This window comes from Carassius auratus, chromosome 17, assembly GCF_003368295.1.
Source record: "Carassius auratus strain Wakin chromosome 17, ASM336829v1, whole genome shotgun sequence".
Lineage (NCBI taxonomy): Eukaryota > Metazoa > Chordata > Actinopteri > Cypriniformes > Cyprinidae > Carassius > Carassius auratus.
Genome location: NC_039259.1, coordinates 6073441 through 6311016, shown reverse-complemented (window position 1 = coordinate 6311016; position 237576 = coordinate 6073441). Strand labels below are relative to the sequence as shown.

General features: G+C 36.5%; 6 protein-coding genes across 10 annotated transcripts; 3 read left to right on the top strand and 3 right to left on the bottom strand.

Moving 5' to 3' along the window:
* Window positions 1-12114: 12114 nt before the first annotated feature.
* babam2 (BRISC and BRCA1 A complex member 2) lies at window positions 12115-83518 on the bottom strand. The gene is made up of 12 exons (XM_026285409.1): window positions 83420-83518; window positions 82425-82577; window positions 80800-80876; window positions 75804-75898; window positions 55201-55395; window positions 52573-52647; window positions 22564-22673; window positions 16890-16989; window positions 14662-14732; window positions 13627-13709; window positions 13079-13232; window positions 12115-12422 (listed from the first exon to the last, which is right to left on the bottom strand). The coding sequence occupies exons 2-12, from the start codon at window positions 82559-82561 to the stop codon at window positions 12359-12361; spliced, it is 1161 nt and encodes a 386-aa protein (XP_026141194.1). The 5' UTR covers window positions 82562-82577; window positions 83420-83518; the 3' UTR covers window positions 12115-12358.
* Window positions 83497-109387, top strand: rbks (ribokinase). Of its 3 annotated transcripts, XM_026285411.1 has the most exons (9): window positions 83673-83789; window positions 84851-84909; window positions 88710-88842; window positions 89435-89498; window positions 90251-90313; window positions 91357-91521; window positions 93772-93863; window positions 100309-100497; window positions 108914-109387. In XM_026285411.1, the coding sequence occupies exons 2-9, from the start codon at window positions 84854-84856 to the stop codon at window positions 109085-109087; spliced, it is 936 nt and encodes a 311-aa protein (XP_026141196.1). In that variant the 5' UTR covers window positions 83673-83789; window positions 84851-84853; the 3' UTR covers window positions 109088-109387. The 3 variants fall into 3 exon arrangements, with proteins under 3 accessions (XP_026141197.1, XP_026141195.1, XP_026141196.1); XM_026285412.1 differs by lacking the exons at window positions 84851-84909; window positions 108914-109387 and adding an exon at window positions 94093-94182 and having other exon boundaries at window positions 83497-83789; window positions 100309-100432; XM_026285410.1 differs by lacking the exon at window positions 84851-84909 and having other exon boundaries at window positions 83596-83789.
* On the bottom strand, window positions 109385-113196 carry LOC113117040 (39S ribosomal protein L33, mitochondrial). Its single transcript, XM_026285414.1, has 4 exons — window positions 113082-113196; window positions 112774-112792; window positions 112252-112358; window positions 109385-109799 (listed from the first exon to the last, which is right to left on the bottom strand). Exons 1-4 carry the CDS (start codon window positions 113101-113103, stop codon window positions 109750-109752), a joined length of 198 nt encoding a protein of 65 aa, XP_026141199.1. The 5' UTR covers window positions 113104-113196; the 3' UTR covers window positions 109385-109749.
* Window positions 113197-125773: 12577 nt separating this feature from the next.
* LOC113117037 (uncharacterized) lies at window positions 125774-151258 on the top strand. Of its 2 annotated transcripts, XM_026285408.1 has the most exons (6): window positions 125774-125893; window positions 126156-126379; window positions 139212-139293; window positions 141077-141552; window positions 144676-144729; window positions 149457-151258. In XM_026285408.1, the coding sequence occupies exons 2-6, from the start codon at window positions 126311-126313 to the stop codon at window positions 149580-149582; spliced, it is 807 nt and encodes a 268-aa protein (XP_026141193.1). In that variant the 5' UTR covers window positions 125774-125893; window positions 126156-126310; the 3' UTR covers window positions 149583-151258. The 2 variants fall into 2 exon arrangements, with proteins under 2 accessions (XP_026141193.1, XP_026141192.1); XM_026285407.1 differs by having other exon boundaries at window positions 125784-126379.
* A 2622-nt stretch (window positions 151259-153880) lies between these two features.
* LOC113117035 (kanadaptin-like) lies at window positions 153881-161715 on the bottom strand. Of its 2 annotated transcripts, none has more exons than XM_026285403.1 (14): window positions 160862-161715; window positions 159941-160136; window positions 159307-159435; window positions 159172-159232; window positions 158827-158966; window positions 158265-158425; window positions 158125-158194; window positions 157839-158031; window positions 156881-156983; window positions 156573-156780; window positions 156216-156314; window positions 155955-156025; window positions 155433-155502; window positions 153881-154749 (listed from the first exon to the last, which is right to left on the bottom strand). In XM_026285403.1, exons 1-14 carry the CDS (start codon window positions 161669-161671, stop codon window positions 154700-154702), a joined length of 2361 nt encoding a protein of 786 aa, XP_026141188.1. In that variant the 5' UTR covers window positions 161672-161715; the 3' UTR covers window positions 153881-154699. The 2 variants fall into 2 exon arrangements, with proteins under 2 accessions (XP_026141188.1, XP_026141190.1); XM_026285405.1 differs by having other exon boundaries at window positions 156881-156980.
* Window positions 161716-161880: 165 nt separating this feature from the next.
* Window positions 161881-168059, top strand: supt7l (SPT7 like, STAGA complex subunit gamma). Its single transcript, XM_026285406.1, has 5 exons — window positions 161881-162016; window positions 162457-162934; window positions 163577-163901; window positions 164013-164250; window positions 167648-168059. Exons 2-5 carry the CDS (start codon window positions 162504-162506, stop codon window positions 167905-167907), a joined length of 1254 nt encoding a protein of 417 aa, XP_026141191.1. The 5' UTR covers window positions 161881-162016; window positions 162457-162503; the 3' UTR covers window positions 167908-168059.
* The last annotated feature ends 69517 nt before the right edge of the window (window positions 168060-237576 follow it).

Genomic DNA, 237576 nt, shown 5'->3' with positions numbered 1-237576 from the left:
GTGGTCTGTGGACACATGCTTTTGGGTCCTGAGCGCACGGAACACAGGGAGATTGTGTAGAGGTGGTCGTAAGTTTCATATACAGAGACAGCAGAGCACAGCTTTGCGGTCCGCATGGTGCTCTCGGAATCATGTGTGCGATTTTTAATGTGCGAACATGCATGTGCAGTTGCTCTTAAAATTCGCTAGTCACCATGGAGTTTTGGTTTTGCACTTTTTCGAGAGTTCGAAACAACATTCTCAATTCAGTATTTTTGTTGTTGTATTTTCCAATTCTTTACTGCATCATAACAGTTTTTCAACCAATTTATCACAATTCTTCAGACATAATTGTGAATCCAGTCTGTATCAAACTCACCCTTATAGCCCGGAGAACAGATAGATGTCGCCAGTGGTACAATAAAGTTTATTGGGGGAGGGTGATTAATATAAGTTGTATAATATCAACACTTTAGATTTGAGTTTTACATTCCAACGTGGGGTCCATGCTATTTTCTGTAGGTAGCCTATTTAGAAATGCATGTTGTGGATTCATAATGCTGTGAAGATGTTTATAAATGCAACCAAAAATGACAATTTTACCACAGTTGTCGTCGGGTTTTGAACCAGTGTTGGGGAAACATTGATTTTTAGGTTGACATATCGCCCTAATGCACTGCCAGCCATAAACAAAAAAGAGGAAATATTTGAATACTGCAGTAACCATCCGTTTCATACGAGTTTGTTTTGCGTTCATTTATTTCGAGTATGAAAGAGTATGAAGAGAACGTACTGTATGAGTAAACACCAGTGCCCAAGACATACCCATAATAAGACTGATAACTAGCTTACTTCAGTAGGTAGGATATACAGAATAAATGAATTGACATGAGACTAATAATAATAAGAAATATATTATGATAAAAGCAAACATGCTTGATAACTCGTGCGTGTGTGTGTGTTTCAATGCCTTTATATATGCGAAGGGCTGTTGTTTATGTTTCTCTATACTTGTGTGCCATCTGATCTGAGCATTATGGAAAAGAACAAGAACAGAAGTGACGCGCGTTCCCGGTGATGGTGAGCGTCACTCGTCGTCTGGCGCAGTTCTGATCTCTTCTTATGGAAAGAGAATTATAGCTGTTCGCAGGGTACATTAATGCGGCGATTTTTAGTCTTATACCATCGGCAAATGCAATAAACAGTTGTGTGCACAGAAAAGTGGCGGAACTCCTTCAGTATGCACAGAAGCTCAACTACATACTAGGCTTTATGTGTAATTTCTATACCATTACGAAAATGTTGCTATTTCAGAATACCATTTTCATATACAATACTCCATCGCATGTGTCCATAAACCAAAGCATTAACTTGGTCATGAGGGCAATATACAGATAAATGGATTAGCTCCTTAACCCAGATTTAATATGAGACGCATTCATTTTAATCTGATAACGTCTCTAGCCCCTGGATGCACGTGCTGTACTGTGAGGTAAATACAACGAAGGCACATGGGGAAAGGTATGTATGCAATATAACTTTTACTTATGGTTTATCACATATTAAACTGTTACTTCAGTGCCCAATGGGGAAAATGATGGGTGAGTTAAAGGGGTCATTGGATGCTACGTGAACTTTTACAAGTTGTTTGAACTGAAATGTGAGTTGGCAGTGTGTGTGTACACAACTAACCTATAATTTAAAAAATCCCCGAGTGTGTATATATATACATCTTGTTAAATCATTTCCCCTTTTTTAAATCGAGCCTTAGTAGTCTGTCAATGCACAACACAAGATCCAGGGGGTGTGGTTGGATCCACATCTAGGGGATAGAGATTGATAGGTTTAGGGGTGGAGATGGGTGGGTTTAGGGATCAGAGCGTGGAGACGGGTAGGATTAGGTATACATAAGGTGGGATGAGTTGGATCTGGATCCAACCACACCCCCTGGATCTTGTGTGCTGCAGTGAGGACAGTCTCAATCGAGCTGATCTCAGATACCTGTCTGTGTGACGTCACACCGACAGGCCCCTCCCACGATAGCTTGATTGACAGTGGGGTTTCAGCAAAGACTGGACTGGCTTCGACCCGCCCTGAGTTAGCTGTCATCAGACCGCTATTGTTTCACCTCCAAAGCAGATGTAGACAAGAATGAATTCTAAATTATTGAGGTGTTCTGTTGTTGGATGTAATAATGAACATAGCAGTCACCATTTTCTCCCAACATCTGAGCTGCTGAAGTCGCAGTGGATTATGTTTATTTCTGAAGGGAATGCATCCCCGATCTACATAAATGCATCTATGTTTGCATGAATAATTTGTGAGCCAGCTTCACCAACAGAAATAAGTATAAGGTTTTTTAATGAATCTTTGCAAACCGCCTTTCCTAGTAATATATTAATTAGCAAGTTTCATGATTAATGCAGCTAAATTAAACAGTCCCTCAGAGAGCTGCTTGGAAGAGAGGGGTGGGGTCAGCAGAGCTCATTTGCATTTAAAGGAAAATGTTACAGAATGGCTTGCTCTGAAAAGAGCCGTTTTTGACAGGGTAAAAAGGGAGTTGTTTTACACTACCACTGAAAAATTAACCAAACTATGTTACAGAATTTCTGTTAAGACCCTAAAGAATCATATCAACTTGTGGAAAGTGGGCATCCGATGAGCCCTTTAACAAAACGATGTAGTATTAAAGAGCCACACAGATGGGAAATCAAAAATTACCTGTATTACAGTGTATGATGTAGCTGTCCATCAGTGTAAACAATGTGCAAAGTAATTAAACCAAAAACTACACGATTTATAAAGTTATTGGCTTCTAAAGTAAGGAGTCGACTCTGAATCGCTGAAACAAGTCGTTATAGATATAAAATCTTTTGCCCATCTCTATGTACGTCACTAGGAACACTTTGCATAATAATCCCCGCCTACCGTCTTGGGAGAAACGGAACTCTGACCTGCCCCACCCCCCACACAGACGCTCTGGTTGGTGTGATAGCATCATGTCGAGGAGACAGTGTGTTTTTAATTGTAAAGGCAAGTTTGTTTTATTTTCACTGCCAAAGAATGAAGATCAGAAGAACCAATGGCTAAAATTCATTTTTTACCACAATACCTAAGCAGTACAACAAATCCCTTTTGTTGTGTTCACAACATTTCACTGATGACTGCTTTTCTAATCTCGATGAGTAAAATGAGGGATTTTCAAAGCGTTTGGCCATAAAAGAGGGTTCATTACCAACTTTATTTAGACCAACGAGCATCTCCGAATCACAACGCGAAGTATGATTATGAAGTTATGTGTTTGTTTTCTCCCGAGCGTCTTATCAGTATGTGTGCTGTCTGCAGCATTTGTCTGTATTGATCTTCATTTACAAACACGTCATTAAAATGAAGTGTAACAAGTGCTGCTAACAGATATTCTGTGATCAAGTAATCCATATGAAAACAACGCGATGTCCGTTTTTCACGTCTCCCTTCATTATATATAATGTGACCACGCCCCCGCGCTGAACGCGCTATTCAGATTCAAACTGAAGCGTGCGGCTTGAATACGCACACACAGAAGAAAAAGCAGCGAGACTGTTCAAGTTTTTTATTTTACTGTTTGCTTCGCGATGAGAGGAATAAGACAAAATTCACCCCAAAAAGATGCTAACGCATTGTTTACCATGAAGTTGTGTGCGGAACAACCAATAAACCTGACTATGTCAGTTGACCAATCAGAACACAGTATGCTACCGAAAGGTGGGGTTTAAGGAAACTGAATCTTTTGAACAGCTTTGCGCGAACCGTTTGGGGATCTCTGAGAATTGAGGTAATTTTAAAATGATATTTTGACAAAATGACAATGTTTTTTAACCTTGGATGGATTTAAACCTATTGTACAGGACTTATAAACAGTGATAGGAAGCTTAGAATTTTCATCTTACTGGCTCTTTAAATGGGGGTCCACACAGTCTGATGAGGCCAGTTTAGCAGAAGGTCGGAAAAGGTTACAGTGCCAAGTGTGGAAGCATGGGAAAACAGACACAAATAATTTTGTTATTATTTTTTTTTATTAAGAATCTTACTGGCTCTTTAAAATAATATTTTCACATATTTTATTGAAATAGCGCAAACTGATTTACATACATGAATCCCCAAATTGTTGCCTTTCAACAATATGCAATAAGAGGTGGCACTGGCACACCTAATTAATGTCACGATCTGCCTGGGAGTCCTGGGTGGAGGCCGGTGAGCAAGTGCTTTGTGGATTACTGACTGGTGAAAACACCTGATCTAGATTAGTACTTCATTGATCTCTTGAAATTTTATTTGCAGGTTTCCCTGGCAACTAATGTAGACTGGTCTGAAACAGAACAGAGCCACAATGTGAACATTCCAGGCCTGGAGGGAATATGAAACTCAGAGGATAGAAAATGAATTCATGCTGGAACATTTACACTGATTAAGCCAATCGCATTACAGAAGAGTAGGAAACATGGCCTTGGTTTGTCTATTGTAAATAATATCCCTGTGTATAAAATACTTGCTCAAATGGAAAATGCAACACAATAATTCTTCAAGCAAAACCACCAGCTGAAATTTAGACATCTGCTATTACGGCACTTCATTATAGTCGTTTCTTGTTTTACTGAGACAAAGATGAACAACTCTATAACAAAGACAGCATACTGAAGCAAAAATATTTAATTATAAAAGAGTTCATGATTATTCTGAATTACCATTTCAATTGTAAACACACAGAGGAGCATCTTCATAACTTAATATTATAGCTGAGAACAATGAAGTCTGTGTGAAAGACAAAAATTCTATAGCCAGGCAACTTCACATTTATTTTCTTGTTCATGTGTTTGTGAATAGAGAAATCCTAGAGACTTGTCTTCAAAAGTCATGGAATGGAGCATTCTTTATTTACTTATGTTTCCACCACCTGCTGTCTATAGCCCAGTGGCCAGGATCTATTTCGACAGGGAAGAATGTGATGTGTGCAGGAATTCTTTTTGACATCATGCTCTGTTACTGAACAACGTTCTTCCTTTATAAAGTTGACAATAATTTTTTATGCTTGCCAGTAGTCTTAAAAAATGGTTTTGCTGGCAGTACGCTGAATGTACCCATACACAATCTGCGGCTTTGACCGTGGTTCTGAAAGAGTTATTACTACGAGAATCGGTTCCTGCTACAATGGAAGGAAATGCGTCACAAACGCGTGGCTGACTCAAAACAAAGAACGACAAAACGAAGTAATGGCCACTTAAAAACAAAGAGGAGGATGGAAAGCAGGAGCGTAAAGTGGAAGAACTTAACAAATGGAGTAGAAATAGGAGAGGTGGGGGGACTTTAAAGAGGGACAGAAAGATTTAGCATTGGTCTTTACTGCAAAAGGGTCTTCCCGTAAACCTTCGGTGTTTGGCCAAGGCAAATATGACCGATCACAGTGATCTTTTATTCCAAGAGGGCAGTAGAGGAAAGATGCAGAGGTATATCTGAGAGTTTTAACATCTTCTACCCCCTTGTTTTGCGAATTATTTTGTCAGGTGCTGCTTTCCGAGTGCTTTTTATCAAAGGTGCTGAACACAATGGAGAAAATCGTTTCAGAACGCAACTGGGGTTGCTCTTTAAGATCTACGTGAAGTATGAATATGTATAGAGATGAGAAACAAGCCTCATGGAATCCTAATTAATTTGTTTAGAGAACAAGTGTGGGCCAAATGTTGGGCTGTCTAATCTGATAAGGTTCCTGTAAACCTGTATGCGTGTCGTCGATGTGTCTAAGCAAACCTTGCCACAGATTCGAATGAGCCTTGTGGGAAACAGTTTGAGGCAAATTTGTTACATATTAACTGCAATTGTAATTTGCTAAGGAGGCGTTAACCTGTTAAATGTCACCCCGTCCAGTATAGCAATATTTTTTGTTAACAATAGTTAGAAAAGTAATAGATGAATTTATGACAAGAGTGTACCCTCAGAAATCTACATTACAAAAAGAGCTTTGACCTTTGTTTAAAAAAAAGACTTCCTCGTTGCCTTTTTCTCTATCACATATTAGAAATCATCAGAAGTTATATATCACTTGAAAACATAAAATCCCAAAATTCATAAAATCAGACATTGCATTACCATGTAAATGGTACATCAAAATCATGTTACAAAATGTTTTCAGTCATGAATTATAAAAATTTATGTTTGTATCATGCACATTCATGTCTATCTTCAAAAACGTGAGTGACAGTTAACAGGTAGAACAAATGTTGTTTTAAATTTAGATGTACTTCAAGAAATTGGGTGCTATATTGTCAATGTATTATACAGTAAGTATAGCATGTAAGTCACACACAATTTAGCACAGCCACTCTTAACTTTATGAACTGTTGCTACATACTTAAAATTTTAATGTCACAAATTAGCCTTACAACTTAAAGTTTAGTTAAATTATATATTTTTAGATAATTTACTCCCTGATGTAACTAAGGTTTATCTCTTGAGTGAACATTTGTGTGAAAATTTTAATTTAAAAAATGAAAAGAATATTCTTGGGGCACCTTTACACAGTTAAGTCTGCATTGACAGGCTTTGTGTCTACTCCAAATTCAGACTCAGCGCCACACAAAAGTCGTATAATAGCAGTCATATCATCAACATTATTATTATCAAAAGTGACTGTGATGTAGCCTTAAACTTTCATCATAGCCACGACAGAGTATATATTTTATAACATTCATCATGTTTCTATATTAGTAACAAAATATGTGAAGCATGGCAACACTTTTGTGATTGCAATTCCCATGTTAATACATGGTAATTATTTATTTATTATTTGTGGTGTAGAAGCTGCTTAGGTTGCTGGTTCTGTGCCACATTTTCAGTATAAAGACGACATTAGTTATTGGTATATTCCCCTTTTTGCTTTAATGAAAGCATTCAATCAACCTGGCAAGTTTTATATGGAATAATGTGAGAATGTTTGGAAACAAATAAATCTTGATATGTTGTAGAAAGGAGTTAACAGGAAGCATAAGCTATCACTATATTGTGTGTTTTAGCACTGCAGAAATTTGCCAATCTGCATATAGAACTGGAGCTATAAGTTTTATTATGGACATTTTTGGATTTTAGGATATGGGTTTCTCCTACTCAGTAAAACAGATCCAAGTTAGTTGTGTCCTTTGCGTGGCATTGTATGAAATAACTCAAGCTTGGCTCAGTAAAAATGCATGATTGTACATTGTTGATGCAGTAACTAATGATATCATCTTATTTTCTTTTATTTCTTGCATCATCTCTTCATGATGTAAGGGCCCTCTGACAATCCTAAAGAGAACAAACCATGTTGACTCAATGAGCAAGAGTCTCTTCTCAATTGACCTGTCTGTACATGATTTTAACTTCACTTGTCTCCACCTGCCTTTGTATAACAACCAATAATAAGCCTAAAAAACAGGAGAGGTGAGACATACAATGCAAGTGCCATTCACATAAATAGAAACAGATTTTGTGTTACTTTGAACCTATCCAATTTCCTTTGGCATAGGGATTTATTTACCTTTCATATACAACTATATACGTATTTCTTTTGGATAGGAAGTAGAATAGTCAGGGAGCAGTGTCCCTCTCTGGGGTTTACTCCTTTGGAGCATCCATTCTGTCCGGTTGAATGAAAACTTAATGCGAGTGTGGAAAAGTGGAAAATTTAATTAAGCAGCTAAGGGGGGTTTGAGGCACTCGACACGAGCCTCTCAGTTCTTCTGCAAACTCTCCTCACTGTGTTCGCTGTGCACTGCTTGTCTGCCTCCCCTTCTAAAGCCCTCTGAGGTCAACTGGCACAGAGGTCACAGTTTACAAACATTAATGCCTTGAATTTTATGCAGGCAGCTATAGGTAGCCATTGCAAATTCATAAACAGATGTGAGACATGCATTCTTTTTGGCTAATTTAAAATAAATATAAAATAAAAAATGAATTATATGAATTATATTAATTCTATAATACAAATATAATATTAAATATATGTAGAACCAGAGCAAACTTATTGGGAACCATGGGATGAATGCATTTGGGGCAATAGAATCAAGTCTATATATAAAATTAATAACAATATTCATTATTATTCATTAAATAACAAGAAACATTATGGAAAGCAGAGAAGAATTGAATTTAAAATTTTTATTATTTATAATAATATTGGCCATGGATATGTCAGAAAATCCAACTTTTCAGGGTAGTATACAGATTAACACACTACTGATATATCAATTTAGCCTAATAATGCCTGGTCTAATAATTCAAAAACAATAAACAAATATTATTGAAAAGAATATAGGCTTCACAAAACTCCTAAAAACATTCCTGTCTTTTGATCTGCAGTGTGCACCTGTCCATGTGACTCTACCTTGTATACATCACTCCTTCTGACAGGTCAATCAGCCAGACAGGCCATCAGAACACATCTCCCAGCCTGACAGCGGTCAACGCTCAATCCAGCCTGACAGTTGACCAGGTACTGCCGCCAGCCAGGCACTACCGCACACGGAGAGTAGGAGGAATGTGGGAAACATGGAAGGGCACCATTTTTTGAGGATGAAATAAGATGCCTAAAATAAATGAACTCACATGAAGAAGTGACCATATCTTTACTCACTGAATGCTCCATTCCAAATGGAGTGTCAGTTCCTTTAATTTCATGTTAAACTGGGGGAAGCCAGGAGCCGTGTGCCAGAGCTGAAGCGCCTGAGGGGTTTGCTTCAGTAAATCCATGACAGGTCGAAATCGAACACTTACAATTTGCAGCCGAGAGGAAGATGGCAGAAAATCTGCATTCATCTTGTCACCCATCCCCACACCTCCAATCATATCCTGAAGAGAATGGAATAAATAAATAAACAGAGTCCTAACAACGTGAGGGAGAGACAACAGCAGAAACCAGCCAGAGCCATAAACAGACCGTGTTTGATCCGCTTAGCATGGCTCTCTCCTGCCTTTTGATGCATGGCTAGGAAGAGAGTAATTAGCAATTAACAATCAGGGCTTAACGAGTGGAAGTTATTATCAAGCAGGGGTGAAAACATATCTTGCACATTGACAAAGCAAGGCAAAAAAAAGACTAATTCTCTAATTTCCATGACATCTCGGAGCCCCCCCCCCCCACAGCAGATCAAACAGGCTCCAACAAAAGGCCTCAAATCTCCCCAACTCTTCCAAATTAGCTAAGCCTCTCAGCTCCATCATCCCAAACATGGCTCGCGTCAACAACCCCATCCGCGTATACGAGTGTCGCCACCGCTGAAATCCACAATCCTCAATCCCTGCCACCCCCTCCTCTCCCCTACAGGAACGAGAAGATGAAGAGGGAAATAAACTCTCACTAATGTCACTCTGAATTTGCAGACATCAGGACGCAAAGTATCCTTGAGTTACCAGAACAGGAAACTTTGTCTCTCATTTTCCCCAACAAATGTTTGTTTCAGCGACTTGCTTTTAATGATGTGTTTGTCTTTTGTCTTCCAGAGGAATGTATTAAATAACCGTGACTGCGTATGAAATCGCCAGGCCTGACAGCTTGGGGAGCTCCGCAGTGGTAAACAGGCAAAGGCGGCAGCCGTGTTTCCTCAGCCTTGCTCTGACATATTCAGGCCTTCATAATGTTCCCCATTTCGCTCTAATTACCTCTCATGTTTGCCGCTGCCCTGTCTTCTTAGCATCTCCAGGGAGTGAGGTGATCTAAGATGGCAAATGGGATTTTCAATCATTTGTTTTCTCTTTTCTTTCTTATTGTGGACATCAAAACTCTAATGTCGGAGTTGAAAGTGGACTGTTTTGGGAGGATCTGAATGTCTGGACTTTTCCTGCCTCTCTTTTGATTAATTCTTGGATGATGTGCTTTTGGAAAAAGGTAAGGACAGAGGCAAAAAGTCACAGTGAAGGCCGTCACATTCACAGTCTTGCTAAATAAGCCCTAAAGTATCATAATAAACACCTAGTGAAAGCCATTTTAAATACAGATGTTGGTCAATCAATCTAAATCTAGTCTGAAATCATTTAATCCATATTTGCTCCTTATCTCTCAAATAATCACCATTAGGATACTGAGAAAACTGCAACTTGTTTTCACATGTAAACATGAAATGTGGTTGAGGTTTAGAACTATGTGTAAATGCAGATTACCAGATGGTTCAAAGACATTTTAAAATAGCCAGTTGTTAAACAACTGAAACTGTCAGCAGCAATTCCTTCAAAGGTTAACTTAGCCGCTTGGAATGACAATACCGTTGCAATTGATGAATCTAAGCATCATTTAGACTGCCAAGCTTTTTTATTTTCTGTGGCCTGCTGCCATCAAGATGGTTTAAATAAGGCAGGATTACTGGATTTGGGGAATTAGAAGCAAAGTTGGCAACCAAGACCCCGACACTAAAAGTGGAGAGCAAAAAGAAAACAAGGTCTTTGGAAACAGATTCACACCACACCTCATTTAAGCCGTTTATTCCTCTGCATTCCTATTATAACTCTTTGATATTAAAAGTAGACTTTGATATAGAAGTTGCTGGCATGTGCATGAAATACACTGGAGGAAGCACTTTGTTTCCCCCAATCCATAATGTACTGCACTGTGCAATGTACTTTTACTGTTAATGCAGTGCTAGAGCTGATCGAGTGGGTGCTGAAGAAAGAAACAAATCTAAATTCTGTTTCGGCTTAAAGGGCCCATCAACCTTTCCTTCACCTCTTTCAACATCACCTTAAATGGGGGTCCACACAGTCTGACGAGGCCAGTTTAACAGCAGGTCGGAAAAGGTTACAGTGCCAAGTGTGAAAGCATGGGAAAACAGACACAAATAATTTTGTTATTAATTCTTTTATTAAGACCCTTGATTCTATTAAATGCCCCAAATGCATTCATCCTGTGGTTCCCAATTAGACATGACAGCTCCTACACGACCAACAATAAATTTAGCAGAGGGCAGACCCCCGAGGCCAACAAAGACCCCTGACGATGACCCCTGCGCTTAATGATGAAAACAAGCGAGCTCACATTCTCTCCCTCCCTCAGCTGTAGTTTCTCTCCCACACATCCCGTTCATGTCTACACTCCCTTGACAAACACACTAACACACATATGGTTCGTTCTGGTTCATGTCTGAAACCCTGTTAAAAGCTTAAAAGCAATCAGGGCTGACAGTGATGACATGCCAAGACACTTTTCTATCAGAACAAAACAACACATGCAGACACTCACTCACACATACATGCAACGTGGAACCAAATGTCTCAAAATACAGAGCAACTACATTCTCTTTGGCAAATTACAAGATTAAACAAACAAGACTAAAATAAAAAAATTTTGGAATAGAAGTGCTCATGATTTAGATGCTTTTTCCAGTTTTGTGGAATCTAGTTGAAAGAAATATGGCATTTTTGACGACTTCATACACATTTACAAACTAGTATAGATATATGAATGATGTGAAACAACTCAGTATTGAAACAACATCAAGTTTTGTGCTGAACTCTTTCTCTCTCTTAAAAATTAAGTACAGATGAACTCCCACTTAGTGTTTGCTATAGGGCAAGGATCATTAATACCATTTTTCCTTCTTAGGTTTAAAGATTTGAACTAACCCTGACCTAAAGTATTAGACTGAATTTGAAGGCTCAAATTATCCACTCTTGTCTGCTCTTAGTAATAAATAGTAACACAATTTATGTTTACAAAATACTAATAACTAGGTGAGTTATGAGTGACAGTAGCTCTGATCAAATCCAAGATATTCACATTCATCCAAGCATGGCCTTATTGGAGTTATCTACTACTGTAAAATGAGTTCCTATACCTATTAATTAACATTAGTTAATGGATTAATTAAGAATAACTTACAATGCAATGCAATGCACTAACAAGTAATACATTTATTACAGTATTTATTAGAATTAGTAAATGAATGTTAATAAATGGAAACTTATTGTAGAAGTGTTACCAAAATAGCACACTAATACAGTTAAGCTAATGACTGATAAGATTTGCACATATATTGATAAGATAAGATTTTGCAATATAAACTGGTACAAAAATGCGAAACACCTTAAAAGTACAACTAATTTTAAAACATATCAGAGTAACAAAAACCAGAAACCGAGTAAAGCTGCAAAGTAACTTGATTTATTGAAGCAATCTATTTATAAAGAACATGGGAAAACACAAAAAGCATATAAATTATACAAAAAAACTAACAAATTCACAGTACTTTTAAAAGTACCAAATGATATTTCTTGTGAGGGCCGGAGCACTGAAGAGGACCAGTTGGCAGACTTGCTGACTCCTGTACATCATGTTCATAGACCCTCCATTCAAATCAGAGAGATCCTAATTAATACAGTAAATTTACAGTTTTCCGTTAGCAAAAGCCCCCTCCTGGAACTGAGGGATAAAGCTTTTGAAGTAGGCCCTGTGGGAGAAAGAAAATGAGAGTGAGAGAAACAGAAAAGAAAGAGAAAGAGACACGACAACAGCAGTGTCATGTAGAAACTTGTGTCCATGTGAAATCACCCAGAATCACCTCCTGAATGTTAACTTGACTAATTATTAGAAACACAATATTTTCTTATTTAAAAAAAAACGTCATTTAATGTGTTAAGATTTAAATTAACGGTTACATTTTTAGTGACAATATTTGCTGTTTGATCACAAATATTGACAACTTACAACACTTATATATGTTCAAAAAAAGATGGTGAATACAAACAATCAATACGGCCAAATTACAGAAAAGACTAAATAAGCTGGTGAAGTTAATCAGGGAAACTACATTTCTAAATCACTGTTTGATTAAAGCCAAACCAGAAAGTCAATGGAAAAGTTATCCAAGCAGAGAACACAAACAGAAGAAGAAATGTATTATCACTAACACCTATTACACTCAGGACAAAGAGTGCTCTCCAGTTATGAGGAGTGGCTAGCTGAAAAAAGTCCAAAGGTGAACACTACTTATTCCAGTAAGCTTTGACTGCAAGAAGGGAAACCATTTGAGAGGGATACGATTTCAAAGGGAACAAACTATTGGTAGCTCTTTGTTGGGAGGATTCGTAATGCATTTGTTCTTACTTGGCTCGCTTGGCCATCTCGTTGCCATCCCAGCGTGGACTGTAGGGGTACGATTTCTGCACCTGAGAGTAGAGCTGTCCACTGCTGGTGAAGTGATAGATAGACTGAAACGTGAGGGTGGGTTGATCTCGAGGGAAGTATAAAGGCAAGTCCACTACAAGAAGAAAGCATAGAGAACAGCTCAAATACAGATCATCCAGAACAAAAAAGCATGACAGATACCACCATGAACGTGATAGGAGTTAATATTTTCACAATATATAAAAGTCATCTCATGCTCACTGGATATATGGTATGTGTTTGTGGCTACATTTCTACAACATTGCTAAATCTTACCTAAACATACAATTCAGTGCTCAAGGACTGGTATGGTTGCAAAAGCATTTTTATCTGCAAAATTAAACATATGTTGCCTATTGTGGATTTTATGAATGTGATACTGGAAAAGCACAGCGAAATGTTCCCAGAGGAACACTGTTGCAGAAATGTTGCCAGAGTCATTTATTTCCAATGACCCAGAGTTGCAATAAAGGGAACATGTATCTCACCATGGACCAGGAAGCAGAAGTCTTTCCACATGAGCAGAAGGGTGAGCTTGGTAAACCCAACAGCATCATACTCTACCACACCCCTGTTTAGTCAAAACAGAGTAATATTCACTGTTAATATCATGGTATAAATTATAAAATAACAAATAAATCTTGGCATCTTCCCTGTAATATTGTCCTGATTGCCAATATCTGTAACATAAACTGTACTTCAATCAAGACCTAAAATGTGACCTAAAAACAACGGACAAAAGCAACCCCATTGACATTAATACATTTTTTAGAGCCCAAATACTTTTTCTGGGGCCATTGTATCTGCTGTGTCATTATCAGAGATATTTAAAATGGTAAATGTAAAGAGAACCGAACTGAAGAACCACATATTTTTGGAGATGCAAGAGATAAGAAAAACGCTTTGTCCTACTAAATCTCCCCCACCCCCAAAAAACAAGTTTCCCATAATAGCCTTCATTAATACTACTTCACATTTAATAAATCAATGTGCTAGGTTGTGCCTCTTGCCCGACTGCCTTTTCTAATGACGTATCAAGGTGTGTTAATAAACTGGAGACATCTTGGTGCCTTGTGTATTACAGCCCATTATAAAGTTGCTGTTTGTACTTGTTTATGAGATTAGAAGCCAATTTTCCTAAGCAATTAAAAAAAAAGGAATTAATGTTGGTAAATAATTTCTCATGATCACAGGGGCGTGGTGAGCAGCTATACTGGTTACCATTACAGGTACAAACTTGCAAGACCAGTTTTATTTATTCATGGTCACGATTTGGACGTGTAAAAGTCTCTTTCAATTGGGTTAAAAGTTTATATAGAAAAACCTGACAAAGAATCCGAATTTGTACAATTCTAGTTCACTAAAGTTAGTAATAACATTTTTAATTTACTTGGCTGCTTTTATGATAAATTGCTTGCGTTTTCCTCATTCTTAAGCTTTTAAATTACTGCTAAATGAATACGGTTTACTCTAAATGTCACAGAGATAAATTAAGCAGTATTTAAAGGGAAAAACAGACTCACATTCCAAAGTGACTGAGAAAAGCAGCAATGTATTCTCTCCTCTTGTGATATCCTTGAATGACATACTGAACCTGTGTCAAAAAAAAAAGAAATAATAATAATGAAACAAAAGTTTCTTGGTGGAAAAGTCAGCTAAATTAATGTGGCTGAAAGAATAAAGTCCCTGCACAATAGAAGCAATTGTTGACAATGAACAGAACTGAGATGGATAATGACACTAACCTTGCAAAACCAACACGGTTATTAACATTGAACTGACTTGAGCTGAATAAAGACACTATTATCTTCTGTAGAGTGGCTTTACAACTGAAATTGAAATTTTGTTTTCAAAATTTTGTACATTTTACGACATAAAAATATCAGTTCAATATAGTTACTATTTAATGTCATTTTTATTAATTTATTGAATTGAAATTTTTACTTGAACTTATATTCAATTTATATATATATATATATATATATATATATATATATATATATATATATATATATATATATCAATTTAGTTGATGAAAAAGTGCACAATTGAACAAAGCATTTAATTCATTAATTTAAACAAAAACCTTTTGTCAAAGAACATTGTTATTAGCAAAATTATTTGAACATCAAATTATTATTGTTTGTCAAAACAGTACACAAAAATGCTAGGAATAGACATGACGCGTCCTGTACACATTACACAACAAATCAAACTTGCATCTTATGTGTGCACAACACCCCCATATCTCAAAAGGTGAAGCAATTTGCTGTTGTGGAAAATTTGAAATGGATAACAGAAAAAGTTCCCCGTCTTTCCAGCACTGGTCTATTAGATCCGATTAGATATAGTTGCTCGATACGAAGTGACTGATATGTTTTTCACAGGTGAGATCAAGAGAAGGGCAGCTCTGATGTTGCAGTGTATGATGTGTGATGTAAGGATCAGTGCTGATCTCTGTTTCATGATTCAGCGCATTTTCAGAGAAGACCCACATCTGAAAGAAACATTATGCTGCTCAATGCAAGACACACACTTGTTCTTTTTGTTTCTTTAAGCCTTGTTTGTTTAGAGGTGTGTCAGGAACTTTGGATCAGTGAACTCTACACCCACACATGGAGCGTGGGAGAAGCTGACAGGTGAGAGCAGTGATCACAGAACAGGCTTTATCGCAAAAGTTCAGAGTCCAGATTTCGGTGTCTGTATGCTCATTCTGGAATAGAAAATACCATTCATAAGAGATGTGATCTGTTATAACAGTGTCACTTTCACAAACATGATCTGGGTCATGAATCCGGCATCATATCTGATCTGAGAGAGGCAGCAGAGCTGAAACTATTCGGTGAATAATGGTTTCAATTTTGGTCTGTCATCACACAAAATAGAGTGCTGCTGCGATGGCATATTTTTGTAGGCCAACCTATCACCGTGGTAACCCAATGGGATTATTAATGAAGCTTTCACATTTTGTTCATCATGAATAAATTAATTTTGAAGCCTATATACAATCTTCAAAAGTAAAAAGCCAAACGAAAGCTTATAAAAGTACCACATAACTCTCATGGTCTCATGACTTTAACGTCACCATGACTAAGTTTCCGACAACACTTTCAGTAAGAATAGTTTGCAAGAGTGTGATTCTAAACACAACTAGGCTGTGAAAGCAAAACAGTGAGTAGATTGGTTTTCCTGTTTTGTGTGATGATGTCTCTGTCTGACTCTTCAAACACTGGAGCGCTCTGAAACACATCATCTATGTGCATCTACTTTATCTAATATAAACTTAAAACTGGGGCAAGAAAAGTTATATGTTGTCAATTTTGTCATTTTGAAGTAGACTAATGTGTGGCCCTAGTTCAGGTGAGTGTGCCCTGAGGAGCTGGTGGCCACTGGTGGGGCATGAAGTGGAAGATCGGAAGGGTTGATTATTCATGCTGTCTGTGTGGATATGAACAGTGGGGCTGAACTCAAGTAGAGATGTCATGGGGAAGGAATGTCAGTCACTCCTCAGGCTAGTGACAGTCACATTTTCTTCATCTTATTTATGCATGTCTAAACTGATCAGAAATGTACATAAACAAATAAAAACAAATGTATTCGATTCATACAAACGCATCAACTTTACCATCCGTACACATCATTGTTTACTATAAACAAACCCACACTTCACTATAGTGTAACCTGACTGATTAAACGATCATAGTAATTAAAATAAGGAACACACAAAAAGAAAGTAAGGATTATTCTTTACCTTGTTTGTGAGTAATTGGCACACTTGAGGCACATAGTCAATGAGGCAGCCACCACTGGGGAATGCTGGGATATGTAATGCCGAAGATCCTCCAAGTGCACTGAGAGAGAAAGAGGAGGAAATTAAAATAAATATAATTTTAATTCACCCTACATGCCTTAAAAGGAATAACATTATTGACAGTTCCTGTATCCCATATAGCAAAATCAGTGAATTGCTAAAAGTATTTCTGGAAGTCAACATTTGCTGAAAGCACAGAGTGCCTAAGCACTCCTCTTTGTTCAGTTTCGGAATTCTGAAGTACTTTAGTGTGCAGAACCTGGAACAGCATCTACAACCCATTTCCATAATTATACAATACATTATCTACTCATTCTTTGTAAGTACTATTTTTCACATTTTATAATACTATTAAAGCCATCAAAACTGCGGAAAAACAAAAGGAAATTAGTTTGACCAGAAAATCTTTAATAAATGTAAACTCTTCTATATATTAGCTTCTTAAAAGTTGTCCTTTGAAGACTATTACAGCTCTGCAAACTTTGTTCTCAAACAATTTCAAGAGGTGTTTTATATGCTGGGAACTTTCTGGCTGTTTTTTTTTTTTCCTCTCCCAAGCATTTAACATGGAAGACATAAGAAACAGAATTTATTAACACTATTTTGAGGTGCCCTTGTAACGTTACTTACTATTATAATAACAATAAATTATGCAACATGCAGCTAATTAATATTACTCAGTACTTAAATGTATAATTACACTATAAAAGGGATACCACAAAATAAAGTTAAACCTAGAAATTCAATCATGTTTTACATTCAAATTTTTGTTCAAGACTATGTGATTGAAATTAGCAGAATGGTTTTGGACTAAATCTTGGATTATGCTTTTATACATAATGACTTACAATGCATTCAAGGAAAGTTTTTTCTTCTTCTTCCCAGAATTGAACTCTGCTGGTCTACACTGCATCTGTGCTTATAAATCTGCACCATACATACTCCCCCTGCTTTACACATGAACAGATGAGTGTGCTGCTATACAGCAGGCAAGAAGAAAGAGAGAAAAAAAACATAAATAGACATGATTCTCAGAGAACAGTGGAAGCTGCCAGATAAATGAAGGATTAGATGATGTGATAGGTTCAGGACAAATATGATGAGAACCTCCATTAACGGCTCTTATGTTGGAGGTTTGGTTTTAAGATGCTTATTTTTGCTTGGACAGTCTTTTTATAAACAGCAGAAAAAAATAAGACGCATCTTTTAATAGAATATGAAGGAAGATTACAAAATAGTCAATTTTAAAAAAAGGGGGAAAAAAAGAAACATTGCAGATATTCTGGAACTAGTCTCTGAATACATGAAGAATAGCAATCCTCTGTCAGTTGGGTTTAGATCAACAATGCCCCTGACTGACAGTAAGATTACCTTTTGCTGAAACAGTTTTTGGCAATATACAAGCATGGAAATGTCATTCACGTCCATCACGCTCCTGAAGTATATTCATGGACTGTTTAGAGATGTTAATGCAAAGACGTATTATTTATTAACTGTTGAAATAGGAAATAGAGAAATGCCACTCAAACGCTATTCAGCTGTCAATTCTCCATAACAAAATGTTGTCCTGTGCTACATTGACAATAGAGCAGCATCTCCATGGAGATACAGCTTGATTATGATGTATGTGATGCTTGCCTGTGCAAACATTGTGGTGTGGTGCTAAGGTGTTTTGTGTGGTTGCTAGGTTGTTAGTATATGCTGCTATCAGTTGTTCCCTAGATTTTCTGAGTTATGAGTCAATGTTTAATACTGAGGTTGTGAGATTTTGAAAAACGCTCACCCTGTGTACTGCATTGCTTTACCTTAGCAAACAACGCTAATGTTAAATTTTGTCTCAGCATCTTGTGCAGGCATGACGCCAGCAGCCATAGCCACCCCAGAGTAGATGAGAATTTGTCTGTTGGAACAGGATAGGCTTATGGGGATATTTGTTCAATAGCTATTTGAAGCAACCAAGAAAAATCTCAGCAGGCACTATTTTTAGGGAAGATTATGGAATTACAACCTTGAACTGAAGTTGTCTAAGAATATTCTGTTCTGACTTGTTTGAGCATATTACAGGGTTCCACAGAAGCCAACAGACAAAAATATATATTATGAGAGTGGTATTATATCTAATATATTTTGAATATAGTCATGGATCAAGTAAAAGTTGCTTTAAGGCAGGGCTAGACTATATTTGCCCAACCATGCTTTAAGGCATCAAAAAAAAAAAAAAAAAAAAAAAAAATTCACAATATCAAAATACTTCTTGTTTTTAAATGGTTACTATAAAAAAATTTTTACAACAAAAATATTAAAAGAAGAGTTTTATATTTAAAAATGTAATTTATTCAGGTGATAATTTGTGGTATATATTTCTTTACAGTACCATTCAAAATATATTTCAATTAAATAAGTCAAAATTCTACTCACAATTACAAACTAAAAATTAACAGTAAATACATCTATATTGTTACAAAATATTTATATTTCAAATAAATGCTATTTTTAATTTTCTATTCATAAAATAATTCTGGAAAAAAATAACCTACCCATATTTCCACAAAAATATTAAGTGCCAAAATTGTTTCCAGCATTGATAGTAAAAAATAAAATAAAAATCTATATTATTATCAATAATAGTTTTCATTCTTTTTATTATTAGTAAATAAATATAATAATTGGAAATGATTTCTGAAAGAGTAATGTCTGTTTCTTTTGTGCTTTTCAAAGTCATATGTGGCTTGTAAATATACCTACACTGTTTTACGAAGAAAAACAAAGAAAATAACAGAATAGACAGCAACCAGAGACAAACGAGAAAACAGGCAAATAATCTGCACAATAATACAAAGCACAACCAACACATATCTGTCTTCTAAACAGACAAAAATGCAATCAAAAACAGAAAAGGGGGGGGGGAGTGTTCACAGCGCTGTAAAACTATAGAATGTGTAGGAGTCGATCTCGCACCATCACATGTTGAAGGAGATGTGAAGTCCACTGTCAAACTCAGTGAGCACTTCACAGTCATCACAACACAGCCTGCTGTGTGGGCGTAAAGACTGGCCATCACTGCAAGAGCTATACGACGGGTAAACCTGGATGTGTGGATTCAGAGAAAGAGAGACCGAGACAGAGATAGAGAGAAGGATTCCTGGGAGGATTTTATTTCACTCAGCTCAGGCAGGCTGAGAGCGACCTCTCTCTTGCACTTCTCTTTCAAGTCCCACTCACTCTCTCTCTGGTTCTGTGACGGGGCCGCAGGGACGGCCGCATGACTGGCTGGCTGGAGGGGATGCATTCTGTGCCAGCCTGGATGAGAGCTGAAGCAGGGGATTCCTCACATGTGCTGGGTTTGTTTAAAGAAATGAAAATCCTGTCATTATTATTTACTCACTCGCACGTCGTTCCAAACCTGCAAATGACTTCTTCTGTGGAACACAAAAGGAGAAATGTCCTGGCCCAGTCCATCACAGTCCAAATTAATTGAATAAAGCTCAAATTTGAATATGCTTTTCAAAAACATTAAATCAAGCAATCATATGTCTTCAGAAGACTTGAAATATGGTGCATGGGTTGCTGTCATTGTATTAAAGGAAGCATGAACAAGTCAAAAGGCTCCAGTGTTGCTTGGTTTGGAAAGTTCTTCAAAATATCTTCTGTTGTGTTTCACAGTGGAAAAAGTAGATTGGAACCACATGAGGTTGAGTAAATAATGACATTTTTTATTTTTGGTTAGAGCATCCCTATAGTACCTATAGCAACACTATAGATTGTGCTGCGATCACAGAACATGAACGCCAGCGCCAAATGGCACAAATCTCAAGAAATGCGTGTGCAAAAACACACACACAAATACCATCAGCACAAGAAATGTCTGATACAAATTCAACTCAAATCAGGTATAAACATCCACCCACTCACAAAAAAATCTGTTAACAATGTGTGTATTGTATGAGCATTAGTACCTGTGCAAAAAGTTTCAATCACAGACAGAAAAGTGTGCTTCAAAAACACTGTGCCACTGTTTTAGCATTCATTATTTTCCAGGTATGTCCTCAGGAGCCCCGTTTCTACATTTCCAGCATTGCTTTGCCCCCCTGGCTCTACCTTTGTAAAAAAAAAAAAAAAAAACACACCCACAGACACAGACATATACTCCCACCCACCTGTCTCTTCTCCTAAGTCAACCTAGTCTGAGCCGCTACCGTGCTTGCATGGAGGCAAGGTCAACCCTTTGTGTCCTGTATTATCCAAACTCCCATAATGTAACGGGGTGGAGAGAGTGTGGCCATGACAGATAGAAGCTGACATGGCTGCAGAGCAAACAAACGGGCTTGTTCCTCCTCCTCCTCCCCTCCCGCAATGCTGATTTGAGTAGATGGAGGACAGCACAGCGAAAGACAAAACATAAAAAAAATTAATCAGGCACCCAGAGGCTGGCATTAGATCTATCTGTTGTGAAGTCACACTGAAGTTTCCTACATTTCTTATGAGAAGTGACCTTGTGTTTTGGATACTGCAGAGGGCATAGGGAAATGTCGGTCTAACTACAGCATTTTTTATTTCATGGTTAAAGTTAATTAAAACATTACACTTCCATATTATACTACATAAAATAAAATTTAGCTAAAATCATGATTCATTGGTACAAGCTTCAGTTCATACAGGTCTGGCTTAAAAAGAGCACAATAACAGGGTTCCAGAAGTAGAAAAAAATAAAAACCTTCCATTAGAAATATTGATTGTGGGTTAGAATACATAAATTTCTTGTTGCAGATTAACTATGAGCTCCAAGTATGAAATGAAAAAAAAAAAATCTAAACCTAGGGTGTTTAAAAAGTGATTGTTCACTGCTGCACTCTATGCTTGCAGCGACAGAGAATGGAAGAAATAATTATCGGTCTTTTATTAACAATATGTAAATCCATGAACAGCTGTAGCAAGATCACATGAAATTAATGAAGCAGGAGTGGATGAGTACCACTATTTATGAACATTCCATGGTCCACAAGATCAAATTAATTCCAGGTTGTAATGCAAAAACTTTGGACTGATGGGAAGAACTTTGTTTTTAACATGAACTGAAACAGTAATGTCATGCTCTTCGAGTCACATCAATAACCGAACCCTTTAGTAGCGGCTCTCTTACTTGCGCAAATTTTTTTTTACTGACTAACTCTCAATTCCTCCAGGATTTCAGGAAGTAAACAGCAGAAGAGGAAGTGCTGTCTTTAGTTCATTTACTCAAGCTGGCAGTTGGATAAGGTGAGTCATAAGTCGTGTGCTTCAATCTCTTAAATAACAGTACAAAGCAATTTTCACTCAATTATTTTCATTAAATTATTATAAGAAGATATAAGTATTTAGTAATTTAGATTCAGTCTTTCTTGGCTGTGATAATTGGCTAAACGTTTTGGGGAAATAAACTGTTAGAATGAAAATACCACCCCTTTGCACCCCTTTGCAATTGATTAGAAATAGTTAGCAGCATTTTATGTTTTTACTGGCAATTAAAAAAGGAACTAGTCCATTAAAATATTCTGCCCTAATCTCTCGAGGTTCTTTAACATTACAATTCTGTATGACCTGGGAAAATGTATTTTCACTTAAGTAAGTCACTCACTGCTCAATGCTGGGAGACAGGTAGAGTTTTGGAAAGACTTGTGTGGCTTCAGCATCTTCAAAACTAACGGAGAGAAGTGCCACATCTTCTCCTGGATCCAGTGCTGTGTCCTAAAAGAAGAATAAAGGAAAAAATATATTTTAAATGATAATATTATAGAACATATATAGACAATCAAATATGCGGTTGGCAAGATTTTACAAAACAGCAGTGTGCATGCTAATGCTACTGTAAATCTTTTAATTGTCTTGCATTTTGCCATTTTGAGATTATCAGGATTAGACAAAAACGGTTTCGGCTTGGCTGATGAACAGTCATCTAAACATCAGAAGGCACCTTTTTTTAAAGATATATAATAGGTAAAATAAATGTAAATACTGAATGTTTCATATGTTTTGTTCCAGAAAATAAGAAATTACTGTACATGTATATTGACTATCCTCCTATCTTAGTGGTTAACTGGTGGGTGGCGAATGTTTGATTGTGGTCAACAGATCCGATAAAACATCATGCATGTGTGGTATTGCACATGCATCAAAGCTTAGAACAGATAAAAGTCCTGGAGATAGCTATAACAAGGTTTGATATTCACATTAGCACCACACACGTAATATGAACTGTCAAGTAATCATATAATTAGAAAGACAACAGCAAATGGGGATGTTTTTTTTAATTTATTTTTTTGGGTTCCCGCCTTACAATGCTTGAATACACCTTTAAGAATAAATGCTCTGAGGTAGTTCAATGCACTGGGAAAGACTGAAGGTATTAGCTAGCATACACACCAGCCCGGCTGGTGCTGAGCAAGTTCTCATCTGAAGGTGGTGTGCAATTTTGGCAGGAAAAGACTACAACCAGAATTCACGCTGCATTAGCTTTAGCTTCAGCTATGGCCACATCTGCCAGTCTTCAGCTTATCACATCAAAAGGTTCCGTAGGGATCTGTCTGAGACCAGTTTTCCTACAGGCTCTGATGTACAGTACAGTGCATCATTAGCACCATGGCAGTAACAGAGGGCTCTAATCAAATGTGTTTCAGTCGGTTTGAACTCATCCATTTGTGATAATTGCTGCCTGCCGTGTAACCTCTGCTCCCATTTGAGTGAGCCGTGTGTGTTTGATATGTGATGTTACCAGTTTGAGGGGACATGTGCGGGATAACTTGGTGAGGCACATTGAGGTCTGGGGAGAAACATGAAATATGAATGGGACATATTCAACCATGGCTTGACAATCTATTTGATGTTATAGCAAAATGGTTCTCTCATCTCTAACAAAGTTGTATTACTCTGGCTAGTCTAGAGTGGCAAAATATTTCTGTGATACATTAGGTCAAAATACAAAAGACATCACAATTAAGTAACACATTATAAAACTATTTTTGTTTCAGTTCTGTTGTTGGTAATGAAGTCTTAGAACAATGTTAAGAATCCAACGATTTTCATTGTGAACACAACTTCATTGTGTAGCTGGCATACTAGTAATTTTCTGCTAGCATTTAATCTGTTTTCATATGGATTAATTCAAAATATAATCAAATTAAATTTATTTTTGTTTTTCACTTTAAAGTAAAAAGTACAAAGTAAAAAAAGGTTGAGTTAAAAATAATTGTTTCAAGTTTTCATGATTTCAAGTTGTTTCAAGAGTAGTGTTATAATGTATGTTGGAGATGGAATACACTACACAACATTTAAAAACTGGATATATCTTAAAATACTGGGCATCATACACTTACCGACTTTGTAATAGTCACAGAGAAAAAACTGGCCATCATAAGCAGTAATACCAGTTAATTGACGAAAAATTAGCGGAACAACTTTACTGGTAAAAAAAATAAATAATAATTCCATCTTTTTCCGGTAAAGTACCATTTGTTTAAAATAATCGGTTTTAAATTACCAGTAAATTCTGTGATATTCCTTCATTGAACGGAAATGACCTCTAAACAGCAGCACCTTCATTTTTGTGTCAAACGTTCAAAATCATGCAGCTTCTTTTGGCCCAGAAATATCGTATTAGACGACTTCAAACCTAACTACACACTAAATCATCATTGCGTCAGAATGGTATGACTGTCCCGCCCCAGAGCCACTAAAGTTTACATTTTAACGGCACTGGATTGGCCCAGAGTACATGTCTTATGTAACCACGTTCTGAGCTCGTATGTGCTCATATCGGTCATTTTCATTCTGTGTTCACACACAGCAGAATTCCGTCAATTAACTTGTAATGTTACAACTTCTCATACCAGGAAATTGCTGGATTGAATTTACCAGTATTTTCAAAAAAAGCCTGCTCACACGATCTCTTTAATGGCAATTTACTAGTAATTTCCAGTAAAATCTGTATGTGTGAAATGGGATATACACTAAACGACTGAGGATCATACCACACTTTGAAGTAATTCCAATCAAAACAAACTCATGCAGGAGCATGTGCCTTATTGCTAGGAGATGCGTGACAAATGAAAAAAATGTGTGTTCTAAAATCAGCTAAAAAAAATAAAACATGTTAGATATCCTCTAACTGGATTGAGTCTGTGCCCATCATACACTACACAATTTTATATTGAATCTGTCAACTCAAATCTGCATACTGGCTCTGACAACCGGCAACTAACGCCAACTCCTCCAAAAATTGTGCAGTATATTTAAGCCTTTGTCGAACATCCCGATTTCATACACATAACAGTAACTGATATCATCAACCTTTGGTTTGACTACATTATCACACAATAATGTATTAATAATGTGTTACTAACAAACCACGTTCCAATTCACCATCTCAGAAAACAATCTTCTAAAAGTGAACATCCTTAGGCTTTGCTAATGGTATGAAAAGCCACACCTTGATGATGTGATTGGTTACATGTTTGTGATGGTATGAAACAGGGCCTGTTTCAAACCACATTTTGAGAATTGCTTAATACACTGCAGTTTGGGGAAAATGCTCAGCAATGGTGTTGACTGATGAATTTGCACATGGTTTACCTTTAAGCATATTAAAAACACCAGACAGACAAGGTGTCCTAACCAAAAGCAATGCAATAAGATTCCAGTCACAAGCAATCTGTCTGTCCACATCAGACACGCCACATCAGAATCAATCAAAATTCAGTGCCAATAATAAGCCAGTGTGAATGGGTAATCACTGAAAGCACACTGCACTTGCAACGAAATGGAAAAGTACATAATCTAATAAACCTCTTTAACATTATTACAAATACATACTGAGTTGACTGATACAATCTTTTTTGTAGAATACACTTGTATATTGACAGAGTTGACAGTTTGAACATTCTTATAACTTTAAATCTAAGTAAACTATCTGTTGTTGCTTTCAGTATGGCTATAAAGGTCATGCAAAGTGATATTCAAACTCACATTAAAGCATTTTAATCAGTAACTGAGATAATCATTGTCATAGTTTGTATACCGTTGTTGTAGTCACAATGTTGCCGAAATAGAAACGATTTCTTAAATAGAATCCCGTCTATTTTTTGTTCATTAACACAATGGTTAGGACACGTTAAACAGGAATAAATGAAGTGTTGATTTAAATTAAAATTACTTTCTACTCCTGTGCATTTATGTTTTTTCTTGCATCTGACCTTGACGGACTGAACAGAGGAACTGGACTTGAAGTATGAACTGCAGAAGATTTCCATGTCAAAGAAGTTCAAGTTCAGGTGTTTACCAGCAAAAGCGAACATTTCTGGAACATTTTCTTTGGTAAAACTCCCAAAATGAACTACATTTTGGCCTAATTTTGTTTGGAATGACGTCATACAGTTCATTCTTTGATTTCACTTGAATTATTTCAGGCCTTTACATTGTATTATCTTACAATAATGGGTAACCAACACATGTTTATAAGCTGCTTTCTCATCAATATGTACTACTGTGAATTGGAAATATTGGTTCAGTAGATTTCAGAGACCTTTGAAATAAATGTAGCATCAATAGCTGATAATGGAAAGATCCAACGAATAAGCTTCACATCATTTAAGATTGCCTATGACTCACAAATTCATCAAGAAGTCTGAGTTCACTACTCAAGATGATCTGAAAAATGGTTTGAAATGTTTTCAGAGCAGTATGGACCTTCTGGGGCTAGAAAACCTAATTTTCAGTGAAAAAAAAAAGGGTTCAAAATTCAGTCAGTAATAATATGGGGCTGCTGTTGAAAAGCATCAATTTGATGAAGCTCTGAGGGCAAACGTGTGAATCTGTTTGAACGCAGGAGGAACAAAATGTCAAGCGCAAAGCTGATGGCTACCCTTGTCATCTGTGTCTTCTTGCTCTTCATCAGCCACTATCTTACGACATGGACCTGGGCTGGGGGTGGGGGGTGGTGGGGGTTGGGCATCAACATCCCAAGGTGTTGTTTGATTTAATCAGCTTGCATCAGTACAGTGCTATGGTATGACCCATGCGTTCCCAGAGAGATAATTCATTCTTGCTGATGGGCATTTGTGTGATTGTTAGGTTATGGCTTGGACAAGAAAAAAAGAGATGGAGAAGAATTGTATTTTTTTGTGCACGTGTGGCTGATATTGGCATAGAAACAATGCATACGACTTGTTTCGTGTGCATTATTTAAGCACTTGGCTTGTTTTCATGTCAACAGAACCTTTAGAAATATATTTACTGAGAAAATGGTGATGTGTTCAATACTTATTTTACCTGCTGTATGCACTTTCTTCTAACTTGTTTTGTTAAGAAAGCAACTGCTAATAAATGTATGAATGAATGAATGAATGAATGAATAAATGAATAAATGAATGAATGAATCAATCAATCAATCAATCAATCAATCAATGCCGCTTTTGCTCCAGGCAAGGGATAAGTCAGCAGGAAAAGGATTGGGATATTGACTAGACCCTGCTTAAAAAAAAGAAAAAAAAAAAAAAAAAAAATCAAAATTTAAAATAATTAAGATTCAAATTATAATTGGCAGACATATTATTTTTCATTATAACACTAATAAACTACAAGATGAAAAGTATAATGGTATAATTATAGTAAAAGTATAGTTCCATATTTTTTTTTAAAATGGTTCCACAATAAATCTTATTATTATTATTCCACATATAAAGAGCATCTTTAATGTGGAAGTCTTTGGGCAAAATGATACTTAAATAAGAATAAAGGTGCATCATTAAAACATGCTCTAAGAGGTTCTTGGTAAAGAACTAATGAAGACAACAGTGATGACTAATGAGGGTTTTGAGTGACCCTTCCTCCAGGACAGTGAGAAAGGGAGTATAGTGCACTCCGTGGCTCCTGTTTAAACCAGTGAGTCAAGTGTCAAGGAGTCGGGGGTAGGGCATGGGGCTCAAGGGTCTGGGACCCGCTTTGTGTTGTTTTATGACCTCCCCTCGGGTGCTTGCCATACTGCGTGATGTGACATCATAGAGATGTGACAGCTGTCTCCAAGCCAAAAGCTGTCTTAAACCAAAACTTGAGGTGAAGTTGATTTGTTTGGCCCTACTATAGAAACTGCTCAATGTTTTCAGAGCCATCTCATATGGGGAAAGCACAGAGACCTGAGTGGTTAGCTACAACCATGACCTTGAAGAACAGGTGTTTTCCAACACACTTCAAAATTTACCACAGCATTTAACATGACCTTCCAAAATTTATGTAGTGGCAATTCATAACTATATTTTAGACCATATGTCATCAGCTCAGGCTCATTTATTTGCTTTTTAACAATGCACATTTTTTCAAACTACCTTTACAGATTGGATTACTAAATGTTAATATGTATCAATATGTACCATATGTGCATATCAGCTTGGATTCCATAACCAAATGGTATCAAACATGGATGTTTCATTGATCTTGTAGCACTATCAGGATTGCTGACCATGACGTGGTTGCTAATTAATTAATTCTTCCTTGAAAACATATTCACCACTGAGAGAAACTCAATATATCCCAATGTTCTTTTTTATATTTATATATATATATATATATATATATATATATATATATATATATATATATATATATATATATATATATATTAGTGCTGTCAAAATTAGCGCGTTAACGCATTCGATTAATTTGAAATATTTAACGCGTAAAAAAAAATAACGCAATTAACGCGGTTGCAGTTTATTTTTATTTCCAGTTGTGGCCTATGTGTGTTCAACGTGCAAAGAAATATGGATAAGACCAAGGAAGGACTTTTAGACGGAAAGTTTCAGTATAAAACAGTCTGCCACAAGAAACAGCAACATTAAAATCATGAACTCAAATGTCATTGTTTAAAAAAAAACAAAAAAACAATGACTGTAACAGTGCGTAAATCAGACCTTTCTGTAACGCTAACGTTAATAAGCTTAAACGAAAATAACGAAATAATTATGTAGCGGAGTATTTTTTGTACACAGTGCCGCGAACTGTCAAACACTCCTGTACGCGTGCATCACTGTCCTCCTCGCAGCTGCAGCAACTTGCGCTCTCTCTCTTCATCAAGCTTTAAAACAAAAAGGGGACAAAAAGATCATATTGTCTTTGTGCATGGGCTATAGATTAATTAGATAAATGAATATCTAAATGTGTGCCTTGCAGTCTACGGTATTTTTTCAGAACTTAGAAAAAAGACGCTGCAGCCAATGAACAGCCAGCGGGGGCTGCAGGATGACTCAACCTCCGCAGACAGTTTTTAATGTTTATCAGACAATAAATACTCAAGATTTTGCTTTAGTATAACTCACAACGAGTTTCACACACCTTCTCCGGCCACGTTGAGTTGTTGACACTTAACAGTGGGAAAAGCGACACATGCGCTATTCACTTGTGTAACTTAAGGGTGAATGGGTAATGTAGTTTCTGCTCTGGGTGGGATGAATTAGGAATCTTGCATTGTGAAGGGCGCTCTGAAAATCGGCAGTGCAGGTAAAAGATTAAAACCTCTATTAAAAAAGATGTCCAAATGAGCGTACCGGTACGCTACAAGCACGTTCTGGGCACACGGAGAGGTGGCGGTACGCTCAAGAGCTATATTTGGAAGTGGCGGTACTGAGTACTGGTGCTTACTGGCCCACTTAAAGCACTGGCAATGACTATACTTTGGAATTTTTTTTGCAGTCCACTTAGAATTCAACATGGAAATCATTTTTGTTTTTTATTGGCATTGATTGTTTTGAAATTCAAATGGTACTTACATGCCTGTGTTTTTATTTCTGTAATAAATATGGCTTTCAAGCCAACAGTTAATTTGGAGGATATTGATGGTTTATTGCAGGTATGTTGTTTACATGAGAAAATCTGTGTTACAAGTTAAACAAAAATTCCAATAAACAATCATATTTTGAATTTAAATAGTTTCTTTGTCTTGAGTTTACATTAATTATTTACATTTAACATTTACATATCCACAAAGTTTCAGTCTTTTAATTGCGATTAATCGCGATTAATTTAAAAAAATTGTGCGATTAATTAGTTAATTTTTTTTAATCGATTGACAGCACTAATATATATATATATATATATATATATATATATATATATATATATATATATATATATATATATATATATATTGTTATTGGTGACTACTGTTGACTGTTGTAACTGACTACATTCATAACTTTAACATATATAAAATTACTATTATTGACAAGATTTTAGAAAGATAGTTTTCAGCCTAGGTGTCATGCCCACTGAAGAGATGCCCAAAATATTTTCATGGCGGGAATATTTAACCTGAAGCAGACAATCTGGGTAGCAGAGGCATCTGTCTCAACCTATATAAACCTGACAATTTTTTCTACATTACAAAGATACTGAAAATGTGATGTGTTCAAAATGGCAAAACATATCACAGAAATATAAAATATTTCGGAAAAGGTAATGGAAGTTAAAAAGAGCCAATTGATAAACTTAAAACATTTTAAGAGGTTGTGTGTTATATAAATAGGCAGGGAGGTTTTTTTTTTTATTGGTGGATAAAAGGAGGAGAATTGTGGAACATATTAACAATTTGGGCACACCCTCCAAGGTGGAGAACACAGCTGGGCTATAGTGTCTGTATCTCAGGGGTGTGTACGTGTTTGAGCCAAATACTATTTCAAAAGGGTGTGGTGACTGAGGTAACCCAGTGTCTAGAGAGCTACTACCATTAGTCAGACAACCCATCTGATCAAATGATACGATAAAGAAAATAACTTTTTATTCAGAGTCTAAAGTTGACTAAATACTCATGTGACAACTGTAAGCTTCATGATGAATAAATCGGGAACAACTACAATAAAATTAAAAATTTCCAACAGGAGAAGTACGCCTTAAGTTTTCCACATTCTTGTGCACTTCCTGGTGAACACTGTAAGTTTGCACACTAAGACCAGTAGCTCAATACTCTTTTAACAGGTTACATGATTTGAGGCTTTTGACGTGTTAAAACAAACCTCAAATCCCTAAGTATATATTAGTCATTTTTTTATACATATGAACATACATTTCTCTCTCTCTCTCTCTTTCTCACTCTCTGGGCCCTATTTTCATGATCTAAACGCAAAGTGTAAAGTGCACAGTGCAGGTGCACTTAGGGCATGTAAAAAGTCCTCTTTTGCTATTTTAACGATGGAAAAACGGTTGGCGCACCCGGGTGCATGGTCTAAATGGGTTGTCCCTATTCTCTTAATGAGTAATGGGTGTTTTTTGGGCATAATGTGCAATAAAACAATCAGAGTCTCATCTTCCATTCCCTTTAAGAGCCAGTTGCGCTCGTGCCATGATGGATTTGCTATTTAAATGGCGGAATTTGGCAAGCGCAAAGACAGAACGTGTCTCCAAGATGAAACTGAGCTGTTTGTGTGCGAGCAAATAGCCTAATTCTGATACATGTAATGACCATGTATTATGACACATATATATATATATATATATATATATATATATATATATATATATATATATATATATATATATATGGTAGAAAATAGTATTTTATTATTTATAATATACTAAGTGTTTACAAGCAACAAAGCAAAAGAAGGCCACACTAAACAAACTATATAGTTTTACTTTAGGTCACACCTAAAAGATACATATTCATACATATTCATATTAACCAAATAGCATAGCCTCTATCACTGGAATATAAAAAGCACTGCTGGCTAACAGACTAACACAGAATGACAGTTATTGTTTCTAGTGCTTGAATATTGGAACTTCATAATCTAAAGCAAGCTTCTTGTCATCCCACATCTTTCTCTGTTATTTTAGATCTCTTCAGGTAGTGTCGGAAAACTAAATTTGTTTCCAGTGCCATCGTATTGAAGTAGAAATAAAAAATACTGAGACCTTTAAGTCATTTGGATATGGAACAAAGCAAAGACCAGAGAATGGCTTCCGTGAGTTAAACTGAGAATGAGATGTCTTCAGGTAAATACAGGCAGTCAACTGAAAACAGAAAACATATAGAGGGAGAGTGTACACCCACTCGCCAAACACACAAGCAGTTTGAAAAGGGAGCAGTGCCTGGAAATGGCAGCAGTGTGTGACTCACAAGAGGACAATCAACAGCTGCTTAATATATTGAGCCTTGAGTTGTGGTCTATGGTGAAAACATGTAGCAGCACACGCTTCTCCACTTTTTTTAAACACACACAAACTGTGACCCAGGTTCATCGATGACTGGAATCAGGGGAAACACTGTTAAACTGCAATGATGAGTAATAACAACATAAAAAGAGACAGACCACACTCTAAAGACATTGATTATTTTGGTGAAATATCTTTACAATTAAAAATATTCGGTAAAATCAATGAATTAAGTAAATGTATTTAAAACATTTAAGTAGATCTAAATAACTACAGATAAACAGGTGATTCAAATATTTGATTTACATAGTCCTCGTGTCTTTAACACCAGGCTCTACTCTTCAACCAGATGGCAACATAACAGAAAACCTTATAAATCTCAGCATAAAACAGAACATTAAACACTAACAGATCTCATCCTATAATAATCTATTGCAAAAATAAGAGGAATATCATGATTAAAGATTTGGGAATATTGATATGGAATAATTATTGCACTAAAAAAATGTAGTTCTCAAAAGTCATCAGTATAATTTCTCCTTTCTCAAATATTTTGAATGAAACTGATCAAAAATAATATAATCTGTTTGTCAAATACAAGTTTCTTTTGGCTAAAAAAAAAAAAACAACTAAATAATAGATGCATATTTTAGAAAACTTAAAACTGGTATGTTTAATTTGTCATTTAGAGATTTTTTAAGGTAGTTATTTATTATTGTGATGTTTACAAAGCCACTGGATTATTTTTTAAAGTGCACTTGCATATCTATGAGTGAAATTTTAGCTCAATTAGTAAGTAAAACCGCTGTCATGTTTGCAGTAGTGTTTACACAATGACTCCAAAGCTAACAAGGCATTACAGGTACATTAAGACATAAAGGTATTAAATCCCATTAAGGTATTAAGTTCCCATGCTTCAATAGCAATCTTGCCCCTGATGGTGCCACCCATCTGTGGAGAGGCGAAACAGTAGTTGGCATCCATTACACAGTACGATGCATCCATAATGATGACTTGTCATCAATGCCTATCATATGTTGCCAGAAAAGTCATAAGCTTTGCACTTGGGGCGTGAAGTCATGATAGCAGCGTGGTGATGTCCTCATTTTTTGCGCTTGTTTGATCCTGTCTGAAAAGTGTTAACACACCAGGGTGCTCACGAGTCAATGTGAGTAATTGCTATCTCATCAGTGAAGAGATGGCAATGGGGCATGTTACGTAAAGTTTGGTCATACTCATTCTAGCACCTGAGAGCATGACTTGGCCACCATGGCCATATTAAGAAACTCTATCAAGGAGGGGTTCCGTCATATTTTAACTGGAACAAATACGCAAAGACAAATGAGAAACAGATGCATCAAACTTTGTATCAAAAATAATCCATCTGAGCACAACACAAATGAACATAAAACATTCCAGTAGTTCACATAAAAATGCAAGCTGTCCTACAATAAAATCACCTGAATTAATAATAATAATAATAATAAAAACAATCCATTACTAAAATACATGTTGTAATTCTCAGAATGGAACAAAGGAAACAAAACAGAGCAAGAGCATGACACAGACATGTATCACAGACTAATGATTAAAACAACTGTCTATTTTTAGCAATACTACTAATAATAGATCAGCTCAGTTGTTATTACTATCATGAAAGACAGACAGAAGAATGTGACAAGAAAAACAACACTTCCCCTGGCTTTAAAAGTGGGATCAGATGTAATTTTGATATATCAATTTTGTAGGGGCCATTCACAGAATAAGTTGAGAATGTCTCTGATCTTTTTTAATGCAGGTTGAAAAAGGTCTGAAAATGAATTTTCACACATTTACACACATGCATAACCTATAAAAATAAGGTCATGGTATGACCTCATGATCAGTAGATGATCTTTAGTGATACAGGACCATGTGATGTGACTATTTAAATCATTTTGTTTTCTGACTGAAGAGCAGTATCTTGACTTCAGCAACATTAGAGCTCACACTCACACGTAGATAATAATAATAAAAATAAATAAATAAATAAATAAATAAATAAATATATATATATATATATATAAAGTGTCATTACATTTAGGGATAAAAATATGCAAAATGGGGAATTATTTTGCATTTAGGACATGAATTAACATTTGGGGTTGTGTCCAATTGCCTGAGGGATTTTATGAAGATAAAAAGGACATAATAACGAATATTAAAGACACACAGGAAAAACATGATATATATTCAGCTGAACAAGCATTTCATCAGGGCGGCTCATGGGTTCTTTAAGATCAATTCAATTAGGTCAACTGTAATATTTTTCAGGGTTAGGCTTTGTCCACCCTTCTTTAATACTTTCCATTCAGAATTCCTCCCTTGTCAAAAAATAAATAAAATAAAATAATAATAATAAGCTCATTGTACCTATAAAAAAATGTCCTTCAAACCAGCAATTATCTCGTAACCATAAGATGATGTGTTTCCTGCTTATCTTCATACTATACTATTTTTTGCATGATTTAAAGCATTTGTGCTATTATTTTTGAGTGTGCGCATATTTCAAAGCATCCAACTGCTATAAAAAATAAATAAATAATAGAATAAAACATTTCTTAAATATCTTAATTTCATACTGAAAAGTAATAATTCAACAAAAAATGTAAAGGTTTCTTCTGTGGAATACAACAGGACCAACAAATTTATAAATAGTCAAATAGACCGTGTACTGTTTTCTAAGTTCTTTAAACTGACTATAATTAAAATCGTTATGAAATGAGAATCAACCCAATACCATAGCTCTGAAATGTCATTCGGATGTGCACATATTTTAAATGGCATAAAGGCATGCTACATTTCACACTGATGGCAAAAACCTGTGGTTTTTGTGTGTCTTGTAACCATCCATGACATATTTGAACATGCACACTGGCGAGATAAGATGCCTCCTTATGAACAGAGTGTAATTACTGATATATTGTGACACATTTATGAATGACTGCAGCATAACAGTGAAAATCATGAAAGGGACCACTGTGGTAAACCTATTCTAAATAATCCTATTTTTGAAAGATTATGAATAATAATTTTGAATGAATTGTTTATTAAGTCTCATCAATGCAAAATGCAATTGATTAACTGAATTCAAAATTCAAAATAATTTATTATTGTATTTACTGAAAATAAATGCGTTTTCACATTTAAGTTCGATAATTGAATAACAACAACAAATCACTTGACAACCCCAGTCAAAGATACATAACAGGAATCATATTTTTAATTCAAGGGGTGCTATAATAAGCAATAACCTACGAATGCATGATTCAATGATCCCACTCAACTTGTCATAAATGAAGATGTTTGAAATGTGTACCTATTCCAAGTAATTAATAAATAACTAAAACAATTATTATTAATTAATTATTTATTTAGAATTATTTTAAAAAAGGTGTGTGGGTGCCTTTCTTCTATCTAATAAATATTCGCTAAACATTTTCCTTTCTTGTTCATTGGAAGAAGGAAGGCCACACAGGTTTTTCATGACTTAAGGCTGACCTTTAACCCGGTTTTACCCTAATCTACATCCCTAATTTGTAATTTTCTTAAGAAACAGCAAAGATATGATCAGAATCTGAGGGAGTGTTATCTGTCATTGAAAGTGTCACATGATGCAATACAGCTCTTAGAGAGTAACTTCCCGTTTCACGATTTTCCTTGTTTCAAATGACGACTGGTTTAACTACATACCTAAGAGTGCAAAGTGATTGCCTGTCCTCTAAATCAAAAAATAAGCAGCATAGTCACAGAAGAATGACTTTATTCTCAGACAAGATGCTAATTTTCCTTGATCTTGGACATATGATGCAGCTACAGAGATGTCTTCCTCTCAACCCTGTGCTTACAGTAAATTACTGTCGTGTTTCCATTTTCCAAATGACTATGGTGTACAGGTCTCTCTTTCCAGTATCTTATCGCTAACAGCTTACATGGCACCTTTACAGCTCACAGATTTCCTGTGGTTTATTCAAAGCAGTCTCAGCTTCGAAAAAGATCCCCTTTCCTCCTCACAGGAGGATATATATATATATATATATATATATATATATATATATATATATATATATATATATATATATATATATATATATATATATTTTTTTTTTTTTTTTTTAAATACCGCTAACACGGTCTGTCTTTCTCTCGTCTTGAATGTGTATGCACATGTTGGGTTCACGCAGAGAGTGCTGTGTGAGCCTACCCCTCCGCTGTGCCCTCTGTTCAGTCAGTCGTTGATTCTCGGATTAATTAACCTTGATTAATTAATCTAATTAGTTAACACATTGCGCAAATGAAACAACTGTTAGCTCAAACACAGGGAGGGAGGGAGGAGAGGAAGACAAATGGTAGAAAAAATAAGCATTTGCTGTAATTGCTTATGGCAAAAACAGTTGTGAAGGTCAAGATTCCCTCTTTTCTGTCAGTAAATGTGCTTTTGGGTACAGCAGAGGTTTCAACAAACAGCAAGACCTAGGCAGACTTTATTAGAGACTTTATTAGAGAGGCATTTTAAAATTGGTTTGAGCTAGATCTGTGCGGCTGGTAAAAATCTGACAGAGTAGCATCTACAGAACTATAAAACACTCCACACAACTTGCTTAAACTTTCTGTCATGCTAGCAGAATTGATTCCCCTCTTTCCCCCCTAAAATCATTACAGAAATGTAAAAAAAAAATAAAAAAAATTCTGCTGATTAGTTTCATTAAAGGGGTCATATGATGCAATTAACATTTTTCTTTTCCTTTATAATGTTACAAGCTCTTGGTGCATGAAGAAGATCTGTAAAGTTGCAAAGACTAAAGTCTAAAATCCAAAGAGATATTCTTTATCAAAGTTAAGACTCTGCCACTCCCCCCAAAACGGCTCATTCAAACCCCCCCATAAAATATATATGCATATTTTTTTTTTTTTTTTACATTAAAGCATGTCAAAATATTCTGTTACACCAAATACACAAAATAATGATCTTTAAAAAAAGCATCATATGACCCCTTTAATAGTTTCATACTGCTACAAAAGTAAAACAGAAAGAAAATGACTTAAATGGAATATGTGGCTGTAGAATTCCACAGAATACCACAAAGTTTAAAACATCCTCTGCACGTTGCATATTAGATTATTATAATTTATTTTTTTGTAATGTGAAATTTTTATAATTATTATTATTATCTATCAATGATCGTGTTGTACTGCCAACTTTTACTATTTAAATCAATGGCCCTTAAGATTAGCATTGGAAATGTGAAGTGTGGAGTGTGGGCCTAGTCATTTCCATGGGTAATTCTGACAGAACTTTAAAGGGCTAGTTCACCTGAGAATGAAAATTTGTCCATGTTCTACTCACCCTCGGAGCATCCTAGGTTTATTTGACTTTCCTCTTTCAGCACAATCCAATCGAAGTTATATAAAAAATTGTCCTTGCTTTTTCAAGACTTTCAGTGTGGGTAAGCGGGTGTTTGTTGTCAACTGTTCAGAAGATGTGAAATAAAATGCGTGTATCTGTAATAAAACATCCCTCACATGGCTCCAGGGGGTGAAAAAAGGCCCCCTGTAGTGAATCCATGCGTTTTTGTAAGATGAATATCCAGATTTCAAATGTAATAAACACTTTTTTTCCTAACTTCTGCTGACTGTGGGATGTGGAAGACATGCAGGCGGAAGATGGAAGACGTATGCGTCATGTTTGCGCATCTCTGGGAAATGTAGGAGCAAAGGAAACAAAGTTTCCTTAATTTAGCAAAGGAAAACCAGTCTCCTCTTGGCTTATTTCTAAATACTCAATTTTTCTTTACAAATCCTCATTCTGTGCTTCTAATTCGTGACCAGCATTTTGTTTTGTTCTCTCTCCGCACTCGTTTATTACGTTTGAAATCTGGATATTTATCTTACAAAAATGCATGGATTCGCTACAGGGGGCCTTTATTCACCCTCCGGAGCGGTGGGAGGGATGTTTTACTACAGATACGCACATTTTATTTCACATCTTCTGAACAGTAGAAAAGAAACACCCGCTTAATCCCACTGAAAGGCTTGGAAGAGCGAGGACAATTTTATTTTTTATAAAACTTTGATTGGATTATTCTGAAAGAGGAAAGTCACATACACCTCGGGTGCTTCCTAGGGTGAGTAGAAGTCAGAAGGCTGTTGTTGTGTTTTTTATATGCTCGGAAGGCTGTTTCACAGAGCACTCTCTTGCAGTGTTGCCATGTCCACTTATAATAACAATTATGGGCTAGTGTTCAGGCTTGGCTCATAAAGCAATCAAGTTTATGGAATCATTGGTAGGTATGGGTTGTGATATTTTGGTCTTATTTTCAAAATAAAATATTTGGATTAATTTCAGTTTGTTTATGGGCTTGTTCTTTTTATTTAGTTTAATTTGTTATTTTTAGCAAGATCTGGCAACAATAAGGAGTCAAGGTTCGAAATAAGCACAAAAATTTGAACTGACAATCTAATTTAGCTGCAATGTGTTGGTGTTTTACTACTCTCGCGTAGGGAATCTATGGCAGCTTTTGACCACAACATTTGACCACAACAACAGACCACAGTGTAAAACTTTTGGACATATTTAAAAAATTCTGTGCCGCAAACTTTTAATATCTCACATACTTTTGAAAATCCAGTGTTTAGTTGATGCACTCGTCACAGTTGTAAACACTATAGGCTTTCTTCTTTCGTGAGGGGTTTTGGCACCACAGCATCTTTGTCTCCATGCGGAATGTTCCGGAAGTCAATCCGATGATGACTTCAACACTCCTGAAGTGTTTCCACTGCCAAAAGTGTTCATTTCAACTTTTTAAGATTTGCTAAAATGGAGGTATGTTTTTTTTAATTTTTTTATTTTGTTGTTACAAACTATCTTTTAAGTTATCCCTATTAACAAACTACAGAACTACTGTTCTACCATGCTATTATGTTTTTACATAAGTAAGATTTTGGGGGACATTATGCCAAACAACAATAATGCATCACATATGCAAGTTTACAAGCCCTGTGATCAGCAAAAACTACGGCTGCATCCAAAAGCATGTCTCGCTGCCGTATGAGGCAATGATTTTGCAGGCAGCGTTTTTGCACAGAAGGCACCTTATGAAAAAAATTGGATAGGCTTCTGAGGCAGCGTAATGGTTTAATGCTCTACAACAAAACAGAATGAGTTTTGGTGATAACTAAACAAATATTTAATTACTATAATACTAATTTCTCATTAGAAAATAACATCAAAAGTGCAAAACTTAAGTCAGACTGTTGTAATATCTACACTACTTCAAACTGAATGCCACCCAGAGTGTGGGAGCACCATTCTTTTCTTGGGGCTATAACAGAATGGATGGGCCATCATTAGCTGATGCAGCCCTTTACAGTGATAATAGCGAGTTTACACGCTAAGACCAGAGATTCAGCTGTGTCTGCTTGTATTTGTGGGGGGCTGAAGTCTGTGAATTTCAAGTTCAGAGCCTCATGGAGACAGAATGCGGGCAGGTCTCTTTTTGATGTTTCATGCTGTTTTTTATCACTCTCTCACTCACTGCCTATACAAAACAGCACGGCAGCCAGATGTTTATCCAAAAGATACATGTGATAATGTCTTACCACAATGCCCTCTTAATGAGAATCACATGCAAACTATTGGGTTAGGGATACTAAGGCAAGTATAGGCTTTCCTATCATTGATACCAAGGTTTAACCCGAAGTATTAAGATTTGCACCCATCTCATGGACAATTTAAGTGTTATTATAACCAATTTAGCTAGCACTGTTTATGACTGAGCACTAATAACAACTGAGCAAGAAATCAGCATATTAGAATGATTTCTGAAGGATCATTGTGGCGAGTGGGGCGGGGCCGAGAGGCGTGGGAACGAGGAGTGAGGCCAGGTGTAGTGATTGGAGATGAGTTGCACCTGCGCCCCACCGCCGGTATCGAGTCCCACGTAGGAGATGGAAGGATATAAAACTGGAGTGATTATAGTGAAGGACGAGAGAGGACCAGGCCTGGGCCATTATGTTATGGTTTGCTTTTTATTTATGCGCACCGGTCGTCCGTGAGGGGCTGGTGCGCTGTTTTGTGTTTATTTTGAATATTAAAGTAATTTTTGATTGACCGCCGGTTCCCGCCTCCTTCTTCCCGATGATTACAAAGGTTATATCGTTACAATCATGTGCACTGAAGACTGAGGTAATCAGCTCAGCAGAAAAACTCAGCTTTACCACTACAGGAACAAATAAAATGTGTAAAAATCAATTAAAATAGAAAACACTTCCTTTAAAGTGTTTCGCAGTATTATTGTTTTTACTGTATTTGTGATCAAACAAATGCAGCCCTGGTGGACACAAAAAAAAACAATTTAAAAAAACAGTAGTGCACCCACACTTAAAGAGCTTAGTGTTTACACTGGATGCAAAACAACATGGTATGACAGGTTTAATAAGTAAAATTATGGGTACTTTGTTGTATCTTATAATAGGGATATTAAAATTGCCTGAACAAGAAAACATTAAGTATGGGATTAAATCAAAACCTTTCACAGGGCAAGTGTCTGATGGGTGTGCACTGGGTTCAGTTGTCTGACTTGGGTTATTATGTCCAAAAAGTTTAATTTAGTGTGATTACTGTCATGAAATTATGAGACAAGACACATGACAAAGCAAATGAGACAATATCAATAAATATGCTTGATTAAGTCCAAAGGATTAACTTTAACACCTAGTAATAATGAATCGCTTATGTATGACCTGGCTTCAATACTGTAGTAATCAATATACTGTAGTAGATATAGTCAACATTTATGAAGGCAACTGAGTGTAATCACAATAATCACAGACTATTAAAACATTAATTGCCTATAAAGGTGTGGATAATGCAGCTAGATCCCTGTAATGACACAAAAGTATCCTTCATTTTAAAAGTATGATCACCTGGCACTTGACTCGTTCTTTACTGTGACGGCTGGCAGCCAACACGTCTACACATCTCTATGATTTTGCAACCACATACGCACACTTGTGACTCACACCGGATGTGTAAATGTGGAGTCAGCAAAAATGCTGTTCCTTTCCTGTATTACGGGTAAAGTTTATGGCATTCCACCAAAGATTGGACTGCCAAGATAAAACCTATGTACTAAAACTCACAGAAACGCTTTCAATATCTGCAGAAAACCATACGACAATAAATCAATAAAAGCAGTAGTAACTTAGTAATAGTTAACTTAAATATAACATTTCTGTTGTAATATATATTAACCCTCATCAATTTGTTCACCTTTGTGTGTTTTTCATGAAACCAAAAAAGAATATTAAGCATAAGGCCCTGGCTGCTCTTTTATATATTTGCCACTGGACCACAAAACCAGTCTTAAAGGAAAATGACAAAAATTTTCCATATTTCACTATGTTCTTCCTTCAACTTAAACGAGTTGATATGTACCTCTCCCATCTCAATGCGTGCACGTAATCACTGTAGCGCTCAGCGCCACTATGTTAATGTTTAGCTTAGCACCATTAATTCCTTAAGATCCAAAAAGGGATGAATTTAGAAGCCACCAAACACTTCCATATTTTCCCTATTTAAAGACAGTTACATGAGTATTTCAAGTGAAGTCAAGTCTGCTTTATTGTAAATTCTTTCACATGTACAGTACATACATACAGAGAATCGAAACTGCATTACTCTCAGACCCCCGGTGCATACAGGTAACACAAACGGTAGAACCTAAAAATCTAGATCAAATATAAAATATAAGATACAACTATACAGTAAGGGAATGTACCCGTTACACAAGTAAGTATGGTGACGGGTAAGTATAGTGGATAAAAATGTATGGTGTAAGAGCACTTCGCAACACTTCGACATCGGCACAGTAATATCATCACTCCTGAGAATAGTGCAAGCATGCAGGGAGGGGGGGAGTTTTCAGGAGTGATGATATTACTGCGCCAAGGTTGAAGTGTCATAATTTTTTATCCGCTTAGAAAATTGCCACATTTTATTTTGTGCCGCCATACTTATTCATGTAACTGTCTTCAAACAGAGGAAAAAAATGAAGTGTTTGGTGGCTTCTAAATTTATACCTGTTTGGATCTTAAGGAATGAATGGTGCTAAGCTAAATGCTAACACAGTGGCACTGCACACTACATCGATTAAGTGCATGCACTGAGACGGGAGAGGTACGTATCAACTCGTCTAAGTTGAGGGAAGACCTTAGTGAAATATGGAAAAACTGTGGCGTTTTCCTTTAAGTAGCCAACAATACATCATATGGGTGAAAAATAATTTTTCCTTTATGCCAAAAATCATTAGGATATTAAGTAAAGATTATGTTTATGAACATATTTTGTCAATTTTTCTACCGTAAATATATCAAAACTTAATTTTTGATTAGTAACATGCGTTGCAAGGACTTAATATGAACAATATCTTAAGATCTTTACTCAATATTTTTATTTTTTTGCATCCACAAATTCAAATTGTTTTTTTTTTTATCGTTGTATCTCGGCCAAATATTGTCATATCCTAACAAACCATACATCAACTGAAAGCTTATTTATTTTTGAAAAGACCCTTATGACTGGTTTTGTGGTCCAATGTCACATATAACAATAGCATGGACTGGGGTGAGTTAAGTATTGGTTGTATATTGAAGCACCACAGAAGTGAACTAATTGCCCAAAGGGGATTAATAAAGATATACACTAAACTAAACTAAACTAAACTTCATGGAGAGACTTCATGGGCCAAAATCTTTACTTATGTACTTGACTCCTATTCAGCAGACTGCTCAGATCCATTGTCTTTTCAACCAATTTGAATCTTGTTTGTGAACTTCTCCTATGACATTTTATTTTGATCCTCAGACCCAGCCCAACCTATAATTTGGCCTCTTAAACAGCAGCCTGATTGTTTGTCGGAGTGATGGGCTTAGCTGCTCTTTTCAGTTCTTCATCGCCTGTTGCATTAAAGATCTTCAAACCAGCAATTATCTTTCTTTTGTCCCGTTTTTTTTTTTTTTTTTACTCGTCACTCTGAATAAAAGTGATGCTAATGTCAGGGCTATCTCAGCTAAACATATAGGAGTGGCATTCTTGAAGGTTCACAGGCTTTTGCAGATTTGCTTTATTGCTATAAAAATGCTCAGGTGAACATTATGAATGTCAAGAAAAAGAAAAAGCAAGTAATTATTGACGCACATCATGCCAAAGATTTTATACATTAAAGTGAGTGAGATGGATTTTTACTTCTTTTTAAGAAAATAAAAGTCATACATGCCCATGCAAAAATCTTCCAAAGGTTTGTGGGTGTTTTTGCATGTTTCTTCACAGTTGCTTGGGTGTTCTCTCCTACATGCTATGACATTCTGTTCCTTCCCTACTGACGTTATTTACTTATGCACAAACAAATATCCATTATATACGTATATAATATAGATATAGATAAAGTATTCACATATATTACATGACTGGCTGTACAACAGTAGACAAAGCTAATGAATGCTACAAAACCAAAGTCAAAGCTAACAAATCTGAACCCAGAGATCAAACAAGCCCTAGAGATCCAGAAGAGAGGTGTTCAGCAGTTTATTTCCCCTCTTACAGATGTCTGCTCTGGTTTCTGATGGCCAAGCAATAGTGGAGAAACAGTTTCAGAAGGAACCTGCAATTACTTCAAAGCTCTTAAGATTCCTTGGGCTTGAGTCAGTGTTTACTGTTAGAGTGCTCAATCCGCCTGCAAATTACGACTACTGGTGTTGGCATGAAATGCTCTGCAGTCACGCACAAATCTGGGAGTGTCTCAAACGGGTACAGTGTGCCATATAGAAGAATCTGCTTTGATCACGCAGGTGCACAGTGTAATGTCTAGATATTTTCTCTGGCTTGTTTTTCTTTCTCTAGGACTATTCGTAAACAATATTATTTGGCATCTATACCACATTATTTGGCAACGTGAAAGAAAAGCGGAGTAAAAACACAGATATTATTGGGATGTTGATCAAGTAAACATTTGGATATGATTTCCGAGTTCCCAAAAGCCATTAAAGGTATATCACTTTTCAAGTAATACCTTTTTCTTAACAAACATCACTGCCTAAAATAGCATGCAAGAGTGGAATAAATTATTTTGATTGGTTGAAAGACATTTAAAGTTTTTGATTAGATATGAAGTTTCAATATTACATCGCAATGTTCTTTTTGAACTTCTAAACAACATTTTGGACTTTCAATCAATCAGTAATAATTTCTTTACTTAATTTAGCCAGTTATTATCTGGACACAATTAACTGACACACTGGCATATATTTGTGTAGACATAGGAAGAAAGTACACAAGCCCGATGGATAGGCGCCAGTTGAAGCAACTTGACTGTTGGGCAGTTAATTATACTCTGAATGTCATCTTAATGAAGGGGTTTACAGTCATAGTCGTTGATGTCATACCACAGTCTCCTCCATAACACTCTTGTCAGATCCATTTGTCCATGTTTGCACAGCAATAGAAGGCGTTAAGGATTTTTTTGTTTTTTTTTGAGCGAGCAAGTGAGTGAGTTAGGGGACATGGAGTGCCAATGAGATTATGAGTGTTCTTGAGGTGGAATGGCACTGCATTTCTGTCATCACATGACTCAACATACTGTGTTGGGCAAACAGTTCTCCAAAAACATTGCAGCAAAACTCTACCTTTTTTCAAAGGAACACAAGCAAGTCCTACAGTGGCATGCTTTCTCAAAGCAAAAAGGAACTTTCCAAAACAATCTCTGCTTATGTGTTGCTCAGTTCTCAGATTCCAAATTGTGCATAATCCCAGAAACAGTCACTAAATGGCTATATTTTTAACAACATCATCTCAGCAGAAATGAAGTTCTTGACGTGACCTCTTCAGTCAGTCTGACATATCTTGACAGCGGTGCTAATACATGAGAGGATAGAGACTCCACATGCAGCACAGCACAGATAAACAAACAAGCAGCCAAAAGCTCGCTGCTGGTGCTGGCATAAAGCTGAATGGTGGGTGTAGGCCGCTGTTAAAGGGGCTTTATGTCACTCTGCTCTCTCCTAATCGGAGCTTTGCTGGAGTGGGGAGCGCCGGTCGGAGGAGACGTCAGGTGCTCAGATTGATACGCCTCTGAGGCGCTGAGAGATCACTGACAGGATGTGGGCACTCAGGATGTGTTTCAAGTGTCTCAGAAAAAAATTCTGACAAATGAACAGAATGAGAAATGGACCAAGAGAATAAACAAGGGCAAATAAATGTCTTAATGTGTCCAACCTGGCATTCAAAACGCTGTGGCATCATACAAACAGCTATTTAAGGTTTAAAATGCAGCTATGTGTGCCAATGAGATGTCACTGTAGTTGTGGCTACTTAGGGACAGAGCAATAGAAAACAATTATGACAGACAAAAAATAAAAACATGGATAACGATAGCTTTTATTGTCTGTTGCTTTATACAACCGGTGTAGGAATTTGTGTTTACAGTCAGTGTTTGATTTAGATTGCACTACTACAAAAATGAAGAATGTTACTCAAGTATGTGCTTCATTTGGATTTTTTGGTATTCATGGTTAAACACTAGTAGTTACATACATCGTATTAGACAATATTTAAACATTTTTGGAATAAGCGGATAACATTGTTCACCTGGCCAAATGATTTGCGATGTTTTGGTGCATCCTAAAAAAATAGCCTTGCAATTTTTATATGAAATGCTGTTCATTTGTATATGAACAGATTATATATGTATTCTAAGCAACAGATGACAGATGAGCTAGAAAATTATTCCATGTTATTCCTACAAAATAAATAAAAATGTAAAATGAATATAAAGCCTTTCCTTGTACTTGACATGCACAAGAAAATGAGTCAATTAAATTCATAGACGTTATAACACAGCATGCTGCATATGAATCATAAAACCCATTATAGGAGCACATTTGATGTCAGTTGGGCAGCACAGTGCTTATGATTTCACAGTTTGACTGCTACAGTAAATCTACTACTCTCTTACATATTAATAATTAATTCATCAATATGAATTAAATAAATAATATTAATAAATTATGCTATTCAGGGCTGATGAAATCGAATGCCTCATGGTGAAGTTTGTACATGGTTGCTGAGAAGAGCTTCTAAATCTACCAGATTATTAAGATTATTCTAGTGTTCCTGAAGCTCAATTGGTAGAGCATTGAATTTTCAAGCAAGGTTGGGGGTTCGATTCCCTGGGAACACATGATAGGTAAAAATTGATAGCCTGAATGCACTGTAAGTCACTTCAGATAAAAGCGACTGCTTAAATGCATAAATTTAGTTTTTGAATTTTAATTTTAAATCCTAAGGGTTACATCACCCTAGGGATTTTGGTGTGATTGTGTGAAAGCACCACCTGAAGACTGGGTCTGTGGTATAATTCATAAACAATTCATAAACAGTTTGCATCTTTGCATGCTCCGGGCACAGTTATCATAGTGTAATGTGTTTCATGAAACTCTTTTCTGCTAAATAAATTGCCTTTCGGAGAGCAGCTTGCATTCTTCACATCCCTCGCAATAATACCACTAGTTTAATGTAATAAGATCTAGTCAGTGAACCTATCCTGGAACAACCAAGGCCAACTAAAACAAGATTGGCAGTTTGGCAACACTGCAGACACACTATGCTGTGACATGAAACATCTGTTCTAGATACTGCACATAACAGTGTAAAATCAAAAACTGAAATTAAACTTATTATGAACTGCAATGCCATCAATAATGCAAAATTATTAACATACACAGACCGGTTAGGAAAAATGACAATTTTATAAAAGTATTAACAACAGAAGAGCAATTTACTAGACATATTTCTTACTGGGTTACATTTGGTTATCATTTACCAAGTGACACATGAAATTGGGCCAACATGCTGTACTATAGATATAACAGAGTTGGATTGGATGCCCAGTTTTTTAAATCAACAATCAATGATATAGAAATAATTTTCTATAAAAAACTTACGTCATCCACCAGAAAAATTGTGTTTTATATAAAATAATAATAATAATAATAATAATAATAATAAAGTGTACCAAAGATAAGTGTAAAGATAATTTTTTAAATTTTATTTAATAACAAACCTAAAACTAGTTTTTACCTGATTGACATTATATAAATATATAAATTGTGTAATAATAGATAATTTGTCTTATAATAACCTTATAGTCCGATCTATCAAGGAAGCTACATCTACACCAATGGAAAAACTAATTTCCTTGGTGCTCCACCTTAGATTCATAATCCACACATTTAGTTCTCAAGGTTTTAATGTCCAAGCCACACCTGAATATATCCAAAGTTGGCCTAAATGTTAATAGTGTGCAACACCCTTTACTCGGACAATAACCTTCAGAAAAAACATGGATTTCCAGACTGCACTACCGAACATATTGACCTGTTTAGATACAATGCAAATATGATGTAATCATAAATTAAATTACACTCTGTAAGGTCTATGAGGACAACATGTTAAACAAACTTAGAAAAATCTTTGTAATCTGTGCCTATGACAGAGAATGTGACGCCAACCAGTGCCCATGTCAAGAAAATTCATGGTCTAATTCAATGTGTGCTTAATGCAGCAGGGGGTTTCTATGGCACTGACGTTGAACCCGATTCATTAAACCACAAGCCTTCAATCATGTTTCAAATGTCTATCTCCTTTCTTTCTGTTTCACAGCCCCTTACATTTCTCTTGGATATGGTCAATGCTTATCCTAGTTTAAAAGCAAACCATGCCCAGGGCTGTTGAACAAATGTGCATGGACAGTGTTTATTAACTTGATACTAATGATATTGATCTTGTATGCCTCTCATGTGCCAAGGTAAAGAGAAAAACAAATCACAGAGAGGGGAAAAACATTTCCCCTGCCATTTTTTATATGTGTTAATTGAAATAATAATCAAGATTTTAATTGGCACAGACAGCCTTGAAATTAATTGTTGGATAAGAGTTAAATCATGATAAGGTTACATTTCTTATTATTTTTCATCTTTTTTTTTTTTTTAAAGGAAAACACAAAACACTTTATATGTAAAATATTTGTCAGAAACGTCTTAAGATCTAATTGAAGCATTGAAAGAAAGAATGGGAATAAGGGAATAAGGGAAGAGAACATTAAAATGAGGGTGTCTCCTGCATAAATGAGGCTGGGGAATGGAGGAGAGCTGAAAGGCGCAAACCTCAGTGCCAGCTTTACCCTGGACGCACTCTGGTGACTGCCGCCGCTGATGTTAAGAGCGCACTCAAATCAAGAAGGAAAATTACTCAGAAAACAATTAGAGTAAAGCTAATTGGCCAATTGGCATGAGGAAGGGCGGGAAGGCTGATGAATATAATGTGGCAGTCTGAATGTACAGTAGAGAGCGGATGTACTGGAAAAAAGCAGCAGAGAATCAGCACATTCAACAAGTCAATTGAAATAATTTAATAATATATAAAGCAAAATACATCTAGGTGATAAAGCAAAGATTCCATGGTTGATGACTCCAGACAATCTCATTAAGGTGATCCCCAGTATACACCCACTGAAGCAGCTCATCCTTGTCTCAGGATCATTAACTTTCAAATGTTATTTAAACAGAACCAACCAAAACATACATATTAGAAAGAATATGAACTGTTAATCGTTAACAGTGGGATTTAATAAAAATAAAGTGTTAATGCCATTCTGTGTTTAATGTCGTCTGTTTTAAAGCAGTTGGGTAATTCATTCATTGTTTTGCTCAAATAAAGACCTACTTTGAGAGTGTGTTGATAAACACGTTTATATTGTTTTACTTTCAGTGTGCCAAGTTTAACATGGCAAGAACAGACCTAGAAATGAATCTGGTTGCCACGATAACTTCACATGATTGCTGTTGATCTATCTATTTAAAATCACTTAAATATGGCACTGTACACTGAGTGTCAATTGGTAGGTTTGCTATAGAAAAGCTAAAACATGCAAATAAGTGTGACTGACCAAATCGACTGGCTCAGTTTGACCCACCCCGAGCTCAAATGTCAACCTACACCCATGGTGTAGCATCAGATGGGTTATATTTTGCATGTGAATAAGCTTTTTGGTTTCACTCTTGAAATGAACAAACCTGTCATCTGTGATTTGTTGTGCCTTTCATTTTATTCCTGGTGTGAATAGGCCTGTCGTCAGTGATTCGATTTGCTTTTCATTTCACTCTTGGTGTGAATAGGCCTGGAGACAGTGTTTTTGAACCTGATTTTAAAATAAACATGTTTACAATGTAAGCATAACATACAAGTTGTAATTACAAGATTTGTTGCACTGTGTTGCTGTTTTTTATGCTTTTCAATAAGCAGCCCTTGGAGATACTAAAACCATGATAGCAACAGACCTCTGTGTTTAGCTCTCACTTTAATTCTTTCCCTTTTATTTTTAATTAAAACAACCACTTACTCCACTATAGTGACTTTATTCACCAGCAACAGATTGGCCCTTTAACAACAGCCAAAAAGAATCTTGTAGATCTGGCACGTGACTCGCCAGAGTTGTCTAAAATAATCAATGGCAGTGGCGGAGGTATCCCTGAGGGCCAACGGAGCAATCCCCCTCCTCACCCACTGCACAGGAAGTCAGGTCTCAGCTTGCAGCCCGCACGGCTCCAGTGGAATGAGACTGATCAGGCTTGTCACGAACACAGAGCCTCAGCTTGCTTCACTGATGGCTGCACAAACTAGGACAGCTGACATTTAGAGCTAAACGGGTACCATGCTAAACTGAGCAACAAAAGAGCAATGAACAGTAAGGGACTCTTGTTTTGTTATGTAGCCTAAAATGAGCTTGAATATTTAAATTGATTGAAATCAGAGCATTCCTGTTTAGCATAGTTAAATATTTTTGGAAGAGTTAGGGCTCCTACTTTGAGCTCCCACAGTAGATCCAAAAGTCTAGCAATAGTATGTCTTGGGTTTTGTCCTTCCCAGGAATGAATCCACTCATACCTGGTAGGATTGTTTCACTAGAACATTGCCATTGTCCTCTATTTCTTGCCACCAATGCAGACTGCTCTCATGACAAGCCCTCAGTTCCCTAAGGGACACAAGTGGATTTGCAAAGGTAAACATGTCCAGGGTGCTCAGATAAAGCCAGCGAGATGGCACACTCCAGGCAACTATCATGCTACACGACACCATTTCAACTGATGTCTGGGAGGCAAACCTGGAGAGGAGGGGACGTCATGCGAGATTTGATGAAGATTTAAACAGTCAAAAAGTCATCTAGTAGCAGCTTGTTTAAGGAGTTATAAAAAGGCAGTGATGTTTGGTTAAGAATTCACTTAATGATAGGTACTCAACAGAAAGAAAATGGAGTGAAGTTAACTACTGTACATCGTCCTTTCTCCATTGCCAGCAAGTGTCTCTCTCCACCTTTATAAGCCCCTTTCACACTGCCATTCCGGCAAATACACGGGTAAAGTGTTCCGGCAATTGTTCCCGGGTCGCTAGATTTTGCACTTTCACACTGCCAGTGATTACCCGCGATATTTGCGTGCTTTCACACAAAACCCGTAAAGATCCTGTAACGACACGTGACATCAGGGCGTGACGTTTCAACATACGAGTCGAAAACGTTAGGCACGTTATACTTTCACTGACGCAAGTGAACGATCTCGGCGTCAGCGCGGAAAGTGAGGAACTAACTGATCTCTGCTTCATTACAGTTTGCACATATATTCATCGCGATTGTTGATCTTCCTTCAAAACAGCCGGTAAAAGAGTCGCATTAGATTGGCATTAGATCTGGTTTTCGTTCACACAGCGCTCGTCCCGGGTTGAACCCGGCAATGTTACTAGGTCCCCGACCCGGGTTCAATGTCGGAATCAATCCACGGGACGTGGTTGCTTTCACACAGAAGGTGACCCGGCAATGTTCTGGCAATATGCCGGGTCGGACGTGCAGTGTGAAAGGGGCTATAGTGTGATGAAAGCCAATGACCACATTTACATTCACCAAGGTCCATTTACCAGTTGAGCCAGGTGTGTCCTGCTCCTGAAGGGCCAACGTCCTGTAGTGTTTCGCTTTAACCTGCCTCAACACACTTGCCTGTAAGATTCCAGTAATCCTGAAGACCATTTAAAAAAACAAAAAAAAAACGTAATTTTGTGTTTAATTATGACTACAGCTAAACTCTGCAGCATACTGACCCTCCCGGCTACATTTTCTCAAATAGCTTGACCTTCTACAACTTTAGGCTTCTAGTATCAATTATCTTAATTTGGACATTCACAGATATCAATGAATATCTACACACTAAAGTATTTTTTTTCAACAGGCAACTAAATATAGCTTTGATCAATGGTTATTTCAGACAATGGTTCAAATCAAACGTTTTATTAGTACGCAAGTACGCAAGTATGCAAGTACGCAAGATCATTGCAATGGATATATCTTCAAAATTCCGATTGATAGATTTCTAGTAATCAAAATAATGATTATATACTCTCTTTCTGATATAGTTTGTTCTTTGCTAAAGGGTAAACAGAAGTTTGAAATAGCTGAGTAATAGTATATCGTTTTGAACATTCCAAAGCAGGAACAGGCGAGTATTTAACTATGTGCTGCAAGCTATCCTTTCAGAAACACAACTAACACACAAAATTATGACAGTGATGAGAAAAGCAGTTAAAACAGCATCTGACCATAGATATGTGGACATGGTTGACCCAATATGTATTTTGGCACTCCAGTTCATGTACATGACCTTTACTGTCTGACCTCAACAGACGGCGTGAAGAAAGTAATTTAATTATGATTGCATTATAATTGCATTATGGTCCACTGGGAGTGAACTGTACATGTCAATGCATAAGTGTAGTGTACTGCTGAGGGACTAAACACTGAGATGGTGATGCTGATGATGGCTGCTATTTTCCGTATGTTTACCATCATTTCGGCTCTCTTGGGGAGGACAAACATGGCTCCGACTGGAAAAGGCCATAGAGCAAGGGCCTCCTAAGGCCGTACACACCCTCTCACGCACACATGGGCACAAACATACACACAGTGGTGAGGCAGAAATGTGGAAACAGAAAAGAAAAAAAGGGGGGAGGGCAAGACACAGGGTGACTGGAAGGAGAGGCGAGAGAGAGAGGGCCTGCAGACACAACACGGCTCAGAGTTGATTGGGAGTGACAGGCTGCTGATTAGTCAACTCGCAGCCTACACACGCACAAACAAGAGCAGAGAAATGAACGCTCGCACAAGAGCGACCTATTCTTACATGCAATTTTACATGTAACGTTTTGTGAAGACATTTTCATGCACTGATAAACAGATAAACATCCTTTCTCTGAACAAATCAAAGATATGGGGGTTTATGATCTTCCTGAGAATGTGTATTGATGTAAATGTCTTACTTTGAGAAGATAGATGGGAATGTTGTTAAAATCCACAGGGAGTTTCAGAAGGAATCGAGCAGAAAACTCCCCCGTCTAGAAGAAGAAAAAAAAACCCATCAAAAAGCACACACACATTCTGTAACATTCCTCACACAGTAACCTATTTGTTAAAGGAATAATTCTCTCATTGTTTCTCCTCCTCATGTTGTACCAAACCCACCTGACTTTCTTTCTGCCATGGATCTCAAAAGTTGAGCAATTCTGAAGAATCTCCCTGATCGCTCTTTTCCATTAAATTAAAATGAAAGGGGATAGAGGCTTTCAAGATTAATAAAAGCAGCAAAAGCCACATTAAATACACTGCTGTCCCTGTAATGGACCAGCAATGTGTCTGAGATCCTAGGACAGGCTACAGCATCTGTGAAATCCTACACAGGACAAGCGGTTTGGAAAATGGATAGATGGACGGAAGACATACAACAGACTTTCCTATTACGAAAATATATTACAAAGTCAGAGTCATCACAGATTATCCAGTCAAATAAGCACACAAATTTACCCAATAGCCTACAGACTATTCATAGAGCTTGTAGGCTACATTGTGAATAGTAGGTTTATTTAGAGCATTGGTAATCTGGATTTGGTAATCTAAAAAAGATCTGGACCAAGGTGATCTTGCTAGGAAAACCTTGCACTAAAGTAAAATGTATAAGCAAAATATGGGATTTCCAAATGTTAATATACTGAAAACTTTCTGATCAAGTGGGAGTCATAAGATTCAAAAGGTATTATTCGCTGATAATCTACAACTCCAACACCATTATAAATGAAGCTTTAACAGCCAACTACCGGATCAGTAAGTGAGAAGAACCAATTTGTGAAGGAATCATTTAAATTTACATTTAATTAAAAAAACAAATCTGAGTCGCACAATGCACTTCACAGCTGTAAATGATTTTGTTTCATAAATGATGAACTTTCAACTCTTAACTAACTGAATCAACTGAACTAAACTGAGCTGAAAAATGACACTATTGTATTTTGCGGAGCTGCTTCACTGCTGAAACTGAATTTGTGTTATAATTGATTAATTTTGTAACAAAAATAATAAATTTCCAGTGTATTAATTTAAAGTTTTTTTATTATTATTATTATAATCTGCATTGTATAAGGTGCTTTATAAATAAATGTAACATGACTTAACTGCTGTCATTGCAAATTATTCATTTACTAATCAGAAATCACTACTTTTGTGTTAATAATACCTTGGGTTGAGGCTTAAATTAGTCTTGTTTGGCACACAAATCCTTTAATTATATATCTGTTAAAGGAACTACTTTTTTTTTTTTTTTTTTTACATTGTATTGTATGTCCCTCAAGGTGGTGTGTGTATATAGGCATGGTTGGGTCAGTACCCTCAATGTACTGATGCATTTGGCAAGCCACTACTGTCAAGGTGTAATTTTGATTCAATTTAAAATTGAAGTGAAGTTCATATTTAGCAACATGTGACAGTGTAATGCTGTGCTCCAAGAGTATTCACTTCAAATTCTCTTCAAATGTTCTCTAGAGTAAGTAGGCCATGGCCATATTCACTTTCGAGTGTAATTCGATGGATAACTCCTTGTTTACATTCATATAATATACATAACTTGGGTTACATAATTTGAATGTTACACAAACATTTCCTAATCACAGTTTGTTATCCCACAGACCACAGTTCACCACATCCCTTTAAAGATTGAAGCCCATGAAGCAACATACTCACACCCACAGCCCATCCCACTACACTCTTTCCCAAAAATATGACCATATTACGGAACCCTCTGTGTGCCCGTTTGTGAGGGAGAGTTTGTTCGTTTTTGACCAGTTGTGCAATTCTATTTGCACTTTATCGAGAACCCACTGTCCTGTGATTGGGCCAAAATATAGTGTGCAATTTTAACAGAAGAACATGTACATAAAGTTGTGCAGTTACTATGAATAAAACACTTAATTTCAAGTTGTTACAATAAGTTTGTCTCTGTAACTCCAGTTAGCACTGTGTAAAAGTGTCAGCAGCTAAATAACAAATCTGTAGTTGTAACTAGAGAATTAGAAAGGTGAACTTTAAAACTGGAATTAAATGAAGCAGAGAGTTATTACCACTTTTAGTTCATGAAATTTCATTAAGAGAAGGTCAGTTTACTGGAAGTGGAGTTGACCCAGTGCTATGAATATATCCTTTATAAAAAGTAGGCGATGTGATGTTTTATATATTAAACATCCATCTAATGTCTATTTTGATAATTTAGTGAATTGAATAGTTTAATTTTATACATCCAGGATGAATCCCTGCTTTTGGTCTGAGACACAGGGATAGGGTCCAGCATCCCCTTGACCCTACATAGGACAAGTGGTTTGGAGAATGGATGGATCCATAAATAGATGTGTTTATCAAAATCTCAATGAACGGAAACATTTGACTATTATGTTAAAAGAAGTATATGGTGAAGCAGAACTGGTAGCCAGCTGTTCTTGAGGCCAGCGTAAATCTTCAAACTGCGCCCATAGTTGGGGTCATGTTGAACGGAAACATTTGACTATTAACTAAATGTTGAACGGAAACATTTGACTATTATGTTAATGGTGAAGCAGAACTGGTACCCAGCTGTTCTTGAGGCCAGCGTAAATCTCCATACTGCGCCCATAGTTGGGGTCATTGAGCAGGCTGTCATATTCGAAGAGCAGGCGGGAGCTGTCACGAAGCCGCTGGCACTGGTACTGATGGTACTGCTGCAACAGCTCTTTCACCAGCTGCAGGAGACACTCCGGTTTACCCGCATCCCATGACACCAAGTGCTGCCGGAGGAGAGAGAGTGAAAGGGAGTGGGAGTCAGCATTTTATCACACACACAAAAAAAGAAAAAAAAGTAAATTGGGAAAACAGAAACATCTAGTACTTTTTAGCTTTCAGTTGTATTTTTTATTTCATGAAGCAAAAAAAAAAAGAAAAAAAAAAGACATATTTCAGATTCTCATTAAGGCTATTTAAAGGGGTCATATGACGTTGCTAAAAATATATATTTTTGTGTATTTGGTGTAATGCAATGTGTTTAACCAATTTAGGGTAAACAAAAAATAAATAAATAATAATAAAAATATTAAAAACTAAACAAAATAAACACACATTATTTTCTACATAATGTACAAACCCGATTCCAAAAAAGTTGGGACACTGTACAAATTGTGAGTAAAAAAAGGAATGGAATAATTTACAAATCTCATGAACTTACATTTTATTCACAATAGAATGTTGAAAATGGGACATTTTGAAATGTCACGCCAAATACTGGCTCATTTTGGATTTCATGAGAGCTACACATTCCAAAAAAGTTGGGACAGGCAGCAATAAGAGGCCAGAAAAGTTAAATGTAAATATACAGCTGGAGGTCCAATTTGCAACTTATTAAGTCAATTGGCAACATGATTGCGTATAAAAAGAGCCTCTCAGAGTGGCAGTGTCTCTCAGAAGTCAAGATGAGCAGAGGGTCACCAATTCCCCCAATGCTGCGGCGAAAAATACTGGCGCAATATCAGAAAGGAGTTTCTCAGAGAAAAATCGCAAAGAGTTTGATGTCGCATCGATTTTTACAAAGCTCATTGTTCTGAAAAGCGTGTACGCTGATTGGCCAGCTATCCAGTGCATTTTGATTGGCTGAATGCCTCAAGCGTGTGACGGAAATGCCCCTTACCACACTGTGATGCCGTGATTTGTGATCGGAGAAACGACAAACAACAAGTGCTACAAAACCTGTGTTTGAATCAGTGGCAAGTTCCTCATTTTACAGAAACGGACACCAGCATTGTAGGTTACTCTCACAGGAAACAGTCCTCGTCCTACATAAAATGTGCTGCACATATCTGAATATTTGGGCTGAACATGTTCCGGAACAGTGCTGTAAATACAACTTAACCACTAATTTCTAGTTGTGTCCTCTTTTAGAAGGCCAAACAAAGTGTTTTTGCTTTCACAACGAAACACGCTACACCTCCACAACATGGCGGTGATGGCAACAGAGAGAATAAAAGTTACTCCTCCTTTCTTTGCATGAACATTTGGGCACCATTATGCAAATCTTCCCACGTCATGATGTAGACACGTGGGGGCATGTTAGAATGAGCCATTTTAGGTACGTGTGTTTGGCTACGTTCACACTGCAGGCTGAAACGACCCAATTCCGATTTTTTTGCCCCATGCGACCTGTATCTGATCTTTTCATGACAGTCTGAACGACACAGATCCGATCTTTTCAAATGTGACCCAGTCCACTTGGGTATGTGGTCCTGAATCCGATACGTATCCGATCTTTTGAAATGCGACCTCCGTCTGAATGGCCAGGCCACATGTATCCGACCCGTACGTCATTGATATGCTACAAACGTCATAATTCTGCGTTAAAGTAGGCGGGAACGAGAAGAGCCACTCACATCAGTATCCCACCACTCCTGCCTGCGACTCCGCTACCACACGTTTCTCTGTTCAGACGTTGCGAACACTGCTCCACAAAACGCTATGGCCAGAAACCTTCTTTTTAATTTTCTTCTTAAAACGAGAAGATTGTAATTCTTCTGGCTCCGTTGGGAAAATAACTTTAATATTGCAAAAAGAGCTCCGCTGTTGACTACAATGTTGTTGACATCCATGTTTAACGTCAGCTACTTCCGCAAACAACTAGTGACATCGTTCACCGTTGAATACTCTTCTGCGCATGCGGGTCACTTCTGGGTCATTTCACGTTCACACAGGAGATCACAATAGGTCGCATTTACTTGGAAATGTGAACGGCTTTGCAAAAAAAATAAAAAAAATTTCAACAAATCGGAATTGAGCAATAAGCCCTTCAGTGTGAACGTAGCCTCAGACACTAAACTTTTAGAAAGAATAGTTATTTGGATTTGAGACTTTAGTCTTTGCAACTTTACAGATCTTCTTTATGCACCAAGAGCTTGTAACACTCCAAAGAGAAAGGAAAATGTTAAATCGCATCATATGACACCTTTAAAAAGAAAAAATGTTCAGAGGAAAAGGAATGTGTATTACGAATAAAAATATGGTTATTTTGAATTCATGATGACTTTAAAGGTAAAGTATGATTTTTTGTGTGCCAAAAAATTACTAAAATAATTATTATAAAAAAGAAAACAGAAATAAAGCCTGTTTTACAATGACTGTTTTGAAACAAAGAGGTTTACTAAAAATTACCGATCTGCCATTGTTCAAAGTAAATGCCCTGCCCCATCCCATGTCACTGGCTGAGACCACTTAATGGCTCTTGAGTCTAATATAATGCAAGAGTGTTTTATATTGAACGCACATTTAATACTTAGCTTAAAAAAATATATAATAATAAATAAAATAAAATAAAAAACCTTCAGAGACTTTCACAGGTAAGTATAAGACAAAAGAACTGAGGTAATTAAAGGCAGGTGGCAGTTTCTAAAGTGCTGAACTGGGGCTTTATCACCCTTTATTATCAAAATTTCAAAACTTGATGTAGTGGTTTCTGCACCTTTGCACTCCCCCTCTCAACCATCTTGAGGCAAATGGTAACACCACAGGATATCCTGCACCAGCGGGAACACTTTCATCCCCTCTCTCTACATCTCTACATATCCCAAGTCTAGAAGCCAAAAGACGATAAATTCCAGCTCCATTTCTCGTTAAGGCAATGTGCTTGAAAGCACGGGAAATTAAGCCACTGAAAAAGAGGAAACACTGTTCTTGCACAGTTTTCAGATAAGACAGTACAAGACCTTGAGTCTGTGCCATATGTTTAATGCATGCAGGGAACAATGGTTTGGTAAGAAAGCTAGATTTTTGAAGGATCAGACGGCAACTAAGAGCAGGCTATTCCCAGTCTCTCTTACTGCAAACACACTGCTATTAGGGAAAGAAGTGAGTTGAGTGGGTGTATGCCCATCACACAGTTTGCATTGCCATGTTCTTGCGGGCTGCGTGAGCGGGAAAAGGCCTGAATGCCAACACAGTCAACTTGCCTTTCCTCCTCTCCTCCTACAGGCTGACCTCATTTGCATAGGTGATCCCAATTTGCATGAGCTTCCCTGACTGGAGCAGTGCACAGGTATGCAAATTCAGAGTGAGGGGGCAAAAACCAAATTGCCACCTTTTCACGAAGTGTTCCACCATTATTTTCACTGGCCTAATTCTACCCAACAGCCAGTTCTGTCTCCAAGGCCCAATTGCTCGTTGATGCGCGATACATAAGCAAGTTGAAATTAAATTTTAGTGACACTGACTGAAAATAAAATGCAGAATCTACATTTTTTCAAGCGAGTACATAAACATTACATGTATCTCACTTAAAAAACACCTCTGGCTCTCGGCTCCTTGTCAAGGGTTAAGAATAAGACAAACAACTAAGAATTCCTGTCAATCCAAGGCACACACAAACACAGGCTGTGTTAAAATGAGTTTGTCACATGCTGTCTTGGATTTTTAAATGATGGAAATGCAATTTCGGGTTGATTTTCATCGCTCCCTTGAATCATTCCATCTACAAGCCTGACTGAGTCACATACGAGCAGAAGAGAAGAGAGGGGACAGAGCACGCCGTCTGTCCACTGAGGCACACATTACACAACTTATTAACAGCACAAACCACAGCATACAGCTGAAATTGTTACATTTCTTGGATCAAATCAAAGCGTCTTAACGTAGTTGATGGAAAAGAGGGGAAAAATGGAAAAGGAAAGATAAGAGATGAGCTCTTCACCCGTGGCTGGGAATGATGATCAGGGAAAGAGCGTTCGCGGGACAATCAGTTCAGGAACCCAAATATTTAAATGTGTTTTTTTTTTTATTATTATTGTTTTTAAACAGCTAAATAATTTTAAAGCTTTCCTTTATTTACTTTATTTTATTTTTTTATTTTAAATTTTTCAGTAATGGTAAACTAGTTGGAGCAAATAGTTAGCACACATGCTCTGATACAGTACACTGGTTCTCAAAAAGGCAACATCAGCTTGAATACAGCTTATGACATTCCAAGATCCTGTCCCTTATGTTATTGTTATTGTAGAGCCCTCTAAAACTAGCTAACTAAAGCTGCGTTTCCACCGCTCGAACTTTACCCAGGAACTAGGGACTTTTGGGCTGGTACTAGGTGTGTTTCCACCACAGGAACTACTGTAGTATTTAAATAAAGTTCTGGATAAAAAAAAATGCCCTTCAGAAAGTCCCTGCTCACGAGGTAGTACTTTTTCAAACGGGGTGGGACTTGGGCGCTAAACATGATGATTGGTTAACCCTCTGGAATCAATTAACACGTATGCGTTATGAGGCTTTTTCTCTTGATAACCCCGAAAAGAATTTAAATTACACTTTCAGTTTTGATCGTACAGATAAGAGCAATACATCAATTGAATCTGTAAAGGGTCTACTTTTCTTTTTTTGTATACAGACATAATAATAAAACTTTGCGCATTTATAAAATAAAGATAACAAACAAGGTGAAACATTTTAAATCAATATATTGTTTTCTGTGAATGAGTAAACAAGATGATTTTCACATAATTTAGAAAGAAAATCTCTAGGCTACAAGCTCCAGTTCAAATCTGAGTATTTATAAATGCAGTGCCCATTTAAGATTTTAGAGACGATCAGCTCCATGCAATCAGTGGGAGTACAGTGCTCATCTATACCGTAGAGAGAGGTCTCGACTTGGCTAGTTCTGACATTTGCCACTGGCTCTGATGTCTCTTTAGTGGTTAAACATAAAATATAATTTGTTTTTAATAAATAAAACAGGTAATCTTTGATCTTTATTTAATTTATTATTTATTTATTTGGGCCAGGGGCAGGATGCTTACACCAGCAATGACCTCATCATTATTTATTATTTATTTATTATTTATTAATATGTTAAAATGTAAATAACGAGAGGCAATTGATTTAATATTTTGTTTTATTGTAATGTAGGCTGTATATATATATATATTTCTGCGGCTATTAATATTTTAAAATGAAAGCAAAAGGAGGCAGTGGAATTTCATATCGTATTTCGTCTTATTGTAAATATACAGTGATGAAAATTGTAGTAGCCAAGGCGAGCTGACTGATGTTATCAAGTATGCTGCTGCTTGCAGAATTACTGGACTTGAGTCGTCCCGTCTGTGGGAGTTCACACTCCCGAGTCCAAACTACTGAGGATGCAAGTCAGAAATGTGCATACTTTGTATTGAGAAACGCGAGCAGACCTACATCACCATCGCTATTTGCCTAATCTTCACGGTACTTTAGACCACGGTGGAAACACAGAAAGCAACCGGTTTGGGGGGAAAATAGTTCCTGGGAAAAAAAAGGTTCCTGTTACAATTGCTCCGGGTAATTTCAGTGGAAACGTGGCATAACTAAAACCAGCCAACTAAACATAAAAAAAAAAAAAAAAAGATTCCTTTCCAAAAATTCCTTTTCTGTTGGTGTCACCTATTAATTATTTTAATCAACCAATGGGCTATTAAGCCAACATTCATCTATCTAGGTTCATTCTGGTATAGGATGCCTATATTTCTTAAACTAATCAAAATTTCTATGAATACCATTTAGTATATTCAATTACAAAATCAATGTCACTGATACAAATTTTGTTTCATACATATTGAAGGAAAACTTCTCAATGTTTTACTGAGTCAGGGGACTAAGGACTTAGGACTTAGGACTTATCTGTACTTGGTAAAAATTGCTACACCCTAAAAAACTGTTCCACTGTTTCAAATTCTTTACTGGCTCGGGGGTCATGAGAAAGTCAACGTTTCCACACATGAGGAGTGGTTTTCTGTATAATGTCTTAAGTCTTTAAGTGGGACTTTAAGTGAGATGACATCATTGCCCAGCATCACTCCCCCTGGTAGAGAGTAAGCCGTGTGAAACAGATACTAGACTGCCATTATTCATCACATTAATACAGTCTGGGTATCTGATATGGTAAAGCTGAAGATAAATTGTAAATACATTGTGGTCAGCCATACTAAAAAGGTCAAATCACAACAAGGGCACTGATATCCAGACACAAATCAGTCAGATTCAGATTTTCAGCATCTTGATTCATTTTGAGATTAATAGGCACATTTTAAGTTACAATGTTATTCAAGGCTAGATAAATAATATGATTCTCCCTTAACTAATACTGTGTGAACTGAACACTGAATAGAATACTCAAACTTGTTTACTTGAACGATTGATCAAAGTGGCACACTTAATGAGGAAACCATGTCATATCTGTAAAAATCACATGACCATTATGGTCTCATCTGTTACTTTAAAATTCAGATTGGTGATCAATTGTTTACAGTTGTCTGTTTACAGTTACAATCACAAAATAGGAGACAGCTACAATCTGTGGAGCATTATGTCACCAAAAAATTAACATCTGCAGAACTCAAACAAATGTTACAATCATTATTTAGGAAAGCCTTCCACTAAAAAAAAAAATAATAATAATAATAAAAAACATACATTTTAAACAGGTGTATACATTCCTAAAATGACGGCAACTGAATATACTGTACCTGCTGCTATGTCCTTAATGTTAATTAAGCAACAAAAGAAAGAGAAGGAAAAAACAAATAAATCACTCAGTGCTCTAAACCGACTTTTGTAGCTTTAGTAAGGATCAATTTATGTTCATCGGATACACTGGAGTTATCAGTAATTGCGTCTACAAATCCATACATCTTCATTCTCTTATATGAAGAAATTTTACATTTGATTACTTTACAAAATTGTTGTATCTTTACTATAGTTAGACTGACGTACCTTATTCCATTTGTATCTTTGTTCTATATTATGCATTTTGTCCTTTGTTTCTTTGTTACAACTTATATTAGACTAGTTTTTTTTATGTTATGTTATGTTATGTTATGAAGAATTGGCATCAAATTTTCATCACCTATCCAACTATCCAACATTAACACACTTTGAAAATAATTATTAATCCAAATCGAATCATTCTAAAACTGTAAAAGTCTTTCCTGAATCAGCTTCGCTGTCTACCCAAAAATTCACAATTATAAAGATGTTTTTTTTTTTTTTTTTTTTTTTTTTCATTAATGGGAACATTATACTGATCTGTAAAATGATCAGAGAATCACAAGAAAACCAAAGAGCATTCATTGTGTTTTGAAGGAATTCTAAATGACATCATTTTCTATGAAAGCCTGACAGTTGTGTGAAGTACAACCACTCATTTAACGGCGTTTCACAAAAGGAGTATAAATGACCCCAGAAAACATCTGAGGCATTCAGCAGCTAAACCCATGCCAGAAACACTATGAGCCAGCTGATGATGACAAAACCACAGTGGTTCACATACACAAGCCATCTTCATTAGCCACTTTTTATCAGTCACTGCTCTATTTTAAGATCGATCTGTTTTGAGATCACAAGGGTCAAATGTCGAGAGTTATTTGCATGCTGCATCAACAAAAAAAAAGAGTTAAGCACTGAATAGTTAGAAAAGATGACAATAACAGTCTGGTGTCCGTCTGGCCACTTTTCTGTACATCTCTCTATAGATCAGTCTGAGCAGGAAGAAAGATGCCATTGTTTTGGAGAAGGAAGGGCTCATCCTTTCTGCCTAGAGAGGAAGCTGTGGCAGGGGCAGGGCGCTTACACCAGCAATGACCTCATCATCCTGGGCTGTCTACGGTTACCAGCAACAACAGGATTCCCGTAATGAGTGGGCGACAGAAAACAAGTTGGATATTGTTTAGGTATGTTTTAGGATGAAGCAACGAACAGCCCGAGGAAAGTTGAGGATGAAGAAAGCAAAGGAAAGCCGACTTCAGGAATGTGCTGTGTCAGAGGAACTGTGTTTGGACTTACCAGGGCCCCTGAAAACTCTCTGTCACTTTATGCTCCCCAGACAATACAATCGAGACAGCGGTCGGTCGCAAAAAGCTAAATACGTGCCATAAAACAAAAGGCCTGCGCAGGTAGAGTGATGCAATATTGACACTCTTTTTGAGTCACTCCAAGTCCTGTCTGCCTGGAAACCATTTCTTACTCGGAGAGAGGACAAAGCAGTCTTCATTGTGTAATTACACACATTACACACAAAAATAACATGTGGAAAATTGACCTCAAGAAAAAAATAAAAATAAAAAATAAAGCCAAAAGTGAGACAACAAAAGGTGTTTAAATGTATTCATTTTCAATTAATGACCTCCTCATAGTCAAATTATCTTTATTCTTTTACAACATAATGTGATTGTTATTTTCATAAAAGACTATTTAAAAAATACTATGGAAACAGTGAAAAGCTGCAATAGAACTAATGATAAAGTAGATGTAATTTTACTGTAAGATACTGTTAAATGTGTATTTTTTTAAAGAGGAAAAAAGTGTCATCTTATAATTCACAGTAAAAAATAAATAATAATTAAAATGCACATTACCGCATTTCTCTGTGACAGCTCACATTCGATGTTTGTTTTACACTGAAATAACAGTTTCTTTTCTTTTTGTTTCTACACTGAATCCCTTATATCATTTGTCATAGCTTGTGGAAAAGCTAACAGTGATGAACTTTAACTTTCATGTGGCTTTCCCTTTACAGTCTGTGTTTTACGGTGGTTGTCAGCTTATTATGAAGGTAAAACAGATTTTAGCAGTTCTGTATAATAACATAATTTTCAGTTGAGGAAAATAGTGCTACCATATGGCAATCACAGCCGTGATATCAGTCACTTAAATTACAACATCAGTTTTCTGGTGATTGCATAGATATACAAGTAGATTTTAACAGATAGGCTATAAAGATTAAAAACTTACTTAAAATTTGCCTTCTACTAATAATTTTTTTTCTGAATTAAAACATAACTTGACACTTTGTTTTAGAGTTTAATCCACTGGGCACACAGTCACAAAGAGTGAAAAATAAAGAAAATAATAATAATAATAAATATAAATATAGAAAAAGCTGATTTTTTTAATCTGTTCTGCAGATCTTTTGTCTTTTTGTTACACCGTTACTATGTGGCCACACTGGGAGCATTTTTAGAGAAGAGTGTGAGTTCCTGTAAGCTGAACTGTCAGAGCTGGGCCGAGGTTGATGTGCCGTGGGTGTGATGCCTCCGGGTTCAGTAACGCCCGAGAGGCACACCCAGTCCTCCTCACCTTCAGAGCAAACCTCCCACACACATGAACACACACGCACACAGCAACAGAAGGAGCTGCTCTGACAGTGGCTTTCTGCATAATAATGCATCAGTCACAACACAATCTGTTGGCAAACAAATTAAATGATAGGAGTTTGGTGATAAAACCTCCGAGGATTTGGGTAGATTGATGCCTTCTGCATCAAACTTATAACTTTTCAAATTTTGCAAATAGAAACAGGCACAAAACAGAAAAATGTAACGCAAGGTCTTGAGGTGGAACTCGTTAATACTTGGTTCTGTTTTCAAAATGCTTCATCAAAAGTCTATAAGAAGAGCTGTCATCTGAAATGCAGAGATAGTTCTTTTGGACACAGCTATTATTTAAGCACCTCAAATATACGGTATTTTTTTTGTGCCGCTGGCAATCAGCCCCAATAAATAGCAACAAACTTGAGCAGAAAATTAAAAAGAGGAAAAATATTTTGAGTATTAAATTAATCTGAGCTAGCGTCTAATTTGAGTGTGGGCAAGTGTTCAGTTTTCCTCATGAAGAGTGGCTAAAGTGTGCCAAGTTTTAGATCACACTAAATTGATTTTGTCATGTGTTCAAAATGACTTGGCTGATGAGGTCCAGAATGTTCTCTTCACATGAACTTAATGCTTCAAATAAAAAAAAGAGAAGGCACATCCCACAAAAAGGGTACAAAATAGGCATTTAAGCTCTACAGAAAAGTATGTCTTTTCCAAACAAAATGAAAGCAGGTGCCAAACATAATTTGTTTTCTATCAATATATATTTAAATAATGTAATAGTACATTTTCATACTAAATTAATAGAATAAAATTTACAAACTTTGAGAATAATAAAAAAAAAAAACTAAACCAAAATGAGAAACGGATGAAAAATGATTATGCTTCTATCCAACTATGTAAAAACTGAAAACTGAAACAGGGAAGAGAATTTTAACTAAAAGGCTAACATTTTGTCACACGAGGGGCAGGGGTCATTTTGGAAGTGACAAATGTCAAATACAATCATTTTGTGTGTGTAGCCTATGTATTGTCATAATTATATATATATATATATATATATATATATATATATATATATATATATTATATTTACAAGGAATTCTCTTCTGTTTTATTAATTTTAATTTAATGTAAGAAATCAAATACACTGCTGGATAATAATAAATCATTTGTAATCTATAATTTGTTTTTCCTAATGGCAATTTTATGATTGTTTTTATATACCTGGCTACATTTAATTAGCAATTATTTAAATTTTGCACAGAATAAGTTAGAAAATATGCTTTATAGTTTCTGTACTATAATAAATGATATGTCAATTAGCACCGCATCATTCATAAATTTTATTTTGTGGTGTTTTTTTCTTAATGTTTCATCAGTTCATTCTGCTTTTTATCCAGTTTAGATGCAGATAAAGCCTGGCACGTCTATGAGAGACATCACTTCTCTTTCAGTGTGAAAACTTTATCTCATTTTCACAAAATAACATTTCTATAGTAGCTACAGTATTTAACATTTCCTCTCCATCAGCGAATGATGATACTGAAAGAAAATGCGCCCAATGTCTATTTCTATAGCAACAAATGCTACTTTCATGCATCTGATTATCAGATAAATCTGATAATTTCAAGGTCGTTGTTAATGCTGTGTTTATTTTAACAGTTTCCTTCATACTTTCGGTTCATCAGCATTTTCAAAACACATTTATCATTCAATGGAACTGTGCTTATGATTTAGACACTTACATTTCTGCTCCGTCCATGCAATAAATACACAGCTTTCGACTGCTCAGGTAACGCCGTCGGTAAGATGCAGAGAGTCATTGAAAAACTACAGAAAAATAAAGCTACTTAACTTTAGTATTACTGCCCATTAGTACTAAGGAGAGATCACACATCAGCTGCGTCAGAGACGAACGGAGCGTGAGCGCAATCCTGTGACAGTCTCGGGCAGTAATAGTGAAGGAGAGAACCGAAGCACGAATGATAAAAAACCGTGCTTCAAGATCGATGCATATGCATCGTAAGGGTTTGTAATTGATGCATCAAGAAAATGAGAGAACCGTTACACCCCAAATATATATATATTTCCATATTTCTATTTCTGTCTATGGCTTTGCCAGTAATAGTTTTGGGATTTGCTTTAGCAGAACAGGAAGGAAGAGGAAATGGTGGTTAAGTGTGCCCAGGTTAGCCTGCCTCTGTATATGGTCACCCTGCTTTGCATTGTTGTGTAGTGGAACATGAGGTGTTCCTTCAGCAGGAGGGAACCGCAGATTCTATTAAAATCATGTTTTACTGCATCCAGCATAGAGCTCCCAATTCTCCATTTCCTTTCCCATGATGGACACCAGTAAAGATTTTTTCTTTACCAGTTAATTAAGTCTCTAATCCATTCTCAGTAAATCTGTGAGATTTTCCCCCCACTCACTTTATTGCACACACAACTGCATGAATGCTTTCTTAGAAAAGTAACAGTACAATTCTCAATAAGATCCATGATGTAACGTTAAAGAGTTAAGGATGAGTTGAAGCAAGACTGAAGCACTGACATATCCAGTTCAACTGCTTTGAAAAAAAGTGTAGTTCATTTGTATAGCTTTACTGCTGCAAAAAACTACTTTATACTTTAACTACTTTACTACGTTATTGTTTAGTTTGACCTCAATGGTCACCAACTGAGCGTAAGCTACACTAAACCTGAAATATTGCTTTGTTACTGTTAGTAAAACAATTTTTTTGCTGTAGAGGATATTTTGCACTTAATGTCAGCAAACGGTGCCAAGGTGTCTCTATTCTCCTGCATATGTCTGGATTTATGGCAGTTGAGGGTTTTTCCCAAAGTGCACTCATGGTTCAGGTGCAGGCTAAACGCAAATATTTACAATAATTACTTTAAACACTTAAAAACCACTGTTCAAAGCAGAATTTCTGGTGTGTAGGAGACCTGGATGCAAACAGGGCCGGAGAAATGAAAGGGCTGAAATAACACAGGTCACTCAGGACAGAGTGTTGCAATGTGTTTGGAAGTCCAGATGTGCAAATTTAAGAGGCTGGAGAAGGTCCCATTAAAAGAGTTTAAATAAAAAGAAAAAAAAGAAGATATCTGAAAGTGAAAGGCTGTGAAAATATTTGTCAAGCTAGGGGTTATGACAGGGTCTTAATACAACAGTGTCTTAATACAGATTGCATGACTAAGTGTAATACAAAGTGTGTCTTATTTGAACTGTGTTTTTCCACTTGGAACTCATTTTGCTTTTTTTTTTTTCAAGTGTTCTTGTCTGGCAAACATTTCAGAAAAACATGGCCAAATAGAATAAGTTCAGCAGAATAAAACAATGCAATCTCAATCATTTTACCAGAATCAACCTTTACTCAATTCTAAAGAGATGACAGTGTGCACATTAACACTTCTGTACCCAGACATTGGTGTCTTTTGGTTGTTTCCAAAATCTCCCTGGCTGATACACTTCCCCAAAGTTTCCTGGTCATTATGAACGCTGTATTCAGGCCGTGCCAAAACACAACCCCTGCTACCTCTCTATTGTCAATGTTATATCCTTCCCATAATGCCAAGTGACTCGTAAAAAATAGAAATGCCGGTGTGATTGCCAGAACAGGCCTAGAAAAACTTGAAGACAATTCCGGGAGACCAATGAAATATCCATCCATGGGGATTGATGGAAAAAATTCTGTATCCAGAGGAAGGGAGAGGGGCAAATGACTTTAATCCATAACATAAGAATAAAGCATACAGGAATGACACAATATCCGATTATTGTATCCCTATAATACTAAACCTCCCTAAATTCATTGAGCTACTGCATTATAAATAGAAAATAAGTTTCCACAATTTCTTTTTATTTTATTTTTTTTTACAAAATGTGCATAGACACACCGCATAGTGACCAATTAAGATTTTCCATTTAAACAAAATGCTAACACAATAGATGTATCATTATAGACTAATTTTGAGTTATAATGATGTAAACTTTAAAATGATAAACATTAAAATAAAATAATAAAGTATATATATATATATATATATATATATATATATATATATATATATATATATATATATATATATATATATATATATATTGTATGATTTAATTCTGATCTGACAATAAATAAATTAATAAATAATTCATAATTAATTAATGTTATTTATTATGACAACTAACATGGCCAAGATCTGAAGACAAAATCTGAGATTCAGAGTGATTATTACCATTCACCAAATAAATAAATAAATAAATAAAATAAAAATCTGGTTTGGGCCACATTCATAAACACTGACCTAATTCTAAATGTAAGTTAAACTGTAAAATAAATCTGAATATGAAGTGAAAGAAGTGAAATCACCCTGGAGTGATTCCCCAAAGCCAGTCTGCTGATTATAGTTTAAAAGTACTTGTACAGTGAAAAAAGCCTGTATCTTGACTCTATGCTTCACTTGTTCTGTAATGTGGTGTTACCATACACCATTCAAACAATTCAACAGTCACACTATGATATTAAGTTACAATGCCTTTTTAAACGTGAAACCCTTTAATAGAGCGTGGGTTGCACTGCGGTCGAAACAAGGTCACACAAAAACGTGGAATATAACAGGATTATGCATTGCATGAATCATTAATATAAGCCTAAACAAGACATCACCACAGGCTGAGATGTTTGCTGTCTAGACTGCAGCCTCGATTCTCCGAAGCCCGGTGAAACTTAAACTAAGAGTGCTTTGATCTCTCCAGTTTTCCCATGGCTAACGTCAGATGTTCCATCCTGGAGCTTAGACCACTGTCTCAGCCACCTCACCACAATTAGCTGCTCTTTCCTCAACGGCCAGAAAAGCCACTAATTAAAATCAAAAGTAGGAAAGCTCTGTAGTGTGCTGCTGCAGCACTGTTATTGTTTGACGGAGGTTAATTAGAGACACTAAACCGAGGCATTCTTAGTAATATTGAAACAAACGCAGCTCTGCTTAACTTTCACTTTTATTCTGCTTTTCAGGAACAGGAGACATAATAACATAATGACATAATATTGTCTATTTGATTCAGAAAAAGAGGGTTATTAAAGGGGATGAAAAGGTGATGAAATAACAATTTACGAGTCAGTTTGATGTGCTTAATTACTGGTGAAAGAAGAAACTGGACCTTAAGGCAAGACACTTCATCATGTTTTTAGGTATAAAATTACATGTAGGTACATTAAATCCAATATATATATATATATATATATATATATATATATATATGTATATATAATTTCTAATTATAATATATATATATATATATATATATATATATATATATATATATATATATATATATATATAATAAAAAAAATTAAGTTATATGTACAAACCCCTGGTGTGGAAGGGGTACATGAAGTGAAGATTTATAATTAAATTTGCTTTCACAGCTAGCCAAATCAAACTTGTGATCTCTGTGGAATCAACACAATATATTATCTATTATTACATTCTATTATCTGCCTAGTCATAATGTTATAAGCAATGTGTAACTGCATTGAGGATATTAAATTCAAATTCTAATACTAAGAGCAAATTACAAAGAAGCATCATTGCAATTCTTTTTAGTCTTATTTGCTTCTGTGCACATTTACTGTAACACCAATGGTATGAAATGCCACTGGTTCTTGAGTATCTTGTAACAGATCACTGATGTATTTATGCACCATATTTTGGGTACAGGTTACATTTTGGTCTGAGCGTGAAATCCATTTTATTTTCCCTTAAATTCTATGTTTTTCATTGTATTTTTTTCTGGATTTAAAGTTGATGTCGAATGAAGTGAGTTAATAAAACATGAACAATTAAGTCAGATTAAAAAAAAATATATATATATCAAATGAAAATACAACAGTTTGTTTAAAACAAAACATTGTATTTGTCAGTCTTAAGATTGTAATTAAAATCTACAGAAGCAACCAGATAAAGTGCAATATAATAAGATTTTTGCCTGTAGTGTCTTTCCATAAGTGTTAATTGAGGTCTGGCTTCCTGATCCCAGAGTTACATTCTGGGAAGCAGTGTCACTTAATCATACATTTTCCGCCAAGTTGTGCAAGTGAATGGTCTGGTTATAGAAATTAAGTAAGACTGGAATAAAGTATCCTTTCTGGCCGCATGCTGAATCACTTTTGGTCAATGTTACATTAGTCTACAGGATTGGCTTAGGCTAGTCTCGGTGGTTATCCAGCTAATGATCGACAAACTGCATTACAACCATAAGAACCTTATTTTAATGCATATGTTTTTAAGATTTCAAACAATTCATGCCAATTTAGTGCTACTTCAGTCATGTATGTCCTCCTGTCTATTTAAATGGGTTTAAGACCAAAATGTCAGATAATCAATAAAATCTAACAGCACTGAATGCAATGCAATATGCTCTGAATAAAAGCAGTTGCCAAATGCATTACAGCATGTATAATGCAAATGTATGAAGATAATTTTCTCTTTCCAGGACATCCTTTCCTACAGCCATCCTGTTGAACGATACAGTTTCCCCAATTGATTTTTGATGAGTTGGCCTATCTAATATATGTGTTCATTCTTTCTAAAATTGTAAACAGCACAGATGTCTCCACTGTAGTAGTGCACTATTTGACCTTCATCCATTAAAAAATGAAAAAAAAAAAGACTTGAGATTCTCAGGTGATGACAATTTGAATGAAAAGCATCTCTGAATGAAATTGCTACAGAGCTGTTTGGAGCTAGCTGAGTCATATTTTGTTTCAAGCAGTGCTTTCACAGCTAGCCAAATCAAACTTGTGATCTCTGTGGTGTCAACAAAATCTCTGCCTAGTCATAATGTTATAAGTAAAGTATGCCTGTACTAAAAATAATAAATTACAATGGCAATCCTAACAGCAAATTACAAAGGAGCATCAAGACATCTCTACTGTTTACTGTGTACTGCATTACGTTTTTTTTTTATATTTGGCAAAATATGATAAGTCAAATTTGCATTTGTGCACAATAGTTTAACAACAATTGCATTTTGTGCTTGTGTATCTTGTGACAAATCACTGATGCTTTTCTTTTGATTCACAGCAATTTAATGTACACAAACAAATACAAGCTACATTTCGTCTGTCTCTCGCACAGCGAAGTGAAATCCATTTTATTTTGCCCTAAATTCTGTTTTTCATTTTCTTTTTCGGTATTCAGATCTTTTTGATTGAATACAAATTTATCATCTAATGAAATGAGTCAATAAAGTTTAACAATTTAATCGAGAGTTTGAATTGTTAGCAAATGAAAATACTTTATAACAATTAATTTACAACAAAACACTGTATCATTATTTTTTTTTTGCCAAATAAGATGTTGAACAACAGAACGGTTTCAATTAAAACATGATTGAAAATACGTAATATCTTTTTACGTGCAAATAGCCTGCCTTCTTGCCAGAGGTTATTTACACAAGCTCCACCCACAAACGTGATAGGGCTAGTCAACACTATATAAAAGATGGCTGTTAATCATTAGATCCAGTGGCGAAGATGGTAAAGTGAGTTCCGTAGTCTTTTTGGCGAGATTGACCCGGGTTCGAATCCGCCTTTTCCCAAACTTATTTTTTCTCCCTTTTGTTTGTACCTATTTCAACATTTTTAGCCTGCCAAATATTTCCTTCTGCGATCCATGCAAAAAGCCATACTAGTTTGGAAGACAACTTGTTAAATGCTAACAGTATTTTCACTTTTGGATGAACCATTTCTTTTACGATAAAACTAAGTGCAGGGTTCATAAGTGCAATATCAACTTTCTGTAATAAATCCTATATTTATCAAATTAAAATGGGAGGAAAATTGAAAAAACTTTAAAAACGAGTACAAAGAACCAACATTAATCAACTTTAAAATCAGAAATGATGAAAACACTCTTGCAACATTTCTTTTTACACCTTTGTAAATCTTCTGGTGTCAGCCAATCAAGTAAACCCACCATTCAAACCATGGAAACAAAATGGTAGTTAGCAGCTAATAATACTTATGACAAAGTGTAAACAACCCCAAGTTTTACTGAGACATCAGAAATTCCTCAAAGCAGTGTGAAATTTATGCAATAGTTCATGTAACTGGAAAACAAGCCTGTGTCCAGCATCGGAGCGCTGGTGAGGTGAAAATTAAAATCATTAAACATAACAGCTGTTTTGTCGTTAGCGGAGCAACAGCTAACATCCTTACTTACAAAACCTATGTATACTACATTTTTCATAATATAGCACAACTAAACAGAACAACGTCATTATTCTACTGCTCTTCCATTTACAACAAATTGCGAGGCCACCTTGTGTCTCGCAAAAGGAATCTATAGGCAGTAGACAGCAAGTCAGCTACTCGATAGATTTTGGAACAGTTGCATATTGAGGTGTGAACGATCCAGACGCAAGAGATCATTGTTGATCTTGAGTCTCTCACATGCCAATGTGAAAGTTATCAGTTTGCATGGGACGCACTGACAGCCAAATTAAAACAGCAGAACTGTCTGGGAAGGACGAAAGCAAATAAGATGAACAAATCTGAATAAGAACATATAAAACAAATGTATAGCTGTTTTTAGACATTATGTTTGCCTATTATGTAGCATATTAACTTCCCCAGGAATTTTGGATTATTCACGTTTGGTTACACATAAAAAATAAATGACAAAAAAATAAAAATTCAAGTGAAGAATAAGCAGGATGAAGAACAAGACGGAGGGAAAGTGGCTGCAAACCAGCATAAGAAAATGTCCCTGGAAAATAAACCAAATAGCTGCATACACATACCCACCCGCCATAACGAAGAAGCTAAAACACAAAGCAAACACATGGGCAGAGTGCAGCCTTGGCAGCATAGAGGTGCTTCCCCCCTCATGTTTTCAGCTGCATTCAAGAGACGGTGAGCAATAGTCACCGTCTCACAGACTCTGACATAAGCAGGGGATTTTTTCATTCTGTTCCTCCTTAAAAATAGCCTGAAGGAAAGCTTTAAGCAATCAGGGTAAGAAGAGTCTTAACAACAGAGTCCAGACGAATCTAAACCATGTCTTGCACAAACACGGTCTCCTTTGCAAAATAATCTCTAATTCTCATTAAAAAGTTATTTAACACACCACAAGAGGAATCTGGTGACCCCATTTGAGATGACCGTAAATTTTGCCTACGAATAGAATAGAATAGAATGTATTGCAATTAGTGCAGTCAAATAATTAATCGCAATTAATTGCATCCAAAATAAATTTTATATATGTTATACATGTATTTACAAGTATACAAAAAAATTATTCAAGATATGCATGCATGTGTATGTATATATATATATATATATATATATATATATATATATATATATATATATATATATATATATATATATATATATATATATACATATATAATATACACAGTACACACATATTATTTAAACAAAAACTTCGGATGTGATTAATCATTTGACAGCAATAACTGCAATATGACAATGAATGGTGGAATCCATTGCTTTGTTTCTCTCACATTGTGACTACAAAACATTCATTTATAATAGGGAAATAATAAAAACAATGATCAAGAAAAAATAAGGTCATGTCTCATGCCTGGTTTCTTATTGGGTTTGACCTATGGATTGTTTGTAATAACAGATTTGATTACGGTGTCACTCATCTGGTAGGAGAGTGTTTAACAATGCATGATTTGTGAGGCAGAACAACATATCAAGAATGCTGTGGGTCTGTGAAGTGCACCTGAAACAGTCTGTTATACTACTGTATGTCTCTGACCACTAACTCTTCATAAACTCACAAAGGCCTGACACATAACTATGGGGTTAGATTTGTTGCATATTTCCAAAAAAAATCAGGTAACAATCTGCAAATAAACAGTTATAATATATAACTTTAAAGTTATTAAATATTTCATTTTAAGATTATTTTTTTTTTGGTTATTATAGTTAACTACAATAACAACGATAGTTAACTATTTATAACATCTTTGGATTGCTTCCTGCATTTATGAATCACCATACACAAATTTGTACACAAATCCACAAATAGATGGACTCCTCCCACTATCTACTCAAGCCAATCAATCGCAGCACGTTCTAGCTACAGCCAACAATATTTTTTTCTTTGACAACTGTACTTTATTTATTGTGAACTTTATTTAATTATTGAAACTCTCCACATTTATTTGAGGACCATAATCTATTTATTTGGAAAATAAACAAATCTAACCACACACAAAATATACAAATGCTAGGCATGCGGCACACTGTGTGTGTAGCACAGTAACACAGTGGATCTTTCATGCCAAAAATTATATTCCTAACCCTAACAAAAAACAAACCAACATTTATAATAAAAAAATATAATATAATTTATAATAAAAAAAAACATTTAAATGTCTGCTCCAAAGCCAAGTGAGTTTTCTATCTGGATGGTTGTTTTTGACGGTGTTCTGCAGCAGCACTGCCTCTGTTGCTAATTTTGCAACCCTAAAACAGGCACCAGAAGAAGGACACTTTTAAACGCAGACGCAACACTTATGTAATTCACCAACACTCTCTCTTCAGAACACTGGAAGCCCCGTGGGTCAAATTTGGCTGCTGAGTCGACCACGCACATCGATACCAGCCATCAGATTTAACTAACCGCACTACAGGAAGTTAAAACAGCTGAAATATCTGCTGCACAGCTACTTCAAATATATTCTAGAATAAGAGCCATTGTTCTGCCTTATTGGGTGTATTTCTGAACAACCGAATTTAACCTGCAGCTACAACATTTTTGCTTCACTGGAGATTTGAGATTTTTTTTTTTTTTGTTTTTTTTTTTTTGTGGGGAATAATTGTGAGTGACCCAAAAGCAAGCACAGACACTTCACTAAAACTAGACAATTTTTATTTGTCAGATTCTGTTAAATTGGGTCTCTCTATACAGAGAACTGAATGCACCATCTTATATGGATGTTGTTTTAACGTTGAAAAACTAAAACATAAAGGGGGATGATGTCATATAATTATAATTATAATCGTAATACACACCGGGAGTTCTGATGGTTCAGGCAGGAAGTCAGCATCCTCTCCAAAGATAAAGTCTGGGGGCAGTTCTGGCTCTTTGGCATTGAAGATAATGTCCCCTGTAAGAAGAAAAGGTTAATAACACTGATAATTACTTCATAAACAATATGAAATGACATACGTTATTGATTTACATCCAGTTCAAGCCAAGACACAAGCCAACTCTTTGAGTTGCACAAAAAACAAATCTCACTCAAGGAGACATGCACTTTAGATGCCTGTATGACATTCACACACTGCAATTACTGTACTTTCCATGTAAGCTCTTTATGTAAAAAAATAAAGGTTTCATGGTTGTTTATCAATGCTTGACCTTATTAGACCAAACAACCAATGTCAATATCAAAGACTAACTTTTTTTTTAATGAGAATGGCCTAATGGCTCTTGTAGTGACACGAACTCTAAAAGGGCATTATCGCACTAATGGAAGATTAAACAAGCCATTGAAAAAGCTTAGTTTTCAATCATGGGTATAATGTCCTGATATTAATGTTGTTAGACAGGTGATACTATTATTATGGGTTTATTTGTGTGCTAGAGGTAAAAAGTTACATACATAAAAAAATTAAAAAAAACCTTTTGTCATCTTCATTCATCTTTCAGAAGCATACAATCAAGTTTTCAGAGTAGAATACAACTCAACATCCAAATTTGAAGCATTGTTTTTGTAACTTGCTTAGCTCCCATCAATGAATTTAGACCATGCTTGTTCAAATAATATACATTTCTTCTTTTTTCCATACTCCTTCTCCTCTGTCTTTTCCATGGACAAAAACAAAACAGAGCAAAACAAACACAAGGCAGTAATTTTCCACAGATGGAGCACGAGGGAAAAGAGCCTGGATGATGTTTGTCGTACATCTGTCACATCTGATGGCATTTTGGAAAAACAGTTGCCAAATACCTAAAAAGAGATAGCAATGGACTTGGCATAGAAGTGTAAATGTTGGGCAATAATGCAGCACTACCCAAATTTACACCCTGAGGGTAGTCAAGGTTGGTGCTACTCAAAAAAAAAACAAAAAAAAAAAACAGAAAGAAGCCTTTGCAAACTCTCGTGAGAAGCAGAAAGCCGGAGAACTCTTGTTTAGTGACTGGATTGCTCTCTTTGCATGCAAACAACAGTCAGCACTTTTGCCAGTGCATTAGTATCACAAGTAAACAATCTGCATTCTTCCTGGAAGAACAGCATCACAATGAACCACCTAGCAACTGGAGTGGGCAACAGTTGAGAAATGCTAAAATATTTCCCTTTTTTTCTGTTTCTCCTGATTCTGGAGTAACTCTAAGTTAAAAAAAAAAAAAAGTTAATAGAGAAAACTATTTAAATTGATGTTGAGAAATACAACACGATTCCACAGCAGGCAGATTGTGACATTTATAAAACAGATGCTTAAAAACATACAGAGTATCTGAAAGATTCTCTGATAATTTGCATAGGTCTGGTATCCTTAGGCAAGTCATTGGCAAAACAAAGGCGAGGAGTTGTGAAAAGGTCTCGAGTCACTTTTTTCAATTGTCACCCACTGGCATTTGCTAAATAAAACCTAGGAAGCAGTGCCAACTCTTAAGTCTGCTATCATTCTTGATTATTTAGAAACAGAAAAATTTGAATGTGTTTTCAGATACTACAAATAATGGATATATAAAAGCATCAGCTTTCCAAGAAAATCAATCAAATCTGTTTCTATCTGAAAGGGACAATTATTTTAATTCATGTAAAAAAAAAAAATGCCAACAGAATATTTAATGGACTACTTCCTGAGCAGTGGAGCAAGTGTTATTACTTAACATGAGAATACAGATGTAATTCAAATACTGATTACTATGATTTATTGTGACACAGTGTTAAGAATATGGCCATCATTCAGCTACGCCTCCATTTTAGAACTAAATTAGACTTTTCATTTCAATTTGCACTTGAGCACTGACTTTCAGTAAAGGCCGCTAATGCAAAAATGTAACATTATAACTCTTTGATAATGCACACAACTAAAAGCACTGCCTCAGGCATGCACCAATGCCTTAAAATGACCAACAACCAACCTTCTTTATACGATAAGTCAATGACCATCAGGCCATGCATCTCCAAAAGGAAGAAGCCCTCACTGAGTAACCTTGATTTCTCACTGTCAGACTGCATGATCAATTCCAGCTCCAAGAAATTTGTTCATATGTGGCCTCCGTGAAAAACTGCTTGAGTGTTTGAGTGTCTCATGACTCAGAGCTATAACAGGAACTCCCAATTAAGATCACTGCCGAGTTATAATTACTATCCAAGCTCATTAAACATCACTGAGCTTGTGGTACTTGAAAGCATTTCAGACAAAACCTCTAAAAGCCCTTCTCAGAAGCTTGTTTCCAAATCGAAAGAATTGTGCTCAGTGCACCACCATTACGAAGTCTTGAAGAATCTGTGTAATACAGTTTTATTGGTCTAACATTTACAAAAAGTTCATAGAGTAATTGGCTGCTCTGTTGTAAAATGTAGTTCTATGGGTTTATGGGAAAAGGAGGACCAAAACTTGCCTTCAGGTTTCTGTGTGAATTTCCCTTGAATAAATGCTAGCTAGCCACAAAACAATTACAGCCTATTACAAAATAACAATGCACAGGCATTCCAACTCCTCCAGGATGGCACATCAATACGTGCCATTGCCAGAAGGATTGCTATAAAGTCTCCTAACTCAAGGACAAGGTCCTAACCTATCAGCAGGACCGGTTTCTGCTCTTGATGGCACCATGAAGCTTGATTGGCATTTGCCACTGAACACCAGAATTTGAAGGTCCGCCACTGGCACCCTGTGCTTTTCACAGATGAGAGCAGGTTCACCCTGAACACATGTGACAAAAAGAAGAGGGACCGGAGAAGCCGTTGAGAACTATGCTTCCTGTAACATTGTTCAGCAGAACCGGTCTGGTGGTGGGTCAGTGTTGGTCTGGGGAGGAATATCCATGGAGAGACGCAAGGACCTCTACACGCTAGACAATCGCACACTGACCGCCATTAGGTATTGGGATGAAATCCTTCCCTACTCAGATCCTACTGTGGTGCAGTGGGTCCTGGGTTCCTCCTGGTGTATGACAATGTTAGGCCTCTTGTGGCGAAAGTATGTAGGCAGTTCCTGGAGGATGAAGGAATTTATACTACTGAATGGTCCCCACGCTGGCCGGACCTAAATCCAATAGAAAACCGCTACATTCTACAATAGAGATCAGTGATGCCCTGGTCCAGATCTGGGAGGAAATCCCCCAGGACACCATCCGTCTTCTCATACAAGCACGTGGGGGGGCCATACATACTACTGTGTACCATTTTAGTACATAGTAGAGCTGAAGAACTTTGCCCGAACCCGACGGGCTCAGGTTTGCGAGGTAAACTTTTATTAAATGTCAGCTGCTAGTGAAGCAAATCCAGCTGAGCCTTTATCTTAATTTCGTTATTACCCATCTTAATTTAAAATTGATCTCAATTTAATTTATTAAAAAAAGACTTGTTTTTATTGGTGCATTGGTCTATTTATAGGCTAAATGAGCCTATGTCTATTTAGAGTGCTGAGATGTTAAGATTTTTTTTATTTTATTTCTTTATTCCAACTTCCAAGTGGTCTAGTCTACGTTAGTTATGAATAAATTATGTTAAAACATGTATAAATGACTCATTCTTGACAAAACGCAAAAGTGTGAGCACGTTTTAATAATGTCGGGCTGTAAACGTGTTCGGGCTTTTAAAAAGCTGTCAATCAAAATGTACTTGTCGGGCTCGGGTCCTGTCGGGCCTAACTTTTATGGCCGATTTTTATGAGGACCACAATGGAAATAAGTCCTGGACTTTATTGTGTTTTTATCCTCGATTGTATCTGATGCCTTTTTGTTTTATGTTTACTGTAAGGCTTTCTTGATATAATTAAATAAATTTAAAAAAAAAAAAAATCAGCTCTAGTACACAGTAGTACTAGCCTGCTGCAACATATTTTCACTTAGATTTTCGGGGTATCTTTGTATTCAGCCCTCTGATAATTTTTTTCCATCAAATGATGTGGCATCTTTTTGTTCCTAACACATTACCCAGTCCAAATCATTAAAGTGAATGTTGTGACATTTTTCCAAGTATGGTAGCCCATATTCAGAATTGGTGCTCTGCAAGCTTTGCAAGTTCAAGTCCTTGTTAAAAGTTCAGCTCTCTAACCATTAGGCCACAGCTGCTTTTTTAGCTTTTTTAAAGTATTTCATTAATGTTTAGCACTTCAGCATACTAAAATAATATAATAAATATCAGCTTAGCAACTAGCTGAAATAAATGTTTGTTTTTTATGGTTTAGTTTTAGTTATTGATAATAACCTGGGGTGCATGGATTAATTTAACACTACCTTTGTCTTTTAGGGATTTTGGTCCATGCTATCTTTAATAATATGAACAAAAATGAAAACTTATTCAAAATATCTACTTTTGTTTTCTACAAAAGTGTTATGAGTTTGGAATTATATGAGTTCTAGCAAATTAACTTTTTCGATGAACTATTTAGTATAAAGTGATGTTTGTCTTAGCAAGAATGAGTAATAAGATGTTTACAAATTACAAATGTGATTATCATGAACTCACTGGATTACAAATAGCTTTGCTTATTAAACACAAAATATCATTGGTGTTTAATGAGGTTGCCACCTCAGCTTTAATAAGGTTTTAATCAATCATTTTTTTATCACTTTGATGAGAAATCCCAGAGCTGGAGTTGATGATAATATGTCAGAAAATAAAAACACACTGTAATAAACAACACAATGATTTACACTGTACACTGCCGTTTGAAAATGTAATACATTTATAATGCATCACTACACATTAAATCAGCACACGTTGTAGCCTGCAAGAACATATAGCAAACCAATATCATTAAACATCAGCAGCTTTCACACAGTTAGGAGTGACCTCTGATCTGTTCATACTCATATACTCACATTTGAGAGTCTCTCCAGCATATGGAATATGAAGTTTGAATCTGTCACAGCATGGCCCAGGCATTAGTGATGTGCAGCTAAAATGAAAATTGAATGAAAAAAACTTTCAACGACACTTCAATAGCTGAAAAATAATAATAAATAATGTATTTAGCAAATATGCATTCAACCGATTACAGGAGTCATATAATGTGATTTCAATTTATCCTTTCTCTTTGAAGTGTTACAAGCTCTCTGTGCATAAAGAAGATCTGTAAAGTTGCAAAGACTAAAGTCTCAAATCCAAAGAGATGATCTTTATCAAAGTTAAGACTCTGCCACATCCCCCAAAAACGGCTCATTCAAACATGCCCCCACATCTCTACATCACTATGTGGAAATGTTTGCATAATGCCGCCCAAATATTCACGCAAAGAAATAAGGAGTGGTTTCAGTAACTGCAGTTAGTGTTGAAGCGCATGTCAGGGAGATGTTGTACGGGTGCTGGTCATATAATTAGAATATCATCAAAAAGTTAATTTATTTCACTAATTCCATTCAAAAAGTGAAACTTGTATATTATATTCATTCATTACACACAAACTGATATATTTCAAATGTTTATTTCTTTTAATTTTGATGATTATTACTGACAACTAAGGACAATCCCAAATTCAGTTTCTCAGAAAATTAGAATATTTGATAATAGCTAGAATATCAAAATCAACTGCAGGCAGCAGATCCTTTTCCTATTTAGCGCTCAAACTCTGGAATAACCTACCTAACGTTGTACTTGCTAAATCGTTAGAAGAATGGCATCTACGCTAATATTAGTCTGTTTCTCTCTTATTCTGAGGTCACCCTAGCCACCAGATCCAGTCTGTATCCAGATCAGATGGTCACTGCAGTCACCCGGATCCAGTACGTATATAGCAATCTGACTTTGCTGCAGCCTGGAATTGAACTGTTGGTTTCGTCTGGTCAGAGGAGAACTGGCCCCCCAACTGAGCCTGGTTTCTCCCAAGGTTTTTTCTCCATTCCAATCAATGATGGAGTTTTGGTTCCTTTTTGCTGTCGCCTCTAGCTTGCTTAGTTGGGGTCACTTCATCTATAGCGATATCATTGACTTGATTGCAAATAAATGCACAGACACTATTTAAACTAAACTGAGATGAATGATGACATCACTGAATTCAATGATGAACTGCCTTTAACTGTCATTTTGCATTATTGACACACTGTTTTCCTAATTAATGTTGTTCAGTTGCTTTGACGCAATCCTTTTTGTTTAAAGCGCTATATAAATAAAGGTGACTTGACATCATAAAAATTATTTGCAATTACCAGCAAAGGGTGGGAAATTGCAGCCATTACATGATACTGTGCTGTAATTGTTTTTTCCCATAAAGCTCTGATATTATAGTAATTTAGATATTAAAAGAAGCAGTGACCTATAATAAACTCATTGATTAATTCTAAAAAGTCCCCTCTGCTTTCTGGAATTCTGATTAAGAATTTGTGACAGGATTTTAATTAAAAAATTGTCTATTTCAGTTCAAGATATTAGTCATATTTGTAACTTGGAGAACTTACAAACGCATTGTTTTCCAAAAGTTATGCTTTTGTTAAGTTTACAGAACACTCACCCACTCTTGAGGTCAGTGATCCGTAGACAGCTGGATGAGTCTAAACCAATCCGTCCATTGCGCACTACAGAGCAGAGTAAAGGCCGCAGCTCAGGAGAAATACGGCTCAATGCCACCTCTGGAGAGAGACTGTTCATCTTCCAAACTCTGCCGCTGTGTGACAAGACACAATGAATATACAGAAATGTATATGTTCATTTCTCATCAGTAGTAACACAGTTACCACCAAAGTCTAATCTTCCCTGGCACCGTTTCATGATAAACCTAAACAATATTGCACTTCAGAGATGTATTACTGTTATAGGGGGATAATACAAATAATGACAGCAAATTATGTTTAAAATAAATAATAATGATAATAAAGTATTGCTTTTTATATTTATATTTACATTGTTTGGGTTCATAAAAACACCAGTGTGAATGTATTGTAAACTGAGAAACTTAATTTTGAACTCTCAAAATGTACAACATTTTGTACAGTATCTTTATTATATTTCTACTTCTATTATACGTTTACAACTTAAAACTAAACAACGTTAACTTTTTTGGAATACCTTTAAAAGGTACTTATGCCATCACAGTAATTAAGAGAGGGAGAAATAAAAACTATTGATTTTTACTTTTACAAGAAAAGTAAAAAGAAAAAAAAGAAAAAAATCCATCTCAGCTGTCAAAACAAAATTTCTAGAATAAATAATTCCAGATATTTACCAATAACGTCAAGCAAACCTTCAACAAACAAAACAACAACACTACCTCCGCTGAACTTGAACACGTGCGTGAATGAATCGAATAATTTGTGTTTGTTTTGTAATATGAAAATTATTTAGTTTGTTATTCAGATTGTTTTGGAGCTACAGCAGAACTATGCTAACACACCGGCTAGCATGCTAATCAGGAATTATGAACGAATATTTATCTAATGTTTATTTTATTACCAAAGCAGTCATTTCTCTAAAATACATTTTTATATGTAATAAACGAATTTTCAGTACCTTTTATTTGACCTACAGCACAAATATCGAGCATGAACTCATTCCTCACTTCCGCTGTTGTTTTTGAGACTTGTTTATGGATGTTTAGAAATATGCCTGATGAGTTTACCACGGTGTTTTTAAATGGCTACATGAATATTACATTTGTATAGTTAATAGTATACTATATTAGACGAAACTGAATTTTCTACATGATTTTTATGTTTCGGCACGTTTTAAATTATAAATCATGTTTTTTTTTAAAGACAGGAGGAAATAGGAACAGCTCAAATGTTCGTCTCGTCACAAGTGTTTCTGTGCTGTCAGATAGAGACGTAAGAAGAGACTGCTGCTTTGACTATTTAGATTTCGTTTTACAGTGGGCAAATAGGTAAAGTGTAAAACATTACAACGTACCGAATAATTCTAAACACTATATAATTATACGGTTGAAATTGTTAAATGTGATATTGCATGAATTCTTGTGATTAATACGATTAATACATTAGAGTAGACGGTGCAAAGGTTACGTAGACTTTGATCACAACCACTATCCAGCTAAACAAGCCTCGATAAAACATTTTAACATAGCGTCTCTGATTGTAAATAAAATACATGTAACTCCTCTAACAACATTTTACTAGTCCAACTGGATATTAGCGTTCCCAGCACTGCACATAATGACTTCAATAATTTGTCAGATTGTCCTCCAGACTACCCACTTTTAAATTATTCGGACTGAATTTCGTATAGTGCGTCTTATTTGCATGACAATGTAGTACGCTCTCCCTAGAAAACTATTTTGAGACTGCAGGCTGTAATAATAAATCTATATTTATAATAAATTATAAAACAGTTTTTCTCACATGTAACAGTCATGTAACTCTGTTCGTTTTGTTTGTGCACAGATGGTCTTATCTATCAAAGGGTCATGCCCACACAGTAAAACACTTCAAGCTATTCAGACTATTAAGATTGATTTGAATCTAAGTATGCAGAAAATGCATCCTGGATTTTAGTTATTTTGAGAAAATGTAGGCTGTTCCTTAGCCAGCAGCAGGCTTTTACAGTCCCTTGAGGCCTGCTGAGAGATTTGAGCAGATTAACACTCTACTATTCACATACGTTGCCTACACGCAAGGGATTGAATTAATGAAGGATTTCCATGGTTGTTGTCAATCACATGATCCAGTCCTGAAATAATCATCCACATTAGTGCAGGCATGCTCAGTGTAGAGCATAACTACCAATATTTAACCATTTAAATATTTCTGTTCAATATTTTTCCTCAGCATTTGATTAAACATTTCTGTAAATAATGTAAACCAATGAGTTTCAGTTATATAATGTTGTAGTTTGGTATTTATTTCATCTATTTCTATTTATATTCAATATAAACCTTTGTGTGTGTGTGTGTGTGTGTGTGTGTGTGTGTGTGTGTGCATGTGTTAGGTCATGTCTGAAGACGTGAGTGTTGTAGTGGTGGGCTCTTGTATGACTGACCTAGTAAGGTAAGTCATCAAAGGATTTCAGTGTTTCAGTGGCATAAGTGTGAAACTAGGCTAAAGGCAAATATATCCCACATGTTTAAAATATGGGGGCAGTCATGCCTTTGTAATGCATTACTCTGTCCTGAAGAACAAAAAAGTGATTACAAATTGCAGAAAAATCTATTGAGACAAAATACAACAACAATAATAATAAAAAAAAAAAAAAAAAAAACAACAATAAAGAGCTATGTAATCATGCATGTGCAAGAACCATGCATTCTAGCAAAACATTTTTCACAGTACATTTGTGTTTGCGTACATTTGATTTGGCATAAACAGCCTTTTTTATTTTTTATTATTTTTTTATTTTTTATTCAGTCATTTTGCATGATAGATGAGTTAATAAAAATATGACTTCATAAAGATAGTATTTTCATGGGCCGGTTATATGGGAGCATATAGGCTATCATCTCTTTAAAAAGTAAATTTTTCCACTGAAATATTTCTATTTAGGAAATATAAGCAGTATGATTAATTGATACACAATGTCTGTGTCAACATTTAATGTCAATTTTAATGCATAGTGTTTTTTAAAGCATTTTGGATTATGGAATTTACATTATGGAATTGTATAATAAACAAGTGTTCACCCTCTATGATCTTCTTAAAGCTCAGTCCTCAGATATTGTCCTATATGATGACTTCATACTCATGTGACAAACTCTCACACTCGAAGTGGAACATATTCCAAATGCAGAAGGCAGACTTTAAGATTTTAAAATAACTTTGAAAGGAATTAGTCCTTCCAGCAGGAACCAAATAAGGTCCGACAAAGGCAGATTTGGGGAACTGCCTTCTGTTTTGCTGGGTCTGTCTATTATTAATATTTCCCCAGGGAACTGATTCACTGCTCACTGGTCACATTTGCCGGCGGCAAGTTTTTTTTTTTTTTTTTTTGGCATCAAGTGTGTCCCAGTCATCTTGGCCGCAGTATTTACAGCTCAGGTGAACCTTTTGACTGGAATGTGGCCTAAACTTAGAATTGTTTAAAATGGTAGTAAACCTTTACCTTGCATAGCCACGCAGTATATAACTCAGAAAAATGGCACAGGTCATGGTATGCAGTATATAGATAAACAACATTTTTGGTTTTATGCTTTATAGACGTGTTTAACCATTCTACGCTATCCAGAGTGAGCAGTTTTCTTTCCACACACAACTAAATTAAACCATACTCATATCTTTCTATGTCATACCCCAGGTTCTCAAAGCAAATTACCCATTATGAAAAAATTCCAATTGCTCATATATTTTACGATTAAAACTCCAGTCATCAATGTTGGCCTTTGAACAGAAGAGATTGCATCAATTAGGCAATAGTTTTGATGGGAAGTATATGTTTGTTTTCCAACAGGCTGTTTTTGGAGGGTGGCTGACACATTTCACCCATCAAAGTGCTATGCATGGCTTTGAAGTGTAAAATCCAGTTTTCTATGTGGCTTGTGTTTGTGACAGTCAAACGGAATCAGACACTTTGAAACAAGTCTTGTGGAACATCTGTGTGTTTGTGGTGAAGCCACACAGTGCCACCTGCTGATTACAATTTTAACCGATTTGTTTGCCTTCACTAATTTCACTTTCTAAGGGATGTTGTTAGTCAAGAGTGTATATGTGGCACACACACACTGCATGTTTAATAACAATAAACCACAGGCAACTTATCTTCGGTTCAAACTGAGACATTTCTGTAATGGTTAAAGTGTCATTTAGTAATAATGTCTATTTTTAATTAACCATATGGTACTCAAAGATACTTTAAAGAATACAATTTTACCATATACATACAAAATAGTTCTGTGACACTGTTAAGTATGGTTTTGATCGTGTTGTACTCAGAGTTTAATATTTCTGTTTATCCTTGAAGTTGATGTTTATATGTTTATTATGGTACACCAAAAAATACATTAAAAAAATTGTGTAGAATATACTTAAAATTTTCACTCTGAAATTGTTAGTAAATTTCACAAATACTTATCAAGAAATGGCATATGAACATCCAATTACTTGAATTAAAGAAGAAATTCTAATGTAGGAAAACTGAAATAATATTTCCATGTGAAAAACAAAATGGAAAACATAAAATTATCATAGAACTTTGTCTGTTTACAACAAATGCTTGCTCCTGTATTGCCCCATGGACCACAGTGCATTAAGTGTGTTACTCAAGTGTTGCTGAGGCTGTTTTGTGTCCTACTTCTATAAAGCAGTAAACAGCTGCTTGCACCACAGCCTGTGTCACAGAACACCTGTTGTTTATTTCCTTTTTGGCACAAGAAATTAACAGCATTTGTATCAGAATTTGGTTTGTGGGAACATAACTGTTAGTCATTAAACGATAGAGGCACTTGAAGTGAGAAGTTAAGGTGAGGCCAGTCTTTCTTGAACCTGCGACACAGACGATGACTCAGTCACACACACTTGAGTAAATTTTATGTACAAGTTGTGAAGTAGTGCATACACGCTCTTATTGCAGTATAATTGGAGCAATTATCTATTTATTTTTAACAGTTATCTGTTAACAATACATTACTTCTTTATTAATCTTTCTATTTTTTTACATTCTAATATTATTTAAAATAATTCATTATACAAAATATGACTTTTGTCCAACTCTGGAAAACTGCATAATTCAGTTCAGATTGTTTTTGTTTGTTTGTTTGTTGCCTTGTAATCATTTTACGTGAAGTATATAATCGAACTCAAGTCAATTTAGTCAGGATTTATCTTTGTCTACATCATTTACCACACAGTTCATTAAAAACATCATAACCATCTGAAATCTCTTCACTTACCACATACTTTACCAAAATCTCGGCAGGATCTTTGTTCGTTTTCATTGACTTCCTGTAATATACCCACTGTTAACCACACCACGCCAGCAACACACATGTGAAAAACAACTTTATCTGCCTATTCTGCCATCACTTAAACATGGGCTTCTAGAGATTTGAATTGGGGCCAGACCATAACTAGATGTCTGGGATTTAGTTTTTTTCTTCTTTTTTTCTCTTCTTCTTCTGTTGTTCAATAGAATGAGTAATAGCTGCTAGTTCTGCTCGGGTGAAAGGCTGATGGACCCCACTCTGAAATGTCACGCACTAAAGCAGCACAGCAATTAGCTTTTTAGGGAGTTCAAACACCTGCCTTAGATTTAGAAGGGCTCAGGATATCATGTCATATTATTTTAACTTACAGCTCACAAACATAGCATGTTTCCAGTAAAAGGCCCTTTCATTTAAACAATATGGACTTTGAGAAATGGCTGAATTGCCCATCTGTTGTTCCTTTGAAAACTAATTGCATAGCAGTACAGAGAATGAACACCCACAAGCACAATTTTAAGTTTTAAAATCAAAAAAATCTAAATTAAACAAAATAGGTTTCTTTAAAAACAAACTTTGTGTATTCAAATTTGTAAAAAAGAATCTACTTTGAGTTTCTCTGAATTTCATCAATTCCTTTTTTATTTTATTTACCTAAAGTATAGTTCAGCCAAAAACCTCTATAACTTTCTTTATATCTGTTTAACCCAAAAGAAGATATGGTGAACAATGTTTCAACATATAATGAAAGCCATCTTACAATATAAGGACAGAAAAAATAAATATTTCTTTCAAATTATGTTTTTTTTTTTTTTTTTTTTTGTGTTACACAGAAATGGTTTAGAACAACATTTGTGAAGAAAATATGACATAATTTTAAAAGTACAATTGAATATGGATTTCTATTTACAAACTAGTCCCATATGTCTTTTCTGTTAGTCAGGCACCTCGGCTCCCCAAGGCTGGAGAGACAATACATGGACACAGGTTCTTTATTGGTTTCGGTGGCAAAGGGGCCAATCAATGCGTCCAAGCTGCACGATTGGGGGCCAAGACTGCCATGGTGTGCAAGGTATCCAATATGGTCTGCTTTTCTGAACATTCTAAATATCTGAGTATAGCCTGAAGTATACATAGACATAAAAAGTTTAGATTGATACCAAGCAATTCATGTAGTTCAGCATTTAACTGCACAAGAGAGCCTAACCAAGTAATAAAGCTCTTCATTTTGTCAGTGCAAAGACCCCAATCAATAGCGAAGCGTATGCAGTGTATAAAAATAGACTCCTATGCTTTCAGAAACATTCAAAGAGAGATCACACTTCAAAGACAGGAGGCCAGGTAGTGAAGAGTCTCTGCTGCTGGGGCTTAGGACCCCATACTTGGCATTTCTTTACCAGTGTGGGATAAAAGCAGACCCAATTGGGAAAAAAGGAACCCTTTTGCCCTCTACCTCAACACTGAACGTCTCATAGAGAGCAAGACAAAGAGGGAGAGAGGTGGAGATTAAAGAGGTATTTGTAGAGTGGAGGCGTTTGTTTGGGGATGCTATATCTGGAAGGCTTGGCCTGATATAGCAATGCAGAACTTTGGCCGGTCAGTGAGTTGCTAGAAAATATCATCTCAAGTTCAGCTTTTCATCTTTGGTTATTTTTTCTCTTTAGGTCGGCAGAGACGTTTTTGGGAACGACTACATTCAAAACTTCAAAAATAATGGCATATCGACTGGTAACGGCCAAACAATGCTTTAACACCGTTTCACATCTAAAGCTTTGTTTAGACAAGCAGCAAAACATCTTTTAAATCAGATGTTTTAGGTGTATGCAACTCAAATATATTTAGCTTTTCATAATTGGAATAGCATTTTTTGGTTATTTGGATTGCAAATTGTGTAACGTGAGTACAAAGTGTGCAAAAGTGCAAATTCACAAATATTTGGTGTCTTTATAGATTAGATGCTATCATAAGCAGAAGCAAAACTTTCAGTTCTACATCCATAAATTCCATAATGACATCTACTTTCATCAAGCTGAAATTTACGTCATTAAGAGACGATGTATAAATGTAAAATGCTTAGGTATTTTTACGTTAAAAAGACAACAATACTGAGAAAGAACTCTCAGTTTTGCAGTTCAGTTCTGTTCCTGGAAAACCTTGCAGTGCATTTTGCAACCTGATATATTGATCATTATTGTTGGTATTGTTTTGTTATTTACTTGTAGTTTAACGTATAACTTTTGTGCTGAATTTATAAACTGTAATATTTATTTTAACCATTGTATATATCAGTTATTATATATTTAAAATTATCTTAAATCACTTCCTCAAACAGTTTATAAGTCTGCATATGTACTGCTTCTATTATTATAAATTATAAACACAGTAAATAATTTTTAATGAACATTCAGTCTTATTCAATTTAATTTTGTATACTGTAAGCAATTTAGGTTATCCTCTTCTTTCTCTCTTTCCCTTTTTAGCCTATGTAGAACAGACTGAAAATGCTGCAACTGGAGCTGCCTCTATCATCATAAATGACACAGGTAAAATTAAAATGGTCTGGGAAGCGAGCCCTGCTGCATCTCCTGAGTTTTAAAAGCCCCTAAAATAACATAGACATCAATAAGTACTCTTCTGAATGAGAAATGGATGAATGAGAAGCTCTCTCTACCTGTGTCCAGCTCGCCTACACAGGGTAATTTTAGAACCATTTTAATGCAGCAGTACTTGGACTTAAAGAAAGGTGACATAACCAGCATCCCTCTGAATGTTAGGCCTGCTGCATTGTAAATGTCATGGTTTAGTGATCTATCTTAAGTGCTGAGCCTTGTGGAAGTCCACTAGCACCACAGTGAGCACTCCAAAAAGAGATCTGATTGGCGTCATGATCACCATAACAACCTACTGAAACCTAGCTTCCTGTGTGAATATCACAACAATATGAATTAGAACATTTATGTTGCAAGCTAACAAGGAAGCTTTAATGAGGAAAAACTTTGATAATATCTCCTGACTCTGCACTGTGGTTTTTCGTACACTTGTGTCAGCTCTTTATTTTTTCCTGTCTGCTTGTGATGCAATAGGAAGATAATTTCTTACATTTCATACATTTTCGTCTGGGTGAGTAAATTACCTCCTAAATTGTAATTTATGCGGAATAAAAATGTATGAATGTCATTACATTTGATAACAAAATATCAAAGTGGCACCTAAAAACATGTTGTCATTTTTGCTTATATATATATATATATATCCCAAGGTAACTTTATGTTATCACGTAAATTATGCACATGTTCTTCTAACATACCACCGCCAAAAATGTCCAAATAATACTGTCTTAATTTTTATAACAAATTTATTTTTGTGAAGTGTTTTTTTCTTTCTTTAAAACTGATATTTTGTTTGATATTCTTTACATATACAATGCCATTCATACCATGTGTCTGGATTGTGTTCAGATTTCAGAGCCATGATGTGACCCCTTTTTTATGATTGCATTTCTCATAAATCTGGATTCATAGTTAAATCTGATTCTAATTACCAGTAATGTATCCTTGTGGTCATGGTTAATACATTGTATTGACAGGGGAGAATGCCATAGTGATTGTCGCTGGTGCTAATATGCTCTTGGGCCAAGAGGAACTGCAGCGGGCACTAACCACCATAGTAAATGCAAAGGTGCTCGTTTGCCAGCTTGAAATCAAGCCAGATACATCACTTCAGGCCTTGAGAATGGCCAGAGAGAACCACGGTCAGTCATGAATCTTAACTTTATATCTCTATATGAAGCTCTTTATATACTTAACTATCTCACCCCACTTCCTGTTTCTCTAACAGCTCTATCTTCACGTTAAGTCAAGTCAAATTTATTTTTATATCACTATTCACAATTCACTTTGTTTCAAAGCATCATAAAATCAACATGTTTATATAGAATATTTATTTAGAATATCTTGATGCATTATAGTCACATTTAGCAGATTAGTAGATAGTTTACATTTTGTGATGAAGCTATTAAGTAGATTATGCTGTATATGCTATATGGTATATACGGCCCTATGTGAGTGTATGTATGCACCTGTTAGGATCGAGTTGCACATACTTATATATACAGCTTTTTGTAATATATATATATATATATATATATATATATATATATATATATATATATTAAATTGTTTGCATATGTAAAGTGATTTATACTACATAGCAAATCTCAACTGACTGATCTTTCGTCACAAAATGTAATCATATTATCTCCCAACACTTTACAATAAGCTGTATATATAAGTATGTCCAACTCGATCCCAACAGGTGCATACATACACTCACATAGGGCCATATATACCATATAGCATATACAGTATAAACTACTTAATAGCTTCATCACAAAATGTAAACTATATACAGCTGTGGGATAATACCGCTTTAGTGACAATATAAACAACACAGCCAAGATAAGGTATATAGTATACAGTATATTGATTTATGAGAGTATAATGTCTGTGCGCAGGTAAAGTATCAGCATTCAGTTGTTAGTTACATCCTTCCCCTTTAATATAGTCCACATCTTTCTGTGTTTCAGAAAATAACTTGTTGTTCCACCCTGTTGTGGTCATCTCTTTTTGCCAGCATGTTACGTGAGTTCAGTAGCATAATCGTTTAACAACAATAGTTTAGTTCCTTTTTCCTCGTCTTCCAAAAACACTCACTCCCACATTGTAAAAACTATTTTTAGCTCCTTTTACCGAATGACTGGTGAGAGCAAAGCACGACTCTTTCCTCCCATGGAAAATAACACAACCGGCTGTGTCTCAGATATCATTAGCACCTTGTTTGTTCAGGTCCCCGCTGATCAGAGACACCCTGTATCCTTGTCATAGAGATGCACAGCGATGCAACAAGCCTATTTCACAGATGGATGACACAGATGGATACCCTCCCTCCCTCGATATTCACATTCACCACCTCAGAACTTCCAAGATACATGCTGTTTAGCCCGTTAGCAGGCCATATTAAGTGTTAAGAGACAGCCCATTAGCCCAGATTATGCGCCTATCACTTGGGATGAATTCATCAGACAATGACGTGCGCAAATTGCACTTAGCCAGAGCTCAAGGCTTGGATTACGCACATGCCACCCCCACAGGCTCACTGGAGAAGAATCTGAGTACTGTTTTCCTAACCTGCATTTTCAAATAAATGGAAATAAGGACCCCCCACCAACTGTCCAACAAACCATTTTAAAGATATTTCCTCTTTTATTTCTGCTGTTATTATGACAATATTGCATGTATGTTATGTAGAAGTGTAACTGCTCAAAGGTTTACAAAATGTCTATGTGCATATTTGATTATGGGCCTTTTTAATTATCAGTTCATGCGCAGCAATAGACATGAACATTCTTGCAGACAGTATGAACATCTTTTTCTATGTAGTAAAGACCATCTTCAAATCTGGGAGAAATTATTCAGCAGAAATGCTCCTTATGACATACTAAATATTCCCACCTCTTAAACAGCGTTGTTTACTACGTTCACTAAAAATCCCCTCACAGACAGGAAGTTAGAAGATAGTGATTCGGTTACAGTTACTTCCTGTGGTTGAGTTTTATAAAACATTTTTGGTTCAGGACTGAGAGTAAGAAAAGGAAAAGGAACTGATAGACAAAGATTGACGTAGTTATGAAGTTGAGAAAGGAGCCAAGCTTGCTTATATCAAATCAAATGAATGCAAGTAGTTCAAAGGGCAAGTTTCATACTGACTGTCTGACGTGAACTGCGGTGTGCCAGTATCTGTGACTTCGCTGTATCTGCGTGTGCACACCGCTTATATTAACTCATAACAATAGTTTGACATCATAGAAATTATTTACCTTGGTGTTTATATACTTGTGGTATTTGCATCTGTTTTTTTTTTTTTTTCATTAAAAAAAAGCAACTCCTCATTTATACAACCTCTATATATAATATCTGAATAATATTTTCTATGTTTTTTACAGTGAAGACCATTTTTAATCCAGCTCCAGCTATTGTGGACCTGTGTTCTGATTTCTTCAAAGCATCTGACGTTTTCTGCTGCAATGAATCTGAGGTGAAAAACAATTCCAGTCACATTGCATCAATAAACAAACAGATTTTTACAATTTGTTGCTATGGTTCTGTGTGTGGTTCCCAGGGTGTTGCTATGCTAAGGTTTAGAGGTGGAAAATCTACTTCTACTCTCTTGAGTATAATTAAATCGTGGTACTTTTACTTGAGTAGAATAAAACAAAATTATTAAACTTCGCAACATCATGTTTTTTTTTTTTTTTAAATGAAAGAAGGCACAGATGGAGAAGAACAAGCGGGCATTTGACGGGCACTTCTCATACTCCTGGGATGGAGCTCTGTGCTTCAGCCAATAACAGAAGGTCTGACTCGGTTGCAAAACCAATCAAAACTTTCAGTTCAGCTGCAGGAACGGGCCGTTGAAACCGCACTATGCTTTGACTATGCCAAAAGTCCCTGAATGGTCTATTTCAGGACGATTTTTGAAGTGTGGATCCATGTAGTGTACTCTCTAATGGCTAAAATTGCCCACAATCCATTGCACTTTGGCGAAGGATTCGGTCCAACACTACAAACACGAATAAAACGTATTAAAATAATACAAATGTAATTGAATGCGTGTGATCAGTGGTATGAATAGTGGAAAATATGAGCAGAGTTCTCAGCATGAAAGACCTGCGACTGGTAGATTCTTCTCTCTCCAGTATGGTAGGATGTTAAATTAAATGTGGAGGATGTTAACTGTGACAAGATGATTGACAGGCCAGTTTACGGTGACAGGGTGTGTGTAACATTTGCAACAGAGTGGTCCTTAAAAGACGCAATTGTGTGACAACTCCAGTCTCTTCTTGAAGATCCCGAAAAAGTCAGTTGGCACCTCAGTTCACTCAGAGAAGCTGTCAGTCTCAGCTGTCAGTCATGACGTCACACTCCCAGTGTTCCACCACTACTAGGTGTTCAGAGTGTTGCTAGTGTGTTGCCATTTTAAAACAAAATAAGTAATTTTAAAGCAATAAATGAACTTTATAAAATGAATACTAATTCCAAAAAGCAGTTTGACATTATTTGTTTTTTAACTGGATTCATCTGTATAGCCTAATTTATAAACAGGTCTTCAGGTTCACTGAAAAAAAGGTTACTAGAGCAAAACAAGCTCAGTTATCTTGCCTAGTCATGACCTGCTTACTAGAAACAAAATACAACAGCCCAAAAAGTCATCTACCTGCCAAGTGCAACAAATTATGTGGTAAGCTGTTGTGCCTTACTGTAACTGTTATGTTTGGGGCCGCCCTCTTTCACATCATGGCAGGGTGAGATGACAGACAAGGGATTGGGTTGATGGGAAACAGTAAAGTTAAAGCAGCCACAACCAGGCAGGCAGATGCACAGATGATGTGTCAGTGTGGCCTGGAGCAAAAGCTTCAGCATTACTGAGAGACTGAACCAGAGTGCTCCGTCAGAGCAGCTTTGATGTGGTTGGAAGGTTAGAGGGGGAAAATGTACAGGTGGGACTTAAAAGTGAGAGCCCTCAGTGCAAATCAACCCCTTAGATTCAGCCCTCGTCCCAGCACACATTCGCATACCCGCTTGGCTCTCCCCGACAACGAAGTTGCAAGAGTGAACGATGAATCATCAGCAGTTTACAGAAGCAGATAACCACACATTGATGAGTAATCTGTGCCCTTTTTTTGTTTTGGCAGCCAGCTAGGAAAGATTGATGGCAAAGCTTAAAGTACACAAATACAAAGGGGATACTTATTGCCCTGATCTTTCAGTACAAACTCCTCTCTTTTGCTGGGCTTGTGTTGGGGCTATCCTTCACACCTGCACCATACACTTCTTCATACCCTGTGTTATTTGTGGATTACATCATTTATGATTTATGTCCATACTTTTCCATGTATTCTAAACCACTGATCTTCAGCCAGGGCTGAGTTTCCCAAAAGCTTCGTAAGCCTAAGAAGTTCGTAAAATCGATCGTACGACTGAACTTAATATTACGGTCTGTTTCTCAAAAGCATCGAAACTTAAGGAGCACTTGAAGTCATCTGTCAATGACTTGCTGAAGTGCACGAAAACCAGCTATGTATTGGACCCAGAAATAACGTCTCACTCTCTCTCTATCTATACTTTATATAAATAAATAAATGTATGCATTTAGCAGAAGCTTTTATCCAAAGCGACTTAGAGTGCATTCAGGCTAACATGTTTTACCTAACATAATATATAAGTATATTAAGTATATTATATATTATTATGTAAAGTATAATATTGTACACTATAATATAATATTATAACGGTTAGCGACTCCTCTAAGTAGCACTTAAAGCACAATTACGTGCGATTGCTTTATGTGCATTGTTGGGAAATGTAGGCCTGTCGCGATAGTTGATAAATCAATTAATCACACAATTTAAAAAAATGAGCTCGATAATTTTTTCAGCCGCAATAATTTCTTTTTACAATTTTAATTAACAAACATTTAACATGTCATGATGTGGGGTTAGTCTGGTAGAAAACACCCTCCCTGATGGCACAGGTGTCCTGGGAATAAAGAGATCTCGCTAGAGTGACCAGCTTTGGGAAGCACCTTTCATTTGCTTGTGGATGTTTGCGTCGCAAGTGATACTGCACTGTACTTGCACTACTGCTTTATTTTAATACCGCGTTGGCTCTTGTCACATGACCTGGTGTGCTTGCTTGTTCATTCTGAACAGCTGAGATGTTTTTAACTAGATGCTGTGTGGACATGCCTGAAAAAAATGAGAGCGTCGCACCGCGTCCCGACCGCGTTGCTTCTATAATGAGCGTGCATACCGCATTTGAAAAAATTTACTTGAGCACCCAAAAGACGTGATATGTGAACAGCCCCTTCATTGGTCAAAATGTTTACTTTCGGTTAACGGTTAAACAGTCAATATGAGCATCCCTAACTGGCATATAAACATAATATAACATACAAGATTAATTAATTTTAAGCCACACAAAGTCAACATTTTGGTATTTCTTGCTCTGATTCTTATCTTTGAAAAGCTGTACCTATTTTATTATGCCATTATCATTATAGACGTTGAAACTGGTCTTTATTATCAATAATAATATTATCGACAATATTAGCGTTTATCGCAATAATTTCTTGGACAATTTATCATCCAGCAAAATTTGTTATCGTGACAGGCCTAAGGAAACGCATGTGAAACATTAACGAACGATCCTAAAATTACTTGTAGAAAACGTTCTTAAGCGCTAAGACCAATCGTTATCGGGAAACCCGGCCCAGTTCTATGTCACATGAAGTAATAAAAAATGAGTAACTTTGGTGGTAACAAACTCCACTAATCAAACGCAAATGCTTTCTTCACCTACGTTATAAATGTTTCTATCATATTTCATGATACAAACAATTCCTGATGGATAAAATTGAGTCTGGCCACGTTATTTTCTTTTTTTAATGGTCTGCTTCAATATGTCCATTACTTAGATAGTACTATTTCATATTAAGGTAAAACTTTATTTTAAGGTGTCCATTACACGTTACATGTACTTGCTATTATATGCCTCCCCCCCGGTGGGACGTGCCTGGAACACGTCCCCAGGAAGGTCCTCAGCTGGCTCCTCTTGATGTGGAGGAGCAGCGGCTCTACTCTGAGCTCCCGCCCAAGTGGCAGGATCTCTAAGGGAGTGCTCAGCCACCCTACGGAGAAATGTCATTTTGGCCACCTGTCCAGGATCTTGTCCTTTCAGTCATGACCCACAGCTCATGACCATAGGTGAGAGTAGGAAAGTAGATTGACCGGTAAATTGAGAGATTCGCCTTGCAACTCAGCTCCATCTTTACCACGACAGACAGGTACATCGACCGCATCACTGCAGAAGCTGCACCTATCCGCCTGTCAATCTCTCGCTCCATCTTTCCCATGCTCGTGAACATGACCCTAACATACTTGAATTCCTCTACTTGAGGTAGTAGCTCTCCACCATCCTGAAGGGGACATGCCACCCTATTCCGGCTGAGAAGCATGACCTCGGACTTGGAGGTGCTGATTCTCATCCCAGCCGCTTCACACTCTGAAAACCGTCCCTGCGCACGCTGAAGGTCCTGGCCCGATAAAGCCAGCAGACAACATCATCTGCAAAAAGCAGAGACGAAATCATGTGGTTCCCAAACTGGACACCATACTTTAAAAAACCTAAAAGTAATGATCAGGACCGGTGATAAAGGGCAGCCCTGTCGGAGTCCAACATGTACCGGGAACAAGTCTGACTTACTGCCGGCAATGTGAACCAAGCTCCCGCTCCGGTCATACAGGGACTGGACAGCCCTTAACAGAGGGCCCCGGACCCCATACTCCCAGATCCCCCCAACCCCAGGAGGTCGCGAGGGACACGGTCGAATGCCTTCTCCAAATCCACAAAACACATGTGGATTGTTTGGGAAAACTCCCATGAACCCTCTAGCACCCTGGCGAGGGTATAAATCTGGTCCAATGTTCCACGACCGTAACGAAAACCTCATTGTTCCTCCTGAATCCAAAGTTCGACTTTCGGCCGAATTCTTCTCTCCAGTACCCTAGACTTTCCCGGGAAAGCTGAGGAGTGTGATTCCTCTGTAGTTGGAACACACCCTCCGGTCCCCCTTCTTGAATAGAGGGACCACCACCCCAGTCTGCCATTCTAGAGGCACTGCCCCCAACCGCCACATGATGCTGTAGAGATGTGTCGGCCAAGACGGCCCTACAACATCCAGGGACTTGAGGTACTCAGGGCAGATCTCATCCACCCCTGGTGCCTTGCCACCAAGAAGCTACTTCTATTATATAACAATAAATTATATATAATTAAATGCAAGTAACCCTTAAGAAAAACCCTAATTCTAACCCTAACCATATAGTAAGTACATGTAGTTAATTAATATTATTCAGTACTAAAATGAATAATTACACTGTAACAAGGACACCTTAAAATAAAGTCTTACCCATATTAACTTTTAAACCATATCAACAGTTTAACCAACTTGTTAACATTGTACGACCAGGTTACATTTGTTAATGTAAATGATGCCCTGGGTGTTATAAACTAACAATGAACAACAATTTATTATATCAATTAAGGTTTATGATCATTTAAAAAATAATGCTTTTGATTTTGCTAATTCATATTTGCTGATACATATATACTGTTTGATATATATACTTTATTAATTAATAGCAATATATACAACCTGCTGTATAATTAAATAATTGTTAGTTCAAGATAACCTATAAATGAACTGATGTTTTAATATTGTTAGTACCAACCTTAAAGGGATAGTTCACCCAAAAATTAAAACTTGATGTTTATCTGCTTATCCCCTGGGCATTCAAGATGTAGGTGACTTTGTTTCTTCATTAGAATACAAAATATGATTTTTAGCTTAAGTCGTTGCAGTCTCTCAGTCATACAATGCATGGCAAATGGTAACAGAATCTATGAGAGTAAAAAAACAACAACATACAAATCCCAATTAAACCCTGCGGCTCGTGACGATACAGTAAATTGATGTGTAAAGACACAACGCAATTGGTCTGTGCAAGCAATTAAACAGTATTTATATTTTTTTTTTATTTTTACCTCTGATCGCAATGTCTGAACTGTTAAAACACTTGTGAATGCGCTTCGCAGCAGCAAACGCATGAGGCTTTCTTCTTCTTGCATTATGGTGGATCGCAGATTTATAAGTGCATTACCACCACCTATCTCTCAAGTGGACCATTGACACTCTATCTACAATCTCAATAAGGAGTGTCGATGGTCCACTTGAGAGATAGGTGGTGGTAAAAAGAAGAAGAAGAAAGCTTCACACGCCTGCTGCTGTGAAGCACGTTCAGAAGAGTTCTAACAATTTGGATATTGCGTGAATCAGTGGTGAAAAAAACAACTATATAAATACTGTTCAGTTTCATGCACAGACCAATCATTTTGTGACTTTACACATCAATGTATCCTCACGAGACGCAGGGTTTAATATGGATTTGTCTGTACATGTTTTTTTTTGTTGTTGTTGTTTTTTACTCTAATAGATTATGTTACCATTTGCAATGCATTGTATGGCTGGGAGACTGCAATGACTGAAGCTAAAATCATAATTTGTGTTCTACTGAAGAAACAAAGTCACCTACATATTGGATGCCGTGGGGGTAAGCAGATAAACATCTAATTTAAAAACATTTCATTTTTGGGTGAACTATCCCTTTAATTAAACGCAGGTTCTTTTTAAACTGTCACTTAGCTATAACAGTAGTTGATCTGCAAATAAAAACTGTTAAATAATGCTAATGCATGTCACAGCACAACTTGCATCTATGTAAATTTTGCCCTGACACAATTCCGTAAGCAACAACACAAAGTATGTTATTGGCAATGGTAATTTAAACAGATTAGCGTAGTTGCAGATTAGCTATTAGCATAAATGTGAGTGTTTTCTTATTATGTTATGGTGTTCCTCTTAGGCAGAGCTGTTGACGGGTATGTCCGTTACCTCAGTGGAGGATGCCAGTCAAGTAGGCCTGGAGCTGCTAAACAAAGGTTGTGGTTCAGTCATTGTTACCTTGGGGCCACAGGGCTGTGTGGTGTGTCAGCCCACAAACACAGCACCGAAACACATTCCCACCACTGCGGTGACTGCTGCGGATACCACGGTAAGACTGCAATTGTTGTAGTTGAAGTTATTTGTAGAGACAGTATATTAGTTTTGTTAAGTCTATAAAAGTGTTGTTTTTGATAAAAGTGCTGTCTGGAAGATTTATAAACTAGGTTATGTGTTATATTGCAGTTCAGTACAATCAGAACATTGCACACACCTAATTCTCCTTTTCATGGAGCAAACTGTGATTTAAAACTGTGATTTCAGGCACTTGAAGTATGAAGGAGAAGAAATTCATAATTCCGCATATGGAGTTAGTTATCTGCAGCAGACATTTCTAGCACTCAAAGCCTGTGACTCACCACGCACTAGGGGTACTTCCTGAGTAGGTTCTCTAACACTTTATTATCTGTTATAACGGCATGCCCCATTTGTTAGGTTAGTCTCACAAAGAAGAAACTTTAACTATAAATATCAGGTCCATTTTGCTATTTATTCTGACCAAGAACTGCCTACTTAGACAGGAAGAGGTTCACAAACTCACAAAACAACACTTTTCCTGTAGACTGTTCTGAAAAAGATTGGCATCCCATTGGGCATTCACAGTTTAACTGATTTGTTTAATTGATGATACAGATTGGAAATAGAAAATGTATCATTTTATTTTTTATTTTTTTATTTTAGACCTTACTTATAAAACAAAGAATATAAAACATAACTGCCTCTGAGTGTCTTAAATGCATACATAAAAACATATTAACACCTGATAACTATTAATACCGATAACAGCTATTGATAACAACATCCTTGCTCCAGTCAGACTGGGTAGATCTTATAATATACAACAGATAGTCTGTGAAAGATCTGTTCATGGTCCACCTGAAGGTCAAACTTTGACAGAGTATCTGAGAAGACCAGATTTTTGTATACCCCTACAAATTTGTCATGCCACTACAGTCATGAGTGAAAGATATTTAGTCATCAGTCATAATGTGCCCATATACCATATGATCCACAAGTATGATTCATAGTTGAAGTAGTATGTTTTGAATTTTAGTAAACACAATTTATGCATCATTTGGGACATTTGAACTGACATTTTCATTCACCTAGTATGATTCTGATGTGGGCTTTTTTTCAAAATGAGAACAAAGCATTTCTTGGAGTTTCACGTCAATTCTTACTAAAACATCTGATTGTTGTCAAGTTCAATCTGGCATTCTACGTATATGTTAATTGTATATGGCTACTTATTTGCCTCACATTTTTGCAAGTCTGACATCAACCTTAATGTTAATTGTGGATGTGGTTTTTCTGGTTTCCCTTCTGATTTTAATCTCAGAAGTGGATTACTCATTTCACACCTGGATCCGCTAATTCTGGCGTCATCATAACTCATATTTCCTGTTTATTTTATTGCTCTCTAAATGTTTGAAACACCTAGTGAGTCTTGTGAAGAACAACAAAATCAACCATTAGTCACTTATTAGAATACGTCAAGCCAGAAAGAAAAGTGGACATATCATAGTGTGATGTAAATTAAGCAAAAAATATGTCCAAAACTGCCCAAAAAAGTTTCCACTGTTTCTCTGGTCTTTATTTTTTATTATTCTTTAGATTAGAAAAAGTTTTGCAGTTCATATAAACTGCATTTCAATTCCAATTCTCATGTGGTTAAAAAGCAAATTCGCAACTCCGTCCAACACCTACTTATTAGCATGACGTGCAGACCACCTATGTATCTAAAATTCTAAGAAAAGGAGATTTATTTGGAGAAGTTCTGAGACATAAACGGGGGGTTCTCATTATTTTAAAACCTGAAGTTTTAAGCAGTATTAAGCAGTGGATTCACAGCAAGATTCTTGTGAGACCACATCCATCTCTTTTAGTCAAGGATTCTTCTGCAAATCACTGCACAGTCATACAGAAAGATAGCATTGAATTCACTCTGGTAATGTACAGTACCTCTGGTGGACACGTCAAATGATTTAGACTGCTTTAAACCTTTGAAACATATAAAAAGATAATAGTAATTATAGTGGCAGAACATCAGTTGTGAGAAAGGTTTGTAAACTACAAATCACTTCAGTTATGTGCAATAAACACTTGCACATTTGCAAGACTGTAATACCAAGCATCAATTACTTATTTTTATGGATTATTTACTGTACATACACGATTTTGTAAGTGGCAAATAGCAATGCAAGCATTGTATGAACACTTCGCTAAGAGTGGTAAAAGCATTTAAATGTGGCTTTTATTTAGTCTGATCTTTAACCACGACACTCATAACACATCTCTCATAAACTCATACACACACACACATATAGAATACAGACGTCCAGTCTTATCAGAGTAGGCTGCCCCTGGCTCCCCTGCCCTCTCTGGGTGACTCAGTGCTTAGCAGTGATCCACTCCGTGGGAGTCCGCCTGGCTGTGGTCTCCACGTGGCAGTTGGCCTGTTCCCGTGCACTTTGATGACCCATAAATCCTGAGTTGTTTAACTCTTTTGGATGCCCTGATCCTTCTTCCAGTAACTCAGTTTTCCCCCACTTGTTAAAAACCAGGAGGAGGAGGGAATGGGACCAAGTGCCAGATTTTATCTCAACGACTAGACAGGAGCAAGGCATGTTTCCATCAGTTTATTCTCAGGGAATAATGGCATATCACTTTTTAAAAATAAACTTTTATGTGGTTTTATGTGGTATATAGCTTTCGTCATCTAACATTATGTGGCAATTGTGTTTATTTGTGATGACTATCTTTAGTCATTGAAGAACATTCAATAGGTTAAAGTGTTTATCACGCTTTTCTTCAAGCATAGTGGTGTGAGTCACAAAGCCCAGCAATGCTCTATGCTCCTTGGCCTGAATCCAGCGTTTTCTGCAGTGTCACCAAATCTCAGTATTTCATACTAAATAACCACTTGTTGTTCAGAGAATAGGCATGGAATTGCCTCAGCTCTGGTATTACATGAATTGAATTCTGTCTTTTTGTTTATATGGCTCAGTTTGCACCATAAGCTCATAGCAACTACTAAGAAATGACAATATTCCAAAATAATTGTATATTTGTAACTTTTTAAGCTAAATGCACACTGGTCAACCTGAAACACCTTGATAACAGGATGGCACAATCTCTTGTTGCTGAAAGTACTTCTCACTTTTGGGCCTGTCACACTTTAGATGTGTACTCAAATTTCACTCTGGTTATATATTCTCTATATAATCGTGTATGTGACAAATACAAATCTTGAATCTTGAAAAAGGGGTAATCTTTTAAACATGGATTCTGTTGCTTACTGAAACAAAAGACAATAAGTTTACAGGAATAAGTACAGATGCACAATCATGGACAACAGTTGGGTGTCTTCGTGTAGCGTTGACGATATGTTTCTTTGTATCTGATGAGGAAAAAAAGAAGAGGATTCCACAAAAAAGTTTTGACTAAATCATTCATTGGGTTGTAGACATTATGGCTTGTCAATTCTTCAGCATGCATTTGAAGTGAAAAGGAGTTACGTGTTTACAACTGCTAGCTCATTGGTCATGGCAAGGCCATGAGAGACCGCCTATCAACAGCCACTTAGAAATTCTCAACACTTTGTCGTTTCCAGTGGTTGCAAAGAGAGATGGGCTGCTAGATCAGTGAGTGGGACTGCCAGATTCATGTTTGTTGTTGTTGTTTGAGCGCATGAAAATTAATAAAAAAAAAATAACACTTTAACAACTTTATAATTTTAGCTTCTCACTCCCTTAAGGGGAAATTACGCAAAACTCAAAGGGATTGTATCATTGTGTCCTCAAGATAAAGGAATCCTTTCTCTTGGACTAGAAGCAGTCTCAAGTTAAAAGGATCTTTTGGCAGTCTTTACAGCTTCACATCAGCTAGACACCCCTTCTGTGATCAAAAGCCTGTGGTATGGCATTACATGAACGGCACGGCAGACACTATTGCAAATCTGGAAAGGCAAATAAGTAAGTAGTTTTCCTCTGTGTGGCTACCTACTTATTCTATGATTATTCCCTTTCTTCCATAAATCTTACAAAGGCCTTCATATATTTAACACTGACCAACTCCTTCATACGAAAGTGATTCTATCTGTGGCCTACGTGTGTGTTCACTGAGATCAAGTTCTCTAACCTACAGCACACTCAGTTCAGATGAACTGTGGGTGGCCTGTGCTCTTACATTTGAACCCAATTCCAGAACCTCGCCTTCAAGCCAGACAACACGGCTTGCAGTTGTTTCAGACAATCACAATCAGCCAAACTTCACCTCTATGAAAAGAGTCTTAGAGGACCCACCACAGGGATCTTTAGAAGAAGACGGCTGTGGGTATTTACCAGAAAGCACTGTGTGCCTCCAACCAACATTGATGTCATCACACCAAGAGACTGTAAATGAAACCCACAAAGATGAACCCACACTAAGCCGCAATGGACAGCAGCCATTCTTTAGAGGGAAACTATCTCCTAGCAACGTGTGCTGTGGTGACACAAGATGACCACATAGACCCCCAAGTGTGTTTGTAAAAGATTAAAGATTTGACCATCAACAAACACTCTAGGTTGTACTGTATATCTCTTGGAACATCATTAGGTTTGTCTTCAACCTTTTGGAAATTGGAAAGTGATCAGCAACAGAATAACAGAATTTGTTAGGCTGTCTTTATGTTTTGACTTTGTGCAACCCACCCACTGGTCATTCTCTCATTATCCTCGGATGGACGTTTTTGGCATTGAAGTTTTGAATACCATCTTGATCACATCATCTGTGAGTCATCCACTTCTTCCATTGTTTTTGGAGACTTTTACTGTATTTTACCAGTGGACTTGCATATGTGCATTGTTGTTGTGATAAAATTCTCTCTGTGGTGATCATCCAGTTTTCCCAAGCTTTCACTCCACTGGCCATAATCATGGGCTACCACCAATAAAATTTTAGTTTAGTATATCACATTGACAACTGATTTAATTTGGAATCAGATGCATTCATATCCTTGTTTGCATATTCTCCACAGGAACACTGGTTTTATTGTACACAATTCATCTATAGTCTTGTCTTTATTATCCTTACTGAACCAACTTCTTTCTTGGATGATGTCACCAATTCCTTTTAGATTTCAGCCCCACCCCTTTACTGATTCTACCCATATAGCTCCATTCTGTCCGGACCTACTTTTCTTCTTCGATTTCACTTCCAATGGATAGTCAAGTCCCTCTCTACATTTTCCATCTTACAATTACAGAATTAGTTGTAAACACTGTTTATAATTTTTGTCTTACAATTGTATTGTTTCACAGTTTGTAGTGCTGTAAAGTTCAACAAGTTGCAGTTTTTGACTTACCACATATAATAGTTTTGTCATATGATTGACTGACAGCTCTATATAACATTTACCAGAATGCGTCAGGGACTGTTTGGAAGCTACTGGGAGGAGCAGTAGCTGTCACCACTGATGTCAGTCTTACTTGAAAAGTCTAATCATGTGGCCTGTAAAGACAAAAGCTGCCTTTTAAATGTGAATGATGGTCATTTTTTTAATGACGAACTGGAAAGTTTTGTTGTTTTTGCATCATGTTGTTGAAGTAAACAAAGTTTGTTTTTCAAGTTCTTTTAACACTCTTTTTTTTAATACAGGTCATTCACATTCTATTCTGCAGCAACTAGAAGTAATACATTTTTATTGACAGTTGGTAATACAATGTGGTAGTGTCAAAGTTCAAAACATTTTAACATCTTCTGGAAACAAAACAGCATATTTGATGGCAATGGAGTTGATCATTCACAATGTTAATGCGTAGGCAAACTGCGCTCCCATACATTTAATAGTAGGAACAGCTACTATGGCCAACTTGACAACCTCTAGCAATAAGAGCACCATTCCATCTTATTGGAGTAATAGAAGTGGGTGGAAGGTTTCATCTGAACAAGAGACATTACCTAAATTTAATGATATTTTTTTTCCCAGAACTTTCCTCATGACCACACCATATGTCCAACTGCAGATGTTCTTCCATTTTCCCAAACAGACAAAATGCATGACTTAAGTCAAACTGGGCAAAGGTGGACTGTGATCATTTTGCAATGGATTCTTGTCTGCATAAGTCACTTCATTCAGTCATCAATCAGTAGAGAAGTGCAGACAACTGTGGCCTATGGCCTTGTGGCTATATGGAGGAGACCGAAGGGACAGTCAGTGGTGTGTAATAAAGATTTATGGTTAGGAGGCGGGCCATTGAGATGAGTAATCTGGTAGACTTGTGAAAACCAGTGACGGGGCGATCTGTGGTTAAATCTGAGTACAACACTGCATTCTTCTGTGCTTTCTCATCATAAATTCAACACCAGACATCAACCCTCCCCCCAGATCCCAGTCTACACCTGCGGGCATGGTAAAACATGGCAGTGTCCTTATCACTTTCATACAAGTGGAGATAAAATAAAAAAAGCAGCTTAGAGTGTATTTCTGACAACTGAAAAAAAAAAAAAAAGAATAAATAAAAAATAAATAGAAATTTGAGCCCTTAATCAGTTTGTCAAGATATGCATATATATTTCCTATACCTGGAATTAGTGCTCTGCATTTAACCCACCCTAAGTGCACAAGCACAGCAGTGAACACACACACACACCTGTGTACACACACCCAGAGCAGTGGGCAGCCATTTATGCTGTGGTGCTCAGGGAGCAGTTCGGGGTTTGGTGCCTTGCTCAAGGGCACCTCAGTCATGGCATTGAAGGTGTGAGCAAGTACATTCATTCCCCCCACCTACAGTCCCTGCCATCATGAGACTCGAACCTGCAACCTTTGTGTTAAGAGTCAGACTCTATAACCATTGGGCCACAACTTCCCCAATGTTATGTTTTATTTAGGACAGTCCTAAGATATTTTACATTTATCAATTAGTCCACAAGACAAAATGAATATGAAATTATTAAAATAACCCATTTCAATAGTTTGGGAACCATTGATGGTTGTTCATGAGTCCCTTGTTTGTTCTGAACAGTTAAACTGAGCTCTGTTCTTCAGGTGCTAATGTCCTGCTGCAAAATGAAATCAGCATTTCCATAAACTTTGTCAGAAGATGGAAGCATAAAGTGCTCCAAAATCTCCTGGTAGATGGCTGCATTGACTTTGGACTTGATAAAACACATTATGCAAATCTTCCCACATAGTGAGATGTGAGGGTGTGTTAGAATGAGCCATTTTAGACGTCTTATAAAGAATCTCTTTGGATTTGAGACTTTAGTCTTTGCAACTTTACAGATCATCTTTATGCAGCAAGAGCTTTTAACACTCCATAGAGAAAGGAATATTTGAAATTGCATCATATGACCCCTTTTAAACAAAAAAAAAAAACTCTTGAAATATTTCAGTTTGTGTGCAATGACTCTAGAATATAAGAAAGTTTGCTTTTTTAATTAAATTACAAAAAATAGAAACATTTTCGATATACAAATTTTTTGAGATGCACCTGTGTATATATATATATATAGAGAGAGAGAGAGAGAGAGAGAGAGAGAGAGAGAGAGAGAGAGAGATTCAGATGGATCCTGATCAAATTCAGTTATTTAAAATATTTCACAATAATAATGTTTTACTGTAGTTAATTTAATAAATTGAGCATAGGAGCCTTGAACTGAATCTGGTCTCATTGTTTATCATATGAGACTTCTTTAAAAAAAATAAAAAATCCAAAATTGTTACCAACAAACACATACATTTATATGTACATAAACTAACAAATAAATGTTTGCAGGTAATTATAAAAAAAAAAAAAAAAAAGGAAAAAGAAAAAGATTTTGGAGGGAAATTTCCATAGTGCATCAAATGTTACACTGTTGAGTTTGAGTCAAGATATGACTTGGACATGTTGTCAAGCTAAATTAGATTCACCCAAAAATAAATATTCACAGAGTATGCTGAAATTATAGTAGGAGAGCAGACAAAAATGGCCATACACATTTAATGTCACACTGCATGTCTCAGCAAGTGCTCAACTCAAACAGAAGACCTTGACAAAGACTTTTGAGGCAGAAGGCGACCCTACATCACTGACAGAGGTCAAGAAAAGCTTTAATCATGCGTGTCGTTTCACTCTGACCCTTGTGACCCGTACCCAAGTCAGCATCTACAGATTTCCTCACATGCCTTGCACAACGGCAAACACACGACTAGAACACAAATAGAAATGTAAAGTCATGTCATCATCATTAATTATTATCACAAGGATTTGATAGTTTAATATTTATTTTGAGATTGATTTAATAAAATTTGTACATTGTGGTGCCATTTGTTTAACAAGATACAACCTTTGGACCTACTGGCATTGACAAGTATGACGGCACCCCCTGCTGACATATTTGTTTTTCCAAGCTATGATGCAAAGTTCAGTGTTCTTCTGTTCCGCATTATAAACATTCATTTAAATGCCACAAACTGAACTGGAACTATTTCTTAACAGGGAGCAGGCGACAGCTTCATTGGTGCTCTGGCTTTCTACATGGCCCATTATCCCACAATGCCGCTGGAAGAGATGGCAAGGAGAGCCAACCTTGTTGCAGCCGTGTCTGTACAAACTGTTGGCACTCAAACATCTTTTCCATTTCAGAAGGATCTGCCAACTGAACTGTTCTGAAGGTGACCCTTGGCTTCAAAACAACACCGTTAACCTGTGCACAGTGTCCACAGAATTATTGTTTGTATAATAAACAATGCCATGTACTGGAGAGTTCCAGATAATGTAATTTCCTGGCATTATTTGTAAATGAGGTGAGATATGATGTTTAATTATGTCTGAAAATAAATAAAACCATGTAAATGTATGTAAAAAAAGTACAAACATTGTTTTTGTCAAACAATTATGAACATTGTTTTCTGCTAAACATTTTGTAGGCTAATTATTCCAACAAATCCACTTCAGCCCAAAGCAATCTGTCATTGAGTAGGTGGTTCATTGTTTGCAGTAGGTCAAAATTCTGACATGGTACAAAAAAGAAAACAAAAGAACCAAACAAATCCAAAATAATACACTTATTGTAATGGCCTTAACAGCACATTATCCTGACAGGATGTACAGCTCATTTCTGGTCTCAATTAGACCAGTCATCCACAGCTGCAGCGATGCAGGGTCTTTACTTTGATGTAAATCTTCTTCCTTCATAGTTGTTTAGTGACACTTGCATATGCTGGATGTTGATCATCACACTGTGGCAGTTGTTTTACGCCAATAATGCTTGAAAAAAGGGTCCGTGTCAAAAAGTTTTCTCAGTGTCTGTGTCAAAAGAGATTCTTCCATTTTTAAAGAGATCGTATTTTCCTCTTCTCAATGAACAGAACATGTTTGTTCACTGTGGAGAGCAATGAAGAGGAAAACATTAAAACATTAATTAAAATATGAAGAGAAAAACAAACAAACAAAACATTATAGCAATCTATTTTAAAAACCCAACAAAATGTATAAAATTTATATTATAAAAAAATTTTTTTTAAGTCAGAGCACAACATATCGAATGTATATTTTGTCATCATCATTACAGGAGTACACAACCTCAGTGGTTTTCAAGTTTGCATCCATAGAACACTTGAAAGAAAAAGATTTTATAAAATGTACTTTGCATCTTTAATATATTTATGAAATGTAAGACAATATTTCAAGTCTTCGTGAAATTAAAATGTACTATATTTAGTCTGTTAGTACACATTTTTAGTCTTAAAGTGAACAAATTAATCCGAGCAAAATAATCCACTGAAGAAAACAAATAATAATTGTTTGTCTTGGTAACCTTTCATCAAAATCTTAGGATGTAACGATTAACTGTGAGCCAGTTGAAAATTGATTCAAATGTGACGATTCAAATCGTTTGAGATGCTAAACAAAATGTGATTCAGTTATGGGTAGGAGTTTATATGAATGTATGACTGAGGGGAACTTACTTTAGAAAAGTTTAGATGGTTCCCAAGTTTACATAGTATTTTTTTCTTTTCATCTTGCCTCTGTATAACGCATATTAAAGTTCATAAAGTGCAGTGCTGCTTTGTTTACAGCGGAAACCAAGGAAAGGCTTTAAGCGCCACCTGCCTCTAATCTTAAATGGAAAGAGCACAGACAAAGTCTTATTTTTTTAAAGAGATTTATTTGATTTGGTGCTTGTTTTAACATAACAATTTAGTTTTGTTGTTAACATTTACATTATATTTAAATTTAGTCATTTAGCAGACGCTTGTATCCAAAGCAACTTGAGGACAATAGAAGCAATCAAACCCAACAAAAGAGCAATAATGTGCAAGTGCTATATTAGTATATTGGTATAGTATTCTATTTCAATTTCACAAAGAAATGTGCAGGATTTTGTCCAAGCAATAATAAAAGGAAATTTAATTTATAATTTGTGTTCAATATCATTTTGTAAAAAAGAAAAAAAGAAACCCGCCCTCTTCAATATTTGGTTTTGTTTGGAAATAAGTCACTATACAGAACTACAGTCAGTAGCAACTTCAGGTTCACTTGGACTTCAATACATTTTTACCAAATATTATTACCTTGTCTTTCTGCTTTCTAAAAGCATATTATGAGTTCACAATTATTTAGTCTATTGACAGTCCTAGAAAAAAAAAAAAGTGTATGGAAAAAATATTTACAATAGATCTCACAGGTTTCATTTGTTAACATTAGTTAATACATTAGCTAACATGAACTAGCAATGATCAATAAGCTACTTCTACAGCATTTATTCACTTCAGTCAATGTTAATTTTAAAAGTTAAAATTTTTAAAACAAAAGGTGTATTTGTTTTTAACATTAATTAAAACATTAATTAATGTGAATATGAACAAGGAAGAATTATATATGTGACGAGTGGGGCGGGCCTAGAGACGTGGGAATTGGAGCGAGGCCGGTGGAGTGATTGGGAAATGAGCGACACCTGCTCGACCCACCGATCTCGAGTCCCATGGAGGAGATGGAGGGATATAAAACCGGAGCGACGACAGTGACGGACGAGAGAGGACCAGGCCTGGACTTTATTTTGTGTTTGCTTTTTATTTGTGCGCAACAGTCGTCCGCGAGAGGCTTGTGCGCTGTTTTATGTTTATTTTGATTATTAAAGTTTCAGTTGATTGTCCGCCGATTCCCGCCTCCTCCTTCCCGATGATTACGAAGGTTTTATTGTTACAATATATTTTTTACAAACTTAACCAAAAATAAAACAATCCTTTAAAATATTTATTGCTCATTGTTAATTAGCCAATGCATTCACTAATGTCAACAAATGCAAATCTTTCCAACTCTTCATTTTAGACAGTGCACTAATGATAACAGAAACAACATTTGATTTTAAAATGTATTGATAATACTGAAATTAGCTAAATGAGATGAATAAATAAACTATATGAACTGTTTATTTTAACTGTAGCTAACTAATGTAACAAATGAAACGTTAATGTAAAGAGTTACCAATATTTATTTAAAAGTTTGTTGTGACAGACATGCTCAGTAGGGTTTTAAAACAATATTTTCTATAAAACAACTGTAGAATTACATGTATTTCAAATATTAATTCAAAGGGTTCAGATTTATTTTAATATAAAGGTTTCTGGGTTCTATCGATGCAATACAAAGTGAATGTTTTTAAATAAAATATGATGTAAAATTATTATTATTATAATTATGATATTTTTTAATCAAATTAAAATGTATATAAAAATAAAAATGTAAAATACAGTATAAAGAGTTTTTTTCTTTTTGGAAATCAATTCAGAGTTTTCAATTATTCTTACAGTGACAGACAATGTTCACCTCACCTATGGGGTCATGCTTTCGCAAAACCAGTTTGTCCCTCAATCGGCCCCTCTTCGTGTTAAAAGAGAAACCTGTGCCAGCTGCACTCACCATCTGAACCAGCAAAGTCCTGAAACAGAAGAAGCCACAGGTAAATACAAAGCACTAACTTCAACGTGTCTGTCATAAAACAACCTAACCAAGGAACAGGAACTATTTTTAAATCAAGTGTTTAAACAGACCTACCAGAATAAACCGTTAAGTTGTTAGTTTATTCTAACAATTGTATAATGTTCAGCAACAGAACAAAAAGCAATATTAGACCGTGAAGTGTAATTTAAAAAATGTATCATACATAAGAGTTCAACGTGGCAGCAGTGTGTCTTAATATTTCCTTACATTTATACTGTATGGTGTTTTTCTGGGCACTCAAAGCGCTTTACATAGAAGTGGGTAATCTCCTCAACCAGCAACAGTCTTGCATATTAGTGCAGCACAGTTTTAGTATGTAAACAAGTACAACGTAAAGATGTGTGAATACTCACTTAGATTTGCTCTTGGCAACTAGATAGAGTTAAAAAGAAAGCAAAACAAAAAGGTAATTAGCACTGGCATCTCAGTGTAATGAATAATATGATGTGATAATAAATAACAATCTCCTCATATCCAATTTTAATTGTGCCATATTATCAATATGCAAATATACATTTATACATGAAACTACTGGCTAACGTTAGTTATTAGACGCCACTCAATGCATCTGTTCTGCAGTCGTTTTGCCCGCATTTATACTGACGTTTTCTGTATATCTTTAGTTTCATATCGCAGATATTATCATTATAGGTGTACTCACAGTTTACGGAAGTGAGAAACATTCGTATTCTTCTATAACATAAGTAACCGCTCGAAAATGTCACATTGAACTCCAGCTCCTCTGACCTCTGAAAGTTTCCGGCTAAAGCGCCAATGCTTCCGGTGTCATGTGCGTCATCGGGACATTAATGGAACTAAAGTAATTTCGCTTATGGGTTAGCTTGGTTCTACGCATTTTATGTACAGTATGTCTTTAACATGTGGATATGTAAGGTTAAGAACATAAGAAACTTACTATATATATATATATATATATATATATATATATATATATATATATATATATATATATATATATATATATATATATATATTAGTGCTGTCAAAATTAGCGCGTTAACGCATTCGATTAATTTGAAATATTTAACGCGTTAAAAAAAAAAATAACGCACTTAACGCGGTTGCAGTTTTTTTTATTTCTGGTTGTGGCCTATGTGTGTTCAACGTGCAAAGAAATATGGATAAGACCAAGGAAGGACTTTTAGACGGAAAGTTTCCGTATAAAACTCTGCCGGATGACTGTAACAGTGCGTAAATCAGACCTTTCTGTAACGCTAACGTTAATAAGATTAAACGAAAATAACGAAATAATTGTGTAGCGGAGTATTTTTTGTACACTGTGCCGCGAACTGTCAATCACTCCTGCGCGCGTGCATCATTTGGAGGATATTGATGGTTTATTGCAGGTATGTTGTTTACATGAGAAAATCTGTGTTACAAGTTAAACAAAAATTCCAATAAACAATCATATTTTGAATTTAAATAGTTTCTTTGTCTTGAGTTTACATTAATTATTTACATTTTACATATTTACATATCCAAAAAGTTTCAGTCTTTTAATTGCGATTAATTGCGATTAATCGCGATTAATTTAAAAAAATTGTGCGATTAATTAGTTTTTTTTTTTTTTATCGATTGACAGCACTAATATATATATATATATATATATATATATATATATATATATATATATATATATATATATATATATATATATATATATATACACACACACACACACACACACACACAAAAACAACGAATTAAGTGTCTATAGGCAAAATATTGATCAGTCTATTACTTATATAGAAAACAAAAATGAAAATGTAGTGGTTAAATACCTTTGAAGTCTGTAATTTATTATATATAATAAAGCTTTATAAGTTTTTATAATTTTTTTTTTTTTTTTTTTTTTTTTTTTTTAATAAGTGGTTCTCAACTGTAGGGTCATGATGACCATAGATGGCCTGCTGTTTTTATATGGGGAAGAAAAACAAAAGTGAATCCAAATATTAAAATTTAACTAACTATAGGCTACAGTTTGGATTGTAAAATGAATCTTCCTTCAAAATAAATTTGGGGTGCAGCTTCCCATATCTTTTTTTTTTTTTTTTTTGTGTCAAATTTTCAGTGCAGAATTGCAGTACATCATTAGGTATTATACTTTAGGTATTTTCCTATTGTGCAGAAGCTCTATTTTAAATGATTACCAACAAATCATATAAATGCGATTTAAAACATTCCTGTAACTCATATAGACTATGACATCATCATAGTCATATGTTCCATTTGCAGAGAGCACAAATGTATACCTTCTATGTTATGTCAAGTCAAGTCTGCATTATTTATATAGCACTTTTTACAATGCAGATAGTGTCAAAGCAGCTTTACAGTATTAAACAAGGAAATAGTGTATCGAAATAGTGAACCGTTCTACTCTGGCCAGACGAGACAAGCAGTTTAATTCTAGGTTGCAACAAAGTCAGATTGTGCAGAGAACTCGTCTGGTCCTGAGGTCTTCGGAGGGGATCTGTCTCTGTGCTTCATTTAGTTAACATGGTCTCTGCTGACATTCAGATGTTCTATGCACTGTAAAGGAAGAGGATTTTAACAATAAAAGCACAGAGGACAATGGCTGACAGTCTTTAAAGAGCTCCAGCATTTAAAGTTGCAGACAAAATAACTGCAGCATGCTCATAATAAACACAACATTATCATTGATTGGTGTGGATGCTAAAGGCCCATTGTACTTACAGTGAAGTTCACTTAGGAGTTAAAAGAAATCTAAAATTCCTGAGCAGTAATATACTGTCAGCGAACAATCTGATGGCGCTCATACTGCTGGGTAGACATATATAGATTGTATATAGAGATATATATCGATTATATAGAAATTATGTGCTGCGTAATTTCTTTTATAAAGTCATAGAGTATGCCAAAAACAGTAGGCCTATCTAACAAAAGAAGTATGAGTGAATTCACAATTCTCATAAATGAGCAGGCAAAAATACCCATATGTCTATTTCTGGCCTTCACTGAGTTTATTCTATGCTGCCAAGGCATTTATTTATTTTTATTATTTTTTTAATTGGTGCTATTTGACTAGGAAAAACTAAGAAAACTATATAGTTGTAAAAGTATAACTAATAAAAATGACAAAAAACAAAAACAAAAAAACTGTCAAATATAAAAAGAGTACACTACAGTACATTGTAACAAGACAAAGATGGTTGCAAATTGGCAAAATTGCCTTTTGAAGTCTGCCAACTGGCTTATAAAACGAAATATATTAATATTATTTGGAGTAACTGTCTATATTAGAGTCAGAGCTATTCCAGGCCCTGTGGAAAAGGGGCCAACTTATAAAGATTTTGAATTTGAATGACATGCCTGTTCTGTACACACTTGGAATGATAATTTATAGCATTCGGTCTTGTGTTTAAATGTGGTTGTCAGTCCCACAACAGTACGTGACCTTAACTGTGTGATCTACTTTGCTGACCATGCAGCAGCTCGTATTCAAGATTTACTAATGTGGGAGGCAGCTTCTCTAGAAAGAAAGATGACCGGTATAGGGGAAGTGATACTGCCAAAAGGAAGACTATCACATTGTTCAGGAAATTAATTGCTGGATGGGCCACACTGCTACCAGCTGGCAGGATGTGTGTGAAATTGCCTGCGTCACTAGTTGATGGTTCTGTGGAGAGAGACCTTACAGTGGCAGAAGAAACATTTCATTCAGCTTGCTAAATTAGCTCATGCCTTCCCAGATTTTGTTGATGGAACCACCCTGCTTACTGACATTGACCCAAGAAACATGTCATCACAGCATGCTGCAATAGACACATGTGCAAGAGAGAAGGTGCCAGATCACATCTGCCTACAGATTCTTTTGAAATGCTGAATATTCCGAAATTATGAAATAGACAAAGACATGTTGTTTTTCCTAAATGCATAGGCTCTTTTTCTGAAACTGAGAAAGTTCAAAACTAGTTTCGAGTTAAATTCAAATAAATGGTTTATAATTAACCCAATAAATTCTTACTGTACAATAAGGCCTCTAAATTATCAACATAATCAAAACTTTGGTGAAAAACATGTTTTACACAATCTTTATTGTCTATAGTTTATACTTTTTATCAAGCAAAATTAACAATTCAAAAAACATCCTCCTTCAGGTGGTGGTGCATATATTTATTTTGCTGTAAGATTTTTAATGGTTTTCATAAAGAAACACTTTTATATTGTTAGTTATAGCATTGTTAGCTCTAGTTGTTAGTTATAATAAACATAAGAATAACTTTATGTTGTTTTTATTGTTATTGTTTTAATATGAACAATTATTGTGTGGAAGCATATATGTATATATATATATATTATATATTATAATTAATTAATTAAATGCATATTTCTCAGTTTGGACCTCTGAATAAAATATTTTCTCTGAATAAAAAGGTGGTCCCTCGAGTGTGAGCTTCATTTTCCTTTTTATCAAAACTATAGGAGCCACAAAGGCCTCATATGCATCAAATATGATACTCAACAAAAAACAAATAAGCAAACCTTTTCTGTATTTTTACTGATATTTTGTTTCAATAAACTGTTCCTTCCCAACCAAGAGAGTCTTGTAGACCGCAGGTGCTCACACAGAGTGTGCTCTCAAATCACATTCTGTCCCTGCTACAGTAGTTTGACTGAGTGGGCTGTGATGTCATACGGATGTGCATCAGGTTGCCATGGCGATGACAATTCAGCGAACCAGATGATGTTGTACACTCTCATAGAGTCCTCCATGTGTAACAGGTTCCTGAATTAAAACAAAAGCATTTCATGAAATAATTTTTTGAATACTAACACAAAGAAAGCAATGCCTTCCGCTGTCAGATGTCCATGAATAAGCCTGATAAAAAAAACATATATTTTCTTAGGCTGCACGTAAGAAAATGCACCGAAATGTGTTAGATTGTGTTAAATCTAAATGTTAGATTTAAGACAGGCTACTAAGATGGATTTTATTAAGTAACAACACAATTTGACTCAATAAGACCTGATAGGCTAATAATGTAGCAAGGTACTCATCTCTAATCAGCTGCAAAAATAAATACTAATAAATAAATAAAATATATAAATATATCTTCCTCTCACATTACTCATCTACATCTTAACTCTCACATTACCACTCCTTAATACATTAGTACAAAAGTGGCAAATGCCTCAATCGCAGTCTGTGTGGATTTAGTTCTCATCAGTGAATGCCTCTCCCATCTGTCTTCCACTTTCGGAAGCCTCTCTCCTTTCCGTGACGCAAGCGGGAGTGTGAGTGGGCTGCCTCCTGTTCCCACTGAGGGGAGAGTAGGCTGCTGACATCTGCCATGAGGAGAAAGAGGACGCAGAGAGAAAAGATGAATGAATGAAAGGAAAAGGGAGGGCAAAATAAAATCATTCCACTCGTACACTTACGATACTGCTGGAGATATGGAGAAAACACTGAATGGTTGAACAATTACAAATGCTAATGATCTGTTGAAAATGATCAGAGATGTTGGTGGAAAAACAGCGATTGCTGGTAATAAAGTGAGATGAGTCACCTCAGATTATAGTTTCTGCATATGCTACTTTTTATTTTTGCATTTATTTATTATATATTTTTAGCTCATGGTAACCTCTGTGGTAACTTTATGGTAAATTTTCAGCAAATACAGACTATTATTAAAAGTTTACCCACAAATTAAAATGTCGTCATCATTTACACACCCGCATGTTTTTCTAAACCTGTATGATATGTTTTTTCTGCTACTAAAGACAAAATAAGATATTTTGAAGAATGTTGGTAACCAAACAGTTGCTGCTAGCCATTGACTTCCATAATATATATATATATATATATATATATATATATATATATATATATATATATATATATATATATATATACATACATATATACATATATACATATATATATACATATATATATATATATATATATATATATATATATATATATATATATATATATATATATATATATATATATATATATATATATATATATATATATATATATATATATATATTTATTTATTTATTTATTTATTTATTTATTTATTTCATGCAGTGGAAGACAAATGCTACAGGCAACTGTTTGCCCTGTTAAAAAATAAACCTGCATTTACTGGTCAGGTATATTTTTAGCTGGTTAAAGCTGGTCCTGAGCTGGTTATAAGCTGGTGCTGGTCCTAAGCAACTAGCTCCTGCTCATAACCAGCTAATAACCAAAGGACCAACTAAGGACCAGTTGAAACCAGCTGCCATTCTTCAAAACATACCTGACCAGTATATAATGTTATTGTTTTTTTCAACAGGGTGATTACCAACATTCTTCAAAATAACTCCTTTTGTGTTCAATTGAAGAAAGAAACGTTCTAATGGAAGAAAGAAATACTATATTACTATACTATTTACTCACCCTCCAAACCCGGCTCACTATCCCATTTCAACCATTTGTTAAATCCTGTTCCAAGGTAAAATTTGACACCTTTTGTCTCCACTCCATCACCTAGCAACTGATGCAAAGGTTATGCAGGAAATAGCACCACAAACACATCAGTGCCTTTATTAACCCAGCCATAGATTAGTCACGGGAACACGTCTGATTGCTTCCGCTCAACATGTCTAGTAGTTCTGACATTGTATAAGCATTACTTCCTTTGAAGAAAGACTTAAAGACATTTGATTAATTTACATGAAATCCACTGAAGTGTTTAATAGTCTTCTTTGATTTCATACAGTATGTGAATAAAAGCTGACGAAGAATATGCACATTTTTTATTTCCTAAGAATTATACACAAAAGTGATTTACTGGGATTTTATTAAGCAAGTGCGTTAGTGGTGCTGCTAGCACTCATATAATGTCAGGGCCTAGAACAAACCAGTTATTATAAGTATTCTACAAAGGCATGAAACTCAACCTGCAAGTTTGTGCCACAGATGTAAAAGGTATCTGAAATCATGCAGCTTCCTGAAAAGTGCTGTGCTACTTGTAAAAGCAATTGGACCTCTGATTTTCACCAGATGGTTGATAAAATTAGCAAAATCATCCAAAAGAATGCTGCAGAGATGATGTGTCTTTGTATGCCAAAACTTGGAAATTAGTTTTTAGCACTGGTTCCATCATCCTGAAGTCAGTGAGTTTTTGATTAAATGCCTGAAATACGGTCTGTGGTTAATACAAGCTCAGAATATATATACTACTTTTTTCTACTAATAATAAGTAATCCCCATTTTAAAGCTTTTATTTATCTTCAAAAAATGGCTAAATAGGACTACAGAGATTGTCAGGAACATTAAATGTCATCACATTGCACGTGTGCTATCAGGTATTCACCAGTTTGTTATAACACACTCTTGCAGCTATTCTAACAAGACATTCAGAAAAAAAAAAAGAAAAAAAAATCAAGTTAATGGAAACTCAAAAGTGATGATGTTGAAATCACATCAGATCTTTTGACTTACCACTTATCAACATAAACAATCTACTCTTGATAATAGCTTAATATTGATAAAATAATACACCATGAACTATTTAATCACTCTTGTGCTCTGAGATCATTGGAACAATCCAAACATTTGCTCTATAGAGACTGTGTCTGTTCCCTGAACTAGAAAATACAAAAAACCTCCAAACCAATTTAAGAGTAACAATTTAATTAAGGTTAAAAAAAACAAACAAAAAAAAAAAAACACATACAATGCGGATAAACAAATGATATAGCTTGTCTTATAGAATATCAGATCCCTTTCTACGAAAATACTTTTTGTAAATAATATGATCACTGATCATAATCTTGGTGTGCTCTGTTTGACAGAAACCTGGCTAAAGCCTGATGTTTACATTATTTTAAATGAGTCCAAAAGGCAAAGGGGGAGGTACTGCTTCAATTTATAACAATGTTTTCAGGATTTCTCAGAGGGGAGGCTTCAAGTATAGCTTGTTTGAAGTAATGGTGGTTCATAGAACATTATCCAGAGAAACAAATGTTAATGATAAATCCCCATGTGACCATACAGACTTTATTAAAGAGTTTGCTGATTTTACATCCGAGTTTTAAATACAGTTTCTCCTTTACGCTTAAGGAAGGTTAAGGAAACCAGTGTGACACCATGGTATAATGAGCATACTCGCACCCCAAAGAGAGCAGCCCGAAAAATGGAGTGCAGCTGGAGGAAAACAAAACTAGAGGTATTTCGTATTGCTTGGTGGGAAAGTAACCTATCCTACAGAAAAGCATTAAAAACTGCTAAATCTGATTACTTATAATCTGTTTTAGAAGAAAACAAACATAACCCCAGGTATTTATTCAATACAGTGGCTAAATTAATGAAAAATAAAGCCTCAACAAGTGTTGACATTTCCCAACATCACAGCAGTAATGTCTTTATGAACTACTTCACTTTTAAAATTGATACTATTAGAGATAAAATTGTAACCATTCAGCCGTCAGCTACAGTATCACATCAGGCAGTGCACAATAGACCCCCTGAGGAACAGTTCCACTCATTCTCTACTATAGGAGAGGAAGAATTGTATAAACTTTTTAAATAATCTAAACCAACAACATGTATGTTAGACTGCTTTCCTTAGAGTTACAAATGACCTGCTCTTATCATCTGATCATGGTTGTATCTCTCTATTAGTTCTATTGGATCTTAGTGCTGCGTTTGACACTATTGACCACAACATTCTTTTGCAGAGACTTGACCACTTTGTTGGCATTAATGGAAGTACATTAGCATGGTTTAAATAATACTTATATGACCGCCATCAATTCGTAGCAGTGAATGAAGAGGTATCATATTGATCACAAGTGCAGTATGCAGTACCTCAAGGTTCAGTACTAGGGCCGATACTCTTCACGATTTATATGTTACCCTTGGGAGATATCATCAGCTCTATATTTCTTCGTGGCTTGGTGAAACACAACAATTTGAAAAACTAAATGGAATGCATAGATATAAAAAACTGGATGATGATTAATTTCTTCCTGCTAAATTCTGAAGAAAAAAAACAGAGGTGTTATTTATAGGACATAAAAACTGCATGTATTAACATAGAACACTGTCTAAGACTTGATGGCTGCTCTGTCAATTCATCGTCATCAGTTAGGAAACTGGGTGTGCTATTTTATAGCAATCTTTAGATATTAAAATATTACTTATTACTTATAAAGCCCTGAATGTTTTAGCACCTCAGTATTTGAATAAGCTCCTGTTACATGATAATCCTCTGTGTCCGCTGCGTTCTCAAAACTCAAAACTCATTCTCAATTGCGGGCGGCAGATCCTTTTCCTATTTGGTGCCTAAACTTTGGAATAACCTACCTAACATTGTTCGGGAGGCAGACACACGCTGCAGTTTAAATCTAGATTAAAGACCCATCTCTTTAACCTGGCTTACACATAACATACTAATATGCTTCTAATATCCAAATCCGTTAAAGGATTTTTAGGCTGCATTAATTAGGTCAATCAATCAATCAATCACCTTTATTTATATAGTGCTTTAAACAAAATACATTGCGCCAAAGCACTGAACAACATTCATTTGGAAAACAGTGTCTCAATAATGCAAAATGATAGTTAAAGGCAGTTCATCATTGAATTCAGTTATGTCATCTCTGTTCAGTTGAAATAGTGTCTGTTTTAATTTGCAATCAAGTCAATGATATCGCTGTAGATGAAGTGACCCCAACTAAGCAAGCCAGAGGCGACAGCGGCAAGGAACCGAAACTCCATCGGTGACAGAATGGAGAAAAAAACCTTGGGAGAAACCAGGCTCAGTTGGGGGGCCAGTTCTCCTCTGACCAGACGAAACCAGTAGTTCAATTCCAGGCTGCAGCAAAGTCAGATTGTGCAGAAGAATCATCTGTTTCCTGTGGTCTTGTCCTGGTGCTCCTCGAACCCGAACCAGTAACACTTCCCATAACACCCGATGTACTTGCTGCATCATTAGAGGAATGGCATCTACGCCAATATTATTCTGTTTCTCTTTTATTCCGAGGTCACGTAGCCACCAGATCCAGTCTGTATCCAGATCAGAGAGTCACTGCAGACACCCGGATCCAGTACGTATCCAGACCAGATGGTGGATCGGCACCTGGAGAGGAACTCTACATCCCCGAAAGAAAACGGAGACCAGGACAACTAGAGCACCTGATACAATTCCCCTGGAAATACCTTGTCTGAGACGACCACCAGGACAAGACCACAGGAAACAGATGATTCTTCTGCACAATCTGAATTTGCTGCAGCCTGGAATTTAACTGCTGGTTTAATCAGTTCAGAGGAGAACTGGCCCCCCAACTGAGCCTGGTTTCTACTTTTTTTTTTTTTTTGCTCCATTCTGTCACAGATGGAGTTTTGGTTCCTTGCTACTGTCGCCTCTGGCTTGCTTCATTTTGCATTATTGACACACCGTTTTCCTAATGAATGTTGTTCGGTTGTTTTGACGCAATGTACTTTTTTTTAAATAAAGGTGACTTGACTTGACTTGACTTGACTCTGAATTATTTTAAAAACTTGCTCTGAATCATTTTATTAGAAGTTCAGTTTAATGCTATCTAAAAATATTTCCATTTTCCCAACAGTTTCCATTTTGCCAAACAGGACTCTGTTTTATGGCATGCACTTAGATATCTCAACTGCACATTATTTTTAACCACAAAAGCTGACATCGCTTTATTTTGTAACCCTTGAGACAAGAAGTATGCTGATATGCACACCCACACATTCTCCAAGAGGATATGTTCATTTCCTGTCTTCAGCAATGTCATCACACTTTAACAAAAGTCATATAACTATGTATATCAAATCATGGCAACATCTGCATGTGCAAGTCATGATCTGTGCTATAAATATCACTGACATTTGACTTTGGTTTTAAAATGGAAAAGGTTACCTAATCTTTTGCTGTCTTTGAATCACATGCCATTAGATCCATGTGACAGTGTGTTCAAAGTTGGTGGCTCCGTGGCTTAAAAAAAAAAAAAAGAATAATTCACACATCATCATGAACAATATCTTTTTTAAAGTGACTCATCTCTGCATGTGTTGTTTCGAAAATAAACATAGATAGGAGCTATGAAGTAGCCTAATTGTTTGCTACAGTCGTGCTTTCTTTGTTCTCTAAAGATCTCTCCTCGACCAGCATTTTTAGCAGTGGTAGTTTTATGTAAGTCTGTCCTTTTTTAGAGTGCTTGAGGAAGAAAATAGTTATCTGGCATTCTAAAAGCGGACTCTTGGACGCACAGTGCCCACGCTTTCCGCCAGTGGGTCAGTGGGTGAGAGAGGGAGGCAGACCACGAGGAGGAAGAGATGGGCTGAACTGGTCGAGAGAGCGGTGGGCGATGTGGGCTGTGTGCACCTGGAAAATCAGAGCCGTTTAGGAAAAGTAGGCTGAGAGCGTTTGTGTACTGCAACAAGGGTGTGAAGGTCACAACGCTCCACATGTCATCAGGTTTTTTTTTTTTAGTTCTGTTTAGCACAAAGGGAGCACAAAGAAAAACACTGACGTGGAATGCAACAGATTTGTTTGATGTTGTTGCCATTTATTGGGTGTGATGACTAATACACAGGCTAAATGTAATGTTCTCAGCAAATGGGAAAATAAATATTTTTTCCTTGAAATAAATATTACTTACAACATGAATGTGTGTGTGTGAACATTAAGTTTTTCATTTTCTCTAGATTAGGCCTATATATTTGTAGTCTTTCATAACAAAAAGCAATTTTCAGTTTTATAGTTCTTAAATATATACACACAACTAATGTTATTTACTGACACTCTATATAGGCTACTATATAGTAGGCTACATACACACATAAAAATATATACCCTCTGTTATTCTTGCTGGAGCTTTTCATCATTGGTTGCTCAAACTGTGAAACTGAGATCATCAAAATTATTATTATTATATTTTTTAATGATGGTTTTGCAAGGGTGCTTAGTTCTTTAGAGTTTGGCAGATAATTTGTAGACATTTTAACACCATGCAAATTAGTTATTCTAACTCAAATCAATAATTTTAACACGCATCTCTTTTAGAACTTAGAAAGAACGATATCCTGGCTTCAAACTGTCTTCTGACTAACAACATGACAAAAAGCCACGTACCGCGCATTCATTTTTAGAAAGACAGTACTCTCTAGTGGTCATATTGTGTTCCTACATATTCTTCTTCATGTGGAACTGACACAGGGGTACAGAAGCCTCATAACGTTGCATACATGAAAGATTGAATGGATTGCAGCAACCTAATAAAAATGTACAAAAATCATCAAACAAATTATTAAAAATAACTAAATGTCTTAACTGTTCTGAATGTAGTTCCATGCATTTTTGTTGATGTGTTTTTTTTTTTGTTGTTGTTGATATGTCATACTGTATAACATGTTTTTTAACACCAGACCTACACTTCAGGCAAAATATTATATTTACAAAAGTAATAAATGCAAGAAGAAGACTATAACAAGTGTAACGAAGACTAAAAGCAAATACACAATGCTAAGAGAGACAATAAGTGATCAATGTACTACTATTACTATTTAACTACTATTTATTACTATTATTATTATTGTTACTACTACTACTACTACTGTTTACTTTATTTACATTTAAAAACATCTCCAAAAGTTCAATGCCGATTCACCAATGCCAGTGCAAATTCCTTGTAAGATTAACTTACTCAGTCATTAAAGGTGAATTTAGATTTAGATGTGAATTTTTATTCTTACTTGTCTAATTCATATCTCTGTGTGTTGTAGGAGGAGTTAAAGCAGCTGTCAATGAATAATAAAAGGTAAAGCAACATGAACTTTCTCAGCATGTTTTATACTGTCAATATTGTAAACAATGTATGTGTGTGTGATAACAAGTAGGCTAATAACATTTCCTCAGGATTAGCTTATGTAAATATTATATAAGGCTACACACACACACACACACACACATATATATATAGGCTAAAATAGTAGGCCCCAACAGCTATGACATAAAACCTGTATGTAGCTTTATAAAACTTCTGTTTTGACTCATTGAATTATACTAAATCTGTGTGAACTTTAGAGATAATTTGGCTTCTAACAACACAATAGACCTGCTTCACATAAAGAAACTTATTTGTATTTGTACAGTATGATGTACAGTTATTAAAATAAAAAAAAAATTTAAAATGTAACTTAAAATAAAATATTCATAAAATATAAAATGTTGCAGTCACACTTGACCTCAACCCCTTCAAACTGTTCATAGCCCTTTAAGATGTCATTACCCCGCCTCCTTTTAGAACGCAGTGACATCATCGGTTTAAGCAACCAATGGGAGACCACGACGAGCATGAGCTTGTGAGAGTGGTGTGTAGTGCGCATACGTATGTGTGAGTGCGATTGAGATTCTATGGAGACTTTTTTTTTATTATACACACTTCAGCTTCTTCGTCCATCTGTTGTTTGGAGTAAGATTAACATTGATTTTACCCATCTGGATTTTAAGAACGTTTTTTGAGGAAGAATGTCACTGTCGCTGGTCAATTCAACACAATACAGGAATTAAATAGTTATATTTAATTAAATTACCTTCATCAGGGTAATGGATGTTTAGATCAAGTTATGAGACTATTCTTATTTTAGCCTTAAACAGATCTGTTTCTTTGTGCACGGGGACCTTCTGTTGTTTTGGCACTGGGATCTCATGATCGTTGTTTATTTGTGTTTCAGCATGAGTTTGTTTGCATGGAGCTGAACATTTCTGAATAGACTCATTGACTGTTCTTAGAAAGAGCTGATCAATCCAGAGCTTGTGTATCGGATATGAATCTGTAATTTGAAGAAGTGATCTCTAAGAAAGCTTAGAACAATCAAGGAAAGACAGAATGCTGAAGACCCTAACTAAAAAACTCAGAAGACACTCTCTAAATGAGATCCATCCTTTTCAACTAAAGGTAAGTCAGTATATAACTATATTGCATAAAACATCCATTTATTAAAAAAGGAAATCTATGTAACTTGACAGCACGAATAGTAATACTTAATAGTTGTAGGCCAAGATGCATTAGATATGCAGAACTATATGATGTTCAAATAAAAGTAGATTAAAGTGAGTGTCGTACTTTGATACAGTGTTAATGTTACATAAAGAAGAATAAAAAGTAATAATGAACTGATTGAAATCACACGTTATTCTTAGGTTTGTCATAATTAATAGCAACATACAGTATTTTACAGTATCTTTATTGTAATGTGAAAGTGTAACCATAAAGCACTTTGTCTTTTGACTGCCGTATTTTCCTACACTGGATTGCAGAAGCCTTCTATTTACCATGTTCATGTCTCATTGTACAACAATGTGTTTGTTTAAGCTCAAGGTGGATTTGTAACATGGAAAAGTTTTAAAACCTACCCACTCATTTAGCCTTCTGTGCATATTTATTCAAGAGATCATACACACATACACTTAAAACTGGAAGTGCACAAACACCGTGAAAATATGTCCTCAGAGACTATACGTGAATGAAAAAGCTTTATTTGAAGGAATAAACTAAAGAACCAGATGACTTTGTGAGTAAAAAGTTTTAGCAGGAGACAGTATGACGGCATCTTGCTTAAGCCATCTTGATTTTTTTCATTTTTTTAAGTAATACCTTTATAGAATCCATAAATACTTCAAATACTGGAGCTAATGTTGGTTCTCTGTCGTAAATGCATCATGTAAACCTTTCGTATAGGCATTTGTCAGTACACTTCTTGTTTGAGCACATGGTGTGATGTTTCTCAAAGATGTAGCCTAAAGCTTGTATGTACTTAAGCTTATTTGATCAAGAAAGAGTCCACTTCTTGGTCCATTCCATGGATCTCCCCATAGTAGTTTTCACATTTTCCCTGTGACACTTCTAGTTGATTGATCTGTACAACTGCTGGTTCCAGTTTCATTATTTGATTGGGGAGGGGGATGGGGGTAATGTGGCAGTAGCAGGATGGAAATCTACTATAAAACTGATGATGAATGAAATTGAAGAGGCTGCTATAAAGTTGTGACCATTTAGGACAGTTGTAAAAGTGGGAATATCTATTTAATGTTATAGACGTGTTGTTACAAATATTTTGTGCGATAAAGAACAATAACTAGTAAATAAACTGCCTTTGAAAAATGAAATTACTTTCCTTTTGACTTATGTAAAAAAAGCTACATGGGCTTGGTATTGAGAAAAAGCTGTTTAGTTAACCCCCGTTCACACCAAGAACGATAACTATAAAGATAACGATATAAGTGTCCACACCAGTGAACAATATTGTCTGTTTATTCTAAGTGCATACTCATCAGCCGCTTTAATTTCTCCAGTGTGTTACAGGAGGATGGATTCTGATTGGCTGTCAATTTTAAATCGTTCATCAGCTGGAGAAAAATCGTTTTGGAAGTGATTCCAACTATATAATTTCTCTTCGTCTTTATCGTTATAGTTGTGGTGTGGACATTGCTATTTTTTTAATATTGAGAACGATTTTTAGAACCATATCTTTATTGTTATCTTTATAGTTACCGTCCTTGGTATGAATGGGTCTTTAATTTATTAAAAATATTAGTAGTAGAGACCAGACATTAAATTCTCGCATTATTTTTCTAGCTCTGTCGTTTTATTAGCAAAATATTCCACCACTCACTGGTGTATTCAGGTCACACTCAAAATCACTGTTCCATGTACAGTATGGTTTAATACGCAGTTTTTATACAAGATAGCAACTTAACGTTCATTTTCTGTCATATTTTTATGAATGTAATATGAAGACGCAAATCACAGGCACAACAATATATGTATCTGTTAGGAAAATATGCATCACATGATTAAATATTCAAGATCCCTTTCAAATAGGAAAAAAATGTCATCTCAGTGTGGATGGAAGGCCAAAAAGTAGCTAAAGAAAAATATGAAAGGAAAAAGAAGATAAGTGTAATGGTCTCCTTAATTAATGTAATTCTTACCTTTTATGATCTAATTGGTTTCTAATAGATAAAACAAGTCTTTTCTCATTGAATATCTTGTTTCACTTGGAAATGACATATTATGGAGGTAAAACTGGTTGTGAATTCCATTTTATGTTGATTTTAAAGGGTTAGTTCACCCAAAAATGAAAATTCCTCCGTGTTTTACTCACCCTTGTAGCGTCCTAGGTGTATGTGACTTTTCTTCTTTCAGAATAATCAATTCGGAGTTATATAAAAAATTATCCTTGCTCTTCCAGGCCTTTCAATGGGGTAATGGGGTGTTTGTTGTCAACAGTTCAGAAGATGTTTAATAAAGTGCGCGCATCTGTAATAAAATTTCCACAGCTTTGGGGGGTTAATAAAGGCCTCCTGTAGCAAATCTATGTGTTTTTGTACTATAAATATCCAGATTTCAAACTTTATTTATCATCTTCTGAACTGTTGACAACAAACACCAGCTTACCTCATTGAAAGCTTGGAAAAGCAAGGGCAATTTTTTATGTAACTCTGATTGGATTTGTCTTTAAGAAGAAAGTCACATACACCTAGGATGGTTAGAGGGTGAGTAAAACATGGACAAATTCTCATTTTGGGGTAAAATAACCCTTTAAGTTTGTTTGTAATAGACTGGGATTTGTAGCTGAAAGACAGTATGAATTGCAAAGCTTGTCTATGCTCAGTGTCAAGACCAAGAGTTGAAATACCTGGTTGATTTTCAAGCTAGCTTCAGTTGAGAAGCTAGCTTCAGTGTTTTTTTTTTTTTTGTTTGTTTTTCAAGATCTCAACATGTTAAAAGAAGATGGGAAGACATTTTGACTATTCAGTGCCAAAGAATGTTATTCCTGTACCAATGGACACATGTCCTGATCTCAGCTTGACCCTGTGGCTTACACTAATACATACAATTACAGTGGTTGGAGTGTGGCCTTCTGCCAGAAACGTCTTTGGCACTGCTGGGTTGCTGACAGAAGCCTTGTGTATAAGTGTTTGAGTAGATCTAGTAGACCACTGAGAAGGTTTGGAAGAAATTTGAGGATCTTCATGGCATTGTTCCCTGGATACAAGCCAGAAGATTCATAATAAGCAAAGGAATGAACGTTATGATTTCAGTATTTAAAGTTTGACTATTGTGTTGCAACTTTTGACCTACACACAACACGCTTTATCATGCTTCTCTGATCCATAGAGTTGAACACATTGGGGAATGTTGTTACATGGAGTGGCATATGGAGAGGCCTTAAATTATAAAATTAAAAATACAGAAGTAGAATTCAAACCAAACCAACCAACAACCAACCAACAAACCAACACTGTACAAGGAGGACACATAAACAGATCTGTACTAACCTAGAAGCTAGAGTTGCCCAAAAGTCTCCTTCATGCATGAACAAACACACACACAGAGCTGCAGTCATGGCCCCCGAGGGCTGGTGTGTTTGTTTGAGTCTTGAAACACTTTTTATTGTTTGTCATCCTATGTTTGAGTGTGTCCTGTGTCATAGCCTTTCACTTGATCCCCTTTTTTTTTGATTGGTTTGTTCTTGTCCACTTGTGCAAAAATGTAAAAAACAGCTGTGAGTGTGGCTATTTTTTTTTTTGCCTTGTGTGATTTTAAATTGACCACAGAGGACTTGGCCTAAACACTCCCATGGTTAGCAGACTGCTTCATGTTACAATAGTGCCTTTGCAAGTCTTGCAATACTCTGTTCGAAAGTATACACTTTATCAGATTTGTTTAATCATTCATTTGCAATCTACAACACATTAGATTGCCGACCTATATACATTTGTTATGTTTACACACAAGCCAAAAAGGTCATTGACTTTATGTCAGTTGTGCGGGCTTAATGTAACTTGTCATGAAATGTAAGGACAATTGTTTCTGGTTTCACACGCTCACCTAAATCATACCAAACAACAAACAGTTTTTCAAATGTTTGCATTTCTATAAGCCAGGAGGGGAAAGACGAGAAATTTTTGCCAGCCAGGCCAATAAAAGTTGGATACTTGTAATGGTTTAAAAAAAAAAAGATTTAGCAATACTAAGTAAATATGACATTATAGATTTGTATCACATTTATGCTGTAATAGCATTTTTAGCTTCCTGCTCGAGTAATTTCCACTTACTCAGTATGTAGTATGGTTAGCCAAAGGCAGAAATGTACTTTGGCTTCTTGGGCTGCAGTAAATTTTATAGGCCTTAAATAATATGACATAATTTGCAGCTTATGTCTGCTATAAGCATACATGTCATTGTAATAATACAAATAAAAATTAAAACAATAAAAACATAATCAGATAATTTCTTCAAGCAGCTGTATTATTGCCTCATTATTGATTCCTGCTGTTAGTTTTTTGTAATTGCAGTGAAACTAATTTCAACATTGATAATTCTGCTATTGCACTGAGTGAAAATGTGATACATGCACGGTTGTGGCTGGTAGTGATTAAGGACATTTTGCTGGACATTGTTAGCAAGTTGGTCAGAATTCAGCTGTGGTTGGTAATAAATATTATCAGGGAATCCTGGGATTTGTGAAACCCCCAGTGTTATAGTAGAAAACACATAGTTGTGGTTGAAAATTAAACATTGTGAAAGGATGTGTTAAAGTGGTCACCCAAAAATTTTAATTCTATCATCATATACTCACTCTCATGTCATTCAAATTGAAGTTTATGGCTTTCCTTTTCCTGTGGAACATAGAAAAACTATTGAAAAATATCTATTTGTCTGTACACTGAAAATCAATGGGCTCCAATATCGTTTGGTTCTAAGCATTCTTCAAAATATTTCTGCATAAGAAAGAAAGCTCTGCTTTGGATTGACATGAAGGTGGGCACTTTTCCACTATCCACTTGTGTGGCTGATATAATGAAAATGTCAATCAACTGAGGGCATGGATACATATTTCATGTGAAATCTAAAACCTGCATTGAGCTAAAAAGGCATTTACAAAATAAACATTAGAATAATACATTGAACATTTGTTAAAGGTGCGTGCATATAGTATATTCCTCACAACCTCAAGTTTTTGGTCCCCTTTAACCTTTTAAGAGAAATGGAAATTAGGTTTATTAATGTACTGAAATGCAATGCATCTGATTATGTGTTGCTTTTTGAGACTGTGGTCGAATCGGAATTTTCTAATCTTGTCGATATTCGACTGATAGTCGAATCATATGTTTGGGGGCGGGGCAAAATTCATTAACGAGTCAAGTCAGACATTCGACTAACATAATTACTTTTGTTAAAACACAGGGAAATTGTGTAACTATAATATATTAACTATATTGGGAAACTATAACAATTAACAAATTTTTTTTTTTTCAATAGTGTTCTCATTATAACATTGGCCTAAAACGTTAGCAGTAAATGTTCTGCATTTCTGTTTTGAGCTGCACACGCTGAAGATGATCAGTAATTTTGCATTATCATATTGCATTATGTTTTCCAAATGAATGTTGTTCAGTGCTTTGACACAATGTATTTTGTTTAAAGCACTATATAAATAAAGGTGATTGATTGATTGATCAGTAGAGTGATGCATTTGATAGCAAGTTTTTAATCAATGGGATTCAACTCATAATTTCATATAGAATACGTTTCGTTATTTATACAACATAACGTTAATTTTAAGACTTAAAGGCTATTTGCAAAAAGGGCCCAAATGCATATGAACATATCTGCAGGGCTCTGAACACGAACTCCTTTTGTGGACGCGTTCTTCACAAAACAATGTGCAGAAACACGGCAGCTAAACTCATAAAATTCACAGCATTTTAGTATAATGGTCTTCTCATTATAATAGTATGTATATAACAGTCCCAGTCATAGTTATTAATATTCTGCATTGTAGTTTGACCTGCTTGTATTGTGCGCTGAAGAGGTATCACCCTAGTACTACAGTGAAGCGCTTGACTCATTTAAATAATATATCCAATAAATCCCTGCCGCCAAGATGCTCCTCTCTCGGTCATCGATTATGGAAAGTGAAATATAAATCTATAGGGGTGGTTGGATTTATTCACGCACTTTAAAATATTAATTTGAAGCTTCTTTCTTTTCAGATTCTTACAGCTTTATCATAATAGGCTGTATATTAACTTATTTGGAGAAAATCGGTAGTTCTATGTGAAATCAGACATTTGAGCTCCCCCATATAGTCAAAATGGCATAATCAGTAACACCCCGCGAATATTCGACTGTTAGATTGGAAGTCCAATCAGGCTCCTCGAATCAAAGCATCAATTCGTTGACTACTCTGGGGCAACCTTAATATGAATGTTAACTTTTAAACAGTATGGAAGTGCGGTGGTGTGTTACGGTGGTTACACTTAGTCATTTGCTGTCTATGTGACACACATGATCTACACGCGCATAAAAGATGTGCACACAAACACACAGACTGGCCATGATTACAGGACCAATCACCATTCTAAACTGTTTAGCAGATGGCGTAGCTAGAACTCATGGCTGTGACACGCATGTTGACGCCCATTATGCAACTTTCATCTACCGCCCACTACACAGCATACTGCTTTGACATCACAGACATCATTAAACCCCTCAGAGGGACTCTCTTTGAGGACTGTGAAGGAATATGGGCCAGGACCATTAATTTAGCTATCAGCATTAAGAGGTTTTCATGGTTTTAACATTTTTGGTGCATAGTGAGAGAATTGGGCCCTGTTCCAAACCTTGTGAAGTCCAAGGGGCCGTAGGGTGTCCCATTTGACATTTGATTATTCAGAAGCACCATCTTTTTTGCTGCACTGCATTCTTTTCTGATGCATGCACAGTTGCGGACATCATGGTGGACTACCACTCAACAGTGTAGTCCGCAACCGCAATTTAGGGAAAGTTCTGGTCTGTATGGGTTGTGGACCCTGCCTACTTATTATACTACTTATTATGTCATTCAAAGTAACACTTTCATGTTCTTGGTGAAATGTAATTTAATATCTATATAATAATATCTGAGACATTTCTGGTCTGCTGCTGCTTGCCATAGGAAATACCTTGTTTATGAAGATAAAAAAAAGTGTTTACAGCAATGCACTTGTAATAGAAGCAGTGGAAGCCCAGCAGGCAAATACGTGGGGGATTTATATTTAGAAATGTGACGCTGGTTACGCTGGTCTAGACAGATGAGCTATAAAGTTAATTTAATTGATATGGAGAAATTTCTGGTTATGTGTTAGGTTAATAGTTTTGTCACATCACTTCCAGTGTCCTTTTCAAGGTATCGATGAACACTCAACACTCTCTTTTCCTGATACAAATAGATATTCCCTCCCCAAATTCAACCCATAGCTTGAGCCAATACTGCTGTGTTGGGCTGATCCAACCTGATCTTCATGGTTAAACATAACCATTTTACAAGGTTGCGATTTCATATGAATTTGTATGTAATCTTTTTTTTTTAAAACATTGAATGCCCAACCCTTACCTAAAACCTAAACATAACTGTGACTGTGGAGTATGCAGATCATATGAAAATATACAAATTACATTGTTAGAATTCTTAGGGTTAAGCCACCAATTCGCCAAAACTTTGTTAAGAACTGCCATTAGATGATTGTGTTGTCTGGTTTGGTTTGATAGAGCCACAGTATGTTTGTTGGTCTACAAATGATTTACTTCTCTACAGTTTAAGATGTGAAAGTATTTTATTAAAATTACACATTTCACCTTAGCAGCTGTAATAAAGTCAACTAATCGGAGCACCTGCATGCCACTGCAAAATCAGTACCTATTGATGTGTGCCAGTACACACAATGGATAGAATTTACGTCATTGTTACTGTATTGCACTAGTATGTGCATTGTTTTTTTTTTTTTTTTGCTGTTTTAGGACATTCCTAGGTGCCCTCATAATGTCTTTAAGACTGTCATGTCATTTATCTTTGAGCATTATCACACTAACAGCTCATTTGTGCTCCAACAGCTTTTCGGGCTTATATCATATTCACACACACCCTCTCCAAAGCTTGTAATCCATGCCCATCATCACTGACCCTAATCTTCCCCACACATTCAAATGAGAATAGCCAATGCTAATCCAGAAGGCCATTAGAACAGTGGCACCTCCCTGCCTCTCTCGTTCCCAGACTGCTTTGCAGGATGGTACTGTAGACCCTGAGGCTACAGGGCAGCTGATTATGTTACATATACAAACACATTGACAACCCTACAATTTATGAGCTCAGACAGGGCCAGAGGATCCAGAGAGTAAACCATAAACTATGCAAACAGCTCTGCCTGCAGGAGCAGTGCATTGTGGTCAGCATCAAACCCTCATGCAAATGCTGTTTTTTTGCACGTTAATGCAAACGGGTTGTTCTAGTTTCTGCTGTAAATGTCTGAAATCAATTTTAAACCAGATAACCCGCCTGTCAGGGATACCAAAAACTATTTTGAATCCTATACTTAACTACAGTGAGGGATTATTAAATTCAAAGCCAAGGAAATCATTCCTTGAAGGTGTTAATGTTTCTTGGAATGTTTTAGCCCTTTTTGTCTTTTTTATTACTTTATTATTAGACTATAGTCTGTTATCAATAAAACATGTTTAAAAACAGTTTTCGGGACATGGTACCATTCTATTCTTAAAAGTTTATCTTACTGTTATGTCAGTTCCATGAATATACATGAATGTGGTAAACATTTAGAACCATGACTTAGCACTGTCATACTTTTAATTATTGATATGAAGTATAATTTCATGCATTTTTTTCAAATTATACTTCAACGAACAAAAATGTGGCCCTGCACTATGGTGCTCTTATCATATAAAGTTACAAAGAAAATCGTTCAAGCGCGGCCACATTCCTGTGTTGTTCACCTGCCCTACTAAATTTGTATGTCAGTTATTCTGATAAATTACCAGTCACTGGATGATTGTGCTGCCTGTTGAAGTTTTAATGTATGCCATTGAGGCAAAGTTAAATAGTGACCATGAGAGTATTTTTTATTTCCTTTAACTTTATTTTTAGTGTGCTTAAGCTAGAGTACTTAATTGATAGTTACAGCTCTAAAATAGCATTAAATATTATAAATTATTTCAGCTAATAACACAGCTGCTGGTATTACTCGCAACCACTTTCAAATGTGTCAATATTAATATTTGCACATCAGGACTATAATATTAATTGGACATTGGACTACAATATTAATGCACCAAAGGTAAACTGTTTGCTTGCGCTTATCCTACTATTAGGTTAGAACTTTGGGGAAAGTAATGTGAAGGATGAGAGACGTTCATTCAATCCTACTTCTTTAAAAATTCAGATTCATAGTGTGAATAGCTTTTAAAAACATTAGTAGTATGAGGCAATATGCTGGATCTCATGTATCTTCAATCTTCAAAGCCAGTGGCATGTGAGCACTTGCCTCCTTTGAACTACATTTTGATACTGCCTAAACAATTATTTGAGAAAAAAAAAGACTGTACTTTCATTTCAGTCCAAAACCATAGTGAATTGCTTGATGGGTAATTTGGCCCTGATGCTGATGATTTTGACAATAGCTCTGTTAACATATTTTCACTCAAACACATGCATCCCATAATCCCCTGTGAAGATGTTGTCATCCCATCTGGGGGAGGTTCCCTGGGAAACAGGCCTCATGTAGTGCTGCAGTTTTTAGTCCAGTCACTCTGCTGTGATATGCATGTGTGTTTGTATGTAGGGGTCCATTTCTAGCCAAAATAATATTTCAGACCACTATTTAACTCAAAAGACATTACCTTCTGCTTTCACTATACACAGAGCCTGCCTTTCTGTTATACACTTATGCTGAAACTGCTTTTTCCTTTTCGAGCAGCTTTTTGTATCTGCACCCATGAGATCCTATCAGAGCTTTTCAGTGCAGGCAAAGAACCAGAAGTTGACTAAGTATCAGTAGTGTTTTCTCTCTTGACACTGAAACGAGTTGAAGCAAAGCTGGATGTATAACAACGCTCCCAGGATCTATTGATTGGCTGTCACCATTAAGCCAAGGTCACTTGCCAGCATCTTGTAGCGCTGTATTGTGTCACCCTATGCCTATTTGAGAGAGCTTCGACACAAGGAGGCCAGTGTGTACAGTTGAGGCTCACACGTAAGCTATACTTTTCAGTTCCTAGACATATTTGCTTTATTGGCATGGTAAAACGGCTTACATAACCAAACCATTAATAAACATTTGGTTATTATCACAAAGTAAACTCCTTCAGAGTGATGCAAGATCACATTGTCAAGGTTGGTTTTTCAATATATTGACAGGCTGACTGTGCATTTATTCCCAAAAGAAGTTTTTTTTATATATAATTACATTCATAAACAGGTTTTCTGGTGGTGTTTTAATTTTTTATGCTTTTTCCATTTTCTTTTTTTTTTTCCAGAGGTTGCACTTTTGTTGTGGCAATACAACCTTGCAGTAGGAGTAAGAATTTGCAACGACATGGAATTAAATATATCAATATCAGTGTCACCACCATACAGTAATATTGCTCTTTTTAAATGTATTATTGTTCAAAGCTTTTGACATATTGCGATTTTACTCAATTGTTTCTCATTCATCATTTGGCCTATGCTTTCTTTGTAGATTAAGCAAGCATATACATAGTGCAAGTTTTGACAATAGGCAGCTCTGTATAAGTAAGAAATTACTTTAAGGAATAGCATTCCTTGGTTTAGCTCTTTTATCATAGCATGAAAACCCTTGCAGTCTATTATGCTGTATGGTCATGAACTGTACGGGTGACGCAAGTTGTAGACTCACAATGTGTCCTAACCAGTTTTTTTTTTTTTTTTTTTTTTTTTAAGTTGAATAGAAATAATTGGTGTACACTGACTAACCTATTTGTTGCCTTTTCACATACTTGTTGTGAAAATTGGTGGTCAGTTACAGTTTTCCAACGAAAATTGCTGGAGTTTTACTTGAAAGTATAGTAGGATATATCTTGTTTGGTTTCCACTACCAAAAAATTACAAATCCAACAACTACAGTACATTATTTAGCCTTTATATTTATTGAATATCTGTCTGGTTACTGTGCGTTAATAACCATATTTCACAAATAAACATGTCTGGGAAGTTATTACAGTAAACCAGCTTAGTTATAGATGGGTTTCTATAAATAATCAACTCTAAATAAACAATTTAACTCAAATTAATACATTTTGAAAATACATTTTCTAATGCAGATGAATATTGTTGTACCTTCTCCTCTCTCAGTGTGTAATATTGTTATTTGATGCTGTACTAACTGAATTTTCAGGCATGATATTTATAAAACCAAACTCTTTCCAGGAAAGTTCTGGTTGCAACAAAACCAAACTAAAGAGCTATTTTTTTTTTCCTCGTAGTGGGACTGACTTGTGTATTCTGTACACACATGGAACAATAGGAGCATTCACTTTGTATTTATTTGTATGGTTATCACCGCTAAAACTTGTGCAATGCTCTTGAATACAGTGTGTAATGGGCTGTAGTTTTCTAAGTACGTAAAACTTAATGAAAACCTAGATTATAGCTTCTTACAACCGAAGACAGTGTTTGGAAGGGGTTTTGGTGGTGAGGAATGGTAATTTGTGGTGACTTTAAGATCCAAAACAGACTGTATTTTGCTGAGTGGAAATGGTTCTTCTGGGGGCCCTGAGCTGCCGTGAGATCCTAGTGCATGTGAGAAAGAGTGACACATTTGAGTCATTCAGTTTCTCTCGCTGTTTGCTTAGTGAAAGGCGAAAGAGATGAAAAGAGAAGTGGGGTGTGTTGTGTGTGTGTGTGTGTGTGTGTTCTTGAGAACAGATGGCAAGTGGTTAGCTGGGCTTGGACAAGGTAATTACCGTGGACTGTGTTACTTAACTCTTTACTTGTGCATACTTATGGGTTTTCTCTCTGTTCCATTCTCTCATTCGCTGATAGACTTTTAATCAGTTTTGCGCTTAAAATAATCTTGTCTAAATGAATTTACAATGGGACATAGCTAAGCTGTCATAAAATAAATGGTGTTGTGGTATTGGGTGTGCCTCTTGTTTTTACTTCTCTTAACCTCTAGTTTCTTCTTTTCACACTTTCGGATCTTTACTCAAACTTTACTGAGCACGTCTTTTCCATTTTATCACACATTCTAATCTTATCACACTTTCATCTCAGTTGAGGTGTGGATCTGTGAATAGTTCTGATTTCTAAGGCAAGCATTGCTGAAAAAAATTGGGTATTAAACTTTGATGTATCACATTATTTGGCATGATTCATGTAGATTATTAAGGTGTTGTATTACTGGTAAAACAATCAGTCTACAGGTTTTCAGCAGGCAAATCACAAAAAGGGCATTTCAAGCGAGCATACTTGGGCCACTCTGAACATGCTAGCAACCAAAGCATAACATGCTAAAGACACTCAATACCTTAGCAACCACATAGCATTGCTCTGGCAACCACCCACATCACACTTGCATATTGAAGGCATCTTCTTCATGGGAAATCATCACACACATTTTTTTTTAAAATCGCAAGTAAATTGATAATCCCTTTGTTCAGGTTGGATTGTTTGCTAGAAACATTCAGCATTTGCTGCATATGTTTTTTTTCACCCTTTGTAATATTATAAGGTTTCCTAAGAAGTTGCCCAAGTGTTAATCACTGTTCTTATTGTTATAGAAAATGATAAGCAATACTTTTATGCTACTAAACTGGAATACAGATGCATGAAAATCGCTTTATATTTGCTTGTGTGAGTTGTAACAGTATTCTTGTTTGTATCATTGTGATTCAGGATTGTTTGACCTTTGCTTTGCTTTTGAAACAGATTTCTTACCATGGCAGTGAGGAAGGGGGGGAGAGTGAAGATTCAGAAGGGGAAAACCAAGAGCTGGCACAGATTGACAGAGGTGTGTGTGTGTTTCCACATGGATATACAGTATCTATGGCATACAGGGCTTCAACAACTAATTGATAAAATGTATAATATTACATAGATAACGCATAGAATAAAACATCTACATAAGTTACTGTTATGTTTCTAAAAGCAAGGTTTTGAAACCTGAAAGTAAGTTATTGAAATGTTGTCGTCATTAAATGGGTACTCCACCCAAAAATGAAAATTCTCTCATTATTTACTCACCCTTATCCTGTCCCAGATGTTTATGACTTCCACTTATCCATACAATCAGTTTACAGTTGATCTGAAGGGAAATGATAGGTGTGTGTGTGTGAGAATACAAATTTTATAGTAAATTACAAGAGGAAGACTATCATGTCAATATGCATATAAATCAAACAGACTGCAACAGAAGGTAAATGCAATCATTAGCATCAAACCTTTTCTAAATGAAATAAAATTAAAACCCTTAATGCAATGCACCTGATGTTATTTTTTTACATATATAGTAGTGGGGTATCTAAAAAAACATAAAAAGTATGAGCATTAAAAGAAAAGTAATGGTTAGTGTAGACCCTTATTATGATGTTTAATCGACAAATTAAATGAGTTTCAATAAAACCTGACAGTCTGTCATATAAACAAACTTTGTACTCTCTGCAGGCTAAGAGTAATGGAAATTGGCTTAGTCTAATCTATTATGGTTTGGTGTATCAGAGTTTGAACTAGGGGTTGAACGATTTCAAATTTTTTAAAGTCAACTTTTATATGATGGAAGTCGAGTAGAAGTCGACAAGTCGCTGATGACGTCATTAATGGAAAGTAAAAAGAGCCTGGGGCTGAGACAAACACCTTGCGCATGGCACAGCTATGGCATGTGACACAGCGCTGCCCACATGGCTGTTGCTCGTATAACAGCTCATTTTTATCAGTTCTTTTGTTTTTGGGTCATTATATTTCTCACAGATTTCTCATCGTTCTAAATCAGATACAGATAAAATAGCAAAGTAAACATTATATTCATATGAATGTATTAGTGAAAATGATTGCTTGTGTGAATTAATTCTACCTGGCAGCATCTCTCTATAAAATCTCTATATATGTTTATAAATTTCCGTGCTGAATGATTCTGTGTGGGCACGATCTGTGAGTTATGTAAAGTGCTACTATTTGTAGTCTACGTGTGTGCGTTACAGTGCAGCAGCGCATTAGAACGGCGATTAACTTTTACTGTACAATAAGCTGTTTAAAATGTGCATTCTCCCATTCAATTTCGAGCATCCAGTAATATAATCACACATGTCCTATGGAGTCTTTCAGGGTATGCCTTTATTTGTCATTTTAACTGTTTGGAATCGGAGCGTAAATGTGGAAGTCCTTCAAAGATTTCCTATCCTGTTGCGCCCTCTATAGGACCAGGGACTAGTCAATGTCAAGCTTAAAGTATCATTGCAGACCACTGAAGTAGACCAGTCGATTACTCAGTGCAACCCCTAGTTTGAACCTAACTCAATTGAGCAGTGACTCAATATGGCATCTACCAAAGAAGTGAAGACAGTGGAGCTTAGGTGATCCACCTCATTATACAGTTTGATACTGCAGTTCAGTATTAATATAGACTAGCAACTAACCTCTAGAAATGTTTGTCAGTGTGAACAACCCCTTAAGGAACAAGACATTAAATATCATTGTGCTCTTGAGCAAGACATGCAAACACAATATGCTTCATGGTATTGATGGTAAGTTTATATTTTGCTAAATTACATCTTTCGGCTATATTGCACCCCTTGCAGAGCGTCGACGAAACTGCGCCTTGACGCCTCTAGCTACTAGCCAGCAGCACAATCAGGGCATTCTTTCTCCTGCCCACTTACGACGTCTCCGTTTACTCCTGGACCCAATCTTGGACCATCACAGTTCTGAAGAGGAGCTGGAGCGCATCGCAGGAGCCACGGGGGCTGAGGGGGGTCGAAAGTGGCACAGACATGGAGACATGAGCAGCGCCTCTAGTGATGAGGAGGTGAAGGACCTGTGTGGGACAAATGAATCGTCAGCTGGACCTCGCTTGAGCGCCGCTTCTCCCAGCCCTGTTCTCTTCAGCTCCTCTCCTCCTCGAGCTCTCAAGCCTTCCCACACCCCAGCCCGCCTTCCTGTCCGTCCCATTATTCTCAGCCACTTTGAACAACCTTCAATGCCTTACTGGCGGCACCGGCCCACTTACACAGGAGAACCAGGTCGCCCCAGCTTGGACCTGGAGAAAATGCAGCAGGTAAGAGACACTCAAGTTCTTATTTAGCCAACAGGAAACTTTGTGAGTTTGCAAGAGATGACACAACCATCTTTTGTTGGTCATTGAGCATCATATTCTAAAAAACACTATAAGTCTTAACCCTGTTCTCAACCGTCCAGAAAAAGTACAAAGGTTGATAACAAATCAAATTAAATTATTCCTGGAATTAGTCACTGAAAATTGTCCTAATAGTATAAAGGCATGTGACACTAACATATTTTAGCAAAAAGGCTAAAGAAATGGATGTGGAAAATGGAAAAGGTGGGAAGAGGATAGAGCATGGGGGTTGGAAGGAGATCAGATTCACTCAACAGAGCTACAACATGCTTTCCGTGTCCAAATGGATAAACTGGGGACAAAGACAAAAAAGATAGGGACACTTTACCAAATCAGTCTGTCAATGTGAAGGGTTTGCAAATCAGATTTGAATATTACCAAAAAACATAATTTTAAAGACTTACAGCAAATGGCTGTACAAACTATGAACAAAAAACACAGATCAGTTTAAAGGGATATTCCACCTAAATGTTTTGGACTTACTTTCTAAGATTTTTAGAAAAACAATCCATGTCTAATCCTGTATAATACAAATAGAAGGAACCCTCAAAGATAATGCATTAAAATGAATGAAGCAAAATGAAGCAATAAGTGCGTGTGAGAAAAATACTCATACAAACATAAAAATTTGCACTCTGTGATGCAAACACACGCATAAAGCATTGTTTACATTAAGCATAAATTCATAGGACAGTTGGCTGGAAGCCAATTGTTCATTGTTTAAAAGGGTTCAAAATATATGTATTTGTATTTATTTAGAGACAAAGTCAGACTTAAAAATGTGTAAACATTATTGCATTAGAAACAGTAGTAAGTTAAGTTTTTTTTTCCAAATAATTTATTAAACCGAACATTTAGCAGATATTTACATTTTAAATTATAAAACGATAGATACTTTTCTGTTAAGGCAAAACTATGTGGACACTTTTTGTTTCTGCAAAAGTATTGGAAACTCTGGTTACTCCGCTAGGAAAACCTGTATGATTTTGAGGTAAATTGACTACATACTACCATCGAAGAGACTTTAGGACCAGTCATTGTGAAAATGGTTGGAAAAAAGTTAGTTCTTCTTAAATAATTTAACTCCAAAGACCATCTTCTATTCTGATGTAAAATCTCTTGAGAATACTGTTTCAGACCAACAGTTCTTGTTGACTCAATGGCTGAGTTTAAAAACAATGCAGGACCAATGCACACAACTATACTTACTCAGACAACTCCATGTGCTCCAGGGCTTTGTGCCCGCCACCTCCAGAGAGAAAGAGAGGATGACAGATGTCAGCCCCCCTCCCTCTCTTTAAACAAAAGCCCAATAGAGTGAATGAAACAGCAAAGTAGGACAAGTAAACCTAGTAGTGTTGTCTTCAGGTGTTCAAATATACAGAGCAGATTGTGCAGAATGGAAAAAAAGGATATGTGGAGACAGAAAGAGCAAAAAGACGAGAACAGAAAGAGAGAGGAGCTGAATGAAGATGGCTGGGGACCATAAGACTCTCTGAGTACACTGTGTGTGTGCGTGTGTGTGTGTGCTTGGTCAAGTGTAATGGGAGGTGTTGATGGAAAAACAATATGGGAGACTATTCAAGTAAGCTGCTAAAAGATCATTTTGCTGTAATTTTCAAAAATCAAATCAGTTTTTAACCTCTAAATATTAAGTCTTACTAAGTCTTATCAGTATTATTGGCTGAAGTTGTAAACATGAAATAATCCATGTCCAGCCTCATTCTTCTATGCATCACGTTTAATTATATACGACAGCTGTTATGTTAATATGTTGTGCTACATTTGGCCAAGAGTCGTGTTAGTTTTTCATTAATAATCCTTAGCAACTAATCCATTCCTGCACATATGCAGTTACTTATATCTCAAATCCAGGGGTCCAGCTATTGTTTGAGTGAAATTAATGGTTTGTCTGACAGATGTCTAAATGCTGCCCTCCATGGTTGAGTGAGCTTGACAAACATTATCTCCTTTTTTGGGAACTTTGAAATGAGGCCAAGCTCATTTTAAACTCCACTTGGGCTTGAACCTTGGCTCCCAGTCAATCAGATCTGGACAAATGTAACAATTCCTGGGTTGTTGTTGTTGTTTTTTTTTTTACTGGGATTTTCCCTTGTAGACCAAAGATACTGCTTGAAATGTGCATTAATCTTCCTTTAGGTATTTCCTCATAGATAGCTTTGAAAAATCTTGGTTGTTTTTAATGTAATGACAAGCCCTGTTTGTAATATGATGTTTTAAAATTATCTCTACAGACACAAGAGGGTTATTTATATTGTTTCAAAGAAAAGAAAAATGTTTTTCAGTATGTTCATGCTGCTTTTTGTGCTTTTTTTTTTTCTCACAATAAAACCATTCAGATTTGAAGTTCAAGATGATCAGTGACTGAATTTTGTTCTGTTCCTGTCTATAAAAATGATTTTGATACATGAGTCTTTTGGACTACTTTTAAACTGCCTTTTTAAACTGTAAAACTGCCTTTTGTCCTTTTGTTGATAGTCCTGGTCTTTGGTGCAGCATGAACATTCTGCTAAACATCCCCTTCTTGTTCCAAAAAATAAAGATTGTCACAGTTTGAAATGAGGGAAAATAATGTAGTTTTTTATTTTTATTTAATTATAAAAGTTGTGTATGAGGATCACTGATTGTTTTCAGTGTAATGAACTGCTTAGTCTCATAAGTCCTAAGTATACTGTTTTTAAAATGAACTGTAAAGAGATGGAGTTAACCTCTGATCTTGAGTCATCAGTCTTTAATTTAGCACTGACAGCAGAGTTCTGGGTAAGGAAAGCAAACAGATTTCCACAGGAGGCGGCCCACTGGATGTTTTGCTCTGTTGCATAAAAGAGTCATTCGTTTTGGTTTTTAGTGGCCCAGAGCTTCCACAGCTCTTCCAGAACAGCTCAAGGGCAAAAAAGTAGTAAATGTTTATACTTACAATAGGAAAACTTGTTCCTCATTGTGGAGTTTGGCTTTGTATAGATTTATGGAAGGTTTATGTCATTCCTTTTAACCACAATTTCTCCTTTCTGCTTTTTGTTTCAGAAAATGCTTCTAAAAAAGAACTGTGGAGGGAAAACAAGGACTATCAAGATTCGGGTGAGTGTGTCAAAAGAAAAAAAAAAGATAAAGTGGGCCCTAAAAAAGTATTCAGTTAAACCACACTGTATGATTGCCATTGCATTAGATAATAAAATGTTAAATAAAGTTTAATCTGTTATAAAGAATGAATGCATAAGCACACTTTTCAAAAAGCTGACAAAGAATATATGCGCAATTTAAGTGTTTGAACTTTGTAAGAAATGCAAAAATGTTATGGATAAAAAGTTAGATAGATAAATAGACAGACAGACAATAAGATAGATAGATGGATCTCCTCTAATGCAGTGACATTCATCCTCATGTATCTAAATACTTTTTGGGGTCACTGTTTATAGTTTGTTAGAAAACCTAAGAAATATTTATTTAGTTAGCCTTTTATAAATAGTTACGTTTATGCAAATAGTAAATTATTTAGAAATGTTTTTCTAGTCTTGGATCAGTTTTATCTGATCAGACAGAAGAAGCATGATTTCTTTGAATGAGAGTGGTTAGATTGCTTCATAAAACACTGACATGTGAGCATGCCTTGTTTCGGCGGTGCACTGGAGCATGGCCAAAGTGCACCCGCTGACCCTCATAGCCATGGCCGTGGACCCCGTGTGTTTCTTTGGCACTCATCACGCTGCTCCAGAAGGCCCAGTGTGTGACGTCATTATGAGCTCGGCACCTTTTGGACTGCAGAACAGTGACTCCTGCTTGCCTCCTCCTGCCATGCATGGCACAGGAGCTGGAACACTCTTGGGCAACCCTGGCTGCAGACCAGGCTGCTGGAGTCAGAGAAATGAATTAGAAACACAATCTGTGTCACCACTTAGGGGCCCCTTACAAAAAAACAAAAACAAAAAAAGTGGTAATACCATTGTATTATTTAAGATACTTTTCAGTAACATTTAAATACCACAGCATTCTCACATTTACAGACTGTAACCACGCTAAAAATAAATAAATATTTACTTAAAGATTTACTTCCTGCAGAATGTTCTATTTGCAAAATAATTGTTGCGTAATTGTCTTTCTCTCCACTGAACATCCAGCAACCTCCATTTCATCTGCAGGAGATTGGATGACCATTTTTATTAGATTAATGGAAAGAGGTGAGGAGAGGAGCTAGGGATGAAAAGGGAGAGGGAGAAGGAAGTGTGTATGTGTGTGTGTATTAGGATGAAGTCATTTTCCATTTATAGAGTGCCGGCTGTTGCAGGATCTACAATCATAGAGAGAAAGATGTTCATCGCTTCACTCCTCCGCTTTGTTGTTGTTTTCAACTTTCTTTTGCTCTTCCCACTCTCTTTGCTTTCCCACTCTATTTTCCTTTGCCTTTTGTCCTTGATTGTTGACTCTTTATTGTCATATTTGGTGTATCTATTTCCTCCTTGGGTGGCCACATCTTGTGTTCCTTTTCAGGCTCTCTATTTCTTTTCCTTTTCCACCACTTTCGCAGGAAGATTATTATAGTTTGGTGTTAATTTCAATATAAATTTGGAAGCTTTTAGCAATGGCAGATGAATGATTTGAGAAGTCAACATAACATGAGTCAATTATTCACATCTTTAAAAAAAGAATTTGTATTTAACATTTTGTACTTTTGTATTTAAAGTCTCTAATGTGAATGCAGCAATGCAATCTGCCTTATTATCCACAAGAAAACATGATTTTACACCAGTGATGTTCAGTGTGATTCTAAAATGAGGAGGCAAAGTCCCCTTTCTGATTTAACTTGTTTTAATCAAGTATAAATTTGTGTTTGTGTTTATGTTTCTGAGTTAAAGGCTCATGAGAAAGCATGCAACGCACCTTATGCTTGGAACAAGCAATCAACACAATGATACATATGTATGGTTATATTAGTATACATACTTTTGCTGCAAGACATGCTGGGATGGGCTTTATGTGCTTTTACACATAAACTAACTCATCATTAGTCAGTAAATATTTAAAAAACGTCAAATGATGTTCACAGCTGAGTTAAAAAGAAAGGTGCACCTATGTGCCTAAGAAATTGCTTTTGAAGAAACGAAATGAACTTGCTCACAGACTTGCTCACAGATTACCTCATGTATATTTTTATTTGAACAAGGCTGGAAATATATTATTTGATTTTTACTCTGTAATTTTTCTGCCCATTGATCTTTTTAAGTCAATTTGTAGACTTTTGAAAATTAAAACCTTATCACTTTGACAGAGTCTCAAACTAAACATGGTGCTAAGTAGACATGGATTCCTCTCACATAACATCTGTTCTGTACTTCCACTTTAAAATGAAACCATTGCCTGGAGGTCACTGTTGGGTAGCATCACTTAAAAAAGTGTCATTATTCATTTCCATTACATTTTTTAATTAGTTTTTTTAGTTCATTAATTTAGTTCAACAATGATATATATATATATAAAAAAAATAATAATAAAAAAACATTTGAAGTTTCTTCTTCAGAATTTTACATATAATTCAGTGTGTTATTTGCAGCTTGTTTTAATTAACTGTGAAAATGCAACTTCTGAGTAAATTTTTTCTTGCATTTTTTTTCAATGTACATATAAACATCTCTACAGGAGACGATAATGATTGAGAATAAATCAATAAATCATGGTTAAATTGATAATATTACTGAATATTAATGGACTTTTATCTCCCTAAACACCTAAGTCATACTTTTTTGTTTTATTTTATTTTAATATCTTCATTCTAATATACAAAAGCAACCCTATATCAATCAGTGAGCTAAGCTAGCAGTTACTCTACATTAAATGAAGCTTCACTATACACTGAATGCATATGCACCTGTATTTGCATGGGTATGCTCAATTTAGACCAACTGCCATAAAACATGAAGAACGAGAAGTCACCGTCATACCACAGTACTTCTGTTGGCTACACAGGTCCATGTATGGTGGTGGCATCACTTACAGGATACATGACCCTTAGCAGTTTCCGAATGAATCTAGAGCTTCAGAAATATTTGGGGAAATGTAGCTTTTGTGGAAGCTACCACACTACTTGATCAACAAAAGAGCTTTGTTACTGAAAAGCTATTTGATTCAGAAAACAGCTACCCTACCACAATGGCACTGACGAATGAAGTTAAACTAGTAGCGTCACTACTTATAGCTATGCTACTGCCCAACACTGATAATACTAATGCTTTTCCACTCACTCTTCACTTTCCGTCCTTTCCCAACTGCACATGTAGTGGTTGGGGCCCCTTGTTTTATCTCAGAGCCCCTGTCTCTCTGCTGGCCACGCTCCAGGTGAGCGCTAGAGATGGAGAGGGAAGCGGCTATCTGGGGGCCTGTTAGGGGATAGGGAAAATCATCATGGGGGTTTGAGGTCTGGGACATGACCAGAGAGGCTCAGAAACAAGAAAGCAATGAACCAAAGTAGGAGAAAGGGAAAAAAGTCATTGGTGGATGAAGCCAGAGAAGACAAACAGTCTCATCGCCTGGATGAGTTTTGGTCCAAACTTGTTGACAAGACAGATGTTAGGGGTTGAGGGGTTAATTCTTTCCCATGTATAAGGGGTATAGTGTGCCATGTGATGTTTTAAAGGCATTATGCGGTCTTAAAATGTACTAGGAAAGCCTGACCTGTTTGTTATAATTAGTTTACAATAGTTTTCAGTTTTTAATTTGTCAGCTTAGGCTCGAAGAGCTATTTAAATGTAAAAATGAAGATCTGTATTTGATAGTTTGTCATTTGCTGTTAGGAATGCATGGATGAAACCAGTTTAAAATGATTAAACATAGAACATTGCTGTCTGAAGGGAGATTCATTGAAAACAGCTGCTTATAGAAAGTAAATGGAGTAATGTAGCTCTGCAATGAAATGCAGAGGCCTCCTCTTTTTATTTCGATGAAGTGTTGATCTGGCCCCTTGATAGATTTGAAAACCTCAAAAAGAGTGGCTATTTGACAGGAAAAGAGCTTAACCTTGTGGTACATGCCTGTATATCTTTGTGAGCTGTGCAATATGATCCAGGCTAGATTTAGCTGGCCATATGTGAAACATATTAACTACCGGTACTTCTTTTATTCCCCAACACAGGAACTCCTCCTTTCTCTGGGGTTTTCAGGTCGTTTTTCGCTCATTTGGTTTTACTCAGGTTTTGATGATTTTGGTCATGTTAAGCCAGTGATGATGCACTAGAGGAACTTTTAGACAAAGTTCTTCATGTTACTGTAGTACAATCAAGTTAAAGTTGGATGGAGTTCAGCATACAAAAATGGCAAGAAAACAGTTTCAGTTACTAGTGGTTTAATATTAATGCATTATTTGTCTACTTATTTGTATGATTCATATTTATATGTTACATCCAAATTTAGCATTTTAATACTGAAACAAAATCAGTATGAAATATCTAGAATGTCACATATTTAATAACAAGATAATAATAAAATGAAGTATGCATAAATTAATAAGTAAAAATGCAAAATGTGTTTCTCGTTGTACTGGAAATGCAGTAAGCAGTAATGCATAAAAGAACAGGGTCAGTTAAATGGGTGTGGATATGATTACAGCAAAGACACAGATGCCAGAGACATCTAGCATACACAAAGTGATGACTGCTTATGCAGAAATCGCTAGTATAATGTTCTTCCATAGCAAAAGAGTCATATTTCTAATAAGCATCAGTCACAAGTAATTGCAATGTGTGTGTGTGTGTGTGTGTACAGTATATAGCTTCCAGTCACCTTTATACCTTTTTTTGTTTCTTGTGGTTCCCTCACAGAACCTGAGTGGTGGTCGTCACGCACCCCGATACTCCTACGATCCATCCATCTTTGCTTTCCGCCCTCTGAGCAACGCTCCGCCCTGCAGCCCCCTGCTCACTGCCGAGGAACCTCCATGTGCTTGAGGGATAGGACTGGAAATTTGCAGACAAAACATCACACATTTGTGGACCAAAAATTCCCAACATAAAGACAATGTATGTTTGCATTGCTTTTATTTTGCAGGATATTAGTGTGAACAAAGGCCCTGTGATAAGGCCTGTTGACAAAACAGGAAGTGTGATCAGGGCCAGAATGTAGGAGAGGAATGAGGAGACGGTAACCTTTTGCCTTTAGCTGTCTCATCCTCTCTTTCTCTCAGGAAACCCACTTAGAACTTAATGTAATGACAAGGCCATGACCACTGAGCTATCTATTAAACCACTACCAAATGGTTTGGTCTCACTGATGTGTTTAACAGGAATGAGGAGTGATTGGTCAGTGGTTTGTAGATAACATCTCATGATTGGGCCACATGGTTACAGTATATCTCAAGACCATCGGTTTGAGAGTAAAATGTAAGACCACATTTAGGTTGCATTGGGTTTAGACAGCAAAATGTGATGAGAGACAATCAGTTTAATGCCAGAATGGGCCTTAATTCATTTTTTTCTATTAGAGTTTTTCAAACTATAAACAGGATAAAGTGGAAAGCGACAGTAACAATCAGATATAATGACAGCACAGGCCAGATATTCCAAGTCATTGTTCAACTTCAGATGTTATGCAAGTCTGACCATAACAATGTATCAGTAATCAGAGCTGATCATCTGATGTGTATTCCAAAATAATTAAATCTTATGTGAAGAATAAGAAAAAAAAAAAAACGCTAAACTAGAATCTTTCGATGTTGTATATTAAACATGCGCCTTACTATGTAGCATTCTCAGTACTATGTACCTAAATACAGGGACTTTTCCCATCGATATCTAGTTTATTAAATATTTTGACACTGTTTAAACACACCAGGGAAGAAATCATACACACAGTGGCTGAATTGAATACTAGCGTACTGCATACTACAAAATAAACATTGTATACGGTGTACTATTTTTAAAAAATATGATGTGAAACAGGATAGAACAGATTATATTTACAAAAAATGCTTGAAAACAGTATGTTGATTATATTGGGGGGAAAAAGAAGGTTAGTTTGCATTAAATCATTTCTGGAAAAAAAATATTTTGGTTTATTAATCATACTGGAAATAGAAGGTTCAGTCGAACAGTGTACTGTGAGATATAGTATTTTCCAGAAAATGTGCATACTCTTCACATTATACAAACAATATACAGCAGAAATAACAAGATGAGTATGTTAGTATACCATTCTAAACATAGCCTATGTGTTATCCTTCTGATGTGTAAAAAATTAAGTATGGAACTTGACATGTGATCTTAAATATAGACAGCAGGAATCCTATCCATGCAGTATATTTCAAAACTAATCCATCTGAGGATTTTGATTGTGGATGTAATGTATTTAGCAGCATACTTCTAAACTTTTTACTGAATGTAAACTGCAGTTGTAACCCGTGTAAGGGTCAATAAGCTAGGGCAACCAGAGGGTGAACAATAAGGACAATTATCCGTAGTTGTTGAGTAAGTTTCACCTAGGTGTTAATGTGTATCTATGTGAAACAATTCAATATTTTTGAAACATAACTATAGGGGCATATAGTGCAGTACATGCTTGCAGCATGTGAAAATTTGTTTTTTTCTGTCTCTATGCCTCAAATGAGGGGAATAAATATTTCTTCCCAGTTTGTGTCTCGTTAATTTACTTGAAATACTCATATGGCTCAAAAAAAAAAAAAAAAAATACATTCCCTGTTGGTTAATGGTCATGATTTGCAAGTATATAAAAATATATGTGCATAGTGCATAGAGTTTGCATTTACTATGAACAGTGCAACTCTGAAATGCTATACTTGTATAATATTTAATAAAATTACTTGAGTTGTATTATTTTTATTATTATTACAGTTGTGCAGCCCCATTTATTTATTTATTGTTATTAATTAATTACCTTTTCACCAACTCGTGGACCCCCATTTTTGGAAACCTTGCCTTAATGCGAATGATGCATAAGTAAGGGGCATCTAAAAGTATGGGTCTCATTTTACCCTTATTACATAAACATGCTTCACAAAAGCCACTTTCCACTCTCGAAAGAGCTGTTTCTTGATGTGATAAGACATTTGTGTGAAGGTTGTGTTATTTTTTTACTGTGAATGTGCGTGTGCCGGGCGATAAGTGAGCGTGCCAACATTGCAGGTTCCATATCCACCCTGAAGGAGCATTCTCATTCCAGCGTGGGCTGATTCCACAGGCCTAGCTGTGCCAGATCCCAAACAGAGCAATAAGCTGTGTGTTTGTGTTCAGGGAACCAGAGAGTGACGTCAGTGAGGGTCTGAAGGAAGTAAGCCAGGAATGAAGACATCAAGATGGGTGTGTGTAGCCTGATTAGACGATAAATACAGTACTATGGTTCAATCAGATCCAAATCCAGTTTCCTGTAGGATAAGCAGAATGTACACACTCAAGTTTGGAAATTGGAATGGGTATAGTTACAAATAAAATATCATGCAAAATTATCTAAAGCAGCTCAGTTGCAAATAGCATTTGCAAACCCCATTCAATTCATAGTTTTAAATATAAGCATGTTTTTCAGCTGAACAGTTGGCCTGTTGCCACACTCAACCCTTATGTCTCTCAACTTCCGAAAAAAAAAACATCCATGAATAGTCTAATAAAATTGCTTAGAACATTCTCCATATAGCAATATATAATGTTTTGCATTTTAAAACTCTCCAGGAGGTAGGCATGCCACTGTCAAGGTATACAATCAAGAGAAGACTTCACCAGAACAAATACTGAGGGCTTACCACAAGACGCAAATAAGGTTAGATTAGACTTTGCCAAAAAGTCTTCTGGAAAAGCATTCTTTGGACAGCTGAAATTAGGATCAACCTCTGTACCAGAATGACAGGAAGAAAAATGTATGGAGAAGCCTTGGAACAGCTCATGATCCAAAGCATACAACATCATCTGTCAAACATGGTGGAGCAGTGTGAGGCATGAGCGTTCATGGCTTCCAGTGCCATTGGGTTTTTAGTGGTATTTAGTGATGATGAGGACAGAAGCAGCCGGATTAATTCTGTAGTATAGGGATCCCAGACATCAACATAGTGGTGGGCCAGATGTGGGCCTGACCTGGGCCGAAACTACTTGCTGTCTGGGATATACTCTCTTCCCAGATTCGACCTGCAGAAAAGATGATTAGACAATGCTTCATAGTACATAAGGACAATAACCCAAAACATACTGCAGAAGCAACCCAGGAGTCTTTGAAGGTAAAAAAGTTGAATATTCTGCAATGGCCAAGTCAATGTCCTGATCTCAACCCATTTGAGCAGGAATTTAACTTGTTATAGACAAAGGCAGAAAGACCCACAAACAAACAATAACTGAAGTCAACTGCAGTAAGGGCCTGGCAAAGCATCACAAAGTAGGAAACCCAGTCTCTGGTGATGTCTATGAGATCCAGACTTAAGGCAGTCATTGCCTTACTGCATTAATCACATACTTACATTAACATTTACATTTAGTCATTTAGCAGATGCTTTTTTTTCAAAGCGACTTACAAATGAGGATGCAATCAAAATTAACAAAATAGCAATGAAGTGCAAGTGCTATAACAAGTCTCAGTTAGCTTAACCCAGTACACGTAACATTTTTTTTTAAATTATATAATAAAAATAAAACAGATAGAATAGAAAAAGAATACAGCAAGCTAGTGTTGGAGGCTTTTTTTGCACACACACATAAATATATACACACATAAATATATATATATACATTTATTATTATTAATTAATAATAGATCAGAGATAATGTAAAAACATGATAATTTAAGCAAGTTTACTGGTGGGTTTGGTGCTCCTTCATTTTGCCAGTGGGTTAAACTGTGTATCCAGAGACATGCCTGAACACTTTTTTTTTTCATAAATATATTTAAATATAGATATAATTTAATAAATAAACTTTTCCCCCTTAAGTTAACAAGCTTGTAACAATACTACTTACAATATTTATTTATTCATTCATAAAATCTGAACAATTTGACAAAAAACTAAAAAAAATAAAAATCACGTTCAATGACCTGAAGAGGAAAATGATTTTTAGAATTACTCTAAATGACTTTTTCCTAAAAAAAAAAAAAAAACTATACATTTTAAGGCATGCATTTTGTGTACAGGTTGTTCAGAAAGCATTTGATATTTTTGATCATTTAGAGGCCATAGAAATGTGTTTAGCAAATATGACGGGTTTAATAGGGTTATGACTTAAAATACCCCAAACACTCAACACAAGACCCCAAGTTGATGAGACACAGCATAAATGTTTATTTTTACAAAATATAAGTAACAAAAAACACATTTTGTATGTGATTAATCATTTTCTCCAAACAATGGAGAATTCAAAAGCACTAAAAGCGGTGAATAAACAGAGAGAACAGTGCGTAGTAGCGAATGTGGGGAGCCTAATCCATCCTCGGAGATGCCAACACACACACACACACACACACACACACATACAGTCCACATCACCAACACTGAGTCACTCGTCTTCATCAATATTAAGAGAAGTGAATATGCACATAAATAATGTACACGGAGCTCACTCTAACTCCCCTTCTTGCAAACACACACACACGCCCACAGACTGATTCATTAACAGCTTGCTCCAAATCCTAGAATGCCAAGCAAGTGTCCAGATGGCTGGTAAAGCCGCCTCTCTCTGAGGAGGCATCGTTAGCAGTCAACAGAACCGCATCCAACAGGAGCTCTCGCCATACGGAGCGTGGCCACTCAGCCAAACTGAGGAGGGAGTCCGCCGTTGTTCCGAGAATGACCCAGAACAGCGGATTGAGTGGTCAATGAGCTCACTTAAGCCTGTTTAAATGATCCCAGAACAGCAGAAGTGCTTAAGCATAAGTGGACTGACATTACAGTGGCATGATGTATTTGACGAAAATATATCATCAAATGGAATACATTTCGAACTGAATAAGCAGCAAAACAGAATCTACTAGCTTGTCCATGAAAACAATAGAATAATCTGTCCACTCCAAGGGTTAAGATGAACGTTTGGGCTGATTCCATTCCTGATCCAGAGAGGATGGACTTTCCTTCCTGTATTCAGTATCCATACTTATCGTTTAGATGTGTCCGACCATCACCAGTCTGACCTGTTCACAACAGACACGCGGGATAAATAAATCAATTTTTCCATTAGAAAATTCCAATGTGCTGATTTGGTGCTCAATAAATATTTAGTTAATATTTGTGTGAATACTGGGATGCATTTTTAGGATACTTAGATAAATGTGACCCCAAGCTTTTGAACAGTAGTCTACATTGAGCAAAAATTCTTTCAAAGCAGATTAAAGAACACATTATGTCTTAACTTTTGATAAGGTCATAGATAGCCATATGGCTAATACAGTAAAGTAACAAGGGCCATTTGTTAGCTTAACATGATAACAATTTAAGCACCATACCAACAAAAATGGATTCTGGCAGAAACTGGATCCCATTCTCTCTTCTGTTCTTAAAAACAGAAAACCTTATCTTATAATAACCTCCTGACTTTAAAATAAATGCCTTGGAATTAATGTGTTTTCCCATAATGCAACTTCTCTAATGCTCAGAAATGTCAGAACGGTGTTTGAAGTGTCCTAAGATCAAAAGCTAACACTCACTGAAAATAATGTTTCACTTTCAGTGAAAGCCTGTAAATTGAGATTAAAAGGGTTCAGTGCCAAGAATGCTTGATTTTTGATGCATATTTCTAACTGCGCAAAGGTTTTTTTGTTTGTTTTGGACTTAATTGTATCACAGCCATTCGGGGTGAAGAGAGGCAGCTATTTACCTGATGGAGGAACCCAAACGCAGTAGTCTGGGTCATCTTCTGGGTACTGCTTAGACATGGTCACAGGAGGCTAGAAATAAAGGTAGAAATGTATAAATATTAAAGCATGAGAAAAATAATTCTAGAACCTTATTGTAAGTTATAGAGAAATTCTACATGTTCAGATCCATAAAGTAATACCAAAAAGTATTTACACACTTAAGGATCACAAAAGTGTTCTACCTAGCAGAATGACCTTTTAAAAACAGTGATAATTTGAAATATTAATACAATATTTCAGAAAAGAACAAATGTTGTATTTTGTATATGTCATTTCTTTTCTACCTAGCTACCATGTTATTAATCATATTTGCTTTGGACATATCTCGTCTGACAACCAGGAAATATCAAAATACTTTTTGTAAACATTCTTGTGAAAAAAATGTGTTAATTTCTTGTATTTTGTTAACATCATTGGTTACATATCTTATGTCTTAAGTAGAGCGGTTTATATGCAGAATTATTTACAGCTTCAATACTTACTCTGCTGGGGCCAATCATTTTCTTCTTTGTATTTTTCTTTGGAACATTTGAGACACTATTGTCAATTTCCTCTGTTGGGATATGAATCACAAAGAAAAAGTGCATCAGACATTTGTTTTCAGACTGCCTTAATCCACTTAAAGGTCAAACTAGAAGCAGGACTAATTGAAGAAACATGTTTTAAAACAGTCACACTTCACATTTCAAAGAAATTATGCCACAGAATGCAAGAAACCATACACACTGAATATGTGATTCTACCTTTTGGACGAGAGGCACTTTTCTCTTGAAGATGGGGAGACTTCTGTTTTTCGTGAGATGCAACTATCTTAGCAGGCTCGTCCTCTTGGTCTCCTTTAGCTAGACACAAAGAAATATTGGCGAAAATATCTCTTAGCTTTAATTACATGCCAATATTATGGATTAGATTTTGTCAAAAGTGGAAGCCAAGTAAAATTAGACTCTGTGTAGCACACTACACTGACGTCTTGTGGTCAGAAATAGAATTACACTACTCTGGGAATATTGTATTGCAACCCCCCCCCCACCCCCTCACCAAACCCCACCCCACAACAGCACTTTTATGGCAGTGATTAGTTATTTTGGTAAATGTTTAACCATTAGGGCGGTGTGTCTGAGTTTCACTGGAGTGTTCTGAGCTGGTGGTCTCTGCAGACTGAACGACCTCCATATCACCATCTGTGACCGCATCCTCCATCCTCTCGCTTTTTTCTTCCTCCTCTTCTTCCTCTTCCTCACCAACAGAGGGCATTTCTTTCATGTTGAAGAGCTCAGGAGGCAGATTTGTTCGCTTTGCGGGTAACGTCTGCATATTTAGGTGAATGAGAGAGAGAACGCATTACATTGCCTAATGACATATATTACAATTATATATATTATTCCTACACAAATTTAAAAAGACTCACTCCTATTGTTCCAGTCTTCAGTTTGAATTTACTTCCTCCTTTCATAGCTCCAAACATTGGCAGGGATAACTTCTTAGGATTCTCAGTGTCCGTGGACTGACTACTAGATCAGTATTTAAAAAATAAAATAAAAATTAGGCCCCTATTAAGTTTATTTACTTCTTTTTTTAATATTTTCAAATATTTTCTAGTTTAACTACATTTTAATAATCAACTTCAGGCAATCAGTTGACTTTACAAAACTTCAATAAATGTTTGAATTTATTAAAATTAGTGACCTTTGAAATGTCTTTTTTCCCAGAAATTCAGTGTAGTCTATTTATATTTTTCTGCATAGTTTTATTTAAATTGAATATAAAAAACGGTGGAAATCCAGTTAATTTAAATTGTGATATTTCTTAAACAATAATTTACAGTTAATGACACACTGGAAGATCATCTTGGGTCATTTTGGCTTTACTTTTCAACAGCGGAAGAAAGAGGACGTGTCATGACATCCAGTGTTTTTTTTTTAATTCTTTTTACACTCTGTGGTACAGCCCTATTTTTGATTTATTCATCCCAATTCCATGATATTTCACATGATAAAGTTCTATAAATTCATTTTTATGACTGGATTCCATGACTCCATCACAGAAATTGCAGGGCCCTGTGAACAACCTACACAAATAATAAATCTTAACAGCGAGTGACTCTCAGAATTCTCCTGAATTTATTCTCACAATATTTACACCACGATCACAAACCCATTGCTTTACAGATTTATGCCAAAAAAGAAATCTGAATCATTCAAACTGCAAAACCAGGCCTGTGAAATCATGCAGCGTAACTGATGAGAGATACAGAAATCTTCATGAGACTGCAGTAGGCAATTAGAAATCACATCTTTTGTACATTAGTAGCTAAACCCTTAGTTAATTGGAATGACCAGCTTGTCTGGAGGGAACACTGAGCTCACCTGCTGGGCTGTAATGAAGGCAGCTGTGTGGGTTTGGCCAGATCTGCTAGCTTGCGCAGTCTCTGACCTTCCTTCTTCAACTCGGCCACATGTAAATGTAGCTTCTTTCTCTCCACTCCATCCAGAGCCGTCTCGCTGCGTACAACGCTCATGAAAGCATCTAGAGGGTCCTCTGTCGAAGAACTGGAGACTCCTGAAGGAGGACAACAAGCATGAAGTGTAAACTTACACATGATGAAATACGGAGGCAAATATATATATATATATACAAAAAAGAGAGATTTACCTTTCCCAGAAGAACTGAGTCTATTCTCAGTCTCAGCCAGCTCTTTTTCAACCTCAGCCAGTTTGGCTAGCTAGGAAAAAATGCATATTCCATCAATACCAGGTACAGCACACACATGAAATATGCAGCTGGATCCGTACCAGTGATTCATACGTAACAGGACGCTCCTGAATCTTTCCAGCCTTCTTCATGCGTTCAGTCCGCTTCTTCTCCACCGCTCCTGTCCGGTCAAGGAATGTGTCATCATCACTGTCATAAAAATCTTCATCTTCCCAGTTCTTCTTCTTGCGTTTTCGGGACACTGTAAAGAGATTAAACTTGTAAGAGGCTGCTTCTAAGAGGACTGTAAATGCAGGCAAAAAAATAAAACTGATAAAAAAACAATGATAAAAGAATTTCCCCAATTTTTATTGACCTGTCAGCATTATTACAGGTTCTTAAAGACAATTACCACTAATAACACTGACTGGATTATTTTGCTGTTTCAACAAAACATTATTATTAAAGAGACTAGCAATTTAAAACCAACAAACTTCTAAGATCCAATCACTTACGGTTACAAAAATTCCACCCTAAATACAACATCAAAGATTTTGTATATTTAATTTTAACATCATGGTGATAAAAAAAAAAAAAAAAAAGTTTAAATTTGACAGCTCCAGTAATAAATCTGTCAATAATGACAGTTTGATGTTTACCTACCTGCCTCCTGTCTCAGAAGACCACGGGCCTCCAGAATGCGGCAGGCCTCTAAGCAGCATTGGATGGCTGCTTCTTTCTTTTTCCCTGAGTGGGTCACTTCAGCCACCAACTGCCTGCCCAGAGCATCATCCACTGGCAACCTAAAAGTATTTTCAAATTCCAACTTCTATGTTAATGTCACCAAAATTACTTGTATACTTTTTCATAAGTAAAGTTTACAACATAAGATCAACCAGTCTGTGTATTTCAGTATAGTTTTGCCACTAGTCATAGCTGGTGATAAACTGCTAAAAATAAAGAAAGGCGCAAATGTGGTTTGGTTGCAAACAGAAATTAAGTGCTTACTTAATTCTGCAGAGCCATGTACCATGGCCTTGTTCTTCATACTCAAACTCTAGTTCTTCTCCTGAAATAAACAGTTAAAATAATGTTTACGTGGTAAAGAAATCAAGATTCTTCATATGAATCTAATTATTTTACCTTCTCTGTCATAAAATCCCTGTAATGCCTTTTTAGGATCTTTTAAGTATGCTGCTTCCTGATCCTCTTGAAATTCTGTGGCAAATGGATTCTCCTCATTCTCGTCCTCTTCTGGCACTGGCTCTTCATCTAAAAAAACAAAACAAAACAATGTGAAAGTTTTCTGAGAACAGGTAGATACAATGGGCCTCACAATCATCATTTGAATAACACGCCCCTTAAAACACCCCGGTTTAGAAGCCTTCCCCCTAGAGTTTACGACATGGAGAAACGAAACCTGGCCAAAAAGAAAAATTAATCTCATGACAGAAATTGATCTTACTCCAAAAATACCCGTTAAAGGGACAGTTCAAAAATTGCGGTCAAAATCCGAGGTAAAGAACAATATAAATACTGTTCAGTTTCTTGCACAGACCAATCGGTTTGTGTCTTTAAACATAAATGTATCATCACGAGCCACAAGGTTTAATTTGGTTTTGTTAGTGTATGTTTTTTTTTTACTCTCAAAGCCATGATTCCCATCCACTTCCATTAAATGATTGACAGAGTTCAAACGACGAACCCAATTTTCTGTTGTACGCTCGTTTCGTAAATGAGGCCCAATAGATTAAGGATCATCTGTTGTCTTTGTTACCCATTCCCCAAGAGCAGCCGGTATCTTCTGAGGAGCTTCTCGTTGTAGCACTGGCTTCACTGTCCTCTTTCTCTTCCTCCTCATCTGAGCCGTCACCCATCATCCTCTTCTCCAGCTCTTCTCTCTGTTTTCTAGCACGCTCTCTGAGCTCTGTCACCGTCAGTTCAGATTCTGCTTCTTCATCAAACTCTGGACCCTGAGAAAAGAGGGAATCTGGTATAATCCAAGCTAGTTCAAGCAATAATACTGAAGCGGATGAGTTAAATCTATTTATGAGGTCTGATTTATCTCATAAATGGGGCAAAATATTGGTTAGGTGTTACTTACATAATAAAAAAATAACACATTTTGAATTTCATCAACTACTGGACAACACCGTAAAAAAATATATAAATATATGTATTCTAAATTTTAAGTTGTAAATAAAACAAACTACTGGAATATGTTTTACAAAAGAGAATAAGAGGAAAAAACAACTATTTCTTAAAAAAAATAATGTCTAATTTAATTTTACTTGCCGTTTTTCATTGTAATTAATTGTGAAATTTACTAGCAACTTCTGAGTTACATATGTTTTGGTAAGTTTGAATTGTTAACCACAGTTTCTGGTGAAAACCATTGTTAATACAGCTATTAAAGCCACAAAAGGTACCATGTTTTATGGACAAGTACATTTTCAAAACCATGGTGCATGAACATGGTAATCATTTAGTATCATGGCAGTAAACACACACACTGTGAACACACACCCGGAGCAGTGGGCAACCATTTATGCTGTGGCACCCGGGGAGCAGTTTGGGGTTCGGTGTCTTGCTCAAGGGCACCTCAGTCGTGGTTTTGCTGGCCCGAGACTCAAACTCACAACTCAAGGGTTAGGAGTCAAACTCTTTAACCACTAGGACTTGACTAATAAATACATACCTGCAAAATAAAGAGTCTTGTGCTTCCTCCAAACTTCAAAACATGTCCCACTCGTAGCCTTATGTATGTTTTAGGCGGTATTTTGTTCTTATTCACAAAAGTCCCATGAGTGCTCCCCAGATCATAGGCATAAAAGCCCTTCTCCTCTCCTACGACCCCGTCCTGCCCAGCTCTGCCTCGGTACTGCACCACGGCGTGGTAGCGGGAGATGGACGGGTGCTCCAGAGACACATCACACACTGGCAACCGACCCACCACAAAGTAACTACTCTGGGTCAGTGGGACCGCATCTAGGATCGCCCCGTTTTTCAGCAGCTCAAACGAGTAGCTGATGTCAGGAACAGAGCCCCACGGGGGCTCGGTGTATGGGAGCGGAGGAAATTTACCCGCCGGGGGTAGCTTGACACTGGCAGGGATCTTTTGTCGGATGTCTTTTGGTTTGGGCTGGACCTTCTTTGCCTCTGATCTCTCGGATGATGGCTGATCGGACGGGTCAATTAAAGTCTCTGTGGGTTTTTCAGTTGGCTGCTTATGTTTAGTATCAAGATCTGTGTCTTTATTCTCCGATCTGCTGCCGTTTAATTCCTCTGCGAGTTTCTTGCTTGAGTTTAATCCTCCTGACTTCTTCACTGTGAGCAATGGAGCCACAAAAATATCCGGTTTCTTAAAAGGATCATCTGTGTTTTCATTAGTGCTTGTGATGTCCTGTTTCGTATCACTACTTTGCACGTTCCCAGGGTCCGAGCTCTTCTCTGTGTCCATTTCAGTGTGATTATTTTCAATCTCTTCGTTGCATTCAGACTCCATCATGCGCTCACTCTTCACGATATGGTGTGTTTGGTGTAACACTTTAATGATTCCGATCCTGTAGTCTATAATTTGTAATATAGATAAATCTTCTTTAGTTTATATCAGTAAATGTATAAACATATCTTAATATGTATGCATAGTAATTGTTTGCATTTTATATAGTGCTTTTAACATATTAAAGTATTTATATCTTATCTCCACCGTCTAGGAACTATTTAAAGTTTCCACGGAAATATTTCAGGGTGGTCCCTCACATCCGCTCGTAGATTATACGTCGTTTTGTCGAAATGATACATATTGATTTATTTTAGTATTATTCGTCTTTATGATCATCTACTCAAAAAGGTAACTCTAACTAAGCGATTTTTTATGATAATTATGATGTTGATTATGCTTTATGAGTGCCACATTAAACATTGGGTATCGCAGGGCGTCTTATATTGTGTAGCGTGAATGTATAAATTAACTATAAATACACAAAAGCATGAAAGTTTCTGAAACTTAAAACATACATTTTATGTGCATATTATAGTATATAAATATAAAGTGTACTCTTTAAGTATTGAACTGAAATGTCATGTGATGTGTGGGGGGATAGTTTGAAATGTCACAATGCAAAAAATAGCAAATTATAGTTTTCAAAAATAAATAAATAATTAAAAATAATGATCTTCTGATATTTGAGTTAACCATTCATAAGTACTACTGTACATGTGCATCGGGTGACAGGAGATATGAGCTTTCATAGAAATGTCAGTTTTAACAGTGTATTCTATGGTTTTTAGATTGTACCACTGTCAAAAGAAACATTGAGTGACAGCACTGTGTGAAGATGATGCGTTATTGGGGCGAGCTCCCAGTGGCTTCGGCTCCCCCGGGCCGCAGTTCTTTTGACCTTCTGCAGCGTGAGTTCCGCCAGGTGGAGATGCAGGACCCTCCCTTGCACCAACCTTCTGCACAGCGCCCACGTCCCACTACCATGCTGGATATCCCCTCTGAGCCCTGCAGCCTCACGATCCACACTGTGCAGCTGAGCCAGCATGCTCGTCGTCTCCGGGGTCTCATTGCTGCTGCCCAGCAAGGCCAGCAACCCCTGTCCACATTATTAGATTCCCAGGGAGTCATGAAACCCGAGGATGGGGATGCTCTACCTCCCCGGCCTGCCACACCAACTGTACCTGATGATCTGCTTCCACTGGATAGTAAAGCTCCTCGACAGCCATTCCAACTACGTCATAGTGACCCAGAGAGTGACTTCTACAAGTATGTCAACAGATCATCATGCATTGTTTGTCCTATCTATTAATTTATTAAAAAATACATGAAAATTCCAATTATACATACAGTGACCTCTTCTAGGAACAGAATGTTTTTAATTTCTGAATTAAAAATTGATTTAGAAATTTTATGGAAGAATAAATTAAAATTAAAAAAATTATGTACAGATGTCTTAATATCATAGTTAAGATAAAAAATAAAATAAAAAACAGTTTTAAGCAGATTTTTATTCTTGGGGGAAAAAACTATTTCATGTGATGTAATTCATGAAATGTCATGTGATGTAATTCTTTCAATTTAATTAGTAATTATATTTTTATAAACTCATTAAGCTAGATTCGATTCTTTTCACTGTATCCTTATATATTGACCCTTGTCTGTCTGAAAGGCCTATATTAACCTTGAACTTCAAAGATTAAAGATTAAAATTTAAGGATTTGTGAAGCCAACATTTAAATTTGTCTCGATGAACCTTTACTCTACATACAGAATCCTCAGATGCAGCCTATAAATTTAAACCTAAACATTTGATATGTAATTTTATAAAGAAAACTCCACACTTGTCCTGTGATTCCTGTTTTCTGTTTTTCTCTTTTTTTCAATTTGTCCACTTCTCCCTCATTTTAGAGGTAAAGGTGAGCCAGTCACTGAGTTGAGCTGGCCGTCCTGCCGCCAGCTTCTGTACCAGTCAGTGGCCACAGTGCTCGCTCATGTTGGATTTGAGTCAGCGAATGAGAGTGTGCTGGAGACTTTGACTGACCTGGTCCACGAACATTACCTGCGGATCACCAAGTTGCTGCGCGTGGCTGTTGACAGGGAGGCCTGCCAGGGCTCTACACCCTTCCCTGATGTGGTGGAACAGGTATTCCATGAGGTGGGCATTGGCAGTGTCCTGGCTCTGCAGCGCTTCTGGCAGACCCGCATTAAAGACTACCACAGCTACATGCTGCAGGTGAGAGATCTCCAATATTATGCCAGCTTCAATATCTACAGGACTGTGTTCCTTTGATTTTACATTGTGATTGCTATGGCATTGACTGACTAGTGTCGTCTTGGACTGTAGGTCAGTAAGGAGCTCTCAGAAGAGTATGAGAGACTTGTGAATCCAGAAAAAGCTCTGGAGGATTCCAAACCCTTGAAGGTTAAAGATGAACCAGGGAGTGACACCGCTATCCCTTTGAGCGAGGAGCCAGAAGCGGATCTGGCCTCAGGTGACCAAGCCCTTCCCATCGGTGTTCTGGGCACATCCAGTGAAAGACTGGCTGGAGGACTGGAAGAGGGACATTCCCCTCACACATCAGGTAACCCATTCGCTTGTGAAGGACCCTTATTAGGGCTCAGTCAAGACGAACTGAATTGTTCAAAAGAAAACTTATTTAAAACATCATACCTTTAGAAGTCTGTTTTTGCTACTGTACCTTTAAGACTTCCTTATGCAAATCTCCTTTGTTATGATTGGCTAACCTCTAAGTTTGTGAGATGATTAGCAAACATACTGGACAGAAAGTTACAAAATAAAGTCAAAATTGATCAATTCTCAACAATATAAAAAAAAAAAGGCAAAAATGCCTAAAAAATATTTAGCGTCATAATATAAGTATCTTTCACAACATAAAAGTTAAACAGTTGAAAGTCAAAATGATAATATAATATTATCTGAACACTATTATCTGTTACGTTAGATATATAAACCTGAATATAAATACATGTCTGTTTAATTAAAGTTTTCACAGTATTTTATTTATATATTTTTGGTCTCATTTTAGTTTTGGGACCAGTTCTCACTATTAACCTACCGTTTATGATGACTTTTGCCTCAGTATATAACAGTAAGGTATTTGTTATGCTTGGGTACTGGGTACATTAAGGGATGTAGAATATGGTCAGAATGCAGAATAATGATGCAGATTAAGGCATTAATATGTGCTGTATAAGTACTAATAAACATCCAGTATGCTAGTAATGTACATGCTAATAAACAACTAGTCAATACTGAAAATTGGTCACCAAACTAAAGTGTTACCATATTTTATTCTGCCATATTTCCCGTAGTCACACAGCCACTGCCTTGTGGCCCTGATGGATGACCCCGTTTGAAAACCCTTGCTTTAAATTACTGTAACACTTTCAAAGTAAACATATAATCACAAAGTAACGAGTTTCAATACAACCTGAGCGTTTGGACTCACAGGGCAATTCTTGCTTTGCATTCTGCAATTCTTAAAGGGGGGTGAAATGCTCATTTTCACTCAATATCCTGTTAATCTTGAGTACCTAGAGTAGTACTGCATCCTTCATATCTCCAAAAAGTCTTTAGTTTTATTATATTCATAAGAGAAAGATAGTCTGTACCGATTTTTCCCGGAAAAACACGACTGGCTGGAGGCGTGACGTGTGGGCGGAGCTAAAGAATCACGAGCGCGAGTAGGCTTTTGAGTTGAGAGCGTTTGAAAGTTGTGACATTACCATGAGAAAAAAAAAAAAAAACATCATCCAAAACAAACCATGGCTAACAGTCAGATTCAGCCGTATATTTATGATCCAGAATCAGATCCAGAGGCTGAAACTGAACGAGAGCAGCAGCAGCAACGACTCGCTACGAGCGGGGCTCGAACCCGGGTCTCCAGCATGGGAGGCGGATGCACTCAACAAGGAGGCAGAGATATTTTAAGCAGTTTTACTCACCGCCTGCGGTTCCAACACACGATCGTGACCCTTTTTCGTTGGGATTGCGTCATCCTTAAGAAAAAAACGATATGCAAATCCGACGTCAAACTGGGCCTTGTTTGTAAAACAAGCATCTTCGAAATGCAGAGAACAAACAAAAACACTTGCACAACTCCGTTGATGCTCTGTAAAGATAAACTCCGTCCACTCGTCCCTTAATGTTTTTTTTTTTTTTTTTGGTAATTTGTGCAGGGTGGTCTTGCCCTGGCAACCAAAAACACACTTCTTTTGTGACATTTCGCGACGCTCTCGCTCTGATCAGTGAATGTCTGTGCTCTCAGTGCTCTGCTCTACGGGAGCGCGCGCTCTTCCGGGAGAAGTGCCCTTAGGACCGATATAAGGAAATTCCGCTCCATCTAACGTCACACAGAGCCATACTTGAAAAAAAACTTTCCGAAACTTGTGACAAACCGGAAGGAGTATTTTTGGAACAAAAATACTGCTTCAAATGTACAATTTAATTTTTGAAACTTTGTCCATGTTTAGCATGGGAATCAAACTCTTTAACAGTGTAAAAAACTCAGTATGCATGAAATAGCATTTCACCCCCCCTTTAACTTTTAGACTAGAATTATTTAATGCAGGCATCCAGTGTTGAGCCCTTTTTTCTACTGTTTGTTCGACTGTCTGTTCTGCCAGACGCTTGGGAGTGAGCAGCACACCAACAACAGACTTTAGAAAAATGTTGTCCTTTGATCTGTCCACAACAGCTCCTAAATCAACATGTGAATTATACATAATAACAGGAACACTGCTCACTTCAGGCAATTTGATGTTTTATCTTTACCTTTGGCAAAATGTCTGCTTTGCACCTCTGTGTGAGCAGCCACTGTGTTTTCAGGTCTGTTTGGTTATAGCTTTGGTTTGTTAAAGAAATTCCATTTAATTGGAAGACTGTAAACACTAATGAATAAATGCATTAGTGCAATAGGGCGTGAAAGAGAACTCAACTCACTACAAGTGTTCATGTGAACACAGCTGGTTGTCTTGAAGTGAATGCAAACATGAATATTAATATATTAGATCTGTGCATTTGGTCTTAAAGTGACAGCAAAAAAAAAAAAAAAAAAAACTTCCCTGCTCTCATGACTGAATAAATGTAAAAGATTGAGAAAGAATCAGCGTTTTAACTAATACAATGAAGACCAAGTAGTGTTTAATTGATATTTGATTGTTTTACATTTGAACTGTAAGGGCTTTTCTTATCTTTTTTCCCCCTCCATATATTAGAATTTATTTTAATTTCTAAATGTTTATTTCTTAAATAATAGCTTAAGATCTTTTTTATGTGCATTAGTTAGGCTGGTATTAGTTTTTGCAGTCTTTTTAATATCATTATCTTAAAAATACTGGTACAATTTACAGTGACGTTCTATATGGTAACAGCAGTTAAGCGCATTAGTAAATATGAACAATGAAAAATGTCTCAGCATTTGCAAATATATATAAATAACAGTTCTATTTTGCAAGCAGTCCTTTCTAGGGTTACATGATAAATTGTATTTTAATCGTGATCACGATTTCTTCTTTTCATTCAATTAAGCATAATCGTCTGTGATATTTAAACAACATTTCATATTTATCTGACATTTGCGTTATCTTGGACTGGTAACAAGCCTTCACAAGCTTTGAAGCTTGAGGTTGCTGGAGGTCAAGAGTTTAAATCCCTCAATCAGCTTTTCACTTAAATGGATGCATTTTGTGCCCGGTTTTTTAATTAATCTTCCCAATCTGTCAGCCAAGCACGCTTAAAGTGTTGATCATTTGAAAACAACAGCAAACATGTAGGTTTAACAATCTTGACTGTGATATTTTGCTGAAAGGAAAGCTTAATACAGCTAGTCTGTTGTATTTCAAGTGGTTGGTTGTGCTTGTTTTTTAAGGGAAAAAGCAATGATTTGCATAATGGCCAGAATTAAAAACAAGCATAACTTTGTTATAATCCATATTATTATTTGTTTTCTTCAATAGGAGCAGGGAATGGCTCTCCCTTGTGGCATTTAGCCCAGGTGAAGATGGAACCTCAGGACAGTGAGGAGGGCCAGGTATCAGCTCATGGGGTTCTGGGTAGCGACGTCTTTGAAGAGGGCCCCATGTCAACCATGAGTGAGGCTGGCATCCCTCCATCTCCTGGAGGTTCAGAAGGAAGTTACACTTCCCATTCACCAGATTCGCTCATGGGCACATCCCCTTTCACTCAGCGGCCAAAGAAGCGGATGAGAAAAGTATAAATAAAGAGACTGAAAGCACTTCCACAGTCATTGTGATGCATAGTATTACCTTGTGTTGAGACTAGATGTCTTACCTTTGAATGGAAGTTTTTTATGAAATTAAATGAACCTGACAAATAAAGTGCGAGTTTGAATGCTTCCCAAGCAAATGGCAGACGGTCACTGTTTTACCCAATTATTGAACGGGACAATTACTTGTTTGCTGTGGTAAAATTAGCATCTGTTTATTGTAACGAAACAATGGAGGGAGCACAACATGGGGAGTAATTATAGCCTGATGTCTGCTTCAAAACACACCGGGACATCAATCAAGGAGTAATGGCAAATTAATTACAGCATGCATAAATCTGCATGTTAAATAAGCAGGCCATTTCATTACCTGTGCACTCGCAGGCATCACAGTGGAGGTATTGTCTCCTAGCCACCTGCACCAAAACCGTTTTCCTAAACACATACAGGTTGAGTGTAAATTTAGCTCGTCACACTTACCAGGTAACAGTGCAATGCATTCTTAGACTCAAATCAAAAGGAACCGAGACTGGATAGCATCTTTGAATGAATGGGTATGGTCTTTCAGTGGCCACTTTAAAGGGTTTATTTCAGTTAGTCGAAAAAGTGACTTCACACCACAAGCTAACACATCTGTTCATATCTCATAAAAACCCTGTAATAATACTAAAACTCCATATACATCGGGAAGAAGGAGGCGGGAACCGGCACACAAACAAAATGAAACATAAATTGTTCAAAATGAACACAAAACAGCGCGTCAGCCCCTCACGGCGACTGACGCGCACAAATAAAAGCCAAAACATAAAATAATGTCCCAGGCCTGGTCCTCTCTCGTCCTTCACTATAGTCGCTCCAGTTTTATATCCTTCCATCTCCTACGTGGGACTCGATACCAGCGGTGGGGCTCAGGTGCAGCTCATCTCCAATCACTAAACCTGGCCTCACTCCTCGTTCCCACGCCTCTCGGCCCCGCCCCACTCGCCACAAACCCCAAAGAAATAAAACTCTTAATTTGCTAACAGTTCTATTTGTAGCTGCATTTTTACAATGTTTTCATGATGAATTATCACATTTTACCCCAAACTGTTGTCCCTGTAAAGTCCCTGGCCATTTCCTTTTGATTTTATTTGTAATTCTCCGTGTTCTTGATATTTCTCATTATAATTGTATTATTGTAGTACTGTACATACAACATTTATTTACAGTACTTGCAATATCATGATCATTTTCACATAATGATCATTTGACCCATGCACCCCTAATATGGAGTTTAAAATTCTCTGGCAGACACATTTTGAGTGGTGCTTTGGGAACAAGTTAGATACAACACATTAAATGTATACAGACATTGCTGTAATTTTGGTAAATGAAAAATCTTACAAATTGTGAAAATAGTTTAATCTGGTTTAGTTTAGTTAGTTTTTTTGTTTTGTTTTTTAGAATCATCCTAAAATTAGTTGGAGTGTGTGGCCTTCTAAAATGACAAATAAGAATACGTCTTATTTTAAAATTGATTCTTTCCACAGCTGTGGTTTTGTAATGAATAAAACACCATTTATGAACCTGTTTGTTTGAGAATTTTTTGTAATGCACTTTTTTTTCTTCATCTGATCTTCTCCGTAATCTCCAGACAACAACAACAACAAAAAAAAGTAATATGTTCCCGTCCTTGTGCTCATTTCATTCGTCTCCAAAGACCTTTCTTCATTCCAACCTTACCTTCAGTTTAATTGGTTGTTGTTGCTGGATACTGTTTTGAAGAAAGAAACAGCAGGGGGCAGTAGTGCATCGCACCATCACATTTTCATCCAGTTCCACACTGCAGTTTCACCATCATTCCAGGTGTTCCATATTCCACTGGGCTGTGTCTGCTTTTATTGAGCTTCCTGCTTTGTGAACAAGCTGTATTGGAGCACATAGAGTAATCCATTTTACCCATCTCTAGTGGCAGTTATGATTTCCTTTAAGTCCTTTCACTAAATGGAAACATGTTCAGAACTCCAGCAGATAATTACACCTACGAGGCTTGACGATGCTTACAAATATATATGCTTGTGAGTGAAGAGTCACTTTGGCTTTTACTGGTGTAAACAGTAATTTCAGTGTTGTGGGTGATGTTACCTGTCCTGCAGCCAGCAAATCAAAGTTCAGTTTGTAGTTCAGATGAATTTACATAGTTTGTGTAAATGTTAAGGCTTGCCAATGATTCAGGGGTTCAAATGTTTCAACTACCTTTACCTTTTCACAAGTGGTTAATTTGTATTTAGTGATAAGCCCCACCTTCTAATTAAAACAGCCAATCACCAATAGAGTGCAACAGTCAGATACTGAAAGCAAAACTTTGGAAATTGATGTTTAATGGAAAACCAATTTTCCATATTCCACTGTTCTTCCCTCAACTTAAACGAGTTGATACACACCTCTCCTAAATTGGTGTAGTGCGCGGTGCCACTATGCTAGTGTTTAGCTAAGCACCATTCATTGCTTAGGATCCAAACAGGGATGAATTTAGAAGATACCAAACTGTGATGAGTGGGGCGGGGGCCAGTGGAGTAAATGAAAATGAGCGACACCTTCACCACTCACCGGTCTCGAGTCCCACGGAGGAGCTCTGGAAGGATAAAAGGAGGAGTAACGACAGTGAAGGGTGAGAGAGGACCAGGTCTGGATTTTATTTTGTGTTTTGGTTCTGTTTGTATGCGGCAGTCGTCCGCGAGGGGCTGTAATGCTGTTTTGTGTTTATTTTGTTATTAAAGTTTTATATGAAACTCCCACCTCCTTCCCATACTACAAACAGTGTTACACAAACACTTCCATGTTTTCCCTATTTAAAGACGGTTACATGAGTAGATACACGAGTAAGTATGGTGACAAAATAAACCAAGGCGATTTCCTAAGCGGATAAAAATGATGACTATAATGTATGGTGGAAGAGCACTTCGCAGCACTTTGACCTCGGCAAAGTAATATCATCACTCTTGAAAATGATATTCCCCCTCTCCCTCTCCCTCTAACTTCCATCAATACAACCAATGTGAGGAGTTTTTAGTAGTGATGATATTACTGCACCGAGGTCGAATTGTTGTGAGGTGCTCTTCTGCCATACATTATAGTTATAATTTTTTTTTATCCACTTAGAAAATCTTCATGTTTTATTTTGTGTCACCATACTTACTTGTGTAACCTTTAAATAAGGAAAACATGGAAGTGTTTGGTGGCTTCTAAATTCATCCCTGTTTGGATCCTAAATAATGAATAGTGCTAAGCTAAACGCTAACATAGTGGCACCGCACACTACAGTGGAATATGGAAGAACAGTGGAATATGGAAAAACGGTGGCATTTTCCTTTAATGATAACTCATAAACCTAGAGTGTGTTTAACCACAGACCTACTGTGAGTTCTGAGGTTGAACTAGATGTGTTTAACAGCTGAATTCATGACGAAAAACTACATCACCCATGAAAATTTACAGAAAATGCCACCAATCAGAGAGTACCGATAAATCAAGCCAAAAGAGCTTGCAGGGAATGCCCAGTGATGTAATGTGAGGTAATCAACTCAGTCTTGCTATGCTGTCAAAATACTTGATACTTACTTGAATATTTATGTATTGCAATACACTTAAAATATATTGATTCTATATATAGAATAAAAATAAATATTTAAATAAATGATTTTGTGTTTTTCACTTGCAATGATTTTTGGCTGTTTTTTTTTACTCTTTATAATCTAAGACTTGTCTTTTTGGAAAGAAAAGTTTGTAATTGTATGATTCTCATTGGAGCTGTTGGCTTGGTTCATTTTGTATAACCCTTTAACAAAGATGTTTATTATTCTGGAACAAACGTCACTCAAGAAGTGGGATGGCACTTATATACTTTAAAGTTAATTCATAGAAGCTCTGGATGTCATAGAAACAGTCACTGTCCTAAGTTGCATGCTTAGGACTGCACATGGACAATGGACCAACCTAAGAAGTTGTGTTAACATTTATGGGTCAGTTCATGTCCCCTAGCTTTTGTTGTGGATTTGAAAAATGTATTTATAAATGTAAGTTCATAATCGTAGAACCTTGTGGTGTATGGTGCTTTTAATCACAATAAACAGACATGTACACATCTTAATCACATTATTACTGCTCTAAACAAGGTGCACATATGCTTGGATGTGCATGAATGACGTGTGTAGTTCTTTACGAATGAACTCTTTAAGACATCTTCTTTAAGACATTTTCTGAATTATCAAACTCTGTCAACACAACTCATTGCAGTCTTTGCTCCTTATCTTCATTAATGTCCCTTTAAGACAAGACATTTCACCTAGTGGCCATCTTTGAAATTCCTTTTTGGCATCTATTTCAGTCGTGGAAGTAGAGCTCCTATCTTTGAAAGGGAAACATCAAATTCTCTTCAGCTGTTTACCAATTAAGTTTTATATTTGAAACCACCAATGAAATGTTGGACTTTCTCTCATTCATAAGTAATATCCATAAGTAATAAAGTGCAATGTCTTTATGTCTTGGTCTTCGTTCAGAGACACAGCATCATAGACAAGCCCAGTTGAGGCTGCAAAATTCTCCCTATTATGGAAGTGTTCCCCCCTTAAGACCACATTAGCAATTAGCAAGTCACTCAACTCTCATCAGTCATCTTTGTCAAAACACTCAATTCATAACTATTTTAGGTTTCTCAAAAATACATTCATACGAAATACATCAACACAGGTTTGACACAAAATTGTGTTTATCATTTCAAAATGCAAGTTGGAGTTTGCCTGATTTTGCATTAGACTCAAAATCATAGGGGGAATGATTTTTCCGTGAGTAGTCTCAGCATCAAAACCTCAATGGGCTTTGTACATTTCAAACAAAATGTGTCACTTTTGATGTTTAATTGCTAAAACGTTTTCAACTCACTTTGTGTTATGTTTTCATTGGCTTCTTTTGTAGAGCTGCATTGTAGCCTATTTGAAGGGCGGTATCACTACCATTAACCTTTAGAAGACTATAAGAGAAACTTTCGTTTGTGCTGACAAAAGGTCATACCGCATTGAGTATTTCTGCCTTCTCATTGAACTGTGCACAGTAACTTTGAGTTCCTCCCCAGCTGGTATTTCTAGACAGATGATCAAAACCGCAGGAAAGTACTAATAGTAAGTTGCTGATGCACAAGTACTTTTAGCAGCCCCAGAGTTCTCATTTAAAATGGTTGATTTTATGTGGCCATTATGACCAGGGTCCAAAGGCTACTGCAGTTTTCTTTCTCAATGAAGTTGCAGAGTTGATTTGATTTGCTTAGCGTTTCTATAGTTTTTTTTCCCCATCATTTTCCCAATGAACTTGATGACCTGATACTCCATTACATTAAAGGCTTCCGTATTTGCTCAAAACTCTGCTAGTACAATTTCTTATCCCCCACCCCTTGGGAAACACTTTAAATGGCCAAACACTGAATAACAATCATATGATTTGCCCTCTCACATGAAAAGTTTCCCTCCAGCTCAGTGGAATACATTACTGTGTCTCCCACTGTGAGGAAACTGTGCAGTTTTTTTTTTTTTTATCTGATCCATAGATTACCTCTATTTAAAACTAAGAGTTTAGAGTTGCTCCTCAAGAAACTCTCCACAGATCTTTAAAAATCCATGTCAGTCTCCACCTCTACAGAATTATAATGGCTTTTGTGTGAAACTACATTTGCAATATGGATAATTCATCACTTTCAGAGGCTGCTTGACATGAAGTGCAGACATTTTGAACTTGGCTCAATCATTGGGGTAAATTGAGTGGCTTAGGATTTCTATTATGTGACTAGTAGAGCGGGAAAGTGCTAGTGTACATTGCATTGAATTTTCTCTGGCTGTTCGCATTTTGTGGTAAGATTGAATAATTAAAATGCATGCCTTGCAATTTTACCTTGCGAATAACACTTGGACCTTAAAACTGAAATACTCAGTGTGTCAGATCTTATTTGGTTCAAATAAAAGTCCAGAGTCATAATACATGAATTCTTTTCTCGGCTTGTTTGTGAGCAGTAAGTTAATGCAGATCATAAAAACAAAAATTATATTTATGTGGTAACCTTTTTTTTTTTTTTTACTAGCATATTGGCTGTTTATTAGTACTCATAAAGCACATAACCATATTTTAGATCAATTATTCCAACCCCATACCTAAACTTAAAAGCAACCTTACTAACTCTATATACTAACTATTAATAAGCAGCAAATTGGGATTTTATTGAGGCAAAAGTCATAGTTAATAGTTAGTTAATAGTAAGAGTTCCAATATTCCTGGTGTGGAGATTCAATCTAATATTTTTGTCAGCAGGATGTCAGCATGATTTAAAAATGGTTTATGATATTTGTACAAAGTGTAAGCATTTGTCACTATCGAGCAGGATAGACTGCAAGAGACGTGTACAATATAGGCCTATCAGAAGGTACGACGAGCAGAGGGGTAGGAGGTAAATGGCAGATATCTGTTGTGTCTGTGGGTCAAATGATCACAAGACATCCCTTTTTTTCTTTTTCTTTCCTTCCTCTGAGATCAATTGGCAAAGAAGAATGTATTTCTCCATCTTTGACCTTCTTTGTTGTTGCCATTATGGTGCAGCAATGAGTACTATGCCACTTTTTGAGCACAGGTTCACTGCTCATAAAAAAATGTGGGAACACTGGCGGAGCCATAGTAAATATTTGCCAAAGTCAAGGCAATGTGTTTGGTACAAAACTTAATATAACAGAAGTAAATGCAACAGTTACAATTTACTGGTAAATAAAATAAAGAACGCCTGTGTGATGCCATTAACCTTAGTTTCCCTTGGAAACTGTTCTGTGGACAACATATGGAGGCTAAAATTGGTTACAGATGATGGATTTCAGCAATCAATAAGAATGGCACAATCTATAGATTCCCTTTGGTTTTTAGCTCAATTGCCTAGTTTCCACTGGGTGTTTTAATGACACACACTGTATAATTAAGTAACAGCTAAAAAGATACAGGAAACTCATTATCCACTTAAGAAAGTCCTAGTGGAAAAAAGCCTCAAGATTTAATGGCTTGCCTATTATGAATGAGAAATGAACAGTCATGTGGATTCTGACAGGACTAGGGACACTGCTCTTTTTCGGCAGAGCAGCGGCATTTTTCAGTCCACCTGCTTTTGTAGGCTGGATAAAAAACATCGTCTGATCGGTTGTAACCATGGTTACCTGCTTTTGCTGCTACACTGAAAGGTAGTGAAGTCTGTTTTGAAATATAATAATGATGTATATGATCCAAATGAATTCATTGGAATTTCTAAATGCCTGCCAAGACGACGATTTATGATTCATGGAGAGGCAACAATGCACAATATGTTAAAGGACTGGAGCACTTCACCAATTACAAAGATATTTACATTTACATATGTCTGTTTTTCCTGTTTCTCAGATGTTTCTCTTGAGAAAATGATATCTTTATAATCTTACATCTCAACAATGTCATAAACTGTGCACACATTTGTCTAGATTCCAAAGAATGCTATCCACATTCATTTTACAGCCCTGCTCATGTATGTAAAAAATCATTACAATTTTAGGCAACTTTAAGTTGATACTACTGCAAACTATGTTAAACTGCTTCAGCAATATTTTTTTTTAAAGACCATGCACAATAAACCATGCACTGAAAAATGGTAACATCAGAATTAACTGGTTTTATGTATAATGTCTAGGCTACTTAAAATCCCTAAAACATCCAAAATCAAATCACAATAATAGTACATAGTATGTACATGTGGAACAGGGCTGTTAAATAAAGTGCTACCAAAAAAAATAAATAAAAAAAATAAAATATTTAAAGCAACAACTGAAGGTTATCACTTTTTGTAGCATGCAAGGCTGATTTGGCAGAAAGGCTATATTGTTTGGTTTCTAAAGTCTAGTGTAGCATAGAGGTATTTAAATTTTTTCACATAGTGGCTTCAGATGAAGACTTCTTTTCTGATACATTCATTGAAAAAAAAAAAAAAAAAAAGATTCATCACATTCTGCTTGACAGTATGGTCCTTGAGGTATTTTCCACCACTTGTTTAAGGTTCTCTTCAGTAAGAGTCTACTCTGGAAGACTGAAAAGGGCAGTAGATTTGCTGCATAAATGTTATTTTTCAAATTTCAAGAAAATTGCTTGGTGTGTATTTTGAGCTGTTCAGGGAAAGTGTTTTTTTTTCTTTTAAACTGTTAAATAAGTTGCAGAAATTTTACCAATATCCAATATAATGCTATAGATTGGTTTATTGGTTAATTGACTAAATGACTGCATAAAAAAAGACATGGAAAAAAGCATGATAATTTAAGATCACAATAACCCAATATTTTTAGATGACATGAAGCTTCACTGTATTCTTCATCTACTTAGGTGAAAACTGTCTAAACCTGCAGGAAGTATCAAACATAAAATGCTAATACACCAGAAAATATAAAAATGTGCATAATAATAGGCAAACTTAATACATTTTTGTAATATGCAGTCTCTTCACAGGAGCACAATTCTTTATATACAAAAATAAATAAATAAAAAATGCCATATAATATTAATGGCAATAGGTGAATGATGGTAAAACTTATTATGATGCTATTCTACTAACTAGCTAATAAGGTAACTCAGACTTTAGTAAATATCTGCCTTTATTCCTATGGTGTCTGAGAGAATATTTTTGGGCTCACTTCAAAGATCATGATATTTTCTCTCAAAGGCACTGTAAACCTAGTTGTCATGACAATCAGAGCAAGGCATTGTACATGAATCAGCTTTTGAGCTGTGAATAATCCTGCAATCATGATTCTGGTGTAAATACATTTATAACACCTCTGTGCCACAAAGCAAGGGCAATGAATAATAATAATAATAATAATAAAAATAATATTATATATATATATATATATATATATATATATATATATATATATATATATATATATATATATATATTGGGGTGTAACGGTTCACAAAATTCACGGTTCGGTTCGATACAATACACTGGTGTCACAGTTCGGTTCGGTACGTTTTAGATACAGCAAAATGAAAAAAATTGCAGATAAATTTCCTTGATTTAAAAAAAAAAAAAAATATTTATTAAAACTAACAAAGTATGTTTTTTTTATTTTTTTTACATTGAACAATGATGGAGCTATTCTTTACCAATCTTCTATGGTGTTTTCTTAGCAGCATACTGTATAAAACAAAAACAGCTCCTTATAAAAAAATAAAAAAATAAAATGTTATATTGTTGTAGTAGTTATGAACTAATACAAAGATGTAACTTTTTATATGGAACTCTATAACTCTTTATATTGAGTGTGTTTTTACTCAATTGGTTCTCTATAGGGCTTATGTTTTTTGGAACAAAGCAGGAATTACGGTCTGGCTGAAATGGGCTCATGAAGGAATATTGTAACGGGGCACAATTACATTAAGCATGTTCTTAAAACCTGCGTTTTCCACTATAGGCGCTCGCTCACTCAGTACGTGCTGAAGGCTCGTTGCAAAATGGCTAATGCGTTTTTAAAGACCAGAAAAAGAAGATCCTCCAATAACCAACAGGTCTGGTGTTTGCGTGCACTTTGGATTCCCTGTAAGCTATAATGGTGATGCTAGAATGAATGATAAATAGTAAGGTCTCATATCCGCTGCTATAACGTAAATGAGGCCTACCAATCGCCGCAGTGATGTCTTTTGCCCTGTTTGAATCCGTTGGAAATGTCTGCCTAAATGCTGCGGGGATAGTTTGTTGCGTGTATGTTTCTCCTTTTTTTCGTCTTTTCCAAGATACTGACACACTAAGGTGATGTCGGCGTAAATGAGTTGACATGTTTCAAGTATTCCCGCTGCTGTTTTTTTTTTTTTAAATTAATTTATTTTTATTCCCGCTGGTGTACCCTATTGTCATGTAGATGCGACATACCATTGTTTTTTTATCCACCACTCTCTTGCCATCACCATGGCTTACAGGGAATCCAAAGTGCACCCAAACACCAGACCTGTTGGTTATTGGAGGATCTTCTATTTCTGGTCTGTTAAATGCATTGGCCACCGCGTACCGTGCATGAACTGCTCAGTACACGCTTAGTGAGCGAGCGCCTGACTGAGTAGCCTAACATAAACATATAGGTTGGTGTGTTTTTCTACTACGGGGGTGTCAGGGGCGTTGCCTGTTACATCGTTTGGGTTATTGGACTACCTTGTTGAACGCATATCATTATATTTAACTTTTTTTTTCCCCAAATATAATTAATTAATCCAACGAACCGTTCGGTACATAATGCGTACTGCGTACCGAACCGAAAGCCTCGTACCGAAGGGTTCAATACGAAGACGCGTATCGTTACACCCCTAATATATATATATATATATATATATATATATATATATATATATATATATATACACACACACACACACACATACACACACACACCTAAAGGATTATTAGGAACACCATACTAATACTGTGTTTGACCCCCTTTCACCTTCAGAACTGCCTTAATTCTACGTGGCATTGATTCAACAAGGTGCTGAAAGCATTCTTTAGAAATATTGGCCCATATTGATAGGATGGCATCTTGCAGTTGATGGAGATTTGTGGGATGCACATCCAGGGTATGAAGCTCCCGTTCCACCACATCCCAAAGATGCTCTATTGGGTTGAGATCTGGAGACTGTGGGGGCCATTTTAGTACAGTGAACTCATTTTGATGTTCAAGAAACCAATTTGAAATGATTCGAGCTTTGTGACATGGTGCATTATCCTGCTGGAAGTAGCCTTCAGAGGATGGGTACAGGTAGGCCGTGGCATTTGAACGATGCCCAATTGGCATTAAGGGCCCTAAAGTGTGCCAAGAAAACATCCCCCACACCATTACACCACCAGCCTGCACAGTGGTAACAAGGCATGATGGATCCATGTTCTCAATTTGTTTAAATTCTGACTCTACCATCTGAATGTCTCAACAGAAATCGAGAATCATCAGACCAGGCAACATTTTTCCAGTCTTCAACTGTCCAATTTTGGTGAGCTCATGCAAATTTAACCCTTTTTTTCCTATTTGTAGTGAAGATGAGTGGTACCCGGTGGGGTCTTCTGCTGTTGTAGCCCATCCGCCTCAAGGCTGTGCGTGTCGTGGCCTCACGATTTCTTTGCTGCATACCTTGTTGTAACGAGTGGTTATTTCAGTCAAAGTTGCTCTTCTATCAGCTTGAATCAGTCGGCCTATTCTCCTCTGACCTCTAGCATCAACAAGGCATTTTCGCCCACAGGACTGCTGCATACTGGATGTTTTTCCCTTTTCACACCATTCTTTGTAAACCCTAGAAATGGTTGCGCGTGAAAATCCCAGTAACTGAGCAGATTGTGAAATACTCAGACCGGCCCGTCTGGCACCGACAACCATGCCATGATCAAAATTGCTTAAATCACCTTTCTTTCCCATTCTGACATTCAGTTTGGAGTTCAGGAAATTGTCTTGACCAGGACCACATACCTAAATGCATTGAAGCTACTAACATGTGTGATTGGTTGATTAGATAATTGCATTAGTGAGAAATTGAACAGGTGTTCCTAATAATCATTTAGGTGAGTTTATATATATATATATATATATATATATATATATATATATATATATATATATATATATATAAATCTACTCATTCAATTGGATTATAAAATGAGAAGACAATGCTGAATAAAGTCATAATTTTTGTTATCTTTTGACCAAAATTAATTTTTGTTGCTTCAACAAATTCTAAACTGACCCTCTGATGTCACATGGACTACTTTGATGATGTTTTTATTAACCTTCTGGACATGGACAGTATACCGTACATACATTTTTAATGGAGGTACAGAAAGTTCTCGGACTAAATCTAAAATATCTTAAACTGTGTTCCGAAGATGAACGGAGGTCTTACGGGTTTGGAACGACATGAGGGTCATAATGAGTCATTAATAACATAATTTAAATTTTTGGGTAAACTAACCCTTTAACTGAAAAAAATAAGAAACATGATACTTGAAAAATCTAAGCAGTCTCCAAAGTCTGTAAAAAGTAACAATTTTGCATAATGTTACACAGAAATATATTAAAAATGGTATTCTCAGTGCTCGAAGACCTCCTGATAGAAAGGTAGGGGGCAGGGCTTTATTTTTCTGATTTCCTGAGGGCAGAAAATATGCTCGACTCCAGTGATTCTGGAATGAACATGCTGAAGCAGTTTCACAGAAAGAGAAGGGGCAGATAGGCCATAGGTGGAAACTATCAATCATTCTTGAACCCATTGTATGCTGTGCAGTCTTAACTACTAGTTGTAGGACCTTCCTGTTAGAGGTAAAGCAGCAATGGTAAACAAAAATCACACTTTGGATGTCTGTATTCACTCCGATTAAAACAAACAAACAAATAAATAAATAAAAAGTAGTGGTGAAAATGTACATATTCGAGTCCTGGTTTCAGTCATTAGTAGTGTAAATTGTTAAATATATATGAATAAAACAACAGTAATCACAGTTCGCTATTTAAATATATTACAGCAGGGGTTCAGATAAAAAATCGGCAGCTGGCAGCAGGAAGTGGCTGCCATTGACAGCCGGAAGGCAGTAACTGGCAGCCGGATGGTAGGCGGGACCTGCCGATCGGTGGGAGCCAATCAGTATCGACCAACGTGGGCGCAACCAATCAGATATAACTGCACCCAAACGCTTCAGTAATGGTTGCGATTGATCAAACGGTAAGTTCAGAAATTGGTCATCGGAGTAATTAATGTTTTTTTGCGTTGTAAGTTTGATTTTAATTGTTATCTTGGTGAACGACTTGGTAGACTTGGTGCCTACTTTGGTTTAATTGTTCAATAAAATCTAATTAGTGGTAGCAACGTTGTTTGTGTACCTTGTTTGGGGCCTACCGTTTGACGTACCATTAAATTTGAACGTTTGTTAGCGTGTTAACAGTCTATTGGATAATATAAAAGAATGTTGTTTGACTGGAATGATAGAAGATAAATGTGCAACACTAACCATATATTTTTGCATGTTAAGTCTTTCAGGAGATTGTGTGATATACATTTACTTAAGAGTTCTTAAAAGAAGAATCCCTTTTTTTTTACACTATTGAGGTGTGTTTTCTCTAATACTATGCATGTGCAGAACTGTTCTGTGTACCAGTTGAAGTTGTAAGCATGTGAATGCACAACAATTTTTTTTTTTTTTTTTTTTTTACTATAATTTTTACATTGAAGTAGCTTTTGTAAACATGCATTTAGAAAAGAAAAAAAAAACATTACTGATGTGTATCTTGAGACAAAACCATGGCATTGACACCTTTTTTTTTTTTGTAATATCCAATAGTTGCCAGATGCTGTCCTGTTGGAAATTCTTCTTTACGTGATCCTGGAGGAGGGTGATGCTACAATATTAAGTCTGTCTTTGGTTTGTTCCAAATTCAGAAGTCTGCTGTACTGTATACAGACTCCTTTCGAAAGAGGGCACAATCCAGCTGGCTTGACTGAGTATTTTCTTTTACATATTTGATTAGAGGTTTAAAAAGGTGCCATAACATTACATTTCTCAGTTGCCATGTCTGAATGTTTATCTTTGTAATAATGCTGTTTTCATACTCCTCATCTCAATATACAGGTGGAACAAAATGGAGAACAAGTCTAAGCCATGTCAGGAATTCAACAAAATGTACACCCTGCAGACACTGCGACGAGGTTTACATCAACTGCTTACCAGGTGTGCAAATTATGCATGAAAATGTAATCACTGCTCTGTACATGATGACAAGATGCAATGGGAATAATCATTAATATGGCTGTGCATGCATGTCTACTGTTAATAAAGCAATTTAGGTATTAATGTCACCATTTTCTTATGAATAATAAAATGCAGCAGCTAGAGTTCTTCCTAGAATCAGGAAGTATGACCGGATTAGCCCAGTTCTGTAAACACTGCACTGGCTCCCTATCAAACATCGTATAGATATTAACATTTTCAATTATATTAATCTGTTTCTTTTTTATTTGGAGGTCACTGCAGTCACGCGGATCGAGTACGTATCCAGACCAGATGGTGGATCGCACCTAGAAAGGACCTCTACAGCCCTGAAAGACAGCGGAGACCAGGACAACTAGAGCCCCAGATACAGATCCCCTGTAAAGACCTTGTTTTTACTCCATTTTGTCACCGGTGGAGTTTTGGTTCCTTGTCGCCTCTGGCTTGCTTTGTTGTGGTCACTTCATTTACAACGATCTCATTGACATGATTGCAAATGATTCCACAGATACTATTTAAACTGAACCGAGCTGAAGGATGACTTCACTGAATTAAATGATAAACTGCCTTTTAAACTGACTACAAACTGAGTTTACTAATGTCCTTCTGCATTATTGACTGACACACTATTTTCCTATTTAATACTGTAAAGTTGCTTTGCTTTGATCTGTATTATTAAAAGCACTATATAAATAAACAATGCTTGACTTGACCATGTTGCAAGAGGAAAATGAGGAGAGATGCACATCCACCCTGGGTTGTACAGTGATTGGTGCAAGATGCTGGAGAAGTAACTCCATCAGAACTCCTCAGTTCTGATCTAAGAGTCTTGAAAATCCCTCCGGATTGTTGTTAGTGATTCTGATTGATATTTTAGTCTGCTTGCTTACTGGATATATTTTATACTGTTTACATTGTAAAGCACTGACTTTGACAACTTACTAACCCAGTTACAAATTTAAAAGCTACTTTATACTAGATATATATATATATATATAGTTGTTTCTTGAAATACTACAAATATAACCGCAAATTATGATTTTAAATAAAGGTCTCTGAGACTTCTCTCTTTTCAGTCATTTGTGTATATAGCCTATAATAAATATACAACATACACCCAGTAAGTGCCACTCTCGTATATAAATAAATATAAATACAAATTGTTTTATTTCACACAAACAATGATACATGCATGCATAAACATTCAGCTGGAAATTAACGTTTAGCAAAATGATCTTATTTCTTTGTTTATATTTGATCAATATTTTAAATCAAATAATATACAATACTGACCTTTATACTTATTTTAAAAAGTATTAAACATAATCATAAGCGTATATAATTATTTATTTGTCTTGTTGCCGCCGGCAGCCTCCTCCAATTTCCGGGTATTAGCGACAGCTGCCATCCGGTTTTATTGGCAGCCACTTCCTGCTGCCAGTGACAGCCACTTCCTGCTGACAGCTGCCGATTTTTCGCTGAACCCCCTCTCATATATTATTGAAAAAATATCAATCACAATTCAGTATGCAAAAAATCATAATTATGTTATTTTGAAACATTTACTGAATGTGAGTATTGGAAGAACAGCAATGATCACTGATCCTGACAGTTGGTGAGGCTTGTTCATGGCTTTTGGCTGCCTGAAGTCCATTAGCCGGGAAATCTTGGATTTGATGTGGGTCAAGATCAGCCACACAAAGCACTCCATTATGACAGGTGTAAGTACAACAGGGTGGAGGTCTCCACAAGGATTAAGCTGAAGTCCAAACCTAGCCTTCAAACCAGACCCTGTGACCTGACCAAACAGGTACTCTCAAATTTTTTTCCTCTCTGGGCTCTAGGTCTTCTTGCTTGAGGAGGAAAAAAAAGAAAAAAAAGAAAGAAACTGAGCTTGCTTAAAGCTGATTCAAAGCTGAAGGAGTGTGTGTTTATGGTATGCACAAAACAAGTTATATTTAAATGAAAACATTAATCCACTAAACAATTTACATCACTTTTACAGATGGTATTTCAAAACAAAAAGCTTATCCACTAACTACCTGCAATCAAGGTTACTCAAGTTCCAAATATACTGGAATAGAGCTGTGCTTTAAATTAAGTAATACTTCAGCGTAAACACAACTCTATAATTTAGGCTTCTGTAATTTAGGCTCATAACAGAACATAACTTATATGCAACTCTACAGTTGCAGAATTCTGGTAACATTTATTTGAATTTGTCCCTGTTACAAATGTTATTTACTATAGTAGTGAAGGCTGGATTTTCAATTCCTCTGTTCTATTACATAATCAATACATAATCAGAGTTTTCTTAAAACTGGTGTATCTATTTGGGTATTAGCATTACGGCAATGTCTGTATTTTGTATCTAAAAGGTGACAGAGGGTCTGACCCATGTCAGGAATGCAATAACAGTGTTTACTCACTAAGCCTGGCTTCAGTTAATATGTATTTATTTTGTAATAATTCAGCTCAATCATTTTTTTTAATCAAATGTTAGATTTTAAAGGAGGAGATCTGTACATTTAACTTATAAGACATGTAAAGACCAACACACCATATGCATCCACTAACTCTTATGTATGATGATTAACATTTATTATTATTTTAAGGTTTATAGCACCATTAGTTGCTATATGTTAAACTGGTATTCAGCTTTAAGCCTTTTAAAGGTTTAGTTCACCCAAAATAAAAAAAAATATATATATTTTCTCTATCAGACGAATCCAATCCGAGTTATATTAAAAATGTTCCTTGCTCTTCCAAGCCTTTCAATGGTGGTAGCGGGTGTTTGTTGTCAACAGTTCAGAAGACGTGAAATAAAGTGCACACATCTGTAATAAAACATCCCTCACATGGCTCCAGGTGAATCCATGTGTTTTTTGTAAGATAAATATCCAGATTTCAAACATAATAAACACTTTTTTCTATTTGCTGACTGTGGGACGCAGAATCTGTTCAGGAGGAAGATGGGAAATGAAACCAATTCTCCTCTTGGCTTATACAGAAATCGACCAAAGTTTTTCTTTACAAATCTTTTGCTTCTAATTTGTTAAACTAACCCATTAAAGAAATGCAGGTTGTGCCTTCTTCAAGAGGTCGAGAGGTCATCAGTGGAATGAATCCCAAAATAACAGTTGAGTATGTCTTTATGTATGTGTTAAATAGCCTACTTCCACCTTGTCTTCTAAACAACTTTATTTGCATTGAAGTACTTGCAAGGCAGGAAAGGAATATAATGCATCTTGCATCTTGATTTCATTTGGCTGCTCAAATGAATTAACATGTTCACTATATTTGGTCACATATTTATGAGAAAAATATCAGTCACATATCAGTATGCAAACGTTGTGACGTTGTGATTAGTGTGATAAGTAAACTTAAATTTCCAAAGTGTAAAACTTTGAAAATGTATTTTTTTTTAAGATATAAAAATGGATATAGCCAAAAACAAATGTATAATTGTGTACATTTTTTAACAACAGTTTCATAATTTAATGAAAATAGTAACAAATAATGGAGAAGAATGTTATAATCAACAATGACAGTAGTGCCTAATGGGTGAATAGTGCCTGTGTCACCTAAAAAATGGGTAAAAATGGCTTTCTAAAAAAACATAGTTATTATATTGTTTTACCCACTTTTGACATGGAGTATATGACACTGCATCTAGTATTGTCAGATTACATGCATATTTGATACTAGCATGTCTGATTTATTTAGGGCACCTAGACACTGCAAAGTTTTGGTAGAGAGAACTGCGGTTAAATTAAGGAAATTTCCCAAATATATTATTACATATACTCCGATGTAACTTAAAATCTTTAAACCTTTATTATCAGTAATATGTTCTTTTGGATGTGAGGGGCAATTTTAAGAAATCATTTGGGTATTGTAGTGACAGACCATGTGAATCTCCTCGAATGTTAGCAATTTTGTAATCTAAGTTTTTTTTTTTTTTTTTGTCAGCCAATGCATGATAAAAGATACATAAAGGTGTGTATATATTTTCTTTTAGTAGAGAAAATTTTTGTTGTTTTGTTGAATGAACTGTATATTTATTGATTTTCCCTTGTCCCTTATTTTTATGCATTCTATGCAAATAATAATTGATTATCATCAGAATCTTTAGTAGCAGCACTAATTCCATCATTTAATTACAATCCAGCATTAACTGGTCAGAAATTAGGTTGTTTATTAATTACACAATTCCTTAATAGTTAATAATCCAATCACAGCTATGAGAAGCACTGCCCAATTCATACCATTAGTCTGTTAATATTCAGACCTCATTAAATTTATTAACTTTAAATAAAGTGATATGCGTTTAATTGCTAAAAGCCTTGGTTGCTAATAGACTGTTCAGGGACACTATCTTAATGACTATGGGTTGACATTTCTCTGAGCTTCTCTGAGCTAAACTTATTTTATATTCATGAAACCACAAGGTTAGTCGGCTGAGGCTGAAATCTCTTCTCTTCCTCTCTGGTTCATTTGTGGTTAACATTTTGTAAAGCTCATGAGATCTCTTTGAAGGAACTTTGGGGTTGGAGGAGGTTAGGCAAACAATATGCTTTAACATAAACTTTTTGCAGCATTGCTTAAAAAAAAGATCTGAAGATGTTATTTATAAATGATAGTTTATTCCATATTTTGACCGTATCCCATGTTAACAAACCACAAGACTGTTTGTCATTCCTGGTTAGAGCCATATGAAGAAACTTTTTAAACTGTCCTTTGATATTCCATGAAAAACAATAACAACATGCAGGTTTGGAACAGCCATGATACATAAATAATTGCAGCATTTTATTGTTTTAATGACTCATCATAACTAGTTCATTTCTGACCTGTTCCTTTAATCTTCTTTAGAATATTCAGTCTTATTTTCTTAATCAGAGAACTGGTTTAAAACGAAGTATGAATGCATCACATATGATATAGAGCCCTGAGATCCAGTGATAAAGGCGTTTCTCTGCTCTGTGCTCATTAACTGCAGGCAGAGTTTTATAACACTAAGGCATGATGGCCACCTGCTCCTCTCCACTGTCACCACTCTGCAGATTTAATTATCTGAGTAATTGGATGACTTTCATATCACTTGGAAGAATTTCGAGAAGCCATTAGAAATGAAGCTATGGGTTTCATCCACATTTATTTTCAGCTTTCATCAACTTGTTAGGAAAGGGGATTTTCACAAATTGCTACCATAAACTCCAATAGAGGGCACTCCACTCAGGACTCTGCATTTTTGTTTCCATCCATCAGCTATTGCACCTTCATCAAGGAGCCTTATCTACTGAAGAGTATGTTCAACAGTTCTGTGAGATATCATATCAAGTACAGGACTATGATAAGTTCTGTTTACCAACTTGTTACGTTCTGTACTCAGTGAACCAACTAAATCATTGTTACCTGGATAGGAGTTTAAGGGCAGTTTAAAGGAACATCATGGACTATGTACTGATATTATATGACTCTCCGTTCACTGTAGGAGAGGCAGAGGAAAGCGTTGAAGCCCCAAAGTCTCTTCACAAAATGGCTGCCAGCCCAGAGACTTTTCACAAAATGTCCGCCAGTCCAGAGCCACTGCACAAGATGGATGCCAGCCCGGCGCCACTGCACAAGATGGCCGCCAGTCCGGCGCCTCTGCACAATATGACCGTCAGACTGGCACCTCTGCACAAGATGGCCGCCAGCCCAGTGCCACTGCACAGTAGGGGTGGTTAATCTGTCTGATTTCCCGATTCGATTCGATTACGATAATTGAAGTCCCGATTCGATTACAGTCGATTTTCGATTTTTAACGATTCTCGATTAGCGATTATTGATTTTCCATTTCACAACAGTAAGTAGTAAACAAACTGTGTAAATCATTACTAATAAATGGTAGAAGCAAACCGAATGATTGTAGCGGTTGGGATTTTCAGTTTACTACATGCAGCAGGCACTCTGATTCCATGTATGGGACACATATATATTATTCATATGACACACAAACACAAGTAGACAAGACCTGTTTAGTTCAAAAGCTTTGCCCCGTGTCACATCGCCTCTGCTTCTGCTATGAGCAGCGCGGCCAGATCTGCCTCGCGCATGCGCCGAGTGTGCACAGCTCGGACTACTGTCAGTGTCATTGCTACTCTCCACCTTGCCTCCTAACTGTTCTATGAATACTTTGACCTCGTCTAACATACCCAGAGGCATTAGATAAAGTCTCCACTAGAATACTGTCCCCGCGATTGCAGAGAGGTGCGGTCAGAAGACAAATATACATGTCTAGCGCAGAAAAAATCTCCCGCCTTGTCCCCGCAACAATAACGCCTGCTAATTTCGCAATGAACACTCCGACCCCTGCAAACATTGTTCACACCTCTGACATTTGTCAAAGGACCATTTACATTGGGCAAAGGATTCACCGTTTGTGCTTGGTGTAGGGCTATACTTTCACTTTCAGTATCACCGTCATCTTCTGAATGCAGATATTCCCCTTCAGAGTCCCAACACTTCATTGCGGGTTTATCGAAGCTTTATTGATGCCATTAGATAATAATAATAATAATAATAATGATAATAATAATAATCTAATGCCAATACTCGCTGACGTTGACAACATTGGTCAGATAAAATGGCTCACTCTCACACTAGCTCCGCTTTTTTTCGCACTGATTCAATGTGCTCTCGAAGATTTTTGTTAAGTAGCATGACGTTTTTTTGAGTCAGAGATTAAGTATTACATGTCTGCTATCTGGTGCAGGGGAGGTCGCGTGAAATTTGACACCCTATTTCACAAAATCGGCCGTTTTATTCAGTGCCGCATCTTGTCGAGTAAACTCGACCATGGCGCCAAGAGGGTTACAGCTCCTGCCATGAAAACCAAAATTAATCCACACGCTTGCTTTGAGCCCAGATGGAGCTGGGTGGATCGGTTGGTTGCTCGCTCCTGGTTTTTCCATTTTACACACCTGCTCTGGCTGCTTGCTAACTGGAACTGGGCGCGTTCGTGATGTTCAACTCCCGGTATAATTTTTTTACAAAATAAAATAATGCAAAAAAAAAAAAAAATCCATTTTTGAAAATGTAATAATCGATTCATACTCGTCCATAACATACTCGCGATTAATCAATAATCAATTTTTTTCACCACCCCTACTGCACAGTGGCCGCCAGCCTAGTTGGTCTTCCACAGTCAAGTCAGGCCCCCGTCGACTTTCCAGAGTCTGGTCAAGTCGCCGTCGACCGTCCAGTGTCAAGTCAAGTCGCTGCTGACCATCCAGAGTCAGGTCAAGTCACCGCTGACCGTCCAGAGTCAGGTCAAGTCAACACTGGCCATCCAGAGTCAGATTAAATCAGCATTAACACCCATTAGTCAAGTAAAACCACAGTTAAACTTCATGATTCAATTCAGGTCCCCGTTGACTTCCCAGAGTCAAGTCAGGTCCCCGTCGATCAGGTCCCTGTTGATTTCCCAGAGTCTAGTCAGGTCACCCAGAGTCTGGCCGCCAGCCTAGTTGGTCTTCCACAGTCAAGTCAGGCTCCCGTCGACTTTCCAGAGTCTGGTCAAGTCGCCGTCGACCGTCCAGTGTCAAGTCAAGTCGCTGCTGACCATCCAGAGTCAGGTCAAGTCACCGCTGACCGTCCAGAGTCAGGTCAAGTCACCACTGACCGTCCAGAGTCAGGTCAAATCACCATTAACACCCATGAGTCAAGTAAAGCCACAGTTAAACTTCATGAGTCAAGTCAAGTCACCGTTGATCTCCGTGAACAAAGTCAAGTCACCGTTGATCTCTGTGAACAAAGTCAAGTCACCGTTGATCTCCGTGAACCAAGTCAAGTCACAGTTGATCTTCAGGAACCAAGTCAAGTCAAAGTCACAGTTGATCTTTGTGAGTCAAGTCACCAATGATCTTTGTGAGTCAAGTCGTCACCAATGATCTTCGTGAGTCAAGGCAAGTCACAGTTGATCTTCATGAACAAAGTCAAGTCACAGTTGATCTTCACGAGCAAAGTCAAGTCACCAATGATCTTCGTGAGTCAAGGCAAGAAACAGTTGATCTTCATGAACAAAGTCAAGTCACAGTTGAACTTCACTAGCAAAGTCAAGTCACCAATGATCTTCACTAGCAAAGTCAAGCCACCAATGATCTTCATGAACAAAGTCAAGTCTCAATTGATCTTCACGAACAAAGTCAAGTCACAGTTGATCTTCACAAACAAAGTCAAGTCACAGTTGATCTTCACAAACAAAGTCAAGTCACAGTTGATCTTCACAAACAAAGTCAAGTCACAATTGATCTTCACGAACAAAGTCAAGTCACAGTTGATCTTCCTGAATCCAGTCAAATCACCATTGATCTACCAGAACCTCATCACGTCTCAGCTGAATTTCCAGAGCCTCGTCACATCCTGTCTGTTACACCCAGCAATGTTCTCTCAGCCTGTTGTGTCGCAGCCATGGAGGCCGGCTGTGAACTCTGTTTCAGTTCCACCTGACCTGACTTGCTCTCCTGTGCCATCGACTCCACTGTGGTGGTCCTCTGCTCCACCCTGGTGGCCTTCTGTCTCATCTGCTTGGCTGTGGTGGTCCTCTGCGCCGCTCTGGTGGGCTCCAGTTCCACCTGCGCCAACCCGGTGGGCTACAGTTCTATCTGCTCTGCCCCGGTGGGCTCCAGTTCCGCCCTGGATTCCTGCTCTGTCTGCACTGCCTTGGCCCACGGTCAATCCACTTCCACATGGACCTGGCCCTCCAGCCCTCCCCCTGTTCCGCCTCCACTCCACCGCACTCCTAGATTGTGTAGTGCGTCTGGAAGCCATTCCTTTGGGGGGGGGGGGGGGGCTCTGCATTTTTGTTTCCATCCCCTTTTTCAAACTCCATTTCCCATCTTGCCTCATTCCTGGGACTGATTGCACACACACACACACACCTGCATCTGATTACACACCTGCATCTGATTACACATCTGCAGCTAATACACACACACACCCATATAAGCAGCACACTCACGCCAACTTACTGCAAAGTCTTGTTTAGCCCAGTCTAGCATTTCTGAGTGTTTTCCCTGTGTTTGTTCTTCTGTGTCTGACCTTTGGATTGTGTATTTCCGCCCTTGATTCTCTGCTGCCTGCCCCGACTTCTGCTTGTTTCTGTTTTCGATTCTGGATATCCCTGACAAGCCTGACACCGTTCCTGATTACTGCCTTCCTGACCTTTCTGTTAATAAAGCAATGCAATTGGATCCGAACGTCTCTGACTTTCTCTGTAACAGTGCATGAAAGGCTGACGGGCAATTTTATTTGAATAGGTTTGGTGGAACCAATCCTAAATCACCATATAACTTTAACCAAGCCTATTTTAGCTTACTCACAGGCTTCAGGTTAGCTGTCAAATGCAATATTGTCGATGCTCTCCCATCATTCAGCAGAAGCTTCTTTGCAAAATCTGTTTGACGCTGACAGTTTTAAAATGTAATCTGTACTGAAATTCACAAAAAGTTGTAGGTTCAGACCGGAATGATCAGGGACCTTGCTAAAAATACTTACCTATATTCAGTCACTTTTTTCTACCATTGGGGTCTCTCTCTGAAAAAAATATAAAGAAGTGCTACATTCAGTGACAGAATGTCTTGTTGTGGTTGCTCCTACAAAACCCCAAAAAACTATCTCCAAGTACAAATCACTGTGGTTTCCAAGTGAAATATGCAATGAGTTGCACCACTAGTAAGATAAAAATAAACTTCTCCAATTTCTCCAATACTAGTGAGGCTTTATTATTGTTAAAAAGTAGAACATGATCTGATCATGTGCACCCATTTCTAATTTGGCTCCTCATTATAATAGGTATCACTTTTTCTTTAATTTCTTCGTCAGTTCATGCCAAAATTAATTATGTTTAGATGTAGCATTTATCTTTATCTTTTGTGTTTATCTCTTGTTCCTCAGCAATAGCCCCCTCCCACAAACTTACATAAAAAATAAAATAAATAAATAAATTCCAACAAGCATTTTTGTTCTAGAAAAATAAAGAAATAAATACAAATCTGTGTTTAAATTCAGTCAGCTTGATCCATGACCACCCTTTACACAAAATTATTATTAACAAGCTCCACTCCACACCCAAGTCTGTAAAAATAGACTCCAATGTACTCCAGTTTTAATGTGAAGAAGTGCTTTCAAATTGATTAATCACATCCAAAATAAATTTATATATATATATATATATATATATATATATATATATATATATATATATATATATATATATATATATATATATATATATTTAATTTCATTTTTCATTTTAATTTAATTTATATATATACACACACATACATATATACACATACGTACATATATACAGTACACTTAAGTATATACATATACACAGTGCAAACACATATAATATGCAAAAACAAAGTTTTATTTTGGATGTGAATAATCTTGATTAATCACTAGCATTCTGTATGTATTTTTTTTTTCCACACGTGTTTTACCTGTATTTTGTATTATGCAATGCATTGTGTTTTAGAAGTTTTGGGTTTTAGGGTCAAAGAACATTTTTGGGATAATTCCCTGACAGAAATTACCAGTACCTTTCCTGTTTTTCTATTTATTATTTTCTTAATAATAATAATAATAATAATAATAATACATTTCATTTGTAATGCACTTTTCTTAAACCCAAAGCGCTACAGTAATAAAGTAATAAATAAAATAAAACAAAACATCAAAAGCAATACAACAATTCATTAAAGAAAGACAGTCTTGAATAAATGTGACTTAATAAACTTTTAAAATCACCCAACTTTGGTGCATTTCTGACGTGCAGAGGAAGTACATTCCATAGCTTAGGGGCTTTATATGAAAAGGCTCTTTCCCCCATGGTCTTTAGCTTACATGATGGCGAGTGAAGTGAAAGAGAGTTAGTAGAGCGAAGAGAGCGTGATGGAATATAAGGACTGATGAGTTCACAAAGATACTCAGGTGCAGTCCCATGAAGTGCCTTGTATGTTAAAATAAGAATTTTAAAATCAATTCTCGCATTTACGGAAAGCCAGTGTAATTGTGAAAGAACCGGTGTGATGTGTTCACGAGGAGAAGTACAAGTGAGCACACGAGCGGCAGAATTTTGTATATACTGAAGCTTGCTCAACAATTTAGCTGGAAGGCCAGAGAACAAGGCATTACAATAATCTAACCTAGTTGTTATGAAGGCATGTATAAGCCTTTCTGTGTCTGCAAAAGAGAGAAAAGGTCTAAGTCGAGCTATGTTTCTCAGATGGAAAAATGCAGTATTAGAGATGTGTTTTATGTGTGCTTCAAATGATAATTGTGGATCAAAAATGACACCAAGATTTTGCACACGTGAGGTGGGGATTACCATACAGGAATCAACAATCAAACTGATCTGCTCGGCCTTACGAGTAGCTGCCTCTGTACCAATCTGCATCAGTTCAGTTTTGGAGCCATTCAACTTCAGGAAGTTGTTATGCATCCATATACCGATCTCTGCTAAATAACCACGCAAAGCTATTAATGAGCAATGGACATCAGGACTAGTGGTGATGTAAATCTGCGTATCACCATTCTTAAAATGTATTTACCCAGTCAAGACTGTGTAGACATTATAAAATTGAAAAATCGGAAGGGAAGTGTCTTTGCCTAAATTGTGCATTTCTGTGACATCACATTTACATTTCATTGAGCAAATTTACATACATAAAAAAAGAAAAAAAAATCTTCTTCTTCTTTTTCTTCTGTAGATTTGACAGGTCTCAAGACATAACACTAAAAGAATACTCAGCATTGCAAAGTTTCATTGACAGGCACCATGAAGTCCTGATTTCACCCCTGGGACTAGACGCACAGTCACCAGAATAAAAAGCTCTTTAGACACTTTATCTCAGAGACTAGAAAAGTGGGTTCTGTGTTGCCTCCAAATGAAGTGCTCCCCAGAGGCTGGCTCAAGCTGGATGTTGAACAGGAAGCTGAGAGAAGGCTATTTGCACTCAAATCATGGCTGTTTCAGACATACATCACACGCCGAGCTAGAGATCCCCCTGGGTGAGAGAGTTGTTTTTGATAAAATCAACCTTGGAAATACAATGCAGCCACATTATGGATAAATTATGTTGGCATAATTCCACATCAGGTGATATACAGTATGTTCACAGATGTGCTGATGCTGTGAATTGAGTGTGAATGCTCTTGTGGTTAACATTCTGATCCAGCTCATTTACATATTCAGATAAGAGGAGAATCCAAAACCCTCTTAACATGTGTTTTCTGTTCATTATATTTACAGTCTTAAAACTTGACCCAAAGCATTTTTAAAATATTTATTCATAATAATTATTTTCCTGGTCAGAAGTTGTGTTATTTTTTGGCCAAAAATAAAATACATACATACATACATAACGTTGGGACTCCTTATTTACTTTTTGTTTTGTTTTGTAATTCTGTTTAAACTGCTTTTGTGGTGAGCTGAGATGTTTAGAACTTTTAATATGGGTTGTCAACCAGTCACGCACAGATTTCAAATCAAATCACTTTTATTGTCACATCAGCACCGCACATGTGCCTTGGTGAGTGAAATTCTTGATTCCAACACTCAGCATTAACACAAATATAAAAATAAACTAAAACTGAAATTAAAATGTAAAATAGAAGACAGTGGTGTCTCATGCCATAAAGCACAATTGCATTTAGACCCACATTCCTCCCCACCCCCACAAAATAAGGAAAAATTAATTTTGACAGGCCACATTTATTGTGTGAACTTTAAAGAAATTTCCAAAAAGCCTTATGCTACAGTATTTCATAGATTATATTTCAGTATTTAAACTGGCAGAAATCATGCAAAGCCTTACTTTTCCATTTCTGTTGGTCCAAGTAGACTTTTCACATTTACTTGAAACTTGCTAGAATAAGCAATTTTCTGACATTAGAAACGTTCTTTAAAACTCTGAAACCCTGAAAAGTGCTGTTTTATTAATGTGAAAGTAGACCTCACTTTGGCAACTGCCAGAACTTTATATTCCATACTTTGTAAGTTCAGGAAAATAGAGCAAACTTCACCCAAGAATGCATTTATCTCATCCTCATAGCATTATATGCTGACAGTTCTCGTTTTAAAACAGCAAAAATGTAATGTGTGATGTGTAGAATAGGGTTAGAAACTAATCTCTTAATTTTATCATACTTTTTAAACCAGCTCATTATGCACTGCTGACACACTATGGCATCTCCCTTTGAAATAGGGGTGTATTATTGTCTAACTCTGGGATTTATCATCATGTGCAAAATGCTCTTGGATGGTTTGAGATTGTCCTGTCCAACCAGGAAATGAAAAATGTGTGCAGAGGGTCAGGTGAGATGAAACAGTCATTATAAATGGCTGACTGTGAATTGTGTCAATGGCACTTCCTGGTTCGCCAGATCGAGGACGAAGTGGAGGGAGAAAAATCACTGTTATTGACTGCAGTGGCAGACATAATGAATTGTTAGGTAGTAGAGACAAATGACTGTGGATTCATGATTTAGGTCTGGTCTCAATTGACTTTGTGGCATCCAAATAGAGTATATTCCCATGAGCTATTTGTTGAGCTATATTGCCAGAGGTAAACGCACCTTGTTTTATGTCTAGGTTTGGTGACTAATAGCATTTGTCCACTGTTTTCTCTAGGAATCAGATCTGCTTTGGCTGTTAGACAATGCTGTTCAGGAGGCAGTGCATGTGTTCTGAGTAGTGAACAGCCTCAGTCTCTTATAATTCCAGGTGGATCTGGCAGGAGGATTTTAGTCATTTCACACCTAGTCGCTTTTAATAAGATCTGTGCTGTCCCTGTCCGAGGTGCTGAAACATCAATGCCATTGCATGTTTGGGTAAAATAGGTTTGCATTAAAAATGCAGTTGAGAGTCAAGATGTGCATGCTGTTTTATGTTTAGCAGCAGTATTGTTTCAGCTTTCACACAGACACACACACACACACACACACACAGAGAGAGAGAGAGAGAGAGAGAGAGAGAGAAAGAGAAAGATTTTCATGTGGAAAAAAATCAAGTATTTCAATGCAATTTGTAGGTCACTTGTAGGTCAGTGGGGAAAAAAAGCCATTTATTCCAGCATGCATGTTTTTTTTTTTTTTTTTTCAATAAAAACTCACAGCTTATTTATGAGCTAAAAGGAGGCAAAATCAAGTTACAAGGTCAATCAATCATTTAGTAGAGCGTTATAATCAATATTTGCAATTGTCTTTTGAACATCTTTTTTGACAACAGTATCTTTAGTTCTAGCTGTTGTATTGATTCTGTGTTAATACACTAATATATATATTTTTTTATTTATTTATTTTTTTTGTAAAAAATTATAAAAACATATTTGGTGTATGCATCATTAATAAAGTCTCTCAGAAGAACAGCAAACTCAAACCCGATTTAACTTGAGACTTCCATCAACGATATTATGTCTTGAAAGGGTTAAGCCTTTCATTTAAATTTCTCAGACCTTGCATAGCCTTTTTTTTTTTTTTTTTGCCATTTATGGAGTGAATACTTCCATTAAATTGGATTTTGGGCCTCAAGGGACTGACAGCCACTAAGGTATCTGTTGCAAGAAGTGTTGTGAGATGTGAATTTCACCAGACAAGCAAAAGGCATTTCATTTTTAATAACTTTGCTATATGGTCAGCTTAAGCTTCATTGCTTCTGCAGCCAATCATACCTCTGTTTTTAGCCACAGCAAATAGGCCCCTTATAAACCCCTTATCAAACACTGCAGTGTTTAGGAAATATTTAACAAAACATATGGAGATTCCTCAATTAATTCCCCAGTGTAATTAAGAAATTCCCAGAGCATCAATCATTTTTAAAGAATTAAAGATTGCTATAGAGTGCTATAGAGTGAATGATAGTTAAAAAGGTCTGCCATCAATTAAATAAAAGTGACCATAAAATAGAACAGTACTGATCAATTATTTTAAAACCAGTGATAATATTCAAAAGTTTTAAATTATTTAGCTCTACAGTAGTAGTTAACCCAAAAATAATAACTGCCATAATTTGTTCTTCACTTCACTTGAAAAATTCTCCTTGAGTATTTTTTAGTACACATATTTTTAATTTTAGTTTTGGATGATGACAATGCATTTAAATTTAGTTAAAAAGAAAATGTTTTAATCAAAGTCACTGGTTGAGTGGTTTATAAAATATACGGGAGATATAACTTACATCAACATCAGGTACTTCATCATCTCAGGTAACTTGGGTGGACATAAATTATGAAATGTTACTAATGGCTTTGTCTGCTTATTAAGATAATGTTTGTTTCCTGTTTAGTGGAACAATGCAACAAGAACAGTTAAACAAAATTATTCCCATGTTTTTTATGTTGTCACATGAATCCATTTTCTCAGTTCTTATTGTACACCTTGCAAACTTGTGATATGGTTAACAAAACACTAAGCCATTTATTCTGGCTTATTTAAACAAATTACTCTCACCAACACCATTGCCTTCATAAACTTGAATTGATTAATTAAGCCATGAATCCCTGTAGGAATTGTGGGGTAATCATAAAACAGGAGGACAATGCATTAGAGATAATACTAATTCAGTGTGAGTGCTACTTTATGATGATGTATGAGGGAAATGCTTATGGTTAGGAATTAAATTATGAGAACAAAAACAGGGCACAATGTGTTCTGTTTCTTATATGTTCCCTCCACATCCACAAGCTGAGGGTAGAGAGTTTCCCCATAGCCTCCAATTAATTTCAAGAGACATTGGGCTACATGCTTTCCCTGTCCATAATTATAATTCTGAGTAAAATCCAGCAAGCATTTGACAGCTTGAGAAAAGTCACCAAAGATCACTCAAACTGCAGATAAGTGGCCTGCTCTTTCTAAGCAGCCGCGACAGTGATGCAATTAATTAGCTGTCTTCTTCTTGAACAAATTAAGTTAATGCCCATAGTGACAGCTAGAGGCAAATATGCACCCATAGTCACTATTAATCCAATTTAACTGATCACTTTGGCTTATAGTGACTGCGTTTGTTGATGCTCTGATTTTAATTTAAAGTTCCCTGCGTGGGAATTCCAAAAAAAAAAAAACAACAACAACAAATTTTTATATATATACACATTTGCTCTTACTGGCAGGAAAAATTAAACCTGAACCTGAAGTACAGTAAAAAAAAAAATACAGTTTTAGGATAAAATAAGCTATGGTAAGTTTTGAAAAGTTATATTCAACAGCCTGAAAATAGTATACACAAAGTGTAAATGCAGTATGTTTATTTTAATCTATTTATATACATAATAAACAAATCTGAAATTATAAAATAGCACCTAAATAAGTTTACATCCATACATCTGACTATATAAGTCAACATTTCGTCCTTTTAAAGTAGCTTATAATGATAAGTTGTGGTTAAATGATTACATAAATGTTATTCAATCTAAGCTATTGAAGTGAAGTCTTGTTATATTATTATAATTATTATAGCATTATGAAATACTTCATATGAGTTGGCAGCATCATTTCATATTTAGTAAATGAGTAAGCTGTGTTTAATAAATGTGATTAGAAACATAATCCAATTGATATAATAACTGAATACAATAAAATGAAAATGTTTATGCCATGATTTCACTATTCATAAAAATAAATTTCTACATCTGTAAAGTTGTTCATATATAAATATTTTGCAATTTAGTTGCAATTAGTATGGCAATACTGTCTGTTTTAGTGTCTATGCAAATTTAAGTAATTAAATGTACTTTATGTAATACTATACTTTTATGGAATACTCTGATCATATTGCTTTATTGCATTATTTTACTGTCATGTGTGTTACCATTATGGTGTTTTGTATTTTGGCATATTAAACAATGAATTTTATTTACACGTTACTTACATTTACATTTATTCATTTAGCAGACACTTTTATCCAAAGCGACTTACAGATGAAGACAGTGGAAGCAATCAAAAACAACAAAAAGAGCAATGATATATAAGTGCTATAACAAGTCTCAGTTAGGTTAACACAGTACACGTAGCATGGGATTTTAAATAATAAAATAAATAAAAAGAAAACGGATAGAATAATAAAAAAAAAAAAATAGAGCAAGCTAGTTAGAGGTCTTTACACATACACACACACACACATATACACTTGTATAATAAATGAAAAGAAAATAGAATACAAAAAGATTAGAAAGGTAGTTAGATTTTTTTAAAGAATAGAATTAGAATAGTGAGTGTTAAAGTTAGAGGGTCATATAAAGATGGAAGAGATGGGTTTTAAGCCGATTCTTGAAGATGGCTAAGGACTCAGCTGTTCGGATTGAGTTGGGGAGTTCATTCCACCAGAAGGGAACATTAAATTTACAAGTCCGTAAAAGTGACTTTGTGCTTCTTTGGGATGGCACAATCAAGTGATGTTCACTTGCAGAATGCAAATTTAGGTAAATGGGTGCAGAGCCAGTGGTAGTTTTGTAGGCAAACATCAATGCCTTGAATTTTATGCGAGCAACTATTGGAAGCCAGTGCAAATTGATAAACAGAGGTGTGACGTGTATTCTTTTTGGCTCATTAAAAATGTATCTTGCTGCCGCGTTCTGAATTAATTGTAAAGGTTTGATAGAATTGGCTGGAAGACCTGCCAAGATAGCATTGCAATAGTCCAGCCTGGACAGAACAAGAGCTTGAACAAGGAGTTGTGCAGCATGTTCCGAAAGAAAGGGCTTGATCTTCTTGATTTTGAATAAAGCAAATCTGCAGGATCAGACAGTTTTAGCAATGTGGTCTGAGAAAGTCAGCTGATCATCAATCATAACTCCAAGGCTTCTGCTGTTTTTGAAGGAGTTATGGTTGATGTGCCTAACTTGATGATGAAATTGGGCCAGGCATGGCAGTACAAGGTCCTCCCATTCGGGCTCTCCCTGTCCCCCCTTGTCTTAACGAAGCTCACGGAGGGTGCCCTTGCCCCACTCTGGGAAGTGGACATCAGGATCCTCAACTATCTCGACAACTGGCTCATTATGGCCCGGTCCCGAGAGGGACTTGGTGCTCCGGCACCTCAGTCAGTTTGGGCTTCAGGTCAACCGGGAGAAGAGCAAGCTCTCCCCTGTGAAGAGAATCTCTTATCTCGGTATGGAGTTAGACTCGGTGAGTATGACGTCACGTCTCACCAGCGAGCATGCCCAGTCAGTGCTGAACTGCCTGAGTTCCTTCAGAGGCAAGACAGTGGTACCAGAGGCAGGACAGTGGTCAGAGTTGTACTTTCTTTCCTGCAAGAAAGGCTGGAGCGTGGGCTGTCACCCTCCACCCTGAAAGTGTATGTGGCTGCCATTGCAGCCCATCACAATGCAGTGGATGGCCGGACCCTGGGGAGGCATGACCTGATTGTTAGGTTCCTGAGGGGTTCCAGAAGGTTACATCCTCCTAGGACACCCCTGATTCCCTCCTGGGACCTCTCTATTGTCCTGACGGGACTTCAGAGGGGTCCCTTTGAGCCGCTGGATTCAGTCGAGCTTAAGTTCCTGTCTCTTAAGACAGCACTCCTGATCGCGCTCACTTCCATCAAGAGGGTCGGGGACTTCCAAGCATTTTCAGTAAGTGAAGAGTGCCTTGTGTTCGGGCCGGCCTACTCTCACTTTGTTCTGAGACCCCGGGATACGTGCCCAAGGTTCCCAACACTCCCTTCCGAGACCAGGTGGTGAACCTGCAAGCGCTGCCCCTGGAGGAGGCAGATCCAGCCTGGGCGTTGCTGTGTCCCATAAGAGCGCTTCGCATATACATGGACCGCACCCAGAGCTTCAGAAGCTCTGAGCAGCTCCTGGTCTGCTTTGGAGGTCAGCAGAAGGGGAAGGCTGTCTCCAAGCAGAGGTTGGCCCACTGGATAGTGGATGCCATCGCCTTGGCGTACTATTCCCAAGGCGAGCCGTGCCCCCTGGGGGTGAAGGCCCACCTCAATTGGAGTGTGGCCTCCTCCTATGCGTTGGCGCACGGCACCTCTCTGGCAGGCATTTGTCGAGTTGCGGGCTGGGCGACACCTAACACCTTCGCAAGGTTTTGCAACCTTCGTGTAGAGCCAGTTTCTTCCTGTGTGTTGGGTAACAGATATATTAGCGGGAAGGGCTGGCTGGGTGTCACACTTGCTGTGCCAATCCCCCTAACACAGGGATGCGAGCGCCTTTCTTCTCCCAGTAGAGTTCCCTGGTTGGCGCACCCTGGTTGAGCATCCTCCAGCACCCTCGGCAGTCAGACTTGGCGGAGCAGTCTGTCGCCAGGCCCAGTACAGGCCCAGCGTTTTCTCTTAAACTTAGAGATGATTGGCCTCCCAAGTGAGACCCCATATGTCGTTCGACATAACGTCTCCATTCCCTCCATCAGGGAACGAGGGTTACGTACGTAACCGAGACGTTTCTTAAGTAGTGGAGATATACGTGCCTGTCTAAATGATGAGGGAAAAACACCAGTTTGGAGGGAAGTGTTGATGTTATGAGTGAGTGCAGGTACAACTTGCACTCACTCAAGGAGAAATGGCTTGAAGGAGATGAGGTATTTGTACTTTATACATTATATGTATTACCGCATTACTAGTTTGATTATATAGTTATTATATTAATGGAATTTACCAGTAAAAATACTGTGGAAAACTAGTTCAGACAGGAACCACTTTGGCAAGTTTACTTGAGTTTATTGAACACAATTTATCTTTGGCGGTATGGTTCCTTATGGGGGTTCTTGCTCCCAGAATAATTGAACATACAAGTGCTTTAACATTAACCACCCTGGAACCATCAGCTTAGAAATACATGACAATTAAGACTCTTATTAATGTTTTTAAAGCAAACAGTGATAATCATGTAGATATGGCAGTGGGACGCCTATCCTTTTGCCTGATTATGAGGATGAGTGTCTCATAGCAGTGAGGTCCATGCCAGCTAAGATTTGAAAGCCTTAGTGATCTGAAACAAAGAAGATGGCTACCAGAAGGTGCACAGTAGTATGCTCATGCGAGCCGTTGAGCATACTTACCGAGCAGTGGTGCCACGTATATATGTCCTGTGTAATAGGAGAGTGGTAGTGATTGGAGTGATTTGACAGCTGACGGCATCAGCTGGTCACAGCCTATGCCTCCGTGGCCTGACTGAACTAATGCTGCATTCAGTTTGTAATGAAATTTGATTCTTCATGTGACTTTTTTGTGTCTTTTTTTTGTTACTGTAAATTTATAGTAAGTTCAGTCTGTAAACTTAAAATTTTGTTATCTGAGTTAGCATTACTTTCTTTCTCTCTTCTTCCAGTCTTCATTCAATCTCAGTACCTGAAAAAGTAGATCCCTCACCCCCAACCCGAAGGGATAGTGATATGGAAACATGTGGGTGAGTAAATTATGACTTATTTTTATTTAATTTTTTGGTAGAAACAGTTCTTTTACCAAGTTTCAGTGCTCAATTATGATGGTACCTATTACCTATTACCTATTACCTATTTTTTTTTTCTTTTTTAAATTCAGATCCACTGATATGAATAACAACCGGACTTCTCTGTGTCTCTTCCTAAAATATGCACTCGCAGACAGCTACAATTTTAACGCATAACATTCTGAATTGTTGTTCTTGGAGGCAAAAAAAATGAAATAAATAAATAAATAAATAAATAAATAAATAAATAAATAAAAATAATGATAAAAAAAAAAAAAAAACATTAAAAAAGCCAAGGAAATAATAGCTCAGAAATTAATTTGTTTGTCATTAATTTGATCTTTGGTCCCACTTTATAAGGGATACTAATAAAGATTAGAAGCAAGTATGGTCTCATGGTTAGGTTAATGGGGAAGAGGTGGGATCGACAGTTTAATTGTAGATGTAACTTAAATTAACATGGTACTTAAAGACACTTAATACAAAATGAGTCATTTTCTTTTTTCCTATTTTGGCTGTGTTCAGTTAATATGTTTTTTTGTCTGGAAAGGTCTTTGCAGTATTTTCTTTGCTAAGACAGGACTGAAGCATTTCTCACTTATGAAAGACAGCACATACTCATAGACAGTGACAGATTACATCTTACTCCTATGACCAAACTGATGTATACTTCTGTTACAGTAGAAGAGTTGTCAGATAGACAAACAGACAGTCATAAAGACAGACAGACATGGTACATTAGCATCCCAGTTCCCAGTTTATCCTTCCCTAAGATAGAATTTTGTACAGAAAGTGTCATGACCAGGATTTGAACATACCTATAAGGGAATGCAAAGTTTTATCTCAGGGAAACACATTTTAGCTCTGAACAAAGTAAATGGATCATGTGAGTTGAGATATAAAATCTATGATTTTGAAGTGCACTCACTCGTTTAACCCTCTCGAGTCTAAGGGTATTTTTGGGGCCTGGAGAAGTTTTATCATGCCCTGACATTTGTGCTTTTTTCAGTTTCTTATAAATATCTAAATGGGTAAAGTCTAATCTCACTGTAATCAGCACAAACTGGGCTATAATAATATGTGAAATGCATGTATGTACATGATTGTGTTTTTGAGAAAAAAAAAAATATATTATAAAATATTATGCGTGGTTAGTGAAAAACAAAAAATGTTAAAACGCTTTTTGCCAAATTTAGATCTATTCAAGCAGTTTTGGAACATTTCATTCTTGACATTTTTTTTTTATTTCTTCAGTGGAACTTCGAACAATAATTGGCTAATTATGCTTTTGGAAAATGCACACTTGATTAATACTACTGCTCAAAGCAGTATTTTTTTCAGGTATATTATAGAGTGGATATTGTTTGAGATAATATCTTTACTACACTATAAATCTTCACCACAGTGCCTGCAGGAGAATTATGGGTTCCGCACAAGTTAAACTTGGACCGTATGCTATTGACTTACACAAGAAATTTTTTTTTTTACTAAGCCTTCATTTGGTTAGAACTAGCAAAAATCATGTTTAAAGTGATGCACTTGGAAATGAAAGTCAACTCTCATGTCAAGAATGAAATGTTCCAAACAAACTGCTTGAATAGATCAAAATTTGGCAAAAAAGCACATCAGCTGCATGTGCAGTTACAGCTACATGTGGCCAAAGAGGCTGTATTGACATTGTGGGAAGATTAATGTGTCCCATCCCCACTACAGATGGATGACCTTCACCATCATGTAACTGTGTGTGTGTGTGTGTGTTTTTCATATTACAACAGGGGCAGGCGACAGAGCAGAGTGCCCTGGCTGGAGAAATCTGGGGAATGGTAAACATGAATCAGCAAGATAAGTGCCTCTAAACAGAAGACATAAAAGAAAGCCATTTAGTGAAATAGCCGTTTCTGCAAATTGCACCACTATTCCAAGGGGACCCATTTGCGTTAAGCTTCCTAGAATGTAGCAAAGAGCTATGATACCTACTTTACAATTACACCAAGGATTTTATTTAAATTTATTTATTGTGACTGAATTACATTGAAGCACCATGTTGACACAGTGCGAAATCAGCACAAAATACGCATATGGTAGCATATCATTCCAAATGTATTAGAAAAGGTCAGATGCACAGGCACTTTGAGAAGAAATCAGGGGAATGCAGCATGTTTGATATTCACCATTTGTAGAGCTGTGTCTAATTACACAGCTTCAGCCTGTCACTTCTGAAACGAGCGAATCTCAAAGGAGGGAGGTGTGAAGCTCAAATTAATTCATTATTCAATAGACAATTCTCCAATGTACTGCATCTTCGACTTCTGTTTCCGCTCCAGGCAAATATGGACCATCTGCTGTAATTTCTAGAGTAATTAAAATAACACCATCCTAATGGAAAGATATGTCTTGCTCCATTCCATTGATGATACACAGCATGGGTCATTCGGAGAGGCACACAACAGTCCTTATATTCATGATAGAGCAAAAAAGAAAGCCCTGTTCACAGTTTTCCAAGATAATCTTGTGACGGAGACAACTGAGTCCCTGGATTCTTTTAAAAAGCTTTCCACAGAAGCAGTTCCAGGATCACCTTTGAAAAGTTTTAAGTTTTAGCTTCACTAAAGTTCCATTTCTCGTGCAGTGAGGGAATGTGAATGTTTGCAGGGGGTCTCTGTATGCTTTCATCAAAATCAGATCTTTGCTGGCTGGCTTCTTTTAACTAAAGTTCTCCAGCATCTTTCTCCAACTGCAATAAATGGGTGTGTAGGCGCAGTTCACAGCTAATGGTTCCTCTGCTCTTCCTGCCATATTCTTCCATTGCAGATAATTTTTCAAAAATGTGCATTGGAGATCATTTATTCCCTTAAAACCACGTTTCCTTGGCTTTTTTATTTATTTATTTATTTTTGAAAAAGTAATTTCTACTTATGCATCAGATGGAGATTAGTTAGGTTACATTTATCTGTGCATTATGCCTACAATATACTCCGTTTGTGTCACTTATCATTTATGTAAAACCTTAACAATTATAATATAATCTTATAATCTTAATGAATCTGGAGTTAAAACGGGAAGTCATTCTAGTTCTGTGTAAAACAAGGAAAGTATGACTGCTTAAGATTTTCTTTTATGGTTGGATTATTACGAAGTTTTTTATATATTTTTTGCTCCATGTGGCATAGTTAATGGATGTCAATGTGGTTTCCTAACTTATCAGTATGTGCTAAATGCCATATTGATTGGGTGATTTGTAAAACAGAACTGATAAAGATATTAAAGCAAGATATATAAGCCGATGTTGTTTTTTCCCCTTAAATAGTTGTTTTAGAAACAAGTTGGACTTTGAAACATGGAGGACCAAATTATTCCTAAACTAACCCTTGTGAAGAAGTTTGCTTAACTGTATTGGATGTGCACTTGTAGTATTCTTATCTTAATGATATATTCTTTTATTAAATATAAGCAAATATATTTTAAATGTACTAAATTGTAACTTCATCATTCCAAATGTGTAATTAGAAATATATTTAAATATATTACTTACAAAATTACAGCAATACATTTTTGTAATTAATTAATTAATTATATAAATAAATTATTATTATTATTATTATTATTATTATTATTATTATTATTATTATTATTATTATTTTACAATGAATGGTTGTCAGTACATTCATTATTACACTATACCACTACATACTAATGTTCTGAACATGAAAGGAACCTAAAACTGGAGGAGAGGTGTGCTTAGTGATCATAAAAAGGACCAAAGCCATATCTGGCACCAGAATATCAGAGAGTCGTCTTTTTGCAACCACATAGCAACTGCATAACAATGTGTTAAAACAAGACACATTAGGTACAATGTAGATTTTATATTCAAGACATGACTGTATTTTTTGACTTGAGTTCTCCATCTTTCTCCAACAGTGATGCATGGGAGTGCAGACAGAGTTCACAGCTAATGGTGCCCTTGCTATTCCTGCAATAATCTGCAGCTTCAGAAACTTCCCAAGAAAAACGTGTAACGGCAATGATGTATCCTCTTTGGAAGGACTTATGTTTTCATTATTTTGCATACAAATCAGTTTGTGATTGGTGAGCTGACATTTACCTATGCATTGCGAAATTAAAATGGTGGTTTTGGTTCTTGTGCATAAGTCTGTGACTAACTGGACAGCACAGCTCCTCTCTTCAGTTTCAGACACAGTCCATGCTTCACTTTGATGTTCACGTTGACAATAGCCTTTTTAATTCTGTAGTTCTGCCACGTCGGTCCCTACCCGGTACTTCTAAACCAAGATCCATGTTTATGAGAGACACTTACAGGCTGCAGGGCTTCACTACTTCAATTAACACACCCTGCTGCCCTATTCCTCTTTACACTTCTTGGAGTATGTCTGAAGTGCTGGCAACACACTCCAATTTGATTGCTTGTTAAAGGGAAGAACGTCATGACACAGTCACATCTTGTTTTAAAACAAGGATTTCTCACCATCATTGAAACGGCTTGCTGTTCATTCATGTTGTATTCATCACTGATTTATCTCAGAAAGGGGTACAAGTAGTTCATGTTTTATTATTATTATTTTTTTTTTTATACAAAGTTTCTAGCTAGACATCAACAGAGACTTCAATGAGATGTCAAAGTCCTTTGTTACAAGCTCAGTCATGGTTATTGCCAAATTCTAGTCAAAAAGGCATGACAGCAGCAATGATTCTGGCAGCTAAGGCAACTAAGGCTTTCCCAAACTTACAATAGGAAGCCTGCCAAAATGATATTCAGCGAGGAACTGCTAAATTAATTAGCCTGAAAGAGAAAAGGTGTTTTATAAGCACAGTAAAACATATCTATTCACATAAACCCTGGAATGAGGATGTTCCCAGACTGAGTGAAAAAGGGCTGACGATGAGGTCTCAGAAAGAGCAGTGTCAGCAGGCAACTTTACAAGCCTTCAATGCTTCAGTGTAATATGGTCTGATTTTTTTTTCTTTTTCTGGAAACCTCTATGGTATCATTTGAAGGGGACATGATACAAGACGCTCTGCAGTGCCAAGTTGTGTTTGCGTTGACTTCTTTCTGATCCCAACATTAGGAAAGAGTGAATAAAAGCAGAAAGCAAGAATTTGTTCCTTTGTTCATTTAGTTTTACTCAGATTCATTTACAAACAATGCAAAATTAGAAGCACGATTTTCAAAAAGATTAAAACTAATAGACAGTGCTGTGCCGACTATATTGGTTGAGACAGTAATGTCATGACACAAGTGTGAATAACTGTTTTTATCGCGTAGTCTCGCTGTTGTTTTGTCTCTTCTTACAGATCATTTGATATATATTGAGTTATGCAATTTTGACCTAAATCACAGCTGCATCCATCTATGAGGAATATAAGTTGCCTGTGAAACATACACAACTCTAAGCCCCGTCATTGTGGTGGCTGTTTACTTCTGATCTGCCACATCTGTTCAATCAGAGCCTTCTAATGAGAGAACAGAACAGGATAGAAAATAGCTTATTACTTCTAAATTATGATGCTTTTTTATCTAAGAATCTCAATAACATTAAAAAATGGAAACAGAAAACAGTACAAAAAAACAAACAAACAAAAAAAAAAAAAAAAAAAAAAAAAAAACAATGACCCCTTACATGTTTTGGTAACATTTATCAACAGAAGATGTATTTCATGCAATATACTGATTTAGTTGTGATTCTGATATGTGATTAAGGTAACATAATTGTACATGTTACTATTGTATGACAGTAAATTATGAAAAAATCAATCAACCACCCAAAAAACATTAACATGTAGTTAATTAATTTTACTCATTACTTAGTTGTGTATTAACACTGTAACAATGTCACCTTAAAATAAAGTATTATATTTACATTTACATTTAATCATTTAGGAAGACGCTTTTATCCAAAGCGACTTATGAATAAGAACAATAGAAGCAATCAGAATAACAAGAGAACTCAGTTAGTCTCAGTTAGTCTAGCACAGTACACGTTTTTTTTTTTTTTTTTAAGAATATGATAGACAAGAAAATATATGTGTGACCTACAGTATGTGACCTAAATGTGACTTATATATGTGTATATTTATATCTATACATACATACATACAGTACATACATATTATTTATTTTAAATGAATAAAATGTGCTGCTTATTAATAGTTAGTAAGGTAGATGTTTTAGAATTTAGGTATTGGGTAGGATTAGGTATGAGGAATATGGTCATGCAGAATGTGAGCTTTGGCATGCTAGCAACTATTTATTACTGCAAAATGGTACTATAAGCAACCACAAATTAGGGAGTACTAGATTGCAAAAGTTGTGCAAGGAAAATTGATTTGTAAAAGGATTATAAATTTACAAGTTATAAAGTTATAAATTACAATTCTGAAATATACATTTGTATCACCAACTTAGGGAAACTTAGTCCCATTCAAAAAGGGCTTAGGGCTCCTTGGAAATTCAGCATACTGTGCAGCTTTGCTTTTGGGATTTTAAACGTAAAGTCAAAAATAAAACTCACTAAATGAAAGATGCTGTTTCATAGAATCAAATAGTCTGCTGTAAATACTAGCATACTGTTATGTGACAGGTTGACAAAACACCATGTTTTTCTGCATTGTATTTGCATTTATTTGACTATTAGAACCATGAGCACTGTCCTTACAATAGGAATTGTTTTCAGTCACAGGAGAAATATAAGGAATAGCACATTAAACTGAAAACAACATAAAAAACCCAACCTGGTCTCATAAAAATGTGTACCTCTGTACACTTTTGTGGAACACAATTTTTACGTGCACGTTTAAACTAATTTGTCGAACTATGGTTACATGGGATTTGAACTGGAGCTCCTCATCTCTCTCATTCCATCTCCTTACTCTGTGAGCTACCGAACAAACCTACCGTCTGTAAGAACCCATAGATATGAAGCTGGATATGTGTGATGCTAACAATCTCCCAGCATATTAATATTGTTTGGAAGTCATAACATGATATTCTTCAAGTAATTGTGCTAAAATTATGTTTCATTATTCAAAACTCACCAACACACTAAAAGGTGTCAGAGTTTTACTGCATCTAGTGTCCATTATTTGTAAACTGCAGCTTGTTTTCAGTCACAGGAGAAATATAAGGACTACAATATTAAGCTGAAAACAATATGAAAAACCCAACCTATTCTTATAAAAATTTGTACCTTTGTGCACTTTTTGTGCAACACCGTTTTTATGTACCTTACTTTTGCTGCAGTTTCAAAGAGAAATGTCCACTGAATGGTGCTAAAACACTGCTTCAATTTGTGAACCCTGGCACCTTTGCATTGACATTGGTACGCATTGCTATGTTTTTATTATGTTGCTTCTTGAATGTACTACGGCGGTTATGAATTCAAATTTCCGGGGACTGTCGCTAAAAGTTAATACTCTATCATGTTGGATATATTCCCTACACCAAACCAAACCCTAAACCTACCCGATACTGTTAACAAATGCAAAACTGATATAAACGTACTTTTGAATGTCCTTATACGCAGATTTGAACTGCTTTGTCGAACCGTGGTTAGACAGGATTTGAAGTAGAGCTCCTCACCTCTCAAGTGCGTCTCCATACTCTGTGAACTACCGAACAAACTTACCGTCCATGAAAACCCATATATATGAAGCTGGATAGTGCGATGCTAACAATCAAATGGTTTTCAATAAAAAAATCAGTTTTCAAATCTCCCAGCATATTAATATTGTTTTGAAGTCATAACATGTTATTCTTCAAGTAATTGTGTGAAAATTACACTTTATTAATCTAAACTCTGTAAATTTGTGTAAGGGAATAAAAGTTGTCAGAGTTTTACTGCCTCTAATGTTCATTTATTTTATAAATTGCAGCGATATGTACTTATTGGTACGTACTTTGCGTCTGGCTAAAAAATTTAACCCAGGTATATTTGTGCCATGAGACCAGGTTGGAAAAACCTGAGAAACGTCCCCTGTGATAAATATTAGTCTGAAACTACCTGGATCAACATATAAACACTAAAGGCTCATAGTTGTTGTGGCATTGTTACTCACATAGTCTTTCTTACTCAAAACAGGAACCAGTTTTTGTAACAAGTTTTAACCAAAGAACGCTGTTCATCACCTTTTGGAAAAGGTTTACTGAGGCCTGTTTGGTGTCTCTACCTCTACCTGCTTTTCCCATCACTGTCTATCAGAGAGCTACCTCAGAGCAATCCCCTGGCTGCAAAGAGCTGGGTGCTGCATATCAAAGATGACCCAGGTTTAGAGGAATCCAGTTGAGTCTCCCCTGACACCTGAATGCCTAGAGCACGCTTAGATGGTATGGAGAAGTTTTGTTTCAAAAGTATTTGAGAAATACAGTCTAACACGGAAAGACTGTCATGGAGGCTGGAAGAGCTAAATGGGGTAAGCTATGTGTGGTCTGTTTGTATTTAAATAGATACGATGGAGTTATGCCTAGGCTTTGTTTGTTCACTGAATCCCAAAGTGTGCATTAATTTTGGTTTGTTTACCCAAGCGCTAATTACTCCTAAATTCTGTAATTCAGTGCAAGGAAATTAAATAAATAAATAAAAGTGCTTTCTTTGTGAAGTCACGACTCCATGATGTTTAATCAGTACCATTTTACAATGACTTAAAAAACTGTAGCCTTAACAAAATGTAACTCTGCTAAAATGAGTGATGTTGACTGTGAAGGATAGAGCAAGTGACTGCTAAATCCTAAAGAAAAAATAAAAATAAAATAAAAAAAAAACAACAACCAGTAATATAAAAATATAAATATCAAAATATAAATGAATGCAGTACTATATATATATATATATATATATATATATATATATATATATATATATATATTAGCGGGGTAACGGTTGACAAAATTCACGGTTCGGTTGATACGATACTCTGGTGTCAGGGTGCGGTTCGGTATGGTTCGGTACGTTTTAGATACAGCAAAAAGAAAAAAAAAATGGCAGATAAATTTTCTTGATTTTAATTTTTTTATTTATTTATTAATACTAGCAAAGTATGATTTTTTTTTTTTTTTTTTTTTTTTTTTTTACATTGAACAATGATGGAGCTATTCTTTACCCATCTTCTATGGTGTTTTCTTAGCAGCATACTGTTTAAAACAAAACAGCTCCTTATAAAAAAAAAAAAATGAAAATTGTTATATTGTTGTAGTAGTTATGAACAAATAAAAAGATGTAACTCTTTTTATATGGAACTATATAACTCTTTATATTGAATGTGTTTTTACAATTGGTTCTATATTTGGGCTTTTGCTTTTGGAACAAAGCAGGAATTATGGTCTGGCTGAATTGGGCTCGTGAATAAATATTGTAATGGGGCTCAATTAAATTAAGCATGTTCTTAAAACCTGTGTTTTTCACTACAGAGTAAAGGTCTCATATCCGCGGCTATAAATGTACCAATCGCCGCGGTGATGTCTTTTGCCCTGTTTGAATTCGTTGGAGATGTCTGTCTAAATGCTGCGGGGATAGTTTGTGGCCTGTATGTTTCTCCTTTTTTTCGTCTTGTTCCAGATACTGACAAACTAGTGTGATGTCGCCATAGATGAGTTGACATGTTTGAAGTATTCCTGCTGGTGTACTCTATTGTCATTTACCAGATGCGACATACTGTTGTTTTTTTATCCACCACTCTCTTGCCATCACCATCATACAGTAGCTTACAGGGAATCCAAAGTGCACCCAAACACCAGACCTGTTGGTTGTTGGAGGATCTTCTAATTCTGGTCCCCTAAACTCATTAGCCATTTTGCAACGAGCCTTCAGCGCGTACTGAGTGAGCGAGTGCCTGACTGAGTAGCCTAACATAAACATATAAGTTGGAGTTTTTTTTTTTTCTTCTGGGGTGTCAGGGGCGTTGCCTGTTACGTCGATTGGTTTATTGGGCTACCATGTTGAACGCATAAGATTATATTTCACACACTTTTTTTATTTTCCTGTTCAGTTCGAATACGTGTATCATTACACCCCTAATATATATGATGGCTTGGTGGTGGGTAATTGAAAATGAATGGCAGTATCATGCTATGATTGGACTTATATGCTGTTCACTCCATATACAGCATCTCATATTTGTGCATAACAAAATTTGTTTAAAAAGTATACAGTTGTCCCTTAGATATCACCAATTTGTTGTATGTTTAATCAAACTTTAAATTACTTGAAATAATGATTTGCAATTAATTAATCTTTTGTGAGCACTCATTTTGGTGAAATAAAAGTTACCATGTCTATGACCATCATAACACCTGCAGTGTTTACCGACATCATGATTGATGATCCAAAAATAAGTGACTATTAAAAATAGCTGAGCTCTCTTAATTTAGCTTGACTGTTATTTATTACTGACAACTGAAAATACATAACACCTGACACTCATTGCAATCATGATCTCTTTAAAATCTCTCAGCAACAGACACTTCACAGCCTCACATATACAGAATCAAGTGTGTGCTCTGCAAATAAATACCTGCATTTAGGTTCACTGTCAGTGCTCTAGCCTGCGGGTTACACTGATTTTACATTGATTTGTAGCTAAATATGTCTATGTTTACACAAATCATTTATTAGCAGACCTCAGGTTTTTCTCAAAAAAAGTCGCACCTGAAGAATGGATTGATACCAACTATTCCTGAGCGGGGTGAGCAGAGCTCATTAGCATTTGAAGGAACATGCCACGAAACGGGTCGCTGTGAACAGAGCTGTTTTGACAATGTACAAAGCTTTTTTTACTCTATCATTGAACATTTTTAATTACAGTATGTTATAGACTGTTCATTAAGACCCTAAAGAATCATATAAACTTGTGAAAAATGGGCATCCTATTACCCATAAAAAAAAATAAAAAAAGCTACAGAGTGATAAAAAGTTCAGATCAGGAATGAGCATTCTTTTATTCTTAAGAAACCAAATCAAATAGCAAATGTCAGTGGATATTAGTCATGGAGCTCATATTATTTTGCTATATGATTAAACTGACCTGTACTTTGCAGCACTAATATTATCCCTGCCCCATTTTTGGCTTTAGGCAGATAAAGACTTTTTTTTTCTTTGCCAGACCACTTATCCTATTTCTATGGTGCACACAGATAGGAGCTCAAGTGAGAGGGGGTGGCAAAGTAAAGCATAGAATGCTACTCGGACAAAGTTATCTGCTATGACCAAATCCATTTTCAATGGGAGGGGTGACTTAAATGCAGAGTGGGTGCAAATTGCCCCAAATGTTGATTGTGTGTATGAGAGCTGTCTCTGCCTCAGTGCCCATGGTGCTCTAGAGAACACTGCTGCTGTAGATGACTTCCTTAGGTTTGTAATAAGATTTTCACTTTGTGCTTCAATGAGGAGTTGAGAATCGTTGTGGAAATGTCACCAGCCCATGCTGTCTGTTGTGACCAAAGATATATATATATATATATATATATATATATATATATATATATATATATATATATATATATATATATATATATATATATATATATATATATATATATATATATATTTTTTTTTTTGTGCAAGAAAGGCAATAACACGTTAAGGACTAAACATCACAGTGTACCTAAGCTTTATTCTGTTTCTATGGCTAAAGCAGGCAGTTTAGTCACAGCTAAATTTTCCACACAGACGGTATTTTACACTATAAACAGATGAAACATCTGCTTATAAACAGTATGAACGATTTGACAACAGTTATCCTACCTTTGGTTTTACAGCAGCTGGCAAATCTGTTCAGCTGTGTCCCAAGTGTGTGATATGATTGTAGTCTATCTGCAAAAATGGCAGTCTAGTCTTTACAGAGCCCTCGTAATTGATTTCAATATAGGGGTAAGTAAAATCACTCAATCATGCAGTGCCTAAATTATCCACAATCCCCTAAAATGTGGAACTATAACATAATATATCCCACCTTTGTTAAATGCATGCATAGATAGATAGGTGTTTTTAATGCTTTAAATGTCATTAAACAAATAATTCTAAATGTTAAATACAGAGATATCATACATAAATCAAATGTAATCTTTATAAGAAGAGGGATATATGTGTAAAATTCATATGTTTGTGAAGTCCTTTGCACAAAAATGAGTTAGCACCCTTGGTCCTTCAATTTTCTGAATTTGCATACCTGTTGCTAAGCAACCATAGCACTAATCTACCACATAATTGTGATTAATAAATTTAGCCACATAAATAAACTGTTTGCAAAGTTTGTTGACTTTGAGCTCACGGTCAGAAAGTTATTGCTGTTTTAGAAAAGGAAGGATATTAACAGGAACAATATCCAAAATGAAAAGCAATAAGGTAACACCTTTACTGCTGATAATTACAAAGGACATAGAAAGCCTGGACACATTTTAATATACAGTGAATACACACACACACACACACACACACACATACAATGTTGGTATATGTGGTTTATATGGACTCTCCATAGGCGTAATGGGTTTTATTCCGTACAAACTGTATTTTCTATTGCCCTACCCCAACCCTACACCTAAACCTAACCCTCACAGGAAACTTTGTGCATTTTTGGATTTTCAAAATAACTAATTCTGTATGATTTATAAGCGTTTTGAATTACAGCGACACTAAAAATGTCCTCATAAACCACCTCCTCATTGTAATACCTGTGTCATACCTATGTCATTATACAAATTTGTGTCCTCGTTAACCACATAAACAAGATCACACACACACACACACACACACACACACACACACACACACACACACACACACACACACACACACACATACACACACACACACACATTCTTCTACATCTTCTATATATAAATGATTTCCTCTTTGCTCCAGTTACAAAATTACCAACATAACTGTAAACCAAACAAAATATTTCCGGAACCAAATATAAATATGAATTTTACATAATTAACATGGTTTTAAAAACAGATATTTAAAGAATGCTCTCAGTCATTTTTACATTTGGCATATTGGGTTTCACTACATAGTAACAGTCCCGAAGTAAAAAAAAAATATATATTGGTATCAGAAGTAAAGAAGCACCATAGACCAGGATAGAAATGTAAGCATTTAGGTTTAAATGAATAATATATTAGACAAATATAATATTAAGATAGAGAGAAAAGCCTGCTTAGGTGAATTTTAATTTCAACTGCAATATTCAGTGAACTGGTCTACATTTGGCATAAGCTAGTCTATATATATATTATATATATATATATATAGCTTCCTTGGAAGGCTCAGGCCCATAGAATGTTTATCCATTCATGCAATAGTAAGATGTCCTACTTTGTCCGTTGTGATTCTGAAGTGTACACACAAATGACACTTTACTATCCCATGAGGCTACAGCAGAGGACTCATGAATGACAAGTGACACAATGCAACAAGCACTGGAAGGTCACATGACAATAACAACTTGGAGAATGTAGTATGTCCAGATTCATACTACACACATCCATACTATATAGGACATACTCTTTTTGTGGTTGCAAAGTAATAGGATGCAATTTCAGACACAGCTCATGTATTTAACTACCTCCATGCAACCAATAGAGAAAGTTTGTGGTGGGGCTACTGGCAGGCTAAGCCGTATGGTTTTTAAACAGTGAGGGAAAATAAACTCAGATTCTGTTACAGAAGTCTAACCCAAAATCTGAAGACCTGACAAAATAGACAGGGACAAATTATGTAAACACTGGCAGTGTTGGTGGAGGAATTTGATGGAATGTTTGAATTTCAATTGATACAACAAACTTTTTTGTTTCTTCTGGACAGGTAACACTTATGAAATCATGGTTTTACTAAAAAAAAAAAAAAAAAAAAAAAAAAAAACACCTGGTAACTATGGTTTTAGTTATATACAGCCTTGCTACCCTAACCATAGTTTAGTTATGGTATTTATAGTAAAAAAAAAAAAAAAAAAAATAAAAAAATTGCTTACTACACTGTTACTATAATATAAGCATAGTTAATTTCCATAAGGGAATCTAAACTTCAAGTTAAAAGCAGTCCTAATATTTTAGACCTTTTATTGAAAGTAGCCTACATTTACCCTTCACTTTTATAGACCCATAAGAGCGGTGTTTGTGAGTTGAGGGAGGCATGATGCACAAAGGTTTTTTGAAAACATTTTATTAATCTTGTTCCCCTAGATAACCACTGTAGCAGAGAAACCGCCTATTCTAGCTTAAAATGCCACAGCCTACCTCTTGTGTCCACTATATTAAAGGCTTCTGAAGTGTATAATAGCTTCATGTAAAGAAAAATACAATTTCTTTCTTTTGTGGTTCAGTTCTGCTTAAAAGGGAATGTAAACCCCAAGTAATGTACACTTACACTCTGCAAGTTGTAAATAACAACAACAACAACAACAACAATAATAATCATAATAATAATAATAATAATAATACAAGTTTTAAACACGTTAAATCAAAATATGGGTTAGTGCATTAAATTTTAACTATTATCAAGCAGGGCAACATATAGGCTAGTTGCCAAAAAAATTATATTGTTTGCAGCATTTCCACAGCATGTAAGTAAAGTTACTGTTTACATGAATCATCTTTTGGAAGTTTCTTTCTTTTTGTTTTTCCTTTGTTATTCATAGCTAACAATGCATGCACTTGTTAGCCAAAGAACAAGCAAGAAAGTTAGCAAGCTATTTTTTTTTTTTTTTTTCATGAGAGAGATGTTTGATTTAGTTTTAAAGGATGTTACAATTAAAGTTATGGTTAAAAATAATGTTGTAAATAAAAATACATGATTGGTTGACATATTACTGATGCTTGCTCACCTTACTTCACTGAGCAGTTTATATTCATTTGTGCACTAGATTGCAACACGAGAGAATACGTTGCAACAGCAGGGTTCTGTTCTTGTTTAAAAAATAGCCCATCATATCCGGTTGACCTTTGTTTGTTATCTCCAACATTGAAATGTCCCTTTTCCAGTTCAATATCTTTTTTTTCCCCCTCTGGAGTCTTTCTCTTTTATCTCATGAGTCGTTACATTTAAACAAGAGCTGTTCTCTATAATTGTGTCTTTCCCCTTGTTTGAAATGTTCTCCACCTGACACCTCATGATAACCTGTCATCATCAAAAAATGTGCCATGTAATTTCTTTTCTGTAAATAAATTGTAGCTATTATTTTCATCGCTGTTTGTGCTGCCTAAATAGTAGCCTTGAATTCTTTAATGTCACCTAAAGTGTGTATTTTTAGCTCTGCTTCGCTCAAAGTGTCACGAATTCCCCTATCAGTTCTCACCTGTTTTGAAAGCTGCTAGGAAAAGCCAAGAGGGTCTGGCTGCAGACTTGCACTTGCACTCTCAGACTTGCATTCTCAGACTTACACTCTCAGACACTTGCACTTCTGCTAGTGACATCACTTGCAGTCTTTATTTTTTATTTTGTTGAATGTTTTGTTATTTTTTGTTTGAATTTCCCAACATTTATAACAGTAGCCAGGTGGCAAAGACAAGAACAAATAAACTAAATTACAATGTCACTTGTAATCGCCACTTGCACTCTCTGCTACCTGCGACACTTGCAATCGACACAAATCGTGCATGTTGCCAATGGAGACAAGATGCTATGATGGTGATTAAACGATTAAACATAATTTAGTACTATAACGTACAGGGTCCTGCAAGAAAAAGAGAAGACTGGCAAATCCGTGGCCAGAACACCAGAATATGAACACTTGCACAAAGTCTCTCGCTAAGCGTTTTCCTCCCGTAGAAAATCAAACACTTAACATGGCTTAATGTATTATCTTATTAAATATACAGTTCATTATTTTTATTAATATGCATATAGTATTTTCCTCATATACCGCAAAATGTGGCATAATGTACTAAGATGGTAAAGGCCAAACTCAATATGCTTCTCTGCATTATTAAAATACATAACTAATCTGTACAGGCAAGCAGGTGAGCCCAGAATAAACGCAAGACGCAACGTTTCACGTTAAGCATTTTTCCATATAGAATAAACTGTCTAAAACTCGTTTATATCACTTTCTTTGTCCATTAAGCTACATTATGTGTTTTGCTTATAATGATTTTCTATAGGAGGAAAATGTTTAAAGGGGGGGTGAAATGCTCGTTTTCTCTCAATATCCTGTTAATCTTGAGTACATTTAGAGTAGTACTGCATCCTTCATAACTCCAAAAAGTCTTTAGTTTTATTATATTCATAAGAGAAAGATAGTCTGTACCGATTTTTCCCGGAAAAACACGAGTGCCTGGAGGCGTGACGTGTCGGCGGAGCTAAAGAATCAGCGCGAGTAGGCTTTTGCGTTGAGAGCGTTTGGAAGCTGTGACATTACCGTGAGGAAAAAACCATCCAAAACAAACCATGGCTAACAGTCAGATTTAGTGTATATTTATGATCCAGAATCAGATCCAGAATCAGATCCAGAGGCTGAAATTTAACAAGAGCAGCATCAGCAACGACGTCTATATGTGGTATGTACTGAAACTGTATATATTTGCTTAGCGGTTTTGGAAAATGACTAAGTTCCACTTTATGTCGTCTTTTTTTTTTTTTAAGCTGTACATGTGGAAAGTGCAGTTTGATAACAACATTGCATGTTGTTTACTTGATGTGCTTACGCGCTGATAGCTAAGTTAACAACACAGAGATATTTGAAGCAGTTTTACTCACCACCTGCGGTTCCAACACACTATCGTGACCCTTTTTCGTTGGGACTGCATTATGAAACCCATACTCAGAATTTGTGCTCTGCATTTAACCCATCCGAAATGCACACACACAGAGCAGTGAACACACACACACACACACTGTGAGCACACACCCGGAGCAGTGGGCAGCCATTTATGCTGCGGCGCCCGGGGAGCAGTTGGGGGTTCGATGCCTTGCTCAAGGGCACCTAAGTCGTGGTATTGAAGGTAGAGAGAGAACTGTACATGCACCCCCCCACCCACAATTCCATCCGGCCCGAGACTAGAACCCACAACCCTTCGATTGGGAGTCCAACCCTCTAACCATTAGGCCACGACTTCCCTTAGAAATAATCCTTTAGAAATAAACGATGTGCAAATCCGGCGTCAAACTGGGCCTTGTTTGTAAAACAAGCATCTTCGAAATGCAGGGAACAAACAAAAACACGTGCACAACTCCGTTGATGCTCTGTAAAAATAAACTACATCCACTGGTCCCTTAATGCTGTTTTTTTTTTTTTTTTTTGGTAATTTGTGCAGGGTTGTCTTGCCCTGGCAACCAAAAACACACTTCTTTTGTGACAATTCGGTCTCTCGCTCTGATCAGTGAATGTCTGTGCTCTGCTCTACGGGAGCACGTGCTTTTCCGGCAGAAATGCCCTTAGGACCCATATAAGGAAATTCCGCTCCATCTAACGTCACACAGAGCCATACTCGAAAAAAACTTTACGAAACTTGTGACAAACCGGAAGAGGTATTTTTGGAACAAAAATACTCCTTCAAACATACAACTTAATTTTTGAAACTTTGTCCATGTTTAGCATGGGAATCCAATTCTTTAACAGTGTAAAAAACTCAGTATGCATGAAATAGCATTTCACCCCCACTTTAATGTACAATTTAACACACTGTGTTCTGTACTCGTCTGCTTGCCTGTACGGTGTTGATCCTTTTAAAATCACTTAATGCATTTCATAATGCACGTTCATATTTGCTGATCTGTATATACGTTGAGTCAACAACAAGACATATAGGCTAGACCTACATAATTGTTTTTTTATTTTCTTAGTCTGTTATTAAGCCACATTAATCGTTTTGCTGTATAGGAGGTTAAAGTTTGCGCATTGTGTTCATAGCCATCTGTTTGCCTTGTAGTACATTAAATAATAATCATATATAGAAATTGGTCTTTTAATTGAACTTAATGTGTCTTAATACATTATACCATATTAAGTGTTTATTTTTTCTACAGGACGAAAACACTTAACGAAAGACTTTGTGCATTGCATTCATATTCTGCTGTTCTGTGGCCACGGATTTTCCGGTCTCGTCTTTTTCTTGCAGGACCCAGTACGTTATAGTAGTAGGCCTACTAATTTAGTTTAAATCGTTTAATCACCACCACAGCGTCTTGTCTCAATTGGCAACATGCAAAATTTGTGTTGATTGCAAGTGACGTCACAGGTAGCGGAGAGTGCAAGTGATGATTGCAAGTGACATTGTAAATTAGTTTATTTTTTCTTGTTTTCACCACTTGGCTACTGTTGTAAAATGTTGAGAGATTCATAAAAAACGTTATCATTAAATAAAACAAAAGAAAAAAAAATAAAGACTGCAAGTGACGTCGCTAGCGGAAGCACAAGTGTCTGAGAGTGCAAGTCTGAGAGTGCAAGTGCAAGTCTGCAGCCAGACCCTTCTCGGAAAAGGGGTGACAGAAATAAACGATCTCTTCCACTCCAGTTTGTTTTATTTTGGTTTAAATGAGCTAATGGTATCTCTTCTCACAAATGCACAATGAATCACTAAATTATATGCAAAAAATACTCCTCACAGTAAGGATGGTGTTTATGATGCTGAAATTATCAGTGTCAGTGTCAGACCAATGAATTATGATTTTAGGATGTTATTAGTCCTGCGTCACCCAAGTATTTGTCTTCAATTCGTTCCTTGTCAGAATCATGACTGACAAACAGAGAATCACTGAAACTGAAAGGCTACGACTGTTTGGAAAGGTGGTAAATGACAGATCTTTTTTTGCAGGTTTTGCTTTGTGAAAAGAAGATCCATGTCTAGCGCGTGAGCACCTCTGAGCTCCTCCATTGTCAGAATGTCAAACGTGCTCTGCATGGCAATCAGGAAAGGATACACAGGCAGGGCGAGCATCAAAAATTCTGATTTTGTGAGAAGAAGTGTTGCCTCCAATCAACATACAATCCTGGCTTTGTTTCAGGGCACTCTTTAATTATCATGCAAGGGTGCTCCTGACAAGCAGTGTGGCACAGGAAATGAATAATTCTATTGAGTAATAGAATCGTCTCAGCAGAAGTTAATCAATACCTGACAACCAAGTAACAAGTATGTTAATGAACTAGAGTTTGATTGAAAAGAGTCCAGCAGAAATGCTGCAGTTCATGATTGGTTGGACCTCAAATCATGAGTTTGCTCCAGGAAAGAAATACTGCTAAAATGCATTATTGAGAGCAAACCTTATTTTTAATTTATGTTTCCCCTCGCAATTGTAAGTTCACCAGCCATTCCACCAACTTTCAATGTTTTTAATTAATTAGTGGTGTTTGTGTTTGCATTTTGAACACATTTCTAACCCCAAGATATTGGCCTTTGGCCTGCAACTTGTTTAATGCAATAAATACCCATTTGTGCTAAAACATTCTTGTTTGTGATGCAACCAAGAATGATACCACATATTGTTCAGCTTGTTAAAAAAAGGTTTATATATGTTAAGCAAAGTAATTGTTGTAGTTATGTGTAGATACTGGGTAGGATTCAGGGGTCAAGTGTCACTCTTATAGACTTTTTTTTTAGTTTGTTTTCATTTCCATCCCTCATATTCTTTGACCTAGTTTCTGTCACCCCTTGATTGGGTCATCATTTTCAGGTGTTTTGTGTAAATTAACCTTGTTAACGTTCCCATTATAAGTTGTATTCTGTTCAGTGTTTGGTTGTCTGGTCTCGTCGAAGTGTAAATGTGTTCCTGCTCCCTATGGATTACACCTATGTGGATCATTAAAGACTTTGTATCATCATCTTGCTCATTACGGGCTTCTCTCCTGCACCATACTGTGACATCTACAATATGGTCATGTAGAATAACAAATTAAAATTGCCTTATGCTGCATTATAATTACTAAGAAACAGCCAATATTCTGATAATATGCATGCTAATAAGCAACTAGTTAATAGTGAATAGCAGTGGCATAGCAAGTCAGCCGCCGGCCCATATACAAATATGTTATGGGACACCAAAATGTTAAGGGCTCTAACTTGGTTACAAAATAAACATAAACGAATATCAGAAGGCATGAAAAAAATAAAATAAAAATAAAATAAAATAAATATTAAAACGAATGTGTTTTTTTATTTATTTATGCATTTTTTGGTGGAGTAGGCGGAATTTTCACATTAATTTCACACAATATAACATGATTTTATTATCGTAATTTTGACTTTATTCTTAAATATTGTGACATAAATTATTATTATCTATTTATTTATTTTTCACCGTGACACTAAAACCCTGCTGTATTTGTACTGCATGCAAACACAATATTGGCTCGATGCCAAGTTTCATTGTCCGCGACTACCTTTTAGCAAATTAATGCACAATGTCCTGTGTGTTTACATTTAGGCTTTGTGTATTCTGAGTGGGAAAAATGGCCAGTCTGCTCTGCATATAATTTTTTATTTACTTAAGTTAAGAAAATGAGTGTTGCGCTGATGCCACAATAACAGAAGAGAAATAATAGAGCGTTAAAATGGTGCAGCCACATCTGATACTTTTGAGATACAGTCTTTTTCAGCTAGCTACTAACCTCACTTATTATCATTATTTTATTGTTTTATTCACCAATGCAGTGCTTGGACATAGTTAAAAAAAGACACAGTTCTATGGCAGCAATATACTGGAGATAATGGAGGCACACAAGAAATTATGGAGCCCTGCATATGACATGCAGACTGATGAGGAGTCGCTGGAGTAAACACGAACAAGTCTTTAATAATCCAAATGTAGAAACAGAAAACAAGGGAGACATCAAACAAGTATAACCAACAAACACAAACTGAAAGGACTGGGGCTTTTGATCACAGGGTAATTAGGAAGACAAAGGTGCCAGGAAGGACTAATTAAATGGAATACGCACACATGGGGAGGAAAAACACAACGAAATGAGTCCAGGAGCTGGCAGACAGAGTCCATGGGGGAGACGATGGAGGGAGGAGCCTGGGAGGAGACAGAAGGGACAAGGGACCCAGGCCACAGCCATAACAGCGGTCCACAGTGAAGCCGACAGATAGAGTAGCCATGGAGGAGGAGTGGCTGCTGACTCCAGGGCATTAACCAACGGCAACAGAGCAGGTGGAGGAGGAGACAGAGGCATAGACGGAAAGCCAAAAAGCCAGGGGGATGCAAAGCATCCGAGGGGCCAGGGTGAAGCCGAGGACTCTGGTGACCGAGGCGGAGGTGAAGATCCGAACAGAGCCGGTGGGATGAAGCAACAAGGCACGGCCAGAAGAAAGGAGTCCAGAGGTGATGGCGGGTCCACGGCCGACCAAGGCGGAGCCGGAAGGACGAGGGAGCCCGGTGGAGTTGATGGATTGACGGTTGATGGTGGAGGCGAGGGAGCTAGGAGCAGAGGTGGAGCCGCTGGGTCTATGGTCTGAGGTGGAGTCTAGGCCTCAGAGGCTGAAGGCAGAGGTGAGGGATTCTCCAAACCCAGTGGCACTGGAGGATGGCACAATAACGATGGTGGGTTGAGGGCGAGCAGAGGGGCTACCAGATGGAGAAGAAGGCTGTAGTGGATGGGAGTTTTGTCGCCCTGCTCCAGCAGGAGGAGGAGGAATTTGTGGCAAGTGAATGGATGCATGGGGAATACATAACGGAAACAAAAAACTGAGTGAAAACAGAAACAGAATGGAGGGGAAACACATAATTTAAACTTCGTTCCGATTTTTCGGTTGGTTCTTCTCTCACATGCTCCCTTGTAGGGAAGGAGGAACGAGGAGTCGCTGGAGTAAACACGAACAAGTCTTTAATAATCCAAATGTAGAAACAGGAAACAAGGGAGACATAGAACAAGTTTAACCAACAAACACAATCTGAAAGGAATGGGGCATTTGAACACAGGATAATTGGGAAGACACTGGTGCCAGGAATGACTAATTAAAGGGAACATGGCAGACATGGGAAGGAAAAATTATTTATTTTATCAAAGGGGTTAGTACATCTCACAATAACAAGCAAATTCTCATTCAAGCGATATTTGGGACTGTGCATGAGATGCACCAATCTGGCCTCAGGTCCTGGTTTATCATGTGTTTGGTGTGGACGTGAAGCAGGTGGTGGCGGCTTCAAAAGGAAGTAGCTCAGTATAGCGAGTGTGGGCGAGAGGGCTCTGTGAGCTGAATACAGAAGCACTCTTGGCTTGGCTTGGATAACGAGGGAGAGAAAGCGCAAAAGGATGTGCAGACAGTGGATCCATAGCTTCAAATTCACAGCAGGTGTTATTAACTTTTTGCTATAGGGCAGTGTTGGAAATGAATGCTTCTGAGGTGAATGTTGTTGTTTTTTTGCCTCTTTACTTTATTAAAAACGTGTAACCATCAACTTGCAGTTACAATTTAAATTAATCCATGAATCACATCTCTGTGGCTACATTATACTGGCAACATGGTAAAAATTATGTTACATTTTAAACTACTGCCTGGGAATACACAGTTAATGTTCTGGTAGGTAAAATAAAATAAAATAAAATAAAATAAAATAAAATAAAATGACCAAAGTTAAACTAACAAAAAATGTTTTGCTTAAATACAAAATGTTTTATGTAATTGTATATTTTATGGTTTACAACTGCCTACAAAGATAAAATCTTCAAATTATGTAAGATGAAACCCCCTATTTCAGTTTCAGAGTTGATAGGAAGTGAATATTTTGTTTCCTCACCTGAGAATCCCTGCTGCATGTCAAACAGTCCATGAGACATGAGCAATTCAGATCGAAATCGAAATCGAAACAATCCGAAGAAGCTTTACCGAATCTCAAATCTTTTAATTTGTTTGGTTTTTTGTCAATCACTTGTAATGTGGATCAGTGGAAAGAGGGCATCTTTTAGGCATTTCAAATCAATCTTACAGGATGTTTGCTAGTTAAAATGCAAAATTTAGAGTGGCAGTACTGAAATAGATTTCAATAGGGACAGTGACAAGGTTTTTGAATGTCTTCATTTGCCATTTCTTGTATGCCATGAATCCCCACTCTGCCCTTAGAGTAAAATTGTGCAGGTAAATGAAATGAAACAATCTTTTTGGCTGAAATGGGGATTTCAAGCAATAACAATCATGGAGACTTAGTTCACCTGCCACCAGTCAAATCATCAAATCATCAATCATCAATTGTCACCTCCTTTTCCTTCAAAAATAGATTCCTTTCTAAAACAAACATCTAGGTTATTATTAATACATGTCATTTGTTCGTTTGTTTATACATTCATTGGTTTTGAACCTTTTTTTGCCTTTTGATCCCTTTTTTTGTTTATTGTATGAAATATGATAAATCACGACTTTGAGGAACATTATTTCTCAGTCACTGCCTTGCATTGCATTATGTTTTGACCCAAACTTGAAATTTATGTGAATTTTATTGCAAGTAGACTGATCTACTTTCTTCTTACATTTATAGCTAAATGAATTCGTTTTTCTCCGTTTGGGCTTCTGAATAAAATATATATATTTTTTCCCCTCCTTGAGTATATTATTTGATTTTTTTCATGACAACTCTTAGAGAGTTTAGCACAGAAATGTACAATGTAAATCTTGATCTTGGAATTGTTTCATCTTGGCAGAATAGATCTGCAACGTGTCACTGCTGTGGCAGAGCAAGTACAGAGACTGGCTACGGCCAATACCTCCACAGACATGTTGCTATGTGCATGTAAGAAATACTGTTGCACATAACATACAAAATAACCACCATAAAGCTTAAATGAATCAACCTGTAGCAGATCTAAACAGGTGGAGCTGGGGAGATTGGAGGGTTTCTGAAGTGCACAGCAACTGCTACAGCAAGCACTAGCCGAGTATTTCAGTGCTGAGCAGCAAGCTCATTAGCTACTGATCTGAAAGGAACCAATCAGCTACATCATTCGAAAAATGACATCATTATGTAAGATTGAGTTAGAACCTATTGAACTGCACCATCTAGACTTTCTTTATCGAACATTGGATATCATCCTATACTGTATGAGACATAAATTATTTTATTTTATTTTCAATATTGTACACTTTCAAACAACTAGAATTTTCTGACTGTTATTCCATATGTTAGACTTAACAGGGTTAAGGCAGCTTTGCACACATCTTGTGTAAAAAGATAAAATCAATTTCAGTAAAATCTGTTTCTAAAATGGTCAGTAGTTGCATTTTTGACAGTGTCACATTATCAGCATTATTACATTGGATTCACTCTTGTGAATGAAATATTTCCATCATGCCTCAGGATGACTGTGATTAAAAAAAAAAAAAAAATCCTATCAAACATTCATATGCCTAGCGTAATTCCCAACCATATACTCATAAAATCGAAAGGAATTTGATGGGTTAATAAGAACGTTACAATTTTTAACCTCATCTATAAACAAAACATAAGACCCAATGTTATTTTGGACCTTGGGTGTGTTCTGTTTAAATTCCAGTGCATGCCAGAAAGATTCCTTCTTATCTTATTCTTAAAGTCAAGTCACCTTTATTTATATAGCGCTTTAAACAAAATACATTGGGTCAAAGAAACTGAACAACATTAATTAGGAAAACAGTGTGTCAATAATGCAAAATGACAGTTAAAGGCAGTTCATCATTGAATTCAGTGATGTCATCTCAGTTCAGTTTAAATATTGTCTGTACAATCATTTGGAATCAAGTCAACGATTTCGCTGTAAATGAGGTGACCCCAACTAAGCAAGCCAGAGGCGACAGCGGCAAGGAACCAAAACTCCATCGGTGAAAAACCTTGGGATGATAGATTGCATGGATTAACATTTCTGCATTTGACACTGAGAGCATAGTCCATAATTTAGCTATATTTTTTAGATGAAAATTCAGTATTACAAATGCTAGAAACGTGGCTTTATAATGAAAGATTGCTATCAAATAGCACACTTTGGTTCCTAACTGATGATGAAGAATTGACAAAGCAGCCATCAAGTCTTAGACAGGGTTCTAGGTTATTACATGCAGTTTTTAGGTCCTATAATTAACACCTCTGTTTTTTCTGAATTTAGCAGTAAGAAATTACTCATCATCCAGTTTTTTACATTGACTATGCATTGCATTAGTTTTTCAAATTGGTGTATTTTGCCGGGCTGCGAAGAAATATAATATAATTGTGAGGATACTACCTTTTCTAGTATCTTGGACAGAAAAGGGGGATTCGAGATTGGTCTACAATTAACTAGTTATTTGGGGTCAAGTTGTGTTTTTTTTTTTTTTTTTGATGAGAGACTTAATAACAGCCAGTTTGAAGGTTTTGGGCACATATCCTAATGACAATGAGGAATTAATAATAGTCAGAAGAGGATCTATGACTTCTGGAAGCACCTGTTTTAGGAGCTTAGATGGAATAGGGTCTAACATACCTAGATGATCTAGTTGGTTTAGATGACTCAACAAGTTTATACAATCCTTCATTTCCTATAGTAGAAAATGAGTGGAACTGTTCCTTAGGGGATCTATAGTTCACTGTCTGTTGCGATACTGTAGCTGACGACTGAATGGTTACAATTTTAGATCGTTTTGATTTTAGAAGTAAAGTAGCTCATAAAGTCATTACTGCTGTGCTGTTGGGAAATGTCAACACTTGTTGATGCTTTATTTTTCTGTAATTTACCCACTGTATTGAATAAATACCCGGGGTTATGTTTGTTTTCTTCTAAAAGAGAATAAAAGTAATTGGATCTAGCAGTTTTTAATGCTTTTCTGTAGGATAGGTTACTTTCCCACCAAGCAATACGAAATACCTCTGGTTTTGTTTTCCTCCAGCTGCACTCCATTTTCCAGGCTGCTAGGGTGTGCTCATTATACCATGGTGTCAGACTGTTTTCCTTAACCTTCCTTAAGCGTAAAGGAGCAACTGTATTTAAAAAGATGAAAAAGAGAGAGTCCATAGTTATTGTTACATCATCAAGTTGTTCTGAGGTTTTGGATATGCTAAGGAATTCGGATACATCAGGAAGATTACTTACAAAGCAGTCGTTTGTGGTAGAAGTGATGGTTCTACCATACTTGTAACTAGAAGTAGAGTTTACAGTTTTGCCTATATGAAGTTTGCACAAAACTAAATAATGATCTGAGATATCATCACTTGGCTGCACAATTTCAACACCATCAACATCAATTCCATGTGACAGTATTAAATTGAATGATTTCGACAATGAGTAGGTCCTGAGACATGTTGTCTAACCCCAATAGAGTTCAGAATGTCTATAAATGCTGATCCCAATGCATCTTTTTCATTATCAACATGGAAATTAAAATCACCAACTATTAAAACTTTATCTGCAGCCAGCACTAACTAGGATGTAAAATCAACTCTTTAATAATGTCTGTATGGTGCTCTGGTGGCCTGTATACAGTAGCCAGAACAAACATCACAGGGGATTTATCATTAACATTTGTTTCTTTGGATAATGTTATATGAAGCACCATTACTTCAAATGAGTTACTTGAAGCCTGCCTTCTGAGAAATCCTAAAAACATTTTTACAAATAATCTACTAATATTACCTTACACAATAATTGTCTGTTGCAGCAGTTTTCTGCAGGGTTTCGCATTAAGTAAAGTCCTGTGAATATTCCATGAACTGCTGCTAGGTGGCAGTGGCTGCTTGGTTAGCTCACATCCATTAGTGACGCAGGCTGCAAAACAGCAGCTTGTGCAGAAGACATTAGAAGGATAATCCTGCTAATTACTAATGCCTATTAAATGCACCTCTCCTCTCCTATGCATAGTTCTATTTTTATGCATGAAATCTAAATAATATAAGCATACCCTTTCATTGGCTCCAAATATTTATATTAGTTCACAAATCCATTAATTTAGCTCCAACAAATGAAAGTGTGTTGACTTGCAGTGGGACTTGTTTTTCATCTAAACTAATTAGCTCCAGCTAATTAAATCAAGTCTTTCAGGCAAAATGGACTGAAGAGTTGCTCTTCTCTTGATTTTATTGATGAATATGTAACACAATTCAGTTTGATTATATACCCTGAAATGTTATTTACACCATTTTAACAGTTTGACAGATGGAATAACAATTAAACAGACATTGTATAAATGGTACGATGCAGTATATTATGCATCTTTTTATCCCCCTGGAATTCATGTCTGCTTTGGCGCAGAGCGTTTACTTATCTAATTTCTAGAAAACACTAATTGCAATTCATGGAGTTGTATCTCCATTAAGTACAAGCACCTACAGTTCAATGCTGAAGTTTATCGACAAACTTACCTACACCACACAGACCAGCTGCCCTCTGCAGCCTCATCCATCTCCTCCTGTGTAAAGACCCTCCAGTGACCTGGAGATAAATTGCGTGTTGGGCCTTGCAAGGATCACCAAGGACAGAATTAGTTCAGCTGGCAAAAGTCAGCACTCATGAAATATGGAATAAGCATTTGCTCATCTGCGGGGCTCAGGGAGGATTTACCTGGGAGCCCAGGTCTATGCATGCTGACACACAAGCAAATGCGCCTGTCTTTATAGAGACAAGGTGACAGGAGGGACAAGTTAGAACAGCATCCAGTAGGCATGAAGTGCGTAGCCACAGGCACTATGCTAACTCTTTGGAGGGGGCCTGTGTTTGTTTACTTTTCAGTGCTCTGTCCCACTGAGCTTCCTCTATTATCCAGTGTGCTTTATTGTGCTTGCACTAGTCAAATGAGGAAGCAGTGGTTTCTTTGAAGCCCCTGTCCAAATATTCACCCAGAGCTTTTTTTTTTTTTTTTTTTTTAGGAAATTGAAACAGGAAATGGTTTCACCTGATTGTTCGGTGGAAACAAAGAGAGCAGAGACCTCCAAATCTCTGGTTTCCAGAGGATTTGATATGCTTTCTATTTTTGAACTGCTGTCAGTCTTGGCAGCAGAGCTAAGATTTGGGAGGTTGCATGGGAGAATGATTCATGACAAGCATTCTGGGTAAAGTTACAGAAGCTTCACAGAAATTCATTTAGATTTAAGGTTACAGTCTGCTTAACCATACCACTGACCTTGGAACCCTGGGAGACTGTAAACCCAACATCCGGAAACAAAGAGCATATACATATAAAACATGACATCTGGTGAATAAAAAATGCTTCCAGTCGGCTTTGCGGAATACCTTTGATTCTAAGGTTGCTGCACTTTGTCTCTGCTTCAAAGATCACATTGGATTGTACTTACTAATTGCTTAATGTATGTGTAAAGCGCTGAAATATGAGCTATTCAGATCTGATTGTTATTCATGTCAGTAACTTAATAATAAAAAAAAATGGGTTCATCGAAAGATACATGAGGATACATGATAGTGTTGGTGAAAAAACAGCTGACTACCCCCCCCCCCCATCTCTTATAACCTCTTTAATCACGATCAGGTTTATATTCTGGGGATCAATATAGGTTAAGCTCTAGAAAGTATTTTGTCTTGTTTTCCAGTAAAAAAACAAACAAACAAACAAACAAACAAACAAACAAAAAACATTCTTTAAAAAACATATACTTAAGATGCACAATTAGATGTAGGACTTTTTTAGATAATGTATCTTGAATTGAGCCTGAGTTTTATTTATTTAATTGTTTTAACCCCATTGTATACATTTTCTATGTATTGTTAATTATGATTAAATCTCAAATGTGAACACTTAATGGGAAAGTTTATTGAACCTTTACTCAAAATCTAAATAAATCAATAAATCAATAAATAGATTGCATGTCAATAATATGTCTTAGTAAAATGATTTTTTATTTTCATAAATATATAAAACATATTTATAATTGAGAGATGTGCAAATAAACATTACTCTACTGCCTGATATTATTATATATTATATATCTATATTATATTTTATACTCACAATTTAATATGATTGTACTTATTAATAAAAAAAATATATTTACATTTATTCATTTAGCAAACACTTATCCAAAGCGTCTTTTGGGGAATTACAACAAGCTATTCATATTAAAGAGGCAAATAGACAGGAAGTGCTTGTAATAGCAAGTTTCAGGGAATCAGCATTCTGGAGAAGGGTGGGAAAATCATTCCACCGGCCAGGAACGATGAATAAAAATGTTCTGGAAAGTAATTTTGTGCCTCTGTGTAATGGTACCACAAGACTTCACTCACTAATAGGTCTAATACTTCTGGAGGTAATGTAGATTTGTTAGAAGTAGACAGGTACTGAGCCTGTGGCTGTTCAATATGCAAGCATCAGTGTCTTGAACTTGATGTGAGCAGCAACTGGTAGCCAGTGCAGGGAGATATAGAGAGATGTGACGTGGAGCCCTTTTGGTTTCACTGAAGATCAGTCGTGTTGGTGCATTCTGAATCATTTGTAAAGGTTTGATTTTGAATGATGGAAGTATAGCCAGAAAAGCATTACAGTAGTCCAGCCTGGAAATGACAAGGGCCTGGACAAGAAGTTGTGCAATGTGACCCGCTAGGAAGAGCCTGATCTTTCTGATGTTGTGCAATGCAAACCTCCACAATTTAGTGGTTTTTGTAATGTGGTTTTTGAAAGTCAGTGTAACAAGACGTGTCTTGAAGGAGAGGGTACAACATGAGAATCCAAAAGAGGTTAGATTATAATAATAACAACAACTGCAAAGAACAAGCACATACATAACTTTACCATACATAACCTTACAATACATAACGTTACGCTACTTTAAGGGCAGACAAACTTGAACAGACCGGGTTTACAAACACAATGTTAGGTAATCAGAAGATCAGAAATAGGTGGGAAGTAATCAATTAACTAAACAAAAAAAAAACAAAACAAAAAAAAAAAAGAAACATGACCAAATAAGGAAAACTCAAAAGGAACAGGACAATAGAAGTCCATGACTGTGACATTGACTGTGACTCCCGGGACGGCTCATCCCGTGCTGTAACACTGGGGAGGGGAGGTGGGTGCCCTGGAGGTTGGTGCAGGACAGGAACAGGGTGGAGTCGAGGAGGACCTACAGAGCGGATCTGGAGACTCAGGTGACCGGGTGGCCCTTGCGGATCTGGAGACTCGGACGGCCCTGGTGGCCCTGGCTCCGAGGCCGCGGCCCCAATCCCCACCTCGGCCTCTATGGCTGGATCCCTACCCCCACCCCCCAAAACATACTTGGGTAAACTTACGGGGCTGGACTGGAGCGAGCTCTGGGGCTGAAGCAGACACTAGAGCGAGTTCTGGGGCTGGATCCGACACTGGAGCTAACTGGGGTTCAGGAACCCTCCCTGGGCTTAACTGGGGATCGGGAGCCACTTCTGTGTTTAACTTAGGAACAGGAGCTTCTTCTGGGCTTATCAGGAGAAAGGGAGCCCATCCTGGGCTGAACTGGGGATCAGGACTGGGCAGAACCAGCAGAGATGCAGGAGATCCAAGGCTGGGCGTAACCAGCAGAGACACAGGAGATTCAAGGCTGGGTGGAACCAGCAGAGACACAGGAGATTCAAGGCTGGGCTGAACCAGCAGAGACACAGGAGATTCAAGGCTGGGTGGAACCAGCAGAGACACAGGAGATTCAAGGCTGGGTGGAACCAGCAGAGACACAGGAGATTCAAGGCTGGGCTGAACCAGCAAACACCTCAGCTCTTCCTCAGCCTTCATTTTTCAGTTATGGTCAGCCCTTCTGTAATAAGATTTGTCTTGAAGGAGAGGGTACAACACGGGAATCCAAAAGAGGTGAGATTTTAATAATAACAACTGCGAAGAACAAACACATACATAACTTTATGTTACATTATGCTACTTTAAGGGCCAACAAACTTGAACTAAACAGACCGGGTTTATAAACAGAAAGGAACTAATCAGAAGAACAGAAACAGGTGGGGAGTAATCAATTAACTAAACAAGAAAAGGAACATGACCAAATAAGGAAAACTCAAAAGGAACAGGAGAATAGAAGTCCATGATTGTGACATTCAGCTGGTCATCAAATATTACACTAAGATTTCTGAGCAAACTTCGATAGGATAATTATTGATAAACCTAACAAGAAGCTGAACTCATGGTGTAGAGTTGGAGTAGCAGAGAAGGCAAGGAGCTTACACATTGCCAGGTTCAGCTGTAGATGATGTTTCTTTTATCCATACCGAGATGTCCATCAGGCAGCCTGAGATCCCTGCAGCTACCATCATCTAGTTGAATTAACGATAGAGCTGTGTGTCTTTAGCATAGCAAAGGTAAGGAAAGACATGTGCCTGTATGAAGGATCCCAGTGACATATTGTATATGGAGAATACAATACCAAGAATTTGGCTGATGTGCTTTGGATACCTCCTCTCCCTAGGCCATCCTGAAATACCTATCAGTGAGATGGGATTCAAACCAGCAAAGTGGAGTCTCTGTAATGCCCAGTAATGAGAGGGTGGAGAGGAGGATCTGATGATTCGCAGTGTCAAAAGCGGCAGATAGATCCAGCTGTTAAAATTAAGACTTTAAAACATTCAAGTTTATATATGACCAACCTTTAAAAACATATCTATAGCTGTCCTTGTAGAGAAATATGGAGCTTTGTAGCCACTACGGTGATGCTGTACAAACACTTCCAGTATTAATACTCTGGTGCATTTGCAGCTATATAGTTTTAAGATTCAAGATTAAAGATTTTTATTCATCACATACACAATTATATAGAGCACATATAACCAGCAGTGAAATATGAGTCAGGTCCTCTCCATGGACAGTGCAATAATTAAAGAATAAACCATAGATGAAATATACATTAATGTAGCTATGAAAGAATGAAATAAAAGGAAACAATAAAAATATAAGAATAAAATATAAAAAAGATATATATTGTAGAATTAAATATAACATGCAAAATAATGTGCATGAAAGCAAAGTGTAGCCTTAAAAATGAAGATACACAGGGATGTAAAATGTGCATATGTGCATTATACTGTAGTCTTAAATATTAAGATACACAGGCATGTATAAGAGGCAAATGTGCAAACAGGATGAAACTGTCAGCGTGTCAATGTGAGGTAGTGAATAAAGAATATCTTACTAAAAAAGTGTACATTAAGTGGAAACATGAAGATGTTAATAGATAATATGTTAATAGTTAATAGAGTTTAGGAGCCTGATGGCCTAGGGGAAGAAACTCCTCCTGAGTCTCTCGGTTTTTGCCATCAGGCTACGTAAGCACTTACCAGATGGCAGCAAAGTGAAAAGATGGTTACTGGGGTGGATAGAGTTCTTGTTGATTTTAAAAGCTCTACTTTTGCAGCATTTGAGGTAGATGCCCTGCAGAGAGGGGAAAGCAGACCCAGAGATGAGCTCAGCTAAGCGCACAACTCTCTGCAGGGCTGTGCAGTCTTGAATGGATCTGTTCCCATACCACACTGAGATACACTGAGTCAATACACTTTCTATAGCACCTGAATAGAAAGTTTTCAGGATTGCTGGTAAAACCCTGAATTTCCTCAGCTGTCGCAGATGGTACAGCCTTTGCTTGGCTTTATTAACCTGTGTTTGAATGTGAGTAGTCCAAGTCAGGTCCTCTGAGATGTTTACACCAAGGTACTTGAATCTGCTCACCCTCTCCACAGGGGTCCAACTGATAATAAGAGGTGTATATGGCTGCTGCTGTCTCTTCCTGAAGTCCAAAATCAGTTCTTTAGTTTTGCTCACATTCAGAGAAAGACAGTTGTCCTGGCACCATGATGTTAATTTCTCTACCTCATTCAAGTTTGCGGTCTCATTATTGTTGTGAATGAGGCCCAGAACCACAGTATCATGAGCAAATTTGATTATAGATGTGGTGCTGTGTGAAGACACGCAGTCATGTATATAGATAGAGTAGAGCAGGGGACTCAGGACACAGCCATGTGGGGCTTCTACGTTCAGGGTGATGGAATTGGAGGTGTACTGGCCTCGTTTCACCACTTGAGGTCTTCCAGTGAGGAACCCAAAAATCCAGTTGCAGAGTGAAGAATTCAGGCCAAGGTCCATGAGTTTAGAAGCTAGCTTTATGGAGACTATAGTATTAAAAGTTGAGCTATAGTCGATAAATAGCAGCCTTACATAGTTCCCGTTATTGCTGTCAATGTGTGTGAGAGAATAGTGCAGGATGTTAGAGATGGCATCATCAGTGGATCTGTTTGGGTAATAGGCAAGCTGAAGAGGGACTAAAGTATCAGGGATGGAGGAGCAGATGAAGTTTTTAACCAGTCCCTCGAAGACCTTCATGACTATTGATGTGAGGGCAACTGGACGATAGTCATTCAGACAAGAGGGTTTATTGTTCTTAGGCACAGGGATGATGACAGATTTGAATGAGGTGGGAACTACTGATGTAGCAAGAGACTTATTAAAAATGGATGTAAACAAACCAGCAAGCTGATCAGCGCATGACCACAGAACACGCCCAGAAATCCCATCAGGTCCGGCTGCTTTCCTGACTTTTACTCGCTTTAGTGCCCTCCGACCCTTGTTCTCCGACACTCCGCTGCTCTGGCTGCTGCTTCCTGATGCTCTGATCAGTAGACTCGCACTGCTTAGATTGCTTTCAAAGTTGCCGTAGAAAGTGTTTAGCTCATCAGCCAGCGACAGATCTTCTATCACCTCTGCAGAGGATTTTTTACCAAGGGCACAGATGGTCCTTAGTCCTTGCCACATGCGTCAGGAGTCATTTAGCTGGAAATGTGTTTGGTGGGTCTTACTGCGCGTCCGAGAACATAGCACAATGCTTTGTACTCGCTCATGTTTCCCGACAGAAGACCGGCGTTGTAAGCAGCAATGCGTTTGTTTACTGCTGCACAGATTGTTTTGTCCACCCACGGTTTCTGATTTGAGAAGGTCCTTATAGTTATTGTATCCATAGCTTGTTCAGCTAGCTTGTTTACAAAGCTTAATGTTACATCCGTGACATTAAGTCCTCTGGTTGGACAGGATATATGTTGATAAAAAATAGGCATAACTTGTCTGTGGTTGGCTTTGTTAAAGTCCTCAGCGATGATAATAGCAGCGTCAGGATGTTTGTTGATATTGCCGCTGAACGCATCGTGAAGCTCAGACAAAGCCAAACTGGTGTCTGCTTGTGGTGGGATGTAAACAGCAGTAACAATGATTGATGAAAACTCCCGGGGCAGATAAAATGGGCGGCAGATAATGGATAAATTTTCCAGATGAGACACAGTGGAGATATTCCTGGGGTCACACCATTGTTGTTATCATGAAACATACTCCTCCACCTTTGGATTCGCCACGGGTGGTTATTCAGGTGGCCACTGTTCATCTCGGCACTCCGGAGAATCTCAGATGGCCATGATGGGTTGGAGGATAAAGTGTCCTGAAACAGGTCAGTGAAGCTGTGTCCAACATCCAAAAGTGTTTATTTGTCATAAATGATCAGTGCAGAGTAGGGCTGTAGTACTTGAGTCCGGTCTTGGACTCGAGTCCGGACTCGAGACATTTTTCTGTCGTCTCGGACTTGTCTCGGACTCGTTGAATTTGCACTCGGACTTGTCTCGGACTTGGCCATTGGACTCGCCAAGTCTTCTAGTTGGTCTCGACCGAGTCCAGCAAAAAAAATAAAATAAAAAATTTCTCCTTCAAAACAAAACCACATTTGCATGATTTCGTGACTGAAAACGTGTGGAAAACGCTAGGCGCGCCGCTCTCCTTATTTCCAAAGCACTCTGTAGCCTGCGCTTGCGCTCCAGTGGCGTCTGCTGTTGCTGGGCAACCATGACCCGCTCTCCATGATGACGCAGAAGTTTCAGCAAAGAATAAATGGAATTCCAGCACTTAAAATCACTTGCAGTAGCTCTGCTAATAGATTCATTTAAAAAATGGCTATCCTTGTACAACTATGATCATCTGTTTCTCCATCTTGCCTTAGCTTTCAATATTGTTCCGGGAAAGGATGTGCATGACCAGTGGTGCACTTACTGCGACCTGAAAAGTTTAGATGTTTCTAATTTAATTTTCTACCTGTTAGATTGTGTTTTATTTACGTCTACACCTAGATAGCCTTTTTTTATCAATAAACGCGTATTAATGTATAGCCTTATGCAACAATAACATATGTAAATTTTAAAAACTTTATATATGACATTACATATTTACATTTTCATGTAACAGCCAGTATTTGTATCTGTAACAATCAAAAAATCTTTCCTATCTGCATTCGGATACAACATCGTACAGTTACTTGATAAGACTGTTATGACTTTTTATATATTTTTTCGTAGTTATCACTGAACAAGTATGTCGTGCTAAACTGAAATAATTATTAATTTCTAAAATAATATTTATCATGCAAGCAGAGAGATGTCATGACAAACATGTCATAGTGATCATTTGAACACGACTGAATCCATTCAATGCATACATTCTCATTACGCAGAACACTTTGAGCGAGTTTTAATGTTAATGAACTTCACTAAACAGATGTGTGTGTTCCACGCAAACCAGCAAAAGGT

What these genes read in the sequence shown, in the direction of transcription:
- rbks (XM_026285410.1), top strand. Translation starts at nt 83,611, where the DNA reads ATGATTTTTATGTTTCGGCACGTTTTAAATTATAAATCATGTTTTTTT. An exon ending in AGACTGCCATGGTGTGCAAG is followed by an intron (nt 88,843 to 89,434) that starts GTATCCAATATG and finishes TTTTCTCTTTAG; the next exon opens with GTCGGCAGAGACGTTTTTGG. An exon ending in TCTGCTGCAATGAATCTGAG is followed by an intron (nt 93,864 to 100,308) that starts GTGAAAAACAAT and finishes TGTTCCTCTTAG; the next exon opens with GCAGAGCTGTTGACGGGTAT.
- babam2 (XM_026285409.1), bottom strand. Translation starts at nt 82,561, where the DNA reads ATGAACAGTCTCTCTCCAGAGGTGGCATTGAGCCGTATTTCTCCTGAG. An exon ending in GCCAATTACTCACAAACAAG is followed by an intron (nt 14,733 to 16,889) that starts GTAAAGAATAAT and finishes TTTTTGACACAG; the next exon opens with GTTCAGTATGTCATTCAAGG. An exon ending in TTTCTCAGTCACTTTGGAAT is followed by an intron (nt 13,710 to 14,661) that starts GTGAGTCTGTTT and finishes TTGACTAAACAG; the next exon opens with GGGTGTGGTAGAGTATGATG.
- LOC113117040 (XM_026285414.1), bottom strand. Translation starts at nt 113,103, where the DNA reads ATGTTTCTCACTTCCGTAAACT. An exon ending in GCGAAAGCATGACCCCATAG is followed by an intron (nt 109,800 to 112,251) that starts GTGAGGTGAACA and finishes TGCTCTCCACAG; the next exon opens with TGAACAAACATGTTCTGTTC.
- LOC113117035 (XM_026285403.1), bottom strand. Translation starts at nt 161,671, where the DNA reads ATGATGGAGTCTGAATGCAACGAAGAGATTGAAAATAATCACACTGAA. An exon ending in CAAGACTCTTTATTTTGCAG is followed by an intron (nt 160,137 to 160,861) that starts GTATGTATTTAT and finishes CTCTTTTCTCAG; the next exon opens with GGTCCAGAGTTTGATGAAGA. An exon ending in AAGTGCCTCTCGTCCAAAAG is followed by an intron (nt 156,026 to 156,215) that starts GTAGAATCACAT and finishes ATATCCCAACAG; the next exon opens with AGGAAATTGACAATAGTGTC.
- supt7l (XM_026285406.1), top strand. Translation starts at nt 162,504, where the DNA reads ATGATGCGTTATTGGGGCGAGCTCCCAGTGGCTTCGGCTCCCCCGGGC. An exon ending in ACCACAGCTACATGCTGCAG is followed by an intron (nt 163,902 to 164,012) that starts GTGAGAGATCTC and finishes CTTGGACTGTAG; the next exon opens with GTCAGTAAGGAGCTCTCAGA. An exon ending in ACATTCCCCTCACACATCAG is followed by an intron (nt 164,251 to 167,647) that starts GTAACCCATTCG and finishes TTTCTTCAATAG; the next exon opens with GAGCAGGGAATGGCTCTCCC.
- LOC113117037 (XM_026285408.1), top strand. Translation starts at nt 126,311, where the DNA reads ATGCTGAAGACCCTAACTAAAAAACTCAGAAGACACTCTCTAAATGAG. An exon ending in TCCATCCTTTTCAACTAAAG is followed by an intron (nt 126,380 to 139,211) that starts GTAAGTCAGTAT and finishes CTTTTGAAACAG; the next exon opens with ATTTCTTACCATGGCAGTGA. An exon ending in ACCTGGAGAAAATGCAGCAG is followed by an intron (nt 141,553 to 144,675) that starts GTAAGAGACACT and finishes TTTTTGTTTCAG; the next exon opens with AAAATGCTTCTAAAAAAGAA.